This window comes from Elephas maximus, chromosome 7 (assembly GCF_024166365.1).
Source record: "Elephas maximus indicus isolate mEleMax1 chromosome 7, mEleMax1 primary haplotype, whole genome shotgun sequence".
Taxonomy (NCBI): Eukaryota; Metazoa; Chordata; class Mammalia; order Proboscidea; family Elephantidae; genus Elephas; species Elephas maximus.
The window spans coordinates 77,900,115-78,188,472 of record NC_064825.1 but is presented as its reverse complement, the minus strand read 5'-3'; the positions used below and the strand labels follow the sequence as shown (position 1 = coordinate 78,188,472).

At 37.4% G+C, this 288,358-nt stretch overlaps 2 protein-coding genes, 1 long non-coding RNA gene and 2 other non-coding genes across 7 annotated transcripts; 4 read left to right on the top strand and 1 right to left on the bottom strand.

Annotated features, from left to right (window-relative positions):
- Positions 1-119,659: 119,659 nt before the first annotated feature.
- SVIP (small VCP interacting protein) lies at positions 119,660-129,232 on the top strand. The gene is given in 5 exon segments (XM_049890727.1): positions 119,660-120,058; positions 120,061-120,084; positions 121,676-121,726; positions 122,267-122,380; positions 125,541-129,232. Coding segments are annotated over 5 exon segments (252 nt in total). The 5' UTR covers positions 119,660-120,010; the 3' UTR covers positions 125,556-129,232.
- A 5,777-nt stretch (positions 129,233-135,009) lies between these two features.
- Positions 135,010-263,836, bottom strand: GAS2 (growth arrest specific 2). Of its 3 annotated transcripts, none has more exons than XM_049890725.1 (9): positions 263,762-263,836; positions 254,774-254,938; positions 244,858-244,979; positions 216,319-216,460; positions 203,463-203,526; positions 194,356-194,497; positions 186,706-186,813; positions 173,039-173,092; positions 135,010-135,513 (listed from the first exon to the last, which is right to left on the bottom strand). In XM_049890725.1, the coding sequence occupies exons 2-9, from the start codon at positions 254,916-254,918 to the stop codon at positions 135,295-135,297; spliced, it is 996 nt and encodes a 331-aa protein (XP_049746682.1). In that variant the 5' UTR covers positions 254,919-254,938; positions 263,762-263,836; the 3' UTR covers positions 135,010-135,294. The 3 variants fall into 3 exon arrangements, with proteins under 3 accessions (XP_049746682.1, XP_049746681.1, XP_049746683.1); XM_049890724.1 differs by lacking the exon at positions 263,762-263,836 and adding an exon at positions 263,472-263,725; XM_049890726.1 differs by lacking the exons at positions 173,039-173,092; positions 263,762-263,836 and adding an exon at positions 263,472-263,725.
- On the top strand, positions 181,288-190,392 carry LOC126079613 (uncharacterized). The gene is made up of 3 exons (XR_007518222.1): positions 181,288-181,462; positions 186,640-187,127; positions 189,525-190,392. It is a non-coding gene; the product is annotated as an uncharacterized LOC126079613 (long non-coding RNA).
- On the top strand, positions 243,314-243,417 carry LOC126081317 (U6 spliceosomal RNA). The gene has a single exon (XR_007518363.1). It is a non-coding gene; the product is annotated as a U6 spliceosomal RNA (small nuclear RNA).
- A 1,751-nt stretch (positions 263,837-265,587) lies between the features above and the next one.
- LOC126081303 (U6 spliceosomal RNA) lies at positions 265,588-265,694 on the top strand. Its single transcript, XR_007518350.1, has one exon. It is a non-coding gene; the product is annotated as a U6 spliceosomal RNA (small nuclear RNA).
- Positions 265,695-288,358: the final 22,664 nt, after the last annotated feature.

The following is a 288,358-nucleotide window of genomic DNA, read 5'->3' as shown; positions in this document are numbered from 1 at the left end:
GTAAAGACTACAGCCAAAAAAACCCCTATGGAGCAGCTGTACTTGGTAACACATGGGATCACCATGAGTCAGAATGAACTTCTATGGAAACAGGTCAGTTGGTCATTATAGTGATTGTAAGAAGGAAGTTTATATCACAGCAATGCTATTTATGAATGCATTTCACAGAAAGAAACCATCAGCAAAGTTAACATGTTAAGTACTAATATTTATATTTGTATTTGGAAAGTAAAAATTTCAATGAAGTGCATTAGAAACACATACAGTCTTCTTGTCTCTAAAGCTAGGCAATTAGAGTGAGTTAGGGAAGGAGAAAAAAACAGTAACTTAGCCTGATTCATATAAAAATCAAAAAACCAAACCCATTGCTGTCCAGTTGATTCTGACTCATAGCGACTCTATAGGACAAAGTAGAACTGCCCCATAGGGTTTCCAAGAAGCTGCTGGTGGATTTGAACTGCCGACATTTTGGTTAGTAGCTACAGCTCTTAATCACTGCACCACCAGGGTTCCCTGATTCATACAGATGGGTGAGATTGGGCTGAGGAAGTTGCAGCGCTTGAAGAGAAGTTTTAAGAGTTTTAGTAGGACACACACAAGGATTTTTCCCTTTGATATAAATAACATTTTCTACTTAAGAGTTCAGAGACTTAAATTTGATGAATGGGGAAATAAAAATGAATTCTGCTGGGGAAGTTATGAATATGATCGAATTTGCATAATATAATTTGGGAGTGATTGGAGAACAAAGCTCATATTGACACTCTGCTTTCTCTAAAAAAAATTCTTAGATTTTTGGTTATCTGGTAGAAAATTAGGAGCCTTGTTGGGCCAATGGTTAAGCTCTCTGCTGCTAACCGAAAGGTCAGTGGTTCAAACCCACCAGCTGCTCTTTGGGGGAAAGAGGTGGCAGTCTGCTTCCATGAATACTTACAGCCTCAAAAACCCTATAGGGCAGTTCTACTCTGTAGGATTATTATGAGTCAGAATTGACTTGATGACAATGGGTTGGTTAGAAAATTACGTTTTGAGAAAATGTAGTCACTATAAATGTGAATAGCTATTATTCCTTTTTAAAAAACGATTGTACTGAATGTGCAAATCCTTATCATTCAGCCCACTTTTTGTGAACAGCTTGAAAATGCAGATAATGAATTAATGCAGTTCCAGGTTTTTATTTTGCAATTTTGCTAGGCAGTCAGAAAGCAAAAACTTATTTTTTTCTACTTCATTTCCATTTCAGTCCCCAAAGGGAATGTACCAAATTGTCTTTCTTTTGCAGAATATCCTAGGGGATCAAAGCTACAAATTCTGTCCACCTCAAAAGAGTCATAATGTTTCATAGTCAAAATAGTCAAAGTGGATTTATTACAGGGGAGCTCAATTTTTTACTTCTTTCTTCTGCTTTTGTAAATTCAGTGCCTGTTGGACTGAGCTTCTCAAAGGGAGAGTAATTCTCTTTGTATTTTTATTTGACCTGAAGATGAAAGTTTAATGACCTCTATTTCTTGTATGCCTGTAGGATAGTAGGCAATTTCCTCATAAATATCAACAACATCCACAAAACCACTATTTTGTGTTGTTGTCTTCATGGCTGCCAGAAATTCTGTGCAGCTATTTCAAATTAACTCAATCTAAAACCTGGATTCTCACATTCACGTGTTGGCCTACATTGTTTCCCACACTTGGAATGCTTTCTGACTACCTCAATCTATATAAATACTATTTGTGTTCTAGACTTTGTTAAAACTCCATGTTCCCCACAAAACCTTCTCTGATCACCCAGACTTGAAATGTTATCTCTTTTGTTTCTATAGCATTCATTGATTGTCTACGAGATTCATGTAACAATTATGACTTGCTGCCTGGACAAAGTCACAATCGGCTATTATATAAGCAAGTAGAAATGTTGGATTCTCCCACTGAGATTATCAACCCTTCCAAGACAAAACCATGCCTATACTCTGTGTGCATGTCACAGGGAAGTAGTGCTTTATCTTCTAAGCTCCAGAACCCAGAGCAACACTTACTGTGCAGCTGATGATGCTTAAATTGCAGGGTCACTCACTTACAAAGACCCCTTCTCAAGCTCTGAGTGTTTTCTCCATGAAACAAGAGGGAGGAGCGGGAGCCCCATTCATGGGCTGGAGTTCAGAACCCAGCCCAGAGTCACTTTCTTTGTTTTGGTGGAGATCACAGGGCTGCAGATGATGACCATGGTTGGCATCCCTGCCTGCCAGCATACCCCTCGCCACATAGTGACCTGACCTCAGTGACCTAATTCTGCATCTGCACCCCATTTTTTTAAGTTTCTATTTATTTTGCATTTGATTTATTTTTTAATTTTTTATGGTACTTTAGATGAAAATTTACAGAACAAACTAGTTTCTCATTAAACAGTACACATATTGTTTTATGACATTGGGTAACAACCCCATGATATGTCATCACTCTCACTTCTTGGACCTGGGTTCCCTATTAACAGCTTTCCTGTTCCCGCCTGCCTTCTAGTCCTTACCCCTGGGCTGATGTGCCCCTTTAGTCTCATTTTGTTTTATGGGTCCATCCAATCTTTGGCTGAAGGGTGAACCTTAGGAGTGACTTCATTACTGAGCTAAGGGGGTGTCCGGGAGCCATACTCTCAGGGTTTCTCCACTCTCTGTCAGGCCAGCAAGTCGTCTTTCATTTTGAGCTAGAATTTTGTTCTACAATTTTTTTCAGCTCTGCCCAGGACCCTCTATTTCACTCCCATTCAGAGCAGTCAGTGGTGGTAGTGAGGCACCATCTAGTTGTACTAAACTGAGTCTGGTGCAGGCCATGATAGATGTGGTCCTTTAGTCCTTTGGACTAATCTTTCCCTTGTACCTTTAGTTTCCTTCATTCTTCCTTGCTTCCAAAGGGGTGAGACCCGTAGAGTATCCTAGATGGCTGCTCACAGGCTTTTAAGACCCCAGGCGTCACTTACCAAAGTAGAATGTCGAACTTTTTTTTTATAAACTATGTTACACCAATTGAGGTAGATGTTCCCTGAGACCATGGTCCCCACAGCCCTCAGCCCAGCAATTTGCTCCCTCAAGGAGTTTGGATTTGTCTATGATGCTTCCACGACCTTGCCCTGTACAAGTTTGTGCTGGCTTGCACCCCATTTTTGTATCCAAGAAGAGTTGAATGAGTCACCTATCCACTCCCTGCTTGGAGAATGCTAAAACACCAAGATCCAGTCTTCATGGACACTTTGACCACCATGAAGTCTGTGGTGGGGGTGTGCATGAGAGAGTACTAAGTAACTGACTGAGCTGAATGGTTTGGGCCAAGTGAAAAGAAAAAGTTGGAGTTTGCTGGAAGCTTCCCCAGGAAAGAGCATTGCCTGAGCTAAAAACTGTAGAAGATGTCATAGACACGGCATTACCATTAAAAGGATAGAAGTAGGTCTTCTAAACTGTGATAATAAATATATTTATATCTTTATATATCAGCTATGCTGGAGAAAAAATGGATTTTTCTTTCTATTTCTTCTATACAAAATGACAAATTGTTGATCTTATGAAGGGACAGTCAAGGAATAAGAAGTAAAAAAAGAATCTAAGAATAAAAATATTACACGGGTATGTCTGGCAGATAATAATATAGTAATATTTTATGAAAGGATTTGGTTTTTTTTTTTTGGTATTTATAAGCTATAAAAATTTGTAATGTGTTGTGATTTGTTTTCTGTAAGAATAAGAAAACAACCAGGAGGATATAACCATATTAAATATTTATGTGCCCAGTGACTGGGCTTCAAGATACATAAAACAAACTGTAACAGCACTGAAAAGTACAATAGACAGCTCCACAATAATAGTAGGAGACTTCAACACACCACTTTTGGTGAAGGCCAGGACATCCAGAAAGAAGCTCAATAAAGACACGGAGAGCTAAATGCCACAATCAACCAACTTAACCTCAAAGACATATACAGAACACTCCACCCAACAGCAATCAAATATACTTTCCTTTTCCAGTGCACATGGAACATTCTCTAGAATAGATTACACATTAGGCCATAAAGCAAGCCTTAGCAGAATCCAAAACATTGAAATATTACAAAGCATCTTCTCTGACAATAAGGTCATGAAAGTAGAAATCAATAACAGAAAAAGCAGGGAAAAGAAATCAAACACTTGGAAACTGAACAATACCCTGATTAAAAATGACTGTGTTATAGAAGACATCAAGAATGGAATAAAGAAATTCATAGAATCCAAATCGAATGAAAAGAGTTCCTATCAAAACCTTTGGGACACACCTAAAGCAGTTGCTCAGTGGTCAATTTATATCAATAAATGCACACATACAAAAAGAAGAAAGGGACAAAATCAAAGAATTATCCCTTCAACTGGAACAAATAGAAAGAGAACAACAAAAGAAACCCACAGGCATGAAAAGAAAGCAAATAATAAAAATTAGAGCAGAATTAAATGAAATAGAAAACAGAAAATAATTGAAAGAGTTAACAAGACCAAAAGCTGGTTCTTTGAAAAGATTAAAAAAAAAAAAAAAAAATCAATAAACCATTGGCCAAACTAACAAAAGGAACACAGGACAGGACTAAAATAACCGCCCCCCCCCCGAAAAAATGAGATAGGCGATATCACAACAGACCCAAATAAAATTAAAACAATCATACCAGACTACCACAAAAAATTATACTCTAACAAATGTGAAAACCTAGAAGAAATGGATGAATTTCTAAAAACACACTACCTACCTAAACTAACACAAAGGGAGGTAATGAATTTCTAAAAACACACTACCTACCTAAACTAACACAAAGGGAGGTAGAACAACTAAATAGACTCATAACAAAAGAAGAGATTGAAAAGGTAATTTAAAAACTCCCAACAAAAAAAAAGCCCTGGCCCTGAGGGCTTCACTGTAGAGTTCTACCAAATTTTCAGAGAAGAGTTAACACCACTACTACTAAAGGTATTTTAAACCATAGAAAAGGGTGGAATACTCCCAAACTCATTCTATGAAGCCAGCATATCCCTGCTACCAAAACCAGGCCAAGACATCACAAAAAAAGAAAATTACAGATCTATATCCCTCATGAATTTAGATGCAAAAAATCGTCAACAAAATTCTAGCCAGTAGAATTCAACAATATATCAAAAAAATAATTCACTATGACCAAGTGGGATTAATACCAGGTATGCAGGAATGGTTTAACATTAGAAAAACAATGTAATCCATCATATAAATAAAACAAAAGACAAAAACCACATGATCTTATCAATTGATGCAGAAAAGGCATTTGACAAAGTTCAACACCCATTCATGACATAAACTTTCAGCAAAATAGGAATAGAAGGAAAATTCCTCAACATAATAAAGGACATTTATACAAAGCCAACAGCCAACATCATCCTAAATGAAGACATTGTGAAAGCATTCCCCTTGACAACAGGAACCAGACAAGGATGCCCTTTATCACCACTCTTATTCAACTTTGTGCTGCAGGTCCTAGCTGGAGCAATTAGGCTAGATAAAGAAATAAAGGGCATCCAGATTGGCAAGGAAGAAGTAAAAGTATCTCTATTTGCAGATGATATGATCTTATACACAGAAAACCCTAAGGAATCCTCAAGAAAACTACTGAAACTAATAGAAGAGTTCAGCAGAGCATCAGCATACAAGATAAACATACAAAAATCAGTTGGAGTCCTCTACACCAACAAAAAGAGCATCAAAGAGGAAATCAAATAATGTTTACACTAGCCCCCAAGAAGATAAAATGCTTGGGAATAAATCTAACCAGAGATGTAAAAGATCTATACAGAGAAAACCACAAGACACTACTGCAAGAAACCAAAAGAGACTTACGTAAGTGGAAAAACATACCTTGCTCATGGATAGGAAGACTTAACATTGTAAAAATGTCTATTCTACCAATAATGCAATTCTGATCCAAATTCCAATGACATTTTTTAATGAGATGGAGAAACAAATCACCAACTTCATATGGAAGGGAAAGAGGCCCTATATAAGTATAACATTACTGAAAAACAAAAACAAAGTGGGAGACCTCACAGTACCTGATTTTAGAAACTATTTTACCACCACAGTAGTCAAAACAGCCTGGTACTGGTACAACAACAGATACATAGACCAATAGAATAGAATTGAGAATCCAGACATAAATCCATCCACATACAAGCAGCTGATATTTGACAAAGGACCAAAGTCAGTTAAATAGGGAAAACACACTCACTTTAACAAATGGTGCTGGCATAACTGAATCAACCAAATCAAACCCAGTGCTGTCGAGTCAATTCTGACTCATAGCAACTCCATATATCCATCTGCAAAAAAATGAAACAAGACCCATACCTCATACTATGCACAAAAACCAACTCAAAATGGACCAAAGGCCTAAATATAAAATCTAAAATGATAAAGATCATGGAAGAAAAAATAGGGACAATGCTAGGAGCCCCAGTACATGGCATAAACAGAATACCAAACATTACTAACAATGCACAAACCTTAGAACAGAAACTAGATAACTGGGAGCTCCTAAAAATCAAACACCTGTGTTCATCCAAAGACTTCACCAAAAGAGCAAAAAGATTACCTACAGACTGGGAAAAAGTTTTTAGCTATGACATTTCTGATCAGTGCCTGATCTCTACAATCTACAAAATACTGCAAAAACTCAATAACAAAAAGACAAATAACCCAATTAAAAAATGGGCAAAGGATATGAACAGATACTTCACTAAAGATGACATTCAGATAACCAGCAAATACATGAGGAAATGCTCACAATATTTGCCATTAGAGAAATGCAAATCAAAACTGCATTGAGATTCCACCTCACACCAACAAGACTGGCATTAATCCAAAAAACACAAAATGATAAATGTTGAAGAGGCTGTGGAGAGACTGGAACACTTATACACTGCTGGTGGGAATGTAAAATGGCACAACCACTTTGAAAATCAATTTTTTTTAAAAAAAAAAAGCTAGAAATAGAATTACCATATGATCCAGAAATCCCACTCCTTGAAATATATCCTAGAGAAATGACAGCCTTTACACAAACAGATACATGCACTTCCATGTTCATTGCAGCACTGTTTACAATAGCAAAAAGATGGAAGCAACCAAGGTGCCCGCCAACGGATGAATGGATAAATAAATTATGATATATTCACACAATGGAATAGTATGCATCGATAAAGAACAATGATGAATCCATGAAACATTTCATAACATGGAGGAATCTGTAAGGCATCAGGCTGAGGGAAATTAGTCCGTTGCAAAAGGACAAATATTGTATGAGACCACTATTATAAGAACTCAAGATATAGTTTAAACAGGGAAAAAAATATTCTTTAATTGTTATGAGAGTGGGGAGGGAGGGAGGGAGAGGGGTATTCACTAATTAGATAATAGGCAAGAACTATTTTAGGCAAAGGTAAAGACAACACACCACACAGGAGAGGTCAGAACAACTGGACTAAACCAAAAGCAAACAAGTTTCCTGAATAAACAGAACACTTCGAAGGCCAGAGTAGTGTGTGTGTGTGGGGGCGGGGGGGAGTGGTTTGGGGACCGTGGTTTCAGGGGACATCCAGGTCAACTGACACAACAAAATCTTTTAAGAAAACATTCTGTAACCCACTTTGGAGAATGGCGGCTGCAGTCTTAAACACTAGCAAGTGGCCATCTAAGATGCATTAATTGGTCTCAACCCACCCGGAGCAAAGGAGAATGAAGAACACCAAAGACACAAGGTAATTATGAGTCCAAGAGACAGAAAGGGCCGCATAAACCAGAGACTACATCAGCCTTAGACCAGAAGAGCTAGATGGTGCCTGGCTACAATCAATGACTGCCCCGACAGGGAACTCAGCGTAGAACCCCTGAGGGAGCAGGAGAGCAGTGGGATGCAGACTCCAAATTCTCATAAAAAGACCAGATTTAATGGTCTGACTGAGACTAGAAGCACCCTGGTGGTCATGGTCCCCAGACCTTCTGTTAGCCCAAGACAGGAATCATTCTGAAAGCCAACTCTTCAGACAGAGATTGAACTCGACTATAGGATAGAAAATGATGCTGGTGAAGAGTGAACTTCTTGGATCAAGTAGACTCATGAGACTATGTGGGCAGCTCCTGTTGGAGGGGAGATGAGAAGGTACAAGGGGACAGAAGCTGGCTGAATGTACATAAAAATAGAGGGTGGAGAGAAGGAGTGCACTGTCTCATTGGGGGAAAGCAACTAGGTGTATATAAAAAAGAAAAGTGTATATAGCAAGGTGTATATAAATTTTTGTATGAGAGACTGACTTGATTTGTAAACTTTCACTTAAAGCACACAAAAAAAAGAATAAGAAAATGAACATCTTCATTATTATTATTATTATTATTATTATTATTATTATTATTTTCTTAGAGAAGACTGTTAATTATTTAAGATCTGGATCCCACAAAACCTGGATGTGCTCTGCCAGAAACTCAACCTGCTTCTAACCCTTCACGGTGGTGTACTAAATGTCCTCACACTCCACATGAACTCATCATGTTTCCCAGCCTCTAAACATTTCCTCATTCCGTGTTATCTCAGTGAAAGGCTCCACAGTCACCCTCTTGACCCTCAGAACCCAGATCAGAGGAAATGGACAGGGAGAATTTTCTGACTATCCAACTCCCAAACTACAGGGAGAATTCTCTGACTATCCCACTCCCAAACTACAGGGAGAATTCTCTATCCCACTCTCAAACTAAGTTACTTCACTCTCTGGTGAAATTGCTCCTGATACCTTGCTCTAAAAGAGCAGTCATTACCCTGTGTCCTGAATCCAACACTTTAGGTTTTGTTTATTTGTGCATTGTCCTCTCAAAACTGTTCGTTTTAGGGGGATAGAGTCTATTAAGTCTTATCTGTTTTGTGTCTCATTATTTAGCTCAGGGCCTGGCTCACAGTTGGTACTAATAGAATAATTAGTAAATGGATGAATAAAATTTTTCCTAGAGTTCCCACAAAAGCTAATTCTTCATCTCATTGATTTATTGATACATTTATTCAATAAACAAACTCCAAGCATCTACAAAGTGCCAGACACTCTACTAGTTAGTGGGCACATAACATTGAATAAGAATCAGTTCTGCTTTCAAGTCGATTTCAAGTTTAGGAGAAAGAAACAAATCCATAATTACCAAAAAGTTTGATCTTCCTTGGGTAGAGGAAAGAATAAAAATTCTGGAAGCCCATCAGAGGGGCATCGAGGACAATCTGGGATTGTCAGATAAAAATTCCCTGAGAAATAAGGCCAAAGCTGAATCTGAAGGATAAACAGAGATTAAATCACATGAAGGCAGTATAAGGAACAAAGAGATCTTCCAGGAAGAAGGAGTAGCATGTGCAAAGGCACTGAGGTGTAATAGTCTGAGAAGAAGGTATGTTTAGGGATTAAAGAATTTTCATTCTTCCTGCTCATTGTTTCAAGCATTTATTGAATACTCATCACAATCTAGCACTGTTCTATGAACTTCGTATGTATCAGCACATTTAATTTTTTTCACAACCATGTGAGGTAGGTGTTATTATACCTGAAGCATATCCAAGCAGTCCATTAAGTCCATTCTCTTAACTACTTCACTATCCAACAAAGTGCTGGTGAACCACTCTTGTTTGCCAGGCACATCTAGTAAAGAGGATAAGGAGATGAATTAGATGTTACCTCTGCCTTCAAGGAGCTCATGATAGAAAAGGGCACACTGATATTTAAAAGCCGTTAGTAATACAGTTAGACACTTTGTGCAAGGATTTTTGTTAATTTAGATTGCTCAATATTTTTTATATTGAAGCACTCAAAGAAGTTGATATATTTACTATAAAAACAACATAGCAATAATACAAATTAAAACAATGAAAAGAAAAATAAATAAAAAAATGAAGTCCACAAACCCATTTCAAACAAATCGTGTTTCTTATTTTCCCATGATTTTCTTCTAGACCTTCTCAAATGCTTATATAATTTCGTACCTTACTTCTTCCCACTTACTTACCTGATAGGTCCTCCACGCTGTGTACAAAAATATCCTTACTTACTCTCTCAGTTTTGGCTGTTTAAGTTCAACATTTTCTACTATTAAAAGTAATCCTGCAATGACTATTTCAGTGCACATATTTGTGTCTAATTGGACGTAAATATGTATCCCTTTTATTTTCCATGAAACTAATGCACATACGAAAATTTCTCTTACAGTAACTCCAAGCTTTCTCACAAACCAAGAGTGTTTTGTTGTTGTTTGTTTTGTTTTAGTTGTCATGCTTCTTTAATCTCTTTTGATCTGGATTAGATCTTGTTTGTTTTAATAGCTTCATTGGTATGTAAAATAATACCGTAAAGTCCACCCATTTTAAATGTGGCTTTCATTGGTTTTTAGCATATTTACAGAGCTTTTCTTTTACATTAACTAGAGTTTCTAATGTTAAAAAAAAGAAAAGACACAATTGCATCTTAAAGACTCTTGGGTATCAAAATGATAAATTATACCATTCACTCTAATCTGGCCAGGAGAGGACGAGGAAGGTATTTCTTCTGTTTTTTTAACAGGTTCTTGATTATAATTGATGGCCATATCCCCTCTCAGAATTTTAGGTTCCTAATTTATCACCACGGTTGTCAGATTGCATGATCTTATTCATACCTTTCGTGTCTTTCATTGTTATTAAGATCAACTATAGCCTAGCAATGGGCACTCTCATTTTTAAAAAGGTGCTTGAACTCAAGAGAGGGTGGCTGGTTTACAAGCGGCTCCTCAGCTGTGTGGTACAATGAGTCAGGTCAGGTTTTGTGAACTTTTTATTAGACACATCTTTTGAACCTTGGAACAATTGCCTCCTGGTTGTGTCTTTTTCAGCAGTAGCTCTTCAGGGATACAGACCAAGCATCTTTCCAAGGAACCATATCTTTCAATTTTCAGACTTGCATTTCCTTATAGTTTGCTGTGAGGCTTGCTCTTAGCTGATTTAATTAGAAATACCAAACCTTTAAGTTCCCTTGCCTACAGTTACTTTGACGGATTACTCCAAGATGCAAAAGAAGAGTTACAGCACTGTCAGAAATTGGCTTGTCATCACAACACATTTCCTAAACTACAGTAACAGCACCATCAATTTTTTGAAATACCTTTGAGTTTGTATGTGGCCTGTATTTTCCAGAAGGCAATTCTTTCCTTTAAAAAATATTTTCTTTCTCTGCACAGGAAAAAGAACCCACAGTTTCCCATAAACATACCATATGCTGCAATATAATATATGGCAAAAGTTATTCCTTCCTTTAATTTCCACTGGTTCTATCTTAACCTGATGGAGTTTACAACTCTCTTGGTCATCGCACTAGTCTTATAACTCTCTGAATTCAGTACCTTTGTCCAAAATCATGCATACTGTTGCCAAGTTAAAATTTCCAAAATACAATAGTTATTATGTTTTGTTTTGTTTTTGTTTTTGTTTCTGGGTCAAACGTCTTCACCGGCCTTTCATTTCCTTTAGGGTAAAAGGAAAATATTTTAGGCAATATGTAATGGGAGAGTAAATTGTAGAGAACTGAGTTTGTTATTGAGTTAATTTTGTGATTTTAAGATTATTGTGTCTATGAACTTTTTTTTTTATGAACATCAGTTTTTCTTCAACAAATTGTCAATCCCTTCAAAGGTACTGAGAAAGGTAATTAAGGTAACATGTGCCCAGTTTCTGGGATACAGTAGGTGCAAAATAAAGGTTTCCTGAATTTTCTTAGCTCACCTTACTATCTTGCCTCAACTTTTTTTTTTAATTTTAATGAATATTTCTTGCTACCTACTAGTTATAGCTTCAACTTCTGTGAAGAATGTAAGAAAAAGACAGTGTTCTTGCCTTCAAAAACCTTGAAGTATAAAGAACAATGACAGCACAATGGAAAATGGATGGATTTATGAAATATTTCTGTGGTAGGTTGATAGGACATAGTGATAGACTGAGTGGAAGTGTAAAAAAAAAAACAAGCCAATTCCATGGAGTCAATTCTGATTCAGTGCGACCCTATAGGACAGAGTAGAACTGCCCCATATGGCTTCCAAGGGGCAGCAGGTGGATTAGAACTGCCGACCTTTTTGTTGGCAGCCCAGCTCTTAACCACTGCACCACTAGAGCTCCGAATGGAAGAGTAGAGGTGGATAAAGGAGAAGACAGTATAAAGAAAGACTCTAAGGTTTACGGCTTAAGTAATATGTGAGATGGGAGCTTCTGCTTTATTTATTTTTTTAATATTACTTTCCTTTTTCTATTGGATGCCATCTTACTTAAAATGGATTGGAATTTCCTTAAGCTCTCAGATCATTAAAAACAAAACTGCCGTGAAGTCGATTCCGCCTCATAGCGACCCTATAAGACAGAGTAGAACTGCCCCATAGTGTTTCCAAGGAGCGGTTGGTGGATTTCAGTCACCGACCTTTTGGTTTGCAGCAGAGCTACTAACCAAAAAGGCCAGTATTTTGAATCCACCAGCAGCTCTTTGGAAACCCTAACCAGCAGTTCTACTCTGTCCTAAAGGGTGGCTATGACTTGGAATCCGATCAGCGGCAGCACGTTTGGCTTGGGTTTGAAATCACGGATCATAGCGTAGTATAACTCAAATTTGTCCAAGTGTTCTGCATATTAAACAGGCACTAAATAAATGTTTAATGAATGAGTAAATGCTTGTAGAGAAGAAAGTTATTTGGGGACAAGTGAAGACCTCCAGGCACCACGTGCTTTCCTTGATATTAGCTAATGAGTTCAATCTCATTGGCTAATACCCATTGCCTTTGAGTTGATTCCAACTCTTAGCCACCTTACAGGACAGAGTAGAACTGTCCCATAGGATTTCCAAGGCTGTAATCTTTATGCAAGCAGATTGCCACATTTTTTCCCCACGGAGTTGCTGGTGGGTTCAAACTGCCCACCTTTTGTTAGCAGCCAACTGTTTAACCACTGTGTTACCAGAGCTCCTTCCATAGTGAATACAGTTGCTTTAACAAACCTCCAAAGACTCACACATCTTTATTTTAATACATTTTAATTTCATCTCCTTGAGTTGTTAAAAAGCCAAAAATGCCTGATTTGGGTTTTTTGTTTTTTTCCTAATAGTAGCAAAGGGGAAAAAAAAACCTCAAAATGTGGGCTGCTACTGCGAAAAGGAGGAAAATTCACAAAATCTAGTTCATGCACTAAAGGAAAGTTATACTTTGAATTACTAATATGATGTGATAAATAAACTATAAATAGGTTTTATCAAAGTGTTTTAATTCATATATATAAATAATATATAAATGCATGCATACATGCATGAATATTATTTAAACTACAGATTAAATTGCAAAATTATTTAATCTGCCAAGGCTTGGATGAGGTTTTAAATAACCGAGTAACAGAGGTAGTTTCTGTAAGAAGATAGTAAGAATAACATAACATAAGGCAGGAACGTGGGAAAGCTTTATACTGAAGAGAAGAGGAGGCTTTAGCTATGCTCTTACTGGAGCTTGTTTGCATGGAGCTTGTTACTGGAGGCAGGCTAATTAGAAGCAGGACATCTTATGTGATTGGTTGGGGAGAATATTGACTTTCTCTGATTGGGTCTTGAGATTGAAAAGGATAAAAATGAGGAAATTGGCTGTCATTGACCAAGTCCTGCCCATTCTGGGCTGTCTTAGGCTGGGTTCTCTAGAGATGTAAACCCAGTAAAGCATATAAATACATATATAGAGAGATTTATATCGAGGAAACAGCTCAGGCAATTGTAGAGGTTGGGATGTCCCAAGTCCACGGGTCTGGATAGGGGCATCTCCCAATTCACGTAACCGTAGAAGCTGGCAACTCCAAGATCAGCAGATCAGACAGCAGGGCTCCCACTCACAGGCTATGAAGCTCAAGGAATTCCAAGATCGGCAGGTAAGCTTCTAGCTAAAATTCCAAGAACTGGAAGTGAGACAAGAGGCAACTGCTGGATCCAGAATAAGCCCAAAACCTTGGCAAAGCAATCAGGAAGGAAGTAGGTGGCCGAAGGCAGAGAGATGAAGGCTGAGGGGGCAGTGAGCCACCACAGGCCCCCATGCCGCCTGTACCACTCAGCAGATTTCATCATGGAGGTGATCACATATCAGATTCCAACACGGAAGCGAGCACAACATTATATGACTGCCGGAACACTGAGAATCATGGCCCAGCCAAGTTGACACACAACTTTAACCATCACATGGGCTGATAGCTGCAGAGGTTGTGGTTTCGCTTCCAGGCTGGTTGCTGCCATGTCATGGATCAGAGTTCTGTTGTCAGATATGATCTGGCCATTGTCTGTTTGTATATACAGTCTCTGTTATGGATTGAATTGTGCTCCCCCAAAAATGTGTGTCAACTTAGGTAGGTCACAGTTCCCAATATTGTATGATTTTCCACCATTTTGTCATTTGATGTGATTTTCCTATGGGTTGCAAATACTACCTCTATGATGTTAATGAGGTAGGATTATAAGCAGTTATGTTAATGAGGCAGGATTGAATCTACAAGATTAGATTGTATTTTGAGTTAATCTCTTTTGAGATATAAAAGAGAGAATTGAGCAGAGAGACAGGGGGACCTCATACCACCATAAAGCAGCACTGGAAGAAAAGTGCATATTTGGGCCCCGGGATTCCTGCATTGAGAAGCTCCTAGACCAGGGGAAGACTGATGACAAGGACCTTCCCCCAGAACCAACAGAGAGAGAAAGCTTTCCCCTGGTGATGGCACCATGAATTTGGATTTCTAGCCTCCTAGACTGTGAGATGGGTTTGGTTTTTTTTTTTTGTTTTCGGTTTAGGCTGTGAGAGAATAAATTTCTCTTTGTTAAAGCCATCCACTTGTGGTATTTCAGTTATAGCAGCACCGGATAGCCAAGACAGTCTCTCAGTCTTTACAACTAATAATCAGATAGATATGATTTATAGCCTCCACTATAAATAGTAAAGAAACTGAGGCATAGAGAAGTTAAATAACTCTCCCAAGATCCTATATTTAAGTAAATGGAGGCACTGAGATTGGAAATAAGCTCCATCTGACTGAAAGTCCTTGCTCTTAATGATTACGTTCCCTGTTTCACAATAAGATAACATTTAAAATAAGAAATGATGAAACATTATATTTATATCTATGTACCTCCAAAGATTTTTATTTTTGTTTTCATTATTCAGAAGCCTCTTTAAGGTATTTATTGTAAAGTATTTTATGGCTCACGTAAAATGTCACAGGTCTTTCGTACAAAAAAAATTACTTCAAGACTTAGAAAATGAGAAATATCTTTAAAATCTCTTTTAAATAAAAAATAAAAATTATATTTTAGTTCTTTGTTTAATCTGTATTTTTCAGAATTAAAGGTTTATTATTTTTCTAACTTCCCTAATTACATGTTATTTTTCTCCAACTAACTACAGATAAGCTTGTCATATTTTAAATAGGCAGACAGTTTCCCTTCAAGAGGTTGTCAGATGCACTAGAGAAACATACCCTATTAGCAGAATTCTAAAGGACCTCCTTTTCTATACTGCTGCTTATTTTAAGCATGACCCTAGAAGAGTCTTCATTTATCCCTCTTTCATGTAATTGGTAGTTACTGAAAGTAAATGCTAAGTATATTTTCCAGAACTATTTGGATTCCTTCTATAAAATTTTTAATTGTCAATCTTCATGAGTAAATTATAAGTGCGGAGAAAAGAAAGACATTCTGGCTAAATTCATATATTCTTAAAACAAAGTAAGAATCAAAAACTCTTATTGACACCTCAAAAATATATCTGGTGATTGAAAAATTCCAGTTATCTAAAACTATCTTTTAAATAACATCATGAGTAAAGAGATTTCAAGCAGATAGTATAGTTAGTAAATTAATATAGTTTGATATCAGACATATTCATTAATTTATTTTCATTTAGACTGGTATCCTTATGGTAAGCTTACGAGATGATCCAGTGCTATAGAAAGAGAATTCAAGTATTTGTTTTTTTATTCTGTGTATATTTTTTAAAATAATTTTTATTGAGCTTTAAATGAACATTTACAAATCAAGTCAGTCTGTCACATATAAGCTTATATACACCTTACTCTATACTCCCACTTACTCTCCCCCTAATCAGTCAGCCCGCTCCCGTCTCTCCTTTCGTGACAATTTTGCCAGTTTCTAACCCTCTCTACCATCCTATCTCCCCTCCAGATAGGAGATGCCAACACAATCTCAAGTGTCCACTTGATACAAGTAGCTCAATCTTCATCAGCTTCGCTCTCCTACCCATTGTCCAGTCCCTTCCATGTCTGATGAGTTGTCCTCGGGAATGGTTCCTGTCCTGGGTCAACAGAAGGTTTGGAGACCATGACCGCTGGGATTCCTCTAGTTTCAGTCAAACCATTAAGTCTGGTCTTTTTATGAGAATTTGGGGTCTGCATCCCACTGATCTCCTGCTCCCTCAGGGGTTCTCTGTTGTGCTCCCTGTCAGGGCAGTCATCGGTTGTGGACGGCCACCATCTAGTTCTTCTGGTCTCAGGATGATGTAAGTCTCTGGTTCATGTGGCCCTTTCTGTCTCTTGGGCTCATAGTTATCGTGTGACGTTGGTGTTCTTCATTCTCCTTTGATCCAGGTGGGTTGAGACCAATTGATGCATCTTAGATGGCCCTTGTTAGCATTTAAGACCCCAGACACCTCATTTCAAAGTGGGATACAGAATGTTTTCATAATAGAATTATTTTGCCAATTGACTTAGAAGTCCCCTTAAGCCATAGTCCCCAAACCCCCGCCCTTGCTCCACTGACCTTTGAAGTATTCAGTTTATCCCGGAAACTTCTTTGCTTTGGTCCAGTCCAATTGAGCTGACCTTCCATGTATTGAGTATTGTCCTTCCCTTCACCTAAAGTAGTTCTTATCTACTAACTAATCAGTAAATAACCCTCTCCCACCCTCCCTCCCTCCCCCCCTTGTAACCACAAAAGTATGTGTTCTTCTCAGTTTATACTATTTCTCAAGATCTTATACTATTGGTCTTATACAATATTTGTCCTTTTGCCTCTGACTAATTTCGCTCAGCATAATGCCTTCCAGGTTCCTCCAAGTTATGAAATGTTTCACAGATTCGTCACTGTTCTTTATCAATGCGTAGTATTCCATTGTGTGAATATACCACAACTTATTTAACCATTCATCCATTGATGGACACCTTGGTTGTTTCCAGCTTTTTGCTATTGTAAACAGAGCTGCAATAAACATGGGTGTGCATATATCCGTTCGTGTGAAGGCTCTTATTTCTCTAGGGTATATTCAGAGGAGTGGGATTTCTGGGTTGTATGGTAGTTCTATTTGTAACTTTTTAAGAAAACACCAGATAGGTTTCCAAAGTGGTTGTACCATTTTACATTCCCACCAGCAGTGTATAAGAGTTCCAATCTTTCCGCAGCCTCTCCAACATTTATTATTTTGTGTTTTTTGGATTAATGCCAGCCTTGTTGGAGTGAGATGGAATCTCATCGTAGTTTTAATTTGCATTTCTCTAATGGCTAATGATCGAGAGCATTTTCTCATGTATCTGTTAGCTGCCTGAATATCTTCTTTAGTGAAGTGCGTGTTCATATCCTTTGCCCACTTCTTGATTGGGTTGTTTGTCTTTTTGTGGTTGAGTTTTAACATAATCATATAGATTTTAGAGATCAGGCGCTGGTCGGAGATGTCATAGCTGAAAATTCTTTCCCAATCTGTGGGTGCTCTTTTTACTCTTTTGGTGAAGTCTTTAGATGAGCATAGGTGTTTGATTTTTAGGAGCTCCCAGTTATCTGGTTTCTCTTCGTCATTTTTGGTAATGTTTTGTATTCTGTTTATGCCTTGTATTTGGACTCCTAATGTCCCTATTTTCTCTTCCATGATCTTTATCGTTTTAGTCTTTATGTTTAAGTCTTTGATCCACTTGGAGTTACTATTTGTGCATGGTGTGAGGTATGGGTCCTATTTCATTTTTTTGTAAATGGATATCCAGTTATGCCAGCACCATTTGTTAAAAAGACTATCTTTTCCCCAATTAACTGACACTGGGCCTTTGTTAAATATCAGCTGCTCATATGTGGATGGATTTATATCTGGGTTCTCAATTCTGTTCCACTAGTCTATGTGCCTGTTGTTGTACCAGTACCAGGCTGTTTTGACTACAGTGGCTGTATAATATGTTCTAAAATCAGGTAGAGCGAGGCCTCCCACTTTCTTCTTCTTTTTTTAGTAATGCTTTACTTATCCGAGGCTTCTTTCCCTTCCATATGAAGTTGGTGATTTGTTTCTCCATCACTTTCAAAAATGTCATTGGAATTTGGATCGGAAGTGCATTGTATGTATAGATGGCTTTTGGTAGAATAGACATTTTTACTATGTTAAGTCTTCCTATCCATGAGCAAGGTATGTTTTTCCACTTAAGTAGGTCCTTTTTAGTTTCTTGTAGTAGTACTTTGTAGTTTTCTTTACATAGGTCTTTTACATCTTTGGTAAGATGTATTCCTAAGTATTTTATCTTCTTGGGGGAATCTGTGAATGGTATTGATTTGGTGATTTCCTCTTCGATGTTCTTTTTGTTGATGTAGAGGAATCCAAGTGATTTTTGTATGTTTATCTTATAACCTGAGACTCTGCCAAACTCTTCTATTAGTTTCAGTAGTTTTCTTGAGGATTCCTTAGGGTTTTCTGTGTATAAGATCATGCCATTTGCAAATAGAGATAATTTTACTTCCTCCTTGCCAATCCGTATGCCCTTTATTTCCTTGTCTAGCCTAATTGCTCTGGCTAGGACCTCTAGCACAATGTTGAATAAGAGCGGTGACAAAGGGCATCCTTGTCTGGTTCCCGTTCTTAAGGGAAATGCTTTCAGGCTCTCTCCATTTAGAGTGATGTTGGCTGTTGGCTTTGTATAGATGCCCTTTATTAAGTTGAGGAACTTTCCTTCAATTCCTATTTTGGTGAGAGTTTTTATCATAAATGGGTGTTGGACTTTGTCAAATGCCTTTTCTGCATCAATTGATAAGATCATGTGGTTTTTGTCTTTTGTTTTATTTATATGGTGGATTACATTAATGGTTTTTCTAATATTAAACCAGCCTTGCATACCTGGTATAAATCCTACTTGGTCATGGTGGATTATTTTTTTGATATGTTGTTGAATTCTATTGGCTAGAATTTTGTTGAGGATTTTTGCATCTATGTTCATGAGGGATATAGGTCTGTAATTTTCTTTTTTTGTGATGTCTTTACCTGGTTTTGGTATCAGGGATATGGTGGCTTCGCAGAATGAGTTAGGCAGTATTCCATCATTTTCTATGCTTTGAAATACCTTTAGTAGTAGTGGTGTTAACTCTTCTCTGAAAGTTTGGTAGAACTCTGCAGTAAAGCCATCCGGTCCAGGCCAGGGCTTTTTTTTGTTGGGAGTTTTTTGATTACCGTTTCAATCTCTTTTTTTGTTATGGGTCTATTTAGTTGTTCTACTTCTGATTGTGTTAGTTTAGGTAGGTAGTGTTTTTCTAGGAATTCACCCATTTCTTCTAGGTTTGCAAATTTGTTAGAGTACAATTTTTCGTAATAATCTGAAATGATTCTTTTAATTTCAGTTGGGTCTGTTGTGATGTGGCCCAACTTGTTTCTTATTTGGGTTATTTGTTTCCTTTCCTGTATTTCTTTAGTCAGTCTGGCCAAAGGTTTATCAATTTTGTTAATTTTTTCAAAGAACCATCTTTTGGCTTTGTTAATTCTTTCAACTGTTTTTCTGTTCTCTAATTCATTTAGTTCAGCTCTAATTTGTATTATTTGTTTTCTTCTAGTGCCTGATGGATTCTTTTGTTGCTCACTTTCTATTTGTTCAAGTTGTAGGGACAGTTCTCTGATTTTGGCTCTTTCTTCTTTTTGTATGTGTGCATTTATCGATATAAATTGGCCTCTGAGCACTGCTTTTGCTGTGTCCCAGAGGTTTTGATAGGAAGTGTTTTCATTCTCGTTGCATTCTATGAATTTCTTTATTCCATCCTTAATGTCTTCTATAACCCAGTCTTTTTTCAACAGGGTATTGTTCAGTTTTCAAGTATTGGATTTCTTTTCTCTAATTTTTCTGTTATTGATTTCCACTTTTATGGCCTTGTGGTCTGAGAAGATGGTTTGTAATATTTCCATGTTTTGGATTCTGCAAAAGTTTCTTTTATGACTTAATACGTGGTCTATTCTAGAGAATGTTCCATGTGTGCTAGAAAAAAAAGTATACTTTGCAGCTTTTGGGTGGAGTGTTCTGTATAAGTCAATGAGGTCATGTTGGTTGATTGTAGTAATTAGGTCTTCTGTGTCTCTATTGAGCTTCTTACTGGATGTCCTGTTCTTCTCCGAAAGTGGTGTGTTGAAGTCTCCTACTATAATTGTGGAGGTGTCTATCTCACTTTTCAGTTCTGTTAAAATTTGTTTTATGCATCTTGCAGCTCTGTCATTGGGTGCATAAATATTTAATATGGTTATATCTTCCTGGTCAAGTGTCCCTTTTATCATTATGTAGTGTCCTTCTTTATCCTTTGTGGTGGATTTAACTTTAAAGTCTATTTTGTCAGAAATTAATATTGCTACTCCTGCTCTTTTCTGCTTATTGTTTGCTTGATATATTTTTTTCCATCCTTTGAGTTTTAGTTTGTTTTTGTCTCTAAGTCTAAGGTGTGTCTCTTGTAGGCAGCGTATAAACAGATCGTGTTTCTTTATCCAGTCTGAGACTCTCTGTCTCTTTCTTGGTGCATTTAGTCCATTTACATTCAGCGTAATTATAGATAAGTATGTGTTTAGTGTTGTCGTGTTGATGCCTTTTTATGTGTGTTGTTGACAATTTCATTTTTCCACTTACTTTTTTGTGCTGAGACGTTTTTCTTTGTAAATTGTGTGTTCCTCATTTTCATAGTATTCGACTTCATGTTTGCTGAGTCATTATGGTTTTCTTGGTTTTTATTTTGAGTTATGGAGTTATTATACCTCTTTGTCGTTACCTTAATATTTACCCCTATTTTTCTAAGTAAAAACCTAACTTGTACTGTCCTATATCGCCTTGTATCCCTCTTCATATGGCAGTTCTATGCCACCTGTATTTAGTCCCTCTTTTTGATTATTGTGATCTTTTACACATTGACTTCAATGATTCCCTGTTTTGAGCATTTTTTTTTTAATTAATTTTAATTTGTTTTTGTGATTTCCGTATTTGAGTTGATATCAGGATGCTCTGTTCTGTGACCTTGTGTTGTGCTGGTAGCTGGTATTATTGGTTTTCTGACCAAACAATTTCCTTTAGTATTTCTTGTAGCTTTCAATTGGTTTTTGCAAATTCTCTAAGCTTGTGTTTATCTGTAAATGTCTTAATTTTGCCTTCATATTTGAGATAGAGTTTTGCTGGATATATGATCCTTGGCTGGCAGTTTTTCTCCTTCAGTGCTCTGTATATGTCATCCCATTTCCTTCTTGCCTGCATGGTTTCTGCTGAGTAGTCTGAACTTATTCTTATTGATTCTCCTTTGTAGGAGACCTTTCTTTTATCCCTGGCTGGTTTTAAAAGTTTCTCTTTATCTTTGGTTTTGGCAAGTTTGATGATAATATGTCTTGGTGATTTTCTTTTTGGATCAATCTTAAACGGGGTTCGGTGAGCATTTTTGGATAGATATCCTTTCGTCTTTCATGATGTCAGGGAAGTTTTCTGCCAACAGATCTTCAACTGTTCCCTTTGTGTTTTCTGTTATCCCTCCCTGTTCTGGGACTCCAATCACACGCAAGTTATTCTTCTTGATAGATTCCCACATGATTCTTAGGGTTTCATCATTTTTTTTTTTAATTCTTTTATCTGATTTTTTTTCAGCTATATTGGTGTTAATTCCCTGGTCCTCCAGATCTCCCAATCTGCATTCTAATTGCTCGAGTCTGCTCCTCTGGCTTCCTATTGCATTGTTTAATTCTGTAATTTTATTGTTAATCTTTTGGATTTCTGAATGCTATCTCTCTATGGATTCTTGCAACTTATTAATTTTTCCACTATGTTCTTGAATAATCCTTTTGAGTTCTTCAACTGCTTTATCAGTGTGTTCCTTGGCTTTTTCTGTAGATTGCCTTATTTCATTTCTGAGGTCATCCCTGATGTTTTGACACATTCTTTAAATTAGTTTTTTATATTCTGTATCTGGCAATTCCAGGATTGTATCTTCATTTGGGAAAGATTTTGATTCTTTAGTTTGGGGAGCTGTAGAAGCAGTCATGGTCTACATCTTTATGTGGTTTGATATTGACTGCTGTCTCCGAGCCATCACTAAGATATTGTAGGGATTTATTCTATATTTGCTCACTGAGTCTTATCTTGTTTTGTTTTCTTTCAATAAACGTAGATGGGCTACTAGATTGTGCTGTCTTGATTGTTGTAGCCCTTGACTCACTTATGTCCTATTACCAGCTGGTTGGGCTATTGCCAGATATATAAGCCTGAGTCCATTCACTATTCTTGAGTAGAATCTGATTTTGGGTCATCAAGTGTGTGGTGCAGACTGTCACCTATCCACCTAGAGAAGTAGTGGTGATAGTTGTGTGCACCAGATTCTAGTAGCAGCAGGGGTTCACACTCCGGGGGTGGGGGACAGGATGCTGACAGGCTTCCCCCAAGTGTCAATAAGGTAGGAATGTCTCTATTTCTAAAGCACCTTGGTGGGTGGGCTCTGCAGCTGTACATTAGGCCCCCAAAGCAAGTACCTCTATAGATTGGTAGGTGTCACCCTCCTTAGACCCCTAGGGCAGGAGGCTAGGTGGTCTGGGGAGAGCTTCAGCCCTCAGTTCCCTGGTGTGGGTCAGTGAGGGCTCTGTTGCATATCCAGAGATATCAGACCTGGGAAACTTGTCTTTCCAGTAAATCCACTAAAACAATCACAGTCAGATCCCTATCAGAAATGCCTTTGCATTATAATAGCCACCTTGTTCCCTGTAGGGATGAAAGCCCAAGACTGTGGATCACATATGCTTGGCTGGAGCTGGTTCTGTGTTTTTAGTCCAATTAGGGAAGGATTTTTGGTCCCTGGGTTTTTTGTAGCTGCTTCTCTCAGGCCAGGAGAATGGGTTAGGAAAAGATCAAAAAAAAAAAAAAAAAGAAAGAAAGAAAAACCGCAGAGCAGTTTACTCTCTGCCTCAGGAAATTCCAGTGTTAATGAAGCCTCCTGGGAAGGGGAGGGGAGGGTTCAGATAAATAGGAGAGAGTAGCACCCCGGAATATAGACAAAGTTACTTATCTTGCTTGGGATGACTGTTTTATCTGAGATTCCCGAGGGGGGCGCCTCGACTGTGTGCACTGGCTGGGTAGAGACTGCCCCCAAGGGTCAGGCCCACATCCCGTGCTTGCGCTGTCTCAGAAGCCGCAGTTAGTTCCTCCGCTCCCAGTACAAAGCCCAGAGCCAAGGTTCCCCGGCTGGGACGCTGCACTCCCAGCTCCAAAACCAGTTGCTGCCTTCCGGTGACTACTCCTCCTGTCAGCCACATCACTGCACTGCCTGCGTGCACTGGCTGGGCTTCCCCTGAGGTCAGTTCAGGGGGCTAGGGCTGCGCCCCGTGTTTACGCCGTCTCAGGATGCCGTGCTCAGCTCCCCTGCGCCCAGTCCAAAGCCCGGCGCCAAGGTTTCCTGACTGGGACGCTGGCTCCAGGCTCCGGAAACAGTCGCTGTTTCCCTGTGGTTGTTCCTTCTCAGTCTCTGTCACTCAGGTCAACTCTTTGGATCTGTGTTTGATGGTCAGAGTTCGTAGATTGTCATGTATGTGATCGATTCACTTGTTTTTCAGAGTCTTTGTTGTAAGAGGGATCCAAGGTAGCGTCTACCTAGTCAGCCATCTTGGCCCCGCCTCCTCTGTGTATATTTTTGTTTGTAGTAAAGAAAATTAAGCCTTAAGAATAATGGCATTTTTACAATGACATTTCCTTATAACAATTTTCGTGAGTTTAGAGTAACTTTAAAAGTTCTTTAAAAGTTCACCTCGGTATCCATGAAATAATTTATTTCCGTCACCAGACTACTCTTAATTAGTTCCATTAGCTGTCACAGAGCTTATTTGGATACAGAGAACAACTTTCATTAGCTCCTTTAGTAGCAAAGAGACTTTTTGGTTTGAAGTATATAGAAGTGATTAGATGTCTAATCTTTCTAGTTTCAACGCTCTTCTCTTAAGAAAAAATAAAAATAAAAAAGAAAGTAAAGGAACAAAGTTCCAAATATTAAATTGAATTTAAATAATTACTTAAAAGAGAGACATGACCTACTTAATTAGATTTCCATAAGTCAGGATGTGAAATATATTATAAAAGTTTTTTGAGCTTAAAAATGAGCCATGGTAACCTATATAAGTGGAAGAAGATGACTGGTACTTTGTAACATTATTTACTAACATAGTAATAATAATAATATTGGAAGTAGTAGTAGACCATGAGTCAAATGTCCTTCTTTTGAAATAATGCTTGAAACCTGGGAAGTACCAACCAGTACTATTCAAGATCTGTTCTTATTTAAGAATGACCTGAAAAAATATGATTTACTTCAAATAATTGCATAGATCACCCTCTAGACATTGAAACAAATCCGTCTGAATATTTGGAACACAAGTGGGTACGTTTATATATTAATTTTAGTGTAACTTAAGTAAAATTAAAAATTATTTGATGAGGCCTTTCATTATTTATATATGACCTTAAGTTTTAAAATGGACTATTTAATTGAATTTTATCCACTCCTTAAGACACGTTTTATTCTATGAACTGATTATACATTGAGAGTTAGAGGAGAGGGAACTGTGGTTTCAGAAGAGAAAAGGCAAGAGATGGAGATGACGGAGCAGGAGTACTCATTTTTTTAAGGCACCTTCAGAAAGTTAATACAAGTTCAAGAAAGTGCATTTTGCACTGCGGTGGAAGAAGAGCTTATATTTATAGAAGAGGTGTTGATAGCGTCAAGCATGCACTGCTATAGTTTTTGGTATTGTCATAGAGTCATGATGAGTTGAGCTAGGTTTATGCAAATTTGTATAGTTGGGAGAGAGGTTGAGGCTATCTCTAGATCCATGGGGGAAATCATTCGCTATGAAAAATACTGATAACCAACAAAAAGTGTTTCTAAGTTATCTTTGCAATAAACTTCTCTCACTGAGGATTCAAAAAATTGCTATTTATTGTGAACTCAGTACGCAACACACTGTGAAATGTATAGTAGACATATAGAAATTATCAGGGCATAGTCACTGCCCTCAGTTGAGAATTATCATAAACAAATTGTCTCTGAAACAAATCGTTGCTGTCTGGTCAATTACTCCTTGTAGTGACTTCATGTGTTACAGTGTAGAACTGAGCTTAATAGGGTTACAGAAGCAGTTCACCAGGCCTTTCTTCTGTATGACAACTGGGTGGGTTTGAACCTCCAAACTTTATGATTAGTAGCCAAGCGCAAACCATTTACAACACTCAGGGACCTTCTTTGATACAAAGAAAGCTTAAACAAAGAAGTGTTTTGAGAATAAATAATTTAAAATAATTAAGTTCATTCGGGTCATGATAATGTTGGGGAAAAGTATGAAATTCAGATATCTAGATTTAAATTTCTTCTCCATTATTTACTAACTTGGCAAGATGCATAGTATTTCTGATCCCCAGTTTTTTCAGAATAACATAAATGGGGAGTCACTTCCCACTTCAGAGTCCTGTTATGAGAATTAAAAACAAACATATATGAAAGTACATAGAACTTTGCCTGTAAACATATGCTTAGCACATTGTCCAGTAGCAACAAAATATTATTTTTTTTTCCCCTTTCTTCACTGAAATTGGCAATTACTATGGGTCTTGAAGAGTGGATTTAATTTGAAAGGTGGAAATATTAGGAGAAGAAGAAAAAGTTTAATGAGCCACTTTAAGTTGACAATTTGAGTTTAAATTAATAGACAATTTAGTTTCTACTTTTTCTGGTTGATATTTAATTATCTAAGAAAGAATCTGCTCAAAGGTTGGAAAGATGGGATGTATTCTTTTTCTCTTATAGATTTTCTGTCATATTCGCCTTTCTCTGGACCAGGATCCCATTTTGTAGTTAACACATGTTTGAAAGGGGAATTTCAGAAAGTATGGTAGTATAAGTAGGACTATTATTCTGTACAAAAGAAAAAGCTCTGAAATTTAAAAATATATACCTTTAAATAATAAGTAAGTATTCTGATGAATTGCTACCACTTGTCTGTCAGTTTGTCATTCTCTGGTGGCTTGCAAGTTACAGTGATGCTGGAAGCAGTGCCACTGGTATTTCAAACACCAACAGGGTCACCCATGGTAGACAGGTTTCGGTGAAACTTCCAGGCTAAGATGGACTAAGAAGAAGGACTTGGCGTCTGCTTCTGAAAAAATTAACCAATGAAAACCTTATGAATAACAGCAGAACACTGTCTCACATAGTGCCAGAAGACGAGATCCTCAGGTTGGAAGGCAATCCAAGCACAACTGGGAAAGAGCTGCCTCCTCAGAGTAGAGCTGATTTCAATGATGTGGATTGAGTAAAGTTTTTGGAAGTTCCATTTGCTGATGTGGCACGGCTCAAAATGAGAAGAAGCAGCTGTAAACATCCATTAAAAACTGTAACAAAGTATGGAATATATGAAATATGAAACTAGGAAAATTGGAAGTCATCAAAAATGGAACACATAGATATCAATATCCTAGGCATTAGTGAACTGAGATGAACTCGCATTGGTCATTTTGAATTGGAAATCCTATGGTCTACTATGCCAGGAATGATAAATAGAAGAGGGATGGTGTCACACTCATTGTCATAAAGAACATTTCAAGATCTATCCTGAAGTACAATGCTGTCGGTGATAGAGTAATATCCGTATGCCTACAAGGAAGACAAGTTAATATGATTATTACTCAAATTTTCACACCAATCACTAATACCAATGATAAAGAAACTGAAGATTTTACCAAACTTTTCAGTCTGAAATTGATCAAAAATGCAATTGAGATGCTTTGATAATTACTGGTGATTGCAGTATGAAAGTTGGAAACGAGCAAGAAGGACCAGTAGTTGGAAAATATGGCCTTTGTGTTAGAAACAACACAACTATACAAGCGGGCCTCACCGAATGGAACACACAGGGATCAAATTGACTACATCAGTGGAAAGAGATGATGGAAAGCTCAATGTCAAGAGTTAGAACAAGGCCAGGGGCCTACTGTGGAACAGATCTTCAACTGCTCATATGCAAGTTCAAGTTGAAGCTGTAAAAAATTAAAACAAGTCCACAAGAGCCAAAGTACCTTGAGTATATCCTGCCTGAACTTAGAGACCATCTCAAGAATAAATTTGACTCATTGAACACTAATAACAAAAGACCAGACAAGGGATGAAAGTTCCAACTTGTGGGCTGACATCAAGGAGATCATACATGAAGAAAGTAAAAGGTCATTAAAAAAAGAAAAAAAAAAAGACACCAAAATGGATGTCAGAAGGGACTCTGAAACTTGCTGTAATGGGAAAGAAAGAAATAATGAAGTAAAAGAACTGAACAGAAGATTTCAAAGAGCAGCCCGAGAAGAAAAAGTATTACCATCATGCTCTGCATAATGTCCATTTTGGCAACATCCAACAGCTTATACAACCACAGTCTGGCACCTTCCCTCTAGGGGATGGCCACAGACCAACTCAGTAGTGAATGCACCCTACTGCTTTCCATCCATGGGAACAGGTGCCCCTGCCACTGGTAGGATGGGTGCCAATCCTGTTCCCCAGCACTTAAGGTTAGCAGATTTCACTAGGCCAGCCAGGGCAGGGTTTCAGGTCTCTGAGACTGCTCCCCTCATGTCTTGGCCCTCCTACTGAAAAAAAAAAAAAAAAAAAATCAGGCCTCAAGTTGGAATATTGAAGGACTCTTTGGGCAAAAAATTGAACTACACAGAAAGCATCAAGAGAAAATGGAAGGAATACACAATCACTGTACCAAAAAGAATTGGTCAACATTCAACCGTTTCAGGAGGTAGCAAATGATCAAGAATCTATGGTACTGAAGAAAGAAGTCTGAACTACACTGAAGACGCCGGCAAAAAACAAGGCTCCAGGAATTGACAGAATACCAATTAAGATGTTTCAACAAATGGATGCAATGCTGGAAGTGTTCACTCATCTCTGGCAAGAAATTTGGAAGATAGCCTCTTGGCCAGCTGACTGGAAGAGATTCATTTTTGTGCCCAATCCAAAGAAAGGTGATCCAACAGAATGCAGAAATTATTGAACAATATCATTATTAATATCACATGCAAGTAAAATTATGCTAAAGATAATTCAAAAACAGTTGCAGCAGTACCTTGACAGGGAAGTGCCATAAATTCAAACTGGATTAGAAGAGGACATAGGATGAGGGCTACCATTGCTGATGTCAGATGGACCTTGGCTAAAAGCAGAGAACAACAGAAAGACGGTGTCATCGTTAAGGTTGGATGTCAGTTTGGCTAGGCCATGATTTCCAGTGAGTGGTTTGGCAGTTATTACATAGTTTGGCAGTCTTATCATGATGTGATCATTTCCATGATGAGATTTGATATAATGTGATCACCTCCATGATGGGATCTGCTCTGTGAGTAGCCAATCACTTGGAAGCGAGTTTCCTTGGGGATGTGGCCTGCATTGAATGTAGTGGACTTTCTGGGAAGGCTCTAGGGCTTTTGCTCACTATGTATCCTGCTGGTGGCTACTGTTTGTCTGACTTCTGGTTCTTGGGTCTTGAGCTAGCAGCTTATCTGCCATTTTACCTGCCAGTCTTGGAATACATCTGGCTTCACAGCCTGTGAGCCAGAGCCCTGCTGTCTGACTTGTAGATCTTGGGGGTTAACAGCACCTGCAATTGCATGAATCAGGAGAAGCCTCCAGCCTGACACACGGATTTGGGATGTTCCAGCCTCTACAACCTCATGAACTCTTTACCTAATATAAATCTCTCTGTATGCATATATTTATACACTTTACTGGTTTTGCTTCTCTAGAGATCTCAGCCTAATACAGATTGTGTTTTATTGACTATGCAAAGGCACTCAATTGTGTGGATCATAACGAATTAAGGATAATATTATGAAGAATGAGAATTCCAGAACACTTAATTTTGCTCATTTGGAACCTGTACATGGACCAAGAGGCAGTAGTTGGAGAAGAACAAGGGGATACTGCATAGTTTCAAATCACAAAAGGTGCGTGTCAGGGTTGTAGCCTTTCACCATAGCAATCTGTATGCTGAGAAAATAATTGAAGAAGCAGAATGTGGCATCAGGATTGAAGAAAGACTCATAACAGCCTGCGATATGGAAATGACATAATCTTGGTTGCTGAAAGTGAAGAGGACTTGAAGCACATATTGATGAAGATCAAACAGGTCATTGAATTACACTTTAACATAAAGAAACAAAAATCCTCACAACTGTACCAATAAGCAACATCATGATAAACGGAGAAAAGATTGAAGTTGTCGAGGATTTCATTTTACTTGGATCCACAGTCAACACCCATGGAAGCAGCAATCGAGAAATCAAATGACTTTTTGCAGGAGGCAAATCTGCAGCAAAATACCTCTTTGAAGTGATTAAAAGCAAAGATATTTCCTTGAGGACTAAGATGTGCCTGATCCAAGCCATGGTATTTTCAATCACCTCATATGCTTGCGGTGGTCGAGAAATCAAACGACTTATTGCATTAGTCAGATCTGCAGCAAAATACCTCTTTAAAGTGTTAAAAAGCAAGGATGTCACTTTAATGACTAACGTGCACCTGACCTAGGCCATGGTGTTTTCAATCACCTCATTGCATGTGAAAGCTGGACAATCAATGAATAAGGACGACCAGAAAGGAATTGATGTCTTTGAATTTTGGTGTTGGTGAATAATATTGAATATATCACGAACTGCCAGAAGAATGAACAAAACTGTCTTGGAAGAAGTACAACCAGAATGCTCAATAGAAGCAAGGTTGGCAAGACTTCTCACATTCTTTGGACATGTTGTCAGGAGGGACCAATCCCTGAAGAAGGACATGGTGCTTGGTAAAGTAGAGAGTCAACAATAAAGAGGGAGACCCTCAAGGAGATGGATTGACACAGTGGCTGTAAAAATGGGCTCAAGTATAACAACTATTGTGAGGACGGCACAGGACCGGGCAGTGTTTCATTCTGTTGTGTATAGGCTCACTATGAGTCAGAACCAACTCAATGGCACTGAACAACAACAAACCAACAATGAATGCAATCAGCAATATAGGTGAAAGCATGCAAATTACAAAATGAATGGTACAAACAATAAGAACTATGATGTTAGAAAAGGAGGAATCCTAATAGGAAGTATTAAGCACCTGTACTCCTAGGTTAAGAACATTGCTTCTGAGATCTGTTGTCTCCTCTTTCTTGGATTCTTCCTTAATCTATTGCCTGGAGTGTTTCCTCAACTTCTTTTTTTTTTTAAATATTTGAGAGGTAAACCTCTGAAGTCAATGAAAGTTATAAATACTATTATTTTGTCCATACATTTGATATGCATATCATAGTGTAGTAACAGAAAAGAGATGATAAGGAAGGACTCTGGAGCCAGAATGCCTGCACTCAAATCCCCACTCTGCCACTTAACTAATTTTTTGGCCTTGAAAATGCTGCTTATCCTCTTGTGCTTCCTTATCTTCACCTGATAGATGGGATTATAACTGTGTCTACCTTAGAGGATTATATCAATCATCACAAGAAGAACACTCAGAGCACCCAGCATATCATGAGCACAATAAAGTTATTATCTATTAATGGTATAGGGGTATCAAGTTCCGTACTCAAGTCATTTTTTCCTCAAATTTAAAAGTCATCGCTCCTTTATTGTCTAGTATGTTGTCCAGTAGTGTTGCTGCTCTGTCTGGTTTTCTTTATAGGTAATTTCACCTTTGTCTATTACTTTTTAGAATATTCTCTTTGACTTCGATGTTCTGAAATATCATGTGAATGCGTCTAGGTGTGGAGTTCTTTCTATTCATTATTTTCAGCTCTTGGCAGTCCCTTTTGATCTAAAGCTTTTGTCTTTATTTTTGCTTTGGAGGATTTTCCTCTCTTTTTCTTGAATTTTATTCTTAGTTTCCTCCTCTTACTTTCTGTCTTCTGCATTTCTGTCCAAATATTGAGGTTACAGATAACATTTTCATAAAAACAAAAATTCAAGAGTTCATTGATCTTTCTTGTATAGCCTCTTGATGATATTTTCTAGTCGATTGAGACATGAATCAAAATTAGAAATAATGTTTTTTTTTAATTTATTTAACCCATTTATTTAGCACATACACCAAAAAAAAAAACAAACCCAGTGCCATCAAGTCGATTCCAAATCATAGCGACCCTATAGGACAGAGTAGAACTGCCCCGTAGAGTTTTCAAGGAGCACCTGGTGGATTCGAACTGCCGACCCTTTGGTTAGCAGCCATAGCACTTAACCACTATGCCAGCAGTGTTTCCCCAAAAGAATATAGCCATTGAAAATCCTATAGAGCACTTTGTGCCAATTGCAATCTTCTAGGTTCTGAGAATACAGCTGTATTGAGACAAATAAACCCTCAACTCTCATAAATTTCACATTTCACTGAGAAAATAACTATATTTTCTCACATCAAAAATATCAGAAGCCTTGACATACAAATGTTGGTGGTGAGTGATCGTTTAAATATAGAATTGAATCTAAATAAATAAATAAATGTGGTAAGTATGGTTACACACTATATAAATAATTTGAGTGTTGGCAAAATGAGTATTGGGAAAACTGATACTCACATGACATCAATATGATAACAATTTTACCATAAATAGAACAAATAAACTTTTAAAGTGTGTTAAAACCTTGGAGGAGATGGATTGAGAAATAGAAGTGAAAGGAAATTTAAGTGCATAAAGTTCATCAACTATGATGGGAGGAAAAACTAATTCTATTATATTCCCTGATTTGATATGAGAAATAGAGGGATCACTATGTTGATTTATTTAAACTTTTCTTTCTAATCTTCTAAAAATAATGGTACACGCTGGTGAAATAAAAAGCATACCGCATGTTATACAAATAATATGGCATAATGAGTAGCAAAAACCATATAACAAAATAAAAAGTACAAATTGAAGAGCAAATATAAAACATAGAAAATATATATGTCTTATAACAAAAATATACAAATATATGCATAATAATTTGTCAAAATATGAAACCTAATCATATATTGTACAGATATGTCATTTCTAAAGTGGCCATAAGATATTTAAAGATGTAAAGCATAAATATTATAATGTCAAAAACTAGGTAAGCTTTCCATTTTTTCTCAGATACCCTCACTCATCTAGGCTCCTACTTGGAGGGCACATAAATAGTAGCTAATTTGAGTGGAATATGAAAGATAGAAGAAAGCAACCATATGGAAGGTATGCCTCTGTTGTCTTCTTCAGGGTTGTAAGACTTTGGCAAGCTCAAATTAAAGGAGAAAATTTTAATTACACAAATCATCAGTATCAGAAATGACTGAGGCAATAACACTACAGACCCTACAGGTTTTAAAAGGATAAAAAAGGAATACCATAAACAACTTTATACCAATAAATTCAAAAACTCAGATGAAATGTACAATTTCCTTGAAAAACATGTTACCAAACTGATACAAGAAGAATTAGAAAATCTTTATTTGTTTACTTGTGACTCAGCTATATCCTTTCAGTGCTGTTGTTTAAACGCCATTAGAGTAGGTATAGATCACCTCTGCCTAGGGCTAGACTAGAATAACTCCTGAGGTGTAGCCTTCATTTGATCTCTACCAAATAGGAGTCGGAATCGAATCGACGGCACTGGGTACCGGGAAATGCACGGGGTGTTTAATGAAGCCGCTATTCTCTGGTGGTCAGAATCTTGTTCATACTCTGGTGATTTTTCAGCTCAGAGATGTCCAATAGTTGATCTTTCCCAAGTAATTGTTTCATGCCTGAAGGTGTGGAGTACTGCCTTGTTCATGAACAGCTTTGTATTTTGGCCAAAAACCCAGTGGGCCCCCTATGCAGATTGCTGGAGCTCTTTCTCTGCACAGTTACATTCTCTTTAATATCTAGACATCAAAATTCTAGCCACTAAAGTAACTCTGAACATAAATTTCTCTCTCCTTAGCTGAGCCTTCTCTTTTTCCTCTTACTTACAAGCAAGCCCCTGTTTAGCCTCCCTCAGCACTAGGCCTAAAAAGCGCCCCCAGGCAAAAAGCTGAGACAATCATAAGGTTCATCCTCATTTATCTCTTTTTTCATGGGCCACAGTCCTATTCTGTGTGTTGTCCGACGTCTGAAAACAGCTTATTCCTTTTTTTCTTCGTATTTATAGTTGCTTACAATGAGAAGGAAACCCTGGTGGCATAGTGGTTAAGTGCTACGGCTGCTAACCAAAGGGCTGGCAGTTCAAATTCGCCAGGCACTCCTTGGAAACTCTATGGGGCAGTTCTACTCTGTCCTATAGGATCACTATGAGTCGGAATCGACTCAACGGCAGTGGGTTTGGTTTGGTTTGGTTTACAGTGAGAAAGTTAGCCTAGAACTAGTTACTTCCATCCTGATGAAGCTGAAATTTCCATAACATATTTATTACATTCAAGAGTTAGGAAATGTGTTTTTGGAAAAGGTTTGAAAAATTCTATTTAAGCTTTTTCTAAGAAAGCAATTTGAGTATAAGGGAGAGGGAAGTACAAAATATATGTAGATTTTAGATATGAATGTATAAACATAAGAACATTAACGTAATTAGATTGGAGAATTGCCTTCTTTTTCACTTTACATTTTAATTACTTCATTTCCATTCAGTTGTAGGTATTTTAACACATTCAAAATTAGCTTAGTTGCTGGATCTGTGACTAGTCTTGCATTTATAGTTGGTGAAAAATTAGAATATTTTTGCTACTGAATGTAACTAGATGTAACATCCACTGTGCCATCTATTACATTTTGCTTTTGAAATCCTTATTTAGCACATCTTGTGAATTTCATCATGTCCTTGAAAAAAAGATGGCATCACAGTTGAAATCTGATTTAGAAAAGTAATGATTGATGTCTCAGTTATCTACTGCTATAACAGAAATACCACAAGTGTATGGCTTTAACAAAGAAAAATTTATTTTCTCTTCAACAAAGAGAAGTTTATTCCCTCACAGCCTAGTAGGCTTTTCTGTCCATCAGCTCAGGAAGAAGGTCCTTGTCATCAATATTCCTTTGGTCTAGGAGCTTGTCTTTGCAGGAACCTCGAGTCCAAAGGATGTGCTCTGCCGCTGGCACAGCTTTTTTGGTGGTGTGAGGTCCCCATGTTTCTCTGCTCAACTCTCTCTTTTCTATCTGAAAAGAGATTGGCTGAAGACACAATCCAATCTTGTAGGTTGAGTCCTGACTGGTTAACATAACTGCCACCAATCGCATATCATCATCATTGAGACAGGCTTTACAACACATAGGAAAATCACATCAGATGACAAAACAGTGGATAATCACACAACGCTGGGAATCATGGCCTAGCCAAATTGATACACATATTTTGGGGGAACATAATTCAATCCATAACAACTGATTTCACCTTTATGTTCCTACTACAGTGAAATAAAGGGATTCTGGAATATTAATGCATTTAGTATAGATAGGTTTTGTTATTGTTGTTCATGCAAAATATACACGCAGGCCTCAAATAATGGCCAGTAAGGCAAAGGTATAAGTAAAAACAAGGAATGATCAGTAAGGCAAAAAAAAAAAAAAGTTGCCATAGAGTTGATTCCAACTCATAGTGACCCTATGGGACAAAGTAGAATTGCCCCATAGGGTTTCCCAGGAGCAGCAGGTGGATTCAAGCGGCTGACCTTTTGGTTAGCAGCCAAGCTCTTTAACCACTTTGCTACCAGGGCTCCTGCAATATAGAGATAGGGAGGCTCAATATGAGATAAAACCAAAAAAAAAAAAAAAAGCCATTGCCATCGAGTCAATTTGGACTCAGGAAGGACATTTTAAGAACTTGGATGCCTCATGTCAAACTTTATGCTCTTACTTTGTAGAGATGTGATATAACTTCCAGGTCTGATTTTTTTAAACAAGCTATATAATCCCCCATTTAACTTTTCCAATGACACAACAATATTGGAAGACTCATGTTCCAGATTGTGTCGCTATAGAAAGGCAACCTGAATCGCAATTGTCCATCCTCGAGCAAAACATAATGTTTCACTGTCTTAAACCACTGTGATTTAAGAGTGTATTTGTTACTGACGCATAACCCCTGTCCTATCTTGATTAATGCTGTAACACATTGGGGAATAGTGGGATTAAGGCATTATCCAGTAAAGGCAGTGCAATGGAACAGCTACAGTGCCCTCGAGATGGTAAAATCATGCACAAATTTAACTCATTCAGTAACATCAGGACGTTGGCATTGGAGGTGACAAGGAGAAACAGGCCACTAATCACCCCTACAAAGATCTGAATAGATGCCAGCTTCCTTACCAGATGTCAGCTGATGGATAAAATAAAAGTGACCTCAGTTGCAACTGGGTTTCAAGGACAATGTCCTGTAGTTACTGAGGTCTTTTAACATGTTAGTTACTGTGTTAAGCACTGAGGTGTGTCACGCATCTTTTTTTACTTAATGTACAAAAGAATATTCTTGGATAGCATTATGGATTGAATTGTGTCCTCCCCACCCCAAGTATGTTTGGAATCCTAACCTCTATACTGTGAATATAATCCTATTTGAGAATAGGGTTTTCTTTGTTGTGTTAGCAACACCATATTAGTTTAGTGTGTGTCCTAAACCTTATCACTTCTGAGTTATAAGGAGTAGCATAGACATACAGACAAGGAAGTGCAAACAGGGGAAGGTAGATGCCACCTGAAGATCACCAAAGAACTGAGGATTGCCAGGACTACAGAAGCTAAGAATCTTCCCCTCAGAGCTGGCAAAGAGAGACAGGCTTCCCCTAGAGCTGGTCCCCTGAATTCAGACTTCCAGCCTCCTAAAATTGTGAGAAAATAAACTTCTATTTTTTAAGGCCACCCGCTTGTTGTTGTTGGTTGTCATCAAGTCTATTCCAACTCATATCAACCCCATGTGACAGAGTAGAACTGTTCCATATGGTTTTCTTGGCTGTAATCTTTAAGGGAACAGATCCCCTGGTCTTTCTCCTTCAGAGCCTCTGGGTAGGTTCCAACTGCCAACCTTTCCATTAGCATCTGATCATTCAACCATTTTGCCCCAGGGCTCCTTAAAACCCCCATTGCCGTGGAGTAGATTCTGACTTATAGCGACCCCATAGGACAGAGCAGAACTGCCCCATAGGGTTTCTAAGGAACAGTTGGTGGATTTGTACTCTGATCTTTTGGTTAGCAGCGGTAACTCTTAACCACTATGTCACCAAGGCTCCCCAGGGCTCTTTAGTTAGAAATATCTTCCATTTCATCCCTGGCCATGAGGCTATATACGTATATCTATGCCTATATAGATACTTGCTATGCTATGCTATGCTGTGCTGTGCTGTGCTGTGCTGTGCTGTGCTGTGCTGTGCTGTGCTGTGCTGTGCTGTGCTGTGCTGTGCTAAACTGTGTTAAGCTATGCTGTACCAAGCTATGCTGCACCAAGCTATGCTATGCCATGCCATGCCATACTATGCCATGCTATGCTATGCTAAGCTATGCTAAGGTATGCTGTGCTATGCTATGCTGTGCTGTGCTATGTCATGCCATGCCATGCTATGCTGTGCTATGCTATGCTACCTTATGAAGGAGCCTGGTGGCACAGTGGTTAAGCACTCAGCTGCTAACCAGAAAGTCATTGGTTGGAACCGACCAGCTGCTATGCGGGAGAAAGACATGGCAGTTGGCTTCTGTAAAGATTATAGCCTTGAAAACCCTATGGGACAGTTCTGCTCTGTCTTATAGGCTCTCTATGTGTTGGAATAGATGGCAATGGATTTGGTTTTTAGTTTTGATGACCACTTCATCAGTAGGGAGTTAAAATAACACTAAATGCCTATTCCCTCAAAATTGTTACTCTTCTGCTTAAAATTCTCTAATACCTCACCATTGCTTTAGGAATAAAATCCTATCTGTTGCCTGGCTATATCCAACTTTATCTCCCTCCCATTCTCTTATCATTTATTACATTCCAACTACACTTCCCTTTTTATTCTGATTCTGAACCGCCACTGCCCTCTATAGCAGAAAAAAAAAAATAGTAATGAGTAAATAAAATCTCCATAATAAATAATCAAAGAAAGCCAATCTTGGGGATTAAAGATTATATGTCAAAGAAGATAACAATAAATATTTTCAGTCAGCATGTCTCAAAGGAATTTTATTCAAAAATAAATAAATAAAACCTAGCCAGGACACTATTTCATCATAACATATCATATACATACACACACATGTAAAAATGAACCTGACAAAAATATGTATATATATTTTCACCCCAACAGGACTTAAGTTTTGTATTCTTAATGCCTCCAAAAGTAAATATCTTGAAAATACTTTCTGAAATTGACCCTTACCTAATCAGATTTATTGGCTTTCTTTAGTGCTCTGTCTTCTCAAAGCATCAGTTCTTTTGAAGATCGTCATTAAATTGCTAAATGATACGTACATGCCCTGATTTCAGTAATAAGTACTAGACAATACTAAATCTAAGTACATGGGGTTTATAAAATTCTATTTTTAAACCAAGTTAAGTATTATGCAATTCTTAGTCTTCTAAGAGTATTCTAACAATTATTCTTCCTATTATCAATATTGGGGTCCTGGTGGCACAGTGATTAAGCATTCCACTGCTAACCAAAAGTTGGCAGTTTGAATCCACCAGCTGCTCCTCGGAAACGCTGTGGGACGGTTTTACTATGTCCCGCAGGGTTACTATGAGTGAGTCAGAATCGACTTGATGGCAATGGGTTTGATTTTTTTTTTATTTTAATTTTTTTATTATCATTACTGTGAGTTAATATTTAATGGCTTGAATTCATAAAATATTGTTTTACATCTGTTGAGGTGATTATATGTTGCTTATTTTTTAATACAGTAAATTGCTTTAGTAGATTGTTGAACTATCTTTGCCTGTCTCAGATTGTCTCATGGTATATTATATTGCAGAATTTTATAATCTCTTAGTTATGGTTTTTGTATTTATATTTAGAGGTGATATTATCTTTTAATTTCCTATTCTTGTACTTTCCTTTTTTGAGTTTTATATAAAAGTTATATTAATCATAAAACAAAATTGAGATTTTTCTACTTTTTGGAACAATTCCTATAAATCAGGGATTACTTGCTCCTTTGAGGTTATAAAACTATATGAGTCTTACAGGTAGTTTATTTGCAGGATCAGATGATACAATTTTTCATATTTATTTCATTTCTTTAACGCTTACAGATTACTAATAACTCCTTGAGTCAGTCTTGTGGACATATTTTTCATTTTCTCTGATGTTCAATATTTATTGACAAATAGTTACCCATAGTAGAGTATTCTCTGATGATATGTGATGAAAGACTCAGAGCTTCTTGGAAAAATGACTGATAGTAAGAATGTCCAGGAGCACGAAATATACAAAATGAGCCTGGGGCATCTTATAGTGCCAGAAAGTAAGGAAGTGAAAAATAATTTCACTTATGGGATCATTCCTCTGTTGGGAAGTATAGATTCAAAACCTTTTAAAGAGGTTTTTTTTTTTAATTGCAGCACATCTGCTCAATACAATATGTCCTTTGATTTCTTGACTGCTGCTTCCAAGTAAAGTGAAATCCTTGACAACTTCAATCTTTTCTCCGTTAACATGATGTTGCTTATTGGTCCAACTGTAAGGATTTTTTTTTCTTTTTTTATGTTGACATGCGATCCATACTGAAGGTTGTAGTCTTTGATCTTCATCAGTAAGTGCTTCAAGCCCTCTTTACTTTCAGCAAGCAAGTTTGTGGTATCTGCGTATTTCAGGTTGTTAAAGATTTTTCCTCCAATGCCTTCCTGATGTCTCATTCTTCTTCATATAGTCCAGCATACAGATTAAATAAACATGGTGAAAGGATACAACCTTGATACACACCTTTCCTGGCTTTAAACCACACAGTATCCCCTTGTTCACTTCAAATGACTGCCTCTTGGTCTAAGTACAGGTTCCTCATGAGCACAATTAAGTGTTCTGGAATTCCCATTCTTTGCAATGTTATCCATAATTTGTTATCCACACAGTCAAATGTCTTTGCACGGTCAGTAAAACACAAGTAAACATCTTTCTGGTATTCTCTGCTTTTAGCCCAGATCCACCTGACATCAGTGATGCTACCCCTCATTCCACATCCTCTTCTGAATCCAGTTTGAATTTCTGGCAGTTCCCTGTTGATGTACTGCTGCAATTGCTTTTGAATGATCTTCAGCAAAAATTTAATTGTGTCTGATATTAATGATATTGTTCAATAATTTCTGAATTCTGTTTGGATAACCTTTCTTTGGAATGGGCACAAAAGTGGATCTCTTCCAGTCAGTTGGCCAGATAGCTATCTTCCAAATTTCTTGGCATAGACAGACGAGTGAGCACCTCCAGCACCACATCCATTTGTTGAAACATCTCTATTGGTATTCCATCAGTTCCTTCTTGTCTATACCTACAGTGCACCTTGAGCTTCTTTCTTCAGTACCATCAGTGCTTGATCATATGCTACTTCCTGAAATGGTTGAACATGGACCAATTCTTTTTGGTACAGTGATTCTATGTATTCCTTCCATCTTCTTTTGATGTTTCCTGTGATGGTCAACATTTTTTCCATAAGCTCCTTCAAAATTGCAAAAATATGCTCAAGTTTCAGCTTGAAAAATGCTGAATATGTGCTTTCCTTTTAGTTTTCTAATTCCAGGTCTTTGCACATTTCATGATATTTTGTCTTCTTGAGCCACCTTTTGAAATCTTCTGTTCAGCTCTTTTACTTTATCATTTCTTCCATTTGCTTTAGGTACTCTACGTTCAAAAGCAAATTTCAGAGTCTCTTCTAACATCCATTTTGGTCTTTTCTTTCTTTCCTGTCTTTTTAATGACCTCTTGCTTTCTTCATGTATAATGTCCTTGATGTCATTCCACAACTAGTCCGGTCTTCGGTAATTAGTGTTCAATGTGTCAAATCTATTCTTGATATGGTCTCTAAATTCAGGTGGGATATATTCAAGGTCATGTTTTGGCTCTCGTGGATTTGTTCTAATTTTCTTCAGCTTCAACTTGCACTTACGTTTGAGCAATTGATGATCTGTTCTGCAGTCGTTCCCTGGTTAATGTTAGGGCTAACATTTTTCTAAGGAAAGAGGGTATATCTTTACCAGAGGTTCTATTCAAAGCAGCTAAGGCTGCTACTAGCCAATTTCTAATTCAGAGCATTCCACCAAAATTTCCCCCTATATATTATGAATTACCACCTACACAGGATATTGTTTTGTGTCAAGCTAAAAAATAGTCAGAGCTCAATATTTGATTAGAGCTTAAAATTTACAGCGATTGGCTATTTCAGCTAATAAACTGACATTTATCACTGTTGGCAACATTCATTAGTTCATTGATTGAATGTGGAGCAAATGCATTATTTCTCTTCTTGAAAGGTGAAAACACTCTGGCACAAAAAACACTTTTGGGAATACCCACTTTCATAAAGGAATTAAGTCAAAAATGCCAAGTCAATACCAAAACTGACTCCAAAAAATATGTTCCACTCTCTCCACAGTCTTGATATTTTGAAATTATTTCTTTGGTATCTGCCTACTATTGATCTGATCTGAAGAAATTATAAACTGTTTGTAAAACAGTTTTTACAAGAATTGCTAATTATAAATTAATTCACACTAAAAGATATAAAATTCTGATTTTTAAAACTATTCACTCTAGGCTCAATTCTTCCCTGTAGCATTCAGATATACACTGTTGTATTACCACATTTTCTCTAAATTATTAAAATGCAAAATTTTGAAAAGAATAATCAAAAAATTAGAATTTATATTAAAATTTTGGTCTTATGCAAATACAGAGAAATGACTGTCAAAGACTGGTTTGTTTCCAGAGAATCTTTGGATAGGGTAGGAGACTGAATGTTCACATAAATTGAATGCTTTTCATTTTCTGCATCCAGTCTCCTAAAACTATTCTCTCTTCCCTGGGGAAAACTCCACAGTAGATAATACATGCAAATGAAATTATTCCTGGCTGAAATTATACTCTGTTGCTAGTATGAAGAGAAAATTTGGCATCTTTAACTATGACAGGCAGTGAACACATGCTCAAGAGTCTTCAGCAGATTCAGCTCCCATTAAGTAAATGGGCTACAGATGCAGACCAACCCAAGCAAAAAGTAGGAGGCAACTTTATTTACCTAATTCATGCTAGCAAGATCGAGACTTCCAATCCCTTAAAGAAAATACAGTTCAATAAAACCAAACATATTTAGCAACTTTTTCTAAAGTTGGAGCATTCATTGGTGCTTTCAGAATTGGTAATTGTACATGTAAGTAGCTATTTTGTTCCAGTGAACATCTGTTTGCAGATCCAAATGACCTGGTTAATGGGCAGTGAGATTGCAGAGAAACGGTAACATCAGTCTTTTAAAGATTTACTGTTTATAGCTAATACACAATACACAACTTTTCATTGGTACCTAAGCATATAATCTATGTCCTGAAAGCATTTCCTGCTTAAGAATTTGAGAAAGAAAAATCATATTCTTGAGCAGCTACTATGTATTCATCCGTTGTTGGTGGTGTTAGGTGCTGTCAGTTGGTTCTAACTCATAGCAACTCTATGGGCAACAGAAACAAACATCGCCCTGTCCTGTTCCATCCTCACAGTCATTGCCATGTTTGATCTCATCGTTGAAGCCACTGTGTCAATCTATCTCATTGAGGGTCTTTCTCTTTTTTGTTGACCCTCTACCTTACCAAGCATGATGTCCTTCTCCAGGGATTAGTACACTCTGATAACATGTCCAAAGTACGTGAAATGAAGTCTCACCATTCTCACTTCCAAGGAGCACCCTGGCTGTACGTCTTCCAAGACAGACTTGTTTATTCTTCTGGCAGTCAATGGTGCATTGAATATTCTTCACCAGCACCATAATTCGAATGCATCAGTTCTTATTAGATCTTCCTTAATCATTGTCCAGCTTTTGCATGCATACGAAGCAGATTTGCCCACTGCAATACATAGTTTAATTTCTTGACTGCTGCTTCCATGGGCATTGATTGTGGATCCAAGTAAAGTGAAATCTTGACAGCTTCCATATTTTCTCCATTTATATGGTGTTGCTAATTGGTCCAGTAGTGAGGATTTTTGTTTTCTTTATGTTGAGGTATGATCCATCTTCATCAATGCTTGAAGTCCTCTTCACTTTCAGCAAGCAAGTTTGTGTCACCTGCATATCACAGGTTGCTAACAGATCTTTCTCCAATCCTGGTGTCATGTTCTTCTTCACATAATCCAGCTTCTTTGATTATTTGCAAAGCATACAGATTGAATAAGTATGGGGAAAAGATACAACCCTGACACACATCTTTCCAGACTTTAAACTGCACAGTACCTCTTGGACTGCATGTACACAATTAAATATTTCAGAATTCACACTCTTTGCAATGTTGTCCATATTTTTTTGTCCATTTGGAAGGTACATGTGAGTAATATAGGAATATGAGGCACAATCCCTGCCCTTGGAGGGATTATAATATATTTAGAAACCAAAACCCGAACCAAACCTGTTTCCATCCTAGTAGACTCTGACTCATAGCGACCCTATAGGACAGAGTAGAACTGCCCCGTAGGGTTTACCTAGGAGCAGCTGGTGGATTTGAATTGCTTATCTTTTGGCTAGCAGCTGTGCTCTTTAACCACTAGGCCACCAGGGCAGTTCTACTGTGGTCTATAGAGTTGCTATAGGGTCGCTATGAGTCCGAATCAACTCCTTGGCAAAGGTATATTTAGAAAGATAATTCTAAATGCAGGGCAGATTATCCAATAGTCTAGGTAAGCATGGGTTACTTGTGCTTACTAATCTGTAGTGAACAATTTCATATGAGTTTCACCACATGCTGTGAAATTATTCACTACAGTTTAGTAAGTAAGCAAACACATGTGAAATTGTTCACTGTAGATTAGTATGTAGACACAAGTAAGCCCAAGTTTACCTGGCTTACTGGTTCATCAGCCCCTGTCAAGGATTGTAAATTTGAAAAGAGGCTTTCATTCTTCAGGAAGATGCCCTGGGATTGAGGGAGAGACAGATGCCAGTCATACCTAGAAGATGGATCTTCGATGCTGTGAAAAAATGTGAAATTGTTCACTACGGATGATCTGGCTAATCAGCCCTGGCCAAATGCTTAAATAAAATAATAATAATGGTACAAAATGGAGTTGTTTGCAAAGGATTCTGAGTGCAAAGGACAGGTGACTTTGAGCTAGACAGCTGGGTCTAATTACCCAAGGTGATGGAAGTGATTAAATGAATTTGAGCTAACTAACCTCTCTGAGTATCAGTTTCCTCTTTGGTATAAAGTTTCTTCTACATACCTTGTTGAACTCTATCATGAAATACCCATTGAGCATCCATGTGCAGGCAGTAAGCTGATGAATTTGTTATTACCCATTCTGATCATCTTCAGAGGCACGTGTCTCCTATTTTCACCAACAGCGCACCTACTGTATTCCCTGAATAGGTAAGAAGTGCTGCCATTAAATAGGAGACATGAGAACTCTTGGGACAGTCACCTTTAAGCTCCAAAATGCAACGATCTTTGCTTTCTTCACTGATGAATCCAAAGAGCCTGACAATAGTAAGTGGTCAATAAATGTTTCTTAAAGAATAAATAAAATGTCACCAGAAGTTCAGTGAAGGCTCCTAGTTACCGTCTCAGATAGATTTCCAAACAATGCACCAGGGACCACAGCACAATTCAATGTATTGAAAACGCCATGTATTTGTAGTGTTTAAGTTTTATAGAGTGATTCTATACAACCTATAAAACAAAAGGATCAGTTTGTCTCTGGATGGCAACAAGAAAGTGGTGGGGTTATAACGAAGGAGAAAAAAAAAAGACCAAGGATAGAGTAGATGGAGTCAGGAGAGAAAAGCAGCATTTTAAAACCATTGTTAAATGTTGAATTGAGTGGTACAGATTGCTAGCCCTGTTATAATTTATTGAAGAGAGTGGGGAGAAAAAGGTTGCCATTGAGTCAATTCTGACACATAGCAACCCTATAGGACAGAGTAGAACTACCACCTATGGTTTCCAAGGAACCGCTGGTGGACTTGAACTGCCAACGTTTTGATTAGCAGCATAGCTCTCAACCACTGTTCCACCAGGGATCCAACTGAAGAAAAAGGAGCCGTATAAAAGGAAAAAATGAAATGTTGAACTTTAGTCAAAGATAGAATATTGGGTAGAGTCTAGAAAGGTGAAGCGAGTAATCACAGAGAAAATAAACAAAAGCCTGAGTGAAGACAAAGAGGACTAAACAGACTAGAAATAGATTCTGTTCTCATAGCTTTCAACCAAGGTCCCTGTTATGGATCTAATTGTGTCCCTAAAAAAAAAAAAAAATGTGTGTCAACTTGGCTAGACCATGATTCCCAGTATTATATGATTGTCCACCACCATTTTGTTATCTGATATGATTTTCCTACATGTTGTAAATCCTATCTCTATGATGGTAACGAGGCAGGACTCAATTTACAAGATTAGATTGTATCTTGAGTCAGTATCTTTTGAGATATAAAAGAGAAAGGCAAACAAAGAAAGAGGGGGACCTCCTACAACCAAGAAAACAGAGCCAGGAGTGGAGCTTGTTCTTTGGACCTGGGTTCCCTGAGCTGAGAAGCTCCTCGACCCAGGAAGATTGAGGACAAGGACCTTCTCCCAGAGCTGACAGAGAGAGAAAGCCTTCCCTTGAATTCAGACTTCTAGACTGTGAGAGAATAAATCTCTGCTTGTTAAAGTCATCCACTTGTGGTATTTCTGTTACTAGATAACTAAGACAGTCCCCAATGTTTATCAATGTTGTTTAGCAGATGCTGTATGATCTCAAGCAGTCTTTCAGTGAGAGGTTCCTAAACCATAATCCCTGCCCTAGATATGGGACTGAATCGAGGTTAGAACCATCATTGCAGAAAGTAAGACAATAATATGTGCTGTGGAACAATTGGAAATAATAATATTCAGGTATTAGAACAACAAAATTTCTTGGAAAGTGGTATGGTGTTGGTGAGTTTTCCCTCAGCGTCATCTGAAATACCACATCCATCCAGTCACTTCAGAGGCATCTGTTTCATCCTCCCCAGCAACTCCAATCCATGGCCTCTACTAGCCTATATGCTCCGTTGTGTCAATTAGAGAAAATTGCCCCTTCTGGGTAGATGAGTAAGAAATATATCCACTACACACACTAACTCAGTGGCTCAGAAAAAGACAGGGAAGCTCTTGTGAAGAAAATACTCCCCCTCCTTATGGAAGCCACTGACAACCATCAGTTAGAGAAGCAGAATAATAAACATGACGGTTAAAAAAAAAAAAAGGAAACCTAAATACAGGAGTTTAAGCCAGAGGCATAATTGGGGTAAGGCAGGTATTGCACTGGCTCTGGCCATTGAGCAGTTTCTATCATCCTGGTACACCCAGCGGCAAATCTACTGTAAATGACACCTGTGGCAAGCAGTGAAATTCAGCCCCTGACTCAAACTTCTGACACCCTTCTTTTAGATAATTTACCGTATTATCAGCTCAGAAATACAAGTCAAATTCATTACTCTTTTAATTAACACACAACCATGCTTGAGGAAAGACGTTGGGCTGCACCAGGTTAATAGAAACTGTTCAGTGGTTCCACACACACAGAGGCAGTGCAATACCCTAGATACACCACCGGGCCATTTAACAGAATACAGAAAGAAAAGATTAAAAGCATGGAGGTAAAAATGGTGGCCTTCCCAAATTTAGGCAATTTATTCATAATTATAGCAATGAGAAAAGAAAGGAAGGTAATTACGAGAAGAGATGACTTAAAAGAAGTATAAATAGACTTGATACTTGGCAAAGACACAGAGAAAGAGATTAAAGGTGATGCCACGATTTTGATCCTTAATAATGTATATATTTAAAATAATATTGACAGTAATGACATTATTTTTTATATTTTTAAAGACATGTCCTATAACTTACTATTAATAGATGTTTAACTTTTACATTGTATATGCTCTATGGCCTCACAATATTTGCCTTTTTCCATCTAATAAAGAATGATCTTTGGAATGCAATCCTTTTTTTTTTTAATACTCTCAACTGAGTGGGGCTGGGGGAGGTCAGGAAAAAAGGTATAAGAGATTATAATTAAAATAGTTGGTAGTTAATTTAATTTGTGTACTTGTTTCAAATATAGTCTATTTAGAGCGATTATCCACCCTTTAATTTGAAGAGCACAAGTTACCCCTTGACTGGGATTGTTAGATTTAGCTTATAAAAAATAAAGGGCACCGAGTTAAACTTGAATTTCAGATAAACCATTTTTTTTTTTAGTATATCACAAATGTTTTTAATATTTGATGTATCTTATTTAATCTGGCAACTCTATTCTTAATATGTAATTTTTTTCAGTTAGAGACAAACAAAATCACCGGGTATCATTTGTGTTTTCCCTAACAGAGATTTGAATATACAGGGACTGGGGTTTTTTAGGGGTCTAGCTTCAGAGCCCCAGTAGCAGAGTAGTTAAGAGCTCAGCTGCTAACCCAAAGGTTGGCAGTTCAAATCCATCAGCTGCTCCTTGGAAACCCTATGGGGCAGTTTTACTCTGTCTTATAAGTCAGAATTGACTCAAGGGCAACAGATCTGTTTTTTTGACTTTTCTTTTTGGCTAGGGTTTAGCTTTTTTTTTTAGCTTTAGTGCCTAGGTGGTACAAACTGAAAGGTTAGAGGTTTGAGTTCACCCAGAGACACCTGGAGAGAAGCCTTGTTGATCTACTTCTGAAAAATCAGCCATCGAAAACCCCATGGATCATAATTTTACTCTGACACGCATAAGGTTGGAATCTGACACACACAAGTGAGAATCAACCGGAAGGCAACTTATTTAGGCAACTATTCTCTTCCCTGAAGCCAGCAGGACAATGGATAGAAGTAGATTCATTCAGATTAAAAACCTGAGATCTCTGGACTTGAAAAACGGGTATATGATTAAACTACTCATACGTCTCTTGTCGTAGGAGAAACCTATTAATGTGAACACTTATTATTCTCACTTTTTCAAAAAATACAATAAATTTTCTTAACACTTCTAATTAGGTTGTTACACTTCAAGTAGATCATCTTAAAAGATTAAAAAAAAAAATACATCCCCTGATTTTCCAGAAAAATTTAAAGAGCATTTTTTTAATTAAGAACCAGTTTGAAAATAAATGAAGTTACAAATTAATTAGTTTACTCATAAAAATTACCTTACATCAGCATTTTGACTCCAAACAAAGAAAGATATGTAGAATATATTTTTTAATAGATTGTTAAAGGACTGTAAAGAACATCTAGCCAACTCTCTCATTTCACAAATGAGAGAGTATATCTTACCAAAATTCAGCTTTCCCTCAGCTTCATCTGAAATCCCACATCCATCTGGGAGCTTCAGAGGTATCTGTTTCATCCTTCTCAGCTACCCCAATCCATGGCATCTACTAGCCTATATGCACCATTGTGTCAATCAGAGAAAAGTGCCCCTTCTGGGTAGATGAATAAGAAATGTATTCACCACACCCACTCACTCAGTGGCTCAGGAGAAGACAGGGAAGTTCTTGTGAAGAAAATACTCCCTCTCCTTATGGCTGACCCAGCCCTGCTCCTGGGTGCATAGCTTGGCCAGCAGAGCACAGGTGAGATTTTAGCCTCCACTCGCTGAAAACTTTTGTATGGTGACAAGATGGACCACCATCCAAGATGATTATGTCCTCCTTGTTGATTGTTCTGAACAGTGTCTCACTTTCTTACTGTTTTCCCTAATGGTAGTCACACGGAATCTCTATGAGTTGGAATCGACTCAAAGGCACCTTACAACAACAACGTAATCACTATTGATCTGCTTGTTTTCTGGTAATGAGAGATTTGCCTGGAGAGGAATGTCAGTGATTTGTTTCCAACCACTGTGGATTCTCCTCTCTAACCCCTATGAATGCCCTATCCCCCAGAATCTACTGACTATACCTTTAATGTGCTCAATTAACATGCTAGTCCTTTTGATATTACAGTGCTTCATTTCTAAAATAAAACTCCATAATTATACAGCATGACAGATCTGCTCCCTCTTAATGATACTAATAGTTATCCACCAGTTTTTCTAACCCAAACTTCTGCTACCCTGTTTTCTTTCATCTAAATTTAAATAATTTTATACCATCATATTTATATCAAGAACATGGCTTTCATGACATAGCCTGTGCTTAAAGTTTTCTTCATGTACTTAGAAAAATTATTAGGCCATATCAAATATTATTTAACTTACCGTGAATTTAGTTACTATTTTTAGATTATTCTATAACTTTCTAGAGTTGTCAGTTGTACCTCCTATGAAGTGAAACACATTTTCTCTCCTTCTGGGTACACAGCTATATTACATTTTTCTGTTTCCCCTGTAATCAGCTGTGGTAATATGACTGAGTTCTAGCCATGAACTCTGAAGAAAGAGACAGAAGCCATTTATAGATCTGGTCCATAAATAACTGCCAATTCAGATCCTCACTGCCCTTTCTCATTTTGCTGGATAAATACCAACTAGCTCTGTGATCATGGAGACTACTTGAAAATTGTCAGAACCATGAGTTGGAAGGATCTTAGGTTCCCAAATATGCGCTAACTGGAGGAGAGCTACCTGCTTTCCAGGAAAACCTGCCCATTATACACCTTTGGGTAAACTAGCATTGTTGTTGTTGTTGTTAGGTGCTGCTGAGTCAATTTCCACTCATGGTGGCCCCAAGAGACAGAATAAAACTGCCCTATAGAGTTTCCTAGGCTGTAATCTTTACAGGAGCAGATTGCCTCGTCTTTCTTTCTTGGAGCCACTAGGTGGTTTTGAACCACCAATCTTTCAGTTAGCAGCCAAGCACTTAACCATGTGCTACCAGGTCTAATTCTTGGACTAGCATTAGCTTAATACACGGACCTCATTCTTCTTAAATGAGACTATCAAGAAAGAATCTTAAACAGTGATAAGGCATAAGATTATGTACACCTCAAAGAGGCGATATTTGGAAGCAAAATATTGGATCATTTATTTACCTGCAAATTGATTAAAAAGTTTGGCTAAATAAAACAAAGAGTATAAGAGAGAGAAAGGCGGGGGTGTGGGAGAGAGAGAAAACAGAGACCTCAAATGTGGGTAAAGGGAGGTATGTGGGTAAAGTAATTGTCCTCAATTTTGCCAAGCACTATGTAATATGCTTTAAATTATTATATGCATCCTCATAATATCTTTGGGGTACATATTATTAGAAATGAGCATAGTGATTGTGTTTTGTTTTTTTTTTAACTAGGTAATGTCATATTTTATTGATGTTATTCTAGTCAGAGTGCTATGCAACACGTATCAGAAATTTAGGAGCTGTTTTAAGTCTCAAGATGGTCAACAGGTTAAGACTGAAAAGCATACGTTGATCAAAGGCTTTACGAATCTTTGAAAGGTTAACTTTTCTTATAGTACAAGATTTAGACTCAAGTCAACACTTGACGTGAGAAATAAATCTTTTGTCCCAAGTGTATCCATCCCGACTTTATAGACCTTTCTATCTCAATGTGCTTGGCCTGTGTCCTTTGACTGATGATGGTATTTCAAAGAAACTAGAGTTTAGATTGAAATATACCAACATTTTCTAGTTTGGGAACAGAGAGGTGACGTCCTCAGAAGGATAGATGGCAACAAGACTATTAAATTCAGAAGAGTTAGAAAACTTCAATGCTCAGATTTTTTTTATATAATGATATAATAAATTGTTTATATTAAACTTAAAATAACTTCAATAGCTTACAAGGCTGAACCATTTAAATATGTCAGCGTGCACTGCAGATCTGAATAATTCATTTCCAGTTAGGCTCGTCCCCCAAAAAACAGCATTTAAGAGATTGCATAACATCTGTAGCTCCATCTAATAAATGATTAATTATATTTTAATCTAAACTTGTCAACCATATAAGGACAGTATTTTCAAGAAAGCATATGACTTGACGACTTATTGTATACATGTGCCCAATTATGTTAGCAAAATGAACAATACCAGGAACTTTAGGAAGACAAATTGATATTTTCCATTGCCTAAAATCAGGAACCACATTTGCCTTTTCTGAGAATTGAGTAAATGTTAAATTATGTCCTTCTTATTCATTTTTAATAAAAATAAATGAATAACAGAGTCAAGAAAATGACAAGTTCTCAAGTTTTTGTCTAGAGCAGTTTCCAAAAGAACAAAGAGGATGCATATTCTCTACGCTCTTTTAACCCATCTGACTCCTTTTCTGTAAAGTTGAAATTAATATTTTAGGTGTTTGTTCTGCTGGGTGAAACTCTACATTAGTGAGAAACAACCTGGACTCATGTGTTTGACTGGTGATATCTTACTGTTGTTACATGCCATCGAGTGATTCCAACTCATAGCGACCATATAGGCCAGAGAACATATAGAAACCATACAGTTTCTAGGCTGAAACTTTTTAAGGGAGCAGAATGCCAGAGCTTTTCTCCCAGGGAGCCGCTGGTGAGTCCAAACTGCTGACCTTTCTGTTAGCTGAGTACTTAGCCATTATGCCACCGGGGCTGTCTGATGTTTTACTACCCCTTGTATTGGTTGTAAAACAAAAGGTCAGCACTTTCACGCCACGATGGACATACAGCAAACAACCATGGACTAAGTGAATGGGTTAGTTCTCAAGAATAAAATAGGCTTTAAAGTTACTCAGTTTGGAAACCTATTAAGAGGGGAGTATCCATATTTTTAAACTTTCAGCAAAACTAGGCAAACTTGCCAGCAGCACTGTTGACTGGTAAAGAAAATACACCCATGTAATATAAGATTCTAACATTCCTGTGGAAAGGGAAGAAAAGTCTTCCTTCAACTGCATCATATGTGTATCTTTTATTGTATAAGACTAGATAATTTCAGGTGTGTACAGGAATTGGTGGTGAGATACAGAGAATGGGGATCCAAGAACAGTGAATAGGGAACCATGGGGACATTACTAAATCAACTCATTGGTGGAAATAGCAGGGCCAGGACTAGGGTGAGGCCAGAGGTGGAAAAGAAGTACTCCCTTAAATGTGATGTGCTAGGTGCCACATCCTAGTCCTGGCCCTGAAAGTAGCTCCCAAAATGGAGTCCAATTTCAAGATTCCTAGAATCATTGCCTTTTAGATGCTACCACCACTTTCTCTAACCATTTATTTACTGTGAAGAAATAAAGTGCTTTCTACACTGTTTTTCAAAATATTATTTGTGAAATTTGGTAACTGAAATGCTGATCCTACAAATTTCTGTGATGCTATGATACTGTGTTTTCATGGATGGCATCAGAACTCTGAGATATTCCGTCATGTTAGCCATCTACCCTTATTCAAAAAATGTTTAGTAAAAAATATTATATCATTTGATCTGAAAAATGCTTCCAATTTGCAACAAAGTACAACTTCAGAAAAGAAATCAATATTATATTAGCTTTGAGTTAAGCAAGAATATATGAAGAATAGGAGTCAAACATACTAAGATGAGCCACAGATAATGAGGAAGAAAAGACAATTATACAAGGTCAAACTTTCTTATTAGAGCTAGAACTCCCAGCAAAGAAAAACAATTAATCTTTTCATTCTAAGTTAGTGTACCTCCATTTTGAAAAATGAACTTTGAAAGGTGTAGTCACACATGAGTAAAAATGATGCTCATAGCCAACCCAGTAGATTAAATCCAAATACTTTGGGAAAGGAAAGAACTACTTTAGAAAAGTTCAGAAACTTTTAATATTCCATTAAAAAGTTTTCTATCTGTTTACTTTTAATAGCTTTTCTATTGGAAGATTTATTTTATGAGGGTGAAATGGAAGTGGTGGTTATATCGAGCACCCTTAAAAATGTTCCCAATTATAAAGGAAGAGGTCAAACTAGAATGCTAACTCAGATTTCAGCTTTTTTCTCTCCTTAAAGTCTGCTTTCTACACACACTGCTTTTACATGGCCCAGTTCAACTGTCTAGTTTAAAATGGTTGCCCTGACATTGAGGGACGCCTGTCTTCCTAAATCTCCGTCTCTGTAATAAGTGACCTTTACTCATCCTTTAGCAGTGGGTCAGATACTTATTTTATGGTGCAATCCATAAAGATAACTGTTTTTTTTAAACAACCATCTGACCATGGATAGAACTTACCACTTGACTCTAAAAAAAAAAAAAAGCATAAGAGAAAGAGGGGAGGGAAAAAGAGGATAATCAATAAAGTTTCCTGCACAACAGCAGTATATATATATATATACTTGTATATAAAAAAGAGGAAAGGCAATCAATCTTTTTGATATCTTGTCTACGTAATCTCCAGAATATGTTAGACATTATTCAGTAAATATGGAAAATAGGCCAAATGAAAACTGCATGTATGGTGTAACAAGAAAATTTAATTCTGTCACCCAAGAAACATGAGGAAGACAAATGCTGGTAGAATTTTAACATAAAGGTTATTTCTCTGAAATAATTCTAATTTGTATTGTATTGTGTATTTTTAGTGTGTGGGTTCAGTTTGAAAAGTAAAAAATTCCAGCTAACTGTTGCTTTGTTGTGTATAACTCTACTTAGAGTTTGATTCACTTCATTTTTGTTGGTGTTATGCGTAAGAACCCCATACTTCGGGTAGATAAATCTGTGTTCAATGAATCATTAAGCAAAACAGGGTTTTTATGAGATCTGACACTTTGTAGTCACATAAACCCTTGTGAATGTCTATAGTTAAAAGCATTACTACAATTCTTAGAGAGAATAAAATAGAAAAGTCATGAGTTTTGTTTTTATTTCATTTTTCTTTGTCAAGGGATCATTTAAGGAAAGCTTTGAACATCTTTTTTGAACATACAGTGGAATTTTTTGAGTCTGACTCTTAAGCAGGAAATGAAATAATAATAAATTCAGATGTGCTTGAAAAAGCTATTTACCAGCAAACAATTGCCCTTTGAAAATAGATATGCACAGCAACACAGTTCAAAATATTCTGATTTTTCCTCTTTGATAGGACTAGTTGACTTGTTTTTAGTACTCAGATAATTCACACATGTTGTACAATAATTAACATCAGCATCATTCAACTACATATATACACTTAATGTACTGTGTGCCAGGGTGCAACAATAAATAGAGCACAGTCTCTGCCTTCCAGGAGCTCACAATTTGTGTTTTTAATGACCCCATTTATATAGTTTTTAAAAAATATATAGGGAATAGGGTATTAGCATGAATCATGAAATCACTATTTTATGGGAAAGTTCAGGTTATTGAGTTTGAGTGTGATCCCTGAACCTCGGTCCATTGACTTCAATTTTTGTTTTCATAATCACATTCATTGAAGCTAACAGCTATGCCATGGTCTGCAACATTAGAGCTCCACCGGTAGATTCAAAAGCTACCTTAGATTCATCTTAGCACAAAAAAATCATGGAATTAGAAAGAGACTATATTCATACCTCCAATTTCTCAATTCAGCTCCTGACAGCCTCTGGCACCCTCAGCTCTTATTCCTGGATTTTTGTAGCTAAATTTGGATGCTGGAATGTGCATTAATATCAAAGATTATTAAATTTACTTCAATTAATAGCTGATACTTGCATAAAATTTATTGCATTCCAGGCACTGCTGTAAGCATTTTAACTCATTTAAATCTTATTATAACAACCCTATGAGGTAGGTACTATCCTTCCTCATTTTTACAAATGAACTCTTTTTCTGTTCTCCAGCTGTCAGTTCCCCCATCCTTAATCCAATTATGTACTCACTCAACAAGCACTTACTGGGCCCTACTTTGAGCAAGGCACTGTACTGGTTGCTGAGTGCACAACAAATATACATGTTTTCTTCCTCCCCAGAGGGTATAAACTAGTGGGGAATACAGGCAAATAAACCATAGCTAAAGAATCAATTCCAATAGATAAATTCCAACAGACAGTACCTTAGAATCACAAACAGGGCCATCTAAATCAGACCAGGTGGGTGCTGGAAGACCTTCTGGTATAAGGGACACTTCACCTGAATTTAGAAGGATCAAGTAGGCTTTAAAGAAAGACGATTGTATGAGGGCCAGGAGGGGTGTGTGGGTGTATGTGTGTGTGAGTGTGTGTGTAAACAATATGTGTGGCACTGATTTTGATTATATGTAATGTGAAGAGGAAGAAGTTTACTTAGCTAGTGACTGAAACTTGCTTACCATTCACAAGCCATATTTCAAAGCGGTTATTTTTGTGCATTATTTATCGAGTTCATCATAAATCTCACAGTGAGATGAAAACTCACTTTATGAGTTTATGAAAAACATAAAAAGTTCAGAAGATTATTCACTTGGTAAGAGAGCATACACCTAGGAAATGTAACTTTTAAAGAGAGGGAAAGAGACTCTGGAGAAAGAAAACTTCCCAATTATTTCCTTCAACATGTTCTTCTTGGAGGTTCTAGTTGAGAATAAACTCTCTTCACCAATCTGCTACATTGTTAGGCTCTAATTGGCATTAGTTTGAATAGATTTATTCCTTTCCTAACTACCTCTTATTACCAGCAGCAGATACAGATGCTCTTGTTGTTAAGTAGGAAGGACATATAATTTTGTATAGTAATTTACATTAATTTTTACTGTAACCCGTCTATGACCAGTGTTCCTTTATACTGAATAGGTATAAATGGGCTTATAGCACAGTGTTCAGGATCACAAACATCGTAATAAGTGAGACCTTGCTCCACTCATTCAGGTCATTCAGATCAATACCAAACACAGCTGCTCACTTAACGAGCCATCAAAGCTCTTAATAACCCATACTCTTGCTCTCTTACTTCCCCAGGGCTCGTGTTAGACTTTCTGATGTGTGAGTCAGGCACCCATTGTCTATGACTCTTATTGCAGGAAACACTTTTAAAAGTGTTCCAAGAGCAGTTTTTGATTAAACTTGTGTTCAGAAGGCAGCCTACTCCCACCCACCACCATACGGAGACTTACAGTATAATGACAACTTTCTAAACAAAGCACTTCACCAACATCCTCTCCTCTCTTGATCTTTTTAAATCTTAGAAGTGGGTGGCTATTAGAGAGTCGTTATGGACATAAGAATATTCTTTGCTGCCCAGAGTGAAGTGTGCTTACTCCATCTTACTCAGAGCAAGAACATACATTATCCCTTAGTGATTTTGATATAATCTTTCTTAAGAAGATTTTTAGACTAGGTTAGCTAACCGAATGCATACCTATCAGATGAATTTTGGTCACCTTTTGCCGGAGAATAAAGCCCTTGGTACTGTTGTTCATTATTCACATTGCAATTTCAGAATGCCTAGATCTTCAAGAGCATTTCTTGTAGAGATTTTTAAGATGGAAACCCTGGTGGCGTAGTGGTTAAGTGCTACAGCTACTAACTATAAGTTCAGCAGTTCAAATCTACCAGGCACTCCTTGAGATTTTTAAGATATAACATATGAATTTTCAATCTCAGTTATTTACATCAATACCTTATTATCATTGCCGTCAAATCGATTCAGACTCATTGTGACTTTGAAAGACAGAGTAGAACTGCCCAGTAGGGTTTCCAAGGCTGTAATCTTTATGGAAGCAGACCGCCACATCTTTCTCCCATGGTACTTAACTAATAGCTTGTAAATCTTTTTCTACATCAAAGATGGCAAACAAATTTTATCCCATGTTCTTCTCAGCTCATCTAGTTTTAGCTGCCTAGCATATGAGTCTGGGAAGGATAGAGAGTATCCACACTATTTAACAGAATGGTATCCTGGGATTAAATAGTCATATCTTCCATGGAAAGAAGGGGATATAAATGCCACAGACTTGCCTTCAGAGAACTACCTGATTTCATGGTAGTCAATATACACATGCTGGTAAAGCAGTAAGACCAAAGATTAATGAGTCATTGGTACTTTGTGATACCACTGAAGATGAGGTTTTGCTTTGTCCAAATGGAGGAAAGCGTGCCACGGTACTGATTAGCAACAGCTCCCTTGTTGTCCACAAGTCTTGATAACTGTCTGTGCAATTCTTAGAGCTATAACCTATATGCTAAGCTCCATCAGCTTAGGTTGAAATGATGCATTAATGAAACACTAGTATTTAAAATAGTTCTTAGTTCTTACTTGACTCTAAAATTGTTTTTAAAAATGTTGTGGTTGTTCTTAGGTCCTGTCGAGTTGGTTCTGACTCATAGCGACCTTACGCACAACAAAATGAAACACTGCCCGGTCCTGAGCCATACTTAAAATCTTTGTTGTGGTTGAGCTCACTGTTGCAGCCACTTTGTCAGTCCACCTCGTTGAGGGTCTTCCTCTTTTCTGCTAACCCTGTACTTTGCCAAGCATGACGTCCTTCTCCAGGGACTGATCTCTCCTGACAACATGTCCAAAGCATGTAAGACACAGTCTCACCATCCGTGCTTCTAAGGAGCATTCTGATTGTATTTCTTCTAAGACAGATTTGTTCATTCTTTTGGCAGCCTATGTTATATTCAATATTCTTCACCAACACCACAATTCAAAGGGGTCAATTCTTCTTCAGTCTTCCTTATTCATTGTCCAGCTTTCACAAGCATATGATACGATTGAAAATACCATGGCTTGGGTCAGGCACAGCTTAGCCTTCAAGGTGAGATCTTTGCTTTTCAACACTTTAAAAGGGCCCTTTGCAGCAGATTCACCCAATGAAATTTGTCATTTGATTTCTTGACTGCTGCTTCCATTGCTGTTGATTGTGGATCCAAATAAAATGAAATCCTTGACAACATCAGTCTTTTCTCTGTTTGTCATGATGTTGCTCATTGGTCCAGTTGTGAGGATTTTTGTTTTCTTTATGTTGAGGTGCGATCCATACTGAAGGCTGTGGTCTTTGATCTTCATTAGTAAGTACTTCCAAGTCCTTTTCACTTTCAGCAAGCAAGGTTGTGCCAGCTGCATGATGCAGGTTGCTAATGAGTCTTCCTCCAATCCTGATGCCCCGTTCTTCTTCATATAGTCCTGCTTCTTGGATTATTTGCTCAGCAGACAGATTGAATAGGTATGGTAAAAGGATACAACCCTGACGCACACCTTTCCTGACTTTAAACCCATCACTATCCCTTTATTCTGTCCAAATAACTGCCTCTCGATGTATGTAAAGGTTCCTCATGAGCACAATTAAATGTTCTGGAACTCCCGTTCTTCGCAATGTTATCCATAATTTGTTATGATCCACATAGCCAAATGCCTTTGCATAGCCAATAAAACACAGGTAAACATCCATCTGGTATTCTCTGCTTTCAGCCCGGATCCATCTGACATCAGCAATGATATCCCTAGTTCCACGTCCTCTTCTGAAACCGGCCTGAATTTCTGGCAGTTCCCTGTTGATATACTGCTGCAGCCGCTTTTGAAGGATCTTCAGCAAAATTTTGCTTGTGTTTGATATTAATGACATTGTTCTATAATTTCCACATTTGGTTGGATCATCTTTCTTGGGCATAGGCATAAATATGAATCTCTTCCAGTCAGTTGGCCAGGAAGCTGTCTTCCATATTTCTTGGCATAGACGAGTAAGCACCTCCTGCGCTGCATCCATTTGTTGAAACATCTCAATTGATATTCTGTCTATTCCTGGAACCTTGTTTTCCACTAGTGACTTCAGAGCAGCTTTGACTTCTTCCTTCAGTACCATCAGTTCCTAATCATACGCTACCTCTTGAAATGGTTGAACATCAACTAATTCTTTTTGGTATAATGATTCTGTGTATTCCTTCCATCTTCTTTTGATGTTTCATGCATCATTTAATATTTTCCCCATAGAATCCTTCACTATTGCAGCTCAAGACTTGAATTTTTTCTTCAGTTCTTTCAACTTGAGAAACGCCAAGCATATTCTTCCCTTTTGGTTTTCTGTCTCCAGCTCTTTGCACAAGTCATTATAAAACTTTGTCTCCTCGAGTCACTCTTTGAAATCTTCTGTTCAGTTCTTTTACTTCATCATTTCTTCCTTTTGCTTTAGCTGGTTGATGTTCAAGAGCAACATCAACCTTGGTCTTTTCTTTCTTTTCTGCCTTTTCAGTGACCTCTTGCTTTCTTCATGTATGATGTCCTTGATGTCATTCCACAACACATCTGGTCTTTGTTCACTAGTGTTCAATGCATCAAATCTATTCTTGAGATGGTCTCTAAATTCAGGTGGGATATACTCAAGGTCATATTTTGGCTCTCGTGGACTTGCTCTGATTTTCCTAAGTTTCATTTTGAACTTGCATATGAGCATTTGATGGTCTGTTCCATTGTTGGCCCCTGGCCTTGTTCTGACTGATGATATTGAGCTTTTCCATTGTCTCTTTCCACAGATGTAGTTGATTAGATTCCTGTGTGTTCCATCTGGCAAGGTCCGTGTGTATAGGTGCTGTTTATGTTGGTGAAAGAAGGTATTTGCAATGAAGAAGTCGTTGGTCTTGTAAAAGTCTATCATTCGATCTCCGGCATTGTTTCTATCACCAAGACCATTATTTTCCAATTACTGATCCTTCTTCTTTATTTCCAACTTAACATCCCAATCCCCAGTAATTATCACTGCATCCTGATTGCATGTTTGATCAATTTCGGACTGCAGCAGCTGATAAAATTCTTCTGTTTTTCATCTTTGGCCTTAGTGGTTGGTGCATAAATTTGAATAATAGTTGTATTAACTGGTCTTCCTTGTAAGCATATGGCTATTATTTTATCACTGACAGTGCTGTACTTCGGGATAGATCTTGAAATGTTCTTTTTGACGGTGAATGCAATGCCATTCCTCTTCAAGTTGTCACTCCCGCCATAGTAGACTATATGAGTGTCTGATTCAAAATGGCCAATACCAGTCCATTTCAGTTCACTAATGCCTAGGATATCGATGTTTATGTGTTCCATTTCATATTTGATGATTTCCAATTTTCCAAGCTTCATACTTCATACATTCCAGGTTCTGATTATTAATAGATGTTTGCAGCTATTTCTTCTTGTTTTGAGCCATGCCATATCAACAAATGAAGGTCCTGAATGCTGTACTCCATCCATGTCATTAAGGTCAACTCTACTTTGAGGAGGCAGCTCTTTCCCAGTCATCTTTTGAGTGCCTTCCACCTGGGGGCTCATCTTTCAGCGCTATGTCAATGTTTCACTGCTATTCATAAGGTTTTCACTGGCTAATGCTTTTCAGAAGTAGACTGCCGGGTCTTTCTTCCTAGTTTGTCCTAGTCTAGAAGCTAAGCTGAAACCTATCCTCCGAGGGTGACCCTGCTAGTGTCTGAATACAGGTGGCATAGCTTCTAGCAACACAGCAACAGGCAAGCCCCCACAGTTTGACAAACTGACAGACACATGGGGGTTTTAAAAATAAGAATTGTAAATAGGAATTGTACACCAAAAGAGAGTCAATTTTACTGTATCTTAATTTATAAAGATAACATTCTTCATAAAAAAGAAAACATATTTTACAGTAAGTATTGGTAGCACATCCTTTTCAACAAGGAGAATTTTCCTTCCCAAATTTGTGAATCAATCCATAAACATTACAAGATGTTGCATAACTGCTATAAATGCCTCCAGCACTTAAGCCATTTTTTAACTGTTAAAATTAGCAAAATAATAATAAAAATACAACATAAACAAAAATTGTGATAACATTCAGATACAAAGGCAAACATTTTGTGACTTTCTTATATACTGACATGTGGGCTAGATTCACGTATTATGTACAAAAACCAAGAGTATTTGTGTATATGATTGGTTGCTCCAAATTCAAAGACAATTGCAAAGCAAACTTCAAAGACCAACAGGCAAAACAGAGTCACTTGTAGTAAAAAGAAAATGGGTCTAAGTAATGCAACTTATACAAAATTGATGTGATTTAAAGAATCCATTGCCAATAATAGTATATACCCAACAGTAGGTTTGACAACAAAGTAAAGTAGACAATGAAACCCTAACTAGCATAAATGAATGGATGAATTAAAAATGCCATTTTAGCTGCTTTTATCCAAGCTTTTTCCCAACTTTCTCCAAATTATAAGAAAAATTAAAGAAAATCCATTCTCATGACTTTGTGAAAAGACTCTTATGCATGCAGAAGAGGAAAATGATTGATGAAGATTAGCCAAACTTCGTGAAATGGAAAGATTACAATTCAGAGTAGAGAAGATTGCAATTAAATACGTGTGCACATTAATATAGAAAGAACCTCAGAACTCCGTAAAAACTCGGAATTATTTTTGTGTCCAATGATATTTAACTATTCTCTCTGTCTTTTTCTTGTCAATACTGCAGTAGCTGATGAAATAGTTTATTACCACGAAATATTTCTTACAGTTGGTAGAAGTGATCAACTTGTTTAACATGTTTTTAAGGTCTCCTTCTAAAATAAACATTTACTGAGTAATTAATAAATAAATGAAATAAAATAATAATGAGCATCAACAGAAACAATAGATTATCAAAGAAGCATGCTATTGAAGAGAATGGGAGAGAATGGCACTACAGGCTATATGCCTACAATTTTGCATGAAAATATTCAGGAAACTGAAATTTTCTTGATTCTTCACTGAAACTATCATCAGTCAAAATGGCCTCTGTACCCATTTTGATTTTGACTAGCAACACCTAACTATAAACGTATTTATCAATATCAAGTATCTGTGGAAGAAACAATGTAAGAATGTTTGTACAGTGCTCATACACAGGTATCTGTGAATGAAAATTAAAGATATACATATTTAGATAAACGTTTATGAACTTAGAATTTCCCATCCCTAGGGTGGATTGACACAGTGGCTGCAACAATGGGCTCAAACATAGCAAGGTTGGTGAGGATGGCACAGGACTGGGCAGCATTTTGTTCTGTTGTACATAGAGTCACTACGAGTCAGGAACAACTCAACGGCATGTAACAGCAACAAAAACGGGACATTTATTATAAAATTCACATACCTTCAAATTTCTCACTATACAATCAGTTTTTTTGCTTTATATGACACTCAGGGAAACCCTGGTGGCGTAGTGGTTAAGTGCTACAGCTGCTAACCAAAGGGTCGGCAGTTCGAATCCACCAGGTGCTTCTTGGGAACTCTATGGGGCAGTTCTACTCTGTCCTGCAGGGTCACTATGGGTTGGAATCGACCGGATTTGGTTTTTGGTTTATGACACTCAGACAAACTTTACTTTTTACATCTTGCCTAAATAAATGCCATTCTAAAGTTCCTCTCACTCTATAGGACAACCAGTCAATCCTAGGAAATAACTTTAAGTGTTAGTGTTTCTAAAAAGCACTTTCAGAGCCGGGTTACTTTCTTTCAATTGCAGAGATCACTAGCGAATGCAACATAAAATTCTTTTTCCATTTTTAAAGGAATTATGTTTCTCATGCTGTTCCTTACTTCTAAGTTGTGTTTGAGGTCATATTTATAATATTCAAAGTAATCTACAATAAAAACTAATAGAACTAATTAGTGAAATGAGGAAGTCCACAAGATACAGGGTTAATTTAAAAAGTGTAAACTATAACTAGCAAAGAACTATCAGAAATTGAAAGTTTTTTAAAAAATACAATTTGCAATAGCATCAAAAATAAGAAATGATTAAAGATGAATTTAACTATGTAAGACATCTACTTAGTAAGTGATTACATTTTTATCAATTTCTATGCAAGGCAAAGCTATCTTGATGGAAAGTAGATTGATGTTTGCCAGCTTGGGGAGCAAACACAGATTGATTGCAAATGAGTAGTTTGAGATGATGGAAATATTCTATATCATCACTGTGGTAGTGGTTATGGGACTTTATATATTTGTTGAAACTCAATGAATTGTACACTTCAAACTGGTGAATTTTATTGTGTAATTTATACTTTAACAGAGCTGATTTCTAAAATTATATTTAGCTAATTTTATAATTTTTTTACCTATAAAACTTTTGGATGCATGGAAGAAAAAAATTTAAGAAACAAAATGTTGCAATCTTTAGTGTTGTAAGGCATCTCTCCATATGCTCAAACTAATAACAACCTATATTTCACATAATAAATGTATTTCCTGTATAGTAATTTATGCTTATATTCCCTATTGTTTTTTGTGTCCTCTCTTAGAGCTAGTTACAAGCTATTAGTAATCACAATATTTCTGCTCTTTAGACTGTTAATGGAAATTACCTTGTATGATTAGGTTTTGAGCATAGTATTAGACTTGTAATTTTTCATTCTACTTCTACTAGTTTTGAGCATGTTGTCGTTGTTGTTAGGTGCTGTCAAGTCAGTTCTGACTCATAGTGATACTATGTACAACAGAAGGAAACACTGCCCTGTCCTGTGCCATGCTCACGATCGTTGTGCTTGAGCCCATTGTTGCAGCCACTGTGTCAATCCATCTTCTTGAGGGTCTTCCTCTTTTTTGCTGACCCTGTAATTTACCAAACATGATGTCCTTTTCTAAGGACTGATTGATCCCTTCTGACAACATGTCCAAAGTATGTAAGACGTAGTCTCACCATACTTGCTTCTAAGGGCATTCTGGTTGTACTTCTTCTAAGACAGATTTGTTCATTCTTTTGGCAGTCCGTGGTATATTCAATTTTCTTCGTCAACACCACAATTCAAAGGCATCAATTCTTTTTCAGTCTGCGTTATTCATTGTCCAGCTTTCACATGCATATAATGTGATTGATAATACAATGGCTTGGGTCAGGTGCACCTTAATCTTCAAGGTGACGTCTTTGCTTTCCAACCTTTAAAGAGGTATTTTTCCATAGCAGATTTGCCCAATGCAATGCATCTTTTGATTTCTTGACTGCTGCTTCCATGAGTGTTGATTGCGGATCCAAGTAAAATGAAATCCTTGACAACTTCAATCTTTTCTCTATCATGATGTTACATATTGGTCCAGTTGCGAGGATTTTTTTTCCTTTACGTCGAAGTATAATCCATACTGAGGGATGTGAGTTTCGATCTTCACCAGCAAGTGCTTCAAGTCCTCTTCATTTTCAGCAAGCAAGGCTGTGTCATCCGCATAACACGGGTTGTTAATGAGCCTTCCTCTAATCCTGATGCCTCCTTCTTCATATAGTCCTGTTTCTTGGATTATTTTCTCAGTATACAGGCTGAATAGGTACAGTGAAAGTATACAACCCTGATGCACACCTTTCTTGACTTTAAATCAGTCAGTATCCCCTTGTTCTGTTTGAACAACTGCCTCTTGATTTATGTACAGGTTCCTCATAAGCATGATTAAGTGTTCTGGAATTCCCGTTCTCCACAATGATATCCATAATTTGTTATGATCCACACTGTTGAATGCCTTTGCATAGTCAATAAAACACAGGTAAACATCTTCCCAGTTTTCTCTGCTTTCAGCCAGGATCCATCTGACATCAGTAACGATATCCCTGGTTCCATGCCCTCTTCTGAATCTGGCCTAAATTTCTGGCAGTTCTGTGTTGATATACTGCTGCAGCCACTTTCTAAAGATATTCAGCAAAATTTTACTTGCATGGGATATTAATGATATTGTTCAATAATTTCCACATTTGGTTGGATTACCTTTCTAGGGAATAGGCATAAACATGTATCTCTTACAGTCAGTTGGGCAGGTAGCTGTCTTCCAAATTTCTTGGCATAGATTAGTGAGCACTTCAGGGCTGCAACCATTTGCTGAAGCATCTCAGTTGATAGCTCATCAATTCCTGGAGCCTTGTTTTTTGACAACACCTTCAGTGCAGCTTGGGCTTCTTCCTTCAGTACCTTTGGTTCCTGATCATATGCCACCTCTTGAAATAGTTGAATGTTCACCAATTCTTTTTAGTATAATGATTCTGTGTATTCCTTCCATCTTCTTTCACACTTCCTGCATCATTTACTATTTTCCCCATGGAATCCTTCACTATTGCAACCCGAAGCTTAATTTTTTCTTCAGTTCTTTCAGCTTGAGAAATGCCGAGCGTCTTCTTCCGTTTTGGTTTTCTGTCTCCAGCTCTTTGTACATGTCACTATAATACTTTATCTTCTCGAGCCATCCTTTGAAATCTTTTGTTTAATTCTTTTACTTCATCATTTCTTTCTTTTGCTTTAGCTACTCTACATTCAAGAGCAAGTTTCAGAGACTCTTCTGACATCCACTTTGGTCTTTTCTTTTTTCCTTTTCAATGACCTCTTGCTTTTTTCATGTAGTGTCCTTAATGTCATTCCACAACTCATCTGGTCTTCCATCATTAGTGTTCAACACATCAAATCTATCCTTGGGATGGTCTCTAAATTCAGGTGGGATATACTCAAGGTCATACTTTGGCTCTTGTGGACTTGTTCTATCTAATTATCTTCAACTTCAACTTGCATAAGAGCAATTGTCGGTCTGTCCTGCAGTTTGCTCCGGCCCTTGTTCTGACTGATGATACCGAGCTTTTCCACTGTAGAATCTCATAGAAGGATGATCACCGGGGGGTGAAAGCCAAGGCAGTGGCCTAGAGAGCCACTGAATAAATTTAGTGACATGAAGCTGAAGGGGCACGGAAACTGAGAATCTGCTCATGGGAGCCAAGAGAGAGTTGAAACAGTAGTTCTTCCCCAAAAGCCTCTGCTGCCTCCTGTTTGCACTTTCTGAGAGAACATGCCCTCTGTGGTCAAATGATTCTTCTCTGTCTCTGATCAAGTACTGCGCTATTGGTTTTAACAAGCAGAGTCATGTGTTCCAGGGACTGGAGTGGAGAAAGGTGTCTATATGACCTGGGAGCTGGGAGTATGAGCTTCAAAGACAAGGTGAGAGTCCTCCTCCTTGGTGTAATCTCCCTCCAAAAGCAGCCTAGGGCTGTGATTTCAGAAACTCTGACACTCTCCCTACACATTACAACTCCCTCAAACAAACCATTTTTAATTGCCTCATATGCATGTGAAAGGTGGACAATGAATAAAGAAACCAAAGAATTGGTTACCTTGAATTATGGTGTCAGTGAAGAATATCGACTATACCAGAGACTTCTAGGAGGATGAACAAGTCTGTCTTGGAAGAAGTATAGTCAGAATGATCCTTAGAAGCAAGGATGGTGAGACTTTGCCTTACGTAGCCTTGGACATGTTATTAGGAGGGACAAGTGGTCCCTGGAGAAGGACAAAAATCTTGGTAAAGTAGAGGGTCAGTGAAAAAGAGGAAGACCCTCAACGAGATGGATTGACACAGTGGCTGCAACAATGGGCTCAAACATAGCAACGATTGTGAGGATGGCGCAGGACTGGGCAGAGTTTCTGACTATTATACACAGGGTGGCTATGAGTGGGCACCTAACAACAACAAGAACAAACAAGCCAACTGTCAAGTTGTCCCTGACATCTTCAAACACAAGCATAATGTCAGATATTTTACTTCTCTCATAAACAACTTGGCAAGCTATTTGCACACCTGTTAAAAGCTTCAGGGACAATGAAGTCATGTTCGATGTAACTATATAACTTCTGAAAGTTAGTCCCCTTTAGCAAAAACCTTGAAACACCTACTCCAGTGCAAACCTGCAGACATATATACATGATATCCAAGAAGGAACATATTTTCCTGGCCTTAGGGATTATGTGTCTGAATCCCCTTGGAAGCATATTTGAATTAGCCAGACTAATCCTCATGATTAAAATTCAGTGATTCACTCTGAAGATAGATCCACTGTGAATGGGAGAAGTTCATACGAGGATTAAAAATGCACCCAATCTGTTCAAAAGGTACGAGCTCACTGAAAAGCATCCAGGACTAAAGATTTAAAGGACCATCATATTTCTGATCACTCGTCCCAGTACTTCAGGCCATCTGTCAGCTCTAATCATGTCATTAAACAAATGGTCTTTTGAGAAACTACTGGCATTTTTGTTCTGCTATTTCAACTGATAAAATTATTTGCAAACTTCTGGAAGTAAATTAAGTTCATTTTTTATTTTTCTACCTGACTGATTTAGAGCTGCAACTAATTGCTATGGGTCTAAAATTTTAATAAAAGAGCGTTCACCCGGGCCAGCTCCATTGATAATAGAAAATTCCTTTTTTTTTTTAACATTTTTTTTGTGTGTGTGCATTAGGTGAAAGTTTACAGAGAAAATTAGTTTGCCATTCAATAATTTATACACAAATTGTTTCATGACATTGATTGCAATCCCCTCAATGAGTCAGCACTCTTCCATTTTCCACTCTAGTTCCCCCATTTCCATTGGTCCATTTTCCTGCCCCTTACTGTTTTCTCATCTTTGCTTTTAGGCAGAAGTTGCCCATTTGGCCTCATATACTTGATCCTTCTAAGGAGAACATTCCTTATAGGTGCTTGTTTTATAGACCTGTCTAATATTTGGCTGAAAGGTGAACTTTGGGAGTGGCTTCAGTTCTGAGTTAGAAGGGTGTCTAGGGCCCTAGCCTCAGGGGTTCCTCCAGTCTCTGTCAGACCAGTAACTCTGGTCTTTTGTCTTTTTAATTTGAACTTTGTTCTACATGTTTCTCCCACTCTGTCCAAGATCCTCTCTTGTGATCTCTGTCAGAGCTGATGGTGGTGGTAGCCATCATCTAGTTCTTCTGGGCTCAGGCTGGTGGAGACTATGGTTCATGTATTGCATTAGTCCTTTGAACTAATATTTTCCTTGTGTCTTTGGTTTTCTTTATTCTCCCTTGCTTCAAACATGTTGGGACCAACAGATGTGTCTTAGGTGGCTGCTTGCAAGCTTTTAAGACTCTAGCCCAGAAGCTACTCACCAAAGTCAGATGTAGAACTTTTTTTTTTTTTTACGAACTATATTATGCCAGTTGACCTGGAAGTCTCCCAAGACCATGGTCCCTAGCCCTCAGCCCCAGCAACTCAGTCTCATGAGGTATTTGGTAACAGTGTCTAGTAAGTTTCTATGACAGTGCTTCCATGTGCTCTATTATATACTGAAAATACATGCTGCACATACAAATATGTATATAAAAATATCCAAAACCTAACCCCTATATGCTCGTGGATGTACTCCTATACTCCCTCCTGCTCCTATTGAGCATACATGTCCACCTATCTGCTTGTAAATTATTGTTCGTTTTTACTGTTATTGTAGGATTGTATATGTTGTAGTATTTACTGGGGTTGCCTTTGTGTGTGTGTGTGTGTGTGTGTGTGTGTGTGTGTTCCTTTCAGTGTTTTTCTTTGCCTTGGTCAAGTCGTGCTGACTTCCCCATATTGTATATTGCCTTTTCCTTCAGCAAAGTTAACACGTCTACTATCTAGTTTCCCTCCACCTGCCCCCCCGCCCCGGTAACTATCAAAGATTGTCTCTTTCTATGGGTAAACCTTTTCTCGACTTTTTATAATAGCAGTCTCATACAATATTTGTCCTTTTGTGATTAATGTATTTCACTCAGCATAATGTCCTCCAGCTTCATCCATGTTGTAAGATGTTTTGCGGATTCATTGTTGTTCTTTAGCCTTGCGTAATATTCCATTATGTGTATGTACCATAGTTTGTTTATCCATTAATCCATCGATGCACACTTAATTGGTTCCATCTTTTTTGTTATTGTGAGTAATGCTTCAATGAACACAGGTGTGCATATGTCTATTTGTGCGACAGCTCTTATTTCTCTAGGATATATACCTACAGTGGAGTTGTTGGATCATATGGTATTTCTATTTCCAGCTTTTTAAGGAAGCACATCTTCCATAGTGGTCGTACACTTTTACACTCCCACCAACAGTGTATGACAGTTCCAATTTCACCAACATTTATTTTATTTTATTTTATTTTATTTTATTTTATTTTATTTTATTTTATTGTATTGTATTTTATTTTACTTTATTTTATTTTATTTTATTTTAATTAGTGCCATTCTTGCAGGGGTGAGATGGTATTTCATCGTAGTTTTGATTTGTATCCCTCTTTTTTTTTTTTTTAATGGCTAACGAAGGAGCCCTGTTGGCAAAGTGGTTAAAAAACTTGGCTACTTACCAAAAGGTCAGCAGTTCGAATCCACCAGTCACTCCTTGGAAACCCTGTGGGGCAGTTCTACTCTGTCCTATACGGTTGTTATGAGTCAGAATTGACTCAACATCAAAGGGTTTGGTGTTTTTGGTTTTTAATAGCTAGTGATCTGAGCATCTTTTCGTGTATTTGTTAGCCACCTGAATATCATCTTTAGCAAAGTGTCTGTTCATATCCTTTGCTCATTTTGTGATCGCATTGTCTTTTTGTTGTTGAGTTGTTGAAGCTTTCTTTGTATTTTAGAAATTAAACCTTTATCAGATATGTCATTGCCAAAGATTTTTTCCCAGTCCATAGGTTCTCTTTTTACTCTTCTGGTAGTGTCTTTTGATGAGCATAAGGGTTTAATTTTTTAGGAGTTCCAGTTACCTAGTTTATCTTACAGAGTTTGTGCATTTTCAGTTACACTTGATATTCTATTTATGCCATAGATTAGGGTCCCTAGCATTGTCCCTATGTTTTCCTTCATGATTTTTATAGTTTTAGGATTTACATTTAGGTCTTTGATCCATTTTGAATTGGTTTCTGTGTATGGTGTGAGGTATATAGATCCTGTTTCATTTTTCTGCAAATGGAAATCCAGTTTTGCCAGCACCAGTTGTTGAAGAGATTATCTCTTCCCCATTAAATGGATTTCAACACGTTGTCAAAGATCAGGTGTGCATAAGTGGATGGATTTACTCCTGGGTTCTCAGTTCTGTTCTCTTGGTCTATGTGTCTGTCGTTGTACCAGTACCAGGTTGTTTTGACTAAGGCAGTTGTTTAGTAGTTTTTGAGATCGGGAAGATTGAGGCCTTCTACTTTGTTCTTCTTTTTCAATAACGCTTTACTTATTGGGGAGGAGGGGGTTCTTTCCTTTCCATAAAAGTTGGTGATTAGTTTTTCCATCTGGTTAATGAAAGTTGTTGGAATTTGGATCAGGATTGCTATTGTATCTATAGATCGCTTTGGGTGGTACTGACATTTCCACAATGTTAACTCTTCCTATCCATCAGCATAATATGTTTTTCCATTTATGAAGTTCTTTTTTCGTTTCTTGCAATTGTGTTCTGTAGTTTTCTTTGTATAAGTGTTTTATGGCCCTAGTTAGATTTATTCCTTAAGTTTTGTTTTTTTGGTTTTTGGGGGGGTCTAGAGTAAATTTTTTTTAGAGTAAATAGTATTGTTTTCCTGATTTTATTTGCTAGTGTAGAGGAATCCAACTTATTTTTGTGTCTTGATCTTGTACTCTGCCATTTTGCTGAATCCTTCTATTAGTAGTTGTCTTGTGGAATCTCTGGGTTTTTCTATGTAGAGGATGACATTGTCTGTGAACAGGGGTAGTTTTACTTCTTCCTTGTGATTTGAATGGCCTTTATTTCCCTTTATTGTCTTATTGCACTAGCTAGGACTTCCAGTACAATATTGAATAAGAGTGGTGATAAAGGCCATCCTTCTCTGGCAAGACCTTTAAATTCTCAAAGGAAATGCTTTAAATCTCTCTCCATCGAGAATAATTTTGGCTGTTGGTTTTGTATATATGCCCTTAATTATGTTGAGGAATTTCCCTTCTGTTCCTATTTTGGTGAGTTTTTATCAGGAATGAATGTTGGACTTTATCAAATTCCTTTTCTGCATTGATTGAGATGATCATGTGAATCTTTTCCTGTTTTATTTATGTGGTGGATTACATTGATTGATTTTCTAGTGTTGAACAATCCTTGCATACCTGGGATAAATGCCATTTGGTCATAATGTTGTTTTCTTTTGTTTTTTTGATACTTTGTTGGATACTATTGGCTAGAATTTTGTTGAGAATTTTTGCATTTATGTTCATGAGGGATATTGGACTCTAGTTGTCTTTTTTAGGGGTGCCTTTTTTTTTTTTTTTTTTTTTTGCCTAGCTTTGGTATCAGGCTTATCCTGGCTTCATAGCATGAATGCTGGAGTGTTCCTTCCTTTTCTACCTTCTGGAATAGTTTGAGTAGTATTGGTGTCAGCTCTTCTTTGAGTGTTTGGTAGAATTTACCACTGAAGCCGTCTGGAACAGGGCTTTTTGTTATTGTTGTTGGGAGCTTTTTTTTTTTTTTTTAATGATTTTTTCAATTTCTTCTTTTGTTATGGATCTATTCAGATTTTTTACTTCAGTTTGTGTTAGTTTAGGTAGGTATATGTGTTTCTAGAAACTTGTCCATTTCCTCTGGTTTTCAAATTTGTTCAGTAGAGTTTTTCATAGTTTTCTTTAATGATACTTTTTATTTCAGTTGACTCCTGTAATGTCACACATCTCATTTTTTATTTGGGTTATTTGCATCTTCTCTTTTTTTTGTCATTTTGGCCAATTGTTTATTAATTTCATTGATCCTTTCAAAGAACCCACTTTTGATCTTGTTGATTCTTTCAGTTGTTTTTCTGTTCTGTTTATTTCCTCTCAAATTTTTATTATTCTGTTCCTTTTGGCAGCTGTGAGTTTCTTTTGCCACTCTTTTTCGATTTGAGTTGTAAGGTTAATGTTTTGATTTTACCCCCCCCCTTTTTTTTTAAATTGTACGTTAGATAAAGGTTTACAGAACAAACTAGTTTCTCATTAAGCCTCTCTTCTATTTTGATGTGTGCATTTATTGCTATAAATCGACCTCTGAGCACTGCTTTTGCTGTGCCCCACAGGTTTTGGTATGTTGTGTTTTCATTCTTGTTTGATTCTAAGAATTTTCTTTCTTTCTTTTTTTTTTATTGATTTGATTTCTTCTAATATCCAGTGCTTTTTAAGCAAGGTGTTATTCAGTTTCCAAATATTTGATTTTTTTCTTGATCTTCCTGTTATTGATTTCTAATTTTATAGTGTTGCAGACCTGTCTATTTCTCTTTTCAATGATGTTAGAGTTTGTTTTATGTATTTTGGAGCTCTGTGACTGGGTGCAAATATGTTTATTATGGTTATATCCTCTTGGTGGATTGGCCCTTTAATGATTATATGGTGTTCTTCCTTGTCTTTTACTGTGGATTTTGCATTAAAATCTATTTATCTGAGATTAATATTGCCACTCCTGCTATTTTTTAATTACTATTTGCTTGATATTTTTTCCATCCTTTGATTTTTAGTTTATTTATATCTTTGTGTCTAAGGTGTGTCTCTTGTAGACAGCATATTGATTTTTTATTTATTTTTTTTAATCCATTCTTCCACTGTCTCTCCTTACTGGCACATTTAAACCACTTACATTCAGTGTGGTTATTGATAGTTATGAATTCACTGATGTCATTTTATTATACTTTTTTTTGTTTTTGTGGTGTTGATAGTTTCTTTGTTCTGCATAATTTTCTGTGTTGAGTTTTTTTTGTGGATTTTCTTTTCATTTCCTTCATTGTTATTGATTTTGTGTTTACTGAGTCTATGATTTTCTTCTTTTTTATTTTGATGAGTAGGCTTGCTAATTTTCTTTGTAGTTACCACAAAGTTTACGTTTATCTTCCTAAGTTTAAAGCAGTCTTTTATTTTTTGATATTGCCTTGATTTCCTCTCCATACAGAAGTTCTATAATTACATGATTTATTCCTCCTTTTTGTTTTGAAGTTGTCATCCTTTACAGATTGACATCTCTGGCTCTCTGTTTTCAGTGTAGCTTTACTTTATTTTTGAAGATTCTTTATCTATGTTGGTATTTGGCTAAGGCTGTTACGTGCCTTATCCTCAGGGTGTTGTCTTATTTTGTTGGTTCTTTTTTTGAAGGACTCCCTTTAATATTTCTTGTAGCATTGGTCTTTTTTTTTTTTTTAATTTCTCTTAGCTTCTGTTTATCTTGAAATATCCTTATTTTGCCATCATATTTGAGATATAATTTTGCTAGATACATAATTATTTGTTGGCAATTTTTTTTTTTCTTTTAGGGTTTTATATATGTCATTCCATTATCTTCTTGCCTGCATGGTTTCTGCCAAGAAATCAGAGCTAAGTCATATTGGTTCCCCTTTATAGGTGATCTTTTGTTTTTCCCAAGCTGCTGTCAGGATTCTTTCTTTGTCTTTTGTTTTGAAAAGTTTGATTATGATATGTCTTGGTGATTTTCTTTTGGGATCTATCCTAAAAATGGGGTTTGTTGTGCTTCTTAGATGGATATCTTCTCATTTTTTGTGATATTAGGGAAGTTTTCTGCCAGCAAATCTTCAAAAATCCCCTCCATGCTTTTTATCATCTCCTCCTGCCCTGGAATTTCCATCATGTATAAATTATTTCCCTTGATAGTGTCCCACATAATGCTTAGGGTTTCTTTATTTTTATTTTCTGATTGTTCCTCAAATAAATTAGCATTAAGGGAGTTTTCCTCTATTTTGCTAATTCTGTCTTCCATTGACTCTATTCTTCTCCTTTAAGTAGTCATTTCTGAAATTTTATTGTTAATCTTCTGGAGTTCTAGATGTTATTTTCATATCATTTCTAAATGACTATTTTGTTGTTTCATTCTTGTGTTGTTTTCCTGAATTCTTTTAGATTTTCTTTGTGTTTCCTTGGTTTTGTAGGTCTTTTGGATTCCTTATCAAGTAGTTCCATTACCATTTCTTCCTCAGGGAGTTTTTCTGGTTCTTTATTTTGGTCGCTAGCAGAAGCCATCTTGTCTTGCTTCTTTAGGTGATATAATATTGTCTGTTGTCTCCAAGACATTAAGGTGTGATTATATTTACTTATTAATTGTATGTTTGTTTGCTGCTTTCTGATTTTTTGTTTTTCATTTTTGTTTTTTATGTGTACAGGTAGACAGGATGGGTGTGCTACTCTGGTTCCTAGTCTGGTTGACCCAGAGTGTTCAGGACCTCTCTTCTGGTGGGTGGAGTAGTGACTTGGTGTGTGAGTGCAGTCTCTGTACACTGGTCTTGCAGGGCATCTGAAGGTGGGTTGGTGGATGTTGGCCACCATCTGTCATCAGTCCAGTGACACAGGAGTGGGCAGTGACACTCGCTGAGTGGGTGGGGTGGCAGGTGTGGCAGGTCTGGTTGGCCAGTGGGGGCAGTTACCATCTTCCGCCAAATGGGTGGGTGAATGGCAGGCACTGCTGCTGCCTCTCACCAGGTCAGAGGGAGTGAGTGGCAGTTTGGCATGTGCATGGCCATGCTGCTGCCACCTTTTGCCAAGGTGGGTGGTGCGCAGGCAGTGGACAGGCACCTACAAGTGTGCAATTACCACCCCTTACATGGTGAGAGGAGTGAGTGATGGATGGGAAGCTGTTCAGTCATGCCACTGTCACCTCTCACTGGGCAGTGGAAGGGGGTAGGGAGCAGCAGGCGGGCACGCACAAGCAATTGCTGCCCCTCGCTAGGTGGGGGGGACAGGCTGTCAGCGGGCATGCCCACAAACATGCTGCCATCACCCCTCACCAGGTGGTAGGATGGGGAAAAGAGCTGTGGGCAGGTGCATGAGTTGTCACACTACTGCTGCCTCTTGCCAGGCAGGAGGAGGAGGGTGGGAGTGGTGGGTGGTCATGCTTGCAGTTGTACTGCCACCACCTCTCACCAGGACAGCCAGGGCACATGTGGCGGGTGGGTCCATGTGCGTGCATATGGTCACTACCACTTGCTGGGCCTGGGGAGTGTAGGTAAGTGTACGCTCATGAGCGTAACTACTACTACTCATTGGGTGGTAGGAGGGGGTGGTGGACTAGTCTGGGTTCGGGGGAGGGGATGGGCTTGTGATATGTTCTCTAGTCAGTTGATGTGACCAGGGTATGAGAACCTCTGCAAATTCTGATCAGGAGGGTGGGGGTAGGGGGACTCACCCCTCCGGCTAGCAGATGTGGGTGCCAGGGCACTTCTTATCTGCTACAGCAAGCAGTTGGGACCTGCCCACAACCTAGTGCAAGAAAGGAGGGAGGGCACCTGGGGTCTGGTCAGGTGGAAGACCTCCTGCCGATAACACACAGATCCACATCTCCACATCCTTGTATGTGCCACTCACCTCAGAGGTCAGGAACTGCCCACCACTCATAAATATATCTGGCTCTGAACCCTGGTTCCCTCCCTGCTCTGTGGATGGCAGAATCCCTGTATTTCTCTCTCTCTTTTCTGTGTTTTCATTCCTTAGATCCAGATCGTGATTCACTCACCTTGCTTCTTTCAGAGTGTGTCCGTACAATTTCTCGTCTTTTATGGGAATGCCGTGAAGCTGCCTCCCTGTGTTTTTCACTCAGGGTCACTACTGGCTTTGTCTTAAGTTAGCCACATTGAGCTCAGATGGCTGGCAGAGCCGCTCCATTTCATGTTACTCCTTGTTTGCTGCATTTATCCAATTTTTCTTTCCAGTCGGTGTTTGATTAGATTCTTTATCCTTCTTTTTGTTGTTCAGGCTTCCAGGGTTGTTATTTGCATCTGTTTCACTTGGTTTTTCAGGTCTTTGCTGCAGGGGAATGGTATGGTGCATCTAACCAAGCCACCCTCTTGGCTTCTTCCTGAGAAAATTCCTTCCTTGCACTGAAGGAGTGAATTCTGCAGTAATGACTTGTGAGGGGTGGGTTTTCATCAAGTGTGTGTATGCGTGTGTGGTGTGTGTGTATGCTATCAGAGGCTGACTTGTATGGGCTATATCAATGGACTTCCATGCTCTCTGGTTTCCAATTTTATTTACCATGAGTAGCCCCAACAGTAGCTCAAAAGAAGGAAGGAGAGTAAAAAACTAAAACCAAACCCATTGCTGTTGAGTCAATTCCAACTCATGGCAGCCCCATGTGTTACAAAGCAGAACTGCTCCATAGGGTTTCCTTGGTTATAATCTTTACAGAAGCAGATCGCCAGGCCTTTCTTCTGTGGCACCACTGGATGGGTTTGAATTACCAGCTTAACTCAAGCATTCGATCCATTGCATTCCTAATCCAAAAAAAAAGGAAGAGTTTTCACTGCCAGCTTTAGCACAAAATCCATGGTAATGACCCCAATTGCCCCACCTGGGCCACCTCCCTTCCCTTTCTATCCAACCAGCCAATAACTGTGACTGAGGAAGTCCACTGCTGTTTCCACACAGGGGAAGTCTGTCACCAGAGGAATAGAAATAGTGAGAATTTAAGAAGTTGACAAAAACACTAGTTTCCACAGGGTTTCAGATTGTTATTTGAGAAGTCTGGCAGTTCTATTCGCCCCATTGGTTGAATAATTATTACAACAAAAATAAATTAAGTGATATATATGTAAAGCAACTGGCACACTGCAATGATGAATAAATATTAAGTTCTTCAAGCCCTTCCTTCAAATCCTGGGAAGCTGCTAACAAGGGGCAAGAAGCACTAGGTAAGAAGTAATACGTGTGTGACGAAGAGGAAGAAAGAGAGATTTTGCCCTCTTGTTCTGCTCTTTCTTGTTTTGTCTTATGCCCTAAACATTACATAAACCATGGTGAAAGTGGAAATTAGGACAAGTGCAACTTCTTTCTGAAGCTTTGCTTCCTGTCTTTTATCTATATTTCCATAGTATTTTACAATTCCTCTATTACAGTTTCCATCATACTGATTATAGTCATTGATCTGCATGCCTTTCTCCTCTGGTGAAATGTGACCTCGTAAAAGGCAGGGAGCACATTTTATCAATCTCTGCACTTACGGAATCTATGATTTGCCCAAAATGGGTGCTCAGTAAAATGAATGAATGCATTCAGAGGGTGCTGGGATTGGACTGTGATTATGTTTTTCTTGCATCGTTTATAATGGAAATGTAATAATCATTATCTTAATAATGACATGTATCCTTTATTAGGAACTTACTCTGATATAGGCATGGTACTAAATGCTTTACTAATACTAAGTCATCTCACTTAATCTTTCTAACATTACTATATATTTTGCAATATTATTTTCCTACCCTTCCCTTCTCTTCCCACCCCTACATTTTATAAACATAGGAAATGAGAGTTAAAGAGGCCAAGTGATCTTTCTTGGTTACCCAATTAGTATCAGAATTATTAGTATTTTGTTTTTAATATTTTTTTGAATGTCATAGATTTCATTTACAGAAAAATAGATAGGAAGAGTGAATGCTGCTGACTACTTACTGTTGAACATCCTCTCTGTGTATTGATTTGAGAGCATCTGTCAGGGTCAGGTGGGCTTATTCTGCCTTGACAGGGAGGGGCCTGTTAGATTTCCCAAGGATGCAAGATGCTTGCTGTGCTTTTTATTGCTGTGCCCCACAGTTATTATATATATATTTATTTATTTAAACTGAAATACGTATTTTGTATGAAAGCACTTTCTTCTTGCCCTGCTATCTTCCTCCTAAGAAGAACTTGCAAACTTGTGGCATGTAGCCTACCTCAGGATTCTTAGAGCCCAGCACAGTCAGTTACAGCAACTGAGAAAGAGGGTACAACCAGCCTTAAGAGTAGAATCTCTGCTGATCACTGTGAAATAAGTCCTGAAGGAGCCTCTTGTACCCAGAGGTGGTGATGTTCTTATTCTCCAACAAAGAAAATTTCTTTCTAATGGCAGCCATGCACAAACAAAACTCAGATGAGAACGACAGATAACCCTGGATTCTACATGTTTCCGTTTGTAATAATAACAAAGCCATTGCCATCAAGTCGATTTCAACCCAAAGTGACCCTATAGGATAGAGTAGAACTGCCCCACAGGGTTTTCAAGGCTGTAATCTTTACCGGAGAAGACTGCTGCAGGCTGCCCTATCTTTCTCCCGTGGAGCAGCTGGTGACCTTTGGGTTAGCAGCTGAGCACTAAGAGGGTTCCTTTTAATAATAATGGAAATGTATAAATCTTTTGTCCAAGAGACCCCTTTCCAGCAAGAAGCTCCAGGAAAGCAGCTCTCTCCTTAGAATGCTATTTGGAATATATAGGATTATAATGGATTAGGGGAAATATTTTCCTCATGTCAGAGAGCACCAACAATCTCCTGATGAACCATTTGAGCCACAGAATGCATGTGTGTGTTTGTGTGTGTGTGTTATGTTTTTCATAACACAGTACTTTCGCAGTACAAAGTTTCTTCTCTGTATCCTAGATTTCTAAGATGATCGTTCTCCTCTCCCTTCTGTTCACCTTACTGTTCTCAGCTAAGGCAATGCCATAATGATTTGTGCTATTCTAGAATGGGCCTCATAGTGCTATGGATTATATTGTGTCTTCCCAAAATGTGTATCAATTTGGCTAGGTTATGATTCCCAGTGTTGTGCGATTGTTCACCATTTTGTGATCTGGTGTGATTTTCCTAAGTGTTGTAAATTCTAACCTCTATGATGTTAATGAGGCAAGATTAGAGGCAGTTATGTTAATGAGGAAGGACTCAATCTACAGGATTAGGTTGTATGTTGAGTTAATCTCTTTTGCAATATAAAAGAGAGAATCTAGCAGAGTGGAAAGGTACATCCTACCACCAAGAATGAAGAACCAGGAGGGGAGAGTGCCCTTTGGACCCAGGGTCCCTGCACTGAGAAGCTCCTAGAGCAGGGGAAGATGGATGACAACGACCTTCCCCTAGAGCCAACAGAGAGACAGAGTTTCTCCTGGAGTTTCCCCTGAATTTGGACTTCTAGCCTCCTAGACTGTGAAAGAATAAATTTTCCTTTGCTAAAGCTGTCTACTTGTGGTATTTCTGTTATAGCAGCAACTAAGACAAATGCCAAGTCACATGAAGATCACCAAGGAGTAAAAGCTGAAAAGAGAGAAGGACCTTCCTTCAGAGGTGACAGAGAGAAAAAGCCTTCCCCTAGAACTGACACCCTGAATTCAGACTTCTAGCTTCCTAAATGTGAGAAAATTAATTTCTGTTTGTTAAAGCCACCCGCTTGTGGTATTTATGCTATAATAAACAAAACAAAATCAAACCCCTTGCTGTCAAGTTGATTCCGACCCATAGTGACCCTATAGGACAGAGTAGAACTGCCCCCACAGAGTCTTCAAGGAGCATTTGGGGGATTCGAACTGCCAACCCTTTGGTTAGCAGCGGTAGCACTTAACCACTACTCCGCCAGGGTTTCCCAAGAAGTCCAGGGTTTCCCAAGAAGAAGGGATCCTTCAGGCAGAGGTATTTAAAACTGTCTTCCAAATTTGAATTTTTAAAGTCTGTTTTATAACACTTGAGAGGTAACTTTATTCCTTCCAAGATTTAGGAAAAGCTCGTCTTAGCATATGCTTGACACATACAAAGTAAAGGCAAGAATTGAGGTGACTTTCAAAAGAATGAAAATCTTTTCCTCAAGAATCTAAACATTTCAAAGAAACCCTTTTGTATTAATAATCAATAAACCATTCTCTCTTTTCCCTTCCATGATAGCGAACTATCTAAATTCCCTTTCATTCCTCTTTAACTTTACCACAACAATATGTTCAATATTATCAGTGCCTTCTATGTGCCCAGCACTGTTGTACGAACAAGCAGTGAGTAATGAGAAACAGGACAGGGACAATCTGTGACCTCACATGACTGATTTATATTTTAGTGTGGCCAAGACTAAGCCAGCTTTCTTTGTTTCCTAGTGTTTCCATAACACACACACACACACGTATGCTTCAAGTGGGTGGCTTTATAGAACAGAAATTAATTTTCTCACAGATTTGTAGACTATAAATCCAAATCAGGCCCTCGGTTATACGGCAGGGCACTTCCTTGTCAGTAGCCACAGGCGTTCCTCAGCATTCCATGGCCTGCAGAAGGCTTCTCTGTTATAGCAGCACTAGATAACTAAGACAATAAGCTTCAAGCTATGTAGTGGTGTTTTGACCATATGGTCCAAAGGAAGAAACACATTTTACATTTATACATACTACTTCACTGAAATTAAACAAAATTTCACATAATACCCTTACTGGCTGGGATGTGCTCTCAGATCTTGTTTTAGTCAATTTTTTTTTTTTTTTTTTTTTTTAAGGCCACTAAATTGATTTCAAGATCCTCTAAAAGGTCATAGTCTTCACTTTAAAAAACACTGGTCTTGGTGAATGGGCAGGAATTGGATTTTCACTTTGTTAATTAGGTCCTCTCTCAGAGTTCTAAGGCTGCCCCCTTGTGGTTGTTCATGGGAGAAGCTGTGAAGTCAATACCATGCAGTGACAAAGGGTGGAAAGAAAACAAGCAACTTGGTGATACTCTCACCTGTAAGCAGAAGGAGAAGTGATTGGCAGCATAAAATGTAGTATTTAAGAGCCTGGGATGTAGAGTCATGTGGACCCGGGTTGAACTCTACTACTCACTAAGTAAAAATGCTGTATTACCTAACACCTTCAGTCCACAGCCATATCTTCTATAAAATGAAGGTAAAAATAGTTCAGTCTCTTTTTTGTAGGACTGTTCTGATAATTGAGTGCATTATAATATGAGAAATGAAACAACCTACTGTATAATTTCGGGTGTGATTTGGGGCATTGTTCTTGGCTGCATAGCTTCTAACCTTGGTTTTATACCCTTTTTCGTGAATCTGAGAGCTACCCAATAACCGTTCAATAATTTTTGCTTTAATTTAGCTGGAGTTATAACTATAACTTGCACTTAATAACCCTGACGGATATAGCAGGTAATGCATAAGTTCAGATATTTCAAGAAGCTTTTTGACAAATGATTATGAAGTGTATATAATTTGTTTCTAAGTGAATGTTCTTGTTCTCTCCCGCTGAGAGGCTAGCCAATCCCTTATGGTTGTCTGTACTTTGAAAGTAAAACATTTCAGGTAGGTATTTCATGATGTATTAGAGAAATGGCTACTGAAGCTGATAGTTCAAGATCGCTTTTAAAGAGAAAGGCTAGCTTGACAGAAAAAGAAAATGTACCCTTTGCTATATTTTTGCATACATTTGATAAGGTCCCTGTATAACATAGCTCTGTTACTCCTGAAACGTGATAACTGGTTCATTCCAAGCTCATAAAAGCCTCTCAGGAAAGGCTTTTTAACTTGATTACATCAAGCACAGTATATGAAAATTTCCTGAGTATATTTTTACCACTTGCTGAACAGAATGTTGTTTTGGCTAGTGATTTCAGGATTGGAGCTATTCCACAGAAAATCACATAGCAGAAATTTTCATTCAGATGCTTACAGATCTGCTCCTTAACATAAGATGTCTTCTGTGGTACAGTGCTTAGGGAACCGGGAATTGAAAGGATGCTGGGATGTTAGAAAAAGAAGACTCATTCATCTCTCCAAAGTTGTGCTTTTAAGCCAGGATCACACACTCCTTAAGGGGGCAGAAGAGCATCCAATAATTACCAGCCTTGGACATCCCTGCCTTTTCATAGAAAAACACAACGCTCTCATCTGACCCATACTCTTGCTTCTGCTCTTCCAGCCAGGGGCTTCTGATCTTTTGTGATTTATCTTTCTTTCCCAGCCTCAGGTGAACTTAGGTGTTATGGTTGCCTTTGGCTTTGAATCTCTGAGTGTCCTGGAAATTAACTCACACTCACCTGCAGATCTTCACCTCATCTAGAAGCTTCAGAAACGAATCCCCTCCTGACCCAGTTCTATCCCAACATATCCTGGCACAAATCCACCAAGCCCAAAAGTCAAAAAAGGCCATCAAAAACCATGTTTATTGGCAAGGAAGCCTACCATTGCAAGAAGCGAAATCTCCAACAAAAACCTGTTTAAATAACGCAGACACTTATTACTGTCTCACTTAACCAGGAGTCTGAAGGTAGGTGGTGCCGGCGTTGGTGCAGCCATTCAGGAACGTTATAAGAAACCCAGACTCTTCCCATATTTCTTCTCTGCCATCCTCAGAGTACTAGCAATGAATCCCCACATATTCATGTAGCTATTGCCACAGTTGACTGCTTCAGCAGCATTCCGAGCAGAAAGGAAAGAGACAAGGGCAAACGGGCTTTCCTCTGTATGATTTTCTTTACTAGGAAGGAAAATCTATCCTAAGATCTGCCGCCTTGGCGATGAACAGGGATTAGAAAAAAGACAGCAATGCATGTGCTACCCACGTTCTATAGATCTTTTTCTCAAGAAAGGCGACTAAGCCTCAAAAGTCAGACATTTTGAAACAGAATTCAAGTTTTAATTTAAAAAAAAAAGCCTATTCAGTATTACTACCTGGATAAATTGTTGCATGCAACCTAAAATTGGAGTTTCCTACTTAGAAGAGGACCCTTTAGTTACTGTTTTGTGAGAAATCATTTTCAGAAACCAGGACCAACAACTCTACGTTTTTTCCTTTCATCATATTTGTGCTGAGTGCCAGGCAGGGGTGATGACCTTACCAGCCGAGCTGGGACGGCCACGTGCAGAAGATGAATCACACCTGTGGTTCTTTCTTCAGGATCCGGGAGCACAGCACAGGGATGAATACCACAAGTGGAGACAGATGACCTTAACCTTGTTTTGTATGGGCCACTCTGCCCTGAAGAGCCTGTGGAGACATAGCCCATGGTGATAAATATTAAAGAAGAAGAAAGAGGAACTCAGCTGAAAAATATTCTGATGGTAGCACAGAAAAGGCTGCTGACTTGCTTGGATATCTGCTAAAATAGAAGGCTTTAGGATAGACATCGAAAACAGAATTTATCACAGTGCAGAAAGTCCTCAGTCAATATCTGTGCCCATATAACATGGTTTGCAATTGCCTGCGTGAATGGAATGGGTTGGATTGAAATAATCCCTGCACAATAAAAACTTCATTGTGAACTTTTACTCTCCTGGTATTATTTACTCTAGAAAACAACCTTGATATGGAATTAGCAGCCTTATTTCATCTCAGATAAGTACATTTGATAAATCTCTATGTAAAAATTGACCACAGCAATGTTAGGTAGTATTTGATTTTTTAAGACAGATATTGATATGAGTAGTAATGTAAAGAGCCCTGGTGGTGTCGTGATTAAGAGCTCAGTTGCTAACTGAAAGGTCAGCAGTTTGAACTCACCAGCTGTCCCATAGAAGAAAGACGTGGCAGTTGGCTTCTGTAAAGATTACAGCATTTGAAACTGCCTGTAGGGCAGTTCTACTTTGTCCTGTAGGGTTGCTATAGTCAGAATTGACTCCACAGCCATGGGTTTTAGTAATAATGTGCAGGAAAACCTGTTATTAATGTTTTGTTCATAAGACTAAATGGCTAATTATAATACTGATCAATTGTCCTTTGAATGCTAAACACCCTGCTTTCTACATTTCATCTCTAAACCAACAACTCCTAACTTAAAATGATTAAACTAAGGCTCAAAAACTGAGCCCAAGGTGATCCAATTAGTAAGAAATGGAGCTGGTGGTCAAGCCTTGATTAGTCTGTCTAAAGTCCCTATATTTGATGCCTCCTAATATACCATTTCGGAAACCCTGGTGGCGTAGTGGTTAAGTGCTACGGCTACTAACCAAAGGGTCAGCAGTTTGAATCCACCAGGAAACTCTGTGGCAGTTCTACTCTGTCCTATAGGGTCCCTATGAGTCGGAATCTACTTGACGGCACTGGGTTTGGGGTTTTTTTTGGTAATATACCATTTCAGTTATTTAGTGTTTCCCATAAAACCAGTTATACTTTGGGCCATCTAAGAATGCCAAACATGAAGGAGAAGGAAGAACAAAGAAGATGAGTTCGATCTTGTCCTGTCAGGGGTACAGAAAGGTCTGGATAAAAAGCTGATAAAAACCATGAAGACTAACAGCTGAGAGATGCTGCTCTAAATAGTGGGAAAAAGCAAATCAAGGGAATTAAAACAACACCTACTATTTTTGCTGCTGAATCTTAATATTGGCAATAATCATAAAGCACATTCTTATGATCACATAGAATATTCTAGATTTTCTTCAGCCTGCTTACCTATAGGAGAAATATCTGAAAGAATAGAAATTTATTCACTTCAACATTTGTTTATATCTAATGCATGGCAGGCAATATGCTAAGCACTGGGATTATAAGGACAAAAAGACTTAGTCTCTGTCCTGAAAGGGCTTACAGTCTGATGAGGGAAGCAGAGAAAACAGATTGGCTGTATAAGCAAATACATGAAATGAAGTCTTATCCTAGAGGTAGAAAGGAGAGGATCTAGAAAGGAGAAAAATAATTACGGCTTCCTATACTGTCATCAACCTAGGGAACATGAGTAAATTTATCAGCCCTTTTCTTAATCATCAGTGTATTTTGGGTTGATTAAGAGGCGTTACATACATCCAAAGATAATATGACTACAAGATTGCAATTTGCATTGGAATAACTGATGCTCCTCTCAGAAAATTTCCTACCATAATGATTTTTAGATATTGCTGAATTCTATTTGCTAATATTAATTGTTTTATTTTTTGCATCTATATTCATGAGGGCTATTGGTCAGTAGTTTTCTTTTCTTTTTTTTTTGTACAGTTAATGTTTTGTTTTGGTATCAAGGTAATGAGTTTCATAAGATAAATTGGGAAATGTCCTCTCCTATTTCTGGAAGAGATGGTGTATAATGGTGCTGATTCTTCTTTTACATTGGTAGAATTCTCCAGTGAAACTACCTGGGTCTGGAGTTTTGTGTTGTTTTAATATTTGAATTATGAATTCAATTTTCTGGATAGTTGTAGAGCTATTCAAATTATTTACATCAGTTTGGCTGGTTTCTTTAATGTTTATGGGTTGCCAGCTCCTTCAACTACAAGCTTGAGATGTAAGAGCAAAAAACAAAAACAGAGAAGTCACCACTGTGTCATTGCTCAGGTCCTATGGTCCACAGTCAGTTTGCCTTCTTCTTCCTACCTTTCAGTCTTCTTATGTTTGTTTTATACATAATCTCCAGTTTTAGTTGTACTTAGTAGGAGGGATAGGAAAAACTACCTCTACTCCATCTTCCCAGAAGCAGAAGTTTTCAGAGTTAAGATTAAACGTGATTTTCTATGTTAAAATACCAACAGTACCTAATAAAACATTCAGTGAGGTATTATTTCCTTACTTTATTTACACAGGAGAAAAGTTTTGTATACCAAAGTTAGAAAAAATACTAATTACATTTCACATTTATTTTCTTTGACACACAGATTGCTTAAATAGTATAAAAATAAAATTGGTCAAGCCCACTCCTCCATTCCATCCCCAACCATACACAGACACTACTTCTGAAGAAATATGACATAAAATTCTGTGTTCTGAAACTATCACTGTAAAATCATTTAAAGATTCCTATAGTGATTTCATGCCCTCACTAAACAGGCATCTCTGGATATCCCAAAGACAAAGTACATTTGAAGTGCATTCTTTGTAGAGGAATATCTAGGAAACTTCTAAGAAATGCCATTGAAAATACAGGCTTCACATGGTAAAGAGAGCAAACACGAAAATGAAATGTATGCCTGACCTTTGTTGCAAAACATTTTCTGTTTATTTCATTTCTCCTGCTAATGGACTTCAGGAAGACATTCTGGTCAATAAGAGATATGAATGGGGAATATTTTTTCCTCAGAAGTTGGGTGGTAATACATTTTTTCCTATATTCTTTGATGTTTTATGGAAAGGAAGCCTCAAATTTTGATAAATGTCCTTTAGAACACCATATCAATATGAACAAAGAAGAATAAAATGAATTTATCAGCAGCACCAAGGACTTAGAAATTAAAATAAAACTGCACATTTGCCGGTGTAAGCCCTAGAAGAGTGTTATGGATTAATTGTGTCCTGAAAAGATATGTGTTGTAAATCTTATCACAGTTGTGGTTAACCCGTTCGGGAATGAGTGTTCTTTGTTATGTTAATGAGACAGTATTAGTGTAGATAGTATCTTAACCTCTCCTGAGATATGAAAAGAGCAGATTAAGCAAGAAAGCAGAAATGCAGAAAGATAAACGTTGTCATGGATTGAATCATGTTGCTCAATTGTGTCAGTTTGGCTAGGCCATGATTCCCAGTATTGTGTAGTTGTCCACCATTTTGTGATCAGATGTGATTTTCCTGTGTGTTGTAAATCCTACCTCTATGATGTTAATGAGGCAGAACTAGAGATAACTATGTTAATGAGGCAGAACTCAATCTACAGGATTACATTGTATGTTGAGTCAATCTCTTTCGAGTTATAAAAGAGAGAATCTAGCAGAAAGGAAAGGGATCTTCTACCATCGAGAATGAAGAACCAGGAGGGAGAAGATCCTTTGGACCTGGGGTCCTTGAACCGAGAAGCCCCTAGACCAGGAGAAGATTGATGGCAAGGACCTTCCCCTAGAGCCAACAGAGAGAGAAAGCCTTCTCCTGGAGCTGGCACCCTGAATTTGGAATTCTAGCCTCCTAATTTTTTTTTTTTTTTTAGACTGTGAGAGAATAAATTTCTCTTTGTTAAAGCTATATTCACTTGGTATTTCTATTAAAGCAGCACTAGACAACTAAGGGAAACCCTGGTGGCACGGTGGTTAAGAGCTATGGCCACCAACCAAAAGGTCAGCAGTTCGAATCCACCAGGCGCTCCTTGGAATCCCTATGGGGCAATTCTACTCTGTCCTATAGAGTCGCTATGACTTGGAATCCACTCGATGGCAACCAGTTTTTTTGGTAGATAAATAAGACAGATACCAAATCACATGAAGATCACTGAGGAATAGAAGCTGGAAAGACACAAGGACCTTCCTCCAGAGGTGACAGAGAGAAAGCCTTCCCCTAAAGCCAGCATCCTGAATTCAAACTTCTAGCTTCCTAATGTGAGAAAATTAATTTCTGTTTGTTAAAACCACCCACTTGTGGTATTTATGTTATCGTGTTAGTCATCTAGTACTCCTATCGCAGAAATACCACAAGTGGATGGCTTTAACAAATAAAAACTTATTTCTTCACAGTAAAGTAGGCTAAAAGTCCAAATTCAGGACATCGGCTCCAGGGGAAGGCTTTCTCTCTGTTGGCCTTCTCATCAATTTCTCCTGGAACAGGGGCTTCTCTGCACAGGGATCCCAGGCCCAGAGAACATGCGCGTCTCCTGGGACTGCTTTCTTGGTGGTATGAGGTCACCAACTCTCTGCTTGCTTCGCTTTCCTTTTATCTCTTGTAAGATAAAAGGTGGTGCAGGCCACACCCCAGAGAAACTTCCTTTACACTGGATCAGGGATGTGACTTTAGTAAGGGTGCTACCATCCCACCCTGATCCTCTTTAACATAAAATTACAATCACAAAATGGAGGACAACCACAAAATACTGGGAATCATGGCCCAGCCAAATTGATACACACATTTTTGGGGGGATGTAATTCAATCCTTGATAGCATAGTGGCACTAGATAATTAATACAAGGAGGAAGAAAGAAGGGAGTCTTCAGGCAGAAGTATTTAAAGATGCTTTCCAAATTTGAATGTTTTAGAGTTTGTTTTATAACTCTTAGATAGGTAACTTTATTTCTTCCAAGATTTAGAAAAAGTTCATTTTAGCGTATGCTTGACTGTTACACATACAAAGTAAAGGCAAGAATTGAGGTGACTTTCAAAAGAATTAAAAGCTTTTCCTCAAGAATCTAAACATTTCAAAGAAACCCTTTTGTACTAATAATCACTAAACCATTCTTTCTTTTCCTTTCCTTGACAGTGAACTATCTAAATTCCCTTTCTTTCCTCTTTAATTTCACCACAACAATATGTTCAATATTATCAGTGCCTTCTATGTGCCCAGCACTGTTTTAGGAACAGGAGTGAATAATAAGAAACAGGACAGGGACAATCTTTGACCTCACTGACTGGCATTTCAGTGTGTCCAAGACTAAGCCATTACTGCCTGTCTTAGTTTCCCAGTGCTGCATAACACATACACTCACACAAAATATAAATAAAATAGTGCCACAATTAAAAAAAAAAAAATTGGGTGACTTTAAAGAACAGAAATTAATTTTCTCACAGATTTGGAGACTAGAAATCCAAATCAGGCCATTGGTTACAGGGTGGGGTCCTTTCTTGTCAGTAGCCACAGGCATTCCTCAGCATTCTTTCATTTGTAGAGTTTCTCTCATGTTCTCTTTCCGTGTGTGTGTGTGTGTATGTGTCTCTGTGTCTATTCTGCTTTTTCTTATGAGATAACATTAGGAAAGAAATTAGGTTTAGGACCCACCTTACCCTGGTATGACCTTGTTAACATAACAAAAGAAAACCACTATTTCTAGTGTCACATTCACAGGTACAGGGATTACGACTTCAACATACATTTTGGTGGTGACACAATTCGGTCCTTAACACTGCCCTATCTGGGTTTCATTGAGACTAGAAATCTTCAGTCTTTACTTCCCTAGACCTTACTAGAAGAATTCTCAAGGATTAGGATTTTTGCCCACAATTGTACTCTCCCTATACTCTCTCAAAGGAACTGAAACATAAGCATGATAGGCAAATATTTTGGTATTCCAATGATTTTTCTCAAAAACTTATCATTAAAAGTTGCCAGTAATCCAGTTAAAAGATAAAAAAATATATATAATTTGAAATAAAGGCAATTTCAGTTATCAGAGAAAATAATAGATCTGATACAAGTTCTAATTATACTTTGCTTCAAGTGTATTCCAGAAAGAATTTGGTAATAATGGGCTTCAGCTGAAAGAGTGGTACATACCTTGTATCCTTTAAAGTTCTAAACACAATGAAAATTACAAGAACTCTGAGGAGCCCCCCTCCACCCCACTCAACATTAGCCTCAGTACACAAATCAGCATGACAAAGAAGGAGGTAATTATTTTAACAAATCATACCTTCATAGAATCTCAAAGCTCAAAGAGTCTTTGAAGTTCATTTAATCACCTCATTGGTACTTGAACTCCAATTACTACACCCCACCAAACTGACTACTAGCTTCTACTCAAATACCATTAGTAATAGGAAATTCTCTGCCTATCACAGAAGTTGGTTCTATTTTTGGATACTAAGATTTTAATGTCTGGTTTTAAAATCTTAGGTTTAATTCTTCCTGTAAGTCTCTCGTGTTGTATCAACCCCTAGGAGTCAAAAACAATAAGCTTCACCCCTTTTTCACACAAAAGCCTTGCAGACATATGAAGACAGCTAGCATCTCATCCTGAGCTTTTTCTTGAGGATAAACATCTTGTCAGTGGGAAATCTTTCAAAACAATTACACTTACAAGAGGCATCATCTAAAATATCAGTTCAATTCAATTTCAACACTCACTGCAATGAAGTTCTCCTGACACTACACAGAGTTAGGTACAAACTTCACTTGTAAAGTCACACAGTCCCTGGCAAAAGAGTAGACTTCCCAAAGAAACTGATGTTCATTTCCCATCTGAAGAATGTGTATGAGGCATCTGGGTGAAGAAGTGAGAGAACAGCATTGCTGACTAAAAAAATAAATGAATGAATGAATAACATGCACAAGAGCCTGTAGGAATAGAGAACCTAGTCTGAGGAAGGCACTGTAGCAAGAGCATAGGAAATGGAAAAGAGTGGCCTGAGGTCCACCTGGAGCGACGGGGAGAAGCCAAGCCATACCCTTCATACCTGTTTAAGGTTCGATTGTTTACCTTAAGAGTAGCGGGAATTTATTAAAGGGTTTTAAGAACAGGAGTAAAATGACTAAGTTTGCATTTATAAAATATCACTCTAACCTCATTGTAAAAAACAGAAGGCATAGCAGTGTCTCAATTTCTTTAGTGCTGCTAACAGAAATATCACAAGTGGATGGTTTTAGCAAACAGAAATTTATTTTCTCACAGTTTAGGAGGCTAGAAGTCCAAAATCTGGACATGGTCTCTATGGGAAGATGCTCTACTGTTTTGGGAGAAAATCCTTATCTTTTTCAGCTTCTCTTCCTGGATCATTTGGTGATCTCCAGGTAGCATCAATCTTTCCCCATTTGTGCTTCCTTGTTTCTGTGCCTAATCTGCTCCTTTTATATCTCAAGAATACTGACATGTCATGGGATTGTTAATCAATGTCATAAAACAATATATGTACTAACTGTTCAATGAGAAGCTAGTTTGTTCTGGAAACCTTCATCTAAAGTAGAATAAAAAAAAAAAGTTATTGGTTTAAGGCACACCCTACCCATGCATCTGTCTGTGGTTAAGACCACAGGTGCAGGGGTTAGAATTTACAATTTGTACTTTTGGGAGACACAATTCAATCCATTACAATAAAGCAACAACTAGCAGGCTTTTTGAATGCTCCGGGCTAGAGAAGACAGTAGCTAATGCTAAGGCTGAAGGGGATGGAGGAGCTGGTAAGAAACAGACGGATTTGAGAGATATGTAATAGGCAAGTATTTAGAATTCCATATAATCCGGTGGCAACATTTAGAAAACAGTTTCTGCTAATCAGAAAGTTCAAAACAAAACAAAGCTAGGAAGCAGTTTAATTTCTATTTTCACTTATGTGATCAGTAGCCGGTTGCCATCGAATCAGCTCTGACTCAGGGTGACTCCGTGTGTTTCAGAGTAGAACTGGAGAGTTTTCAGGGGCTGCTTTTTCAGAAATAGATCACCAGGCCTTTCTTCCAAAGCGGCTCTGAGTGGACTTGAACCTCAAACTTTTGGTTAGCAGCTGAGCGTGTTTATCATTTACACCACCCAGGGACTCCTCCTATTGTCTAAAAGTGATTATATATTTGAACATTGGCAAAGGAATATGCAGAGAAATGAAAATTAAGCAGTATCTCAGTAAAGTCCAAGAGGTACCATAGACAAAATGCCCCAACTCATATTTTTCCTAATGTGAACCCGTTAGAAGGAATGCCTGGAGGTTTCTAGACATCCTAATTCTGTTTAATGTTCCTAAGAAAAAAATTTAATGGAGGATTAGAAGGAAAAGAGCAGGAAATTTAGAGATAGTTGATAAGTGCTTATTAAAAAATATATATACGTATATAAATACACACACTCTTGAGACATATAAACATAAAGAAACAGCAAAATAAGAAAATATTTAAACATACACTTTTGTAGTAGGAACACCGTGAGTGATAAAAATTAAAATAGGAATATATTCATTGCTCTAATGAGCTGGGTTAGTTTTCTAAGTAATCAATTTAAAGTTTAAATTTGAAGATGTTAAAAGTATTGATGAATTTCAAACAATGCTAACGTTCTCATTATAAACTCTGGAATTCAGTAAAATTGCAGCTGCTGATTTTAAATGCCAGACTTTTTTTTTTAAATATTGGTCACCTAGCTTTTAGCACCATCTTCTGGCTATGTAATAACCTTTTTCCCCAAGAAAATTGTTTTGACATAACATTAAGTCTGTGGCGCCACCTGCTGGATTGTCTTTTCCTGAGAACCAAGATACACTCGAATTCTAACGAATTCCCTGGAAAATTAGATGATTAGTCTGCAAGAAGGAGTTTGACTTCTTTCTAATCACTATGGAAAAAAAAATATACTACTTGAAAAGTAGCTATACCTTCTGCTTCTAAGCTAAAGAATTATTATGTATTCTTCTGGAGAAAGAGGCTATATATCCCTTTGGTAACTCAGTCTGCATTTAGGAGGAAAATAAACCAGTATTGGAACATACTTTGAATACACTTAAACCCTGGTTAACATAGTGGTTAAGTGCTACAGCTGCTAACCAAACAGTTGACAGTTCGAATCCACCAGGTGCCCCTTGGAAACTCTATGAGGCAGTTCTACTCTGTCTTACAGGATCACTGTGAGTCGGAATCGACGGCAACGGGTTTGGGCTTTTTTGAATACACTAGTCCTTGAATCTTACAATTGCATGAAATAGGTAGTATTTGCCCTATTTTACAGACTAGAAAACAGCGATGCAGTTTACTAACTGCTTCTAATGTATGTTATACCAAAATATAACCCTAAAAATTTGGACCAGTATTCAAAATTCCCTGTTTTTTCTACTCCACTGTTTTCATTGCTACTGAGGCGGGTTTAGGTAAACGTGGATTTTATATAGACATAACTTCTCAAAAGCCTTTTAAAATATTTTTAATCATTATTAATACACTTTTCTTATTAGGGATTTACAGTTCTTAGCCAAGATAATTTTATTTCCTTTGTTAATTTGTCCACAGGCTGAATGCAACACTGTTTGTTACCTGGCGCTCCTCTCTGCCTAGGTATTTCTAAAACCAACCATAAATATAAAATCCCCCTTTTTGATACTTGGTCAGAAAAGTCCAAAAGAAGCAATGGTGATTTGTTGCTTTTTCTAAAGGTTGATTAGATTCAACCTAAGGTTATAAATGCTAAAATTTCTATCAGTTAAAAAACAGATGCTCCAGTAATTCACTAATACTAATCTTATTTTGGAGCCCTGGTGGCATACCGCTAAAGAGCTTGGCTGCTAACCAAAAGGTCAGCACTTCAAATCCACCAGCTGCTCCCTGGAAACCCTATGGGACTATGCTACTCTATCCTCTAGGGTCGCTATCAGTTAGAATCAACTCTACGGCAACGCATTTTTTATTTTTTTTGGTAAATCTTATTTAATGTGAGTTTTTCAATCATGCATTTTCAGTGTTGTTTTAACTGCTAATATGGGCCAATCAGGATTTTCCCCTAAATCTGGCAGTGCGGACTCTCTCTTAGGTAGTGGGATGAAAGCTTAGCAGCACGAGGATGGTTACGTGTAAGTGTCCCCCACCATGTTCAGAAAAGCCTATCTGCCTTAGGACAGAGGAAGCCCAACTCACAGAGAGAAGCGGAGCTAACAGAGAGAGACTAATCATTACTATTTGATGGAACCCAATTTTCTCCTGTTCCCAATTATATAAGCTAAAATAATAATAAAAAGAATAATAATTCTCCCTTTCAATTTGTTACTTTCATAAGTGTTTTTACTCTTGCAACTAAAAGAATCTTTACTAATACAGTGTTCCAGAAATATTTATTGACAAAATAAATGATGAGTGGAATGACCTTAAAGGATTCTCTTAAGTTCTCTGGGCTTCATTCTTTTACTGAATTATAAAACAAAGGTAATTATATTCATTTTACCTCCCTTTCAAATGAAAAGATAGCTTTAGAAACTTACTAAAATGTGCTGTGTAAACGTTCAAGAGTCATGGGTATCCAAATGAGTCACACTGTTGAACAAATCAATCCATGAGCCCAGCATAAAAAACCAAGTGTCATCAAGTTGATTCCAACTCACAGTGACCCCATGTGTGTCAGAGCAGCACTGTGCTCCACAGGGTTTTCAACAGCTGATTTTTCTGAAGCAGATCTCCAGGCCTTTCTTCTTTGGCACTTCTGTGTGGACTTGAACTTTGAACCTCCAACTTTTGGTTGACAGCTGAGCGAGTTAACTGTCTGCACCCCCCAGGGACTCAGCGCAGTATTTCTAAAATATCTTGTGTGTTCAAAAAATTTCGTGTGTTTGCCAAAGTAATCTGATCCCATGTATCAGTTCTAAAATGTTAAGGTAGGAATGGGGAGCTTTCCAAGAGTTTTATTATTTAATAGGGACTGTAACTCAGTGTTATCAGAAAGTAAATAGTTTAAGCTTAAGTAGCAGTATAATCAGAAACCCTGGTGGCATAATGGTTAAGTGCTACGGCTGCTAATCAAAAGGTCAGCAGTTCAAATCCACCAGGCGCTCCTTGGAAACTCTATGGGAGAGTTCTACTCTGTCCTACAGGGTCGCTATGAGTCAACATCGAATCGACGGCAACAGGTTTGTTTTTTTTTTTTTTTAATCAGTATAATGATCACTGACAGCCTTATTTGCTGTATAATAGGTGCTTAAAAGAAAATGCCTTGTAAGAAATAACACTGCATTTACATTTTTTCCTCTTTTGTAAGAAGGTGAAGTCATTTTATCTATCAATATAAGGTGAGATCATTTCCCACACAGGTTTTTCAGGTCCTGCTATATGAAAAAATGTCTTCTTTGAAATATTGGTCCAACTTTTAATGTTCCTGTGAGTCTATAAAGAATGTTGTTGTTAGGTGCCATCGAGTTGGTTCCGACTCACAGCGACCCAGTGTACAACAGGCCAAAACACTGCACCATCTTCACAATCATTGCTATGTTTGAGCTCATCTTTAAATCACTGTGTCAATCCATCTTATTGAGGGCCTTCCTCTTTTTTGCTGACCCTCAAACTTACCAAACATGATGTCCTTCTCCAGGAATTGCTCCCTCCTGATAACAGGTCCAAAGTACAGTGAGATGAAGTCTCACCATCCTTGCTTCCAAGGAGCACTCTGGCTGTACTTCCTCCAAGACAAGATTTATTCCTTCTTCTGGCGGTCCACAGAATATTTACTATTCTTTGCCAACACCATAATTCAAAGGCATCAATTCTTCTCCAATCTTCCTTATCCAGTATCCAGTTTTCACATGCATATGAGGCAATTAAAAATACCATTGCTTGCCGCAGAGCACCTTCCTCCTCAAAGTGACATTTTTGCCTTTTAACACTTTAAAGACGTCTTGTAGTAGATTTGCCCAGTGTAATATGTTGTCTGAGTTCTTGCCTACTGCTTCCATGAGCGTTAATTGTAGATCCAAGTAAAATGAAATTCTTGACAACATCAATATTTTGTCCATTTATCATGATGTTGCTTATTGGTCCTGTTGTAAGGATTTTTGTTTCCTTTATGTTGAGGTGTAGTCCGTACTGAAGGCTGTAATCTTTGATCTTCATCAGTAAGGGCTTTAAGTGCTTTGAAATACTAATCCAATTCTTAATGTTCCCACGATTCTATAAAGAATAAGAAGAGCAATTCATATATATTTCTGTGATGTTAAATACCCAATGCAGCTTTGGTAGATTAATTAAATGAAGATTTAAGATAAGAAGAAATCAGATGTCTTAATTTTTTTTTAAAGTGATGTATTCAGTGAAGATGAATGTTTTAATAAGGCTCCATTTTTCTTGCTTAACAAATAGGTCTGTGTGCTACTGGGATAAGTTTCCGATCTCCCATTCTCTGCCATGTATTTTTATTTTTGTTCTCAACTTTATTGTAGAAAATCATATAACTAAAACTAGACAATACATGGAGAAAGAGTTTTGCCATCCCTGTGAGCTTGAATAGATTTACTATTACACAGGACAACAGTTTTAGCATACTCACCCCTTCCTACCTTCTCCATGACCTGTTATGAGAGATTTAAGTTGCATTAATAGGAGCTCTCTCCATCACCAAAATTTGTTTGTTAATTAATCCTTGTTCTAAAAATAGATTGCACTGTGTGGAGACTCGGAAGAGGCATAGTAAGCCTTTTCAGGAGGGAAACTGACGCATGAGACTGGATTATTGGCAGGACTATGGAGAGGAAAACACACTCAAAATAGCTTGGCTGGCGGCCATCTTTGAACAGCCCACTGCTGTATCCCACTCTGCTCTAAATCCAATAGGTGAGAGATTCGGGTTGCTATGCAATGTGTATACTGCCCTTGTTTTCTAAGAGGGAGATTAGATTTCTAGCAGGGCTTGGACCAGTAATTTCTGTCATTCCAGTTACCATGCCGGTTCACCCACATTTTTAAAATTTGTGTCTGTTCCGGTTTTGCTTCCTAGGCCATGACTGAATCAGGAAGAAGCCTTGGTTCAAAATGTAATTTCTAGAACTGTATATTATCTAAGAAGCCCTGGTGGCACAGTGGTTAAGAGCTCAGGTGCTAACCGAAAAGGTCGGTAGTTCTAATCCACCCACAGATCCTTAGAAACCCTGTGGGGCAGTTCTACTCTGTCCTATAAGGTCACTATGAGTCTGATTTTTTTCCCCAAACGGATGTTAATTGCCACTCCAGCTGAATAATCCACTAGTAGTTCATTTTTAGATTTATATAATTTCTAGGAGCAAACATGGAAGTATTATCACTTTTGGAAGATTTCCAGATAGAATTAGGCAAAAAAGGTTTTCTGTCTTTCTCTCAAGATAACCCTCGATGGGAAGGGTGTCGTTTAAGTTTGGTATAAAAAGTAATCACTATTAACAAGATAAGTCTTTTTTTTCTCTTGTTGATTTTTTATTCAGAAGAAACTAAAGATCCAGACCTACTCTTAAGCATGAAGATCTGCCTATAAGGATGAAGCCAGAATCAAGGGTTCTATAACCTTGACTTTGACAAATGGAGCTAAGTGGGAAACCAGGAAGAACAGACTTGTACATGTTTTTCCTAGGCTGAGTCTGTAGGTGATGAAAGGTAATTTGGGGGAGAGATTGGTGGGAACGAGGAAATGTTTTGCATCATCCTTTGGATTGTGTTGTGTGTGGTGGGGGAGGAGGTGGGTTACGGTATGTGCATGTGTGAGTTTCTGATGAGGTAATAGTAAGACTGGATTCTTTCTGATAAGGAATTGTGTATGTAGGCCTTTCCAACCATTTTGCATTGTAATACAAGACTGATAGAAAGTTATAACATTTGAACTAAGGCAGCAGGAGATCATTTTGGGGGCAAATACCCTCAAGGTATTTAGTCAACTTGACTATTTAAGCTTATAGGGATATAGCTGAAATAGCCAAGTGTCTACTTGTAATACTTAATTTACTAATCTTCTCACACATCCATAATTAATACCATATTATAGAAACGATATTTTAGTATAGAAATATTTTTTCTTTCCATACCCACATTTCATTTAACATTTTCATTCAAACTTTTCACATGCATTTTTAACATCATTGTCTTAATCATCATTAGAGTGACTTTTGGAATCCTAGAATACAATTTTCAAATACATATAATTTTCACTCTCATCTAAATGCCTAGAAATATAGCACTTTCTACATCTTAGTTTGATGCTATTTTATGTTACCAGAAATTTAACTGAAGTCATGAGTACACACACATATAACATTAGAACAGCTGTTCTTCTCCCTTTGTCCTTAAGGTCTGTACTCAGGATCTCCAAAATGTAACCGCTTACTCTGTTTTTTTTTTTTTTTTTTTTTTAATGACCATTAAGAGGTTTGTTTACAATGATTGTCAGAGCTTCCAAATGTGAAGTTGTACTTTAAGGGATAATAACTGAATATCTTTTTCTTTATTTCTACTGATTCAGCTTCCTTGGCCTCAATAAGAGTCTAAAGCTAGCATTAAGACTATTTCCAAGTAATGTGTCTTCTTCAACAACTTTGAATTGAGAAAGAGCTCTGATATAGGGAGATTTCATAAGCATTCTGATATGAAGGACTCTCCATTTTCCAAGGAATAATTTTGGGGAAAGACAATGTTGTATCAGTGCAGGCATGATATGTGCATAGAGCTAGCAAAAGGAGACTGAAAATGCAGATCAAGCACTAAACAAAACAGAAGAAAGTTTAAGTTGGTGGAAGCAGGGCTGAGGCATACTAGCTCCCAAAAGCTAAAGAAGCTGGAGATTGAGTGGCGTAAAGAGAAAAAATCATTGAGATGCAGCAATTGCCATTGGTTTATGATTCTTCCCATTGATTTACATCCCTTTTCTAATCTCAACTTCCAGTCCCATCTTTCCTCATTCGACTCCAAAGTTTTCAACTGCCAGATACTACTTGCAACTCTTCCACCACCCTAGTCTAATGGAAAAGTAGTCCCTTAAAGGGCCCCTTCTTTCCTGTAAAACTCAGTCTTATGGACTCTCTCTGATTTTTCCCTTATCTTGCCTCTGGATTACTCCTTATTATCACGTTAAAATGAAGATAATCTAGAAAAAAGGCACATGCCTTCCTCTACTTCTCAGTGCCTTTTAAAATCTCTCTAGCCCAGGCCCCTTACCTACTCTCCTGAAAGTATTTATTCTGGTAGCAATCTTATGGCCTTTGTTTTTATTCATCTGCCTGGCCCAAGATTTATCCTTTATTTTGAGTATTGTATCTGGATTTTACCACTAAACCTAGACCCTTCCTCTGGACTTACCCTCAGTCCATGAAGCACCATCACCAGTCAGTAGCTTACCACTCTCATCAGCTCATTCTCTACCCAGCCTCAATCAGAACCTCAAGTTATTCAGTGGCTTACAATGCATTCAGAAACCAACAACAGTGACTCACATAAAGTCATACTAAAAGAAATATGTGATTGAAAGTTCCATAACAAAATTGCTAGAAACAATTTCCCCTAAGTAATAATGGTGAAGGATGTCATGTGTTATATCCAGCATTCTAAGTGCAGCAGCTGGTTAATTCCTTTTTTTTTTTTTTTTTTTTGCAGTGGCCCAGTGACCTAGAGGTACATTAGCCATGGCCCTAGCTCTGCACCATAGAGGTGAGAAGTTTCAATTCCAGGTGGTGGAAAAAACAATACAGGTCCTCCAGGAAGCATAGGGAAGGCATGTGAAATTAGCCCCTAACCAAGGAACTGGTTAGATACAGTAACCCTAACAGTGAAAATGCATGATACCCTTCCTGTGTGTGATTCAAAATTAAAAGGCAATAACTGTCTTGGGCCATGAGTCAGAATCGACTGGAAGGCAACTAACAACAAGAACACTAATTGTAGTAGCAGATAATGGGTCCCAAAAGATATGTTTAACTCCTAATCCCCAAAACCTGTGAAAATTACCTTGTTTAGAAATATGGCCCTTGTAGATGTGATTAATTTAAGGATCTCGAGATAAGGAAATTATCTTGATTATGTAGGTGAGCCCTGAATGCCATCATTGTATCCTTAAAAGGGAGAGGCAGGAGATTTAGACATACAGGCCATGTGAGGATGGAAGCAGAGATTGGAGTGATGTGGCCTCAAACCAAAGAATGTCAGCTGCCACCAGAAGCTGGAGGATGTAAGGAACGATTCTCCCCTAGAGCCTCTGGAGGGAGTACAGCCCTGCTGACATCTTGATTTCAGATTTTTGCCCTCCAGAACTGTGAGAGAAGAAATTTCTGTTCTTTTTAAATATTTTGAAAGTTTTATGCGATCAAGTTTGTGGTAATTTGTAGAGCAGCAATAGGAAATTAACACATTAAAACATTAAATAAATGTAAGAAAGTCCAACAAAAGTGTTGTTTTTTGTTGTCCCCCCACACCTCCTTCATTGATTTCTTTGTGCGATTGTAACTCTTTAGAATTTTACCTAAGTCACTGTCTTAGTTATCCAGTGCTTCTATAACAGAAATACCATAAATGGGTGACTTTAACAAGCTGGAATTTATTTTCTCAGTTTGCTGTTGTTAGGTGCCATCATAGCAGCCCCATGTACAACAGAAGGAAATACTGCCCGGTCCTGCGCCATCCTCACAGTTGTTGCTATGTTTGAGCCCATTGTTGCAGCCCGTATCAGTCCATCTCATTGAGGATCTTCCTCTTTTTCACTGACCCTCTACTTTACCAATCATGATGTCCTTCTCCAGGGACTAGTTCCTCCTGATAACATGTCCAGAGTAAGTATATGAGATGAAGTCTCACCATCCTTGCTTCTAAAGAACATTCTGGCTATACCAATTCTCACAGTTTAGGAGGCTAGAAGTCCAAATTCAGAGCACAGCCTCTAGGGGAAGGCTTTGTCTCTCCTTTGGCTCTGGAGGAAGGTCTTTGACTCTGAGCTTCTGCTCCTGGGGGATCTTCATGTGGTTGGCATCTCTCTTCCCTCCATCTCTGCTTCTTTCCCTTGCTTTATACCTCAAAAGAGATTAATCGAAGACATACCTTACATTAATTCTTCCTCACTAACATAACAAAGACAACACATTTTTCCAAATGGGATTATAACCACAGGCACAGAGGTGAGGATTTACAACACATATTTTGAGGAGACACAATATAACCCATAAGAGTTAATTTCATAGTTAAGGAGAAGTTACTGAACAATCTTCATCATGGACTAGTAACCTAAAGCATATCTAGATGGGAGTAATACATAAGTCCTTTAATGTTATGGATGTGGATGAGATATATATAATGTGAAGTAGTTGATATAAAATGGGGTGAATTTATAATTAACAGTCCTACTAGAATGTACCAGTGAATAGTGGTCAACCTGAAGGAAAGCTTTCTGTGTTGTGTTGTGGAACATTCTTCTCAGCATTGTTCTGTGCAAGGTTTTCATCACACACATGGGTGAAGACATGATGACATGCTGGTCTAACCATTAGATGACACAGAGGTGCTGTGTTATGGAGAAGAACGTGAAAGGCTCATGATAGGAGCCTATCTGAATCTAAAAATATGTAACTTAATATAGGCAAAACAAAAGATCTATAACCTAAATTTCACAAATAACTGTACATGTACAGAAAAGGGAAAATCTGCCTTAAATTTAGTGCATAGGAATAGTAATAAAAACTGACATTAAACAGTTCTGTGTGCCAGGCATTTGATTGATAAATGAGAGAAAGAGGAGGGATGACAGGTTTCTCACAAACTTTGTAGGGGAGATACAAGCCTCACTATGTAATTTCTGGGCCAGTACAAAATGTAAATGCGGAGCCCCTTGTTCAAAAATTATTAAGAATTTTAAGACAGCAAGAGCAGAACATTAAACCAAGTGTAGAACCTCCTAAGCGTGAGGCCCTGTAAGGCTGCACAGGTAACAAACAAAATCATGAAGCTGGCCCTGGGTTGGTACTGTCTTACATGGGACCCATTCATATAGGAATTATATCTGCTTTGATTAGTCCTAAAACTTTCAGACACAAAAGAGCACTCAGTACTATTTTTAGAATGACACAATGCCAAAAAGAAAACATGGTGAACCTATCAATTTCCTGTTTACTAAATAGACAGAAAATATTTCACAGCAGGAAATAGACTTTAATAGTAAGAAAAATTCCCAGTATTTCGAAGAATCTTGTCTTTAAGTGCCCTGGAGTCGGTTCAGACTCCTAGCAACCCTATATACTGCAGAACGGAACTGCCCTGTCCTGTGCCATACTCAAAATTGTTGCTATGCTTGAGCCCATTTTTGCAGCTACTGTGTCAATCCATCTTGTTGAGGGTCTTTCTCTTTTTCACTGACTTGCTACTAAACATGGTGCCCTTATCCAGGGACTGATCCCTTCTGATAATATGTCCAAAGTATGTGAGACACATAGTCTTGCCATCCTTGCTTGTAAGGCGCATTCTGGTTCTACTGGGGAATCTTAAGACTTAAAAAATAGTCACCCTTTCTTTAAAAAAGAAAGTCAAAGAAAAGCTTAAAGACGTTAAGTTTTAATTCTCCCATTTTACTTTGAAAAATAATTTTAGATCTCAGGATAAAGCAATAACATTGAAATGAAAGTAACTAAGTAAAGTTTCTTAATGTCATAAAATAGATTTCATGGTCCATTGGAAACCCAGAAAAGAGACTATCAAAACAGAAAATCAATGAATAGTGATACCAAGTAGATCACTGTTGATGTCCCATTCATGTTTTTGTACAAGCTGTTTCATTGATAAGGAAAAGCTTACAAGTTAATTATTTAAGAAAGTATGCTGTATTTGTATAAACTTACAAAAGTAAAAATCTGATTATGGAAATATCAAACACAAAAAGCTTTTTAAAATTTTTTTCTTAAAATGTGAATAAAATATTTGAATGCCTAGAATAAATTTGGTTGTTAAGTAACCAAGTTTTGAAATACTGGAGATTATAGAAAAGAAAGCTAAAAAGATGCAAAATTTAAATGTTCCATTGAAGAAAAGGAAAATAATTATTAAGCCCAGGTTGTGAGGATATTTCATTTGATAAATCTCACCCTGTCTCACAGGCTATAGATACAGCTTTTATTAAAGTAATGCTACTTTAACTGATTTCATCAATGTGTATTTATCAAGAGAAAGATAATAAAAACACCAGCTGCAGAATGGAAACACCCTAATGATCTAACCTTACTTTTATTATGAAACAGCCACTTAAGATATAAAACAAAAATCAGTGAACATTGCTTAGACAGAAAACTTGAGATGAAAAAATTGGATGTGATTTGAATATTGATATTCAGGGTTCTTGATGTATTTTGTACCAGGCCATATTTAAACTAATAAAAATAATATTTAATTATTTGGAAATAACAGCAATCTTTAAGTTTCTCCAGTATAAGCCAGAGAAATTAAAGACAGCACAAAACAAAGGGGTTCCACTGGCAAGTAAATTGGGAAACATCGCACTCTATAAACCCTTCTTGAAGATTCATAATCACTCTAGTATATTACAGGCTCTGAGTAGTCCTGCAGCAAAAAATATTAGTTTAACTTATTTGACCTAGAATTTCCCAAATTTATTTAAAATTGGCACTCATTTTTATTGGGGAAGGTGCTATTTGTTTGCTTGTTTTGTTTTTCAACTGAAATTATAAACCTTTTGAGACAGTGGTATTTTCTGGAGCTTACTTTGAAATTGCAGTTCTATACCAATCATTGTATACAAACAAGAATATTGACTGTCCTTATATTCAGTATTCACAAGTTTTCAGAATTTATTTTACAGTTAAATTTTACTTATTTTTCAGTTTTGCAAATGCAATTTTTATTCAAACATGCTTTCTAGAACCAGGGAGCTGATACTCCTACCTCTTTCACCCTTAGATCACGTTTTTGAGGTCTATATTCAATTGCCAGACTATGGTGTAATAATGGCTATCAGCCTGGATAGTGGGGAGACTTGGAACCATTCCCTAAAAGGAACGACTATGTAGCTGAAGGAATACCTGTGGTTTAGAGCAAAGTGGCTAGTGTGCCATTTATTAGAATGCTGTCTTTCAGCTCCAGATTCACTCTTCCCTATTTTACTTCTGAAGACAGGGCTGGGACTCTACATATTTTATTCTCTTTAACCAGCAGGATTCTTTATAGGCTTGACCAATAGGGGGCCCTGGAGGGAGACTAGAAGGCAGAAAGTGGGAGAAGGGCTTATCCCTGTTTTCTTGCTGTGTGTCACATTAGCACTGGCACTTCACTTGACAACATAAATTGTTTTCAGAAGCAGTTGTTTCCAGTTTCCAAATTCTTTCCAAACTACCAGAATTATAGCTACCTGGTAAAATCTTACACATCTAGTAAAGCCTAGGTCAGGTGCTTCCAGACCTACCTTCAGGGTCTGTCCTTGTCCTGTTGCATCTGTTTTAAGGGAATTGCATAAACCAGAGTGGTTATAGGTGAATCAGCCTGTGGGAATATCACTCCAGGAGAGAAAAAGCAAATGAGGAAGCCAAAAGAATGGAACTAACAAGAACAGCCAATCTAACTACTCCAGCAGGAAGGCTTGTAGGCCCCATCTGCAGAAAGAATTAGAGGTCCCTGTATTTTTGAACAACCTGTGTCATTATTAGTGCTCACAGAACAGTGCTTTGCCTTTTTATTTTTGCTTTTTGGTCTACCTTTGAGGGCAGAAATTTAATTTATTAATCTTTGTATTTGCAGAATGTAGGATGGTACAAACGGTTAAATGCTGGACTACTAACACAAAGGCTGGCAGTTTGAAGGCCTTTAGAGGTGCCTCAAAAGGCAGATCTGGAAATCTGCTTCCAAAAGGTCATAGCCTTGAAAACCCTATGGAGCAGTTCTACTCTGCACACATGGGGTTGCCATGAGTCAAAATCAACTCAACAGCGACTAACAAAAACAGTAACAAGCAAGGTATTAATAGTAAATATCCAAAGTATCTGTTAAGATAACACGGTGTATTAGAAAAACACACAGGATTTTAAAGCAATTCCTAGTTTGAGATAACAGCTAATATTACATATGTTTTCTAAACCTTATTCTTCCCAGAGAAAAGTGTTTCAAGAAGGGAGTGGTCAATGATTTCAAGTACCACACCCAGGCAAGATTATGTAGTTGTTCTAACTTTTCCAAGAGAAGAGAGTTTCTGCAGTTTATAACACTATGGGAAAGTCATGTGCTAAAAATTGCCCATTCAGTTTGTCAGAAAGATCATTAGTGACCATTTTGATACAAGTACCCATGGAATGGAGAGGGTGGAAACTAGGTCGCAGTAAGCCAAGTATTACACTGGATGTAAAGAAGTGGAGGTATGAGATGAGGCAGCTCTCAGGAATTCTTATTGCAAATGAAGAGGATGGGAAATAGAATTTGCTGTTGTTGAACAAAAGGATTTTTTTTACTAGTTTGAAGAGGGGTAGATTTGAGTATTGTCTTAGGCTGGGTTCTCTAGAGAAGCAAAACCAGTAATGCATATAAATATAGAGAGATTTATATCAAGGAAACAGCTAATGCGATGGTAGGGGTTGGAACCTCCCAAGTCCTTGGATCAGGATAAAGGCCTTTCCCAATTCACAGAGCCACAGAAGCTGGTGAACCCAAGCTGAGCTTGTCGGAGAACAGGACTCTCGCTCACAGGCTATGACGGTCGAGGAATCCTAAGGTTGGCAGGCAAGACTTCAAGGTTTCTCCTGAGTCACATAGCTGCAAGCGCTGGCGGACCCAAGATAGGCAGGTCGGGGACAGGACTCTTGCTCGCAGGCTGTGAAGATTAGCAAATCCCAAGATGGACAGGTAAGCTGCTAGCTCAAGTCCCAAGAACCAGAGGTCAGATAAGAGACAGCTGCTGGATCCAGAACAAACCAACAACCTTTGCAGGGAGAGGTAGGTGGCGGGAGGCAGAGAGATGAAGGCTGAAGGGGCAGTGAGCAGCCACAGGCCCCACCCCCACCGGTACCACTCAGCAGATTCCATCATGGGGGTGATCACATATCAAATTTCAACAGGAAAGTGATCACAACATTATACAGCTGCCAAAACACTGAGAATCATGGCCCAGCCACGTTGACACACAACCGTAACCATCACAAGTATATGGTTTTGTTAGTTTGTTTATTGTGCTTTAGGTGAAACTTTACAGAGCAAATTAGTTTCTCATTAAACACTTAATACACAAATTGTTTTGTAACATTGGTTGCCAACCCCATAGTGTGTCAATACTCTCTTCTCTTCTCTATGCCGGGTTCCCTGTTTCCATTCATCCAGTTTTTCTGTCCTTTTCTGCTTTCTTATGTTTACATTTGGGCTGGTGTGCCCATTTAGCCTTGTATACATGATTGAACTATGAAGCACATTCCTCACGTGTGTTACTGTTTGCTCTGTAAAGCTGGATAATCTTTGGCTGAAGGGTGAACCTCGGGAGTTACTTCAGTACTGAGTAAAAGGTGTCTGGAGGCCGTACTCTTGGGGCTTCTCTAGTCTCTGTCAGATTGGCAAGTCTGGTCTTTTGTTTCTTTCTTTTTTTGTGTGTGTGTGAATTTGAATTTTGTTCTACATTTTTCTCCTGTGCTGTCGGGGACCCTCTATTGTGATGCTTGTCAAAACAGTTGGTGGTGGTAGCCAGGCACCATCTAGTTGATCTGGGCTCAGTCTGGTGGAGGTTGTGGTAGTTGTGGCCCATTAGTCCTTTGGACTAATCTTTCACTCGTGTCTTTGGTTTTCTTCATTCTCTTTTGCACCAGCTGGGATGGGACCAGTAGATGTATCTTAGACAGCCACTCAAAGGCTTTTAAGACCCCAGACACTACTTCCCAAAGTAGGATGTAGAACATTTTCTTTATAAACTTTGTTATGCCAATTGAGCTAGATGGCCCCTGAGGCCATGGTCCCTAGCCCTCAGCCCAGTAACTCAGTCCCTCGGAAAATTTGAATGTATCTGTAAAGGTTCTATGACTTTGCTTTCGTCAAGTTGTGCTGACTTCCCCAGTATTGTGTACGGTCTTACCCGTCACCAAACTTATCACTTATCTACTATCTAGTTAGTAAGTATATAGTATTTAAATGTTTAAAGGAAAGAAACAATATAGAGAAAGAGTGGTTAATAAGAAGAGAGGGAAAAATCTGTAGAGCAGAATCTCCAAGGAAGCTCCTAAGATGGAAATGGCATGGGAACAAAGATGGAGAGATTTGTCTGAGACAGGAGGGACATCAGTTTTTCCATTACAACAAGGATTACAGGATAAAGTATGATGTAGATACAGACAAGGTTATAAGCTTATAAGTGGCAAGGAACTGGCATAGCTCCAGTCTGGGCTTCAAAAGCAATCGGTGGCATAGCACAGTGATTATTAGCACAGGCTCTGGATCCATACTTTTTGGATTTAAATCCCAGCTTACCCTCTTACTAATTGTATATCATCTAGCGAGTGATTTAACATTCCAATGCTTTATATCCTGGATGTTAATAATTGTGCACTTACCCCCTTGGGTTGTTGTAAGGAGTTGAGGAGTTAATGTGTATAAATCCCTCTAACAGTGCTGAGCATAAACACCATTTTAGTGTTAGCTATTATCAGTGTGTGAGACAAGAGTTGTCCTACTATTTCTGCTGATAGTGACTGGGAGATAGTGGACTGAGAGATTTTAATAAAGGAACGACAGTTTGAAGGGAATGCCTCAGAGTACAAAACAACGAGCTAGTGCAGCACAGAATTGGTAAGCAGTGGTGAAGCCTGGATTTAAATTGAAGATCGTGAATATATATCGTAGCAATATTCCAGTCCCCACATCCCCTCTCCCTCCTCAGCCCGGGTATGTTGTTATTGTTGTTAGATGCCATGAAGTTGATTTCTACTCACAGCAACCCAGTGTGACCTCAGAAGTTGCATTGATCCATCTGAACACTGTGATGGAACAATGGGGAGATGGAATTGAGAACGCTGAAAATAGAGAGGCTTGAAGGGATGGACCAAAAACCAAACAAGTCAATTATGACTCTTTAAGGACTCTATAGGACAGGGTAGAACTGCACCAAGGGTTTCCAAGTCTGTGATCTTTCTCCAGCTGGCGGGTTGGGACAGGACACCTTTCGGTTAACAGTCTAACCACTGCACCACCAGGGCTTCTCGAAGTGGTGGACAATGGAGTCTAAACTAGGTATGTTAAGATATGAAGAGCTCTCCATAGAGAGTAGAGAGGTGAAAACCAGAAGTGGTGGGAGAATTGGTATTATGTGGTTTTTCTGAGAAGAGAGCCGAAAGGACAGGAAATGATGGTAACCTGGAGCCCTGGTGGTTCAGCAGTTAAGAGGTCGGCTGCTAACCAAAAGGTCAGCAGTTCAAATCCACCAGCTAGCTGCTCCTTGGAAACCCTGTAAGATAGTTCTAATCGCATAGGGTCGCTATTAGTCAGAATGGACTTCATGGCAACTGGCTGACATCCTTAACACTACAGACACTCTCCAGACCACTAGGGCCTTCCTCTCCCTGGGGAGGGATTGGAAGGCAGCTAAGGGAAAGGGCGGAGCCCAAGGAGGAGGATAAAGAGAATTATGATGGGCGGGGCCGAGGGGGCGTGGCGGGCGTGCCCAGGGTGCCCAGCAGTTACACTGTCCTGGTCAGGCACGGCGCTCCGGGGGTCTCCGCGGCTCTGCGGCATGTGCCTGAACTGTAAAGGGGACGAAACTTCCCAAGTCAACCCCGTGAGTTCTCTGAGATCCTTCACGCCCTCGGCCGCCCCTGCTCGTGGCCTTGTGCTTGTAGGCGGTTTGGTGCTGGGGGTTGGGAGATGCCGGTTGAAGTAGACAGACTAGGTCCTGGGCTGCAGAACCGAGTGGGGAGGAGAAAAAGCCCCACACAGCGCTGTCTTGGGTCCGGCATTTTCAATTAGCATTTGTGGACTGAGGTGCCCTGAAAAGTAAGGTGCAGGGTACAGGCGTGGGGACGGGGATAAAGTTTTCGATATCCATATAGGGAGATTAGTTTTTGGTGTTTTAGGGATAAAAAACTGTATCAAAATGGAAAAGACTATTTAAAGTGAGATTTAGAAGGTGGTGGGAACCCCATAAAACTAACAGCCAAGCTCTGCCTGCCTCAGAAAACCACAGTACCTACTCGGGCTTCTCAGTCACCCTAGCTTTCTAGGGCTTTAGAAGCCCAGATTAGAGGCAGTCGAAGCCAGTTCCTTGGACAAAGAGGAGGGTGACACCATTAAAATTACATACCAGCAGAACATGAATCTGTGGGTTTCTTGTACATCTTTTCCCTCCAGCATAAATCCCAGTTCTTTTTGTTTCCTATAATGAAGGTTTGCAGCTGGTTCCCCCCCACCTTTTTTTTTTTTTCTTATAATACTATCCCCACCTTCCACACCACTTTTTGCCTTAATCATGTTCATATTCTGATCTTTCCTCTTGTAGGTGAGGCAATATACAATATATGATATAAACAAAAAATAGTATAGGCTTTATATAATAACTCCTTTCCTGGTTTTTTCATGAGTTTTATATTTTCTTAAAATTTTACATGTTATGTAGGAAGGACCAAGAAGGAGTAATCCTACAGATTTGACTAGGAATCAGGTAATTTTAAATAAATAATTTGATTTTTGTTGTTTCAAGATTGTACTTTTCACTTGTTCCTTTATGTGTGGTTTTCCTGAACATGATACAGCTTTTAATAGCTACACACTTCTGCAATACTGTTAGAACTAGCTATTTTAACTAAAAAAAAAAATAGGGTAACCTAAATGGCTTATATTCTTGTTTTTTATTGTAACATTTCATACACTAAAATACATGGAACATATATAAGTTGTAAAGAAGAATAATAAGATACACCTCCAACTTAAGAATTAAAACCTTATGGGTATTCTTTACTCCATTAACGAGCTCCTCCCTTATCCTACCTCCCTGCATCTCTCTCAGAGGTAACCACTGTCTGAAATGTTCTGTTTATCAATCTCTTTTTCTTTCACAGTTTTGTCACATATCTATCTTTAACAGTATATTGTTTGTTTTTTATTGGTTTTGAACCTTTCTAAACATAGGATCACAAAATTTAGTGTGTGATTATTTCTTCTCAACATTTTCTTTTTAGATTCATCCATATTGCTGGATAGTTATACTTCCTTATTTGCATTGTTGATTAATATTTCATTATAGAATACGTCACAGTTCATTATCCTTTTTCTTATTGTTGCACAACTGTATTGTCTTCACAATGCTAATGTGAACATTCTAGCACGTGTCTCCTTTGCCAATGTGCAAGAGTTTTGCTTGATTATTTAGGTAGGAGTAGGGGAAGTTCTTCCATGTGCAACAAAGAACAGACTGTTTCAGCGTCTGGAACATTTCAGAAAAATACCTTTGATCTAAGCATTCAGCCTTTCAGTGTGATGGAAGAAAAGTATTCCACAGCCCAGGAATGTTCAATGAATGATGACACCGTTGTAATAGCAATTATAGTTGGTGTTGGTCTTTCCGGCTTGATTATCTTTATAGTGATTGCTTACCTAATTGGCAGAAGAAAAAGTTATGCTGGACATCAGACTCTGAAAGGCTAATACATGTTATCACTGTTACAAAATAATAAAGCAAGTACAGTTGCCAACATGAAGTATTATTCAATTTAAGCTTGTAGTCCTGGTCCTGGAATGGGTGGTATGGGGGATTTCAAATTTAAACAAACAAGCAAGCAAAAATCCCCCCAAAACTATAAACTAGAACTTAGTCATGTGATTTCGGTTTTCCCAACTAAGAAATTTAAGCCCTGGTGGTACAGTGGTTAAGCAATCGGCTGCTAACCAAAAGTTTGGCGGTTTGAACCCACCAGCCACTCCTTGGGAGAAAAGACCTAGTGATCTGCTCCCTTAAAGCTTACAGCCTAGAAAACCCTATGGGGCAGCTCTATTCTGTCCTACAGGGTCACTATGAGTTTGAATTGATTCGATGGCACACAACAACAGAAACAAGAATGGTTAGAAAGAACCTAGTGGTGCAGTGGTTAAGGGCTGGGCTGCTAACCTAAAGATCCGTGGTTCAAATTCACCAGCCTCTCCGTGGGAGAAAGATGTGGCAGTCCGTTTCCATAAAGATTACAGCGTGTCCATAGGGTTACTGTGAGTTGGATTCAACTCCATGGCAATGAGATTGGTTTTTTTGGTTTAAAATGGTTGGCTCATAAGGAAAACAAATTTTTTATTGATATAAGTTAATGCCGCATTGTTTTCAAAGCAATTGTATCAAGCTAGGCCTGTTATTCATATCCTTTTCACCCCAACACTGTATTTCATTATCTTCAAAGCATTCTAGTGTGATCCCCTAGGGGTCTCGTACTTAAAGTTGCCGTACAGTAGAGGTATAGAAAGCTGTTAAGTGATAGGCAACATTTAAGAGTAAAAAATGCACATAGGTTTTCTTATTCCTAAGAAGAAAATCCCTTTGATGTTTTTAAATGCACATTCCCTTTAAGATATATTAAACACATGTATCCATGAATCTTGCATCTACGTAAATAATTTGCACAGTTGGTGCAGTGGGAATCAAGAGTAAATAGTGTCATCTGATAACCCCACTGATGCTTCAGTGTGTTTTCTTCATCTATAAAGCACCCATTTGAAAGAAAATTTTCTTCTAATTCTACCTAGCTATGTAAACCATATGCACTGGCCTTTTTTTTTTTTACTAACACAAAACCAAAACTATAATCAACATGTTACCTTTTTATGTTGTACAATGTGTGATTTGTTTTAATCTCCCAAAAGTCCACAACTAAACGTATTCTGAGCATGCAAGATATGATGAAGCGCAAGAGAAAACAAAGTAAACGGTTTTCCAGACCTACTCCTGTTCCAGAACCAGGACTGCTAGTAAGTATAAAAATTTCACTGAAATTAACAGATAGCTAAGAATGCAACAGATATCCTTATTTTTAATTTAGGTATTATTCACTCTAAATTCTGAGGTTCTTTTTCTTTTGAGAAATTTGTACTTTCAGTTTGGGAAGGTACCTTAAAAATTCTCTAATAAAATGCTCATTTATTATTTAAATCTCCTTTGCAGTCCTTTCCTGGAAATGATGTGCCATAATGAAGGCTATGGTCTTTGAAACCAGGTCATTCTGAATAATTCCAATTCTTGCTTTGCCATGTATTTGCTGACGGCCCACGTTTATACACTTAAATCTTCTGGATTATATTATTTGGAAAGTAAATAACGAAAACTCCTGCCAAATAGTCATTCAACCTAGCCTTGAACACCTGTAATACCAGAAAACACTCTGCACCAACCACAGCTTATTCCATCTTTGTCTATCTCTGACAAGGAAGTTAGAGAGCTGAAAAATTTAACTGGCTTTTTTGGTTCCCCAAAGAGAAATAAGATTCTATTTTGGGGAAAGAAAGCACCTTTCTTTTTCAGGTTGTGATGATCTTTTTATCTCATCCACCACCTCAAGTTTCTGGAATAAACACATATTATGAATAAAGGTGCAGCCCATTACCTTTGTTTACCATTTGCCCTTGCATAGCCAAGGGAGTTTATGCACTGCCACATAGAAGCCCAGTATCCTCAAATTTACAGAATTATGTACAGACATATTTACAAACCCTCTCCTTTGCTAGTGTATCAGTGTTTGTAATCCCACCCCATAATCGTGGCCTCTCTTACCAACCAAAAACCAAACCCGTTGCCATCAAGTCAATTCTGACTCATAGCAACTTTATAGGACATAATAGAACTACCCCATAGGGTTTCCATGGAGCAGCTGGTGAATTCGAAGTGCCGACCTTTCACTGACAGCCAAGCGCTTAACCACTGCGCCACCAGGGCTCCATGGCCTCTTTCGTAACCATTGAAATATGTCTGCACAACATATTCCACACATGCTCGGTTATCCCTTAGAAGAGTATAATAATGTGGAATGTAGGGAGAAGAGAGAAGTGATTCCTGAGACCACCTTTCTACAGCATATGGCAATTGCTATTGCTTTCTGAATGCTTTAACGCTTGATTCATTTCTGCACACTTTGGCTACTTTTTCTACCCCTGTGTCAGTTCAGATAACTTGTTATGCCATTTGTTTTGTTCTTTCAAAACTTGCTTCTTAATGCCAAGCCATTCAACGCTTTCCATGAAGAAGCTCTCCTTATATTTCTTGATCTGCTAGATGTTTTCATATAAATATCTACAAAATTGTTCAATATCAGTAATGTCACCAACTCACTTAAGCTTTCAGGGACAACTGAAATGTTTCACACGTAAATAAGAATATGAAAAATAAAATACGTGATATATGAAAAGCCCGAGCTCAGTCTGGCTTCCATGTATTCATTCTCCTTAACACAAGAATTCTGGAATTGTCTTTGGAATGTCCAGATATATTCTACTGGTAATATTAGGCAATCATGAGAGCTCTAATATCTTGTAAAAGAGAAAATCTACCCTTCTTGCAAGAAAGACAGCAAGGGGCTTAAGGCCCAAAGTACACACTATGCTAAAGAGCTCCTCAATGCTTGCCAAAGAGTAATAATAGCAAGTAATAATAGTAATAATAGCAAGCTGCTAAAACCCTATTCTAGTTTTTCTTATATACATTGACCAAGATGTATGTCTCCTATCTGAACTTAGTGCTCTTAGTATTTATCAAATATGGTGAAAGACCAATTTTGTTTGATTTTTTTTAATTTTCCAATGTATTGTAGACCAATGTTTTTGTAACATACAATCAAAATGTCATAGTAGTATCAAATTATTATGTAAGAATATGAATGGTTACTCTCAAGTTCTCTATTAAGCTTGTCTCAGAAACCAGAGTAAAAAAAAAAAAATTTTTTTTGAACACTGCTTTAAATTGAACTTCTTCTTCTTTCACTTTTTCTTTGCTTGTATCTTTTGCAAATTGTTTTGTTTTAAGTAGCATCCCTACTGATATTCTCTTTTCATTTTGCTTACTCTTTCACTTCAGGGAAGAATACATTAACAGCATTTTTCCAACTTTGATAGTTTGGGTTGAAAATAAAGCCTGAGTCCATACAAATAAGTGCTTTGTTGAGCCCAGTAGAACAGAGGATGCCCAATGAGGCTAGAGTACCCTGTTCTGAAAAGGAATTTGAAAATATATTTTTGCTTTTTTTTTTTAAATGAGAACTTGATTTTTTATTTCACTATTTTGTATATCTGTATGTATGTTTATCACCTTCTTTGCTTTTGTCTGTATAAATTCTGTGTAAAAAAACTCTTCTTCTAATTATACCATTAATTATATGTATTCACAGATATTAAAATTATCTTGAAATATTATTTTACGGTTAAACCCTGTCAATACTGATACACATAATATTTCCGGTTTCATTTATTTTATTTTTCCCTGTAGTTCACTTCATTCTGAGTCATTTGAAGACTTAAAAGACTCTCAACAGATAGCTATAATATGCTTCTCACTCAATTACAGACTGTAAGACCTGGAAAAAGCACCCCCATGTTTTAACTTCTCTGTCACGTGCATTATATTTCAGAAATGACTTAGTCCCTTTCTGCAAACTGATATGTAGGGTTTCCCCAAATTCTTCCTGCTTACAGTGTTTGTTGCCTTGCCAATGGGCTTGTTTTTATATCATATCCATTGCCAAATATGACTTATTTGCTAATAGTACTTTTCATATCTGGTTTCTATCCGTATGTGACCTTACATTAATTTAGAGTATCATTTCTGGTTCCTTATACGATTCTTTTTTAAATAAGAAAGGCTTCTCCCTCAGAGATCTTTCTCAAATGATTTATAACTTGCATGAGCTTGTTCTTATATAGATTTTAATTGAATTTATTTTCTTTGTGTATTTTAATCTCTTTCAGTGGTCATCTTGATAAACTCTGACTCTACATGGAAGGAACTATGTGCCAGACCAAAAATATGGATTTCTAACATCAAGTGGCATTTCATGATTTGATTTCATTTGCAAATAAAGGCAATACTCTGCCAAGTCAGCAAAATAAACACAGTGCAAGCATTTAACATTCAAGATACAGGCTGTAACATTTTATTAAATACCCTATCTCACTACTACTTTTCTGTAGTAAATTTGAGATTTGCTGCTTTTCAACAAGTGACAATGACAATGTGTAGACTTTTAAAAGTAGCATATTCATGTTTAAAGTTAGTTTTACAATTTACAAGTAATTTAGATATTTAGGATTATGCTTTAATCATAGGAGAAAATATTTTCTCTGCTTTATGTTTATGACTTGTATTTAACAAAATGTTTTAAATCTCTAAACAGTCCCAAGAGACAGTTTTAATAACTAAAGCCTATGTTAAAGGTTCTTTCCTCTCAATACTCTTACCATTATAAGTGTTTATTTAATTTGTTGTCATTTTTTAATTGCAGTGTATTGTTATTGCAAATAATAAAAAACCCCACTGCCGTTGAGTCATAGCGACCCTATAGGACAGACTAGAACTGCCCCATAGAGTTTCCAAGGAGCGCCTGGCGGATTTGAACTGCTGACCTCTTGATTAGCAGCCGGAGCTCTTAACCACTATGCCACCAGGGTTTCCAATTGCAAATAAGGCATTTAGTAATTACAATTTTTATTTAAGGTAAAATTTGAATAATGAATTAAAATTTGAATTTTATGTATGAAATAAATGATAATTATATGTCCTTATAAAACCCTCACTTAATTACATAAGTAATTTCAGACATGCAAATGGAATTACCACAATTATTTTGTAAATTAAAGAATTACCAACTGTCTTAGTAATCTAGTGCTGCTGTAACAGAAATACCACACGTGGATGGCTATAACAAACAGAAATTTATTCTCTCACAGTTTAGGGGAAACCCTGGTGGCGTAGTGGTTAAGTGCTACAGCTGCTAACCAAAAGGTCGGCAGTTCATATCCACCAGGCGCTCCTTGGAAACCCTGTGGGGCAGTTCTGCTCTGTCCTATAGGGTCGGTATGAGTTGGAATCGACTTGACGGCAAAGGGTTTTTTTCACAGTTTAGGAGGCTAGAAGTCTGAATTCAGGGTGCCAGCTCTAGGAGAAGACTTTCTCTGTCGGCTCTGGGGGAAGGTCCATGTTTCGTTTCAACATCTGTGGGCACAGCATTCCTTGGAGAGCTCCATGTGTCTTGGCATCAATCTTTCCCTGGGTCTAGGAGTTCTTAGCACAGTACAAAGGACATGTTTTGGACCCTCCTCTTCTTTCTTGGTGGTCCCTCTCCTCTCTGCTTGCTTCTCTCTCCTTTTATCTTTTGTAAGATAAATGGTATTACTTAAGGATGTGACTTGAGTAAGGGTGTGAATTAAGTAAGTGCATGACTCAAGATACACCTCACACTAATCCTGCCTCATTATTTATAGAGGTTTAGGATTTACAACACATAATTACACAATACCACAAAATGGAAGACAATTCTATCAGATCACAAAATGGAGGACAGTTACCCAATACTGAAAATCATGGCCTAGCCAAGTAAACACATTTTTGGGGACAAAATTCAATCCATGACTTTTCACCCTTTGGCCCCCCAAAATTCATGTCCTTGCCATATGTAAAACACATTGACCTCATCATATTATCACAAAAGTCTTAACTCCAAGACCAAAATTTCATCTTCTGACTCACCTGAATCAAATATGGGTGAGACTTTAGGCATACTCCATTTTGGGGCAAAATTCCTCTTCATCTGTAAACCTGTGAAATCTAAGCAAGTTATCTGCTTCCAAAGTACAATGGGGGAACAGGCACAAGGTAAACATTTCCATTACAAATGGGAGAAATTGGAGGGAAAGAAGGGATAACAGGAACCAAGCAAGTCAAAAACCCAACAGAATAAATTACATTAGCTCTCAAGAGTTGAAAATAACCCTCTCTTCTCTGAGACCATGTGGGCAATAGCTCTGTCCTCCAGATTCTGGGTGTTGACCATGATCTCTGGATTTTGGGTGGAGGCCTCTTGGCCCTGGGCTCCAGCTCCATCTTCCAGCCCCACTGGGATAGCAACTATGCTCCCTCAGCTTTGGGTGCCCTCATTCTCCTAATACATCTGAGTGGCAACCCCATCCCGTTTGCCTCAGCAGACCCTATTCACCTGCCCCTTAGTCACAGCAGTCCTGCCTCCTCAGCTTTGGGCGGCCGCCCACACTCCAAAACAGAAATGGTGAAGATCTGACTCAATGAAACCTAGGAGGCTGTGGCCTCACCCTCTGAAATCCAGGAGACAGTGGTTCTACCCTTTGAAACTGAGAAGGCCCTGCTTCCTGCGCTCCTTCCAACAGTTTTTCTGATCTCCAAGTTGCTCCACGAATGGTCTTTTTCTTTTCTTGGAAGACAACAGATGTAGCTCCATTGACCTGTTTCTACACATAGAATTCAAAGATGCAGACAATGTTCTTCCCTTTTGTTCTTTCTCTGTCCCCTTCAGTCTAAGCTCTTGGGTTTTAAGCTGTTGTGGTTGGTTAGATCCATCAGGTTTAATCCCTTCAACAAAAAATTTTGTAGACACATCCTTAGTGAACATTCTAGAATACATGTCCTTAGTTTGTACAACAGTTTTCCAAATCTTTAAATTTTGTTTTCATTTTGCACAGTTCATTTTTAAGCCCATATGTTTCCACTCATATTTTATAACAAGTGGAAAGGAGAAACCATGCAACTCCTTTAAGATCTTGCTTAGAAATCTTACCAGCCAGATACACAAGTTCATCACTTACAAGTCCTACTTCCAGCAAGCGTTTGGACATAATTCAGACAAGTTCCTTGCAACTGCATAAAAAGTATTGCCATTCCTCCATTGTCCAATCACATGCTCATCATTTTCTTTTAAAGCCTCATCAGAAGCACATTTAACGTCCCTATTTCTAGCAACATTCTATTGCTGGTGCCATATGTATTCTCTAAGACTGTAAAGACTTGCTCTAAGGATCTCACTTCCTTCTGAACCCTCAGCAGAATTGCCTTTGATGTCCATAATTATACCAACAGTTTCTTCAAGGCAATCTAGGTTTTCACTATTAGACACCTTAAAACTCTCCCAGCTTCATTACCCAATTCCAAAACTGCTTCCACATTGTTAGTATCTGTTAGAGCAGCACCCCACTCTTCTGGTACCAAAATCTGTCTTAGTTATCTAGTGCTGTTATAACAGAAATACTACAAGTGAGTGACTTTAACAAACAGAAATTTATTGTTTAGGATGCTATAAGTCTGAATTCAGGATGCCAGCTCTAGGGGAAGGCTTTCTATCTCGGTCAGCTCTGGGGGAAGGTCCTTGTTTCCTTTCAACATCTGTGGGCCTGGAATTCCTTGGAGATCTCCATGTGTCTAGGCATCAGTCTTCCCCTGGGTGGAGGAGTTTCTCAGCACAGGAATCCTAGGTCCAAATAACACAGTCCACTCCCAGCTCTTCTTTCTTGGTAGTAGTGGGATTCCCTCTCCTCTCTGCATTGGCTTCTCTCTCCTATTATCTCTTCTAAGATAATAGGTGTGAGTCATCCAAGGATGTGACTTGAGTAAGATTGTGACTTAAGTAAGGGCATGACTCAAGATACATCCCACGCAAATCCTGCCTCATTAACATATGGAGGTTTAGGATTTACAACACATAATTACACAATACTACAAAATAAAAGACAGTTACATCAAATCACAAAATGAAGGACAATTATACAATACTGGGAATCACAGCCTAGCCAAGTTGACACAATTTTAGGGGACACAATTCAATCCATGACACTAACTATTGGATTAAAGATGTAAATATATTAGCTGACTGATCTGCAGTCTCCCAAATACAATTAAAATGAGGTACAGGGAATTCTGTGTCTGGACATGATGGAAGAGCCAGAATTATGTTCCCATAGTAAGCAACTAGAAAACTGGACAAATTATAGGAAACAATGATTCTCAGGAATTAGACAAAAGGTAAAAATGGACTGTGATCCTTGAGAGAAGAGAAATAAAAGGAATTGCATGATTTCCCCAGTTTCTGCCTGGAAGAACATTCTGGATCATGGTGCAGACTGGGGAATCCTAAGCAGCACACAATTGTTTTCCTGAATTAAGAACAGAAATAAGAGTTTGGGGAGTCTGCAGTGGCTTGAAGTTATGGAGCAGAGTTCCAGAGAATAAGGAACTGTGCAAACAAAGAATTTCATAGATTTGCATGTAGCTCGTGTTGAGACTTTGATAAATACAAAGATTAACTTAAGGCAGGTCATAGATTTAATTTTAGAATTATAAAATCAATATGGGTCATAAAACTATAATGGTATGTAATAGAAAGCTTCTGGGCAAAAAACATAACCAAAATCTTTGTGGCTTTGGGTAGGGAAGGATTTCTTATGGCAAGAAATCATGAACCATTAAAAAAAATCTTAAATTAGACTTAATTGAAATTTGAAACTTCTGCTTTTCAAAAGTAACCATTAAGAAAATGAAAAGGCATGCCAGAGACTGGGAGAAAATATTTATAATAAATACATGTATCTGACAAAGGACTTGCATCCAAAATATATTTCAAAATGTCAGAACTCAAAGAGTATAAACCAAAAAAATAGACAAAAGATTTGAACTAACATTTCTAAAAAGAAGATGAGCAAATTGCCAATTAACATCTGATAAGATGGAAAATGCAAATTAATACCATTACACATTCATTTGAATTAGTAAAATTAAAAAGACCAATCATGGCTAAGATGAAAACAACTAGTACATTGCTGACTGGAAAATGGTACACATTGTTTGACTTAAAAAAAAAATCCAAACTATTTTCCATACACAAAAAGTATGACCCAGTTATCCCACTCTCAGATATTTGCCCAAGACAAATAAAAACATGTTCATACAAAGAATATACATGAATACTTATAGAGCTTTGATCATAATGCCTAGAATTGGAAAAAGCCCAAATGTCCATAAGTAGGTAAATTGATTAAAAAAAAAAGGGGGCGGAGGCATTTTTATACACTAGAATATTATTCAAGTAACATTTCAAAAACATGTTGAGGAAAAGATGTCACACACAAGAGGTATATATGATATGATTCCATTTATATGAACCTTTAGAAAAGATAGTCAATCTGTAAGGACAGAAAGCAAATCAACACTTGCCTTAGAGCAGAGGTGAGTGGGTGCATTGTTTGGAAAGTGGCGCAAGAACCCATATATATATATATATAAAATAACCTGGAGGACTATACATCACCATGCCAACAGTGGTTACTGTATTTTTTTTTAAAGTGTTTGAAATTTATTTAACAAGCAGAGATAGCTAATATGCCAGAAAAAAAAAAAAAAATGGTTCTCTTGGGAGGCAATCAGTAACAGTATCACCTGGGAACTTACTGGAACTGACTCTTAGGTCCCACCGTAGACCTACTAAATCAGTATCTACGTTTTAACAAGATAGCCAGGTGGTTCTTATGCCTATTAAAATTTGAGAAGCACTACTAAATATTTCTGAATACACAAAACATTACTATCCTTGGAAGGATATCAGTTTTTTTAGTGATGCTGTAAACAGAAATATTACACGTGGGTGGCTTTAAAAAATATATATATATATTTTCTCACAGTTTTGTTGTTGTTATGTGCCATGGAGTGGATTCCTGCTCAGAGCGAGCCCACATGACAAAGTAGAACTGCCCCACAGGGTTTTCTTTGCTGTAATCTTTCGGTTGGCAGCTGAGCACTTAGCCCTTTAGGAGGCCAGAAGTCTGAATTCAAGGCACCAGTTCTAAGGGAAGGCTGCCTCTGTTTGTGGGCTCAGGGGTAACCCTGGTGGCTTAGTGGTTTCTTAGACTAGAGCTGCTAGTCAAAAGGTTGGCAGCTCGAATCCACCAGGTGCTCCTTGGAAACCCGATGGGGGCAGTTCTACTCTGTCCTAGAGGGTCACTATAAATCGAAATTAACTCCACGGCAACAGGTTTGGTTTTTGGGGTAAGATACTTGTCTCTTTTCAGCTTCTGTTCTCTGTTCCTATGCCATCTGCATGTGGGCTGGCATCTATCTTCATCTCTGCTAGCTTCTGTGCCTAAACTCCTTTTATATCACCAAAGGAATTGCATGAAGACACCACCTCACTGATAACAGAGCCTCATTAATATAACAAAATCCCATTCCCAGATGGGATGACATGCACATGTATAGGAGTTAGGCTTTACAACACACATTTCTGGGGGAACAATTCAATCCATACCAGGGTTAAGAGAATTCGAAATAACACAAACTGTGGTTTTAGTGGAGATCTCAATAAGTGCAGTATTTATGAGGCTGTATTAAACCACAGTGATGGATTTCACACTCCGCCCTATCAACTGGAAGAGTACTAAGAGTCACTAAAATACAGCAAAGGCTCCTGACATCAAACTGTAATTTCTTGGAGGCCAAAATTCCTTCTCAGAAAATGAGACAGAATAAAGTATCCAGAGTCGTGTCACTTATCTATAAATGGCGAAGGGAGTCAGGAAGAGCTTTTGGAACCACAGCCAGGCTTTTCCATCTCGGAACCAGGTGTTTCCTAGGATCTCAGTCCGCTAAGTCTAGCGAGTGCAGCCCCTTGCTGGGTAGGGCGGAGCCGCAGAAGTGTAGGAGGGGCGTTGCCAGAGGGAGGCGGAGCCGAGCCGCAGGGAAGGGGCGGAGTCGCGAGACGTGGAGGTGGGCGTTGCCGTAGAGGGGCGGGCGGAGCCGCAGAAAGTGGAGGCGAGGTGTTGCCACAGGGGGCGGAGCCGAGCTGGGCAGCTAGGCCGGGGTGGGGGCGGGGCGAGCTCGTAAGACTTGGGCCCCGAGTCTGAACGCGCAGTTCCCGCCGCCTGGTTTGGGGCGGGCCCCGTAAGGGACCCCTCAGACGCAGATCCCATGGGGCTGTGTTTTCCCTGCCCTGGTGAGTCCGACGTTGCCTCGCCGGATCCGGTGAGTAGGGCCGCGTCCCCACGTCCTCGTGCGCGCACCTGTCACCCGGAGGGGCGCGCTGGCAGGCCCACAACTGCGGACACCGGGACGGGCCGTTGGACGCGGTGGCGCCGGGCGGAGGAGAGCCCCCCGGCGGGGACCCTAGTGGCGAGGACTAGTGGACGCGCCCCGGGGGTCGTTGGGGCCCTGCCAGCAGAACCTGAGCTGCCGCCCCCGTGTCGGTCTCTCCACTTTGGTCACAGCACTTACCCAAAGGCGGCTCCGGGGTGTTTTTACCTTTTTCAGACTTTGGCAAAATTGCGAGTTCCTAGATCTCACGCATACGCAGACGGTGCTGTGTATGGGCCATTCTTGGCGATGCGGTTTATGGGTTTAGGATGCAAAAGAAATTCCTTTCTCCGTGATCTGAAGTGTTTAATGTTCTAGGAAATGTGCGTTTTCCTGTGTCTGTACCAACTGTTTAAAGAAGGTGCTCAATAAACTCCCCTATAGCCCTGCGCTTTGTTGGATAGTCTATTAATGTTTTTCCTTAGTATTTATCTCTTTAAGTTTTTCATTAAAAGTATATATATAAATGTTAGTACAGAAGGTACAATTTGTAACGTTGTCAGGTTTACCATATAAAAATACAAGAAGCCAGATAAATTTGAATTTCAAATAAGCGCTGACTACTTTCTTAATGTTTGTCCCATGCAATATTTGGAACGCACTTTACTAAAAATTATTCGTGGTTTATCTGAAATTCAAATTTCGTTGGGCAGCTTGTAATTCAAGATGTGTATGGTTTCTGTAACTTTCTGTTATTAGCGGTATGTTTATGTAACAGCTAAAAATTGTGTGAAGAAAATTAGATATTTAAGGAAGTACATTAACTGTTTTTAGCCATTTGATTATACGTGCTAAAAATGACTAAGTTGGTATATAAGAAAGTTCATTTTTGCTGCTGTTGTTACTTTTAAATATTGTTAATTCTCTATTTGGCTGTTAATAAAAATACCGTTCTGTCAGCATTTGTTAAGCACTCCCCACGCCCCCATGCTAAACCGTCTCAGATAACCACATGGCTCATTCTTTTTCTTCCTGGAGATAACTGTTTAGGTGTCACCTTCTCAGTGAGTGTTTTCCAAACCATTCTAAATAAAACAGATCCCCCACATACCACCTACCTACCCTATAGTTATCGTCTCCACCACACTCTACTTTTTATTCCCCCCAAAGCACTTATGTTTGACAAACATATTCACTTGATTATATTTTCTGTATAGCCTCATTGGAATGCAAGTTCCATAGGGTAGAGATATTTATCTTGAGTTTTTTTCACTGTTGTCTCCTCCATACCTGGAAAAATTCCTGAGGCATGGTAGGTGCTCCATAAGTATTTGTCCAGTGAAGGAATGAATGTAGGTATTGTGGTACGGAAAATGGGGGAATTATTAACACCAGACCCCTAAGAGAATGCCGCTTTCTGTCTCATATATTTAAAGATTGCATAGTTTAGTCATGAAATATATTGTATAAAATTATATTGTTTCCCAACATGGAACACTGCCTCTCAAAAATTTACTCAAATTCTCCCCATCCTACATAACGGAGCTAGCCCAATTCATTCATGAACCTTTCCTGAAAACACCAGCCTCCTCCAAAATCCTTTTTAACTGGTGGTACCAAACCATATATTTCCTGCCTTATGTTATTGAAGGCCATTTCTTTTTATTTTTGCCCTGTCTAGCTTGTAAACCTTTTTTTTATTTGTTTTGTTTGTTTAATGAATGGGCTTTATAAGCCAGCTGTTCAATTTTTTGCCTCTTAACCTGTGCTTATTTGAAGATATATTGATTGGGAAAATGAAGCTCAGAAAGTTGAGTATTTTGTTTTAAATAGTAATATTGTTAATGGGACATTTGGGTCTGTACTAAATATTTTCGTAAAATGTTATATTGCCTATAAGACATAAGTGTATAATTTATCCATGCAAATGTTTGGTTTTCTTTTAAAACATATTGTGTTACACATTTTCCTCAGGAAGAGAAAAGAGCAAAACTTGCAGAAGCTGCAGAGAGAAGACAGAAAGAGGTGAGAATAAAAATAAAATTCTGCCTATTTAGATAATTGTTTATTATTTATTCTCCACCAATGCCTGTCACTGGTAGCATTCTCTAATGTAAATATCCTATAAATTTGTATTAAAAAGTAATCTTTTTTCAAAACAATTACCATTTTTCTATAAATTACATTAATGTATTTATAAAATTTAATGTATAAAGATTAACTTACAAAAACCTTCTTTAAGAGGAGATGCCCCTTCAATAACATCCTTGCTTGGTATGAAATGACTGTACTTGTGAAACACTGACATATGTTAAGTAAGTGTAGGGGAAAAATTTGTATGGTTGCAAAATACCCAAAGAAGAAATGACAGTATATTTTGTGTTTTATGTAAGGCTGTTGCAGATTTTTTGGAAACATGGTGGGTTTTTGTTGCAGATTTATTCTAATTCTTTGTTACCAAAAACAAACCACCAACAACAATGAAGCAAAAACCAAACAAAACAGCTTTTGTACGCTAGATGTTGACTGTTGTTTGTTTTAATACTCCTTACAATTTTTTTAAAGGCTGCGTCTCGGGGGATTTTGGATGTTCAGTCTGTGGAAGAAAAGAGAAGGAAAAGGGAAAAAATAGAAAAACAAATCGCTTCCTCTGGTCCCCCACCAGAAGGTGGACTTAGAGTAAGTGTTAAAGTTTCTTAAGGTTTAAATGGCATTTTTTTAGCACTTAAGTAGCCATCCATTTAATAGTTTCATTTTGATATGCTTTATCTAAAAATTGTGAATCAGTTTTGAGGAGTCTCAGTTTATTTTAACATTCATTGGAATAGATTTGCTTTCTTTTTTCCCAAAATGAAAATTGATTTTTCTGATTATCTTAGTGCTGTATCTTTATACATAATATTATATACAACAAGTAACAATGTTATATACTTAATGATAATCTTAAATGTGTAGGAAGTTCAAACAATATGGAAAAGTATAAAGAAGAAAATAATAATCACACCAAATTCAGTGCCATTTTGACAGACATTTCTAGTTTCTGTTCACAATCTTATTAAATTGAATTTCATTATAAATTCTCTTTTCATCACCTAAGTTTTTTCATTCAAAGATTTGAGACCTTTGATATTTCCATTGTTGCTTGTTATCAGAGTTACGTAAAGTTTAGTAAGGATAGTAGGGTGGACAGGTTTGCTCACCCATCTGCCTCTCATGCAGCAGGCACCTCACTAGGTATTGAGGATACTATGATGGTCAAGTTAAATAAAGCCCAGAATATGGGGATGTTAACAGTCTAACAGGACTGCAATGCCTTTATACATGTTAAATCTCAGGAGAGTAATGGTTCAGATATTAAGACATTCAGATATAATAGATTTAAGATAATACTGAGATTTTTTGGGTATATTTTTAAAGGAAATACTTTCCTTATGTATACTTCTGGAAGGGATAATATTCATAGTTTCACTCATTTATGTTTAATTTGATTTAGCAGTATATTTTTAATCTGATTCACTGTTTTCCAAGTTCAGTTTTGTTTTTGTTACCAAAAGAAACAAAAAATTATATGTATATATTTTCCGTAGTAACTGACCATTTTGCTTATGTTTCTTATATACCTCAGAATAGACTAGATCTAGTGTAAAAAAAAAAAAAAAAACTGGGAGATACAAGGTCAAATCTTATCAGAAGTCTGGTTGCTTTCTTTTAATATTCTGTCGAGATAAAGATCTCTGTCATCAGGTTTACTTCATACAGTGTTCTCAAGAACAAAAAAACAATAATTTATTCAAATTAAATTACAGGCCTAGAAATGATGTCGAGATCCACTCTTTCATAGTAGAAGAAACGAGGTACTGAGTGACTTGATCAAAGTAACATATAATGTTAAAAGAATAATTTTGTCTAAATATAGTCAGAATTAAAAAAAAAAATTAAGAAGGTACTTATTTTACGTGTTCTTTAACCAGTGTTTTAAACTCAAAGAAAGGAGCTTTCTTAATTAAACCTGAACTTTTTTTCTACACCCTGAAGGCTATAGATTAAAAATAAATTAGGCCTTATATTGCAACTGGTCCCCCTAGAAGTGCTCAAAAGGAAAAACGTTCCCTGTCCCTACTCTTGTATGAAATCCCTCTCTCCCCCTTAATAAAAATGACCTTCAGGGTCATCAAGGTGGGCAGTGGCAGGAGGATTTCCCCAAGGAGAAGAATGGCTGACTCACATAAATGCATCTCAAAATATATTTCTGGAGGCTCAGGGATATTGTGAGGGAAGATACAATGTAGAGTAACTTAATTCTCAAACCTCTTGGCCTAGGGTCTTTAAGGGCTTCTGTCTGGCCTACTCTGTGGGCTGGCCTGGAGTGTCCTACAGAATAGCTAGATTCTTCCTCACCAGACTCTATAGCCTGAGGAAAACATTTCCTTTCCTGTCTCCATGCATCTATGTATTCATCTACAGACCAGCTCTGCCTCTTCCCAGGATGATTGGCTCTGGAAATGCTCACTGTCTTCTGGAAAGGCAGCTTTACATTAACAAGCCAATGCGATGACGGCATCAAGACACAAACTAACATTAGTACAGGGTATGCCAGCACAGGAGCAGAGGCAGTCCTTTAGTGCAGTGGTTTTCAACCCTGCTGCACCTTAGAATCTCATGGACACTTCCAAAACAGACTCATCCTTGGGGCCCACAGCATATCAGTCAGAATCTCTGAGAGTGAGGCTTAGCCATCAGGATTTTTCTAAGCTCCCCAAGAGGATCTAATGTGAAGCCAGATTGAGGATCTCTGCTCTAGTTTCCCAGTACTGGTCCTAAGAGGACTTAGTATTGTGGAAAATACAGTCCCATGGTCAAAAATGTTTAAAAATTTAATGAATAGTATATAAATTTTTTTTTTATATAGTATATTGTATTACCTTCTTAGAGATTAAAAACGGTACAGTATTGAAGTCTCTAAGGTCTGCAGTAACAAAAAGCAGGTTTACTTGGTTTAACTCTTTATTTTCTAAACTAAATATAGATTTTTAAATTGTACATTAACCAGTTGCTGACTCCAACTTATGGTTACCCCATGTGTGTCAGAATAGAACCTTGCTCCATAAGAGTTTCAATGGCTGATATTTTGGTAGTAGATTGCCAGACCTTTCTTCTGAGGTGCCGCTAGGTAGACCAGAACTTCCAACCTTTCAGTTAACAGCTGAGCATACTGAACGTTTGCACTATCTAGAGACTCCAAATAATACATAACACCCAATAATATTCCTCAGAAGTACTTGGAAAACACTACTCAAGAGACCACTAAATATCTCTGGTTCTATCCCAATGGTTCTTTCAAAACCTGCTATCACAGATAAAATAAACATGGTTAAACAGAACAGCAAATGGAACATTTTCTCAGCTCAAGCAAGGAAGACTTTTTCAAACCATTATTTAATAATAACTACCATTTTTCACTTGCCTGCCTCAAATGAGAATTCCTTTATTTTTGTTTTGTGGTTTTATTGCTATTTTTGTTTGTTTGTTTGTTTTTTGTGGTAGGACGGGTGACTTACTGCTACTATCTCACTTTTTTCCATTTAATGATTATTAGATGTGTGAGATCTAGCTACCCATTGATCAGCCCAGATATTTTGTTTTACTTCTCTGCATTTTTAAAGCATCATGTATTTTACTTCAGACTTTTGACTGTAATGTATAATTTAACTAATAGCTGCTGTTCACACAGATAACTGTATTTCTATATTCTATATTTTTCTCTTTACATATTTGAACATTGGAGTAGTATTACATACCATTTAATACAATTTACTTTGTATGTTTTTATCTTTTCTAGTGGACAGTTTCATAAAGCATGACACGAGTGGAAGAATCTACTACAGTAACGTTAATATCTGCAATCAAGTGAACCTTCTCAATTTAATTTCTTCTCTTTGAATAAATGAAGATTCAGAGTTTGTAATTTTAGTTCCCTTAAATGCAGTACTAAATCTATATTGAAAATATTGCAAATACTTCTGATTCTTAAACTTAGACAATGGTGAGAACTTTCATTAAATACTTATTTTCCCACATTTCCTTATCTGCAGGCAGTGAGTGGTGATTTGCCATTTTTTAGCAGTTAAAGCATGAACCTGAGTAACAAATGTGTATGTATCTGCATGTAAAAAGTCTGCATACATCTCTAATATTAAAATTTGAAATTGTATTCCCCTCCTTTCTAAAATAATCTAGCTCTTCCTGGAAACCCTGGTGGCATAACGGCTAAGTGCTATGGCTGCTAACCAAACGATATTTTTTTTTAGCTCTTTGTAAATGTGCTGCTTAGCCTTATGTCTGTTTTTATTTCATTATATTTGAAGACTTTTACTTAAACTTACAAATTTAGTGCCTTTCAACTGATCATCAGGGAAAATCTTGGGAAAAATCATTTTAAGGGCTTATATGAAGGAACAGTATAAATTTGTAAAACTAGGTAATGAATATTTGTAGACGTATGTTGTTTCTCCCCATTTTCTATTTCTGTAGCTCATAAAGTTTAAAAATTTGTTTTACATTACACTGAAGTTTTTTTTATTCCAGAATTTTAAAATTATATATTAATGGTACCATCAGAAGGAGCCCTGGTGGCGCAGTGCTTGCTTAAGCACTCAGCTGCTAACTGACAGGCCAGCAGTTCAAACCCACCAGCCACTCTGTGGGAAAAAGATGTGGCAGTCTGCTTTCGTAAAGATTACAGCCTTGGAAACCCTATAGGGCAGCTCTACTCTATAGGGTCACTGTAGTCAGAATCAACTTGATGGCAGTGGGTTTGTTTTTCTTTTTTTTTTTTTGGAGGGGCAGGGGTACCCTCAGAGAGCAGTGATGTACTGTTGTATAGTAACAGATTCGGCTCTATTAAAATCTGTAGTAACTGAATAAGTTAAACTGAGATTCTGAGTGGATTATACTGATTGGAATGTACTTGTCTAAATTTCATAAGCATTTTTATTCTTTTGTATTTATTAAGGAATGATCATAGGATTTATATACACATAAAATTGCCAAGGAATATATGAGTATATGAAAGATAGGTACTCTGTTTAAAAGGTCTGTTTCAAACATACAAATGTGATGAGGTAGTTCTATAAGATGTATTGTCATAAACTTTTAAGATTTTTGTTCATTAGAAGCATAAGTTTTATAGCATTTTTGTTTCATGAGGTTTTTAAAATATATACATATAATATACTAAGAAATAGAACAATTGCTATTTCTTTAGACTAGCTACTGTAGGGTCGCTGTGAGTTGGAATCAACTCAGTGGCAACGGGTCGGGTTTATTATGGTTGCTAACTCTTTTGAATGGCAAGGCTATACTACTGAGTCCTAAATTAGAATTTTCAGATTCTAAGTGCCAATAGAGATAGCAAATTAAATAGACCATTTGGTTTACAGAAAGGAAACTGAGCTACCATCTCACCCATCCTTCCCATGAGACTTTTGTTATATTGCAGTATGTTGTATATGCTAATTTTAGAGAGTTTGACTGTAAAGTAGGTCTCTTGACCCCTCATGGGAAAAAATACTTCTTTTGTGGCATAAAATATTCTCTGAATATCTAGGCAAGACATATAATTAGACTCAGTTTTCTTCATCTTGTTAGAGGATTTTGGTATTTTTGTTGATAAAGGATATTGAGATCATTGAAATGTATTTTAGAAACAAACATTTTTAACTTTATGAAGATGATGAGTTTTTCCAAGTTAGAAAGGAAAAGGGAGCATTTATAGCTGAATGGATTTAGAACCAGAGCATTTCATTTTAGAATTGTGCGAGTTCTTTCTACTATTTTAATATGACAGTAACAATTTTATCTTCATTCCATCTCAAACATTAGAGCTTGGCTTGATGGTCAGGGAAACCTAGGGGCAATTTCATCTCTTTGCGATTAATGAGAATAGAGCTAAAGGCTGTTTGGTATGTCCATACAGTCCTCGAATTTATAGTTAGGCATGTTCCTTTTACTAGACTGTAAAGGAGAAATGATATTATTAGTCTCCTATTTTCTTAGAGAACAATACTAAAGGTTTACATCCAGGGAACAATACTGTTTCTACAGTAGCACACCTAAACACCATGCTCATCTGTGAATGATGTACGGGTATATTGCTTTCTGGGAACAGTGGGATATACTGCTCCGTGAGTGTGATCAACTTTCCCCAAAATCACATGGGTTGCATGAGCTAAGAAGTGGAGACCCAAATGTTTGTTAGGAACATTGTTAGGAAGGAGAAGGAAAAAGGTACACATGATGCCTGATGTTGTTGTTGTTAGGTGCTGTCGAGTCAGTTCCGACTCATAGCAACCCTGTGTACAACAGAATGAAACGCTGCTCGATTTTGCACTGTCGTCACAATCATTGTTATGCTTAAGCCCGTGGTTGCCGGAAAGGAAACACAGATGCCTGATAGGAAACCAGTAATTACTACTAAAAAGAAAGAAATTAATACACACAGTCATCTCCCTCATAACTAGGTTATGAACTAGGAACTAATCTCTGATGAAAACGCTTAACTGGGAGCCAATTTTCCATAATTTAAATAGAAAAAAATTTGTTTTATATGTCAACCCAAGCCCCAGTCAAATTATGAAAATAGAACTAAAGCGTTAAAATGAGTATATATAACTATCATGTTAAGATATAAAATGCTTAAATTATTGTTTTCTAATTCTAATCATTAAATTATTAGTATGGCTAGTATCAAAAAGTTGTGTTTTACTATCTAAACCCTTTGTTGGCAAATGGCATGTTTTTTAAGCACGAATAGGTGATGTTGTTGTTCCGCCGATTGTGTTTGGTATGTAACTCAATATTTTCCCCCCCGTGATTTTGTGATAAATCTGTATTACCTTTTGGGAGTGTAAATACCCATTTTTCCTGTATAAAAATTGGCTTTGGCCATCTCTTTTTAACAAAAAATCATGTTTTACCTTTGGTAACCCAGGAGAATTGACACAAGCTTTGAATGTTCCTTTTCTCCTCCAACAGTTTGACTGGTTTATTTTTACTGGTAGGAATTATGCTACAGCCTTGGGAAGGAAAAAAAAAAAAAAAAGAATCTTGCTGCTTTTGTATTTGAATGATAATTTTTTTTTTTTTGCATAAATCGAATCAGTAAGAGGTAAGATTTACCTGCCTATCTGTGTTAAGATTTAAGATGTTTTCCTTTAACATCTCCGGGCAAGAATCTCAGGTTCCCTTAACTGCTACTTATGCTCTAAGCTTCATCTGTGGTACTTGTGGCTCTTTGGTTTTCTCCAAAGCCATTGACCCAAGGCATTTGTATGTATATCAGAATTTTGGTTTTGATTTGATTTTAGCTTTGGTTTGACATAGAAGAACTTGTGTTCCAACAACTGAAATGCTTTAAATTTTTCATATGATATGGCTTTGTATTAGTCTTCCTCTTCTAGGTATGATTCATCTTACAAGTATTGCTCCTTTTCCTGATTATTGTGGTCTAAGAATTAAAATTGATAAAACCCGTGGATCTGGGTATATTTTTATTATCATCTGAAGTGCATTGACTATTTTTATAGCATCATACTTTCAAGTTAATGACTTTTGGGTTGAGTTTTGAGTTAATGTCCTCTAGTCATAGAAGTAGGTTTGAGCCATCCTTAACACATACTTCAAACTTACCTCAAATGGAACAAATTAGTTTTGTTCACAAACTCGGTATCTCTAGGCTATTTTTCTGAAATCTACCTAGTCACATAAGTGATGTAAACAACTCCAATTTAAAACTGGGCAAAATTTGAATAGACATTTTTTCAAAGAAACTGTAAGACAGAGATTAATGCAGATGAGCACCAGGGAACTCAGTTGTAGTGATTATTGCACAATTCTATAAAATTTGTGAAAAATGATTAAATTAATGTGTTTTATGGTATGAAAAATATAACTCAAGAAAGTATATCCGTTATTTCATGAAATCTGATATTGTGAGTTAAAGCTGGGGACTCTGAAGGTTATGAACTAGGAACTAGAACTTGGGATCAAGAATTAGTCTCTGCAACCTCTTTAAAGCCACATGCTCTTTTGCTCTGTCATGTCTAAGCATCTGCTTCATTCTCACTTTGCACTGGCTTTTTCTCAGCACACGTAGGACTATCCATGCCTCAACTTCTCCTGGGCTTTGGGCTGTCAGTTCAAGTGACCAGCAGAAACCAACAGTGTGTTGTGTGTACCGAACTGAACCGAACTTATTGCCATCGAGTCGATTACCGACTCATAGCGACCCTATAGGACAGAGTAGAAGTGCCCCATAGAGTTTCCAAGGAGCGCCTGGTGGATTCGAACTGCCCATCTTTTGGTTAGCAGCCATAGCTCTTAACCACTACACCACCAGGGTTTCCGTGTTGTGTGTACCACTTGTAAATTCCTGGAGTCTTAGCCACTAACTTTGTGTTTCATCCATGTTAACAAGAAATCTTTAACTTTGTGGTAGACTAATCCATCCATTTTTTTCCCCTTATGGTTTGTGTTTTGGGGATCACAAAAATGGCTCCTTACATTTTCTCTTGTAAGCCTTATAATTTTACTTTTCATATTAACTCTAATTCATCTAGAATTAATTTTATATATGAGAAAGGGATTGACATTTATTTTTCTCTTTATAAGAGTAAGTCAGCTTTCTGAACACCATCTATTATTATGACATATAATCATATTTAAAATAGAATTAAAAAAGTGTAATTAATAATTATCTAATTTATCCTTTTGGTGCTATCATAAATAAGTTCTATTATATTCATAGATCAGAACAACTGATCAGTTGTTCTGCCAGTACTGCATTTTAATTTCCATAGCATTGTAATATGTCTTAATTTATGGTGGTGTATCTCTGTCCTTATTCTTCATTTGAAAATTTGCAAACTATTTGTGGAGCTTGTATTCCAATTAGGGTTTAGTACATGCATTTGATATGTAATTCCTGAATATGTTTACACTGGAGCAGGTGCATATTGCAGGCAGAAGTAGAGAAATAATTGTGGGTTGTGATAAAAGGAAAAATACATATATAATAAAATAAGGGAGGGAGCATATACAAACCAATGAGATTAGGGTGCCATAAACTGGAGGGTAAGAAGAACCCAACTAAGGCCTAAAATAACAGCAGTAACAAATTCCTAACAACATATTTGACTGACCTAGCTTGGCTCTACTCTGTTTTACTAAAGCAGAATTCCAGTTCACTATTTTAAATGAGAAATGTTTGTCAGGAAACAGAACACGTATCAGCCCAACCAGTATTTCCTCTGTAAGTTTGGTTGGCAGAATTCTAAGAATGAGCTCCAGTGACCCCCATTCTTGTGGGAAATAGACTGGGAGGTAACTGGTACTGATTTTACCAACTGTGTTGGTTAAGGTTGTGTGTCAACTTGGGCCATGATTCTCAGTGGTTTGGCAGTCGTGTGATATTGTGATCACTTCCATGATGAGATTTGATATAATGTGATCACCTCCATGTGGGATCTGCTGTAAGTAGCCAGTCAGTTGAAAGGGAGTTTCCTTGGCATGTGGCCTACCTTCAATATAAGCAGACATTCTTGCAAGGCTTGTGGGCTTTTGCTTGTTCTAGGTTCTGCAGATGGCTCCTGTTCCTCTGACCTCTGGTTCTTGGGGCTTGAGCTAGCAGTTTACCTGTGGTCTTGACTGCCAATCTTGGGATCCTTAGATCTTCACAGTCTGTGAGCAAGAACCCTGCTCTCTGACCAGCCGATCTTGGGTTCATCAGCCCTTGGGGCTATGTGAATCAAGAGAAGCCTCTATTCTGACCCACAAAATGGGACATTCCAGCCTCTACAACCACGTGAGCCATTTCCTTGATATAAATCTTTCTATAGATACTTGGAGCTCTGGTGGTGTAGTGGTTAACAGCTCCCCTGCTAACCAAAAGATCAGCAGTTCGAATCCAACAACTGCTCCTTGAAAATCCTGTAAGGTCGCTATAAGTAAGAATTGACTCAATGGCAAAGTTTTTTTTTTTTTTTAATATGTGTACTTATATGCTTTACTGGTTTTGTTTCTCTAGAGAACCCAGCCTAACATAGCATCTGTACTGTATGGACTGTATAGAATGTCTATCCACCCACACCTAAGAAACTGAATGAAAATGATTGCAGTGGGTCCCTTGAAAACCCCAAAATCATCCTAGTCTGCTCAGTGTGTTGAATATTGCCCTTAGTGAGCTTTTATTGTTTACTTATTTAGACTTCTGTTTTTGGATGTTTCTTATCTCTTCTAAGCCATGTTTCTGAACTGACTGTTTAATCCTTTATTCATTTGGAATAGAACCTCTCTCTCTATCATCCTTCTTGGATCTTACATCTAGCTGAGCATAAGAAGAAATCATCCAACTCCAGGCTACCGCCTGGCCAGTTTTCACAAAGGAGACAATGAGTAAAAACTATCAACATTTAGTCATTTCCAAATATAGTCTCTTTTTTCCTTATGCCTTTTCAGTGCCAATCATCTAGCAGCCAGACCCCAATGTCAGCTGTGACCACATCATTAGAGACACTTAAAAGACCATAATAGATTTGGTAGGAAGAATCATTCCTCAACAAAAATGTACATGTCCTAATTCTCGGAACCTGTGAAAATGTTACCTTACACTGTAAAAGGGACTTTGCAGTTGTGACTAAGTTAATGACCTTTAAATGGGAAAACTGTTCTGGATTATCCAAAATCAAAAAACCAAACCCATGGCCATGGAGTCGATGCCAACTCATAGTGACCCAGATGGACACAATTTAATCATGTACAGTCTTAAAAGCAGAACCTTTTCCAGCTCTGGTCAGAAAAATAGGAAGAAAGAAGTGCCAGAGAGATGCAATGTTGCTGGCTTTGGAGATGGAGGAAAAGGGCCACAAGCTGAAGCTGGAAAAGGCAAGAGAGCAGATTCCCATATGCTCTTTAGTAAGGAATACAGTCCTGCTGACACCTTGATTTTATCCCAGTGAGAGTGGTGTTGGACTTCTTACCTACAGAATTGTAAGATAATGAATTTGCATTGTTTAAGCCTTCAAGTTTGTAGTAATTTGTTAAGGCATCAGTACAAACCTAATTAAATAGATAAAGAGATTAATATTTTTGTTAAGCTAGACTCATGTAAGAAGCCCTGGTGGCGCAGTGGTTAAAAGTGTTCGGCTGGTAACCAAAACGTTGGTAGTTCGAGCCCATCAGCGAATCCAGGAGAGAAAGATGTGGCAGTCTACTCCATAAAGACTTACAGCCTTGGAAACCCTAAGGGGCAGTTCTACCCTGTCCTATATGGTGGCTATGAGTCTGAATCCACTCAATGGCAGTGGGTCTTTTTTTTTTTTTTTAAGAGTAATGCCTTTGAACTAAATTAATGAAGGCATGAGTATATTTATGGAAAAAAATTTAAGCACAGGAGAAAAGTTTGATGAAACTAGTGTCAATGACTATCCAGAGAAATTCAGTGTTAACATTAGTTTGGTAATATAAAGATCAAATCACTAAGTGTCTGTATTTTCAAAGATATAGAATTATCCACCGTTAAGGTGATTTTATTTCCTACAAAAATTTGTTTTTTTCCCCCCTTAGGTTTTACTGATTTTTCTTTTTTCAAAATGATTACCACCATTTCCAAAGCATTGTCAATTATATCATTTCTGTGGTTAAGCATACCTATTGCTTAAATGCTTCCCAATTAATAGGCTGTGTGTTCTTTGACAACATCAGCCATGTGACAATAGAGCCCTTCTCCCTGAATTTCTGGAGCAAGAAAGGTAGATTTTGTTGTTGAAAATGAGGAAATGACAAAGTAACACTGCCTGTGCTTTTTATACCCATTGTGTCACTTTAGGCACTATTTATGGTAAAATCTAGAATCTCTACTAAGGAAAATGAACATGACCACCACCCACCTGCCCAAAATGAAGATGTACTAGGTAACCATAATTTGATTTTTCCTGTCACTCTCAGAGAAAGTTGGTGTAATGGATTGAATTGTGTCCCCCAAAAAATGTATGTCAACTTGGCTAGGCCATGATTCCCAGTATTGTGTCATTGTCCACTATTTTGTCATCTTATGGGATTTTCCTGTGTGTTGTAAATCCTACCTCTATGATGTTGAGGCAGGGTTAGATGCAGTTATATTAATGAGGCAGGACTCTATAAGTTTACGTTGTATATTGGGTCAATCTCTTTTGAGATATAGAGACTCAAGCAGAAAGACAGGAGGACCTCATACCACCAAGAAAGTAGTGCCAGGAGCAGAGTGCATATTTTGGACCTGGGATCCCTGTGCTGAGAAGCTCCTAGACCAGGGGAAGGTTGAAGACAAGGACTTTCCTCCAGAGGTGACAGAGAAAGAAACCCTTCCCCTGGAATTGATGCCCTGAATTTGGACCTCTAGCCTACTAGAACATGGGCTAATAAATTTTTGTTGTTGAAACCATTCATTTGTGGTATTTCTGTTAATAGCAGTACTAGATAACTAAGACAATTGCCATTTGAAGATTAACTTTATTTCAGAAAAAATATAATGTTGATTGATACCAGCTTGATATCAATTAAGTCACTGATACAGAGACAGATAAAAATTTTAAAATTTATATTTTTAATTCTTAAATCAGTGAGGACAATATTCCGCTGTTCATTGGCACAGAACAGCCCTGTCCCGGGTATACAAGGGTATACATACGTCTGTAACATTATTAGCTACAGTGAACTTACTTTACTAGATAGCATAGCAAAGTAGGATTAACTAAAGATATATTTTATCAAGAAAATGCTTTAAAATAACATGAAGTCAATGAACATTTGACTGTACAATTTATTCTGTCAATATAAATGTATGTCAGCTTATACGTGTGAATTACGCTAACTCAGTCTAAACACAGCCAAGTGTTTAGGAATGTGTGAAACAATTCACAAGCCGTTCTCTAAGGGGGTGTACTGAAAACTTCCAAAAGTACCCCAGATATTTGGTCACAGATAAGAGATAAACTTTAAGGCAATGTTCCAAGTGAGTGTAAACTTTTCTCAAGTGGCCCTTCCAGTAAGGATTACTGTTGTGAATACTCTGTACTTATTTATAGTGCTGTTGGGTATTTTTAGTAAGACATTATTATACTAATTGTCACTTTTTAAACATTTGTTTAAAATCCCACTTTTATAAAAATGTCTGGGGTGCTTTTGCTCTGTAGATAAAAAGCAGGCACTTTCTGGTAACTTATCTATATATCCTAAATATTTCATTCTAGTAACCATTTTTATCTTTAGCTAGAATTGTGTTCCTAATATTGTTTAGACATTGTGTCCACATATTGAAAAGAAATCATTTGCCTATACTTTGTCTAATTTAAATCTGAGTTTAGAATTTCTTTTAATAGGTCATTTTCCACAGAAGCATTAAAAATAAATAGTGCTACACTTTGAACATCTTTTGAAATGATGACATGTTTCATGTTACACCTTTTTCCAAAGTAGTTTTCAGAGTATAGAAACTAAACTGACTACTGGAGAAGTGGATACAGGCCATTATGAGAGTCCCTTGTAGTGACCACCTAGTTTCATTTAATCTCTTTCTTAGCCTTACAGTTGGCAGAGACCACCAGGTAATTATCTGGATTCATGTCCTTAAGGGTTGGAGATTTGCTTTGGATGGGGGATGTTTTGCCATCCACACGCGATATCTGCAGCATTCGGCAGGGGTCATGTTTCAACAAATACCCTGCAAAAGTTTCCCATCCTCCTCCGACACGGACCATGACATGTTTGTTGTGCAGCATCTAAAAGAAGAGCAGAAGAGTTCAATTCTAAACATTCTTACAGTATCTCAAATCAACTTCCAGTTCTAGTAGAATTAGTGGGTTTTGTCTGTCTTGTTTTTCATGCCCCAATGTTTTTCTTCTTTGTGCACAGTGTCCGAGTTAGCAAGGAGTTTATGAAAGAAGCCTTGTTTTTCCTATACAAGTGGGTCACAGGTACACATTCTCAGGATCCACCTTTGCCCTGTAATGGGAACCAAAGTCTATCGATAATTCCTTGGTTCATTGTGTCTGGAGGCCACTCGGTGACACATGGTGCTCCATCACAGCCCTCATCACTGCTCTCAGTCACACTGCCTCAGACCATTTCTCCATTCCTCCCACTGGGTTATTCCCCTGTGAACCAGAACTTATAAGACCGTGGAAATGTCTACTATCGAGATATAATGCTAATAATCACACATTCAATGTAAAATTGAACTGAAAATGCACTCAGAAAAACTGAAGTCTTCCCCAATCATCACCTGAGGCTTTCAAGGCAGGGCGCTTTTGAATGGCCAAACACTGATGTTTTCTTTACCCGTCTTCTTCCTAGGTAATTACTTTAGAATACGTCTTTCTGAAACTTACCTCCAGGCCTGGGAGTCATCTAGAAAAAAAAAAACTGCACATGGAAACACTGAAGAATATGTGGTTCTTTATATTTATCTAATAAAAACACATCAGAGTTGTGCAGGTTTGTCAGGGAGACACACAGAATTTGAGCTTGGCTTCTCTCAAATATCAGAAAATTTAGGATTAAGGGGAGGGGGGGATGTTTCACCATCACCAAAAGGCCCCCTCTCCCGGTCTTAAAGGTACATACTGGCAATGGAATGTTGGGAAGCAGATGTATTTGTGAGAGGGGATTCGGGAGGTGAGTTTCATTGTAGAGCCCATAAAATGTATTTGAATTCCTTTCCTTCTGTGCCAACTTGAGTCAGCTTTTCTGACTCCCATGGAGTGGAGGATAACTTGTGCTCTAACTACTTTCATTTAACCTTTGAGAATCTGATGAAAGATTTTGACCTTCTTTTTATATACCCCATCCACAAAATTCTAAATGTGTTGCTAGGGGTTTCACAGACTCCCAGAAGTCCATTCAAGGACTCAAGCTAAGGCACCTTTATTATAGGGTTGACATGAAGCAGTTTTCAAAATCAAATATTGTGCCAAGTAATAAAAATGTGCTGAAAAACAATAACTGGAACTAGTTAATCAGCCATTAAAAACCTTATGGCACACAGTTTACTCTGATACACATGGGGTTCCATGAGTTGGAGTCGACTAAAAGGCCACTGGTTATTAGACTTGCAAGAATTAAAATAAGTGTAACTCTACTTATTACTCCCACTGAAAGTATTAGACTTTTAGAATAGAATGGACCTTAGGAAAACATCTTCCAACTAAGCCAAAAAACCAAACCTGTTGCCACTGAGTCAATTCTGACTCATAGCAACCCTATAGGATAGAGTAGAACTGCCCCATGGTGGATTCAAACTGCTGACCTTTTGGTTAGGAGCCAAATGCTTAAACCCCTGCACCACTAAAGCTTTCAAATTTATTTTAGCATCAGATTCTACTCATCAAACAATCTTAAGGGTAAAAGCAGTCAGAACTTAGCTGGTAACTGCTTTGTCCCTCCCTGGTCTTGCCAATGGTACCGTGTTCTCATTTTATAGATAAGGGCACTGAAGCCCAGATCTTTTATGTGATTTGCTTAGGCTAGGACCAAGATTTCCTAACTTCTAGTGTAATTTTTTTTTTCCACCATACCCTACTGTCTACTTTAAAATAAAATCCATCAGGGCTTTTAAGGGTTTATTGTGCCTATTCATTCCCACAAGTTCCTGTGTATGCTTTTACTGTCTGGTTCTCAAACTTTCACTATTGGGACAAACATTGCAAAGGCCAGTGTCAAAACAGCACTTTGACCCTTTCTCCCACTGTTCCAGAGAGTGGGTTTGCCTACTGTTGAAGTTTTGGCACCTCCTAGCTTTACAAATTACATTTGAGAGTTGCCGCTAAACATTTTGGTATGAATGCCTCTGGCAGAAGGCCTAAATTCATTTGGCTATGTTGGTGAACAGATTATTTCAACTAGAAAACACCCCAAGTTAGAACAGTTTTTGAACAATTAGTTAACTCTGGGAAAAAGTAAGAGAAATACTCTGCAGTCAGGAGTATACTGATCATGTAGACACATATTCTGCTTGCAGGTTCTTTAATGAATCCATAGTTCCATGTGAAGTGACTCCAACATGAAACAGAGTGACACTGAATATTAACAATACATGAGTTAAATTTCTGCCCACCTCTTCTTCCACACCTGTCCTATAGTGGATGTAGATTTAGGTTCTTACCACAGTTAGTCAATAGCTGAGGATTAAGCGGAGAACACTCTTACAAAATACCTAGGTTCCCTTTGACTTCCCAAGGCAAGGGGAATCTCGTGAACACAAATTTTGCGAGCAACTGAGGTCTCCGGAAGCTTGCTCCATCATGTGAAACTCTCTTGTCTTTAATGAAAACTACAGTTAAAGGGGGCATAAATATTTTTGCTGAACTGAAAGGTTTGATGTTTGAGTGTGAGCATGTGTATATGCATATACGTATGTATGTGTGTGTGTGTATACACACACACACACACTCACACACAGTCAGCCCTCCGCATCTGCAGGTTCCACATACATGAATTCAGCCAACCACTGATCAAAAATATTCAGGGGGGAAAAAAAAAAGGCTTTTTTTTCTTGTCATTATTTCCGAAACGACACAGTATAACAACTAATACATAGCATTTACATTGTATTAGGTATTATAAGCAATCTAGAGATGACTCAAAGTATACAGGAGGATGTGTGTAAGTCATACACAAATACTAAGCCATTTTATACAAGGAACTTCAGTATCTGAGCTGGGGGGGGCCCTGGAACCGATTCTCCGTGGATACTGAGGGACAACTACACACATAAAAGCAGTTGCAATTGAGTCAGCTCCGATTTTGTGTCGGAGGAGAACTATGCTTTATAAGATTTTCAGTGGCTGATTTTTCAGAAGTAAATTGCCAGGCCTTTCTTCCAAGGTGCCTCTGGGTGGACTGAAACCTCCAACCTTTCAGTTAGCAGCAGAATATGTTCACTGTTTGCACCAACCAGGAACTCCATTTACTTTAGTATGTTTACATGTTTCTTCTTAAGATTTGAAAAATTTCTCATCTTGAAATCTGAATCTAGATTTTTCATGTTATTGTCTTGATTTTTGCCTTTGATTTCTGAGGCAATCACTGGAGAGGTGTTTTTTTCCATAGGTATATGCTAACCATCCTCCATCAGTACTATTTCTATTTTATAGACAGGAAAACTGATGCTCTAAGAAGTTAAGCAACTTGGCCAAGATGACAGCAAATCAGTGGCATAACTGGGACAAGCATCTTTTCTTGTCCCACCCACTTATGACATCACACCCACTTATTCTGGAAAGTACCTAGATTTGGATTCTTCGTACTTACTTAATCACTTACTAGATAATTTTGCACAGGCAAGGAATTGTTATATCAGAAATAGTAATGAGCAGCTTAAGCGGATCAAATACTCATTTAAAATGATTTATAGATTCGTGTCCTGATAAATCCTAAATAAACATTAAACTTAATTTCAGAAGATTATCCTTTAATGGTCCTAATTATTTCAAAAATAAACCTGTGGCAAATGCAGGTTATAGGGTAGATACACTCATAGTTAGATATCTGTTTGCATAAGTGAAACCGCCACCGAGGCTTACCCCGCAGTTCTTCTCTGCCTCGAAGCGGGCCAAGCCTGGTTTCTAACAGCAGCTTGGCCTGACACGCTGAGGGCCCTAACCGTGGTTTGAATTTGGCACCGAAATACCGTGCATGCGCAAACCGAAATCTCGACGCCTGCGCAGGACCTGAAGAGCCCATGGCCACGACTTCACCTGGGATCTGATCTTTGCAGGAGTGAAGTTCCCTTCCTTTGCAAGTGACTCAGCACCTGAATCTCCAAATATGGACATTGGAGGGATAGGGGTATCTGATTTTGGGCGCCAACCTTACCCCCTAGGGACTGGAGGGTGTAAAAGCTCCAAGCTCACCTGGGGCTGGGACCACGTGGTCTTTAGACTTCTAGGCCTCAGGTTGCTCCCTGTTTATGCTAACAATCAATTTCTACTTTCTGTTTCCCTTGCAACTGGTGGTGTGGTGTCTGTATTTCAATCGGCTAATAAGACAGGACAAGAACCTGTGTTGTTTGGTTACAGAAGTAGGATAGTGGGGCTTTGATGCTTTGTTCAGTGTGCATCTTACTGCTCTTCTATTCTGATGTTTCACAGTGTGGAAGGATTTTGTGCTCTCCATGTCAAAGGTACCCCTTTTTGTTTGGTAGCGTCAATGCACATGCCAATTCAGTATTTAACACTAGTTTTCTTCGTTGTGGTTTATTATATTTATCCTGAAATAAAGAAAAACAATTTTGAGTTGCTACAAATCTCCCCAAATTCATATGTCAAAAAGCAGCAGTTTTTGCATATTAGGTCTTATTCTGGCTGTTACCACTTTCTACAGTCAGCCTTATCCCTCCCTGTGCAAAGCCTCATCCTAGCAAAGGGGAAGCTGGCCATTACGGACTTAGGCCAACATTTCTCAGTGCTGAAAGGAAAAAACAAAACCCAAACCAGTATCTTGTCTCAACATATCTCTCAATTATCTTAACGAAGCTTTATAAGCAGATCGAGGCTGCTGCAAGCACTGCCAACATTTCTTTTCTGAGGTCTGTGAACAACATGTTCTTTGTCCAGAGAAAAGAATCACTATGCCTCAATGTTTTGTTTTTTGTTGTTTTTATTTATTTATTTGTTTATTTTGCCTGAGAAACAAAAGAAACATTCCCATTCTTGTCAAGGGCATTTTATGACTTCGTCCTATTATGATGCTTAATTGTATTTTGTTTTCTTAGGAAGCCTCTATATATATGACAGAAAAAAGGAAACTTTAGATGACATGGAGTCGCACAGTATTAAAGGCCCTACTATGTGCCAAGTAATCTACAAATATGTTGAAGTAAAGAGGATAAGAAGAAACACTGAGGTCGCTGGGAGTACTCTCACTTCACAGATGTACAAACAGGAAGACGGTGTCCCACAGGTCGTTCCCCAGAGCCAGGCTAGAAATCACATTCCCTTTTATTCCCAACCTAGAAGGTGGCCTTACAACTTGAAAAGTTGTATTGTTTTAAAAATGAATCCGACATTTAAAGGTGGGCGAATCACTTAATATATTGATTCAGCTGTGGCTTACACCCACAGTCAGAGAAGTCACTCTCTTTGTTTTACCGAATTCAATGCACATTTTGAAAGACCGCCGTATGTTTACCTACTGCCTCCTTTCTAGCACCACCTTCCAATTTTATTTTCCTAACAAATTATTCCGTAAAAAAATTGAGTTCTGTAGCTCTCCTAGATGCTTAATTCAAGGGGAAAAATGGGTTGAAAGGGAATAAGTTAATTCTCCCTTGTCAACTTCAAACATAATGGAAAATCCGTAAGTTGTAAAAATGATGAATCATCAGCTCCCTACAAATCCTGAGGAGGTCACTTTGGTCTCAGAGCGTCCTGTGCTATGTCTATCTGTGAGAACAGGATTTCAGAGAGGAGGCTTTTTTCCAACTCTAATTATGTAGCTCAGAGAGGCAGACTGGAGTCACATGAGGTGTAGGTACTAAGAGTTGAAAGCAAGGGAAATAATGTCCTTTTCTCCTCCTCAGAAACATTAGTTTTTAAGAACAAATATATCAACTCACTTTTCATTGATAAGGAAAAGACTAAGTGAAATTAAATAAAATTTCACACAGGGAACCCTGGTAAAATTCATGGGCTGATTGGTAATGCACTTGTTTTTCAAGATGACCAAGCTGTGTATAAGCAGCAAACAAGCAAAAACCCCACCAACAAAAACAACTAATAGGAAACGTTTTTCGATGAGCAGAATTTAAAGTCAAAGGCTTCATGTTTATATGTCATAGCTTCATTTAATCAGTAACCTAGCATGGGTCTGCTTGAATATTCATGTCTATCGTAAACCACAATCCCTATGAAATGCTTCAAGCATCTTCACCTTCTCAGGGTAACGCTGACACATCCATCCGTTTCTGACTCAGAATATTGTGTTGGTGGCCATGGAAAATGAGGGGAAGCCAGAGTGTCTGTCAAGTGCTCTGAACACCAGTGTCATCAGGCTTCAAGGATGTAAGAGCTTTGCAGCTGGATGCCTCATCATCTCTCATGCTTCACTAATCCACCTTCTCATCCAGTGCCAGGGTGAGCTTTCTAAAGGGAAACCATGCTACAATCTTGTTTAAAAAGCCTGAGTGGTTCTCCATTGTCTGTAGTGTTCCTCAGCCATTTTTAGCTCCATGAAGGATATGACTCATTTTCATTACTACAGTAAATCTATGTGGCAAGGACTCTGGAAACTTCACCCTTTCTCTCCCTTACTCTTTTTTTTTTTTTTTTAAATAATTTTTATCGTGCTTTAAGTGAAAATTTACAAATCAAGTCAGTCTCTCACACAAAAAACCGTATGCACCTTTCTCTCCCTTACTCTTAATGGCTAAGTGCTGTGGGTGACTCAGCACCACTCTGCAGCAGCCCTTTCCCACTTAACTGACCACAGAGGCTCCTATCTCTGTCCAGTCTCTTAACTTCTCTCCACCAGAGCCACGCTTTTAAGAGGCAATCGTATCTGTCACCGACTGCCTAGAGAAGACAGCCCACCTAAATTTAGATCCGTTCAGCCTCCTGGGATATCATATGCTTCCTAACACCTCCTCGTCAACTCCATTCACTGTGTATTTTTACAAGCCATCATAACTTGAGTGAAAATATTGTTTTTAGAATGCAGTCATTTGCTTTCCAGAGGAAGGGTGTTAAATTAATTTATAGGACAACAGACTCTGTCATCATCTAATATTATTCTGAAGTGGCATATGCTCAAAATTTGGCAACTGGGAATTCAGCTATCTGCCTAAGGTACCCTGACACATGGAGGGAGTAAGATGGCAGGTGTTCAAGTGATCGTTTGCCATGTTGAAAGCCTGATACCAGCATTTTCAAAGTAAGTGATGAGGTCACCCGTTAGCAGGGCTAACTGAGGCTCTGTTAACACAAACCATTTGGAAGCTTCTTTGTCAAGGGTTGAGAAATCACCTCAAATTTTATAGCTATATGAAATTATAAATGGTCAGTCACTGACACCCCAAAACACACTTCTGGAATCACACTTTATTGTTTATAAAGAGTTTTTCACATTTATTAGCTCACTTTACCTTCACAACGGTCCTCCACCTTATTACGCCCATGTCATAGATAAGGCTTCTGAAAAATAAGTAATAGTAACCAGAACAGCAGCTACCATTTATTTGGTTTTTACCAGACAGCCCAGATATGGCTACCACTAACCAGCTGTGGAACCCTGATGGTGCAGTGGTTAAGAGCTATGGCGAGCTAAGGCTGCTAACCAAAAGGTCCACAGTCTGAATCCACCAGCTGCTCCTTGGAAACCCTGTGGGGCAGTTTTACTCTGTTCTGTAGAGTCACTATGAGTCAGAATTGACTCTACAGCAAGTTGAGTTCAAGTTTTGGTTAACCAGTTGTACCACCATAAGAAATTAATCTCTTGCTGCCTTGGTTTCCTCAACTGGAAAATGAGAATTATAATAATTCCTTCCTCAGAACTGTTGGAAGATGTTAATACACATAAGCACTTAAGAAGGTACATGGTACATGGTATATACTTAATAATAGGCTGCTTTATTATTATTATTATTGGAAACCCTAATATTGTAGTGGTTAAGTGCTGCAGCTGCTAATCAAAAGGTCGGCAGCTCAAATCCACCAGGCGCTCCTTGGAAACTCTATGGGGCAGTTCTACTCTGTCCTATAGGGTCGCTATGAGTTGGAATCGATTCAATGGCAACAGGTTTGGTTTTTTGGTTTTATTATTATTACTATTAAAATAATAATGTTGTGATGATGATGATGATGATGATGGTGATAGGCGCCTTACAGGCTTTATTGCATTTAATCCTTGGGGCTACTCTCAGAAGTATGCAGTATTATTGACATTTACAGATGAGAGATACTTGGCAATCTCTGCCAGAGAGGCTGAGTAAATTGCCCAAGGTTACCTAACTAGGAAGTGGCAAAATTAACATCTGAAGCCAAGTTTCTCTGGCTTCAAAGGTAATGCTCATAACCACTTAACTGTATACCCTAAAGAGGCTTTGTCAAGGGTTGTGGTTGTAAGAATCCTTAATCACATTCTTCCGTGGGCCATACCAGCTTCTTTTATAATACATGCTACCATATTTTGAAGCCCCCATTTGTGGCTGCCCTTGATGATCACATTGCCTCGCTCCGAATGTACCCTAAACCCAGAACAAAGAAGGTGCTTAACGCATGTTTGGAAGAATTTACTTGAATTTGAACCTGATTGTTTCACTTGTACAAAAATGTGGAAATTAGTACTCTGCCTGGGCCTCACATTTCAGAAGGAAACTATATTAAGAGATTTCCCTGACAGTATGGAAAGTACTTTCTCTTATTTAATTTGTTACCTCAATTATCCAGAGGTTAGGTAGGCTAGTATTACTATACTCAGTTAATAGATGAATAACTAGAGCCTCAGAGAGGTTAAGTGGGTGACTCAAGGAAGTACAGCAAAAACAGAGACACCGTTTTTTTATTCATTGTCTCCAGTAATAAATCATACATTAAAAGGAACATAATCTTTAAACTCTCATTTGAAGGGTGAACTACTACAGTGCTCTCAATAGTGATTGCCAGTCCCCAGCAAGAACAGGGTCTTGAGTCAGAAATATTCTGGCTATTGGATATGGCCAGAAATAATCCCTGGCCTGCTATTGTTGTTATTCTCTGGGGAGAAAAGTTTACTTCCCAGGCTCACTATAGAGACAAATGACTCTCGATAGCTTCCTTCTGGAGGCAAACACAGGAAGAACACTTAGCAGACGGCATGTAATGATCGACTGGCAAAAAGTTGGATGTGCATCTGCTTGGAAATACGTGTAGGAGCTCTCAAAGCCAACTGCCTGCCAGTTCTCATCTACTTGTTACATAAGGGTTCCATTTTCCCACCTCTGCACCAAATGAAATTGAGAAGGCTTAGCTGACATCTAATTACCAGTCTATGGCACCATTTCAGACAAGAAAGAAAAAGTTATGATAAATATTTTATAGAACACTCAGCATGGTGAAAGCCACGAGGTAGAGCGTGCTGGTGCTGGAAAGAGAAAAGCTGCCTAGCAAAAGGACTTGCAGCTGGCATATACCAGAGTGTACTAGAATTCCAAGATCATGACACTTTGTTCTCCTTACACTCCAATAAAACACCAGACACTTTCCATAGCTAGATCTCTGTGTTGCCTGTAATCCAAATTGACTCCAAATTGGGCACAAAGTGTTCCTCCTTCTCTAACTCAGTGTTTCTTAATCATTTTTAGCCCAGTCTATACTAATAGGTAAATTCTTTAGAAACTTTAATGGTCTGATATTTTTTACACTATTTAAACAGTTTATGAGCCTAGGAGAAAAATTATAATCCAATTTCACTTATCGATATGTATGGAAAATATATTTTTGTTTATGGGTTTGTTTTTAATCCTTTGTCTTTATTTTCCACACAACTATTATCTTTACTACATCCTTTAAATAGTTTTCCCTGTTCAGAATTCAAAAATCTTTCTTTACTGAAAATTCTGATCCCACTATTCATTTTCTAACATGAGTAGGTGGCATTTGGAGCTCACTTCCAAATTGTTCAGTCTTCTAAAGGATGAAGTCGAGAAGAATTAAACAATTCATCATTGACTGTGTCTATTCTTCTTTGCGTCAGTGACTGGTACACATGCTGACATCTAAATGAGCTTATTGTTCCATGGGGCCACTGAGAGGCCCCTGGGGGAGAGGATGACACAAACTCTGTTGATAGGAGCCACACATAACTAACACACTAGGAAGTTAACACTGCCTTCTCAAACTCGTCTTGTTTTCAGACATGATCTCCCAAAGCTCCCATGTTAAAGTTCTTAACTGTTTCATTTACTTTCTCTTCCCAAAATCCTGATCTCTTTTCCTTTCAAAGTTTACACTAAAAACATTTACCGGCCAATCTTCAATTTTTACATTTTCTTAATTTTAGACTTCTGTTCTCTCATTTCTATAATTTTGCTCATGGTTGTGTGGGGGTGTGTGTATGTACAAGTGTGTTATATACACATATGTAGTTAAAGAACTTATATAAGTGTTGTTGTTAGGTGCTGTCAACTTGGTTCCGACTGAAAGCAACCCTATGTACAATAAACAAAACACTGCCTGATCCTGCGCCATCCTCACAATCATTGTTATGCTTGAGCCCATTGTTGGAGCCACTGTGTCAACCTATAGCATTGAGGGTCTTTCTCTTTTCTGCTGGCCCTCTACTTAAGCATGATGTCCTTCTCCAGGGACTGATCCCTTCTGATAACATGTCCAAAGTATGTGAGATGAAGTCTTGCCATCCTTACCTCTAAGAAGCATTAAGGCTGTACTTCTTCCAAGACAGATTTGTTCATTCTTTTGGCAGTCCATGGTATATTCAATATTCTTCTCCAACACCACAATTCAAAGGCATCAATTCTTCTTTGGTCTTCCTTATTCATTGTCCAGCTTTCACATGCATATGAGGTGACTGAAAACACGATGGCTTGGGTCAGGTGCACCTTAGTCTTCACGGTGACATCTTTGCTTTCTAATACTTGAAGGAAGCCTTTTGCAGCATATTTGCCCATGCAATGTGTCCTTTGATTTCTTGACTTCCATGGGTGTTGATTGTGGATCCAAGTAAAATGAAATCCTTGACAACGTCAATCTTTTCTCCGTTTATCATGATGTTGCTTATTGGTCCAGTTATGAGGTTTCTTTTTTTTTTTAAATCTCTTTTTTTAGGTCAAATTCGATGGTAGTATTATCAGAGTCTACTATATGCTCACTGATTATCTGTTTGTTCTATCAATTATTGACAGAAGAGTACTGAAATCTTCAACTATACCGTATTTTTATGCAAGCGACGCATGCCCTCCAAGCCTGACCACCAACAACTCCCCACCCTGGGAGGCACCCCCTCCAAGTTTTTCTATGCCATCCTCTTCTACAAGTCATCATAAAAAAAATTAACACAGCACGCATACAAAAATACCCTGCAGGGGGAGGGCGTGGTCAGCAAACAAAGGTAGAAGGTGTGCGCCATTTGCACAAAAATACGGTAATTGTGGATTCATCTTTTTCTTTTTGAAGTTCTAGCAGTTTCATTTCATGTATCCGATACTCTATTATTAGGCATATAAATGTTTAAGATTATTATGTCCTCTTGATAAGTTGACTTTTATCATGAAATGGCTTTCTTTATCCTTGGTAATATTATTTGCCCTAAAATCTACTTTGATACTATAATAGTCACTGTAGCTTTCTTTTAACTAATAGCTAGCAAGTACACTGCCAATTTTACCATGTTGGGTGCCAGATATTTTTGTATACCTATCAATATTCTTGAGCTGTGTTCTTCAATTAAGTTTAGTTACTTGGAAACGGTTTTATATTTTTGAGTCTTGCTTCTGTAATTTGTTATGTGTGTCTGGGCCAGTGCTTGTCTGGGTCTAATTATGCCCAGTACTGAGGCAAGACCCCATGAATTACAAATATTTCCATTACGGCTGGTAGGAAGAGTCATTATTCCCTGCCCTACGTGAGTGCCCCTTACATATCTGTCAGTTTGTTGTACTGTCACTGGTATTTCAGTTAACAGCAGAATTGCCCATGGTGGACAGTTTTCAGCTGAGCTTCCAGACTGAAACAGACTAGCAAGAATGCATGGCTATCTACCTCTGAAAATAAGCCAATGAAAACCTTATGGATCACAAAAGAACATTTCCTGGCTCACTTGCTTTGGACATGTCTTCAGGAGGAATCAATCACTACAGGAGGACATCACGTTTGGTGAAACAGAGGGCCAACAAGGGTGAGGGAGGCCATCGGTGAGATGTATTGGCAAAGTAGCTACAATGATGAAGCTGAACATACTGTTAATTTTATCAGGATTTCCTTGTAGGTTATTAGTCATTTTTCTCTTGCTGCTTTTAAGATTTTCTCTTTGTATTTCCATATTTTTACCATGATGTATCAGAGTGTGTATCTCTGTGTTTATCTTAGTTGGAGGTCACTGAGCTTCTTGGATGTATACATAAATGTTTTTTGCCAAATTGGGGAGTTTTCAGGATTTTTGTTTTCTTGACGTTGAGGCGTAATCCATACTGAAGCTTGTGGTCTTTGATCTTCGTCAGTAAGTGCTTCAAGTCCTCTTCATTTTCAGCAAGCAAGATTGTGTCATCTGCATAACGCAGGTTGTTAACGAGTCTTCCTCTAACCCCGATGCCCTATTCTTCTTCATATAGTCTAGTTTCTTGGATTATTTGCTTGGCATACAGATTGAGTAAGTATGGTGAATGGATACATCACTGACACACACCTTTCCTGACTATACAAGTGTATCTCATCTGAAATATATACATACAGATATATATTAACCACTGTGCCACCAGGGCTGTCTATGAATTTATTCCTATTTCTTATTTCCATGTCTTTTTGCTTCAGCTATTGTTAGAGCGATATCATTTGTCTAGTTAGGCCTAGATAGAATTCTGGGACAACTTCCTAGTCCATTTCTCTCAAATGATGTTCATTTTTTTATGACACAACCCATAGAACAAACCCTCAGCCATTTGAGTTCCTTGGCCACTTCTTTTTCTCTTCCCAACAATCTATTACTGGTGAGAATACATTTCTGTTTGTGCAAATACCTTCACACATTTCAGGAACTAATCTACATGCCTGTATCTTTGTATGTCAACGAGACCATGGCTTCTCTAGTAAACACCTTCCTCTGTCTGTTTTAGTCTAAATCAAATAATGATGTGGAAAGAGCACCTATATTTACTTCTCATTGTCATGTCTGTATTTCCTAATAATTTATTTCCAATTCAGCTAAATAACATGCTTTGTTTTTACAGAGACCTTCTATGCAGACTCCACTGCAATCTTGCTAATAGACGTGCACCTCTGTTGTAGAGGATTGGGGAGGCAGAGCTGGCAATGGTGTGATTCACACTAATCCTGTTCCTTCTTTCTTTTGTCTTTAATGTCCTCCTTTGTTTGTCCTAAATCTTTGAAGGTCACCTAAATCGCATTTCCACCATGTTGCGATTCATGCCTTCTGGCATCCTTACCAGTTTATGTAGCAAGATCAAACAAAAATCTTGTAATTAATGTTAAAATCACATTAGTGGCCTCCAGATTCTAAGATGCCTCTTTTTGCCTTTCGTAGATGATTAACACATTTCATTTAGTGAAAATGGTCATTCCATCTCTTGCACATTAATTTCTAAAAGTAGTTGTCAAAAGAATGACTGTCCTGTCCAAGGCCTGAAAGCTGAGAAGGACTACTGGCTACACCTATCAGCCAGTAGTCCCTGAACTGGGACATGATGCTTAAAATGTTTGTCTAGCTCCTCTTTGCCTAGTTCTCCATAAAGAACTCTTTTTCCCTACACCTTTTCTAACTCTTTACACAGTTGCACAAGAAACTCCATTATCTAGTCTCTCAAAACCACCAAACCCATGGCCGTCGAGTCGATTCCAACTCATAGTGACCCGAAAGGACAGAGTTGAACTCCCCACAGGGTTTCCAAAGAGTGCCTGGGGAATCTGAACTGCCGTCGTTATGGTTAGCAGCCACAGCTCTTAACCACTACGCCACCAGGGTTTCCGTCTAGTCTCTCAGCACCATCATATTCATACTTTAATCTGAAATCCATCACCCATTCTTCTTTCCCTCTCCCACGCCCTAAGAGGTTTTAGGATGGGGATTTAATCTCACCTCATCTTTATTTCTTTTCACATTGACACTATTTATCTCTGCTAGCAGTTATTTATTTATTTATTTGCTAAAATTTCTTCACTTTTGTAGGGGTTTTGTTATCTATGCTCGCAATTATTTTTCTACTCCTTCCCCAATGTACATTTTTATGGACTATTTTATTTCTAATCCTCTTGACATTCTGAAGCAGAAACAGGTCCTGACTGCATTTATTATACTTCAAATTTCTTTTTATACTAACACAATGTTAATCATCTCCCGTGTAGCTTTGTTGAGCTTGCTCCAATAAAGGTTTGCAAAGGATGCTATTGAGGCATACTAGAAATGCCTTCAGTGTAGCCTTTGAGGAGCAAAGGTCTTGTGAATGTCTCTTGGAGAAAATTATTTGAGTCCCAAAGAAAAGTAGGATTTGGCTGGATGAAGAAGGGGTAGGTGGTCATTCCAGGCTGAGGGAAAAGCATGTGCAGAGGTGGAGAAATGCCAAGCAGCGTGGTCTGTATATAACTCTGTGTAGCTCATTATTACCACAGCTAAATGTAAGAGAGATAGGAAGAGACTGTCAGGAGCTACAGCTGGAGAGGTAAACAGTAACCACATATAAGATGAGCTTAAGTGCTTTCCTATAGCAATGGGGTAGGGAGGATCACCAACGAATTTTAAACAAGGGATTGGCAAGATTAAATTTCTACTACACAAGCATTCCTCCAGGAGACCCATAGAGAAGTCAGGACCTGGAGCGAGAGACAGTAAGTGGCTTTTACAGTGTTTAGTGAAGAAGTGATAATGGCTGGAACTTGGGTTGGGATGAAGAGAAAGGGACGCCTTGAAATGATCTTCCTGCTGCACTCTCACCACCAGGTAACTTCGTCAGTTATCTACCTTCTGGCTTTTCTTTTGTTTAATAGAAGACAACATGAAATTGCCAACATTATGTTTCACCGCTTTATATTGAAATCTCTTCTACCCCTGGATAGGACAATCACATTATTATTACAACTCAGGATTTAAAAGGGTTTGTTCTTGGAAATAAGCTAGAAGGAATCTCAATCAGCAATAAAGGAAGGCTTGGGGAATATCTCAGAACACATGGCTTTGGGCAGTTGAAGAACAGACTCAAAACAAGATTAATAAGCTGAACAGCCATCCCACACTAAGCAATTGCCAAACCTAAAATGCTTTCATTTTTTCTCTCGATTCAGTTTCATATTATCTTACTCCCATTTTTTTTGAACAAGCAGTAATTGCTTCTAATTAATCTGCCTTTCTTTTCAGGGCCACTATTCACACTGTTACAAGACTGAACTTACCCTTTTCTGAGACATCTCCGATTCTACTTCCTTTAAGAGTTGGCTTGAATCCAACTCTCCAGCCTTCTTACCCGTAAATACACACTTAATTAGGTATCAACGAAAGTATTTTACTCACTGTTTCCTGAAAACCCAATTAATTTCCCTACCTTGCCTCACACTGTCATTGTCTTTGACTGGAATATGTTCTCCCTGAGGATATTTGAAAAGGCATCCCAAACCTACTCTTCATCGATGCTTTCATTCCTTCCCATCTCCAGCTGGATGCCATTTGTCTCTCCCTTAAATCATTCTCTTGTAATTTTTTGAAAATTTCTTTTTTTTTTAATAATTTTTGTGCATTTGCCTTATTGCCTATAGAAAGGAGAAAAGAGAAAAATAAATACTTATTGTGAGCCAGGAGTCTTACCCAACATGTTATCCTCCACACTGCCAACATTAGGCTCTTTGTAGTGTTTATTAATTCTTTAAAAAAAAAAAAAATTACTAAGCAACTACTGGAGCCCTGGTGGCATAGTGGTTAAGAGCTCAGCTGCTAACCAAAAGGTTGGCAGTTCAAATCCACCAACTGCTCCTTGGGCCAGTTCTACTCTGTCCTATAGGGTCGTTATGAGTCAGAACCAACTTGATGGCACCTAACAACAAGCAACTAATATGTAGCAGATAATGTATTAAGCACTGGGGACATGATATAAGAATAGATCTAACACTTGCCTGCCCTCACGGGATTTAGAGTCTATGGAGGGAACAGACATTGAACAAATAAACACACATGTGATGAGTGTTACAAAGCACAAGTCCAGGATGCTAAGGCATCAAAAAACATATTTTGAAAGTCAGTTTAGATTTACCAACTCAGCAGCCATTTTCAATCTCCTTCTATCTTCCTTGTCTCTACTCTGTTGTTACTGTGTGCCATCAAGTCGATGCCAACTCATGGTGACCCTATACTACAGAGTAGAACTGTCCCATGGGGTTTCCTAGGCTAAAATCTTTACAAGAACAGATCATCAGGTTTTTTCTTCCACAGAGCACCTAGTGGGTTCAAATCACCAACCTTTTGGTTAGCAGCCCAGTGCTTAACCATTGCACCACCAAGGCTCCTTGTCTCTATTCTAGAGGCTGAAAAATCTAAGTTCTCACTTTCTCAGCTTTCTCTGCAGCTGGGGTAGCCATATGAACCTACAGGTCAACAAAGGTAAGGAGATGTGTGAAAAAGAAGACATGACTGGCACCACTCCTTTCCACCTTCTTGTCTTAAACTCAAGTATGATGTCTCCAGCTTGCAGCAGCCATCTTACAACTGTAAGTGGAGAAACAGGAATAGTGGAGCCAGTACACCAAAAACAGCAGGGTAGAAGTCGGAAACAGTCTGTGTCCTTAACGGTATCTCTGTGTAGTTGAACCAACAGCAGCAATAACCGACCTCTCTCACCTTCTCAGCATGTGAAGTTTAAGTCACTATCAACCCAGTTTCCTGCTTATATACAACTAAATGCAATACTTATGGACAATAAATAAGGAAGACCGAAGAAGAATTGACGCCTTTGAATTGTGGTGTTGGCGAAGGATATTGAATATACCATGGACTGCCAAAAGAACGAACAAATCTGTCTTGGAAGATGTACAGCCAGAATGCTCCTTAGAGGCAAGGATGGCGAGACTGCGTCTTGCATACTTTGGACATGTTGTCAGGAGGGATCAGTCCCTGGAGAAGGACATCATGCTTGGCAGAGTACAGGGTCAGCGGAAAAGAGGAAGATCCTCAATGAGGTGGATTGACACAGTGGCTGCAATGATGAGCTCAAGCATAACAACGACTGTGAGGATGGTGCAGGACCAGGCAGTGTTTCGTTCTGTTGTGCATAGGGTCACTATAGTCAGAAAAAACTCAACGGCACCTAACAACAACAACAGCAATGGATCCAAAGAAAAACTAACAGTCCAGAGAACTCCAAGAAGGCTGTCTGGAAGACAAATCTTTTGTGCTGAGCCTTGAAGGATATTGTTGTTGTTAGGTGCCTTTCATAAAAACGCTATGTACAGCAAAACAAAACACTGCTGGATCCTGCGCCATCCTCATGATCGTTGTTATGCTTGAGCCCATTGTTGCAGCCACTGTGTCAATCCATCTCATTGAGGGTCTTCCTCTTCTTCACTGACCCTCTACTTTACCGACATGACATCCTTCTCCAGGGACTGATCCTCCTGATAACATGTCCAAAGTATGTGAGACAGTGTCTCACCATCCTTATTTCTAAGGGGCATTCTGGATGTACTTCTTCCAAGACAGATTTGTTCATTCTTTTGGCAGTTGTGATACAGTCAACCTTCTTTGCCAACACCACAGTTCAAAAATGCCAATTTTTCTTCGGTCTTCTGAAGAATTTTGTGCTGAGCCTTGAAGGATGAGTATGTATTAATCAGACTGAGGAAGCTGAGGGTAGCAGCAAGCAGAAGAGACCATTCTAACCACAGGAATCAGATTGGGCTAAGACCCTGATGTGGCAGCACTCTTAGTTTACTGAAGTTGCTAACAGAAATGTATGTGGTGATACAATGGGAACAGTGTCATCAGATGAGCTGGAAGAATCAGGCAGAAGCCCATAGGCCATTTAAGAATCTTGTCTTTCCTATCACAATAGTAATTAAAATAATTATTTTCACAGTAATCCCGTGAATTAGATATAATTACTATCTCTATTTTACAGTTGAAGAAAATGAAACTTAGAAAAGTTAAGTAATATATTTAGTCGCAAAATCTAGTTAGAATTCACAAAATTTTGTTAGAAGGAGAACTGCAATTCAAACTCAGACCATTTATTATTACATGATACTACATATCCTGAATATGAATGGATAAATGAATGAATGGATGGATTGACTTCGCTGGAAATTCACTAGGCATCATACAAGCTTTGTCCCTAATTAGAACAACCCCTAAACTATTTAAAAAGTATAAAAATCATTTGTTTCTATGCCATTACCATAGCCTATTTCACCATTAGTGGTTCTGAAACCCAAGGGAGGCTTGGCAACTTCTGGAGTCGTTTTCGGTTGTCATACTGGGGAAAGGGAGGTTGCACTGGCATCTAGTGGGTAGAAGCCAAGGATGCTGCTAAATCTCCTACAATGAACAGGACAGTCCATATAACAAAGAATTTTCCAATTCAGTATGTCAACAGTGCTGAGGTTAAGAAATCCTGCTCTATATCATATGGCTGTTCATACCAATAAGTCAAATCATACCACAACCTTTTCTGTAAAAGGAAAAAAAAACAAAAAACAAAACACATTTTAATAGTTTTACCAAGCTCAATTTCTTGTTTCTTCTGTCACTTGGACTATTAGTCCTTTTAGGGCCACCTTTACTATAATGGGAAACCCTGGTGAAATAGTGGTTAAGAGCTACAGCTGCTAACCAAAAGGTTGGTAGTTCAAATCCACCAGGCACTCCTTGGAAACCCTATGGGGCAGTTACCCTCTGTCCTCTAAGGTCACTGAGTCGGAATCTACTCGATGGCAATGGGTTTTTTGGGTTTTACTACAATGAGATTAACTAAAATGCAAGACTCACAAAATAATTTTTACTATAGGAATAATAAGTGATAATAGAAGAGGGGAGGGGTGGCTAAGTTCTTTTTTCTTGTGGAGCATCAGCGCCATGCTGAAATGCAGATCTGAAGAGGAAATGTGCAGCATTTCATCTTGCGGAGGCACCCTGACACCTCTAAGAAAGAGGAGCCACGTGACCAGCACGAAGCCACTAAACGATTCCACTTGGGCCAGCCAGCTCTTCACTGTTACATGCTCTAAAAGGTAAGCGGAACAAACGCAGTTCACAGACATCCCAACGTTGTTGAACATCTGTTACAAAATGACTATCAAGGTACCAAGCTGTTTTCCAACGTTTAGAAATACCTGTCAAATGCATAGCAAAACTGCAGTTACAGAATCTAAGCACTAGGGAGCAGCAGCACATAGTGCATGGGTTTAGTTCCGGAATAAAAATTGAGCAGTGTTTTGTTTAAATTCTATTGGTACAGAAGAAGTAAGCATGTTTTCTCTCCAGCATTTCTTACCATTGCCTTGTATTTATATTACTGGGCTCAAAATTATTAAGCGGTTTTTGTTTTCAGAATAAATATACTTTCTACTTAGGAATATTTGTTTCTCCGTCTAAGAGTAATGAGCCCTGGTGGCGCAGTGGTTAAAGCGCTGGGCTGCAAACTGAAATGTCGGTGGTTCTACTCACCAGCCTCTCCTCAGGAGAAAGATGTGACAATCTGCTTCCACAAAGATTTAAAGCCTTGGAAACTCTACAGGGCAGTTTTACTCTCTCCTATAAAGTACTTTTTTAATAAAGTACTATTTTTTTATTTTTTTTTTATAAAGTACTATTGAAATCCTGGTGGCACAGTGGTTAAGAGTTATAGCTGCTAGCCATAAAGGTTGGCAGTTCAAAACCACCAGGTTCTCCTTGGAAACTCTATGGGGCAGTTGTACTCTATCCTATAGGGTCGCTATGAGTTGAAATTGACTCCACCGCAACGAGTTTGATTTGGTTTTATAGGGTACTGTGGCTATGAGCCTGAATCAACTCAGCAGCAAATGTTTGGGTGGTAGGTGGGAGAGTAACAAATATTTAGCGTGTGTCTATATTTCTGCATATATGTGTACACACACTAATATAAATTTTATGTATATAATTTATTACAATAATAATGGTGAACACAATACAATTATAAATTAATAGATAATCTCTACTGAGCATGTTATTTCATCAATAATTTTAACAAAGGTATTAGCTTTCTCCCTTTGCATCTTATTTACCAAGAATCAGAGAGAATGAGCATGTTGGCCAGGGTCACACAGCACGATGAGCTAAAGAACTGAGATTTATGTCGTACATTTTAGAGAGTTGTAAGATTGCAAGCTTCTTAGACTGTGAGATTGGGGATCTTTCTGATTTCTATTCTTCCAGACCACACATAGACATGTATTCAATAAACGTAGTATGTCAGCTGTAAGGATAACTTGTGTCCACTGCATCGTGATGGGGGAAAATGCATCAGATGGGGAAATGAAGGTGATTCATGGATGTTTTTGAGATGGAGATTATCAGGCCCCACCCCAGACCAATTAAATCAGAATTTCTTATGGTGGGTAATTTTCTAATAGGTACCTATCCTTGAGAATCTATAGGATAATGACTGTAAGAGTTAACTATTAAGAGTTCTAGAAGCCTTTTCCTACCTCTTTTTGTCTTTGATTAGTCCTGAAAGATAGAACTGAAAATACCAAGTAGTTCTGGAGGTTATGAATATGGTTTGGCACCTAAGGAGATATACGTTTTCAGCTCACCGACACTAATAATGACCCACCCACCTGTGTTCTTCTCCTTTTGTGATCAATTTTATGACTTCAATGACAGAAGTAAGAACTTATTTTTGTTTATGTCATGTAAGATCAACATTCATAGGCATTTGTGGTGGATATTCTTTAAATCGTTTCTGCCCTACATTACTGATTATCTTCTAGGACATCAGCCAAATGTTTAGGGTATGTCTTGTGAGGTGACTTATTATTAATATAGCAAAATTGCTATTACTGAACACAGATTCTAGCACAAAACAGACAAGTGATAACTCTTGGCTATATGACTAAGTGGAGAAATGCTTATTTATCCACAAATAAGTGGGTGGATGGACATAGAGTGACTTGTAAAGTGATGAGATACATGGCTGCTCTTATTAGTTAATCTTCACAAACCCACTTCAAAGCCTCCTTAGTAATCTCTACCAGTACTTCCATCTAGCCAGCTATTTTAAAAAATAATATTGATGTTGACAGCTTAGATAAAGCTCCTTTTTACCAAAAAAAAAAAGAAGAGAAGCTTTTAAATTTAACTGAGGTAAATGCAGATCTGTTTTCAGAAATGAAACTGTTGAAAGCTTTGTGATTGTTTTTTTAGGGCCATGCAGTAGAGTCAGCAATATTTGAAGCTATTCTGAGATGTGTGCCACAGAAACAAAATCTTTAGAAAGTTAGAACAATAAAAGGATGGTTTCTCTCTCTCTCTCTGGGTCTCAAAGATGACGCTGTTCGAAGTTTTACCCCAGAAGTCTGTCTCACAGGTACTGCACTCCTTTATGGTCGGAATCAATTTAGGATCACTGCATATAACTCATAGTATTATCATGAAATTTCCTGGACGTGCTAACATGTTGACACCTTCCAGAATTCTAATGCAAGTTCCTTCATAAAAGAAAGGCTTTCCATGTTAAGTTTTTCGGTCATTTACATTCCTGCAGACTCATGTCTGGAAGAGGTTTTCTAAGCACCCTTCCAGCGAAGGTGGCATATCATCTAGTGCTTTCAAAGGCAGAGTCACAGAGCAAGAACTCCAAGTGCTGCAGATGTGGTACCACAAGCAAAGGTAGGGACACACTTAGCAAAGAATCTCCAAAGATGCTTGTCATGCACACAAATTGTCAAGGCACAGCTGGGGCACTCCCTGATTCCCAAGACATCAGCGGAGCCCTTTAATCAACAAGTACATTGTTCTATTCTGTATATAACTTTGTTCCTGAATATTAAGCAGCCAGTGATTCAGTGCCATCTGGCACTTTATGATTAAGCACAGCTTTTACACACTAAAGACATGTCAGGAGTAAGGAAAGGCAATTTCCAAACGAGAACAATGTGTCAGAGTGAATCAGAGAGGCTAGCTGAGAGCCTGAGGGAAGACGGAAGATTCAACCAGGATGGATGATGGACAGAAATAAAGGTGGTGATAGGGCACCAAATCCTTTGTGTCACTGGCCTTATCTATCCATGCAGGCTATAAGGATGCACTTCCTGAGCACTGTGTTTGTTTTTTTCTTCTCAGTGGTGATGTTGCGAAGTGTGGATCATTGATACATAAAGTAGGTTGGGCTCAAATGATAAAACAGCTATGACATACACAGGTCAAACACGCTGTCCTTGGCACACAGAATCCCTGGAGATGAAGCATTTAGAATGTGGTAGAGGAACATTGGGGGTTTCTCTCTTCTTTTTGATTTTTGTCCTCCAATAGAGAGGATATAATTGCAGTTTAGCCATAGCTTTTCCCCAAATTACAACCACTCGTCAGGTTGATTGTAGCCTTCTGTGACCATGACAGAGACACCAAGCGTTCTGCAAATGAATCTGAAACATGATGCCAGCGGTAAGAACTAGTTGAGAAAACCAGGTAGAAAAAGTGAAGGTTAAATGCCGTTACCCGAGAATAGAAGAGAGAAAATACTCTGAGGTTCTACACCACCAACGAGAGCACATTTGCAGGACTGGTATGATTCCAAGGGTCTAACCCTGGTGGTGCAGTGGTTAAGAGCTACGGCTGCTAACCAAAAGGTTGGCAGTTTGAATCCACCAGGTGCTCCTTGGAAACCAAATGGGGCAGTTCTAATAGGGTTGCTATGAGTCGGAATGGACTCAACAGCAAGTTTTTTGTTGTTGTTGTTGTTTGTTTGTTTAATACAAGAATAAAGGCATAGGCACTTGGAGCACACCCAGCAAGCGTGACTAAAATGACAAAGAACCTAGCAAACCCTGATTGAGGAGAAGGGTTGAGTGAACTCCTAAGAGTGATCAGTTGCCATTGGAGTTTAAGAAATTTCTACTGTATGTCAGGATCTTTATGTACAATAACCTGTAAGGCAGATATTTCCATATCCAGTTTATAGATAAGGAAACGTTAAGTTCATAGAAGATCAGTGAGTTGCCAGCTAAAACCGTCAGGGTGTGACAGAGCTGGAGATGAGAGTTGGTGGGGTGATAAGGAACATAGGCTGTCTGAGCTAGAAAGTATTAGACAGATGATCAGTCCAATGATTTCCTTTATAAAGATGATGGCATGGAGCCCTTAGCTGGTATCATGACTGCCCAATCTGGCTTTATAATACAGAATACAACCCCAGATCAACTGAGTCTTCTTCATTTTCCTGAACACTCAAACAGTGCTTCCTAAGTAGTTCACAGCTAAAAAAGTCATTGCCATCTTGTTGATTCCGACTTATAGCAACCCTACAGAACAGAGCAGAACTGCCGCCCATCATGTTTCCAAGGAGCAGCTGGTGGATTTGAACTGCTGACCTTTTGGTTAGCAGCCTTAATGCTTAACCACTATGCCACCAGGGCTCCTAAGGAGCCCTTTTAAAGCCCATGTTTTGAAAAAATAAAAATAATTAGGATGATGACAATAGTGATGATGATGATGACCCTAATTTATTAAGAGGCTACTCTGTGCCAGTTGCTGGGTTAGGGATCTTCATTAGGTCTCACAGCAGCTCTGTCATAGATATCATTAATGCTCTTTCTATAGATGAGGGAATTCGTTCTCACAGTAGTTGTAAAACCTATTCAAAGTAACAAACAGTACTGGGCTCCACTTATATTTTCTCCAAAATCTGCATTCTTTTTACATATCATAGTGAAAAAATTTTTTGAAAATTTCAAACAATTTGAAAGTGAAAAAACTTATTCACTACAAAATAACCTAGTCCCGAATTTAATAAATCAATATCATGTACATTTGCTATACAAAGCATCAACTGATTAGTATAATGAAATGATTATTATACTGATTTAACATAAATCTGGCTAAAGGAAGCCTGATGTTCTGGAGAGCCTTGCCATCTTACACAGTTTAAGTTCTACTTTGCTTTCTGAGATGGTGAAACTAGTCTATGAATCCTCATTCCTGTAAGCACAAGACCTAAAAAGCAGCTATCTCATGGTGACAACTACTTTGCCACATTATTATTTTTTAAAAAAGTCACTGCTATTATTATATTTTTGAACCTTATCATATAGGGTCGCTATGACTCAGAATCAACTGGACGGCAACAGGTTTGGTATCATATGTCACATTGTTAAAATATGAAAACTTAGGGCGTTTACTCACTTATCTTTAGCTAAAAGCAGGAACTGATTTGATAGTCGACAATTAAAGTTTGTTTTCCATTACGGTTCCCAGGGAAAATCCATAAGAGTTGTTAAAAGGGTTACTAATCTCTTCTTATAGAAACAAAGCCACTATAAACATACAGGAGGTAATGAGCACCAAGCTGTTCTCTGAGAGAGAAAAATTACAAAAGCGAAATGATAGATGGTGCTTACTGGAAATTTTAATTAAGCCTGTGAGTGGAGAATCTGAGTTAGGCTGAGCGGCAGCTGCACTCATACATGACCTGCCACAATAGTAGAGGTGGGGGCACGTGTCAGGAAATAGATATCCTGGGAGAACAGCCATAATATCCTCGAATTTAATCTAGCTCTCCACAAGGCCTACTTCTGAAGGGCCTTCTAGGAGACCTTCACACTGTGAATAGCTCAGAATACAAAGCACTTTGCTCTTGGTTACTTAGTGACACTCCAGTGTAGACCAGTACAAGTCTTTACTGTGTGTGTGTGTGTATGTGTGTGTGCATATATGTGCATATGTGTGTGCATGCATGCATGCTGTCCTTGTTTGTCAAAGAAAGGGCAGCATACCCTGTCACTCTGCACTTGTGGCTTTGCTGTGGTACTTGAGTAATTAAAATCTCTGACCATGAAAGCTTCCTTATGAAATTTCACTAAGAACTATGATTAAGAATACCAGCTGTCCATATAAATTTCAGAGTCCTAGGTAGTGCAAACAGTTAATGTGCTCAGCTGCTAATCAAAAGGCTGGAGGTTCAAGTCCACCCAGAGGTATCTGAGAAGAAAGACCCGGTGATCTAGTCTAAAAAATCAGCAACCGAAAACCCTACGCAGCATAGTTCTATTCTGACACACACGGGGTCACCACAAATTAGAATCTACCTGAACTGTCGGAAACCCTGGTGGCACAGTGATTAAAGAGCTATGGCTGCTAACAAAAAGACCAGCAGTTTGAATTCACCAGGCACTCCTTGGAAACTCTATGGGGTGTTTCTACTCGGAATCGACTCAACAGCAACGGGTTTGTTTTTTTGGTCAGTTGCAACTAATAATACAAATATCACAAGGCTTGCTCCTGCCTATTGCCTGCTTGTCCAGAAGTATCCATACCTCCACATATTCCTTCACCAGGCTTTTACATGCCTTTGGAAACGGGGAGGATTCTAGTTTAGTGTGTCATGAATATAGTTCAGTCGTAACTCCATCACTTTTAAGTTGTCTGACTCTGGCCAGGTCTGTTACTTTCTCAGGTTCTCATCTGTAAATCGATCTCATTTTCAGTGCTTTTATAAGGTCAAATGGGATAGTGTAAATCAAAGTACTTTGTAAACAGTCAGGCATTATATAAACATAAGCTGCTGTGCCTATTTTTTTCCTTTATTTTTAAACCGCACTTAACTCTCCTTTTCCATACTCTTTTGGACGTTAAATCCTCATAACGGGGCCAATAAGCAACATCATGATAGATGAAGAAAATACTGAAGTTGTCACGGATTTCATTTTACTTGGATCCACAATCAACGGCTGTGGAAGCATCAAGAAATCAAACGATGTATCGCACTGGGCAAATCTGCTGCAAAAGGCCTCTTTAAGGTGTTAAAAAGCACAGATGTCACTCTGAGAACTAAGATGTGCCTGACCCAAGCCATGGTATTTTCAGTCACCTCATATGCATGCAAAAGCTAAACAAGACTGAAGAATTGATGCCTTTGAGTCATGGTTGTTTACGAAGAACATTGAATATACCGTGGATTCCCAGAAAAATGAAAAAAATCTGTCTTGGAAGAAGTACAGTCAGAATGCTCTTTAGAAGTGAGGATGGTGAGACTTCGTCTCACATACTTTGGGTATGATATCAGGAGGGAGCAGGCCCGGGAGGAAGACATCATGCTGGTAAAGTAGAAGTTCAGAAAAAAAAGGGGAAGACCCTCAGTGAGATGGATTGACACAGTGGCTACAAGAGTGGGCTCAAACAGCAACTGTGAGGATGGTGCAGGACTGGGCAGTGTTTCATTCTGTTGTACATAGGGTCACTATGAGTCAGAACTGATCTGATGTCATCTAACAACAACAACAAAGGCTTAGATAGATGATTAAATGAGATGTAGGCAGAAGAGTCAAGTAATAGTTTCTAGGAGCTTTCCTTAAGTGGCACATCCACTCTGTCCCTTCTTTATCCTTTCCTCCATCATTCTGCCTGGGGCATGCAGCCGCCTTGGACCATCTATTTAAGACCCACCACCAGCAAAGGCAGAGTGGTGAGCTTGAAGAGCACTTGGTCCCTGAAGACGTTGAGGAACAAAGGCATCAAACCAGCCCTGGGCTTTCATGATGGAGAAATAAACTTATATCTCCTTTAAGTCACTGCTACTTTGTTTTTGTTTTGTTTTGTTGTCTGTTACTCACAGCTAATTCTAATCCCACATAATGAATTACTTTCCCACATCTTTGTTTTCATAGTTCCTCAACTTTCAAAAGTGCTGTATTACATCTCAACATCTATTTATTCTGCTCAATCCATTGATCAATACTTATTAAATAATCCTCAAATGTTAGGCAATGTACTGGAGAGCCCATTGTACTGGGAGATATCACTGGAGATCTCCAACACAAGTCCTATCCTTATCACTCTTAATAGTGAAGAATGGAAGGAAACTCACCAAAAAGTAATTCCAATGTTATGAATGTCTTGAAGGAGAAGTACAAGGTGTTCGTGATCAGTATCCTTCAACAGGCAAACCTAATATAACAGGGGCCAATATGGGAAGGTTTGCTGAAGGAAGGACATTGGGAGTAACAACTAAGAATGACACAAGTTAGTTAGGCAATAGTCAGAGAAAAGAGGTACATTCCAGAGAGAGCAACCAGTATTTCCAAAGACCCTCTGGCAGGAAACAGAATAATATGTTGAAAGAAGAGAAGTCCTATAAAGGTAGAACAGAGCAGGGAGACCCCGGAGATAAGTACTCAGGCAGGCATGGTACCAGGATTATCTCTACATTCTCTACTGTCTCCACATCACCTTCAAAACTAGGGGGATACAGCACAAAACAAGATGGGCAACTAGTATGTACGAAGAGGAAAATTCTAGGGCCCTTTTTTCAGAATTATCTGTGGGTGAGGGGATAGATTTTAAACCAAAAACAGTCTTTCCCGATTCTAGTTTTTTTTTTTTTACCCAAAAAAGAAAAGCACTGACATTGAAAAAATATAATACTTAATGGGATCATTGTTTTTGTCCCAGTTTATGTAAGAATGAACAGAGAAAACTAAAATTTGCAAGTCATCCCTCTCAACAGAACACTTCTTGTTCCCTTCTGTTTCCTGTCCTTTCCATTAAAAAAAAAAAAAAGAAGAAAGAAAGGAAAAAAAAATCTCTCTTCTTTAACAGAAACAGGCTTCTTGGATTTTTTTGTTTCTTTGTTCCCTAAATAAAGAAAAATTAGTGGTGGCATTACACAGAACAAATGTGCACACACTTTAAGATGCTCCACGGTACTGAGAAGAGTTAGAAACAGCCTATTAAAGTAGTTAGGTGTCCTTCAGTTGATTTTCAACTCATAGCGATGCCATGTGACAGAGCAGAACAGCCCCTTGCAGTTTTCAAAGCTGTAATATTTACAGAAGCAGACTGCCACATCTTTCTCCCAGAGAGCAGCTGGTGGGTTCAAACTGCTGACCTTTCGATTAGCAGCTGAGCATTTAACCACTATGTCACCAGAGCTCCTTGTTATGCCACCAGACCCATTGCCATCGAGTTGATTTTTACCCATAGGACAGAGTAGAACTGCCCCGTAGAGTTTTCAAGTCTGTGATCTTTACAGAAGCAGATTGTCGCATCTTTCTCCTGTGGAGTGGCTGGTGAGTTTAAACCTCCAACTTTTCCATTAGCAGCAGAGTGGTTTAACCACTGCACCGCCAGGACTTCTTAAAACCTATAAATAGGATGAAATATTCCATGGAGGACACTAGAGGTCATGTTCCTTTTAAATCTGCTGTAATTTCCACCCACAGACTGGCAACCAAATATTACCATTCTAGGTGTACCTGACTAAATTGTCCCCATTTCCCAGAATTGTTCAAATATAAGATTAAAAAAATCCACTACTCCGCTCCTCATCTAAGCCAAGCTTTGTACTTGCTTTTCCTGTCATCTCTAAGCTGCTCCCTACTCTTCCCAAGGCTGGCTCCCTCTCATCACTTAGGTCTCACATGCATCACCTCTTTGGAGAGACCGTCCCTTAAATTTCTCCCTAAAGTAACCTGTTCTGAGCCCCATTGCTTTATACTGCATCAAGCTGTTTCCTTCTAGCATTCATCAAATCCAAAATTACCTTGTATATATGCTTGCTGGAAAAGAACCTGTCTTGACTGGAATGTGTAAAGGCAGGAACCTTGTCTTATTTACCACTGTGTTTTCAGGAGCTAGAAAAGAATTTCTGGTGTGTCTGCTGAATGAACAAATGATCGGCCCTCTAAAATGAGTATTATTATAATCACATTACAGATGAGTCACAGAGATGTTAAATAACTTCATCAAGGCTATGTAGCAAATCAATGGCAGAATCACTTGACCTTGGAAACTCCTTTAAGCTATAAAAATTTCTTCTCTTTCCAACGAAACTTTTTGGGAAAAAAAGTAATTTCTAATAAGAAGATCTTCATTCTCAAAATTCTAGGTTCTTTTTTTTATATTTCATTAATCCATCCAAATCAACCCTGAAATTACTACTCATATTATCCACCTTCTTTCTTTTCATTCTGTCTCAACATTTTAATATTTTTATCATATGCAAGCCCTGGTGGCATAGTGGTTAAGAGCTCAGCAGTTCGAATCCACCAGCTCCTCCTTGGAAACCCTTGGGGCAGTTCTACTCTGTCCCATAGAGTCACTATGAGTCAGAATCGACTTGACAGCAATGGGTTTTGGGGTTTTGGTTTATTATATGGACAATTGGAATTGTCTCTTCATTGGTTGCAAACCTTTAAGAGACTGATTTTTTATACTTCAATTTAACCATCCTCCTTGGAAACCCTTGGGGCAGTTCTACTCTGTCCCATAGAGTCACTATGAGTCAGAATCGACTTGACAGCAATGGGTTTTGGGGTTTTGGTTTATTATATGGACAATTGGAATTGTCTCTTCATTGGTTGCAAACCTTTAAGAGACTGATTTTTTATACTTCAATTTAACCATCCTAATTTGCTTCCTCAACACCTTCAATTGCTGACTAATGCCTTTGGTTAAAATGCAAATTTTTAACTCTCCATAATCGCCTCCAACCTACCTTGCTCACTTTATCACCTACATAAACTCCAGCCAAACTGGCCCCGTCACTGTTCAAACAGCCCTTACGTTTTTTCTATTCTGTCATGCTTACTCCACAGTCTTATCTCGTACCTTGCTCAAGACACTGGTGAATTTCTAACTACTTTTTGAAAGATTTGCAGATAAATCCATTGCACATTGACCTCACCTATCTTTGATTTTACCAGTTCCTAGACTAGTGCCCAGCTTATCATAGGTACTCAGTAAATCTTTATCAAATGAATTAATGAATCTATATAGTCTAAACCATGCTCTGTGTTATAGTACTTTTTGTTTTGTTTTGTTTTACTCAAGTTATTAGTATTCTTAAATCTCTGATCTTCCCAAATGGATTCTTTGAGGAAGGAAGCCATGACCCCATTCAGCATCTTACACCAGGAGGTAATAACTAATGTCTAGCAGATTATCCCCCATACTTTAACCAAGTAAGCCAAAACTCACATATTGTTATCAATAACCTTTTACTCTTGGATACTGTATGGCACAGGATCCAGTAACAACTACACATAAAGTAATGAACTCTACAGATCTTATCGAAAAGACCACTTGATTTAGTAGATCCTTCCTTTTTTCTTCAGTTAAATATTTTCCATATAGCCAAGTTCCTATGCACTGATGGATTATGAAAGCAAAATATTGGTTTAAGCCATTTCTTGTTGGAATCCAAACTGTATTTTTAAATAACTTTTCTAGTCCTTTTGAGATTATAATCTAATAGTTAAGGTGTGCCAACTACATTTAAAAAAAAAAAATGTTGCAGCCAGTTGACTCCAACTTGTACACTCCATGTGTATGACAGCAGAACTGTGCTCCAAAAGGTTTTCAACGGCTGATTTTTTGGAAGTAGATTGTCAGGCCTTTCTTCTGTGGCACCTCTGGGTGGACTTGAACTTCTAATCCTTTGGGTTAGCAGCTGAGCACATTAACTATTTGCACCACCCATGGACTCCGCCAACTACATCAGAACAACATATTAGATAATCAGGACAGAAACTAGAATATAACATCGTCCATGCACACCAGGGTGACATATGCAAAAGGCAGCATACTCAAATGGCATACAGAACAATGTCTATTTTCCCAGTGCAAAGTGAGTATCATTATTTAATAAATGTCATGGAAATTCAGAGGGAAGTATGAATTAATGAAGACTGGGGCACTAATTTTTTTTGCGGGGGGAGCACTGTAAATCAAAATGGACTTGATGGCAACGGGTTTGGTTTTGGTTTGGAGCATTAAGAGAAGATATCATGTAAGACTCTCTTCAACAACAGTGCAACAAATATTGAGTCTCATCATGCCAGGCCTGTACTATTTGGCCTCTGCCTTCTATAAGCTTGTAATCTATAACTTATCCTCATAAAAAAAAAAAAACACAATTCAACCCATAACAGGAACCCTATGGGACAGTTCTACTCTGTCCTGTAGGATTGCTGTAACTCAGAATCGATGGCAACAGGTTTTGGTTTTTTCCAAGTTTTTGACCACCCAGCCAAGCTGTTAGCAACGCCCTGTGAATCAGTGTGGATCAATACTTTGGGCCATATCACATTCTAGACAAGATAGGTAATCAGACATATTATAGTTTGAAGATCCACTCACCAGGAGGTTTATCTTTACCGCCCTCCAGTCTCATCACTGCACAGGCATAGCTTTACATAAAATTTTAAAGGAAAGATAAATAGATGATATTGAAAACTCACTCTTTAATCACATGGATATTGATTTAATCCATTCATAAGGAAGTCTTCCCCAACCTTTCTACCCCAAGCAGCCACACCCAAGCCCTGTCTTCCACATAACCTATTCTGTCTTCTTTCTAGCTTTTATTAGTACTTGAGGTGAGCTTATTTATTGGTCTATTTCAGGGATCTGCAAACTAAAGCCTGTAGAACAAATATGACCCACTGACTGGTTTTGTAAATAAAGTTTTTATGGGAAGACAACTCTGATCATTCATTACATATTGTCTATGGCTACTTTCTTTCTAAAACAATGGAGTTAGGCAGTCATGACAGAGACTCAATAGCCTAAATAGTCTAGAATATTTAGAATATTTATTTGATGCTGTACTTTTTGACCCTTGGTCTATGTGTTTATTGTTTGTCTCCCCACTCCCAGAATATAAAAAGAGTCAAAAAAAGGAGACTGTTTTGTTGTATGGTACATCCCAACAGCAGTGCCTGACACACAGTAGGCACATAGTATCTGTTACTGACTGGCCTCACAGACTGGATAAGAAAAGGTAAACTACATTAACTTGTACCCAAAGATCTAGACTCAACAACACATCTGTTATCAGTACTTTTTAGGTATATATGTAATGAACTCATGCAAAGAAATTTGCAAATAGCCAAAGAATACCCTGGGGAGATTGTTGGCCCAATGAAGGTTCATCATGAAATGCCTTGGTCTCACTGATGCACTTATATGGGACCAACCACTATATGTTTTACAGACCTGCTATGCTAAACGAGACATGTACTAAATCACCGCGCAGACTTGGAACTGAGAAGCTGGGTAACATCTGGAGAATAAGAGCTTACAGTAACAGATTTCTAAAAACTTGTTGATAGGAGCACCAGCCCATGCCTTTTTATTAATTTACTTCACTCTGGTCAATTGATATTACCCAGAGATTTAAAAAAAAAAAAAAACTAGCTATAAAATATAAAAATACCATTTCCCATCATTCTTTTTTGTTTCCATGAGTAATCTACAATTTCATTCTATGTAAAATTCTCACCAAAGAAACCTCTTATTAACAAGTGGAAATTCTGACCTATTGAAACCAAGCCAATTCCTCAATGCCAGGCAGATGTTTCAGAATAAGCCAAAATCAACATGTTGCTTTTCAGTTTTTCTGCTTAAGGGGCAAAGATTAATTTAACAGTGTTTCAATTTTAAATAATCTATACACCAAGAGAGAGTCCCTGCATGGTGAAAATGGGTAATAGTTCGGCTCCTAACTAAAAGGTTGGAGGTTTGAGTCCATCCAGAGGCACCTCAAAAGAAAGGCCTGGTAATCTACTTCTAAAAAATCAGCCACTGAACATCCGACGGACCACAGTTCTGCTCTGATACATATGAGGTTACCAGGAGTCAGAAATGACGCCATAGCAACGGGCATACACCAAGATAGAGAGCCTCACCCGGGAGATCACAGTACATCATGTACTGGAATTTCTATCTGACAGGTCTCCAGGCTGAGCTGTCACTGTCATGATCCACCCCCCATCCCCCTCACCCCTGCAAGCCAATATGGTTTGAAGGCACTCCTCCAATGTTACACCCCTTCAGTCCATTCTCTATAATATGTTCTGATTTAAAACATAACATACTCATCCCTCTCCCCTTCTCAAAATTCTTCAGAAGCTCCATATTGCCTTCAGGTCAAAGTCAAACTCTCTCTCCCTCATAACAGATGGCTCTTTGTGTGCGTGCGTGGCCTCATGTCTCCTCTTGTCACACCAGCCTCTCATTGCTCCTTTCTCCCCTTGCTCTCTGTTCTGAAGGCTGCACTTCTGTTTTGAAGTGTTTTGCTCTATCTCTGTCTCCCTTAAATCTTCTTCTTCTCTGGTGCTTCTGGGCCTTTGTGCATGCTATTTCCTTTCTGATTCTGGTTGAAACACTTTCCCTCTACTCTTGGTTAAGGAGTCCTTGTGGCACAGTGATTAAGTGCTCAGCTGCTAACCAAAAGGTAGCAGTTTGAACCCACCAGCCAGCTCCACGGGAGGAAGATGTGGCGGTCTGCTTCTGTAAAGATTACAGCCTTGAAAACCTAGGGGCAGTTGCACTGTGTCCTACAGGGTCGCTGTAAGGTCACAGTGAGTCCGAATCTGCCCCACAGCAATGGGTTACTCTAATTTTAGCTAACATCTGCTTATTCCTTGAGTCTAAACTTGGATTTAACTTTCTTCTAAAAACCTTTCTTGATCCCTAAAGTTCAGATTAATAGAAAAGCCTCTGGAAAGGTAAAATCTACTGGGAACTCTAACCACAAATCTAATCCATGAAATGTATCTCACAAAAGATTAGTGAAAGATAGAGCTCTAGCTTAACCTTGATGTGTCCCCCAACATGATTATAATTCTTTGTTTTAATTTTTTACATATATATATAAAACACAAACACAAAAATATCAATTGCCATTGAGTCAGTTCCAACTCATTGTGACCCGTGTGTGTTGGAGTAGAACTGCACTCCGTAGGGTTGCCAATGGTTGTGATCTTTTGAAAGCAGATCTTCAGGCGTTTCTTCTGAAGTGCCTCTGGGTGGATTCAAACTGCCAGCTTTTCAGTTTGTAGCTGAGCACTTAATCATTTTCTCCACCCATTTGCCAATTCAAGATTTTTCACGTGTACAATTAATGACAGTAATTACTTTGAGTAGGTTATACAAGCATCTCCAATATCTGTTGCCAAATTTTCCATCACCACAAACAGAAACTCAGTGCTTCCCGAACAATCTCTAAAGTCAATGTACAAAGTACTGCTTGAAGTACTCTCCCAACAATTTCACCTATGGGTCTCTTGTATTAACTGTCAAATGCTTTGCTACCAAAAACAAAACAAAACAAAACAAAAAACTCCTGGAATTAAATATGATAAAAAGTGTTTTGTTTAAAATATTACACTAAATACCTTTTAATTGAAAATATGAAAGCCCTTTACTTTAAAGGAATTAGAGATCATGGTTGAAGATAAGCCACTTGTGGTGCCAAAACCTAACAATATGAGAAAGCATTGGGCTATACTGGATACTTAGAATAATTTTGGAGATCATTGAGTATGAAATTCCACATAAGAGAAAAATGGAGCTATGATGTTTTACTGGGAATTTCTAGGCAATAAATATTGAGTGGAGGCATTTTAAATACATCAACACCTCTTTCACTAGCTTCAGGTTGTGTGGAAGCTGCGGTAATGTAAATGGTTAAAATGATGTTTACCATTTTTTTATAACCTGTTGTGGGAAAGGAAACCCTGGTGGCATAGTGGTTAAGTGCTACGGCTGCTAACAAAAGGTTCGGCAGTTCGAATCTGCCAGGCGCTCCTTGGAAACTCTATGGGACAGTTCTACTCTGTCCTATACGGTCGCTATGAGTCAGAATCGACTCGATGGCACTGGGTTTGGTTTTTGGTTTTGTTGTCAGAAAAGAGCCAAGAGGTGGTATCTTGAGGGTGAAAAGAATTGATCTGAGAAGTGCAAACTTAAGTTCAGACCTGGCAGATCTTAAGGTGGTCTAAATAGGAGGGGATCAGATTGAGGTAAGACCCTGGAAGTAAGGAATGAAGAGGACTAGAGTATGAGTCCCATCCATGACTAGCTGTTGTAAATGAGGTGAGGAAAGCTAAAAATGGGGCACAGACTTGGGTAATGAAACTCTGAGGAACAAAGACAGCTTTGTAAACCACCCCAGCAAAAACCAGAAGGAACGTAAGGCTGACATTCCCTCAGAAAACAGTGTGAGACTAAAGTAGGACCACAAGCAGCAGGCTACAGCCCTCTGGAGAAGGGAGAATTAGGAGGTTGGTGCTGAGAAGCCCTCTGTTGACTCTAGGTATTTCAAGCCTCAGATCTAAGATATGACAAACCTCCCAAACCCTGATTGCCACTTTCCAGGAAGCTTTTAGCACTCTCTCAGAACCTGCCAAGTTCAAGGGAGAAAGGAGAGACAACCCTGAACGGCTTCGCACTCATTTGAGGCCCTCTATATTTTATTGAGCCAGAGAAAAGCGAACTGATAGAAGCTCAGCTTCGAACTCTTTCTGCCTGCATCATAGGGTCTCTAAGAAATGCCTACGGGCATTGAGTCTTACTCCTGATTTAGTACAAGAGTCTTGCTCTTGATTCAGTTAGGAGAGTGCCAATGTTGTCATTTTATCTCTATCAAATAGAGAGAAAAACAAGGAACCAGTGTGTAGATTCCACCACCAAACTTGGCAAAGCGCCCTCCCCTCCTCTACTCATCTTCTTTGCAGAGGAAAGGAGGGAAGACTGGAAAAGAGAGAAGAAAACTCTGGGACAGTGTTTAGCATTCCCAGAGGTGGATATGAATTCCCCCAAAAAGAACTAGCATAAAAGCTCCATTACAAGCCTCCGCTATAACGTCCATGATGCCTACTGAGATCAATCATGTAACTTCAGATATGCTCTTTAGACATTCATTCAAAAAGACAGAGAATCATGATTTAGATTATCAGATAATTACATTCCTGTCTTTTTAATACATATGTTCTTTTAAAAGACACCCACCCACCCACTGCCATCGAGTCTATTCTGACTCATAGCAACCCTATAGGACAGGGTAGAACTGCCCCATAGAGATTCCAAGGAGTGCCTCGTGGATTCGAACTGCCAACCTTTTGGTTAGCAGCCGTAGCACTTAGCTTCTAAGCCACCAGGGTTTCCTTTAAAAAACACAGGAGAAGTTAAACCTTACTTTTAAGAGAAGCAAAGAGAGGTGAGGTAATTTTCAGAACACAGATACTCATATTTTTCGAACAAAGAAAACCTGCCAAGAAACATTTCCTTGAACCAAGTGACACCTGAATAACACAAAGGGAAACAAATTCCTAGCCAGCAAGAATAACTCAATCAACTTTGGTGATGAATGGGGTCAAGGGTGTCATAGTCAGATTAGCTCCATGGACTTAGGTTTCAAATTCATTTAATAGTTACTTGCTTCACTTATATATATATATATAATACATCTTTCAATAGGTCACAAGAAAAGTTATGTCTGGTGTTTCTGCCATCTAACTCAGTCACAGACTCAGGTTTCCTCTGAATATATTTGCACATTCATTAAGGAAACTTTAGAAGGGACTTTTCAGGAACTCATGTCTTTACACTTTGTCAACTATTAATAGAGCTGACCAACTAAATTATTTTTATGTCAGAATAATCAGTAGTCCGTAACTAATTATTTAAGTATCATCTTTGCAAAGAAATAAAGTTCACAGAGAAACTGTATCCTTAACATTTCTAATAGTTCTTTGAACACGGCACAGACTCATGTATTAGGTGAATGAACAAAGGATAAATTAATACATTTAGCAGTACTTTTTTAGAAGTCTAAATGAACTCTCATATTGTAGTTTAAAGGCATATTCACCCTGTTTAAAGCAGAATTTATAAAGTGGGGTTTTTCTAGTATTTCTTTTTTAATTTCTATGTAACAGACAAGACTTACCCATGTACATGCTTTTTCTGGACTATTAGTCATATTTAAAAACTGAACCAATCATCTTGTGCACACTGGCAACCTCAGAACCTCAAGTTCAAATCCCGTCCCATTCTTATCCCTTTTGACCTTTACTGTACTGGAATAATAAATTACAAGCGTTAGTTGAAGCACTGCTGGTACATCTGGAAGGCTGTGTGTGATGTCAGGAGCAGAAATTTGGCTGGGACTCCTAAGGTTCCATCTGTGTTAAACCACAAAGGGCACTTCGTGCAATGGGAGTAGAATGGAAACATTCTGAAATTACATGGTGCTTCATTTTTATCCCATATTATTTTAAATACTTTAAGGCAGAGGCCAAGATGATATTTCATATAGAAGCTAACACCAGGTTTATATTTTTGAACACTTTTGATAATAAGTTCAATGAAAGAAAACACTGGAGTGAATATGGAAATCGTGTTGAGAAAAAAGACAAAAATATTAGTTTACGGCTACCAACTACTCACAATAAGTCCCAGGTTGTCATTTTTGTAAAGCATTGCGGGAAAACCAAAGGAGAAACAGTGCATCAGTGCCTCACTGAAAACAAAAAACAATGCATAAAATGTCCACTTTTGGGTGCCCAACTTCCCTCATTTGATCGGATGCCAAGACTCCACAGTGAAAGCAAAGTGGAGAGGTTTTCCCTTAATTATTTAAGTAATTACCTTAAACGTCTGCTTTGCTTTGGCTGTGGAGACATAGTCACAACCATGAAGACCCTACTGAAACAAGAAGATATGATGTTCATAAAATGCTCTCCAACTCTATTCCAGAAAGGCACACAAACATTACCGAAACATGTAAACTATGATCTTTTGTGACAAGATTGCAGAATACACTCTCTTTAAAAACTTAAAATGAGAATGACTATTTTTATATTCCTTCATATCCTGTAGTGAAAACCTAAACCCAAAAAAGCAAACCTGTTGCCATCGAGCAGATTCTGATTCATAGCAACCCTAAAGGACAGAGTAGAACTGCCCCATAGGGTTTCCAAGGAGTGCCGTGGTGGATTCGAGCTGCCAACCTTTTGGTTAGGAGCCATAGCTCTTAACCACTATGCCACCAGGGTTTCCTTTTGTAGTGAAGAGGAGTTAAAAGGGGAGTTTTATTACATAATAATCTACACCAAGTGACACAGAAGCTGAGAACTGTAGACTGTGCTGGCGGTTAGCATTTTAAAACACAAATGTTAGGGTTATCTCTCTTCTAGGTTCTTTTGGTCTGTTCCTTGCTCAGAGGTCTTACTGTAAAAATAAGAGATAAATGTAAGGAAATAATTTTGTCAGGGATATAGGCATCAAATCTGTCTCTCAATTCTTTCTATGAAAGTCTAGAGAACATCTAATAAAGTTCTGAGAAAAACTGGGAAGTAAATGAAGTTTTTATTTTCAGTGTAAAACTACTTTTTTTTTGGAGGGGGGATATTCTGCCATCTTGTTCTGATTTCCCTGGTACCCACTCAGCTCACTCATGTTGTCACCTTGCTTTTATCTAACCCATTGCCGTCAAGTCGATTTCAACCAATAGTGACCCTATAGGACAGAGTAGAATTGCCCCACCAAGTGTCCAAGGAGCACTGGTGGATTGGAACTTCCAACCTTTTAGTTAGCAGCCAAGCTCTTAACCACTGCACCACCAGGGCTCCAACACATTGGAGGATGATGATAAATTAATGTTGTTAACTCTTTGTCTGAGAGTTACTGTTTTAGAAATGGATTCTTTAGACCTTATACCTAATGCCAAAGTTAGAGATTTGAAATCAGGCCTGCCCTTTACCTGCTTTCAAATGAGGCCTCAGAGAGACTATCTAATTAAATCTCTAACCCACTTAAACTATGAGGCTGGATTTCAGGAAAAATATGACAAATACCCTTCTTCAGAATGAAAGTTAGAGACTGTTAACCAAGGTATCAGTTTCCGGGAAAGGGAACAAATAAAATGTCGGAAGAGTTGCAGGGGTGAGGGGTACTGAGAGAGCCCTGTACATGGTGCTCTCTCAAATAATTTTAAATCTTTTCTATGGAGTTTGTAGTCCCCTAGAACTCATCTATGACACAAACTAGATTGTATGAAGTCTGTAATAGAGAGAAGGCATTTCTCCATATTTGGGAAGTCTGTTGGACAAGGTGTGAGTGTGGTGCTGGATGATAAGATGTTGGCAAGAGAAGCTGGCCTGCAAAAGAGATGGTGAAGTAACAGAAAGCTGTAGTTGGGAGAGGAATAGTGCCTTGAAGTAAGGATTTCATGTTGGGTTTTTTTTTTTTTTTAGGGAAACATGACAAATCTCACTGAATAACTTGCTGTTTCTAGTAACAGCAAGATTTTCATTATAAAGAAAATTGAGTGAACTATCCTAAGGCCATATTCATCCCCAAATTCTTATACTTTGTTTCTCCCAATATCTGCATAGAGAGTTCCTCAAGATCTTCATAGGCTTCTGGACTTGAATACAACATAAAACAACACAGAACCAAGCTTAAAATGAAAATATTAATACTAATTGGGACACATCATGCCAGTGAACTCCAGCTGGATGTGAATCAGTAGGGAAGACTTGCTGATTTATGTCATGAAGGCACCTGCTGGGTCGAAATTCATAATGCCAAGTATTGGAGGGGAAAATGCAAGTCAAGGTCCAAAATGACCAAGTCATACAGAAGTTTAACTCACTAAATTAATTTATAAGAGAGATAGCACTGAATCAGCGAGTTATAATTTATTATAATGAATGTTCTAATGGCAAAATTTCCACCATGCTTGATTATATTCAATACAAATTCAAGATGGCCCCATTTGCCAAGTATATTTTCTAATGAATCTGGCTTTCATCCCGTTTATGTAACGTGAGCCCTTGGGAAAACTATATACAGTTTATAGTGATAGCTATTTCACGGGTTTATCCTTTGGCTGCTAGAAGATTCATCAATAATTCAAGAACATAACACATTAAGTGTATTTGTTCCATTTTCTTACTTTTTGCAAAAAGCAGTCACATTTATCTTATTAAAAATCATTCACATTTTATCAGCATAGAACATAAAAATCAAGAAATGCTTTTATTGGAATGAAAAAATGAAGAGAAAAATCTTCTAAACTTTGCAGTCTCACATTGCTATATCAGGTCAATTTTGTGATTCAAGGCAAATAATTCCTAACTCAATAACATAGTGAAAGACTCTGTTTTCGTTTACGCTAAGTTCAAAATTAAACTTCAAAGGGAAATTTTGTTGTGTGAAATTTAAAATATGTAGAATTTGAGATTAAAAATGTCACAATATGATTTAACCCTGGCTTGGTCAATTACTACCAGGAATACTTTAGGAACTTGCTAAATCTCTATTAGCTGCAGCTTCCTTACCAATAAGATGAATAAATTAACAACTGCAATGAGGATAAAATAAGATAATGTATATGTAAATGTGCTTTACAAACCATGTAAAATAAAATAGCTGTACTGCCACCAATTAACAAAATAAAAACAGCTAGTAAAAAAATGTTATTTAAACATTGCATTATACCCAATTTTAGCAAACTTGTCTCCAAAAGTATTAGTTGCTGTGACAAAAGTTTTCAGTGTACACTTTTTCATAAGTCTAATTTAAACCCTTTAATAAAAGATATAAAAGGCAACTTACTCTCCTGCTTAGAAAACCTGTTTATACTTAATCAAATCAACAGGATTTAATCTTAACCAGTGCAACAGCCAATTTTAAATGGAAAATTTTAATTGCAGTAAATTGAGAATATTCCTTAATTTCTTCATTCCTAGAATAAAATTTTATTTCTGGAAAGCTTTTCAAATCTGGTCAAACATATTGAAAAGAAAATCAATAAATATGTTGAACGATGTGAAAACCCTTCTGGTTGAGTTTTCTGATTTTTGGGGGGTGGGGTGGTGGTGTTTTTTTAAATTTTTTGTTTCCTGGCTGCTTTCTTCTGACTCTCCAACAGGGACTGGCCATGAAATTCTATGCTTTGCTGAAGCACTCAGGCAAAGGAAAAAGAGAAATCAGGAGCAAATCATTAAGTGAAGATCAATTATTAATGGATATTGAAAAGGTTGAGCAACAATACTCATAAAATGCCATGCCGAAGACTAGAAAAAAAAAATTTAGTTAAACTGTGGACCCCCAAAATCAGACGTGTGGGATTCAAATGAAGTCTTCTATTCTTACTAGCTGCTTGGTCTTAAGCCAGTAGTTAACCAATTTCCTTATTGGAAAATTGGGGATAATAATGGTGCCTACTTCATAGAGATGTGAGGGTTATTAAAAGAATCCAAGGAAAGCATTGAGAACTCCACTTGATAAACGATAAGCATTAAGTGAACATTAAATAGTATAAAAAGAAATATAAACAAAATAGGTTTATTTTTCTCACAAAATTATTGACTAAGAATTTAAATTTCAGATGCAAAAAATGAACTTAAGATTTCTTTCAAACTCAATTAAAATGCAAATTCATTGAACTAATTCAACTCTCTGATAGTATGCCTTTTCACAACACATTAAAAATTCATATATATATATGAAGCCCTGGTGGCACAGTAGTTGAGAGAGCTCAGCTGCTAACCAAAAGGTCAGCAGTCCGAATCTACCAGCTGCTCCTGGGAAACCCTGTGGGGCAGTTCTACTCTGTCCTTTAGGGTCTCTATGAGTTGGAATAGACTCAATGGCAAGGGGTTTGAGTTATTTATGTGTACATATATATATGCATATATATTATATATATATAATATACCCACTCACACATACATATGTATTTGTGGTATATGTGTGTATACACATACACACACACACATACGTAGCAAATTTATGGTAATGGCAGGAAGGGTACAGCAATGCAGAAACTGGGAATGTAGATCATTGGACCTGTGCATTTTCTCAATAATATGTTTAAAAAAAAAAAATTTTTTTTTTTTAAGTTTAAATAATTTTTATTTGTATCTAGTGAAAAAAAAAAGTCCATTTGTTCTGGACGCAGAATAATGCTCCCTCCTCCCTAAAAAAAAAAAATTCAAGCTGAAATAGAGTCATGTATGAATTGCACAAGTTAAAGGCTTGGTAGATCTTGCCAATCCAGTTGCAGATAAGTAAGAAGGCTTATCAGGTCAGGTGAAAGGTAGAAGACAATTTTTTAAATCTACTCATTGCTAAGTAGCCAACAGCAAATTCTCAAGAAAGAATGATTTTTGGTTTTGAGCTCTTATTTATTGTTTTTCACATTTGATATCTCTTAATAATTCAATGCAAAGAAAAGAAATGAGTTCTTTAAATAAGAATATAGGGACATGTTCACATACATTAGTTTATCTTTACATTCTTGTACCAGGTACCAAACATTTTTTTTTTTCTTACTTTCAAAAGTGGTGGTCAATGGATACATTGTGGGGTTGCAATTATGGACAAAATTTGGTTTAAATTTTTCTGTATTGAAATATTTTTTCAACCTCAAAGCATAACTCTCAGAAAGACAACCCTCTATCATCTTAATGAGTAAACATTGTTTATTTTGCATTTATCCACTATATATGCCTTTCTCAGAGAGGAGGGGTTAAGAGGATTTATTAATATTTGCATAGCCCTTTGGGAAGTGTGTTACCCATGAGTAAATTACATCCACGTATTAGCACAGCCTCAGTGAACATGAATAAATTACAAACAAATGAGAATGTCTTTAATGGAGCAAAAAGACTATAAAAACTGAAATTAAAACAAAGTGTTTGAATGTATTTTACGTGTTGTTGCTTGCTTTTCTCGAATTAGTATTCAGTTTTGAGGACGTTGGGCAAGGAAAGGGACCCGTCTAAAAATTTTCTTTTGCAAAGAACAGCTATGGCTCTCCCACTTTGGATTAGAACCCTATAAATGTTGTTTGAGATTTCACATACCTCAGAAACAAACTTTTTTTCCTATAAACAAATACATAATATAGTTTTGAAATGATAATCACTGCTCTCGTAAATTAATAAATTTGATGGAGGTCTTATACGTAATCTACATTTTTAAAAATATGATTTTTCTCCAGTCAGCTGCTGAGTAATGGCTGCTTCTGTGATGTTTCCACTAAGATAAATGGAGGTTTTAATCTCCTTGCTACTCATTTAAAACTCCTTTGCATTTTTATACAACAGCCCATTTTTCATTACTGGGAAGGGCATGCAATTTGAACCATGCAACTTTTACTCAGAGCAAATCAATATGTGTCATAAGAGCAGAAAAGAAAGTAATATCACTCACTATCCTTGCACTTTCTCCCCAGCAAGTCCCAGAAGGCATTGCTAGGTTGGGTTGCTATAGCAACAGAACTCTGGTGCCTCTCTTGCTTGGATTGTTACAGTGAGTTGATTTTTACCACACAGGTATAATCCTGAAGAATTTTTATGGCAAAGAAGAAATTACACAGAGTCAATAACAGTATGTGTGACCTTTCTATTGATCTGTGATGATTTAATTCAAAAGCAGTGCAAAGAAGGTGACCCCAAAACACTTCAAATCCTTTTGTGACTTCCAATTAAATTATTATTTTTTCTTTAGCTTTTTAATTAAGTAATCACATTTCTTAAACTGTGAAAAAATAGAACCATTAGAGCATTAGTATAGAATCTCATATGATTTTACGCAAATGTGAAAGTCTGCTATGAAAATGCCTTAGAGTATTACTAGTCCAATTAAAAAAAAAATCTACTATTCATGAGAAGACTCAGCAAGATATACTGGCAATATAGAAGAATTATTTTCTGACCTCTATTAAAAATATACCAGGAAAGACAACAATGTGTCTTAAAATGTATAGAATTCTATTTAGTTTTGTCTATTAAAAAAACAAGCCGTATAAGGCACTTTGACAATGTCTGGCATTGTGCTTACTAATTAGTAAGCACAGAAATAGTTTTTATTTTTACCACTATCACAATATAGCCAGGTAAACACTATATATGCCTTTCTTTACAGTATGCACTATTGATTACATAATTGTGTTACCTTTTGGTATCCTGGGAAACCCTGGTGGCGCACTGGTCAAGTGCTACGGTTGTTAACCAATAGGGCGGCAGTTCGAATCCACCAGGCGTTCCTCGGAAACTCTATGGGGCAGTTCTACTCTGTCCTATAGCGTTGTTATGAGTCGGAATCGACTGGAAGGCAGTGCGTTTGGTTTTGGTTTTTGGTATTCTGAATTTGTGAAGTAAAAATGGTGTAAGGAATAATTTACTACAGTTGAGTATTAAATATAAAAAGAAACAGATCCTTTTTAGAGGACTAACCTTATGAATAAAATATGTGCATTTAATGGACGTGCCACAGTGAGGCAGCTTGGAGTAGAGTGTGCTGTGGGTTTTGGAGTCAGGATCGAATTTTGGTTATTATACGCTCCATATACTCCCTCTAGGAGTTTACAGATCACGTTAGTATATTGAACCCGTCAAGAAATCCCAGGTAAAGATATCAGTATTGCTTGGTTAAAAAAAAAAAAAAAAAAAAACAGTGCTATCATATTGCTTGGTAAAAAAAAAAAGTGTAAATTCAAGAGATCAGTCTCTCAGGGTTTGAACCCCACTTCCGTTATTCATTAGCATGTAACTTTGGGTAAGTTGCTCAACCTCTGTGTTTTAGCTTCCTTATCTTTGAAATGGAGATGATAAAATTATTCACCACAGTGGGACGAGAGGTTAAAATGAGATAATATGGTAAGGCATATTATCTAGCCGAATCAATTATTAATAACAATTACTAAAGAACCTCATTTAAACTCTTTATCATGTTAATTCTTCTTTACCAATATTCTTTACAAATAGTTCTTCCGGAACTGTTATTCCTTGGAACACACCTTGTGCCACCGTAGCTTATAATGTGACTTACGGTGTGATCCCACTGGCTGCCATTTTACCAGAAAGTCCTACTACCAGAAATTAGAGCAACTTTGTTCAGTATAAAGGTCATACCATGGATAGTCTATCTCGTTAAAGCCGTTTGCATCCATTTCACGCATTAGCACAAATTAGTTTCTCATACCAGATCATTTTCACATCACTAAATATTGAGTTTTAATGGAACGGACACCAAATGGTTAAGCTTTAATTGCCAGTAAAGAGAAAACTGAGTATGTGGCTCACTGCTGGGGTCTGCAAAGAGAAGGAAAATTATCCAGGGAGTAGATAAAAGTTTGTTTGTTTCCTCGTTTGAACCCTAAACAATGTGAATGCATTGTCAAAGTAGGGAGATAAAATATTAAAAATAAGAAAAGATAACAGTTTCACCCAAAGTAAAATATGCTACAAGTTCAGAAGAAAATGCAAAATCCTCCAAGGTCTAAATAGCACCAAACCAAAAACTAAGCCAAACCCATTGCCGTCGAGTGGATTCCTACTCATAGTGACCACACACGGCAGAGCAGAAATGCCCCACAGGGTTTCCAAAGAGCCGTTGATGGGTTCGAACTGCTCACCTTTTGGTTAGCAGCCGAGTTCTTAGGGCTCTAATAATCTTCCTACCCTTTTACAAAAGATGAAAAGCTAAGCAAAAGGACCATAAAAATGAGCAGTCAGCTAATTAATCTGACAACTTTTAGAAGGCTTTTTATTTATTCTCAGTTTTGCAACAGTCTGGTTGCTGATTCCTCTTCTTTTAAAGAGGTCATTTTTTTTTAATATCATCAAAAGTAAATACAGAACAGAAGAAAAATTTCTCATGATTCTATGCCCTCAAGAAGCAAAAAAAAAAAAAAAAAAAAAACTATTTTCAGTTATTCCTGTTTTTGGTCTTGATCATAATTATATATAATCTCTTTTTTTCCCCTCAATATTTTAAGATTACCAGAAAATGTCCCAGGTGCAAAGTCTTAAGGGTTCAAGTGGAGCATGTCTTGGGAAGGAAGTGTTTTCTTTGCACCAGAGCTAACAAATACACAGGTATTTGGGAGGAGACAGAAAAATGTTTGAGGTCTAGACTGCTGTAAAGAAAATCCCAGTTGTATGTAATTCATGTATATGTAACTGACTGGAATATGGGATGAAGGACTGGGGGCAGAGGCAGTGAGGAAGAGAAATGGTGTAGAAATCAAACTCTGCAGGGACCCTGGCCAAGAAGGTAAGAAGTGCCTTTTCTTATTCCTTTCTTTTTCTGTTATCTTTTTTTTTTCCCTAATTGTGCTTTAGGTGAAAGTTTACTGCTCAAGTTAATTTTTCATATTATATGTCATTTCTATACAGAAATATTTTTATAGTATGAATATAATTTCAAAGTTTACCTTATCCAATTAACATTATATCTTAAGCATGTCCTCACAACAATGCTTAATTATTACTTTTAGTACCTGAATGGTTATCTTGAATACAATGGTTACATATGCAGATGACTTCCAGTTTTGTTGTCCAACAAATCTCTTTCTACGCAGAGTTCATTTTTTTTCTTTTAGATTGGGGGTTTTCAAACTTCAGCACACATCAGAATCATTTGGAGGGCTTGTTAAAACACAGATGGCCCCCAGAGTTTCTGATTCACTAGGTCTGGGGTAAAGCCCAAGAATTTGCAAGACTAACAAGTTCTCAGCTGATGCTGATGTTGCTTATCCTGGGACCACAATTAAAACCAATGTTAGATTATTTACATAAAATATAGTCATCAAATTGGGGTTGATAAATAGTATAGTCATTTTGATGGCATATGATACATATTTCTGAAGTCCTTCCCTAAAAGCTTATATGGATTCATATTGACAACTGCTTTCTTGGTGGCACTGTGGTTAAGAGCTTGGTTACTAACAAAAGGTCGGCAGTTTGAATCTACCAGCCGCTCCCTGGAAGCCCTACGGAGGCAGTTCTACTCTGTCCTATAGGGTCACTACAAATAGGAATCCACTTGACTGCAACAGGTTTGTTTTTTAGATTCATAGCACTGGTACATACCAATTAATCAAATGAACAAAGGGACAAGAGAAAAATTGACTTCTTTCCTCCCCAAATCAAGACATTAGACCTGAGACCCTCTGTTTACACTTTAAGGATACATATAGTGGCTGAATGGTAATATACAAATCTCTGTTATTATAGAAATTGGCAAGGAGGTTTTGTCATCACTGTTCAAATTCAGAAGTCATAGAAAAGTAGCTAAAATACTTATACCTTGGAGGAGGGTACATTTGTATGTACACAATACAAATACAAAGTAGCTGCATTTAGCGTGCTTGTCCATGACAATTAATAAAACAGTGCAGCTCACCAGAAGGTATAAGGCAAAAAATGTGACTTTTAGAAAGTGTTTTTATGAGTTAGAAACAATAAAGCCCTGGTGGCACAGTGGTTAAGAGCCTGGCTACTAACCAAAAGGTTGGTAGTTCGAATCCACCAGCTACTCCTTGGAAACCCTATGGAGCAGTTCTAATTTGTCCTACAGGGTTGTTTTGAGTCTGAATTGACTTGATAGCAATGGGTTTGGTTTTTGGTTTAGAAACAAGAAAGTTTTATTACAATGTTTGCTACAAAGTTTGCCTGAAAACCTCAGTGATGAACCTCTGAGGTTTTCCCTGATACTAAACGATTCTCTGTATTCGGGTAGAGATTAATCAGTCATCTGTATATGAAGATATCTACATACACACAAACATGTCTACATAAGTGTATAGATGCAACTACACACATACAATTTAGATAGCCATGGATGGGAAGCATATATTCATACAGTGGTTTATAGAAATCCACAGAAATGGTATGCTTAGCAAAGCTATTCTCAATAGAAAATGTCTTCCTGGCTCTGTCTCTGAAATCTACACATACTTTTTATATTTTTCATTCTTATTTGTCCTGACTGCATCTGTGTGAATATATAAAGAGAATACATAAAGAGAAAATTTGTTCATATATACCATAATGATAAACTGTGGAAGGTGGTTAGCAATGGCTTACCCTGAGAAGATTAAATCGTGAGGAAATGTGTTAGTTATAGGCTTACTAAGAAAATCAGGTATTTATGATTTTCTATGGGATATTACTTTGAGTCAGTGTTTTGGTAATTGTGTTATCGTTAAGCAAGAACAACAGTCTTAACAACTTTAAATGGCCCTAAATTATTATTTAAGAGACCCTGAGTGGAACAAACTGCTAATTATTGGACTACTACTTAAAAGATTGGGGGTTTGAACCCACCCAGAGGCATCTCGAAAGACAGGCTGGGTGATCTTCTTTGGAAAGGCCACAGCCTTGAAAAGACTATAAAATGCAGTCCTATTCTGCACACATGGGGTTGCCATGAGTTGGAATTGCAATGACAACTAACAACAGCAACAACAACAAATTGTTCTTTGCACTGGGCAGGTTTACTATGACCATATGAAGACATTGCTGCTCTAGGGATGGTCAGATATCTAGGAGATAACGTAAATATTAAGCCAGCATTATATTTCATTGTATGCATATTTTATAGAATAATTCATTTGCAGCCAAGTAAATATGACCACATTTGGCAGCCTCAAGAAAGATGTGCCAAAGTTTAAAATATGTTGATGGTAAATACACAAGCTTATAAAATATAGAATTACAACAGAGACACGGTGAAGCAATCCTTCCCCCAGTGTGTTTGAGATTTTGACTACAGACATTTACTACTTATCCAGGCATTCAGAGAAGCTTAGTGACAGTATTAGCCATTCCAACCACATGACCATTTGAAAACTCAATACCTCTGATGTTTTTTCTTTTAATTATTATTATTATTCTTTTAGTTAATAACTGCCAAGTCCTTACAATGAGTTAGAGCAGAATGACAATCAATCAGAGTCCCTGCTACAAACTAAAAAGTACTAGGCAAAGTGTGTACACATCACTGAGACATTTTCAGGTCATTCATTCAGTGTAGAAAGGAGAAAATAGGGAGAAAATGTACAATGCAAGACACATGTGACTTGCCTGTGCAAACTGAATTCCTAAACACAAGAGAATGAGGGGTAAAATGCCTCTAGGGAAAACAAGAGATAGAAAGAGGCACTTTTTAGAATCACTTTGCTCCATCTGGGTGGAACTGGATCTCTGGCCAGCCAAAGGACAAGAATTTCAACCAATATATGTTAATGGATCTCTTCTTTTTTGACAGGCATAGTTCTGATTTCCAGTTTAGGCAGTGATAAGAAAGTTTCCTTTTAAAACATTAAGTTTTTAAAAAAATGTGTCAATTTAAATGTTTTTTTATAAAAAAAATATTACAGATTTTATGTGGACAGGGCCAATATCGAGAAAGTGAATAACTACAGATCATTAAAACTCTTCTAAAACACACGTCATGGCACCATGATGCCGTTACTTGCTGGTCCAGTCAGTGAATAACCCCATCACAGTTAGCTGTCTTAGTGCAGGCTTACTGGAACCTTAGAAGAATGAAACTGAGTGTGCACAATATGTTCTGATGTGTTAACCGAAATTAAATTTAAATGCTATCACTAAGGCATTTGATGCCATTTTTTCAGTAAGCCAAATCTCAGCTCTTCTGTAAACAACAATACAAGGATAGATTTCACACACACACAAAAAAAAATTCCTTAAAAACAAAACAAAACAAAAAACACCAAAAAGTAACTTATGTATTAAATGCTATATGAATTTACACTATTTATAAATATAGATATTGAATTTTTTGGTTGACAACTGACTAAATATAGCATACCAGACACAAATAAACATGAGTAATATATGTATTTTGCCTAAAGATATTAGGTTACAATAGAGGGCAAAGTATCTAGTTTATTAATCATGGGATCTATTAGAACACTTGTATTACAAAAGCAAATCACTGTTTACATAAATAAAACCCTATGTTTTGATTCTAAGCTCTAGGACCTAATGGTCTGAAAGAGCCTAAGTCTCAACTGAGAAAAGTCTGCCTGGTAAAATTAATAAAACACATTTCTGGAGATTCTAAATCACTATTATTTAATGTACTAAAGTGAAACCAGGCAGTTTCTCTAAAATAAATTTGTATGTTCTCCTTGCAACAAAAAGCAGCAATGACTCAGGCAGCTATCTTTTCCTAATGAGGTCATTCACCCACATTTTTCTCAAACCCATAATAGTAAGTAATTACATTATAGTTGTTACCCCTTTAGTTGCCATTCCAAAGCAGAATAGCAATTATTACCTGGAAATCAAAACAAAGAACCAGTTAGTAACGTTTGACTAAAATTAGGTTAGAATACAAAATTATTGACAACATTTTTTAAGGCTAATCATTATCAATGTTTTCTTCAGATACATATAAGAGTCTTAAAAAAAAGCTTAAATAAATTTCAGTCAAAAGTTGAAATTAAGAAAACTTTACACTGACAAAATTTCTACTGGATCATCACTGATTTAAGAATTCTAAGAACTAATTGTACTAGCTGTACATGTTCAAATCATTCTGTTCTACACAAAATAACAAGCAAGATATTTTTAAATTATTCAAATGAGAAGAGAATACGGCTCCTTTGAATCATAACCTCTGCCCCTTACGAATTAACTAAAAAATGAGCAGAAAACATTTATACTTACTAATTAGAAACTTCAAAGAATAAAGTGTTATATTTTTCATTTTCTTGTTTTTCAAAAAAAGAATTCTTGGTCTTAGCAAAAGTCACAAACTGATCTTGAGAGACTAAGTTTTCTTCAGCGTTAGCAAAACAAACACAAACAAAAGGCCTAGAATGTTACTTTACTGAGCCACCAATTAATGTCTAAAACTGCTCATGATGTCTAACTAGTATTTAAATTAGGACCACCGGAAAATGGACTGAGACTACCAAAATCAGTCACTGGCATAGGTCTACATTCGTCTATTCTGACCAAGAAAATTTAGTAAGAAATGACAGTTCCCATTTAACTATTCTACTGTCTTTGAGCTTTCATTCTTCTCGCCCTGGATCGTAAAACAGACTTCTTGAAAAATCATGTTCAAGCAATCTAAATGGTACCCAGACCAAGTGAATAGTTATTTCTGGAACTCAGTGGAAGACCACTGCAGAACGCTTTTTCCCCTTCCCCATTGGAGGTTTTTAGTTCCTTCGAAAACTAAATATTACAGACCTTTTTTTTTTTCTTTTCTTTTCTTCCTTCAATTCAGTCTTTATGCTTCCTTTAGTGAGTTTGTGTGTGTATGCAAAAAGAGATTCTATTTATTTAGCCCTTAACAGTATATTATTACATGTGATACCTTAAAGGAATATTCATACCTTGTGTTTTTAATCCAACTGCAACCACCACAAGGGAAGTTCCTGCTTACTTACCTGTCGTATTTCCCTACAGCCCCCATCTCACGTCCTGAATATTCTCATGAAGGACAAGACAACAAGTGAAAAGTTAAACTTTTACCCTAATGAAGAGAATCTTTTCTCCCACTCTGTATCTCCCTTGAGAGAGCCGTTCAACGCAGAACTTGGTTGGACATTTGCAAGGAGGATCTTCAGAAATTTGTTTCACCTGAAATAGAAGAGCAGTCAGGTTCATTCTCCTGAGTGCAGTCTCATTTAGAGCAATTCGTTTAGCGGGTTCAAGGGTCCCTTGGACCAGTAATGCTTTTAAATTTGTTCCATGACAGATGATGGACATGGATGCAAACACAGGAATATCACATTAAACCATAACTCAGCCAATGAAAACCCTATGGATCATAACAGTCTAATCCACAACTGATCATGGGGAGGCACAAAACCAGGCAGCTTTTTATTCAGTTGTGCATGGGGTCACCATGAGTGGGAGCCAATATGACGGCAGCTAACAACAACAACATAAAGGTGAGATCCTGAAGGCATTTTCTGAAGGCCAATAATTTCACTAAGGCATAAGCTGGATGATGACGATGGTTATGATGCTGGTGATGGTAATGACAGGGATGATGATGAGGAAATCAACTGGCAGTCTAGGAATGAGAAGCTGGGTCTTTTTTTTTTTTTCAGGATTAAAAAGACCACATACATTGGCTTGCCATAATAAATATATTGAAAACTAGACTAGAATGTAAGTTACATATTTGGGAAAACTAGATATGGTGTATATTAACATAAAGTATACAGGGTCACTATGAGTTGGAATTGACTGCAAAGCAACGGGTTTGGTTTTTGTTTTTGTTTTTTTTGGTTTTGATATATATTCCCACAGTACAATTTTAATGATACTAAATTTATCCACTTTCAAAATAAATGAGAATTAAACAAATTATTGTTGTTGTTTTATTTTGAACTCTAAGTTTTTCTTAAGGAAGCCATCTCTAATCCACCCAGACTCACCTAGCAACTCACTAAATCTCAGCACTTTAGACCTACCCAGTGCTACTTCTGTGCATATTTTACAGTATATATGCATTTTATGGAATTCATGCCTGCATATCAGATTTTTCTCTGTCTTATATCTATTATTTCCACCGTTTAAAAATTATATAATCTAAATGAGATGTACACATTGCTTATAAAGAGTTATGATTACTCGAAGACAATGTAATAGTTCCTGATTTTAGGAACAAGTTTTATGTTTACGTTTTCCTTGTTTGGGACCTGCCATGCTGTATCTCATACCTGTCCTTCCTTCAACTAACCAAACAACCAAACAACTCAAAAACAATTATTTCCTGCGTTTTGAGAAAAAGTTTCAAAGAGAAAGCTCCAAATAAGGTGCTTCCTGCAACAGAGAATTGAATAGAATAAATTTAGATTCTGAAGAAATTAAACTAGATTTTCCTCACTCAAATTCTTTCTTCCACAAAGATGTCATGTCATCATCTTTGGACTTCTGCCATCAAAGAAATTGAACAGTTTTTTCAAATAATTAAATATCTAACTCCAATTAACACTGTAACAGCAGTAAGACATGGACTCACTGACATATTAGTGTAACAAAACAAACAACCCAAACAACCCTTTGCTCTCGTGTTGATTCTGACTCACAGAGACTCACAGGACATAGCAGAACTGCCCCATAGGATTTTCAGGGAGTGACCGGTGGATTCAAACTGCCAACCTTTTGGTTAGCAGCCTAATGCTTAACCACTACACTATGAATTAAAAACTTGGTTTCTCTAGAATAGGAGAGGCTCCAGGGACTATAAAAGCAGAAGACATGGGAGGAAAAACCAGAAAAGGAGAAGAAATCCCAAAACAAGATTTATCTTAAGAATTATGAAATTGTGCCTCAAAGAAGACCTATATAGCAGAACCAACCCTATTTCTGGGGAAAAGAATAAGAGAAGCAGTTTAAGAATACATCTTTCTATCAGTCCCTTCTGCCATTCCTAATTCTGCCAACGTATAAGCCTACAATTCTTGGTACTTACTTTTAACATAGCATATTTTATCTCAGTTACTGGTTAACCTTAACCCTTCCTTGCTAGACCTTGAGCTCTCTAAGGGTTAAGATAGAGTTTCATTACATTTTTAAAATCCTGCCATATAGCACAATGCCTTCATTGCATATCACATGTGTTCAATAAATGCACAATGAATAAATAAATTAATAACAAAACAAAATCATGGACCTGTACAAGGCATAGAAGAAAACTGATGGAACAGAATAAAGATTGGATACAAAGAACCTTAGAGATGGTTTCTTTTAAAGCTGATGAAATTGCCTAACATCGTTAGGTTAGTGATTAAGCCCATGGCTTTGAGTTCAGAGTTTGTCCTACCACGTCATACTTGCACTGTAAATACATCTACCCACTAACTCTAGTATTAACGGAAATCTTTCCCTGCAAATTTTCTGAAGGTAATAAACAGTCTTGAATGGAATGGTGATTATAGAGCAAGGCATACAATAGAACAAGGGATACAAAAGGTGGGTAATAGAAGCATCATTCCCTTCTATAATACAGAACCACATTCTAGGCTGGAGAAATAGAGGTGTCTATGTGTCTATGGGAAACCCTGGTGGTGTCGTGGTTATTAACAGCTATGCCTGCTAATCAAAAGGCTGGCAGTTGGAATTCCCCACGTGCTCCTTGGAAACCCTACAGGGGCAATTCTGCTTGTCCTATAGGGTCACTATGAGTGGGAATCGGCTCAATGGCAGTGGGTTTGGTTTGGTTTTTGGTTATGTGTCTATGTGTGCTGTTTGCAATGTTTCTGAATGTGCATCTCTTTATATGTTTATATAAATATGTATGCATATACATAAAAATTGTATTTTTATGTCATTGCTAGAAATGATGCTGTTTTCCTTATCGCTATGATGAAAGTTTCCATGAGAAAAGAAGGGGTGAAGAAAAGCAGGAATGGAGAGAGGGAGAAGAGCCTGGGCTATGTAGAAGAATATCAGACACGCAGACAACATCATAGAAGTGCACTGTCAAACTTTGGAGGACCCTGCTTGGCGTAGGCTTGCTGCCACGAAGTCATTGAACAAACAGTAAATTGGTGTTCAAGTGGTCTCTCTGCTAAGAAATGACAATGACAAGTGTGTATGGAAAGTAATTCCCACTTGGAGTGTTTTAGACGAAACACAGAAACTGCTAGTATGAAATGAAGTAAAATACAAGGAACATTTTCTCAAGTGTCTTGTCTTTCCCTAATGTCTACCTAGCTTTCAAGAGGAACTTCAAAATCAAGGGTTTTTTTGTAGTTGTGTGAGAAATGGAGTCAGAAAGGAAAGAGACAAGGCCAGACTGTGGGTAGTGGAAATATATTGTTAAATCAACCCTGACTGATGACATCTGCACTTCTTATATTACCTTGGGATCAGTCAGTCTGGCAGGTGTTCTGGTTTTTTTGGCCAGGAACTCAGCCAGCTTTCTGTTGAAATGGGATTTCAAGAGGAGCCTGATTACTCAGAATTATACTATCTCTCATCCCCAGACTGAGGAAGTTGACGGAGAAGAGGACGAAAGTAAGAACAGTTTCTTAGAACTGTATTCAACTCATTGTGTTGGAACTAGCTCACCACGAGGGAATGCAAAGAAGAGAACTAAACCCGACCCCACTGTTTTATCACAGCTGAATCACTCTATCAGGACATCTGGAGAATAAATTATTCTGAAGTGACTCCACTGTGTTTCTTATGTGATATTTTGATTAAAGGAGGTGGGATGCACCATCCGTATAAAGGGTCCCCTATTTTTTTTTCTATTTTCCATTATTTCCCTAAGTATCAAATAAAGAAATGGGAGGAAACATTGGAGGTTTCAGAACTGAGAGTTATTGCTGAAGCCATTTGCTGGAATATGATATCTTCACAGAGGTCTGCTCCTCTTGTTTTTTTTCTCTTTTGTGTTTTTCTTTCTTCTTGTTTTTTATCTTGATCCTCCTCCTCCTCTCTCTCTTTTTTTTTTTTTTTACAGATAATAACCTGGCCAGAGAATAAATAGCCAGTATTATTGATTAAACATACAAATTTTGTATATAATATTTATTTTGTACTCCAATTTTAAGGCCCATACTTGGGTGTGTGAATTTCAACTCCTAACTGGTATATCAGCCTCACATGCAGTGGAGCAGTTGCCATAGGAACTATCTCCTTTTTATATTAGATATATGAAGCTCTGATTTAAACCGTTAGCGAGGCTCATATTACTTTTCTTTTTGCTCCACAGTTCTTGAAATAAAATACTTCAACGGAAAACTATCAATTTAACAAAATGAAAATATTTCAGTGCAGTTGTCCACAATGAAGAATGGAGGGGACTGTCAAGAGACTTCTGTGGTCAAATAAGTTTGAAAAATTCCAGATTAAACAAGCTCTTATTATGGAACTCACCAGAGCCTTTGCTGTGCCAGTGTGCATTGCCAGACTCTAAGTGGGGACTACAGTAAATTGTATTTCTCAAACAAGCCTAACCATAGAATCCCATTTCCCATGGGGCATCTGGTGGTGGTCGTGTTTGATTAAACATCCGTTAAAAAATGCTGGCTTAAAAACCTGCAGAACACAGGATTCTAGCTGGCCATAGTACAGAAATATCCATTTTACAGCATTTACTACATTTAACTAAAACTCCTAACCTGAACAGATGTTTATGCTACAAAACACTGTTTAGTAAACTTTAAAGGAGGTTTTAAGCTCTTCTGAAATCCCTTCCATTGTTTTCAGCTGAAAGAACAGAAGTTGGAGTAGAACAAGTACCTTTGGAGTGACTATGTCGCCATTTCAAAGAGAGTCTCTATCTCATTTTATTTCTTCCAGATTGGAGCATTGGTAAAACTGTTCCATAATCCCTTTCATAGCTGTTTCACCAACTCCTCTCTCTGCTCATTTCTTCCCTTCTCAAGGATGAGGGAGGGCCAAACAAGACACAAGCTGCTAAAGATAAGGAGCTATTTTAGCTACCTCTCCCAGGTTCATGTAAATAGCTTCAAGTGATAGAATTTCCTCCCTCTGCAAAGCAACAGGAGAATTGAGAAGTACATGCATTTCCAGGGCACATGGCTGATCCAGTTAAATAGGACAAGGGGGAAGGATTTTTCAAATTTACCCAGGTTATTTATCCTACAAACATAGTGTTGGATAGATATAGATTGATAAAGTATGGTCCTTGCCTTTGAGATCAAGGACCACCCATAATAGACTTTTCACACAATAAAGTAAATAACTCATTATTGAATCTATGGTAAAAAGTATATAGAAACAGTACAGATAATAGAAACAGTACAGGTATCAAAGAATAATTTGTCAATATTACTGGGGATGGACGGTGCCAAGAAAAGCTTTATACAGGAGATAACACGATCTGAATTTTAACAAGAAGAAAACATGTTTGAAAGAAGATTTAAAAGGTGGGTAGGAGGAAGTGTGATGACTAAACCAAGTGAGAGAAAGCACAGGATATAAAATGTACTTGGAATTTGGGATTAGTGGGCACGATTACATATAACTACATCGGAACACAAGGTGTCCAAGGGAGAAAAGGTTGGGGAACAGGCAATAGGCCGGGACATGGAAGGCTTATCTAACATGTAAATGAGTTTGGGCTTTACTCAGGATAATACGTGACACATCTGTAGAAGTTTAATCAAATATGAGTTGCATTTGGGTTGATTACTCTTGTAGCAGCGATGTTTGTGGAAAATTTTCAAGAAGAGAGTGAGTAACTGTCATATTCTAAGAAGAATTCTTATAATTTGAGGACTAAAAAGAAAAATCCCTTGATTAAGTAATCTATTCATTAGAAAGTTAAGAGTAACATTGGCCATGGAATCTTCAGTGGCTGGAATCCTTACCACAATGTGTTGAAGAAAATGAACAGAGGTGAGAGCTGAGAGGAAAAGGAGAAAGAACAAGCATAGTAGCCAGAGAGAAACATACTTACAAGAGAAAGACTAAAGGAACATCTTACCCTAAAGAAAGTCTAATCCAAAAAATATAACTGAGAGAGAGGAAAATTGTTCTCACTGATATATAAACAAGGCACCATTGCCTACTATTAGAATTCCCTGGGTGGTGGAAATGGTTAACAGGCTCACCTGCTAACTGATAGGTTGTAGGTTTGAGTCCAGCCAGGAGCACCTCAGAAGAAAAGAATGGCAATCTACTTCCAAAAACTCAGTCTTTGGAAACCCTATGGGGCACCGTTCTACTCTGACACAGTATAGGTTATAGTGCCATACGGGGAAAGAAAAAGATGCAGAATCTCTCTTTCTACATCCATCAATCAGGTATTTTCCCAGATATTTTCAGTTCAGACCCCACAGAAAGACACCCCCAGCTCTGATCAGCATTCCTTTTCAGACCTGCCTACTCTGTACAGCTGCCATTATGCGGTGCTGGCTTCTAAAGATTCACTTCATATATGTGAGAATACTTCAGTCTAATGCCACTGGTGCTACCATTTTCTATAAAATTATATACATCTATAACTCTGCAAATGAGAGAAAACTTTACATGAACAATATCCCAGTCACCCATGATTTAATTCTTTTGTTGTTATATATATATATATATATATATATATATATATATATATATATTTTTATGCTTGTACCGAAAGACAATGTGTGTATGTGGGTGTATACTACGCATAATCAAGTATAACCATAATCTGTTATAACCAAGAACTACTTGACAGCAGAGATAACCTGAGAGCTTCAATTCACCCTGTTTGTTGTGACACCCAGAGTTATTTCAGCTGAAACTGTAGTTCTAAAGTTATATGTAAAATATTTCCTAATTGATCAAAAATTGTGACTCAAGGACTCTCTGCTCAACAGAGACTAAGCCCTCGGAGAGTCAGACAAAACTGGGTTGGAATCTAAGCTCCTCTCCTCCCCTCAGCAGGTAACTAAGCTTCTAAATTTCGGTTTCCTCAATAAGAAGCACCCATTACAGATACCAAAGCACTTGGAAAACAATGCTAGATCCTGGCCCATCAAGGGCAGTGAGAAAAGGGCAGTTATCTTCTCTGTGATATGTTTGCTTTGCCTTCTTTAAGGGAAAGATCCTGTGCTTTAGGCTTCTTCTCTGTGAAATGAGGGACCAGGAACCATTAACAACAAGGCTTAAGCTTTTTCCAATATAATCTTCAGGTAATTCATTTACTTTTCTAAACATTTAGGTAGTACTCAGCAGAATTGTTGTTGTCAGGTGTCCTCGAGTCAGTTCCGACTCATAGCAACCCTATGCACAACAGAACGAAACACTGCCCAGTCCTGCGTTATCCTCACAATCGTTGTTATGCTTCAGCCCATTGTTGCAGCCACTGTGCCAGTCCGTCCCGTTGAGGGTCTTCCTCTTTTTCGCTGACCTACTTTATCGAGCATGATGCCTTCCTCCAGGGACTGATCCCGCCTGATAACATGTCCAAAGTATGTGGGACATAGTCTCTCCATCCTTGCTTCTAAGGAACATTCTTGTGGGGAGACTACATCTCAGCAGAATTAAGTGACACTCCTGGCCAGGTTTAAATCTCAACACACAAACTTTTCCTCAGGAATTTTAATGAAATTGAAACAGATAAAGGTTAGACTGAGTCAAGAATGTACAGAATAAGTTTTGTGATTCAAAAACTACTAACTGCTAGTAAGATGTCTGACCAATTGTACTTACTGCATCATCCAGTAAGTTCCCCGTACTCTTTTTTCCAGAAGATTTTGATGAAGGAGAAGGCAAAGGAGAAGGGGCAGAAAGTGTTTCTTCTTGTTCAATCTCTTTTTCCAATTTTATCAAACCAGGAGGCTCCACGCCATACCTTTTAAAATACACCAGATCAAAAACACATGCATAACTTAGAGTGATGCGTTTACCATATGTTACATTTGATTATGAACACTCTAGGAGCAAATTGCTCACCTTTAAAAAAGCATTAACTTTTTCTGGCATTGAAACCGTAAACTATTACATCAGCATCCTTTTGAGCAAGGAAAAAACACATATACCTGCTGTGTATGTACGTGTACATATATGAATACACATCGAGTAGCATACTAAGAATAAACAAAAATATATTGAATAAACAACATAAAAACCATCTAAAAATTAGTCTTTGGCATTCACATTTACCATCCTTAACAATATTAGTGTTGTAATTAAACCCCTAATTTGAACACAAGCTCCTTAAAGATGAAGGTAGAGTCAGAGAGTTAGGGTCAAGACTGACAATGTCAATGCCCAGAATAAACACCTTTAAGAGATTTAACAAAGAAGTTCACTGTTAATTGTACACCTAGTGCAGGTAAAGAACAAGGCACTATGGGTCATAGAGTAGCATAGGTCATGTTCTTAAGAACAATATAATAAATGAATATGTAGTATAACTGAGGAAAAAATTGAGACAAAACACTTAGAGAAATAATATAGAATATTAAATGATGAATTGTGTATTATAAATTATAAATGTCAGAAAAGTTCAGAAAAAGAGAGATGTAATTGTTATCAGCAAATTTATCTCCCATAATTATATTTTTCTTAAAACTAGGTCTATTTTCTTGGATCTATATCCAAGATAATTCTTTGAGATTGGGACTTGTGGGATCGTCTAGTTATACCCTCTCATTTTTTATAGTTAAGAATATAGATTCAGAGAAAGTATATAACTATCTAGGAACAGGACATGGACTCCAGTGCAGGTTTTCTGACTTCAGGGCTGACACCATTTTTCCCTAACATTTTAATTAGATGATCTACAAGTGTTGGAGATGAGAGAAAAGCTGAGTTATGGATAACCTACTAAACAAACTGGAGATAAATAAATATGCTGATTGTATGTCCAGTACTTTAGGCTGAATCATATATTTGTATATCATTAAATGCAAAAGCTTAAATTACTGCCCTGTTCTAATGGCTTGTTATTTGAACTGACCTCACTATACATGTGTTTAGTACACAGCTTTAAGTGAAAGCAATTTCTCCACTCCAGATGTTTTGTCCTTGTAGAACCCACCCATTGCCATAATGACCCTATAAGACAGATTAGAACTGCCCCATAGAGTTTCCAAGGAATTCTTGGTGGATTTGAACTGCTGACCTTTTGGTTAACAGCTAAACTCTTAACCACTACACCACCAGGGTTTCCTTGTAGAGGATGTTCAATTAGTTTGACTCCTAGTCTCCTTCCTTCTTTACTCACTTCTCCTCAGGGAGGATGAAGGAATTTATCAGATCGGTAAATCTGAGAAAATAAACTGAGCACGTTTCACTCAGTTCAGCCTTCCTCCCCTAGGGAGGGAGCTGCCCACAGTGAGGCCTCCATGAAGAGCCCATCCTGTCCCATCTCTGCTTAGGACTGGGTAGTTAATTTGCTTAATTCTGGAGTTCAGGTAAAGACACTAGCCATGTGTTTCAACTTGGACTTTAAAATAATAAAGGCGATATTTGATGTTTCATCTGCTGCTCTTTTTATTTTCTACTTTTTGAGAATTCAGGTGGAAAGGAGTGGGGGCAGGGGTGCTGTATACTGGGTGCTCTTTAAGGGCAGGAAAACTAAGAATTTAAAATTCAGTACAAAACAGGTAAACTGGCAAAACGCAACTGAACAACTGTTATTTTGAGAATTGCCTGCAGTGAACAGATGAATTTTGAGTTACATAAATCATTACCTAAAAAATTTAGGCACCATTTATCATAGTTTTAACATTTTATACATATTTACCAATTAATGGGACATTGGTAGAAACGTGCTGGACTGCAGGTTCTGTAACCACAGAGACCCCTGTCTACCTGGCTCATGGCTTCCCAACATCCACCGTGGATGCTGATACACAGTACATACTCAGTAGCTACCTTGGGAATAAAAAAAGTTTAATGTATTCTCACATAACAAAGATTTCAGATTCAAAAATGGTTTTGGTCTCAGTGTTTTTGATCCCCTGAAATTCAACTATCAATTTAATAGAACAGGTCAACATTAAATATACAAAAATGCTCTACCAAAAAAAGAAAAAAGATTTTCTAGAAGAACTTAAACCTTGTCTGAAACTAAAGCACTTTTTTTTTTTCCTAATACTTGTTAATTACCCTGAACTCTACACAGCATCTCATTACCTCTGGCAGGTGCTAGCAATATTCACATTTGTTTATCTTTCTTCCCTGAGGTAGGCTTGAACTAACTGTGCCATTAACCTACTCTTTAAGTTTCAGCAAATCACTTAACCTCTAAGAGCCTGTTTTCTATCAAGAAAATAGAGACGATACTAGCCTACTCTAGAGTTCTAGTGTAGCGGCGGTGGAAGGGAGAAGGAAGAAGGTTAGAAAAGCAACCATATTGAACATTTTCAATGTGTCTGGCACAGTGGGACATCTTAACATACATTATTTCTGAACCTAAGTTTTACTTCAATGGTAAAACAGGAATTCTAATTCCCATGTTTTAATATTGTTACAAGAAATTAAAACAGTATATACTGCATGCATAGAACAGTGTCCGGCACTTGGCACAAACTTTGAGATTGCTGTTGATAAGTTAATTGATTTATCAAGGGTCAAGGAGTTCCTGGGTGGCACAAATGGTTAAGCATTTGACTACTAACTGAAAGGTTGTCAGTTCAAACCCACCCAGAGGCACCTCGAAAGTAAGGCCTGGTGATCTGCTTCGAAAAGGTTGCAGTCTTGAAAACCCTATGGAGCAGTTCTACTGTGCACATATGGGGTCGCCATGAGTCAGCATCAGCTCGCTGGCAACTCACAAGAGCAACAATAGCATCAAGGATCACAGACCCAAGAAACTGCAGCACTGAGGGCCTGTAGCCAAAGTTTTTGCTCTTTTGAATATACTGTACCACCAACTGAAATAATGTAACAATTTTCAAAAATTAAAGTGTTATTCAGAAGCAAAGTACTAGGCTCCCTTTAGCAGACTAGACTCAGCTTTGCTACTAACTCATTGGATGATCTTGGGCAATTCTTTTCATCTCTCTAGACCTCTTTGGGTTCTTAATTCCATCAAGGCATAAAATTCAATTATGTTTAAGTTTCTTAAGAGAATAAAATAAACTTGACCATAAGGCTAGAGAATTTTAACACACTAGAAGTCACAGGCAATTAAAGTTCCATCATAAAGAAAATACCATATTTGAAAGTATAAATCAGGCCAAATGGAAAATAGGATTTCATTCGTAACTGTCAGTGGATTCGTGCCACCTTTAAGGAACAGGCTGCATAATTTTTGCTAGTATTTTAAAAAGTGAAATAATAAGAAAAAACATGTTATTAGAGTAACAACAGGCTCTGCTCCATATCCAATACAAGAAAAGTAGCCAAAGTTTGAATAAAATTGGTAACAAAATTATACATAGAAAACCATGCCCTGGAGATATATATATATACATAATTTTCTTTTCAATATGGGAATGCTGGAAATTAGCTATGCCGCTGCGCACAGAAATCAAAACTAAGCTCCAAATCTCTGCTTATATTGGCTTTTGAGTGCTTCAAGCTGCCTAAGGTACAGTCAGCCAATCCTAAAACGCACACTTAAATACGATTCATTGACTTCCTGTCTGTCTGGAGATGTCAACAGGCTGTAAATCATGAAATTTCCCTTGGGTTGGGGGCCCACACCTGCAAGTTAACTTAGTCACCAAATAGGCCTTTTCTCTTCTCTCCAAAAGGCTGTTCATTCTGGTTTCCATGATTAACTTTATACCATTTCTCATTTCTAGTTTATCTACGAGGTTTTCACAAGTTTATACTATTTTCCATTCTTTTCCAACTACATGATTTTAGAACCTTAGAGGAGGAAACTATTGTTCTCAAACGGAATACATTTCAAGCTAAAGATAGCAAGAAGGCTGACCTCACTAAAGCCAAATCCTCACATGCGTACACCACAGTGATATGGAAGTAGAGTGGCTACTAGAGGGCCATGCATTGTTTTTTTATCTCATTTTAAAAGAAAATGCAAAGTACTAGTGAAAGGTTCTGATGGTTAATGACTTTATTATGAGATTCTAGGAATGGATTTCCTATTCTCCTAGCACATGACACAACTTTTAAGATTGCTTTAGATAAAATAACTGAGCTCCCAAAGTGAGCCTTAAACTAGAAATCTACTCAAACTATTTAACAGTCTATAATTCACAAACAAAAGACATTTGGGGCCCACTTTACTGGGATTAGAAACCAAACCAAACCTACTGCCGTCAAGTTGATTCCAACTCATAGTGACCCTACAGGACAGAATAGAACTACGCCACAGGGTTTCTAAGGAGCTGCTGGTGGATCAGAACAGCCTATTTTTTGGTTAGTGGCTGAGCTCTTAACCACTGCATCACCAGAGCTCCTTACCAGGGTTGTCCTTGGTAGGTGTCGTCCAGTGGACTCTAACTCACAGCGACCCTATAGGACAGGTTAGAACTGCCCCATAGGGTTTCAAAGGAGTAGCTGGTGGATTTGAACTGCCAACCTTTCTGATTAGCAGCTGAACTCTTAACCACTATGCCACCAGGGCTCCTATTAGGGTGAGAGGGATAAATTTTATGGCCAAATGATAGAAATACCCCTTCTGAAGGCATGCAACAGATAATTTATGAATTCTTGCAATATTTTTTTTTTTTGACCCATTTATCTTATGTTTTAAAGCAGTTTAAAGACAGATTTAATTGGAAGGAAATTTCACCTATGTGAAAACCTGATATTTTTAGAAATCAGATTCAAGTGCTTTGACTAGGATATTATTATAGCCAATTAATTATTCTTATATAAGAATATTTTGCTTTTTAACAGAATTGCCTTTCATTATGCCATGGATTGAAATGAAAGACTAAAGAAAATATTCAAGAAGTATATTTATTTGGAATGGCCATAAATTGTGTTCAAAATCAAGGAAGTAGTCAAAAATAAAAATCACATAAAGCCATAAATCAAAATATCTAAAGCTTTTACTTTTATCATAAAGATAATCTTAATTCTATAGCCTGTCAATATACTGGATTCATAGTAACTTTTTTTTTCATCAACGAAGGTCAACACACTGTCATTAAAAAGTTCTCTGAGGTTTTATTAACCTGCTGCTGCTGACTGTTTTACTTTTCAGAAGGCAAACTGACACGCTTTCTGAAATATTAGCAGAGGGATTTCACTCTCCAGTGATGATAGTTCTATTTAGTTGAAAATAAGAGGCAATTTTCCCCGTGAGTACAAACATAAGTGGTCTCATTTTCCCACCCCAGAACTCAGAGAAGCCCACAGCTCTCAGGAGGGCTTCACCAGTGTTCTCAGGCAGGAGAACAAGGCAGAGAATCTGAAAGCATACGGAGAATCATTTGTGAAGTGATGTTGATGCTTGTAAGATGATACTCGTGTAATTTTGAGAAGTAAATGCTTATATATCCAAATATAAAAAAGTATCATGTATCAGTGATGAAAAACTCATAAGACTGTACTGGGGACTTTGGTAAGGTCTGAACCCAACTGTAGTGTGTGCAAATTAATGTTGTATCTTTGAAAGCACTCTTAAACTCACTTCTAGTCTTGGATAAAGCTGTTTTAACTCAATTATTTGTGAAATCCACCCTGGGGGGAGGGCTAGAAGAGGGAAGGAAGGAGCACAAATTTCAGTGTCTAGAGATTGGTTTAACACATCCAAAGTAAAATTTAGGAGTAAAATTAGACTTGGGTGATGAATTTCCCTTTTCCTTTAACTGATGCTTTGAATAGCAGGAAAGATAGTGTGGTTTGAGTGTATCGGGTTGCTGTTTATAAGGCACAGCTGAACTTCCATTAAAATAAAAAAAAAATCTTCAAATGTGTGCAAAGGAAGAAACTTAAATAGAAATTTATACTTAAATGTTCCATCTATCGGGTTGGTATTAGATTATTTAACATCACGGTAAATGTAACAGCCAAAGTTACAGTATGATTAAGTATCAGCATATTTTCTCATTCTAGGTGTAAGTGTACAAGACAAAAGTCAAAATTTACAAATTGGATATTGTAATGCCATGGTTATTTTAATCCCTACATAATTCCCTCGTGAAATCAATATATTTTTTTCTAATGTGAACACCAGCTTTCATGGTCATAAAGTACGGTCAGAAATGGAGCAACCCAGAATCACAATTTTAAAATTATAAAAAAGAAAAACTTAATATGCTGCTCCACCTTGCAATTGACAGGTCATTAGAATTCCCTTTCATTACCTGAGATTATAATTTCTTTCAGTCTATGGCAAAGGGCAATTTATGCCAGAGTCAGAGCAGAGGATAATTCATAAAGGAATTTTGTCACTGGTAGCAGGTCTTCTCCCTTCAATGATTCCACCATAGTTAAAATGTTCAGTTCAGCAAGATTCCTAACCAGAGTGCTGAGATAATAAAAAGCATATACACAAAATAAAATAAAACCCAGAAAGCGGGCAAATAATATAAGCTAAACGAGAGAAAAATGTCAATTCCTGGCTATTCTAGAGATAGTGCAACTCTCTTTATCTCCATGCCACAGTTTTCAGAATCATGATGCTTATCTGATTTATATATTTAGATTATCAAAGCAACAAAATGGAATCTAGCATTTTAGAATATTTTAAAAGTAAGATTAAAACAACTAAACAAAACTTTTTCTGCCAAATCCTCGGTTAAATAGAAAATACACCTCATCCAGCTTCTCCTACTCTAGTTATTTCAGTGGTGGCAGCGCATTTATTTTGATTTTACTTTGTGTGTTTTCCACCCCCCTGTATTGTAAATAGGAGCCCTGGTGGTAAAGTGATTAACAGCTCAGCTGCTATACAAAAGATCAGCAGTTCAAATCCACTAGCCCCTCCTTGGAAACCCCATGGGGCAGTTCTACTCTGTCCTGTAGGGTCACTATTAATCTGAATCAACTCAATGGCAATGGGTTTGTTTTTTTTTTTTTGTATTGTAAATGGAAGCCCCTGGGTGGTGACAACAGTAACATGTTCAACTGCTAACCTGAATGTTGGAGATTTGAGTTCTCCTAGAGGTGCCTTGGAAGAAAGGCCTGGAGATCAACTTCTGAAAAATCAGCCATTGAAAACCCCATGGAGCACAGTTTTATTCTGACACACACAGGGTTGCCACGAGTTGGTGTTGGCAACTTGTGGTGGTAGTGCTATTTTTAACTTCTTCATTCTTAGAGGCTAGCTGCTGGGTCCTTTTTATTCCTTTGGCTCAGAGCTGTTTCTCCTGCAGACCAGAAGCTAGCTTTAAGTTTGGTGTGGGAGTGAGTTTGGCAGCATCCTAGGAGTAGCTGGTAACTTTGTCCTGGTCCCTCATAGAACCCATGAAGGCGGCAGCACTGAAAGGGGAATGGAATCCTATGAAGCAGCCAGATGCTATAAGCTTTTAAAGGTCCATGAGAGCTAGAATTGTGCCTGGGTAGTAGAGACCTGAATGGATTGAAGACTGGTGTCCTCTCTCAGCAACTTTGGCACAATCTCTGGGGGAAGGAAAGGGGGGTAGGGGAGCCTCCAAATGTCTCAGATCAGATTGGTGATTTCTTTACACCTTGTTGAGTGGAGATTCAGTCCTATTAATTTGAATGAATAAATAAATAAAAGCAATCATTCTTGTACCCGACTATTGTGGTAAAGTAAATTTCACACCTGGTGTGTCATTAGTTATGACTATGTGAACTACAATGTTTTAAAGAACTTGGGGTAACTTCTTCTGAATACAGGTTAATTTTATATTTGTTCAAAAAAGGTCTATCATTGGAAGCAAGTTATCCACCCATTGCTGTAATTTGCCCATCTGGTATTTTCTTTTCCTTTAGAAATTTTCTTCAGAAATTTTTATTTTCTTTAGGAATTTAGAATTTAGAAATTCTCTATTTGAGAACTTACTCCCAGAGCTAACTCTCACTTCATCTTATTAGTTTATCTGATCTCAGCCATAAAAGTATTGCCATATCTGGCCCACAAAACGTTTTAAAATTAATCCTGAATTATTATTCTACATCAAGATCCTTTCCAAACCTTGTTTCTCCATTTCTAGGCCTGTGGGTTTCATAGAACTATCAGAAGCCCTATTTTATTAGGGGCAAAATAATAGAAAGGAAGGCATGAAACCAAAGCAAGCCCGCTTACCTAAAACAATCCCTACCTCTGCTTCTTTTAGCTATGGTTTCTGGTATTTCTTCTTCTTTTTATTTTTTTTTTATCTTTTTTCAAAAGAAAAAGATTCAAAATATGTCTTTACATAAAGATACAATTCTATGCCTTTCACTAATCATAAACACAGAAAATAATGTTTAAAATACCCCCCACCCCACTCAGGGATGGAAACTAAAACAGGTCAGAGGTGAGAATTTTAATAGGGTGAAAATGGAGAAAAAGAAAAAGGAGGTATTAAAATTAAAAAACAAAAAAGGAGAGAGGGAGTAACGGAGGCGAAAAGGAGGGAAGGAAGGAATAAGAAAGGGATGGGCATGTACTTTCCACTAAGGAAAGAGTAACTGTTAAATAAAATACCACGTATAAGATTTTATCCCCTTAAGAAAGAGTTGGAGGGAAAATATATTTGATTCAAGGAGGTTTATCAAGTGCTTAGATACAATGACTTTGACAGCAAGATCATGATGTTAAGAATATGGCATACTTTTGTTTGAATTGCTTTCTAGATGTTCATACTAATCATATTTGAATGAGCAGCTTCTGCCCATTAAAGTTAAGCACCAGCAATGAAGAGCCAGCAAGCTTCTCCATTGCTTGGTTGCTGAGATGATCTATGTCTCTCCATCATAGCAGTAGTTGGACTTACCTGGCTGCAATCCGGCCAAGCTCTAGCAAACAGAGACACACTTCTCTGGGTTGCTTGTGAAGGACTGAAAGACAAGACAGAGGGGGCACTTTTATAGTAGAAAGGATTGTAATGCAGCTCAACAGAGAACACTCTTGTGGATGGTCCCCATCCCTCATGCTCCCAGGAAATGAACTAGTCTACACACACATTTTCATTCTGACATTCACAGAAACCATCCTATACCACAGTGTCCTTAGCACTACTCAAGACATAAAGCGCCTTTCAAAATTCTTTGCCCGACCTTTCCTAAAAGCTGTTAGTCTAAGGAAATCTCACCCTGAGAATATTTCCTTCAATTAGTTAATGATAGTAAGTCAGTATTGGAAACATATGTAGCTGGAATTATGATATAAATAGTTGATAGATGTTTGAAAACACACAGCATGCAAAGCTCATGGAGAAAAGACTGGCTTTTAAAACTCCAGGGTCTACCTTTACCAGTGATTTTAGCAGTAGTAATTCAATGAATACGGGTAAATACTATACAACACAGTCTTTTGTTATCCTCCAAATACTGATTAATGTGAAATGAGACATTGAAACTTGATGCCCTCTCCTAATCAAATCTGATTAAATACTTAAGAAAGAAAAACTCCTTCAGCTGAGTGGATTTTGTAAATATTTACCAATCTACCATCAGCCTGGTTTGCCCATCAGATGAGAAAATTAGAATGCACTGTGCTGTGCATTTATATTTCTATTTTAACATAATCATATTGCTTAATAAATATGTTTTACTGATAGCTTTAGACACATTCATAATGGTGATAAATCATATTTGTGTTTGTTGAGCCTATCAGAGGAGTATGCAGGGCTTATGCTACTCTTTTATAAGCAAGATTAGGGAATTAAAAAATGTCATTTTTCAAAATATCTAATAAAGAGAACAGATATTAGAAGATAGTATTTCATTAAGAACAGTCTTCACACAGACTTGATTAATAAGCTAATAACTGAAGATATAGCTTATAAATAAATTTTAAAAAATAATTATAATGCTTTAATTCTTAAATATAGAATTTTTGTAATGATTCCATTTCCCAGCATTATGTGATTCCCTTCACTTAAGTATCAGACTCTTCCTCCTCACAGATTGTGGTAATCCTAATATTTGGCCTACTGACACCACAATGGAATTCTGCGGGAGCGTGTGATAAATGGAAAAATACTTTTACTTGAATAGTAGAAGTATGTAATTTTGTTTATAATCTTATTATTATCTGGCTTTAAAGTATCATTTTAAAAACTTTTACAATAAATTCTAATTCTTATTAGTAACGCTCATTAAAATAGAATTGATTATGGAAAATCTGAATTATGGAATATTTCCATTCTTGATAATAAAAATTTTAGTTTCAGTTGACCTTTACAGATTTTCATTTGACCTTCACAGACTGTCACAAAACCCTAGTCAGGCGAGCCTCAAATTAGTTCTAATTAAAGGGACTTAAAATAAAGATAATTACTACCTTCAATTTCAAATGTACTATTAGTTGACTCAGGGAGTCTTGGTGGTGTAGTGGCTAAGCGCTCAGCTGCTAACCAAAAGGTCAGCAGTTCAAGCCTACCAGCCACTCTGTGGGAGAAACACCCACTCCACAGGAGAAAGATGTGGCAGTCTGCTTCTGCGAAGATTACAACCTTGGTCACTCTATGGGACAGCTCTACTCTGTGCTGTAGGGTCTCTATGAGTTGGAATGGACTTGACCACTACAGGTTTCTTTTCAAATCAGCTGACTGGCTACAAGGATACAAACTTCACAACTTTTGACACATTAAATCAACTTCAGTGCAATGCAACATATGGGCTGTAAAATTACACAGGCATCCATTTCAGACAGAGAACAATAATAAATGTCACAAAAGAAATATAATAAAAGCAAAAGGATGAAAATCAATCTTCTCATCTAGAAAATCAGTTTCTTCTGATTTGGACTTTTTCACCTTGTCCATGGTACAAAATAACAAACAAGAGCTTTGAGTGGGAGAAATGACTACATAAAATCTGAGGAACATTTTCAGGCCCTATTAATATCCTCATCTTAAGTGAAAGCCGTGAGAGGCAAGTGGCTGAAGCTCCAGGAGCCCTGGATACAACTTCATGTATTTCTTGATGGAAACAGTATAAAAATATGGAAATCATTCATGAACAGAACAATTAAAGTGGATGTGCAGGAAATAACTGACTATAAAAAGTACTACCTGACACAAATATAATGGTTCTTTAACCAGCTTATTGTACATCTTCTTAGGACTGTGGCAACATTGGTATGTTTGGTATGTAAATATATATTACCAAAAAAATTATATAATTTATATTTATTCTGAAAAAGAAAACAATGAAAGGTAATTACTCTATTACCCACATCTGATTTGTCTATTTTTAGAAAACAGACAAATCAAATGTGGGTAATATAGAAAAGACAACGTGATGTTTAGGATGCATAATTATTTTGTATTTGTTTGCTTCCTCAATTTGGCCATCAATTTAAGACAGGTTTTGTGGGCCAAACATTGAATGCTGACTCTAACACTGACTCACTACAAAATCATTTTGGAAAATTGGAAAGACACTGCATGATTCTCTATTTTGTCTTCTTAACAGAGCCAAGTCATAGAATTTAAGGCAAATCAACCTCTTCCCCTGCATCAGCTCTTAGGAAAATGCTAAGACAAAGATAATGATTGACTTCCCAGTTTTCTTGGAAAATACATTCTCTTAGAAAGCAATAAAATACTTCAAGACAGGCCAATAATATTGCCTCCCATGTTTTTCAAATATTGGACGTACCATAAGTGGCATATGTGGCAAAAAAAATCAATATTTGATAACTATGAATGAAATAATGCTAAAGAGATTCACCACTTCTACAGTAGAGCAGAATAGTTCCGCAGAAAGCATTGGATCTCTTAATATCGAAGATGATAAAGATTATGTGATGGAGACAGCAGTGTTGACGATGAGCAAATTGGATAAAGACTAAAAAGTTACCTATCTATGAATGTGAGGAAAGGCAAGAATTTAAATTATGTAATATTAATTGCAAATGCAAACACTCATCACTGTAAAATTAAATTTCAGAGTCTTCAAGTCTCTCTATTTCATATAAGAGGTGACCTTGTTTGATTTTTGCACTAAAGAAAGTTCTAATCTAATGTTAACAGATGGGAGGGTAAAGTGATCCTGGGCATGGGCCAGAAACATCTAGGTGTGAATGTCAGCTCTGACACTTACTAATCGTGTTATTCTGGGAGGTTACCCTATAAAACTTCAGAATTCTGAGGGAAAAAATAGTGTCTACCTCACGATATAGTCGTGAGGATTAAACAAAATAAAATTTGCTGTTATTCTTAGCACAGTGTTTGGTACATAATAAACAACTGCCCGTTTTTTTTATTAATATTGTTGTTGTTATTGTTAACTCTTTTCTTTAATATTATTTTCATTTGGCTTAGTCAATTAACATTAGTTCACTTTTTTTTTTCTATGAGCACTTTGAGTACCTATCATGTGTCAGTCACTATGTTAAGGATGGATGAAACCTTGGATTAAAACATTTTTGCTATTAGGAGATATGTATAATTTAGAGTGGCTCTATTATCATGAGTATATTTTTATTTATTTTTTATTATTTATGTTGTACCAGAGATAGTTAATTCTAAATTCTATCAGATTTCACATTAAATAGGTCAATTTGGCCAGCATATAAAAAAAAAAAAAAAAATACAGACATATAAATCAGATATACTATGGGTTTTTTTATAGTCATTATGAGTTTGTGTTAACTATAAAGCTTAAGTAACAATTACATTAGAAAATACATCATTTTTTGAAACGTTAATTCACCCATTCCTGAGAAGAAAATAACTTGTATGTTTCAATTTTTAATAAACTATGTCAGCTGATTATATATTGCATATATTAAAAGCTCAGATAACTTAATGCATGTCTTTGTCAGTACTATTAGAAAGCCAGCTTTTAGTGGATTAAGTTCAAACTAAAGCTTTGGATTGAGTCGTGAGTACTACCCATTTTAAACATGATTACTGCTTCATTTTTTCAAAAATTAAGGAAACTTCCATTTACACTGAATTTTACAGTTGGAAACATATTTATTTCCACTATATCATTGTAACATTGATGTGGCCTTTTATTTTGAATTGGGACTGAAGAGGAGATTGGCATTGCTTTTTATTTTCCTCTGAACAAACTCTCTGCAAAACAAATAAAAAGCTCTCTAGTCAATGGTAATTATTATGCAAAATGCTTTATCATTCGAGGCTTCTTTTTAAATAATCAAAGGCATCTCGAAGAAGAAGAGCACAATACAGAACACCTCCGGGAAAAGTAACACAGATCCCTATTCAAAAATATGTGGCAGGAGACTCAGTCTCATATCCTAGATTCTATAAAAATCTCATGGGCATCAAATGTCAAATGGAACGCTGCTAGTTCCAGGAACAGAAAGTGAGGCTTTTTGCTAAAGCAATGGGTAGAGTTTCAATGTCATAAAATCTGCAGGGATAAATTGCATTAGACCTTGAATGTATAAAAAAAGTGTAGCTAAATATATTAACATATGAACGATGAAGTGAAAGCATGGAAAATTGTCCTCTCCGGTTGGTTTCTATACAATTAGAGGCTATGATGTTCCCATTGTTCTTGAAAAATACTTTTTTAGCTTTTGATTTGGGAAGAAAAATTAAAAGATTATATTTTCCTAGCTGAATTTTGAAAATATCTAGAAAAAATCATTCATTAATGACCTCCCACTTTTCCAGAATCAAGAACAGCTTCCAATGATCAGAGTCCGGTAGAGTAGGAGATATACTAAATTGGAAATCAGAAGAATTGAGTTCTAATCCAGGCTGAAAAACTTCCTTATCTCTACAACAGGCATCATTCTATCTACTTGTTCTTCCATATGAGTTCATATTATGGCTAAGAGTACTTGGTAAATTATAAGCACGCAGTAAACATTATTCTTTCACAACTTAAGTGTGGGCCACAGACCAACAGTATTGGCATCACCTGGGAGCTTGTTAGAAATGTAAATTATTGGACCTCACTTCAGACCTTCTGCCTGCAGAAGAATCTGCATTTAAACAGGCTTTCCAGGAGATTAGTAGGCACATTAACGATTGAAAATATTAATCATTGTTATAATCATAACAATATTAGTTATGATTCCTATAACTGTAGGGCTAAAAATATCTAAATATGCTTTGCCAAATGAAATGTGCTGTACAAATGTGAAGGATAACAGTGGTGGTGGTGATGATGAGTGGAGACAAAACGATCCTTGCACTGAATTAGCCCTTAGTGGGAATTATGAGCTTTTCTCCTCTGCCAGGATCTGGAAGGTACAAAAGACGCTACCCAACAAAGTGAAGTGATAGTTATAAACTGCTCCCAATGTCATGCCACTCTCAATCTCTGAGTTTAAAGATAGGATGCAATTATAGACCTAGCACCCTAATTTAGGGGCTTTAAAATGATCTGAAACATACTGCATTGGGCAAATCTGCCGCAAAAGACCTCTTTAAAGTGTTAAAATGCAAAGATATCACTTTGAGGACTAAGGTGTGCCTGACCCAGGCCATGGTATTTTCAATCACTTCATATGCTTGTGCAAGAAAGCTGTACAATGAGTAAGGAAGACTGAAGAAGAACTGATGCCTTTGAATTATGGTGTTGATGAAGAATATTGGATATACCACAGACTGCCAGAAGAACGAACAAATCTGTGTTGGAAGACGTACAGCCAGAATGCTCCTTAGAAACAAGATTGGCAAAGTTTCGTCTCACGTTCTTTGGGCATGTTATCAGGAGGGACCAGTCCCTGGAGAAGGACATCATGCTTGGTAAAGTAGAGGGTCAGTGAAAAAGAGGAAGACCCTCAATGGGATGGATTGACACAGTGGCTATAGCAATAGGCTCAAACATAGCCATGATTGTAAGGATGGTGCAGGACTGGGCAGTGTTTCGTTCTGTTGCACGTAGAGTTGCTATGAGTCAGAATCAACTCAAAGGCTCCTAACAACAACAAAATGATCTGAAGCTAAAGAGAAGAGGAAAAAATAAACAAAGATGAATCTTGTAAGCTCATTCATTTTGTATGTATGTGTGTGCGTGTATGTGTGTTAGTATCCAAATTTCTCAGAATGCCTAGTCAGAATGATTTAAAATATTATATACAATCCACATATAAACTATAAAAACAAAGAGTGTTCTTTCATAATCTTATCAGAAATGGAAGATGTATGGAAAAATGTGGTTAATTGCCTTTGCCACTAAATTGAGAAATGTTCTGGAGCTTCAGCAGCCAGCAGTCCTGGTAGCCTCTAAATAAAGCTTATTGAATTAATTAAGTCATTACAATTTAAATCAGCAATCAGAGGCAGTCTTTTCTAATTTGGTTTGTTGCTGTTGTTAGGTGCCATCGAGTCGATTCCGACTCATAGTGACCCTATGTACGACAGAACGAAAACTGCCCAGTCCTGTGCCACCCTCACAATCCTGTTATGCTTGGTTTATATTTCTTTTTTTCTTCCTCCTCTTACTTGAGATAATCATATGAATTTCTAAAGTTAACTCAAACAAAATGTGAATGTCTGTAACACAGTGGCAAGACTTTAGGAGGTAAACGGATCTGAATTCAAATCCTAGCTGGATCACATAGAAGCTGTGGAATATTGGGCAAAGTATTTTCACTCCTATGTTTTAGCTTTCTTATCTATAAAATGATGGTGGTTGGAAAACTGGATGTGGTAGTGGATGTGAACTGCTTACCTATCATTTATTAAGCATATATTATTAAGCATTCTGCAATAAAAATCTAATCCTGGAGAAGCTAGAAGGTTGTCCACTTTCCTAATTCTACACTGACTCCTTCAAGTCCTTGACAGACCTATCATTCCAGGAAGGCATTTCACTCTCTCGATCAGATTCAATACTGTTCTCTCTCACATTTTCTCTGGCTTAGAGAAAATGGCTAAATTGGGAAAAGTTTTCTCGAGTTCAAAAGTAAAAAGTGAATCGAGAAGCCAACAAAGTAAGTACTTTAAAAGAACAGATGTTAAAAAACAAAACGGTCTGAAATAAAATGTTCCCAGGAGAGAAATAAAGTGAATATAGGTAACCCAGAACTGAATGAGTGCCCTGCAATCATTATTCTACACTAGTTCTAATAAAAAGTAATCATTTATTTTTTCCCCACAGCAATACTCTTATAAGTCCACGACAATAACAACAACAGCAGCAGCAGCAAGGGATGACGTATCCAACACTGGAAGACAGGTATAAAATCTTTTTCTGATGCAACCTATGAAAAAAATGTTAAAGATTAAAAATCCACAGACTATCCTTTTTGCTTTTGAAAAGTAGCACTTTTTTTTTTTTTTTAAATAACATTACAAAAAATATTCTAGAAGGGAGCAGGTAGATTACTGTTTGCCTCTGAAGCCAAACACTGACCACTGTTAAATAGGACAAAGGATTTTGGAAAACTGTGCTCATCAGAAGGCTGCATCAAAAAAAAAGACAGTACCACACAGCAAACACAAAGATAATAAAAATAGAAAACAAATTCTCAAGCCAATCACACACATTTACATGCTAGCACAGCAAACAGCAAACCCTTTTTTGCTGAGTAGATTCTTTCTCAGAGAAATAGGTGAAGAATAGTCACTGGCCTCCAAATCCTATAATCATCCAATAACATAATGATATTGACACAATTACAGCAAGCAAAAAACTGCATATTTTTCAAGTTTACCCCATCCCCCTTTTTTTCCATTTCCCAAGCTCACCGGAATATATACAAAGAAAGCAAAACAAAAAAGCTTCTGAAAAAAAATTAAGTTAACTTGACAATGCGAATTATATAATATATCCTAATACAAAAATGTCATTGATGGAAAAAAATGGTTTATTTTAAATACCTTAGAAATAAAGCAGTTAGTCTTCTAAAAATTAAATTTACTCTTAGGAAGATTATCCACTAAGGCATCCTAACAAATTTCATATCTCTGTGAAACTGAAAACAGAAATACTTTCATACATAGAGCCTTTTCAACATTTTCCTTTTCTTTACTCCACAATTAAAAGAATATTCATTTCTTTTAAAAGATTTAACGGGGGAATATTTTTGTCATTAGAGTGATACATTACATACTTTTAAACAGTCACGTTCATCTCTTTAACCTAAAGCACACCCCTAAACATTAAGGAATCTAATGAAGCTAGTTATTATTCTTAATAAATCAGAGACATAAAAAAGAAAATCTCCCCTAGTCATGCATTTGAATGCCAGATTGTTTTGAACAGCAGGGGTAGCAGGTAAGCATTACATGTTAAATCCTTCCGGTTAGAGTATGCTCAGTGGTACATGAATAATCTCTATCATTTGTTACACAAAAACAAATGGCCAGCCAGTCGATTCCGACTCATGCAACACTATAGGACAGAGTAGAACTGCCCCATAGAGTTTCTGAGGAACATTTGGTGGATTTGAACTGGTGATCTTTTGGTTAGCAACCATAGCACTTAACCACTACGCCACCAGGGTTTCCATCTGTTACTATAAAAGAAAAAAAAATTTTTTTTTTTTGTACTCAATTCTCTAATCAACTTGAAATGTCTGTTTTAATTTCAACAATGTGAAAAAGTCTTTATATTATGCTGATGCGTAAAAATGTATGTCAATAAATAATTTCCCATGCAAATTTGTCTGAATTACATCTTAATAAATAAAATTACTTGTTCATTTTTCAGATTATGGGCTATGCCTGTTTACTTCCTAAAGTTTGTTGAATAGGTAATTGAAGAAGAAAAAGATGATCACTTGGCAACCCCATTCCTGTCTGTCTTTCAATTTCTGACTCTGAATTGTTTATTATTATATACTGGATAGAAATGTGTTAACCTCATATTCACAGTATCAAATAATTGCTCTATATTCTTGAATAGTTTTCAAGAATATGATTTTTGGCTGGCATCTAAAATGAGCACAATTTGTGAAGGCTGCCTCCAAATGTCATAGATTCAGTATATTTCCATTTCATTTACTATTTGAAAAACATTTTATTAGACATCCTGGTGCATTAACATTTGTGCCTATCTCTCTTTATTTCCTTCACATAAACTTTAAAAGTGGATCAAAGGATAGGAACACTTCTGAGGCCTTTGATATTTAATGTCAAACTGCCCTTCGAAGAAGGCATTCCAATTTCTACTTTTCTTCAGTAATGTGTAGAAGATCCTATTTTCCCACATCCTCACCAACATTAAATATACAATTTTCTCAATCTTTGCTTATTTTGTATATGACAAAAAGGTATGTAATAGTTTTTACTTGCATTTAGATTATTCCCAAGGTATCCAGTTTTTGTTTTTTTTTTTTTTTTAAATCTTTATTGGCTTTCTGGAATTATGAATTGGCCATTCATGATCTTTGTCCATTTTTCTACTGGTTCATTTTTTAAACACTTATACTTTCATTTCTATTCAGAATATAGTAAACTTATGGTATAACAGCTGACATTTCCCAGAGGAAAATTATCTCTGAAGAACTCCATAGAAGATAAATTGCAGGGTTATATTCTGTGAGTGATCGCATCACGTGCATAGGGAGTTATCTGCCAAGAATCAAAACAACAAGAAACACAAGAGTTGCATAAGAAATAAATGGCTGTCCACACTTTACAGTTCATCCCAACACACCTTCCCTGACCCTCTGTGATTTCTTGTCATTAGGTGTTGTGCAAACGGAACAGATTGAATGAGTTGTAAATCAAGATCGCTCACAAGTCTTTGTACAAAAAAGCTCTGCCACAGAGGGTGGAATATCAGTTGCCACAAAGATAAGAATGCTTTATCCAGGCAAAGACCTTTCTAACAGCTAAAAACAGAAGCCTCTTGATACACACTCAGTCCAGTGATCTACTTTATCATTCATTCAAACAGATTTTTCCCCTTCATCAGGGGCATCTTTTCATTTTATTTGCTGTTCAAAACCCTAGGACACAAAGGACGCTCTTCATCTCGTGTGCTACTGAAATGAAATCTTGAGGTAGGAAAAAAAAGAAAAAAAAAAAAAAACCCTTGCCCTAAATTCCCTTTCAAAAGTGAAGCGTGAAAAGACTTCAAGCAGAGTACACAGTGTTATTGTTGCAAGAAAGTCATTTCTGCAAGTACAGAGTCCAAGGCCATCGGCAGGGGCTCAGTTGCTTCCTCACCCACAGTGAATTAAAAAAAAAAAAAAAAAATCCAAGGAGAAAGCGTTCCACTTGGGGAAATGGAATTTCTCATTGTCCTTCCTCTTGATTATCATTAACACCTACGGGCACAGATGTTTCCTTTCTCTGAATAATCCTAAAGTCAGTGTTATAATATTAGCCCACTTCGTCTGTCTCCTCAGGACTTATTATGTCCTATTCTAAGCAGCAGATATTTCAAATTTATTTTTTCATTAAGTGGCAAAACAGAAAACCTGTTTGAATTAGTTTGATACCCAGAGGACTAACTTGTTTTTGAAATTTGTATAACCTTGGAAACTCTTTCTTATCAGCCTTCTTGAACATAAAAGTACATTTTAATTGCAAGTTATAAACTGAATTATAATTTAAAGAGTGATCATAATCAAATTTTTTTATAAAATAATCCAGTTACTATGTATAAATATAACAGACTTTCTTTTCATAATGCTGGGTTTTTTTTGTTTTGTTTTCCAAAAAGGGGTGAAGAACTAGGCCATCTCAAAAATCTTGGCATAATTTTATATGCTATGGAGTAGGTATTTACATATAAAGGGCATTATTACATAGTTAGTTTTAGGCTTTATTGTTTCAGGGTAAGAAGTATTATTTACTAGCTGAATGTGGTTTTCAAAAGCCATGAAGGTAAATAATTTGCACATTCAATAACACTAAAGCCTTGAGATATAATGATATTTACTCCAGAGAAATGTTGGCATTAGATTGATTCTTCTTGGAGTCCACTTGAAAGTTTTATTATTAGTTCAAGTAACAAAAGAACTCATGGACAGTGAGCAAATGGAGAACAAGATCATATTTATATTCATAGCTCCTAGTAATGAACTTGGCCTGGAGTGCCCACTGAAAAAAAAAGCAAAAATGCTTTGTAATGAGTACCTGTAGAATGGACAAACTAACGATAAAGCAGATTGCTCGCATGGCAGTTCTCTGGCAAATGCAGTGACGCTCCAGAATTCAAAATCATGATGTTAACTGTCCACATGTGCTGAGTGTAATTCCTATGATTAAGATTTTATTACGTTGCTATATATACCAATGGACATTTACTAAATCTCTCATGTTTTTACCTTCAATAATTTCTCTACATTCTCTTCCTATAGTCCCCCACTCACATAGTTTCCTACAAAAGTCAAAGTTAAAACCTTGTAGTAAAACTACCATTGGACAAAAAAAACAAAGGAAAGGCATTACAGACATGTGTTATCTATCTTATATCAAATTTGTTTTACTTTTATTTGAAGAAATGGTAAGAACAATCAAAGCCCAATTATACAGTGAGAGTTTAAGAAACACACTATTGTATATATACAGTTTGCTACTATATGATTAATCTGGTTTATTTTTTCATTCAGGTAAAATGGTCTCCCAGTCTAAATTTACATTATTTGCTTCTCTGCTGAGAGAATTCTCAGAAATTTGATGGCAGTCTTTTCCATACCATGTCAATTGCTCTTGCAACAAATACAAATTTCCTTCAGCTTCTAAAATGAGTAAGATTTCAGTTGTTACCATCAATTTCCTAGTTTCAGCAAGAGAATATTGTTTTCTGGAGCTTAGGGGCAAACTGTATTCTGAATGTCTGGAAGATAATTTGTATACTTACTCTCCTTGAAGGATGATCAGCTTACTTTGATATTAATATCTCATATTATGTGATTTGTAAACTGATTTGTTAAAGAACAAAAGCTTTCTTTTCCCTAGACTTCCCCCTTTCTTCACTGGGTTCCATTTCACTAAAATGGGACTTTAATTCAAATATTGTTCATATTAGAGTTGTAGGGGGTGGGTGGGCAAAGGGTGATGGGTGGGAGGGTGGGGGAATGGAGCCTACATAGGAGGTTTGAACATTCAATCCTAGGATATCAAGTCATCTCAAAGCTGAACAACCCAATGTATGTTTCCTCACTCTACAGTCTAAAAGTAGGCTTGCAAAAATTCATTCAGGAAAAAAACACAATTTTCTGTGTAGGTCTAGGCCTTAGGTATCTTTTTTTTCATCATCTTCAGTTATCTCAACCTCATGATTGACTGATTTTTAAACATACTAAAAAGTAACTAAATAAATAGACAAATAAATAAAACTGCAGTTTCAACAAGACAGACCTTACACTAGATGGTGTTTCCATATTTTTGCAGAGATGAAGACACAGTTGTGCTCTCTATGGTCGGAGCATATCTTGCTACCCTTTTAATCCAGGTCAGAGCCTGGTGTACCATGTAACCAAAGGTTTTCCAAATATCCCTCCATCTTGCATTAATGGCCTTCATTTTTAGCTTGGAATAACTTGTCCTACTCCTGGTCCTATTCTTTTATCCACAATATGACCAGTAGTAAGAGCATAAACAGTTTTACACTTTCAAAGGGTCAACTTTACAAGCCTGCAAGTTGACGACAAATTCACATTTTTTGTTAAGCTAACAATTAGTAAAACAGCATCATGCAAAAAAAAAAAAAGTTAGTTTCGATAGTTATACTGATGAAAACAAATAATAAATCTAATGCTTTATCAGCTAAAATGATGAAGGAAATACATACCCAAACCTTCCGATTCAAATAGACATGTTTCATCCACACCTAAATCTCGGCACCAGGATAAGAAATTTGCTGTATTGTCTCGGGCAAAAAAAGAGCCCGAGGGTGCGCTGGCTTTGCATGGAATCTTTTTCAAGAGCAGACTCTGAAAAACAAAGAAATCGCACAGCGCTGGAATATCTGGCATAGTCATCACAGCATCCCGTATTAAATCTACATTTATTTTCTCAACTCAGTACTTCAGAATGACCTCATGTCAATAAATAGGTTTTTGAAGACTCACAAAAAAAGGAAATGAAATGCTAACGAAACTTACCTGGAATGAACAGACTTTGAAAATCTGTGCATGCAAATAGCCTTGGATTTTGAGCATCTAGTAGTGAATGTCTACAAGTCCCTTTTCTGCCTCAGATTGCCTCTGTTTCTCTTTCTCTTATTTGTTTATTTATTTGTTGGCCTTCCCTTTCATCTAAACTTTCTATCAGTATTTCCACAAAGCATTTATGAATGGATTTCTCATTTGTGAAAGGGGGATATAGAAAATGTGAATATCATGCATGAACATATAAACACACACCTGAATTCTTATGTGTATACATACATACATACCATAAAAATTACAAAAGCATTAGAAGGTCAAAAGAGAGCAGCAGGTTTAGCTAACACAAGTTTCCATTACCAATAGCAAGAAAGGGAGAGATTAAAGATATTTTAACGATAACATTCTACAGTCTTTCTTACAGACTATTTTCTTTTAAACCCCGAGGTATGGCAATACTATAAAAATGATTCTGGTTTGAACTCTGCTATTTGCCTTTGAAATATATTTCTATTTCTATTCTCTACCATTTCATCCTGGGGACTAAAAAATGGTTAAGATAAGGAAGGGTATAAACCGGGACAGACTTTCCTATTATTAGTCTCTCATAAAATTCGGGTCAGGAAATCTTCCTTGGCAGGTATTATAGACAGTTTTTGTTGTTGTTGTTTTAATAGAATATACCAGTTTCTATGATGTTAGGAGTTGAATTATGTCCCCCCTAAAAGATATATGTTCTAGTGCTAACCCCTGGTACCTGTGAATGTTACTTCATTTGGAAATATGGTCATTGCAGAGGTAATTACTTATTATGAAGTCATTAGGGTGGGCACTAATCTCTTTGTGACTGGTGTCCTTATGAGGAGAGGAGACAAAGAGAGACACACAGGGAAGAAACCCACGTGAGGACGGAGGCAGAGATTGGTCACAGGCCAAGGAACATCTGGGGCTATCAAAAGCTAGAAGAAACAAAGGAAGAATCTTTCCCTAGACCCTTCAGAAAGAGCATGAGCTTGCTAACATCCTGAATTTGGACTTTCACTTTCCAGAACTGTGAGAAAACACATTTCTGTTGTTTTAAGCCACCCACCAGTTTGTGGTAATTTTTTACGACAGCCCTAGGAAACTAGTACACATGGCTTTCCACAAAGTCAGAGAATCACTTCTATATATCAGGTCCCTATGAGTTGAAGGAACCCTGGTAGCCCAGTGGTTAAACATTTGGCTAATAACCCAAAGGTTAGCAGTTCGAATCCACAAGCTGCTCCTTGGAAACCCTATAGGGCAGTTCTAGTCGCTATGAGTTGGAATTGACTCTATGGCAACGGGTATGAATTGGAACTGAGCAGCCTACATAGAATTACCTTTGCTTCCAAGAGTAAGGATCAGAGAAGTACTTTGTTATTTAAATTCATAGAGTGTTTCCACTCTTCATTGTGTACCAACAGATATAACTAAAATACTATCTATTGTGGAACCCCTTAACAAGGATGGTGCCATGGATTGAATTATGTCCCCCCAAAAATGTGTGTATTAACTTGGTTAGGCCATGATTCCAAGTATTCTGTGATAGTCTTCCATTCTGTGATTGTAACTTTATGTTAAAGAGGATTACGGTGGGATTGTAACAGCACCCTTACTCAAATCACCTCCCTGATCCAAGGTAAAGGGAGTTTCTCTGGGGTGTGGCCTGCACCACCTTTTATCTCTCAAGAGATAAAAGGAAAGGGAAGCAAGCAGAGAGTTGCGGACCTCATGCCACCAAGAAAGAATCACTGGGAGCAGACCACGTCCTTTGACCTGGGATCCCTGCACCTGAGAAGTTCCTAGACTATGGGAAGATTGAGGACAAGGACCTTCCTCCAGAGCCGACAGAGAGAGAAAGACTTCCCCTGGAGGTGACGCCCTGAATTTGAACCTGTAACCTATTAGACTGTGAGAGAATAAATTTCTCTTTGTTAAAGCCATCCACTTGTGGTATTTCTGTTATGGCAGCACTAGATGCCTAAGATAGATGGTTATACAAAATGAAGCAGTGGCCCAAATGGATTGATGGAGTCCTACTAACAGCAAACTATTACTAGAGTTCTTCTTATCCAGGGTTTTATGGCTGTGTCTACATAAATAAAACATTCAGTTACTATATAACTTATGGGTTCTGTCTACCTAGTTTCAAAAATCCATCTTTTTGCTGCTGACTGAATTTGGCTTAGGGTAGACATAATGAAAGTCTTCGCATGTATGTACAAATATTTATACAGAAATATACTTGATGCCCTACAGACATAAATATCATATATGGGGTTCCAAACACACTGCCGTTGAGTTGATTCCGACTCAGAGCGACCCTATAGGACAGGGTAGCACTGCCCCATACAGTTTCCAAGGAACACCTGGCGGATTCAAACTGCCAACCTCTTGGTTAGCAGCCACAGCACTTAACCACTACTCCACCAGGGTTCCCAAACCAAACCCGAGTCTAGAGTTACTACTATAGTAATACCACTTTAACTGATTTGGTCCAGATATCAGCAATGGTTTTCAAAGCAATGCCTCCCTATGTGAGTTGTAAAAAATGACCAGAAGTAGCCTAGTACAGTAAGTCACCTTTATAAAATATTCATGAAAATGAAGCAGTCAGTATTTAGGAAAATTAAAAAATATATATGCTTAAATCTAGCACTTGTAGTTCTAAGAATATATCCTACAGGAGTAATAACGTTAGTGCTTAAAGATATATGTACAACTATATTTGTTGCAACACTGACTGAATATGAAAAAAATAGAAATAAGAATATATGAAGAAGAGTTGTGGAATAATATATAGTATTTAAATGCAATGGAACTCTATGCAATCATTCAAAAGAAATATGATAAATGTACATGTGTTAACCAGAAAGGTGTTCATTATATTCTGTTAAGCAGAAACAAATGTGTTGAGAACAGATATATACACCATAATTCCATTTTATGATGTTCATGTCACACACACACACAATATCAATGTCTATTGATTTAACTTGCATATAAATATTATATAATATGTTGTGCTGTATATTTTAAATTTATATATTTATATAAAGTAAATTTAGGAAAAATTCAAGAAAGACATGCATCAAATTGGTAGCAGTGATTACTTTTAAGGAAAGGGGTTAATGGCTGCATAAAGGATAATTTACTTCTTATTTTACGTAATTCAAAAAAACTGGTAAAATTTTGAGTGACTTTTACATTTTTCAATGTTTTAAATTTAAATAAAATAGGAAAATTATGTTAGCCCAAAACATTAAAAAAGGATTTGCTCAAAATAATCTCCAAGAGGTGACTGTAAAGTTTTTTCTTTTTATGATGTTAATAAGACAAAATTATCTTTAAAAGAAAGAACATAAATAGTAGATTCAAACACTGAACCATTTTAAGATCTACCACCTATATCCCTGGGTTAGGAAGCGGGGAGAACAACTTGCAAAATCATTTTAAACCAGTGAACGAGTTTGCTTGCAGGAACTATCATCCACACACTACAAAATATTTGACATAGCTAAGGGCATGATAAAGGACATGAATGAAGTGCACTATCTGTGTGGCAAAAAGAAAGACAATAACCATATGGCACACAACTGATTGATTTGACACTAAATCCACCAAGTGGCAAATAGGAAAAGAATGCCCATAAACTACAAGCCCTCAAAAATCATTCAGCTTACTCTTTAAGAATTTACAAGGACAAGCATTGATCATATAAATGAAAATAGTATTTTTTTGCTTAGAACCTTAACAGTTTTTACAAGTCATCTATATATCAAATACTAGAGTATTATATATATATATATATATATATATATATATATATATATACCAAAAATTATGAGTGATTAACAGAGGTGGGAGGGAAGTGGAAAAAGGAAGATTTTACTTAGGGTACGTTGAATGTATCTCCTAGTGGTGGGATAATTTAGGAAAAGATATTGAGAATGGTTGCACAATTTGAAGAATGCAATCGATGTCACTTAATTACACATGTAGAAATTGTTAAATTGCTGTATGTTCATTGTATATATTTTCACCACGAAAGAAAAAAGAATCATTGCAATGGTATTGAAAGCATGAAGGCTATTTTAGGACAAATAGAACAAGGATTAGCTATTAAAATACTCCTTAACTTGAGAATTTCCAGTGCATAGGAATTCAGCAGAAAACCTAGTCTGCCTAATAACTTGGCACTGAAGGTGATTTATGAAGCATTTTCTTCTGTTCAAAAGCTGTTAGATTCGGCATTTAAAGACTGGGAAACTGTAAGCAGTGTGAATGGAAACTTCTAATCTTCATCCAGATAAAACATCTTATTTGGTACAGTTTAAAAAGTGCCACCCTCATCAGCCCGAACTATTGGTGGACCTTCACACACAGCACCTATAAAGTCCAGCAAAAAAAACTAGGGGTAGGGATGCTGCTCAGCTGGCTGGAGGTAGTAGAGCATAGCTTGTAGGATCCATTCTTCCTTATTGCCCACAAACTAGAAATCAGAGGGTTAAGTGTCTACCAGAATTGCTGTGTTATTTATAAATAAGGCTCTTAAAACCAAATCCTACATTTTACCTGAATTAAAGGTCAAAGGATTCAATAATACCAGCACTGAATACTTTCAGAACTATGGAACCTAAAAAAATGTTTTTGAAATGTTACATAAAATATTAAGTTCTGAAAACCCTAGCAATTAGATCTCTTCTAGTTCTGTGGTTTTTTAATTTGTAATTTTTTTTCTCAATTCTGTTGAAAGTACAGCCAGCCCTTTAATCCTCTCTAATAATAATAGAAATAAGTAAAGTAAAAACAAATTGGTATGTTGAGTAAAGTCAACCTTCACTTTACTGAGGAAATCTTGGAAAAGATGTTTAGCATGCAATAATTGCCTTGAGTAATTATGGATGTATGCGCTTGAATACTGAAAAGCTGACCACAGATATGGAGGAGAATACCTTAGATCTAAAAAACTGAGGGTTCAAATGAGAACCTCCACACATAGCTCTTGTGATTTGTCCTTCACACTAGTTTTACCTTTATGTCCACCTCTTCAAGAAACTCCTTCAGTAATTATATACAGTCTTTAACTCTTTACTCACATAAGTTTTTCCAGACTCTGACATAGTGCCAGTATATATGTCTGCAAAAAATGATTAATAAATGAATGAATGAATGGTTACACTTGACTCCTCAGACTAGATTATAATCAATCTGAGGGCAGACCCAAATACACTGTATTAGAGTTGTGACATTCTCAAGGAAAACATTTCCAGGACCTTCAAAATTCACTAAATTCATAACATCACTATGCATAAAATGCTTCCCCAAAATGCAGAAGAGCATAACTCAAAAATTTAAGTGATGCCTTCAGAACCTTTTTTGAAAGTTACTGGATATGTAATGTAGAGAAGAGCCAAGGTGAACTGAGATTGGGTAGATATTTGGGCTTACTTTCCAGATAAGAGTCTTGTTATTGTGCACCAGCTTCCAAGGCATGGTATTCAATATTTCGTGTTGGCAAAATAAGAAATTATTACCAATAAACCACTAGAATGATGTACAAGTCATCAATAGAATGCATATTAAAATTTCTAGTATCAAGAGTCTGCTATAATGTCACTAAGAAGTACACAAGATACAAGGACGTTTTGGTAAATGCTAAGACATATATAACCATATAACAACAACTTAATAATAGGAGTGTGGACATGTGTATATGTACGTATGCATACAAGTGTATAGATATATATGTGTGTATATAGGTGGGCATACATAGATATATCTATATACAGGTGTATATATATATAAATGTATGCATCCATATATATTCATATATACAATAAAGCATATAGGGGGCACAAACACGAATATTTACCAAACACCTCACAGGATTGGTTTACAGGGTCTGGAGGCTTTGGACCATAGTCTTGAGGGAGAACTTAGTCAACTGGCATAATACAGTATGGAAAATATATGTTCTACATCTAGTTTGATGAGCAGCATCTGGGGTCTTAAAAACTTATGAGATACCATCTAAGATACAACAACTGGTCTCTATGCACCCGGAGTAAAAGAGTCTGAAGGAAACCAAAGACTCAGAGAAGAAACTAGTTCACAGGACTAACAGTCTACATGAACCAAGCCTGTATCTACCCTGAAACCAGAAAAAGTAGATGGTGCCTGGCTCCCACTACCAACCGTTCTGATCAGGAACACAATAGATGGATCCTGATAGAATGGGAGCAAAATGTGGAACAGAACTCAAATTCTTAAAAGTCCATACTTATTGGACCAGCTGAGAGTAGAGGACTTTTTGAGACTGTCACCCTGAGATACTCTTTAAACCTTGAACCAAAACGATTCCATGAGGTCATCTTTTAGCTAAATAATAGATTGGCTTATAAAATTAAAAATATCAACTGTGAGTACTATGCTTCTTTAAAATATCATCTGTATGAGACCAAATGGTCAACATTTACTCTAAAGCAAAGATGAGAAGACAAAGGGTGAGGAAAACTAGATTACTGGAAATGGGATAATCAGAATGGAAATAACGAGAAAGTTGACATACTGAGTAAAATGTAACTAATATCACTGAAAAAATTATGTAGAAATTGTTAAATGAGAACATAATTTGCCATGTAAACTTTCACTGAAGACACAATAAAATATTATTTAAAAATATATATATATATAACCACCAAAAATACGAGTCTACTGGTCTACAGTATTTCTTTGCATCTCTGAATGGAAGTAGCCCAAGATATGTATTTATGTCCCCCAAAATACTTGTAGATTGGTTGATTAACATACAATAGAAGGGTATGAATGATACAAGTGTCCTCCTCATTCCTTTCAGGTAACAACAAGGGTAGGTTGCAATGAAAAGGAAGGATTTAAATCCTCTTGTAAATGATTTAATTTACTCCACTGCCTTTCAGGTTAAGTCCATGCTAATGCTTTGGAGTCTAATTTCCTGTGTTCAAACTCAGCTACATAACCTATTAGCTATGATACCTTGAGCAAGTTATTTAACATCTCCACACCTCAGTCTTTTCTTCTGTACAATGCACTATGTTTGTGAGTGTGAATTAAATCATATAATCCAAGTGAATGATCTGTTCAGTAAAAGTTATTTCTTATTATTGCTTCAGCGCCAAAAAATAAAAAACATATTGAATCACCTATGGCTTCCTTCTGCTATATTTTCTTGTAAACATTTCATTCTTTCCCTCGTAGGTATGAATCAGGAAGTGAGGAATTAGGAAAAAGACTCACAATTTTTATCTTCTTACCCTTTACCTCAAAACTCAACCTCAGCTTCTTGAATAGTTTTCCAAAAGAACTTTCTGCAATGATAGAAATATTCTATACCTGTGTCACATGTGACACATACTGAGCACGTGCAATGCGGTGAGTGTGACTGAGGAACTAATTTTTTTATTTTATTTCATTTTAATAAATTTAAATTTTAATAGCCCCATATCATATTAGACAGCATGTTGGAATGGGAAAGTAAAGTCGTTATTTGGGGTTATATAGAGTTCAACATTTGACAACTTGGCTAGTTTTCCTCTCAACCACTAACGGCATCCCATGTCTCTTCACCCCTCTCAGATTCAGTGGCTTCCCTAGGTGTCACTGAGATACACAACTCACTGTGTGGTCATTTACAAAGATTATATGTTGCATTGTTAATTATTATGTCATAGATGTTAAACCTTCAAAAGGGCAGTAATGACTAATTCTGTTTATAATAATCCCTACACCTGGACTTCTCTGATAGACAGAGCTGGAGTACTAGAGTCTTATTTATCACTATACTGCCATAGTGCCTTGCACATAGGAGATACTGACTTACTGTTTACCGAATTATATGGTGAGGTAGGGAAGGAGGCAACTGACATTGTGTGTGCCTACAATGATCCAGGCACACAGGATCTACTCTTATATAGATTATCCTATTTAATATTCAAAAAAACAACACTGTAAATTATTGTTGTTAGCAGCTGTTGAGTTGGTTCTGGCTCATGGCAGCCCCACCTACAACAGAACAAAATATTGTCATTCTATACCCTCTGCATGATCATTGGTATGCTTGTGTCCATTGTTGTAGCTACCATGTACTTTGAGTGCCTTTCAACATAGGGAGCTCATCTTCCAACACTGTATCAGAAAATACCCTATTGTGATCCATAGAGTTTTTACTGGCTAATTTTCAAAAGTAGATCATCAAACCTTTCTTCCAAGTCTGTTTTGGTCTGAAAGTTCTGATGAAACTTGCCTACCATGGGTGACCCTACTGGTATTTGAAATACCAGTGGCATAACTTCCAGCATCACAGCAACCCACAAGCCACCACAATACAAAAAAATGACAGATGAGTGGTGGATGAATTAAGTAGATAATAGTAGCTCCATTTTCCAGATTAAGATACTGAGCTCCTATAAAATTTCAACCAAATCATTTGACCTATAATACCCATATAGTTTTACTTGTTTCGTGATATCTCGCCAATGCCTTGAATTTATTTTAGCACTTGATTTGATTCTAAAATGTTCAAACAGGTAGCATTAAAATAAAAGAATGATGAATTCTCTTTCACCCATTCAAATCAGGAAGAGAAAAAAATCAACAACTGAGTGGCATCTTTAGTTCTCTACATGCTATGAACTGAAAATTTAATACTAGCAGTTTAAATAATTCATTCTTCATAAAAGTTTGAGACAAACTACTACCCTTGATTAATGAGCTCAAGCATAACAACGATTGTAAGGATGGCGCAAGACTGGGCAGTGTTTCGTTCTGTTGTGCATAGAGTCGCTATGAGTCGGAACCAACTCGATGGCACCTAACAACAACAACAAATACCCTTGATTACATCAAGTAGACATTTCAGATATAAAGTACAAAAGGTATATAAAAGAAACAATTGCCAAGAACTAATATCTTTCCTTTTCCAAAGGGCATATAGAAAGCACTATTCAAATATGCAGGCAATAAAGTCATTCTTTCCATGGTGGAATTAATGTTTCCACTTCTATCGCCTTACTGCTTTTAGTTTCACTATACGTTTTATTGAAAAAAAATCTCTCAGTAAAATTATTTCACTGAACATTCACAGTTTCAAAGTAGCTAGATACAATTACCGAGGAGCTTTAGAAAATATAAAAATCTATTCAGTAACAGTAAAATTACAGAAATTAAAAAGGGAGGGGGGACCTCTATGGTATAACCCTCTTCCAGAACAACTGTAGAAGAAAATAAAAAAATTAAAATGCCTTATATTTGTGTAGTGCTTTAATTACAATTCGTTTTTATGCATCTTCTCTTTCCTTTTTTTTTTTTTTACTTTACCACACCATGCATTTGTCTCTGATTTCCACACTTTAACCAAGTGGGTTTTTCACTAGGCAAATTTGATTGTTTTTCACCTGCTTAAAAACTGTCAGTGATTCCTAGTACTTTTAGAATAAAAACAAAAAAAAAAAACAAAGCTGCCCATAATATGGCCTCCAAGGCTTGTATTAAACCTGGCTCCTACCTGTCTCAGGTCTTACATAGCACCACACCCCAGTACTCCCTCCTACAGCCATCCTAGCTTTTGGCCTGGTCCTGCGTATTCCCCATGCTGCCTCCTACCACATGGCCTTTGCACCTAACTCTTTTCTTTGCCCTTCCCATACTTCTTTGCTTGATCAACTTAAAATTCCAGGTGAGGGATCACTTACTCAAAAACCCACCTCTTGCTTCCTTATAATGAGGCAAGTCCACATTGTTCAAATGCTCTTGGTGCCATGCACCTGAATGTGATTGACTAGCAACTATCTCCCCTCCAGGCTGTATGTTTCACGAGGAATGGAACACTGGGTTTATCTGTAGCACCTAGCATAATGCCTATAAAATAGCACTTATGGAATATGTATTGAATAAATACAAATCTGAGGGTAGCTAGGACATATATTCTTCTTATTACCTGCAGTGAGAGGCAGCAGAGTAGAGTGGTTAAGAGGACAAACTCTGGAGCCAGATGAAAACCAAAAACCAGTTGCCACTGAGTCCATTCTAACTCATAGCGACCCATGTGTGTCAGCGTAGGAAAGTGTTGCATAGGGTTTCAATAGCTGATTTTTCAGAAGCACATCTCCAGGCCTCTCTTCTGAGGTGCCTCTGGGTGGCCTCAAATTGTCAACCTTTCGTTTAACAGTCAGTGTGTTAACCATGTAAAATGTAAGGATGGATCTCTCCTGCCTTAATTCTACTGCATTTGGGAATCTTTATCAAAATCTGCTTATTCTGAGTTTTGTATGTTTATAATTGTATTCCTTACTAGGTTGTGATCACGAAGAGCATTCTTGCTTTGGGAGAGCCATGACCTTCAGATAAGGAAAATTTATCTTCATTTTCACTAGTCTTTAAGTATTTACCTTAATTATGAATGTAGGCAAGAAGCCACAATAGTATTGACAGTACCTCTGACTTTCTCACCAATAGAACTGCAGATATTTTTATTTCACATTACAGATATTACAGGTACCTGAAGTATTGGGTTTACTATCACTTCTATAAAAATACAGTATTAGAACTAGCGCAAGATTGATTTTAAAAAAAAGTAAACCTATTGCTTCTTTATTTTTAAGCTATGGTTTTAATGTCTATGTTAATATTATAGTAACTGTATTTCGATACAACTGGTCTTCTTTATCATCCTATATGTTTTATGTATTTAAAAACAGCATTTTAAGAAGTGACCCAGAGGCTTTACCCAGCTGCTAAAGGGGGCCATGGCACAAAACCAATTAAAAATCTCTGTTCTACCAGGAAAAGTCTATGATTTATAAGTCTCTACATCCTTCACAATACCAGGTACAAAACAGACTCTCAAGATTTTCCCTGAATTTATTCGGAGTTTAGATGGTTCCCCTAGTTTAGGGTTCCTTTCTTCCCTTTCACTCCAGAAGATTTTTTTTTTTTTTTTTTTTTTGATTGAGCTAAGGGTTTTTCTTGTTGTTGTTCTTGCTTTTTGGTGTGTGTTTGCTTTTTTTTTTGGCTTCAAGCTGTTTGAATTGCAACATTTCTTATTTTTTACATGGAGCAGTGACGCTAGCTAGCAAAGCATCCGTTAGACAGGCAGCCTATGTTGGTGTGAAATTAGACATGACTAGCGAAGCAATGTAAACACATACTAGACAGCTTCATGCATGATCTGGAATGCATTTTTAAATTGCTAAATGAAACAATATAAGGTATTCATGTAGTCAGTCCCTAAAAGCCTAAAATGCCGCTGAAGAGCTCTGTACACTGCAAACTCAATTACCTCATCTCAAACACATTACGCCATTACTCTGTAACGTACCGGCACCACATACCCTGGACCACACACACATTTAAATGTTGTGAGTACCTACATTTTAAATCTCCCAGCTATCCTCAGACATTTTTAAAAGCAAAAGCCACCCTTTTGTCCTAATTTTCAGTCTCTTAAAAAAGGCTCTGGTTATAAGGTCTGCAAATGTTCTCCTTTAAAAAATGGCATGTATATTCATTCATTATCGATTTATTCAAATGACTTGAATTTCTCCAAAGCATTTAGTAACAGCTCATTTTAAAATCATTAATTTTCCATTCCCCATATGGTGAGAGTGACTTTTCTTGACACAGCATACAATGTCCACAGTGCTTCGAAACAGCAGTGCCCACAATTAGTGCTATCAAATATCATGCAAACAGTTCCCCAGCTACACTCCCTTTACAATTTTGTCTTGCTAATGTTCCTGCTTGAGGTTAAAGCAGGATGTGAGCGTGTGAGTGAAAGAGTGATGTCATCCTGGAAAAATTCGGTCAGGTTTACTTTTGTGCTCAAGGGGCAAGGTTCTGCTGGTGCTGCAAAATCTTATAAATGAATAAAAATATGTCAGCCTCCCTCTCCAATCCACAACTTGTCGGAATGTTTCTTCATGCCTTCTGGAGTTTCAATTAACGTTTTATTTTTAGTTTTACCTTTCCTATGACTTTAGTGCAACTTTTACTTACACTGCAAAACAATAATCTGCTGTTTGAGTTTGTGAAAAGAAAAAAAAAAAACTTCTGAAGTTTGGAAGTGGGGTTCTTTATCAGCAGATTAGCATCTTTGTAGCTTCTGAAATCTTGGTAAATTTCCATGTGAGATGCTGCCACCCAGTCTTTTCTCTGGAGATCCTGGTAGTATAGTGGTTAAGAGCTAGGGCTGCTAACCAAATGGTCAAATCCACCAGGTGCTTCTTGGAAACCTTATGTGGCAGTTCTACTCTGTCCTATAGGGTCACTATGCGTAAAAATTGACTTGATGGCAATGGGTTTTGTTTTGTTTTGTTTTGGGGGGTTTAGTCTTTCTCTCTCACTGGCTCTGGATTGAGTAGATTCCCAGCATAGTACAGAACAGGTCTAGAAATACCCTCTTTCACATCCTCAACTCAAAGACCTCCTCAGAAGCAAGTGCCAGTATGAAGAGAACATAAGGGTTTGGGGAAAATTATAACTTGCACTTACTCATTTAAAAGCTTTGTAGCTACTGGTTTACAACAAATAGGAAAGAAGCCAAACATGATAATGGATTGTATTTCTACCCTCTTGTAATTCAAGTGGGAATTCTGAAATAATGCTGATGCTTATCATTTGCTTCTTTCTACATAAACCACCTCAGACATGAGTGTTTGTTCCTGTTTTTCCCATGTCATTTTCCATTTGCCAAGGATCTATACACTTGTCCAAATAATTTTATGTGTATAAAGCCCACCTTCTTAGTAGACATTGGCTTTCTCTGCCCCCATAACAAAGCAGTTGCTGAAGGATACTAAATGAGAATACTTTAGACTTTGAGCCTATGATAACAAAAAGTAAGAGTAAATAATTTAATAACATATAGGTAGTCTGAATAGTCAAAATAATTTACTGAAATCCACTTAAAAACCATTACAACGGACTTACATATAAGTAATTTGGGCACTATGATGTTTATAGTTATTATATATATTATAAAGCATGAATTATTATTTTTAATTGGTATCCCTTTTGAAAAGGAGCCCTGGTGGCACAGTGGTTAAGTACTTGGATGTTAACCAAAAGGTCAGCAGTTCGAACCCACCAGCCACTCTGCGGGAGAAAGATACGGTAGTCAGCTTCTGTAAAGATTACAGCCTTGGAAAACCTATGGGACAGTTCTGTTATGTTCTATGGGATCTCTGTGAGTTGGAGTCAACTAAATAGCAAGGGTAGTTTATCCCTTTTGATTTAGAAGGTAAAAAAAGGAGACACCAAAAAAAAAAAACCTATATGTGTGAATTTTTTTTATTGAATGCTATTATATGTTTTAAATTCTATTCTAAATTCAGCCACATAGTACAATATTGTCTTTTATATAATACTTGTGATTGCTTTATAACCATATTTTTTTCAAATGATTTTGTAAGCTTGATATCAAATGTATGTATTCCCAAAGCAATCTACAGATGTAATGGAATCCCGATCCAAATACCAACAGCACTCTTTAATGAGATGGGAAAAATATTCACCAACTTTATATGGAAAGGAAAGAGGTCCTGGATAACCAAGCATTACGGAAGAAAAAGAACAAAGTAGGAGGCCTCACACTACCTGATCTCTCAAAACCCCCAGTGCCATCTCAGACCCTACTATATAGTCACGGTAGTCAAACAACCTGGTACTGGTACAATGACAGACACGTAGACCAATGGAACAGAATCAAGAACCCAGATGTGGTAGCAAAACTGGATGTCCATCTATAGAAAAATGAAACAGGACTCGTACCTCACATCATACACAAAAATTAACTCAAAATGAATCAAAGACCTAAATATAAAACCTAAAAGGATAAAAATCATGGAATAAAAAATAGGGACAATAGTAGGGGCCCTAATACATGGCATAAACACAACACAAACCATAACTAACAATGCACAAACACCAGAAGATAAACTAGATAACTGGGAGCTCCTAAAAATTAAAACACTATGCTCATCAAAAGATATCATCAAAAGAGTAAAAAGAAAACCTAAAGAATCGTGAAAAAAAATGGCTACAACATATCCGACAATGGTCTAATCTCCAAAATCTATAGAATACTTCAACACCTCAACAGCAAAAAGACAAATAATTCAGTTAAAAAATGGGCAAAGGATATGAATGGACACTTCACCAAAGAAGACATTCAGGCAGCTAACAGACACATGAAGAAATGCTTGTAATTATTAGCCATTAAAGAAAGGCAAATCAAAACTACAATGCGATACCATCACACTCCAACATTACTGGTACTAACTTAGAAAAAAAAGTAAAATAACAAATGTTGGAGAGGTTACAGGGAGATTGGAATTCTTATGCACTGCTAGGGGAATGTAAAATGATACAGCCACTATGGGAAACGTTATGGCTCTTCTTTAAAAAAACTAGAAATGGAAATACCATATGACCTAGAAATTCCACTCCTAGGAATATATCCTAGAGAAATAAGAGCTGTCACATGAATAGACATATGTACACCCATGTTCAATGCAGCATTATTCATAATAGCAAAAAGATGGAAACAACCTAAGTGCCCAGCAATGGATAAACAAATTGTGGCATATAAACACAATGGAATATTACAGAGTGATAAAGAACAATGATGAATCCACAAAACATCTCACAACATGGATGATTTTGGAGTGTATTATGCCAAGTGAAATCCGTCAATCACAAAAGGACAAATACTGTATGAGACCACTATTATAAAAACACAAGAAAAGATTTACACACAGGAAAAAAAAAAAAACACAATCTTTGATGGTTACAAGAGAGGGTAGGTGTTTAAAAAAAAAAAAGGGGGGGTAGGGAAGAGAAATCACTAACTAAATAGTATACAAATTAACTCTGGTGAAGGGAAAGACAACATACAATGTAGGCAAAGGCAGCACAACTTGACCAAGACAGTCATAGAAGCTTCCCAGACATATGCAAATACCTTGAGGAACCAAGTTACTAGGGCTGAGGGCTGGGAATCATGGTCTTGGGGTATATCTAGGTCAACTGGCATAACACAGTTCATAAAGAATATGTTCTACACCCTACTTTGATGAGTACTGCCTGCAGTCTTAAAAGCTTTCAAGCAACCATCTAAGATACATCCATTGGTCCCATCCCATCTGAAGTGAAGGAGAATGAAGGAAACCAAAGACACAAGGAAAATATTAGTCCAGAAGACTAATGGACCACATGAACCACAGTCTCCACCAGCCTGAGGTCAGAAGAACTTGACGGTGTCCGTCTACCATCACCCACTGCTCTGGCAGAGATCACAGTACAGGGTCCTGGACAGAGCAGGAAAAAAATGTAGAACAAAATTCCAATTCACAAAAAAAGACCAAACTTACTGGTCCTACAGAGACTACAGTAACCCCCAGTTACGGCCCTAGACACCCTGCTAACTCAGAACTGAAGCCACTCCCAAAGTCCACCTTTCAGCCAAAGATTAGACAGGTCTAAAAAATAAACAATAACACACATAAGGAACATGATTCTTAGTTCAGTCAAGTATACCAGGCCAAATGGGTAACACTCTGCCAAAAGCAAAGATGAGGAGGCAGAAAGGGACAGGAAAACTGGACTAACGGACACAAAGAGCCCAGAGTAGAAAAGGAAAGGGGGAGTGCTCTAGCACATTTCAAGGATTGCAAGCAATGACATAAAACAATTTGTGTATATATTTTTGAATGAAAAACTAGTAAACTTGTACCTAAAAAACAATAAATTTTTTTTAAAAAACTGTATTACTGCACACATTACGCACAGACAGTAAGTTCTTCAAGAGTATGACCGTGTCTATTTTCAAATAACATATTTCTCTCCACAAACATGCATGTGTAGAAACACACAGTAAATAGTATCTGGATCCTAATATATACCCTATAAACATCTATCAAAGTTTAAAATAATGTATATTAAGTAGGACTCAATTATTATAAAATATTTGTAGTTGGTAATATTCTAAACTGTTAAACATTGATAAAATGATGAAGTTGCTACACTCCATGATGATTTTTATTTCCTTTTTGAATTATCATTGATTAATAACACAGTTTCAGAAAACCAACAACACTATTTAGTGCTCATTATCCCTAAGGACTGGAATTCTCCGATTTCATCCTACGGTTTTATAGAAACTATATTTTTGACCTTCGTTTTTAAGTAGTGTTTTGTTAGGTGGCTAATTAGGAACTCTGGGAAGAAATAAAGATTCTTGCACTCACATTTCACTCACTAACTACTTTACTGGACAAAAGGTGCAGTTATTGGGAAAAGGATGCAAAAGAAATTAAAAAAAATAATAATTTTATCTTTATGGCTCCTTCAGTAACTGGAAGACACTATGCTTCATTACTGAAATACCGCCACATTGCAGGTTAAAAACATCTCTTGAATACCTATTACATGAAAGACACTGCAATTATTCTTTTTCCTAATTCTCAATGGTGAGCATATTCACTACTCACTCGTCTGGTCCTAATTTTGTTGCAAACATGGGAAACATTATAAACAGGGCTTCAGAAAAAAAAATCTTCAAATTGAATGAACCATTTGGATATTAATATGTTCCTTTTAATCATTATAGTCTCCCTTTAATAATGCTCTAAATTCAATAATAGCACATCATTGACTCTACATAATAATACCTACAGTGAACTCAATGATCAACTTCCTCCAGAATTCACTGACTTCTTTAAATAGTCTAGACCACCACGGTCTATTACTTCACTCAACTCCTTAGCACTTTTAATGTCCTCGAACCCTTGTTCTTCTCCTGTACCACCGCAAAATTCTCAATCCATTGTCTTCTCTACTACTTAAAAAAGTCAGTTTTATTTCTCTTGACTCTGCACATCAAAAATTTTTGAGCTAGGAAAAGCCACAGAGAGAAATTTCAGACTTGGTAAGAAAAAAAAAAAAAAAATCTTCCAGATTAAAAATCAAAGATTTCTAAAAGCTACTGATAACAGCATTCTGGATCTATAAGTAAATATCTATATTGGACCATCCGTTTATTTATTTATTCATCCAAAAACATACCTACTGAATGCTTATGCACCAGAATTTTTCTTAGACCCACAAATGAATAAAGCCTAGGCCTTGTCATCACGGATCTTAGAGTCTAGCTGCAAAACATGTGGAAACAACTAAATGTAACAAAGTGGTACAGGTGCTCTGATACATGGGGAAATCATAAAGATGGAGGCTAGTTCTACCTAGGAAGGGGAGAGATTATAAAAGCTATCTCTGCTCTTCCAGCATCTGTTTTCCCTTGTTTAGTAGAAAAACATTAATTTCCTTTTGGGAAACAAGCCTTCCATGTTATGTAGTCTTTGAGCAACTGGCAATCACAGTATGAGGTCACGACCTGGCCAGAGTGTTGGTTATTATACAGGCTGGTTAATCAAACTCTGTCTTCTTACAGAAATGTGAATCTTGAATGGAATGACATAATACATTTAATAGCTAGTCCTTACTGAGCACCCGTATGTACCAAGTACTGTCAAGTGCTCATGCATATTAACTTCTTTAGTCCTCATAGCAACTTTATAATGTAAGTACATTATATGTAATGTAAAGTACATATCCTACATTTTAGAGATGAGGCACAGAGAAGTAATTTATGTGAAGTCATGATTTAAACCCAAGAAGTCTGGCTGCTGACTCCACACTACTAATCATTTTGTTCAGGCACCCTTGCTAAAAATAATAATAATAATAATTAAAGTTGATTAATTCCAACAGTGGTACTCTGAAGTCCATGTATCCATGCTACCTAAACCCTTGGAATCAGTGGAATCCCTAGGTCCTCCAAAGGCTAGGTTCACTTTTCCTCAACTTTCCTATCCCATTAGGTACCCTGTATCTTTCCAATAAATTTCTTTTCACTTATGTTTAGTACCAGAGAGTAGAGTTCATACCATAGGGCTCAGATAAACATAGGCAGTTTGGAATTGGTGTTGCAGCTGATACTGGAACAAAACTATTGGATGAAAAACTAGCATTATGCAATTTACAGGGGAATTATGCAGGGGTTGAAAAAGAAACTTTTTTGTGGGGTCTTAAATAAAAAAAATAAGCATATATTATTTTGGGTCCTCTTTAAGAAAAAGTATACGGGATTATTAATAAAAAATTAGAAATGAAATTATTGTTTTATTTAGGGATAATGAGAGCATAAAAGTAATAACTTTGAAAAGATGATAAATGCTATGTCACAAAGTACAGAAAAAAAATAACATTTTAATTAATTAACTGCCTGCCATGGCTTACTTTATTTTTCCCTAGAGATTTTGGCTGTAAATATTTAGAATTTAAAAAATATTTTCCATAGGGAGAACAGAAAAATAATTCAGTCTTTTTTCTACCATGATTAATCAAATTTTTTAAATAGTATAAAAATGTTCCTTCCAGCTTTACAACTTATTGGTGATATAAACCAAAACCAAACCCGTTGCCATTGAGTTAATTCTGACTCATAGCGAACCTAGAGGACACAGTGGAACTGCCCCATAGGGCTTCCAAGGAGCTGCTGGTGGAATCAAACTGCTGACCTTTCGGTTAGCAGCTATAACTCTTAACCACTGTACCACCAGGGCTCTTGGTAATATAATTACCAATAAATTTTGAAATTTATGAAAGTTCTGTTGTCATATTTGGAGAAATCTATCAGGTTTCTTTCATATGTGGTCTGTAGGATGTGGAAGAATTTTCCACAGAATAGCAGTGACACAAGGAATTCAGATAATAATATGATTCGTGTTTAGCGTTGGCTCCTGTGTTTTTCTTAGCTCCTGCCTCCTGCTCAGCCCTCAAAAGCAATAAGCTTAGGGCAGAGCAGAAATACTAAGAGGAGAGGCAAACTGGGAGGTTACACAGCAAGCTCGCTCTATCTCTGGGTTAGCAGGTAAGGTGCATTCCTCCACATCTAGTATTCACCTACCCCAGTACCCAGTTCAGGCTAACAAAGTGTATCAATTATCCTAGATGTTCCTGAACCCATTGCTCTGTCCTTAAAATGTCAGTGAGTTACAGGAAAAAGAATTTAAATTTTAAGCTAGAGCTGACAAACTGCACCAGGTATGGAAATACTGCAGCCTGCCTCAGATGTATTATAGATCCAACTCACAGTAAGACAAGGAATTCCTGGCCAATTAGCTACACAGACTCAACACAGTCATTCAAAATTGTGAGTGCCACTACGTACATTGTGGCAGGTTTTTTCCCCGTTTTCTAGTTTCTAGTTTTTTTTATATAATGGATTTTGAGTGCGTTAGTCTGAAAGAACAAGATGCAACTTTAGATTGTTGTGGGTGTGTGCCATCAAGTTCATTCCAACTAATTGGGACCCTATAGGACAGGGTAGAACTGCCCCATAGGATTTCCAAGGAGCAGTTGGTGGATTGAACTGCCGACTTTTTGGTTAGCAGCCCAGCTCTTAACCACTGTGCCAACTTTAGATTAGGTAGACATAATTTACTCTGTACTAACAAGATATACTGAATTCAATGTGCTAGCATAGGCAGCCAGGATGATCCTATAAAAGTTTGCTAGATTTTTTAATGCAAACCCCAATGCAATGCTAGCCCACACTAAACCACTGCCGCCACACCTCCACGCCAAAAAAACAGTTGCTGCCCAGTCGATTCCGACACATAGTGACCGTATAGGACAGAGTAAAACTGCCCCAGAGGGTTTCCAAGGAGCAACTGTAGATTTGAACTGCCAACCTTTTGGTTAGCAGCCATAGCTCTTACTTATTATAAAGGCCACACTAAATGATATTAAAAGGCCAGAAATCAGTATAATATAGGGAAAGAAACTCAAAACATGGGGAAAAAAGAAATGGCTGCATACAATCTATAATGAACACCTCATCTAACCACACTTTTGATGATGTCACTCAAGGGGGCTGAAGAGATCATTTTTTACTAAGATGTGAAGAACAGGTTGGTGAGAAAGATACCATTGGTCTCTATGTGTCTGGAACAAAGGAGAATGAAGGAAACCAAAGACTCAATGAAGAAACTAGTCCACTGGAACTAATAGTCCACACAAACTACAGCCTCATCTAGCCTGAGACCAGAGAACTAGACGGTGCCTGGCTACCACTACCAACCGGTCTGACCAGGGGCACAATAGAAGATCCCAGATAGAATGAGAGAAAAATGTAAAACAAAATTCAAATTCCTAAAAAAAAAGCCAGACTTATTGGACAGATAAAGACTAGAGGAACCCCTAAGACTATACTGCTGTGAGATACCTTTTGAACTTAGAACTAAAGCCACTCCCAGAGAAGTGATAAACAACATCACCCATGAGTACTGTGTTCCCTTAAATAATCAACTATACGAGACCAAATTGTCAATATTTACCCTAAAGCAGAGATGAGAAGGTAAGGAGGGTCAGGGAAGCTAGACTAATGGAAACAGAACAAACAGAGTGGAAATAATGAGAATGATGATATATTGTGAAAAATGTCATGGAACAATTTGTATAAAAACTGTTAAATGAAACTTAATTTGCTGTGTAAACTTTCACCTAAAACACAATAAAATATTATTTTAAAAAAGAACACGTTGGTGAGAAAAGTTCCAGTATTTTTTATGTGACTTTTTTCTCAAGAATAGGAATGCTAATGAGAAGAGCTGTTATTGAGATAAACTCACACATTTTAGTGCTGTGGAGATTATCAGGGTTGCAAAAATACACAGTGGCACTTCATTTCCACAGGCAGGGTAAACATGGTTGCTATAATACAGAGAGAGGCTACTCATGTCTCTTAGAATGACGTGTTCTACAGAAAAATATGACTGTGGCTTATTAACCATGGAGCCTTTAGGCATAAATTGCAAAACAATCCCAAAGTTCTTATTTGATTTATATAACAAAAACAACAGCAGCAACAACAAAAAGAGAATCTATCTGATCAGCCAATTCCCAGACTAGAACCAATTTATAGACCCTGTACTCATCAAATGAAGTGAATAATGACCTCAAGTCTTTACTATAAAGCATCTGTCTAAGCCTCATCAAAGAGATCTGCACTGTTTACTATGCATTGCTATGACCCACCTTATAGGGATCAGGTGATAGATGTATTTCTATCCCAAGTTCACCTTATAACTATTGGACCTTGAAACCAGCAAAGGCTATTTATGTTTTCCTGAATATATAATTGGCATGGATCTTCTCAGCAACTCCCAGAATTCTTACTCTCTGACCCATGGAATAAGTTCTTATACGGCTAGAAGGACTACATAAAATTGGAACAATATTACACCTCTGGAAAATATCAGAGATTGATGCTATCAATGACCTGAACATTGCATAGAAAGTAATTTCTACCACATCTCCATTCAATTCAAGCCAACATAAAAGGTCAATGGGACTTAGCAATGGGGAAATTGTAATGAAGTAACAACTTTGATCAGAGTTGCTGTCCTGAATGTGGTCTTTTGCTGAAGTAAGTACCTGGTATATACCTACTGATCTGGAAAATGTGATTTACTTAATTCTGATAGATGGAAAATTCCAGAAACTATTTGTGTACATTTGACAGGAACAACAGAATGCTTTTACTATCCTACATATCAACTCCAGCTCTGCTCCATAACCTGCAGCAACCATGGCCATTTCAACATCACATAGGACATCAACATCACCTATTACATTTTGATATTTTGTTGATTTGATGTTGGAAGCAAGAATAGTATGCAAACTAGATGTCTTCATAAAATACATGCAATCCAGAGGGAAGAAGATGAATCCCATGAAAACCCAAGAGGGAGATCTGCCAACTAAAGGAAATTTCTAGTTCTAGTACTAGAGACTAGGTAGGAACACTTCCTTCTTAGTAAAGGACAGCATGCAAATGTTCCTAGTTTGCTATTGTTGTCTGATGGACACTGAATCATGGGATACCAGATGACCGGGAAACTTGTACTGTTTATCATGAACTTAGTGTCAGATGATTCACTTGGCTATATTTTTGGTTATATCCAGCAGCATTCTCTCATCCAGTAGAAGTGCCATCTATAGGGTAAGCTCAAAAGACCTGAAGATTCAGGTAAGTTCCATCAGCACATCATTCGCTCCCTCTTGTGACCACTGTTTTATACACGATATTTTTTTAACCCACACATATAGCTGATATCATGTCCCCTATAGCCAGCTGACTACAGATTAAAACATCAAGCTTCTTTGAATATTGTGTTAAATAATACACCAATATTTATTGCCATGGCATTGCAACCTCATTTAGACACAATCCTTTAAGACAGTATAGAACAGAAAACACTCACAGCGAGACATCCATTAAATACATTTCATTGTCTCTGATCTAGAAGGTGAAAGGTTTGGCCAGATGGTCAGGGACTTAGAAAAAGGAAGACTAGACAAATGGTAACAAGGAAATTTGATTTTATACTGGGAAATAATTTGTATCGATATATTTTAAAACTCGAAGAGACTTATATATATATATTTTTTTTAATTCTGAGGAGTTGACTTTAACACTACCTTTTCTACTTTTGTTCTTTTTCCTTTAGTCCTATACAACAATGCACTAATCAAAAAATAATTTCTTCCCACATGATTTGATTCATATTCCTTCAATCTCATCATGATCCACTCTCTGTTAGTTTAATCTTAGTATTTATATTTGCATTTCAGAACCATGAATTCCTTAAGGAATTTATAATCACTTTAGTTGCATTGCCATAGATAGAAGACTTTAGTAGATTAATCACACCTGAGCTTTTCTTTTATTTTCATGAAACACCTTTAACACTTCCACCATACTATCTTTTTCTGTCTGAAATACCAGCAGTAAAAACAAATCTCTGAATTTCCAATTCAATTTTAATATGATGTTCTCTAAACAGAAAGTGCTCTTGATTTTTCAGGGGAAAAGAACTATAATCTTTGTCTTATTTTTTTCCCAGACGGCACAAGATCCTGAAGTATTGCTATCTTACAGCTCAGGAAACTGGGTATTCTTGATGGGCAAAGGTACTACTACTATAAGTATTCTATCGGACTAGGATATTCTTTCTCCCAAACAAGGGCTGGATTCTACATTTAGTCTGTGAATGTTCAGTTCCTTCCTTGGAGCACAGTATTGCTTTCTACTAGTAACAAAACTTTTTTTTCCACTCCATGTGTTTCAAATCTGATCTAACCACCCACCACCCTTTGAGGTCAAAGGAAGTTGTGAACCCGGAGAAACTCTAATGGCTGAAGCAGAGATTCTCAAAATAAATGAGACAAATGGAAGGAAATATTGGGGGAAAAAAAAAAAAGAAGTTGAACTGTTCAAATATCTTGCTCCATGGTGATACCTCAATGGTTGGGAAAGTCTTGTAAACAAATCAAGAAACTCGTGGCTGGTGATCAAAAGCAAATACACAACAAGAATGAGGCTTTACAGTTGACTTTTGTGTGGACCAAGGAGTGCTCATATGTCAATGTAACAATTACCCTGTCTTGACTGGTGATACCAACTTGGAGTCAGATAATTAAGAGTTGAAAGGCACAAAACCTAAGCTTGACCTTGCCACTTGTTTTAGTTTTCTCATCCTGATAGAAGGATATTGGAATGATTAAGTTTTATTTTGATTTTTTACCTTTAGAGATTCTCAGCTCCAGGAATATTAACATTGATAGTTAAAATGAATTTATCATATCATCATGGTACACATCAACTAATTAAAATCACATTATACATATATTACAGGACACTGGTTTCTAATGCTTTCACCCAACTTCTGCCTAACTCTGTGAAATCTCTGCATTGTCCCCATGCAAAGTAAGAAAATAGCGCACCACACAAAGACCAATATTAACTATTTATAGCTAACAAACATGGAGAGGCTACTTTATATCAGTACTGATGCCTGGAAAGAAAGAATCATATGATGTAATTTATTTATGTTCATAGTATTTATCAAACCAGAATAGAAAGCATAGATTTATAACCAAAATACTAAATACATAAAGTCTCCAACATATTTATTAGCATTTACTTTCAAATACTGAGATTATTTAAATGATTCTCAACACAGGCATACTTCACACATACCAGGCATAACTTACTCTTTAAAATATGTTTACACAGCTGTAAAACTCTCAGATTAACTATCAATCAGGAAAAGTTGAAATATTGCTTTGAGAATAAAGAGATGAAATTTAAACTGTTAGAAGAAAAATACAAAGGGCTTCTGGTGATACGACTTCGAAACCTAACCCTAAGCCAATTTGAAGCCCTCTTTTTTTTTTTTTTTATATAGGGTGTTAGTGAATCCAGTCTTGTTTAAATTCAGATTTAGATTTAATAACAAAATGCCTTACACTTCATATAACAGCTATTTTTGTTTCTAGACAAAAGATAAAGAATTGAAAACCATAAGTCCTGACGAAAGTGTATGTATGAACAATAATAGCTATGAAGATACTAACCATTTGGTTTCTCATTTTACAGGAATTTTCTCATAAAATAGAGAAAAGATGAACTAGCCTTCTTTGCATTTTTCATATGGTAAGGCACATGCTATTTTGATTTAAGCTGTGTATCACTGGAAGTCAGTTGTGAAATACATAAATGCTGCCAATGACACAGGAGCCAATTCGGTCAAAAGAATTAGCGGCAACACTAATACATGGCAACTTCTAACTCAGAACAAATTTGATTTTTTTGAGCATTAAAGCAGAGGCCATAATGTAATTTTTAACCCTACACTTGCTCAATTTACGTAGATGAGTTTTAATACTAAAATGTATTTATCAAAATAATAAACTTGCAGGATGAAAAGGCAGGAGGTGCGGGCAGGAAATGGTCAAATGGACACAGGGAACCAGGGGTGGAAAGGAGGAGTGTGCTGTCACGTTATGGGGACTGCAACAAATGTCACAAAATGATATGTGTATAAATTTTTGTGTGAGAAATTAACTTGAACTGTAAACTTCCACCTAAAGCACAATAAAAAAGTAAAATATCAATATAATTTAAAAATAAATAAATAAATTTGAGCTCGTTCCTCAGTTAAACAAAATGGCTTCTCTACTCTATTGCATTCTTTCTATTCTGTTCTATTTTACTCTATTCTATTCTACCCTACCCTACCCTACTCTAATAAATTGGATTCGATTGGACGCATTTCCACGCAATTCGGCTCCAATCGGCTCAAATCACTTGGATTCAGCTCAATTCAGTTCGATTCATCTCTATTTGTCTCTAATTGGCTCTCTTCAGCTCTATTCACTCTACTCAACTCTATTCATCTCTGTTCCACTCCAAGAGTAATAGATAGAACATTGTTACAGTTCTACTCATTTTGAAAGGGAGTTTTGTTTTATAGTTTTCCTTTGAAAATGATATGGTATCAAAATAAATGCTTCAAAGGAAAACAACTAGCAAAATCATGATCCATAATCATTCTCAATATTACTTGTAATTGCAGAGATTTGGAGCAAATGTATACACATCTGCACAGAGTAGTCATCATGGTAAATGGGAATTTACAACTAACTCAGTTTCTTCTAGTTAATCTTAAATTCTACCAGGATCTCTTCACTGTCCCTTCTCTTTTATGCAGGGAAGGGAGATAATATTTATCAAGAGCACTTTTGTGCAATGCTCTGTGGTTGGCATATGTACATAATTACCTATACTGTTTTATAGACAAAGAGACAAAAGCTCAGACATTTCTGATTAATAAATAATGGAACCAGAACCCATGGAAAATGTGCTCCACATCAAAGTCTTTGAACCGTAGGCAATGGTTTGGGGCTATCTTGTGCTTTACAAACTTATAATTACAATTCTGTTTAGGGATCTTAGCTCCTGTTTAAAAAGCAAAAGCTTATAAACCAAACCAAACCCAGAAAACTGCCTACTAGCCCCAGGAAAATTTATACTTTGTTACTATGAAGGGTCCCAGTGATCTTAACACTGAGGCATTGGGCTCTCTTTCATGAGCAATAAGCAATACAAACAAGTTTCTGGATCTATACAACATTAATGTAATACTCTCAAAGGAGTCTGGGGATGACGCTATTTTTTTCCACTGTTAATTTCTTTATAGTAAACTTTCTACACACTATGCCCTTCGACTAGGCCTTATGTTTTATCATTAATAAGCTGAAATTAGAGTCCAGTTACATTACAATGGAAACCACAGCAGGAAAATAAACTGGTGTTTAAGCCCTAATGCAAAGCATTTCAGTAGCCTCTCTCTGTCTGTGTTACCATTAGTGAACCAAAATGAGCACAAAATGAGTGGCTGGTGGATTCGAACTGCCAACCTTTTGGTTTGCAGCCATAGCTCCTAACCACTATACCACCAGGGCTCCAAAATACATTGTTTTAGGAAGCTTGATCTTTTCTCTTGTTCAGATGTTGGTTTTAATAAACATAAAGAGGCTGTACTTAAATAGTCATTTTTCTTTTTCTGTCAGTTACCGAATCAGTTTAAGAGGTTTTGTTTGTTTTTTTGTCAGTTGTCTTCAATATTATTTTAACCATTTTTTCTTCCCTCTTTAAAAAATTAAAACTCATTTACTTTGTTTTGTTTGTAAATACCAAAACCACACTTCATGCTCACTTTGGCAGCACACGTACTAAAATTGGAACAATACAAAGATTAGCATGGCCCCTGCACAAGGGTGACACACAAATTGGTGAGGTATTCCATATTTTTGAGTAACTGGAGCTGGGGCATGGGGACCATAGTTTCAGGGGACATCTAGGTCAATTGGCATATCAAAGTTAATTAAGAAAATGTTCCACATCCTACTTTGGTGAGTGGAGTGTAGGCTTTTAAAAGCTTGGGAGTGGCCGTCTAAGATGCATTGACTGGTCCCATCCCATTTTGGAGCAAAGCAGAATGAAGAAAACCAAAGATACAGGGAAAATATTAGTCCAAGAGACTAAAGAACCATATGAACCAAAGACTCCACCAGCTTGAGACCAGAAAAACTAGGTGGTGCTCAGCTACCACCAATGACTACCCTGACTGGGAACACAACAGAGAGTGCCAGGCAAAGCGGGAGAAAAGCGAGGAGCAAAACTGAAATTCATGTAAAAAGACCAGACTTAATGGTCTGACAGAGACTGGAAGAACCCCCCAAATTATGACCCCCAGACACTCTGTTAACCCAGAACTGAAACCATTCCCGAAGCCTACTCTTCAGACAAAGATTAGACAGGACTATAAAACAAAAAAATAATATGGGAATATTATTTATAATGAGAAGTGTGCTTCTTAATTCAATCAGATACAAGAGACCAAATGGGCAGCTCCTGACTGGAGGCAGAATGAGAAGGCAGGAAGGGACAGGAACTGGTCAAATGGACACAGGGAGCCCAAGGTGGAAAGGGGGAATGTGCTGTCACATTTTGGGGATTACAACTAATGTCACAAAACAGTATGTGTATAAATTTTTGTATAAGAAATTAACTTGAGCTGTAAACTTTCACCTAAAACACAATAAAGAAATAAAAATAAAATGATATAGATGGGAGAAAAAAAGAAAACACTTCTATTATGTGTTTATAGAGAATAATCATATTTGTTGACAAATGTTCTAATTAAATTGTCGTAACCAAGAAAAATTACTAGAGTTAACACGCAGAAAGGAAATTTGTGCAGTCAGAAATAAAATGCTGTGCCCAAAGCTATTGCATTTAGTGTTAACACTTATTTAAAACAAAGAATTATGCACTAGATATTTTGGTCCAATATTCTGTCATAATAATGTTTTTAAAAAAAGAAAAACAAAGATCTGTTGAGGTAAGCCTTCTTGACAATATTCTGTTCATTGCCTGATGAAGACAGTTATTTCTCTGCCAAGTTTTTAATCAGTACATCAAATTCAGCCAGTTTATACACAGTACTTTTGTTGTATGAATACCATCAATTTTCATAACTTATTTTTAATTAGATTTACCCAAAGAACTATGTAATTTATGTAGAGTGCAAATAACAAGTTACCTAATAAAAAGCGCCCTCTGTGCTTTTGTTGTTAATATAGGCCATGATGCGTTTATTCACAGCAAAATCTTCACGTTAAACTCAATTCATAAGCAACTGCAAATCTAATCTACCTCCTAACAGTGATTTTGCCTTGGGTTCCTTTACCTTTGTGGGCTTGTTAGCTTCCATGCTTTCTTTGAATTTCTCCTGCACAGTTTCTGCAAGTTGACAGAGCAAGGCACCATTATCCAACTTGTCCATAAAAGTTTCTGCCGTAATCTCTTTCCCTGCAATGTCAAAGAGATCCAATATAAAAGCTTAAAGATTTCCAACACAAAAGTCAGATTTGACAACACTTTTATCACTAAAATTTCAATGCCAGCCGAATCACGTATCTCGGACAGGAACTTACCAAGGCAGTATGCTTTCCTGGGAATTTTATATTTTCCTTTGTTAGCGAGAAGAATTTTTCAACATTCTATACTTTCATTATATAGTTCTACCTGCATGAAAGTTTTACTTCGCATAAGCCTTTCGTAAAGGTGGCAAAACGATATCCTGCATGAAAGAGTCCCACTGTTTAGCAGTCAGGGGGAATGAAAACTAAGCAGTCAATGAATGAACCAACATTAACAACGATCGTACCATTTGACCTCTGTGGTTTGTTCAATTCTTAACCTCATTGGCCCATTCAGTTACTTTGGCCACCAAGGCGGGGCATAAAGTAGAACCGTTTCTTTTGTTTTGTTTTGTTTTCAGGTCTATCCCTTTGATGGAAACCCTGGTGGCATGGTTAAGTGCTATGGCTGCTAACCAAAAGATCGGCAGTTCAAATCCGCCAGGTGCTCCTTGGAAACTCTATGGGGCAGTTCTACTCTGTCCTGTAGGGTCGCTATGAGTCGGAATTGACTCGATGGCAGCGGGTTTTGGTTTTTATCCGTTTGATTAAAAGAAGGCCACGGATTTGTTTTCTTTAAAATAATAGATATGATATATTAAAGATCGATCACCACTGGCAACTTTAATAGCATGGCCAATGCATAAAGTTACATCTCTAAATTCTGTGAATCAGTTTTCTAAATTAAGATAATACAAGTAAATTAACGTACATGGTAAAGTCTCCATAGAAAACACTAGCTCTCTAACCATTCCCCTTCCTACTGCAGTCCTTAAAACTTGGAATTCTCAGGTTCAGATCTCTGCTCTTCTGCACCAAACTATCCTCAGAGCTTCAACTACTGCTCTTAGGGACATGATTCACAATTCCTCATCCCTGACTTTTAACCTGTTCCCAGGTAACAGGTTTTTTTTTTTTTCTTTCTTTCTTTCTTATAAGCCCCCCAAGGTAATTTTCTCTTTTTGTTTCTTTTCTCTCTTTCTCCCTTCCTCCCTTCTCTCTTTCTCTCCCATAACAGTTTTATTAAAATACCATTCACATGCCATAAAATTCACCCATTATTAAGTGTATAATTCAATGAGTTTTAGTATATTCCCAGAGTTGTGCAACCATCCTCTCAAAAAGAAATCCCATACATTTTAACCACCTCCTTTTTCCCCCTGCCCCCTAAAAAAATAGCCCTAGACAATTGATTTCTTTCTTATATGTTCCCTAAAATTGATGTCTTCCAAAGTTCTTTCTTCTTCCTGGTTTTCCTAATTATTTAAGTTTCAGAACATTTTATTTTCTTGTTTTAATTTCCTACAGACTTATAAGTCCCATAGATTCAGGCTTCTTTCTGCTTCTGGTGCTATAATCTTAATAAAAATCTTCATGATCTGATAGCTAAACATCTAGAAACAAGAACAATGGGGATTCCTTGTGTCCTCACCTCTCTCTCCAAAGCATATCACCAAACCAAAAAACTCGTTGCCATCGAGTCGATTCTGACTCATAGCGACACTATAGGACAGAGCAGAACTGCCCCATACAGTTTCCAAGGAGTGCCTGGTGGATTCAAACTGCCCACCTTTTGGTTAGCAGCTGTAGCTCTTAACCACTACGCCACCATGGTTTCCAAACATATCACACTCACTGCTAAAAGTAATATTCCTAATCACTATCCTTAAGGAATCCTAGTGGCATAGTAGTTAAAGCACTCAGCTGCCAACCAAAAAGTTGGCCGTTGGGACCTATCAGCTGCTCCACAGGAGAAAGATTTGGCAGTCTGCTTCCGTAGAGATTACAGCCTTGGAAACCCTATGGGGCAGTTCTACTCTGCCCTATGGGGTTGCTGTGAGTTGTAATTGGACGGTGGTGGGTGGGAAACACTCCCCTCACTGGGTCATTCTCCACACAGAAGTCTTTAATGCAGAGGTCCTAATTTTTCTCTACCAAAAGGATGAAATCTATCCACTTTAACCCACAAAAGCCTCCCCATATGCCTCTAATCCACCTTTCAATATAACCTCCCCACATGACTCTGCTTTTTGGTCTGCACCCTGCCTCCCTAGTTCCTCTAACAGATCTTACCATTTCTCCTGCCATGCCTTTGTTTCTGTAATGGTTTCTGCCTGCAATGCCCTCCTACCTCCCATCTGCCTGGCCAAGTTTTATCTTTTTTTTTTTTTAACCAGAGTTCCAGAAAGGAATTCCTCCAGTCCACATTGGTCTCTTTTCTGTTGTACTCATGAGTGTCACTCACTTTGGCATTTATCAAACATTTTCTTCCATCACTGGTAACATGTTTTGAATCAAGTTCTTTTCTTTCCAAATATACTGTAAACCATTTGAGTAATTTGAATATATATATATTTTCTATAATGTACTTCCACAGAGACAAGCATGGTATTTCACATAGTGAACGTGTTCAGTGAATACTTAAATTAACAAATTAAGAGATAAACTACTGAGAAACTTTGAGATAATGGTGGATATTATTTTTTTTGGACAAGTAGTTAAGTTAAAAGCAAAAAAAATTTTAAAAAGGAGGTATTTTAAAGTTTTATGCTGGAACTCTCAGGTTCAATGCTTAGTTATTTTTTACCTTAAGGAAAATATGCAAGCAGCTCAATTCCATGACCACTTACATATAAACTAATTGGAACAACAAATGACTCATTAAAGTTAAACTTGTAGTATCTAATATATTTAGATTTTAAGAAACATCTGTTTAAATGATTCTTTTTTCTAGTTTGGGGGAAAGACTAGGTAAAGAGGGAAAAAGAATTATTATTTTTTATGTTCTTTTTTCCCTACTGGATAGTTCACATTTTAGCTTCCAGTTAGGATAATGACTTCTGCAGGTGGTAAAATATCAGTAGCTCTAAGTACTCACTATAGAGGGAGCCTATGCAGAACTACTATTATTTCAAAACTGTATGCCCCTCAACTCAATTCAGAAATAAAATAATAGTCTCACAATGCAAATAGCCAGTATAACAGAATTTGTATTTTATACTCACCATATTGCTCTGCATTTTTGAACAATAATAAGAACTATATTTTACAAACAGATATGAAAAACAAATGTTAGAAATCACTTTGAAAGATTACTGCTTTATTTAAATGTGCTTAAATTTGAAGGTGAGGAAGGTAAATTTTAAATTATTGAATGATTCCTTTATAAATTACCAAGGGTATCTACACATGGAAAAAGTCTTTAGGTATTCATATTTCATTAAGTTCCACAGTAATTTGAAGATTTCATTCATAATGTTAAGTGACAAAATGATTACAGTAAACTCAAAAGAATTATAAATTATAAAAAGAAAAATGGCTTACATTAAAAATTCACTAGCAGTTTCCCAAAAGATATGCTTTTTATTTTCTATACATTATACCTGAAGATTTTTAGTTATCCTGCTTTTTATGAATACTTGAAGAAGAAAGAATTTTACACTGAACATCTGTATCTAATGAAAAATATATTAGGGGTCAACTTTCAATTCTATATATTTTATAGCTCCAAAAGGTGGGATTTTTTTTTTCCTTTGGCTAATACAGACACTGTTACATACTTTATAGCTGAAATATACTGTTTCAAATGAATAAAAATGCAAGACAGAATTTTTAACAACTCACATGTAATGTATTTTCCATCCAAAGATTAAGAATCACAAAGTATACATTTTAAATAAACTGTATAATTTTAAGAAACCAGTTACACCTACTCCTCACTTATCAACTATCTTGTTATCTGACATTTCGCATCTACAACGATAGTAAAAAATCTACTGTCCAACTATTTTGTGCGTTAATAACATGTCTGGCAGTAATGAACCAGGATGCGAGGTAACAGTAACACTGCCTGTGATAGTTAAGGTTATGTGTCAACTTGGCTGGACCACGATTCTCAGTGGTTTGGCAGTTATGTAGTGATATAATTTGGCAGTTATGAAATGATGTAGTCATCCTCCATTTTGTGATCTGATGTTGTCATCCTCTATTTTTGCATAATGGTTATTTTCACACAATGACTTGGTCTTTGGAACCTAACCATGTCTATAATTGAGGAGTGGGTGTATAATCCTTATATGGGATGACATACTACTTCACTCTTTATTGCATTGATATTGTCAATAGTTATTTAAAAGACAAAAACAGACTATACAACTACTTGGATTTAATCATAAGAAAAATCCTTAAGAACAGATTGTAAAAAAAATGACAATTTCTCAAGAACAAGCCATATAAAACTAATACCACTGTTAAGTAGAATCAGACCTTTTCTTAAACTAAATTGTACAGCTATATTCATATGTCAGGTTATAAATACCAAGACAGCGGGATTCTGGCAACAGAGAATCATTTCTTCTCCAACCCCATCCTTTCCAAGTTGTTAACATATTTAGGGAAAGAACAGGCAGTAAATAGGTATAATTGAAACATTTTGACATACCTACCCACACTAGGTTGTAAAGACTATTGACTTGAAGATTAATCTAAAATATCCTAGTCTAGAAGTGATGCCTTTCTTTCCTGAGTTCCTAATTGTGGTCTTTGATCTTCACACCATCAATTTATTTACCATTGATAGCTTTCCAGTAGACAAAGATCAAGGCATTTGATTAACTATTGTGTTTAGCCACTTCCTCTTAAAATTAGGGCACTATGATATGGAGTCACCATGGTCAGATTCAACTTGACTGTACCCAACAACAACAATGATATGAAATAAACATCTGCCTGAAATTTTTGTCAGGTAACCAAAATCAACATGCATGATTATATACATTAATGCAGTGCCTTCCTCCCAGAAATGTTTGCTTGCCATGATTTCCATAAATATTAAGTATTAATCCATAAAGTGTTTTAGACTGGAGCCACCTGGATAAATGGATTCATTTCATCTTCTATGTTGCTGAGAAAAAATGTCGTCCTCCCAATACATTGAAATACTGAACTCAGGTTCCTAAAACGTGATAATATCTAACAATAATATTTAACAGTTGAGTTCTTATTATGAGTTGGATATTGTTCTATGCACTTTACATGTATTAATATATCTAATCTCACAAACTTGCAAAGCGGATGCTACTATTATGTCTACTTCAAAAAAAACAGATGACAGAACTAAGGTGTATAGATTTATTAACTTGTCTATAATCACACAGCTAACACCTAAAGGAATTTGGCTTTTTAACTCAGTAAGTCTAGGTTTAGAGCCTATGCTTTTAGCCACGATACTTGACTATTTCAATATATATTAATGAATATATGAATAACTATTTTCCCATAACAGTGCATTCTCCCTAACACACTTGTCTTTTTTTTCTGTAAGAAACTCCACAGAAAGCCTGTCAGGAAAAGAACTGGTTGGTGCTGAAGACAGTGGTGCTGAAAAATGAATAGAAGTCCACTTTCTAGATTGCAGAATGGCTGAGAATGCCTCTCAGGTATGTTCTCATATTCGGCCTGATTCATTGCAGAAGAAAGCTGGCATGTTTTTATCTCGGTGATCCAAATTCTGCTCCTGTCTCCACTACACCTCTCAATTCCAATGATAGCTCCCTAATTGGAAAACTGGAAGCAAACCATTTGCTACCAGATTTTTTTGGTGTTTTGAAACTAAAATTTGAAGACTGTGAGATAGGTAATGATTCATTATATCTATTGAACCCCAGATTGGCACCTACTCCACACTGATTCATCTGTATCTACCTTGACTTATATTAAGAAAAGAGAAAGTTGCTTCTGTTGGAAAAGTCTTGGTAAAATACTAGGCATTAACTACTCTGAAAGCTGTCAACTTGTGAACATGAACTTGATTCTTTAAACTTTTGAATTATCCACAAGATGCCATTGTTTCTAAGGAATTTTTATTGACTATAACAAGAATACGAGACCTCGATAGGATAAGTATCTGCTAAAAGGACTTTAAGAAAAAGGAAAAGAAAGCTGTTCCAAGCTCATTATACAGCATTTGTATTTCACTGTAGCAATTCCAACAAACGGATTGCTTTGTTGCAGTTAACTTTTCATGCTTAATGTTTTAAAGCTGGAAGTATGTTATTTTTAGAAATAATTGAAAAATTGGAAACATTATGTATTGAACAACTGAATTATCTTTTACCTCCATGTGGGAAGGTCAGAAAAGTGAAAATCACCATGATGTCAACTGTCATATTACAAAGTATTATCTACATATAAGTAAAATCAATTTAGCATAACTCAATTTGTAATACATCTTATGATATACCCAAAGTCTACTTGATGTCTATTATTCACCTACTTCATACCAACTCAATAAAATACAAGGTGACTCATTCTTATTTCAAGTTTCCTTTAGAATTCCTTTTCTGAGCAAATTTACAAGTCATCAAGTTGCATTTGTATAACCAACTCCAGCATTTAAAAAAAAAAAAGTCTTATTTTTCAAAAGAAAAGTCATTCATTTATATAAACCATCTTCTCCTTGTTTATGCATATTGATGGCCTCCACTGCCCCTAATTGGGTTTCTTGGACACTTAGGCTTTTGGGTCTGGAAAGGACATTAGAGATCGTCTTGTCCAACCCCTTCATTTTATGGTTGAGGACACTGAGCCCAGAAAAGATAGCTGAGTGATTGTGGGCAAGTTTCCTACCAAGTGGCAGAGCCAGGACCAGAAGCCAGGTCTCCTGATACCCAGTTCGGAGCCAGGTCTCCTGACTTTTAGTCCAAGGATCTTTCCATTACACACACTGACTCTATTCTTTGAAGCTACCATTGGGCTTCTCACACTGATCAAGCTGTTTTGCAAATGATCACATTCACCAAGTAAAAAGCCTTCGATGACAAGTCATGGGACCTTGGAACATGGCTGTATAACCTGGCTCTGTTCTAAGTAATTCTGCTTTTCCCCCTCCTAGAACATTTCAATGGCTTCTCATTGATAATAATGTGAAGTATAAGCTTGGCAGAGTGCAGGGTCAATGGAAAAGAGGAAGACCCTCAACAAGGTGAATTGACACAGTGGTTTCAACAATGAGCTCAAGCATAACAATGATTGTAAGGATGGCGCAGGACCAGGCAGTGTTTCGTTCTGTTGTGCATAGGGTCGCTATGAGTCAGAACCAACTCGACGGCACCTAACAACACAACAACAGAAGCTCCTTAACATTGTCTTCAAGGCAATACATGGTCAACAGGTTTCATGAAACCCTCTCCCTCTTTCTCTGCTGTTACATTAGTCTGCACTCAGTTCTTCCAATGCACCAGCTCTGTCCTACCTCAGCATATGCTGTCCCCTCCATCCAGAAGCTCTTCTCCCATGATTTGTCAGCCTAGCCCTTAATTATACTTCACATCTAAGTTTAAATATAAGTTTCCTTTAGAAGGATTTCCTCAAGCCCTCTGATCACTTTGTCCTACCCCACCCATGTCTTTTATTCTTATTGCAACTTAAAACTTTTAGTGTTTATAACAAGTCTGATCAATGAATTTGGTATTCAAGTACTTATAAAATGTGTTTCTGTGCCAGTCTAGTCCAAGGTATATGAGAGCAAGTACTATGTCTATTCTCAGGCAGTGCTCTACCCTCTGGCACCTAGTGGATTGTACCTGGAATGCAATAATCACTATCAATTTATTGATTGATTACTATGTGCCAGATCTTGTTCTAAAGGTAATGATCTCATTTAAAATTCAAACAATCCAGTAAGCTTGGTACTATTATTACACATATTTTCCATATGAGGAAACTGAGGCACAGCACATTAAGACACTTGTCCAGCATCACGTACCTAGTAAGTGGTAGAACTGATATTTGAATCCCTAAGCATTCTGATTCCAGAGATCATTTTTTTAACCAATACGTTATTCTAATGCACACTCAAATATTCGTTGAATAAATGAATGAATTTATGCACAAAATAAACTTAACAGTTTTACTAAACTGTATAAAAGCGAAGAGGTAAAAAAATAACAAAAAAAACAACACATACAGTGTTTACTATATGCCAGACACTGTTTTATGAACTACACATATTTTAATCATTTAATTCCACAATAACCTCACAAAGTAGATACTACCATTATTACCACTTTACAGATGAGGAGACTTATCTACACTTTATACTGCTGTACTTGGGATAGCCCATATCTGAAGGTATCCCCGAATTAAGAATAAATTGCTGGGATAGCAATCATTACTAAGTCCCGAAAGGACAAAACAGTTTAGGCTAAACTGAATCAAAGGAATCAGCTACTCATGACTGTTAGACTCAAAGATGTTACTATATCATAGACTCCCTCTGTGTGTAATAACTAAAAGCTCATTTGTATGGAGAAATTACTAAAAGGTAATTCCTTCCTTCTGGTGGATGTTTTCCATACCAGGGTGCAGGATCTTGCTAAAACAAACAAACAAAAAAAAAGCATTTGCCACTGAGTTGATTTGCACTCATAGTGACCCTATAGGACAGAGTAGAACTGCCCCATTGGGTTTCCAAGGAGCAGCTGGTAGATTCAAAATGCCAACCTTTTTGTTAGCAGCCGAACTCTTAACCACTGCACCACCAGGGTCTTCCTAGGGAATGTCTTTTGAATTTCTGCCCTCACTCAACCCTGGCTGAACACCCTTGAGAAGGGTACAACCTGCACACCCACATGTGGTAGTCCTGGTTAGACTACAAAGAGTTGCTCAAATAGCGTGCACACAGTGGGAAAAAAGGAAACATCTAATCATAGAATAAAGGGTTAACAAAACAACCAAAGAAAAATACAAAAGCCATACAAAAATCCAGAGCCATGGTGAGCAAGGAAAACCTTACTGACATTTCAGATGGACAGGATGTTTCTCTCTAAACAATTCAGGATAGCACTTACCTTGAAGGATTCTTTAAATAATAAAATAATGTTGAGTAAAATCCTCCTGCGAATGATCACCACCACACAAACTGTATGCTTAATCCATATTCAAATCTTATATCTGAACAACTTTGTAAGGATCTTTTCCTTAGGTCTCAGATCAATCTTATCCTCTGTGAAAAACTTTTAGTAGAAATAGCATTGCTATACATAATGATACCATTACGCACATGGTGGATATTTTATCCCGCGAATATATCGGCACAACAGAAACAAAAAAAGAACCAGCCTTAGCGTGAGGCGGCGCTTCTTTCTCAACAATGATACATTTGGAAGAGAACTTAAAAAAAAAAGCGACCTGAAAAGAAAAATTTTAGCTTGAGGTTGGGTGAGACTAGTCAGCTCACTGGAACAAAGGACAGACATTCTTGTTGCCAAGTTTGGGTATTCAGCAGTTTTAGAAGGTGTGCTATAAAAGTAGGGTGAAGAAATCTATCTTTAGAAGCCAGATTTCACAAAAAGACTGTAGTCTGTATGCAACGTCAAAAGAATAGGTCAAACTAGTCAGTTCCATGGAAGAAATTTAAATGTAAATCAGAGAAGCATATAAATAAACAAATTGACTACGTATTTCCACATTTCAATGCATATCATTGGAATTACGAAGCACAGTTTATGTGAAGGACACTGGGAAATTCATTTTAATTTACACATGCTTCCCGGTTTCTCAGATGAAAAATTCAAATAATGAATGTCTTTCTTCCCAAAATGCTGTCACATGCTCAGGTAAAGGACACTATAGGAGAAAAAAAGCTGTTATCTTTGCTCACAAAATGCAATCTTATAACCTTACCTAATAGATTGGTTAACCACAAGGCCAGATCTTCTTTCATCGGCAGCAAATTAGCTTCATGTCTGCTGGCCAGCCATTGGCTATACTGATGCATATCAGAGAGGCCAGGTCCACTGCGTACCTTTGGGCTCAGAGCAGTGCACATTATTTATCCACTTGTAATACCTGTTTTGGAAACAAAAGAACAATTGCTTTTTATACAGACTTCTCTTGTTAAAATCTTGCCACGAATGACCCAGTAATGAACTGGATCCATGGATGGTTTGATTTACAGGTCAGGTTATTAATTATTAAGCCCTATGAAACACTATTTACTTTATCTGTTCTAGCCCTCACAATTCTAGCCAACCAGTTGATAGGTAACAATAGCAATCAAAGGTCAAAGAGAAAATCAAACAGTAAGCTCTGAGCTTGTGCAAAACATTGTATTTGGAAAAAATCAGCTACGAAGGCAAGACATTCCATTTCATCAAACACAATTATAAGTGGTTGAATGAAATGTTTAGCGTCCAACTTGCAAACTCTCATTGTTTGGGTTAATTTTTGAAACCACGTTTTTTCACAGAATTTTGGTGCTGGCAATGACAGTAAGGCATCTGGTCTTCTGGCTATTGCATGGCTTATAGAAAACATGGTCATTACTCTTAAGACTATTGCCTGTGCTGTTAACGGCAGCACTTGTTTCTTTGCATATGGCTAAGCAATCATGGACTCACAATTTAGTACACTGGATGGGAGGCAGGGGAGGAGGTTAATTCAGAGAGTCCCTACTACACTTTTCTCATTTTTATAAACAATGAAGACAAGAACCAGGAAGGATAAATGGCTTAGCCAAGATCATACAGCTTGATTATGGCAGAGTCAGGCTTGACCCTGGGTCTTCTACTCCAAGACTACTACTATTTCTGGATGATACATTTTTACAAAACAGATTCATCAGTAACTCATTTTGATAACCCAAGAATTACACCAGGACTCTAACAAATATTGACACAGGTTCTCCTTTTCACATGCTATGTGCTCTATTTTTTTTTGCATCTTCCTACTTTACCTGTTTTACATATTCGGTTTTGTTTGCAATCATCTTTAGAATAGAAGTACTTAAATGGCTTACATTTATAAAACGAGAGATGATTTAATAAACCTGATCACCTTATGAATAGTCACAACTCCCTATATGGGTTGTAGAAAGGTGTTTGAATATGTAGTTGACCCTGAATGTAGTACTTTTGCGTAGGATCTAAGGAAGCAGCTAAGGTAACAAACTCAGAATATATTTGACAACAGATAGGATTCTACTCTCTATACAAATAAAAAATAGCGTAAATGAAATAACCAAATGCATTATGACTGAATAAAAATACAAATGAGGTATTTGTAACTAGCAAGAAATGAGATTTATATGATATCATGAAGTTTTCAGCTATATTTCAATGTCTACCATATGTTAAAGTTATCAATATAAGTTGTATACTCTCTTGTAGGTTTTATTCTTTAAAATTTTGCATAGTGTTCCCTTCCAGATGAATTCAAACTCTAATTCACTCAACATAAGCTAATTTTGGTCTTTTTGAGACTGATTTTGGAAAAAAAAAAAAAATGAGACATCAGAAATACTTCAGAAAAATGCAAAATATGACTGTCTTCCAAACATTTTTCTGTAGCATTAGGAAAAACTGCTGGGAGTATGTATAAATAGATAAAAGGTGTCATAAATATACCATTTTAAAGGAAAGACAGTTTCATTTTCAATGTAACTATTCTTCAGAGTAATTTTTTTTTTTTTAAGATTTACCACAAATTTCATTTGTAAAACATTTGCTATAAATCTGTATGTATCTAAATATCTAAAGTGAATTATGGAAATATTTTCATTTTGCTTAAAGGGAACAAATTTCCACTTTTTCCTTTTTGCTGCCAAACCATATAGTTGGCAAAATGTTTTTAATATACCTTGTCATGTGTTACTAAATTATCAGTACAGAAATCAGAACATTGTCCTTGTTTATTATTTTGCAGTTAATAGTGACATCACTCATATAAAGTACTAAAATTGTCTCCAAACTCTGTGATTAAACACCAAAATCTAAGACAGTTTTGCCCCAGTCTTTTAAAAATATTTCTAGTTCCAGGAAAACATAAAACTTCTCTGTAGCTGGTTTGGATTTCTATAGCCTCAGAAATAGACATTTAAGTAATAATACATTTAAGCACAGGATTCATACATTTAAATAGCTAATTTAAATCTTAAAAGGGTTACCTCTAAAATGCTTTTCCTCTCAAGACACAATCTCTCTCACTACTTTCCTGAAAGTGAGAGGCGGTAGTTCAGTAACTTTACCTGCTCCCTATTATGTGTTCTGCAGCTTCCATTTAAGCATCAGAGTCCTATTTTGCTCTTTAAAAGCAAGAAGACACCTCAGATTCTTAAGCTCATTGTCCAGCAAAGAATTCATCAAGGGATGGTTTACAGTAAACCTAATGGCATGTAACAGTTTCAATAAGCCAGGATACAATCCTTCCCCTTAATACTTCGAAACAGTAAACTTTTTCTTTTCCTTGACAGTGGCACATTTATTTCTCATGTGGTCTGTCCTGTGTTTTGCCAGAACTGTAATTCAAACTATCTTCTAATGTTTACAGATGATCATGAAGTAAAAACAATAAGAATAACTAAGCAATTTTTATTTTGCTACTTTATAACCATTTTTTGTGGTTGTTGTGTAGAGTTATAGTTTCCAAGGGGGCAAGGCTTTGTGGATAATCGACATGCAATAGAAGGTAAACAATTAAATTTGTACCAAACATGTAGAATTCTAAACTCACTGTTATAGATAGTAACTCCTTTGTCTAAATCTCTTCTGAGAGAATTAGGATTGTCAATCCATTGCTCCTGGTGCTTTTTTTATATTTCAAATTACCATCAGATTTAGCATGACTCAGTGGGTTAGCTGAAGGCCACTGTATCAAGGTCTTAGATTTAGATTTGGTGGAGACATAAACAGAAAACATGGAAACAGATCCAGTAAGCAGGATCCAAATTTGGGGTTTGGAGGAATTTACCCCATCGTGAAGTATTTTCCAACTCAAATGATTCAAATGTGTTGAAGAAAGGTCAAATAAATTTGTATTACCCAGATAAGAAGATCAGTATAGAACTGTATACTTTTTATAAGTGCGTGGCTGCTAACCAAAAAGTTGGCAGTTGGAATCCACCAGCTGCTCCTTGGAAACCCTGTAGGGCAGTTCTACTCTGTGCTATAGGGTCGCTATGAGTCGGAATTGACTTGAAGGAAATCAGTTTGTTTTTTTTGTTTTGTTTTGTTTTGTTTTGGTTGTTGTTGTTGTTAGTTACCCTCCAATCAATTCCAACTCATGGAGACCTCATGTGTTAACCAATGCTTAATCAACATAAAAAAAAAAGATGAGTTTAATTAGCACACAAAGCACAAATTATAAGAAAAAGTTCATTTCTGATCTTTTGAATCCACTCACAAGTTTTCAAAAGCACAAGAGATGCCAAGTGGTAAGTTTTAAAGATGGGAAGATACTACAAATGAAAGATTAACAATCAACTAGACTTAAAGAACTAGATTATAGGGAAAGAAAAATGTTTTTGTATAATAAATATATAAACAATGAATGGTGTTGCCAATAAGATTGACATAATCTAAACACTTAAAAACTTAATAAGTAACTTTGGTAGGTACTAAGGAAAGCCAACCTCTTTGGAAAAGGGTGGAAAGGCTAAAATGCTTTTAAGACTCTTCCAAGCTATAGTTTCTCCAAGCTTCATGAGTCTATCTAAAAGTGGATAACTCAACCCTCAGGGTTTGGAATTCAGGAAAATAAAGTTTAAAGGGAAAAACATGCAGAAACTTAATAGAGAATTCTTTAAAAAATGTGTGTGTGTATTTTTTTCCTCTTTCTTTCCATAGTAAAAGTGATTCTGGAATAACAATTATGAATATGATGAGACTTGAACTAGCCCAGAGGAAGAAGAAAAAATTAATGACTCCATAAGTAAAACATCACATGTTTGAAGACTCTGTCTAGTCTAGTGTTGCTCTAGAATCCCTGGTGAAGACATCCCAGTTTTGACTCTGAAGAAAAGGTATTCTTTTCCGCCACCTAGAGGTGTGCTTTGATTACGAGCAAGATGGCTTCAGGTCCATCTCCAGACTTGGCAATGTTAGAGAAAAGGTATTGCAATGTTAGAAAATAAATTGGAAAGAAAGAAAAATAAGAATAAAATTATAAGCATTATATCACTGAAATATGTTATGATTAAAATTACGGATAGAATATTGGAATTAGACTCAGAAATCCTAGGGTCAAATAGCGGTTCTCTACCTAGCCATTTGGTAGCTTTTATAGGAGTTTTTCTCCTTGAGCCTGAGTTCTCCAGCATGTACAATGATGGCTAATGTCTCAAAGATAATTCTGAGGGTTAAATGTTTATGCCAGTGCTTGGCATATATTTCATACTCAACAACCACTAAACATAAATCATCACACAGAAAATGTGCCAAAATAAAATTTCCACTGACTTACTCAAAATAGAAAAAACAATTCTGGATCAAGACAGCAATGTTCTTTAGAACTCTAAGTCATTAGGAAAAGGCCAAGGACACGGGGAGAAGTGAATACAGATAAAAAAAATATTGATGAACTAAAACTATAAAAAAAAAAAAACTATAGATAATGGAAAATCAAAGTTTTTTTTTTCATACTAAGAGGGACAATGTCCCCAAGATGATAAATGAAATGTTGAGTTCTAAAATTAGTTTTCCGCATGTGTTTTTTTTTTTAATTTTGGTAATAAATTATACTGTATTCTTGACACCAGTTAAAGGATCTTAGTTATTAAAATAACAGAAGATATTACCTCCTCCCCACATTAAAAAAAAAAAAAGCCCACTGCCATGGAGTTAATTCCAACTCATAGAGACCCTATAGGACAGAGTAGAACTGCCTCATAGGGTTCCAAGGAGCTGCTAGTGGATTTGAACTGCTAACCTCTTGGTTAGCAGTCGAACTCGTAACCACCACACCACCAGGGCTTCTAAGACTCCTGAAACAAACAAACAAAAAAAAAAACCCAAACCCGTTGCCGTGGACTTGATTCCGACCCATAGTGACCCTACGAGACAGAGACTCCCCTAGCTGTGGTAATTCATAACAGTGAGTCCTAATGAACTCACAGTCAAGGGCCCTGTCTCTGGAGGCAACCTGTGCTCTCCTCTGCATGACATCACTTCCATCTGATCAGTTGTAGGTAATTCCCAAGTTATGGGAGTGAAACAATGAAGGAATAAAGTTCATGTGATACATAGGTTAATAATAATATTTCGACATTAAGAACAAACAAAAACACCCAAAACTGGACATCTCTCCAAAAATCTGGAAGGAGAAAATGCCAACGGCACCTTTCAAGCTAGACTCAAAGAATAACCAACCACCAACAGTTCTAGATGCCTCTTTCACAATTTTGAATTTTTTCCTCTTAAATGATTTGTTTTGGCTAGCCAATAATATTTCCACACAAGTATATATTCTAACCCAATATCATGAATGCAAAACCTTAGTCTAAGGGTCTAATCAGAAAATAAGGTCTACAGTTTAATCAGGAAAGTAACTTCCGATCTGGTGAATGGGCCTCCATTTCTGGCTGGGGGAGCAACTTGTCCACAAGTTAAAGGAACCAAAAGTATAGGTAAAATACCACTCATCACCAGTTTATCTAATTATGTAACAAAATCTTTAAACTCAAAGGGACCTTTGAATATTTATGTAGTCAAATTCCTAGTTACTAAAAAGTGCCTGGAGGCTTAAAAATATGTTTTATCCAAATAAACAAGGCTATTCAGCTACACAGTCATTACAGAAGTATCGTACTCAGCCCTCCTGGTACGAAATGGTATCTCTTTCTACCCTGCAGTGCCATGATGGTTTCTCTTGACCCAAATGATGGAATACCTACAATAATAATTCCTTCTCAAGGCATTAAAAAAGAAAAAGAAAAAAAACCTAAGACTGAGGGGGAGTTGATTTCTTGTATTTTCATGGCATTAGAGATGGTTTCCAAGTTTTTTGATTTTGAATTCTACTAAAGCATTCAGCCAAACAGTTTGGCACCCCTACTGGATTAGTTCACAGTGTAATTTGATTGGAAAACCACCTGAGAGTCATTAATCAATTAGAACATTTAAGGGATAAATTAACATTATTCAATTAGAACATCAAATTTCACCTAAATTAATACGGTAAAATTTAATCCAAGAGAAATTTTGTGTGTGTGTTGTATATAATGCAAAGGTTTCTGTCTTAACCATAATGTAGTTGAGGGAAAGCAGAATTATATGCTCAGTTTAAATTAAAAATATATGTATGCATATATCTGATGGTCTCATGTAAGGAAAAAAGTAGCAAAAACTCAATTGGATTAACAGTGAAAACATTTAGGATAGAAAATTACACAAGCACCATACTCATTCTGACTAAAAGTATTTTCTGTCTTTTTCCAGTTCTTTCCTATAGTCAGAAAAACATTGAGTGGGAAGCCTTGATAGTTATTCAGGAGAAATGGAAAGAAACTGTGTTTGCCACCTCAACATCAAAACCACAAAGATGCCAAAATAACATTAAGACATCAGTTGCAGTTTTAATAAAAAGTCCATCTGCAAACAAATTGCTAGAGCGTCATTATTCACTTTCAACCCAAGTAACTTTGGCCTTCTGAATGCTCTCAAAGTCTCCAATGTGAGCTGCCAGGTTTGCAGCAAAATGCTAAAATAACACACAATATGCCTATGATTGAAATAAGAGCAGACATTTCTCCATATCTGCACATTTCAGATTTAACTAAGGTTTCTCACCAAGATAACAGAAAACTCAGTGGCAATCAGGTGACCTTTTGCACCAGGTGAAATAAATTTTGCCATGTAAGTTTCTTTCCCAATAAAGTACAGTCCATACCATCAAAGTATGGCATTTAGTAATAAAGTGAAGAAATAAGCCCCAAAACTTAATAGCATACAGACTGAAATCCAAGGTACCTTTTTGTTTCAAAGCTACTCAGGAAGCCACGTGCAAAGACTGCAATGTATATGGCAAAGGCAGCCTGTCCCATGCCTTAGACATCTGCCCCTTACCTTCTCTTAGGCAGTCAGAGCCAGGACGCCCATGTTGGAGAGGACCACCACAGCTACCACCTCCTCTGCAGTTAGGGGGAAGCATTCCTCGAAAAGGAACTCATTGATCAATTTCAAAGACAGGCCGAGCAAATCAGATCTCAGCTGTAGTTAGTGGCCAAACTGTGAGGAGGCTGGGGGAAAGAAGCAATAAGCACAAGGGCTTGTTCTCAGCCTTGCCTCTGTGAATCTCAGGGGATAGGTGGGGAGGAAAGGTGGACTTCCTCTGCCAGGCTGGCACATCGGATCTGTCTGAGCCTTTATTTTAACACTAGGAGGCCAAATGGAGATCTTATTTCCCCCACATAAGATCTCCTATACACACTGATTTAGCTGTGTTGGAGACGATTTTTGCCGGGGTCAGTTTGGCCGCAAAGTTTTGCAAACTATTGGCTCTAAAAGGATGAAGATGAAGGAGGCAGGGAGGGTAAAAGCTGTGATTTCCAAAAAGACTAAATGGGGCAAACTACTAAGTAAACCAAACCCACAGCCATAGAGTTGATTCTGGCTCATAGCGACCCTATAGGACAGAGTAGAATTGTCCCCATAGGGTTTTCAAGGCTATAACTCGAGAAAGCAGACTGCCACATCTTTCTCCTGCAAAACTACTGACAAATCCACCCCAATCCCAATTGCCTTGGAATGCAGAAAACGGGATCCGTTTAACCCTGGCCTTTGATCCCTTGAATACAGCAGAAACTTGGGATGTTTGGGCTGCGCTGATGGCAATTTACCTTATTAGGCTGATAGAATTTAACGTTGCCAAGATAATTAATGCCTTTAAAGCAAGGTAGGCTCCTCCGCTACCCAACCAATTTCAGGTTTCAAAGCCCTACCTACTCTTTAGACTGAACAAAAAGAACACTATTATACAAAATTTTTCCCAAGTGAGTTGATTCATCGGCTAGTGTTTGTTTATTCACTAAAAAAGCTCAACTCTGTCAAACTCATCAGTCGAAAATAGCTAGTATCCCCCCACATCACACGTGTCGCATTCTTTCCCCCCATCCTGGCCTCCTTGACTCAAGCAAAACATTCAAGATTTGATCCATAAAGATGACACCCTCCCTCCTCCGTAACAAGAGACAAAGTTGAGCATGCATTACAGACACCCTTGTGCACGAATGCGTACATGTGCATATAAAACCGATGTGCTAATTAGAAAAACTAACTTCTGTTCCTGGTTGGCTGAGGCGCCCCAGTGGGCTTTCTGCGCTGCGGTCATTTGGGCTGTGCCAGAATGGGGATGAGGGACACATGGCAGTTTCCAGGGAATCAGGGAGTCCCCCAATGCAGTGACCACCCAGTCCTAGCGCCAGAGCCTGCCCGGCTGTCTACAGCTCCTCACCCATCCCCACCAAGTTGCAGGGGTTATTTGCAACGTTCTCCCTTAGCTCCCCGCTACCCTTGGAGCAGACAGGCAGGGGCTTTCGCACCCTCTGGCTGCAGAAGCGCGCAGGCTGCCGCGGCTTTGGCGGAGATCTAGGCCAGCCTGCCTTGCTCACCCCCTCGTCCGGAGCTGGGCTGCTGGCGGCTCTCAGAGGCTCGGGGGCTCGCAGCTCGGCTCCTGCAGCGTCTCGGGGCCCGGCCCCTCCCGGCACAGGTCCTGCAGCAGCGGCTCCCCGCACCCCACTAGCCCGGTGGCAGCGGCAGCAGCTACAGCCACGCTGCCCCTCTTCATACTTCTCTGATGGCTCCTCTTGGTGCTGTTGGGAAAACGATTTTTCCCCCTGCCAGAAACAGATTTCCTACATTTCATCAGTCCACATAGACCGAGCGGAAGTAAAATGCTTACTTTTTCTGGTGGACGGCAAACGCAATTGACACTGATTTACCCTTCAAAAGGAGAGAGATTATATTACAAGCCTTTGGCAGCAATTCCGAGGTCGGGGCCAAGCTCCAGCCCCCTTCTTGTCCCCCAAACACTACCCTAAAAGAGAAAGGGCGGGTGGGAGGGGGATGGCGAGGGGATCATATTTAACTCCAGGGTTTTTAACACTGTCAATGGCTTTAGCACAATATTAAAACTGGGTATGGGAAAGTTTTGCTTTCCTGGCCAGTGATTCTGCAGACTCAGAGGCATGAGCTTTCCAGCAACTTCGGCCACTCTTCGTTTTAAATTGAACAGTTTGATTTCTTTGAACAATTCTCTTTTAACAGAAGAATTTAGACATGGCTGAGATCACGGCTGTTTTCGCTTTACAAAAAGAAATGCAATTCCACCCTTACATCTTTAGCCTCGGCTTCTCAGTATGTTGAATGTCATAAACAATTTTCCCCAACTGTTGTTTATTAGCACATGTATTCTGAGATGAAAAGTCCTTCCACGAAATAGATATTCAAGTGTCTTCTTCACCTCTGATATCCATGTGGCCCCTCTTGCAGAGTGCCATCATGGTATCCAGTCACTACTTCCCCGAGTGGAGATGAAGAGCATCACCCTGGTTTTGGTTTAGGTGTTCATCAATTTCAGGTATATCTCCATCTAACGTATATGATGGCAGTGGCACAGATTTTCTGATCCTTTCCCAGATACCATTGTTAAAACAGTGAGCTACCTACACCTACAACCCTCCCTTTCCCCCCAACCTCCCTCCCTACCCCTTCCACCAAAAAAAAAAAGAGAGAAAAATGACCTGTATATCCACAAGAGCAAAGTGATATGGAGAACTGGATAATTTTAGATATAACTGAGAAAATCCACGTTGCATTTATTATTACTTTCATCTGGAAGTGGTTATTTGCTCAAAAACAACTAGAAATTGCATCAGTTATTTGCTTGTAGTAGCAGTACAAACAATGAAGAAGCAGTACAAACAAACAGTGCAAAGTGAAGAAACACTGAAAAGTTTGGCAGCATTGGGCTCCGTGCTTTTTATTTTAGTTCGGTTTGGTATGGAAACTGTCAGCTCCATATTCTTCCTCAGCTTTCTGGAGAAAGGAAAAAGAGACCTTCCTCATTCTGAGGAAAAACAACATTGCAAAAAAGGCCTGTATAACTGCTTGGAAACCCTGGTGGTGTAGATGTTAAGTGCTACAACTGCTAAGCAGTTCAAATCTACCAGGCACTCCTTGGAAATTCTATAGGGCAATTCTACTCTGTCCTATAGGGTCGCTATGAGCTGGATGGACTCGACAGTGATGGGTTGGATTTTTGGTGTTGTATAACTGCTTGAATATACATCAGCGAAACAGACAACATAGGTTACTGATGAATTTGGGCAAGTGAATCCCAATCATGCATTTTAAAGTTATTCAAAATTTAACCAGATCTGAGTGTTCTTAGAACCTCAACAAAATATTTTGAGTTTCCTGAACCTATACAATTAAGTAAAAAGCCAAACACCCGTGATAATTTTTCATGATCCAGATATTATCAGCCAATAAACATTAATTTAACCATTCTCAGGGTGTATAATAAGAGTTCAAAATTTTAGCATCTTGAATTTTGAAAATCTTATATCTTCTCCTGTCCAGATATAAATATTCTTGTCACCTTGTTCAATACCGATGTTATAAAAAGCAAAGTATAAGGCAATATTTTTGTTTACTCAAGAGCAATGCTAAATCCAGTTTGGGAAATTAAGGATGCTTACAAAGACATTGGAAAAACACAGTCGTGTGCTCGGTTCAGCGGCACATATACTAATATTGGAATGATACAGAGAAGATTAGCATGGCCCCTGTGCAAGGATGACGTGCAAATTCATGAAGCATTCCATATTTTTTAAGAGCCTGAATTGATTTGTAAATTTTCACTTAAAGCACAATAAAAATTAAAAAAAAAAAAACAAAACACTGTCATTCAAAATTATTCCCTACTCATTCCCCTTCCTCCTTGGTTTTTTAAATCCTCCATTATCTTAGATTCTCTGTCATTTTAGCAAGAACCACAAGGAAAATACCAGGAGAAATAAAGACTGCATTCCCTTCCTCTTGTATCTAAGAGTTCATGCATTCAGTATCCTTTTGGTGACAACAGAAAAGAAGCAATACGAAAGATTTCTGAAGAGGCATAAAAATAGTGCTTTCATTTGATTTTTTTTTTTTTTGCATTTGTAATGATTCCCATCTGATTTTTATTTTGTGTTTTTCAAAATCAATATGTCTACTTATAGATTCCAATCAGTCATTAATACATTTATTGAAGATAATTTTTTGTCCAAGAATTTTTGTCCAAGCATGTGAGGTGGAGCCAAGATGGCAGAATAGACAGATGCTTCGGGTGAGCCCTCTACAACAAAGACCCAAAAAAACAAGTGAAATGAGTATATTTGTGACAAGCTGGGAGCCCTGAGCTTCAAAGGCAAGCTTAGAAAATGAACTGAGGGGCAGGGGGAAGAAGAGACCATTCAGAAGCAGAGAGGAGTTACCAGACCTGAGTCATGGGGAGTCCTCAAGCACCATTCCCGGAGTGGCGGCGGCGGCGGTGAGCTGGTACTAGCATTCGGCCGCAGTTTCCTTAGGGAGAAACAGCCAACCACACAGCCCACTCACACCTCCGGAACCTGAGGAGAATGGGGCTCTCGGCAAAAGCTAAGTACTTGCGTATATTTTTAAATGCCCCCCCCGCCAACCGCAAACTGGCTTCAGTGGCTGAATTCCCTGGGCCTGAGATAGGCACTGTTGAGCACCTAGAGCCATTCTCCCGGCCTTGGGAAATGAAAAAATTTGAATTTAAGAGAAAAGATAATTTGCTAGCTCCATTAACGGGGGAAGCTCAGGACAGAAGCAGCTCCTGTCCAGGCATAAACTTTCCATGGACTTTGAGCACCTTTCCCTTCTGCATGGACCTGTGTGGGCCTATTTCAGGAGAATAAGCCCTTGTTGGCAGACTCCAACCATTTCAGCTGTGCGGTGGAGAGGTGGGCGTTTGACCTTTGACACTGCTTTGCCTATTAAACAAGGTCTCCACCTACCCACACCAGGGACCTAAGGACTGGCAGCTCCATTCAGGTCACCCAGCCACCTGCAACAGGGGTCCAAAGACAACTGGTACCTCCCAGTCCTTATAACCAAAAACTTTGGGTGCCCGTGGTCCCTCTGCAGAACCCACCTGCCTGCATGCTGTAGGGAACAGGGACGTGCTTTCCTCAGGGACACTTGGGGGTCAGTCCTCAGCCCCCTGCCTTGTTCAGAGTGTGACCCCCTGCTGCAATCAAATACCGGTATATATACCAATCACACCACCCCTCCAAGACTGTGAGACAGAGCCTGTACCACACACTTGATGCTCAGCTACCTGGAAACCTGAGCTGAATTCATACAAGAAAACTGAATGGACTCCTAGAGTGATACACCTGATAACAGCTCTAGCCAGCCAGGGACAGGACACCAGAGCTCCAAAGGCAAAAATAATCAGGCTAGCTCACTCAAGCAACCCATAGGGGTATACCAAAACAAAACAAAGCAAGAAGCTACGACACAGTAAGCAAGCATAAACTAATACAATAACTTGTAGATGGCTTGGAGATGAAACAACAGTCAATATCAAGTCACATAAAGAAACAGGCCATGATCACCTCAACAGGCTCTCAAAGCAAAGAATCCAGGGATCTTCTAGATGAAAGTGCATTCCTGGAATTACCAGATGCAGAATACAAAAGTTTAATATACAGAACCGTTCAAGACATCAGGAAGGAAATGAGACAATACGCAGAACAAACCAAGGAACACATAGATAAAGCAATTTAAGAAATTAGAAATATTATTCAGAAGCACAACGAAAAGTTTAATAAGCTGGAAAAATCCACAGATGGGTACCAATTAGAAATTCAGAAGATTCACAATAAAATTACAGAAGTAGACAACTCAAAAGAAAGTCAGATCAGCAGAATTGAGCAAGTAGAAGCTAGAATTTCTGAATGCGAAGATATATTTGAAGAAAAATCAGATAAAAGAATTAAAAAAAAAAAAAATGAAGAAACCTGGAGAATCATGTGGGACTCTATCAAGAGAAATAACCTAAGAGTGATTGGAGTACCAGAACAGGGAGGGATAACAGAAAATACAGAGAGAACTGTTGAAGATTCATTGGTAGAAAACTTCCCTAATATCAGGAAAGGTGAGAAGATATCTATCCAAGATGCTCATCGAACTCCATATAAGGTAGATCTTAAAAGAAAGTCATCAAGACATATTATAACCAAACTGGCCAAAACCAAAGATAAAGAGAGAATTATAAGAGCAGGGTGGAATAAACGAAAAGTCACCTACAAAGGAGAACAAATAAGAATAAGCTCGGACTACTCAGCAGAAACCATGCAGGCAAGAAGGCAATAGGATGACATATTCAAACCAAGCATGTTCACCTTTGGAAGCCACAGCCAACAGATTCAATTATAACCTATCTGACGTGAAGGTAAAGGAATAAATACCTTACTTAATATGATGAAAAACATCTAAATATATCCTTGAAATCTGACACCAGTAGAAAAAAAAATCAAGCCAAATTTTAAAGAAAACAATTTAGTTTTCTTTTTAAGTTAGCATAGTTAATGGACTTTAATATTGAATATTTCTGGTTTATTATGTGTTTCAGTTATTCTAAATTTTCTACATTGTCTGGAACACGAAGTTTCTCATTCTCTAAAAAATTATATAATATATACATGTACGTATATGTGTGTATATGTATATATATTTAAAATGAGCATAAAATATTTTCTGGATTTTCCCCTCTGATCTGCAGGTCTCTCGGTTTTTCTCTCTCTTAATGGAAATACCATACTTAGTGGAAATACTACAAATAATACTCATGTATTCCAAAAAGTAGAACAAATCTTCAATAGATGGTGGAGGTTAAACACTTTGAAAGAAGTTAAATAACACAGAAACAAACACTGGGTAAAGCAAAATAAATTTCCACATGTGACCCAGAAATTCTTATATTTCTAAATAGTTTCAAAAAGGCAGTTAAAGGTGTTAAGTGATAGCCTTGGAAGCAAGTGATAATAATAATACAGAATGCAATATTAAGACGTGCAAAGTGTTGAAAAAAAGATATGAAACAATATAAGTGACAATATTGATTTATGTTTTTTTGAAATAACTTTTTCAGTGATATAAAATATGTTTATTTTTCCCATATTGGCCCATAGTAGGCCCTCAATAGTTATATGTTGAAGTAATTATTTTTTATATAGGTCATAATGCAAACAAAATGGATTTTATAAGTCCTAGTATGACAATTACAAAAACCATTAGGGATAAAAGTTACCTGAATTTCTGAAAGTTTCTGAATTTTCACACAATAAATGCTATTACTTTCTATCGCATTTCATATATAAAACTACAAAATAAATATTAAATGAGACCAATTTCAGGTGGAAAGTTTAAGGTGTCCTGTCAGCTTAATATGCAACTTAAATAAAATCTAGTGCTTTATTCTCAATGGAGAATTTTAAACGTTATAAATACAACACAATAGTAGCATAGTTATTTCTTTCCTACTGTGCAAAGCTCATATTTTTTGTAAAAATGTGTGTTATGTATGAGCATATGTCTTGCACTTTTTCCGTAGGGGACAGATTAAAATCATTTTATGAAATGTGGCATTTGTCAGGTCTAGTTTTAAATATCCTATGTCATATATATTGTTGTGTGAATTTCCTTGTCCAACTTGAAGTGGATTCTTTTGTTTTTCCTTCATTAACTGTTTTTTGTGGTTAGTTTCTAAATCTTTTTTAAAAGTGTGCATGTCACCCCAGTTGCAAGATGCTCAAATTTAATATAAATGTTTAATTTAAAAATATTTTATTCCAATAGCCTTGTCTGTCTTTTGAACCACTGTATCCCCAGCATCTAGAATAGTGTTGGGCATGTAGTAGGCGCTCAATAAATAATTGTTGAATAAATGAATGACTATTACCAAATAAGCCAGTCTCTTAGGAAACTTACTACTAATTGGCTATATTTTTTTATATTGTCTTTAAGTTAGTAGCTTGGAACTCAGAATAGGAAAATAATGTTAAAATAATGTTATAAATGGTGGTTTTGTTCCCCAGCTAGAAGGATTTCGTCTGGTAAAATGTACCTAGGGTTCACTAAAACAGATGCTTGCCTGTGTGCCAGGCTTATAAATGAGGTCACTCTATGTCACTTGTCACTTCATTAAAAACCAAGGTTGATTTGGATTCAGGATTTAATCATAACCAATATAACATGAGTGCAATGAAAAATAATAGAAAGCATAACTACTGCAGTGATTTTCAAACTTTTTTGATTGTGACCCACAGTAAGAATTACATTTGGAATAGATACATAGAAACACACTCAGACACGTATAACATGTATAAACATGTAAAACATGTTTCACAAAACTATACTTATCTTACTAAGTTAATGAACTCTGAATTTTTTCTATTCTTCTTTATTGTAGTCTGTTCTCTATCATTCAATTGGAAAGAAATGCTGCTTGAAAACTTCTGAATTTATGACACAACCCAGTTTGAGAAAATTTGGCTTAAAGGAAACTAAACAACTGAACTAAGGGGAAACCAATCAAAATTGGGGGAGAGTGTCGAGGCACATGTGGTTTTGTCATAACGTACAAAGCAGACATGTATATATATTGTCAGTGGTAGACTCAACTGACGTAATGTCACAATACCCCAGAGGTCGTACATTTTCACACCTCCATGTCATTGTTCAATGCAATTTTACCTTTTGTTTTCTCCCTCTTAAGAAATCTGACTCATTATTCCAGGACCAGCTTAATTGTCATCTTCTTTGTGATTCCTTTGATCTCCGTGACCAAATTATTGCTTGTCTCTCTGTATCCAGTGCTCTGAGCACTTGGCCATTTCTTTTATGACTCATTTATAATATAGCACCACAGTTCTTTACTTGTGCATCTGTCTGTCCTAATAAACTGTGAGTCCCTAGACAACATTACCTGGGTTTTCCATCTTTTCATATCAATTGTTTAGCACAGTATCAAACCTAATGTTGTAGAATGACTGACTGAAGAAATAAATCACAAAACCACTCGATATCTGAAAGGGTAAAAGGGAGTGCCACTGAGTGATGGGAAGATACAAGGAAGCTGTACTGTGCCCATCAAAGGAGAACTGAATGGACATCTCTCTGACGCAAAGATGGCATCAAATGTTGACTTTTCTTCATAGTTGATAGCACAATTTACATTATAAGTGAGATTTTACCATGACATTTCTTCGGACTCTCTTACGGGTAGACCTTGGTCCAGTTATCTATTTATTTTTAGGGATACTGATAAAAACAACAAATTTAGGATTACTTTGTTCAAGGATGAAGAGACCTATTGCAAACTCTATTACTGAAACTACAGCAAATTGAAACTACTGCATTTCACAAATACGGAATTTTTTGCCAACTGCTGATTTGCATGAAGCATTTAGAGAAATAGCTCTTAAAGTGATTTCATCAAAGAGATTTTCTGGTACCAAATAGTAGACCAGGAAGCACTTCAGTAAAGGGCAGCACTCCCAGCCAGAGTGAGAGAACTACGCAGGAGGGGTTTGTGTTAGTGGGGTTTCCCTTGTCAAAAGAAAACTTTGCCACCTTGATGCTATCACAGTAGCCACTTGGCTTCCAGAACCATTTGATAAAAGGTTTCATCAGCCAAGATCCCCACCAAAGCTGTCAAAGAATACACATATTAAATTGTAATAATAATTATCACTGCATAGCAACTGGGAGTCTAGATTTGAATCAGGCAACATCAGGGTCAAGTTCTAGATTCCTCACTTACTTGCAAAAAAATTATGGGCAAATTACTTAATCCTTCTAACAGTTTTCACATCTATAAAGTTAGGGTAACAAATAGCCCCGTCTCATAGTCATGGCTTCAGTGTTATATAATGTAATAAAATAAAAATATTTAGTTTACTGCGTGGTATTGTATTATTAATTTAACACCGAAGTCATCTTATTGTCTCCTTATAACAATCCCCAGAGATAAAGACATCATTAAAAATACAGAGTATTAGAGAATCCTATGTACTCTGTTTCTGAATCTTTTTTCTTTCTATTTATGACAACCCATTTTACACCAGTGGCCTCAGCGTTTTTTCATTTATTCTTTCTTTCTTTCACTTATTCATTCATTCTCCAACCTCCTCTGTGCGAGGCACTTGTCCTGTAATGATGAAGTCACAGACCCTGATGTCCCGGAGCTCACAGTCTAATATGAAAGAAGGTTTTAAATAGCTTGTCCAATATCTCACTTCTATTAAATAGCAACGGTGAGAGTCAGACTGACCTGAAAGCCTGTGCTCAGTTCACAATACAACATAGGCTCCTTATTTCAAGCAATAAAGGGGTCTATCCTTACTTCTTCCTTCCTTCCTTATTGCTTTCCTTCCTTCCCTCCTTCCCTCCTTCCTTTTCTCCTCTTTAAGGAGGGTAGGAGAGTCTTTACATCAATTGATTTTACCTCTGAATAAAACTAGAATGGATTTATGTTCCAAAATTTTTAAATGATATTAAAATACTTGGGGGGGGAGTTGAATAAATGAAGCGGTTTTAAAAAGAGAAAAGTGTTTCTGTCAGTGTCTTAAGTGAAGGTCAGATAAGCTGCCCCTGATGCTGAGGGCTCCACAGCACATGGAGTTAAGTTGAATACCTTACAGGGGAATGGGAAAGAGCTCACAAAAAGAACACAGCTGAAGAGAGTTAAGAGAAGTCTTCTGACCACGAAAAAGTCAAGATGTTTTAAACCCTAACACAGAAGTAATCTCATTCTTTTGTTTGAGCTGGCAAGAGAGGGTAGAAGGGAGTAGAAGGTACAAGAGTCAGGGAAGGCATCTTGTTAAATTTTATCATGATTTGAAATGTGAGAGACAGATAATTATCAAGGAGAACTCAAAAGTTTTTTTGTCTAAAGAATTACAAGAACTATGCTGTCATTTAGGAGTCCCCCAAACCTGAAACCAAACCTGTTGTTGTGGAGTCAATTCAGACTCAGCAACTGCAAACTATTAATATGCTCGACTGCTAACCAGAAGATTGTTGATTCAAGTCCACCCAGAGGTACCTTGTAAGAAAGGTCTGGTGATCTACTTCTGAAAAATCAGCCATTAAAATCCCTATGGAGCACAGTTTTATTGGTACACATGGAGTTGCCGTGAAATGGAATCCACTTCAATGGCAATGGGCTGTTTATGCAGTCATTTACTGAAATGAGAAAGACTTTGGGAAGAAGTTGTTGTGTTGTTTTGTGTTGCCTTTTTTTGAGAGGAGAGGAAATCAGATGTTTAGGTCTGAACAAGTGAAGTTTAAGATACCTAGTTGATATTCAAGGGGAGATTGTGTGGTTAGTGGATCCCAGTAATAGGGTGAATCAGAAATAAGTGAGTCTTTTAAAAGTAAATCTTATTTGTATATAGAAATATTCATTAGTCATTTTTCTTTTCCTTCTCACAAATATATCAGGATTGTTTTAGGCCAGATTATATAAATATGGGGAATGGCTGAATAGAGATAAAAATATTAAGTATTTCTACCTTTTCAGCTACCAGTTGTAGAACTCTGGTATAAGATACAGTTTATCACTAAATGGGGAAGTGAATTTAAAATATAATAAAATGCATTAGTAGTAATGTATGATCGTGGGCCAAGATACGATACTCATATTATTGGACTGCTCCATTAAACAATGACAGCCCTGGGGAGAAAAAAAAAAAAGTGAGGAAACAGAGTAATCATGACCTTGAGGTCTAAGAGAAGGAAACAACTTAGAAAATCATCTTCTCATCAGAAGTTATCCCACTTCATTTTTTACTTCCCTGCTAATTTCTCTGTTCTTTTTGTCTTGTTTATATTTAGGAGTATCACGGATTGAATTGTATCCCCCCAAAATATGTGTCAACTTGGCTAGGCCATGATTCCCAATACTGTGTGATTGTCTACCATTTTGTCATCTGATGTGATTATCATACCAACAAACCAAAAAAAAAAAAAAAAAAAATGATGTGGTTACCATACGTGTTGTAAATCTTACCTCTACGATGTTAATGAGACAGGATTAGAGACAGTTACGTTAATGAGGCAGGACTCAATATACAAGATTAAAACCCAGAAACCCAGGATTAGGTTGTGTTTTAAGCCAATCTCTTTTGAAGTATAAAAGAGAGAAGTGAGCAGACAGACATGGGAACCTCATACCACCAAGATACAAGAGCCAGGAGAATAGCGCATCCTTTGGACCTGGGGTCCCTGAGCTGAGAACTCCTTGACCGAGGAAGATTGATGACAAGGATCTTCTTCGAGAGCTGACAGAGAAAGAAAGCCTTCCCCTAGAGTTGACACCCTGAATTTGGACATCTAGTCTGCTAGACCATGGGAGAATAAATTTCTCTTTGTTAAAGCCTCCATTTGTGGTATTTCTCTTATAGTAGCCCTAGGTAACTAAAACAAGGGGTAATTTGTATTTATTTTTCTTATTGATTTTTTTACCTTTTTATTTTTTGGTCCAGGAAAGGAAGGGATGGAGAGGTTTATTTTCATCACTACCATTTCACTTGCTTCACCTTACACTTCCAGGATTTCTCTCTTCCAATACAATAACCAGATTCTTCCTGCTTCATTTTCCTTCTCTCCCAGAATACTCCTTCCCTTTCTCTCTTCTCTATAGAAATATCATGATCATACTTAAACTGTTCTCATGAATTTCTGAAAGTTATCTCAAAATACTTTATAAAAGTTGAAACTAAAGATGTGAGGAAGAAAATATTAGAACTTTAATAGGGTAAAAATGAAAATATCCAACATAGAGTATTAAAGCATATAAGTATACACAAGCCCACATCATGACAGACACCACCAGTGGGGAGATAAGAAGCAATACTTCTGTGTGATATTCACTGTAATGTGAAATGCCTTTCACTATTTCTACCATCAACAAGCTTTTCCAGCTCATTCTTCACCATTTGGTTGTGAATTTTCAAATCAGAGGGTTTCCTTTGAGATGATTTTTATTTAATTTTTTTTTTTAATTCCAGTAATTTCTTATAGTTCACCTGGATCGCACATTGTTCTTTTTTTTTTTTCTAGTAAGTGAATTTTTTAACATACACTCCATTTCTCCTTTACAAAAATTCTATGCTTTTTTTTATGCTCTCTCCCTCTCTCTTTTTCATTTTATTTTATTTTTTCTTTACATCAATCCTCTTTGCTTCAACAGATCTCTACTTTCAACCTTCTAAGCCTTAGGCATATTCCCCTAATTGGTGCTGGTGTCTCTCCCGTGCTGAGTTAAGAACAATAGTGAGGGAAGTTACCCAATTCCTTTCATTAATGACATATGTTGCTGCAACTCATAAGGAGGTTATGAAAAGTTTCAAGTTTCAGAAATACAGCTAAGTTTAAGACCCAAAACTCTAAGCCAAGAATCAGAAGAGACATAGGCAACTAGAATAAGCTATAGTTTTACATTTTGTAGAAATTATAGGTTTGCTTGAAATGAAACATTCCCAATTTGTTTTGAAACATTTTTAGTTCCTCAATCATGAAAAAATTCAGTCCACAGTTTTATTCAGACAATATAATACCAGAAAGATATTTTTATTTTTTAGTAAATAAGAATATTTCTATGAAAAAAAAAGAAGGCTGTAAGAGACAGAGGAAGTACAAAAACATACTATTGACAAAATGTTTACTTAACATTCTTCCTCAGAACTATTAAATAATCCTTAACAAAATCTCATATAATCAGCTTTAATTCTGTATAAATTTTGAACACAACAGTATATTTTAGACACAAAAAAGAGAAGGAAATAAAGCTAGGCTCTGCACTGAGAACGAGTAGGATTTACATCGTACGGTTTGTTGTAATTTTTTTTGCTGAGCTAGCAGACAAGACATTTATGAGGCTTGCCAAACCTCGTATTAATTTCTTTCATTGAGATAGAGTTTATAAGTGGACCAAATTATGTATGGAAATTATACAGATGTCTTCATGAACATAGACACTTACTTTTTCTAAAACAAATTGGAAATTTCCAAAATTTGAAGTTTATGATTTCAACAAAGTGCAGTGAATTTTGTTTTTGTTTTTTACCAAGTACTTCAAACCAATTTTGGAATCAGTAAGAGAGCAGATGGAAATGCTGATAATGTTTTTGGAATGCTTCCTTGCTATATATCACAAACTTACCTCAGACGGTTTTCTATATTGTTTTTGACATTTTGGAAATCTTTATTGAGTACCTATGGTGGATACTCTAGGTAATACCTTAGGGAATACAAAGGTGAATTACACACAATCTTCCCCTTGAGAAATTTTTCCTTTGTGCAAGAGTCAGATATACAATCAACTAGCCAAATACAGAAGGAAATAAGTGCTAATGATAGATGCAAGCAATGGTCTATGGAGAATAAAGAGATGTGAGAAAAATGCATTTCTGGGAATCAGAGTAGGCTTTAGGATGTCATGCCCCTTACAGAATAGGGTCGGGGTTATGAGCCCAGGAATGAAGGTGGGAAAATATACAAAATCTTGAGGGAATGGTAGGAGGTCTGAAACATGGTGTTTCAGTTAATGGAGGGTGGTAGTGGAATGGAACCCTGGCGGCACGGTGGTTAAGACCTCAACTACTAACAAAAAGGTCAGCAGTTTGAATCCAGCAGCTGCTTTTTGGGAACCCTATGGGCCAGTTCTACTCTGTCCTATAGGGTCACTATGAGTTGGAATCGACTGGATGGCAACAGGTTTAGTAGTGACTCTGAGCAGGCTTTGGATGATCTTGAATATGGCATTAAGGAGTTTGGATTCTTAATAGTGTAACAAAACTTTCTACTCAACTGAGGTTGTAATAGGTTTGGTTACTAATTCAAGTTTAAGTATCATACCTCTATAGATACATAGATATATACTATATATTTCACTCTGATAAAAGTTTCCATTTTCTAACCATAAGAAATAGCATGTAGTGCTGTGTTAACCATAAATCTTTATTATGGTGTATTGTATTAGTTTCCTAGGACTGCTGTGACAAAGTACCACAAACTGGGTGGGTAATAAAAACAGAAATTTATTTTCTCACAGTTCTGGCAGCTAGAACTCAGAAATTAGGGTTCTGACTGTGTTGATTCCTTCTGAGGACTCTAAGAGAAAGTTTGTTCCATGTCTCTTTTCCAGCTTCTGGTGACAGCTAGCAATCTTGGGCATTCCTTGGCTTGTAGATGAATCACTCCAAAGTACTACCTCCTTTTCATATGGTCATCTTCCTTCCATCTCTCTCTGCCTCTGTCTTTCTTTTTTTTATAAGGACATCACTCTTATTGGATTAAGACACACCCTACTTCAATATGAACTCATGATAATTGATAACATCATCAAAAACTCTGTTTCCAAAGTCACATCCATATGTACTGGGGTTAGGACTTCAACATATCTTTTGGGGAGACATAATTTAATCTACTATTACAAAACTACATTTTGGTTTTATAATAAAACTTTAAGAAGACATTTTGCATTGAAAGAAATGTCTCCTTAAACAGAAAAATAAATAGGTAACATGGCTTTTATTAATTATTTATCATCACTTGGACTTATAAGCTTTTACAAGTCATTTTATCTTAACTTAGAAAAAAACGATGCAAATCATTTCCACTGTTTTTGCTGTTATGTGCCGTCGAGTCAGTTCCGACTCTTAGTGACCCTATGCACAACAGAACGAAACACTGCCTGGTCCTGCACCATTCTCACAATCGTTGCCATGTTTGAACCCATTGTTGCAGCCACTGTGTCAATCCATCTCATTGAGGGTCTTCTCTTTTTCACTGACCCTCTACTTTACCAAGCATGGTGTCCTTCTCAGGAGGGACTGATCCCTCCTGATAACACGTCCAAAGTACATGAAAGTCTCCCCATACTCCCTTCTAAGGAATATTTTTGCTGTACTTCTTCCAAGACATCTTTGTCCTTCCGACAGTCCAAGGTATATTCAATATTCTTCACCAAAACCATAATTCAAAGGCATCAATTCTTCTTTGGTCTTCCTTATTCATTGCCCAGCTTTCGCATGTATATGAGGGGATTGAAAACACCATGGCTTGGGTCAGGCATACCTTAGTTCTCAAAGTGACATCTTTGCTTTTTAACATTTTGGGGAGGTATTTTTCAGCAGATTTTAAAGAGGCTCTTTGATTTCTTGACTGCTGCTTCCATGGATGCTGATTGCAGATCTAACTAAAATGAAATCCTTGACAACTTCAATCTTTTCTCCATCTATCATAATGTTGCTTATTTGTCCAGTTGTGAGGGTTTTTGTTTTCTTTATTTTGAGGTGTAATCCATACTGAAGGCTGTAGTCTTTGATCTTCATCAGTAAGTGCTTCAAATCCTCTTCACTCTCAGCAAGCAAGGTTGGGTCACCTGCATATAAAAAAAAAAATATATATATAGAGGGCTGTTAATGAGTCTTCCTTCAATCCTGATGCTGCCTTTGTCTTCATAAAGTCCAGCTTCTCTGATTAATTTTTTTTTCTCTGATTATTTGCTCAGCATAGAGATTGAATAAGTAGGGTGAAAGGATACAAACCTGATGTACACTTTTCCTTACTTTAAACCTTGTGGTATCCCCTTGTTCTGTTCGAACAACTGCTTTTTGGTCTATGTACCGGTTCCTTACGAGCACAATTAAGTGTTCTGGAATTTCATTCTTCACAATGTTATCCACAATTTGTTATGATCCACACAGACGAATGCCTTTGCATAGTTAATAAAACACAGGTAAACATCTCTCTTTCATTCTCTGCCTTCAGCCAAAATCCATCTGACATCAGCATTGATATCCCCCACTCCACATGCTTTTCTGAATCCATCTTGAGTTTCTGGCAGTTCCCTGCTGATGTATTGCTGCAACTGTTTTTGAATTATCTTCAGCAAAATTTTACTTGTTTGTGATATTAATGATATTGTTCAATAATTTCCACATTCTGTTGGATCAACTTTCTTTGGAATGGGCACCAATATGGATCTCTTACAGTTGATTGGCCAGATAGCTCTCTTCCAAATTTCTCAGCATAGACGAGCGAGCACCTCCAACACTGCATCTGTTTGTTGAAATGTCTCAACTAGTATTCCATCAGTCCCTGGAGCCTTGTTTTTCATCAATGCCTTTAAGTGCAGCTTGGACTTCTTCTTTCAGTACTATTGGTTCTTCATCATATGCTACTTTGTGAAATGATTGAATGTCAACCAGCTTTTTATTTTTGTACAGTTGCTCTGTGTATTCCTTCCATATTCTTTTGATGCTTCCTATGTTAAATATTTTCTTCATAAAATCCATTAGTATTGCAACTGGAAGCTGAAATTTTTTCTTCAGTTCTCTCGTTTTGAGGAATGTTGAACATGCTCTTCCCTTTTGATTTTCTAACTCCAGGTCTTTGCGAATTTCATTGTGATACTTTGTCCTCTTGACCTGCCCTTTGAACTCATCTGTTCATCTCTTTTATGTCATTATTACTTCCTTTTGCTTTAGCTACTCTGTGTTCAAGAGCAAGTTTCAGAGTCTCTTCTGACATCCATTTTGTTCTTTTCTGTCTTTTTAATGACCTTTTGCTTTCTTCGTGTATGATGTTGTTGATGTTATTCCACAACTTGTCTGGTCTTTGATCATTAGTGTTCAATGTGTCAAATCTATTCTTGAGATGGTCTGTAAATTCAAGTGGGATATACTTAAGGTAGTTATTTTGGTTCTTGTAGGCTTTCTCTAGTTTTCTTCAGCTTCAACTTGAACTTCGATATGAGCAAACAATGGAGCCCTGGTTTCAAAATTGTTAAGAGTTTGGCTGCTAAACAAAAAGGCTGCCCGTTCAAATTCACCAGCCATTCCTTGGAAACCATATGGGGCAATTCTACTCTGTCTATAGTGTCTGAGCTGACATCAACTAGATGGCAATAGGTTTTTCAGTTCCACTAGAGAGGTTTAAAATTATCATTGGACCATTAAGTGATAATGACCTCATGGTCTTTATTCTTGTCTTGAATTAAGTACCTCCACCCAGGCATCACCTAATACTCTAGTTATTATTGCCATGAACAAACCACCCAAGATTTAGTGTCATAGAACAACCACTTTATTTTGCTAATGGATTCTGTGGGAGAAATCAGACAGAACCTTATAGGGATGGCTTATCTCTGCTCCACCATGCCTGCAGCATCAGTTGGGAAGTCAGAAACAGTCAGGAATGTAATAATCTAAAGACTTAGTCACTCACAGATCTGGTGCCTAGACTGGCATGACTGGAGTTTTCTCTCTGTGGCTTGTCCTACCCACAACATGGCAGCTGGGTTCCCAGAGGGTATGTAGATAGAGAGTATCTTGGGAACAAGCTGTCCAAAAGAACCTAAGAGAAGGTACATGGAATTAGGATGTAGCCTCATGAGTCATACAGTGTTACTCCTTCCATTTGCTCTATTGGTCAAAGCAGCCACAAGCCTATCTTCTAAGCGGAAGAGTGTCAAAGAATTTTGGGTTATGTTTTAAAACTGCCACACCAAATATCTCAAATCTAATTATGACTATTCGCTATTTGAAGTTTTCTTCTCTCTTAGACTGGGTCTTGCTGACGAGGGCTCTATTTTATCCATTATTATATCCCTAGACTCCAGCATGAAACATAGTATGGGTTCAAAAAGTATTAGTTGAAAGAATGAATGATTTCCCAATTTTACCTTGCTCATCCTTTTCATCTTGCCAGTCCTCATAGCTAGAATATCCTTCCTATTATTCTCTGTCTAGATAGATAGAAAGATAGACGAATATAGCAGGTACTGTGCTGGATGCCTCGCAAAGGCTATTCATTGTGTCCTTATAACAATTTCATGATATGTAACACTATCTTGTCATTATGGGTGAAGAAACAGACTCAGGAAAGTTAAGTAACTTGCCTGAGTTAAGGTGAAAAGCAACATATATTAAACCCAGATCTGTCTCACTTCAAAATTTCATCAAGTTCAACAAACGTTAACTGTGTCAGTGATTTTGCTAGGAAGCAAAGGGACAAAGACAGCCTCTGCCCAAAGACAGCCTCTGTCCTTTAGGAACTCAAAGTCTAATGAAAAAAAGGTCTCACAGAAAAAAGGTCTCTAAGAAAGTTCATATTCTTTTGATTCCATCATTATGCAGTCCTAAATCCTGTGAGGTACTGTAGTAAGTATTCTGGAGGTTAACGGTAATATTAACACACAGCCATCCCATGAAAAAAGCTTAAATTGAAGCTAACATGCACAGATCAACTTGAAAATATAATTGGCCTGGATGTTTTTGCCCTGTGTGATGAGGAAGTACCCTGTCCAATTAACCTAGACTATTTAAATTTTTTTTTTTTATTTATTGAATTCTTGTGGCAGCCCTGGCTTGGCTGTGGTTCCAAATGGGTTCATATCATTAAAATTTTGAATCATAAAGAGAAGCTAATTTGTAGTAAAAAGCGTTAAATAATAAATGACAAATTAACAATCCGATCACAAGTGTTATAGGCCTCTGGTAGTGAAATAGGTCACCTCCAGCTGAATTTGTCAGAGAAGACTTAGAGAAGAGGTGAGGTTTGATTTGAATTCTGTAGCGTAGAAGGAACTGTTTCATGTGAATCAGAAGGGAAGATAGCATTTCCAGGTCAAATGATACTAAGGCACAAAGGGGGTGAGGAAGGAAAAATCAAGACTGTTCTGGGATAGAAATGAGACTAGTTTAATCAAATTAGATGTAAGCTGTACATTTTTTAGGAATCATAAGATAAATCGTGCGTATATGTTTGACTGCTTTGAGTTTCTATACTATACAAAATAATATTAGCTCCTTTTTTTCTGAATGCTTACGTATGAGAATATTTCATCCATCCTGCAAATTTGATGAGTTTTATTCTGACCAGATATAGAAGCAAGTAAGTAATCATAGAGGAAAAACAACAACAACAACAACAGGAAAGGATGGAGGGAGGAAAGGGCACAGAAAGAAAGTAGGGAGTCAAGAAATTGAAAAGCAAGCTTGGCAGTGTGCAAATACTAAGTCATTTATCATGGATGAAGTAGGTTTCTCTTTTCTGAATTACTTTTTGAAAAGGATGCCATACAAATACAATTAAATATAGCCAAATTTCATATGACTCTCTTTTTTCAAAATACCCTGGCTTTCTCAAAATAGATTTTTCTTTTTGCAATTTCAATTGCACATTTCTTCTAACACTGTGCCAGAAGTCTCTCCAATTTCCAATCGTCTGGGTTGATCAATAGTCAAAGTTTCTGTTCTTCAATCATAAACTTAATGAGATTATAAAATGTAGGAACACATAAATAAAATTGAAAATACCTAGACTGCTAGAACTTGAGTACTAGATTTACCGCACTGTACCCCATACATAGGACAGAGCAGAACTGCCCCATAGGGTTTCCAAGGATCAGGTGGTAAATTCAAACTGCCGACCTTTTGGTTAGTAGCAGAGCTCTTAACCACTGCATGACCAGGGCTCCATAGTGTACTCTAGGCTATAGGAACTAGTGAGGCATGAGGGAAAATTTGGCAGCCAGTATAGGCAATAAAAGGTAAATTGATCCTAAAGCACACTGTAGAAGCATTCAGTCATCCTGCTGAAATTAAATTAAGCTTTTATCCATTTTTACTGAAATCTATAAACAAATTAAAGCCATCACATTGGAAAGCTAGAAGAGAACTTGGTGTTCACTTTAATCATTTCTCATTATGCAGAATTGCAGATATTACCTGATATTGTCCTTGGGCAGAAGATAACACCAAATTGTCCTTTCTCACTCACCAAATGAATAAAAACAAATTAACACTGTTTTCAAAAACCAAGAATATGAAAACTTTTGTAGAAATATAAAAAGTTAAGAATATTAAACATTAAAAATTACAATTTTTGACTAACAAAATTTTTTCCTTTAAAAAATCTGGCATTCTTTATATTCTTAAAATTATATTGTTGATATCAATTTTTAACTTTGTAATATTTCAATAACTTTTTTATTTAGGATGATATATGTTGTGATTTTTTCTATTTTCCATTATATACCTAAATTTATCCTGCTGTACATTATTTTTAAAAACTTACCTTTATTATAACCACTGCTTTCCTTCTATCCTACAATTCCCTCAGTTATTTTAACTTCTTCTGAACTATTGGTATTTTCTGACATACAGAATTAGCTATGGAATACTGAGAAGTATTGCAATGAATCCAGGTGCTAGCAACGTCATGGTAATATAGTTGTTGCATCAATGCAGGTAAAAACCCAGTTATTGTCAAGCTGACTCATGGAAACCCCATGTGTGTCAGAGTAGAACTGTGCTTCATAGGGTTGTCAAAGGCTGGTTTTTCAGTAGATCACCAACCCTTTCTACTGAGGTGCTTCTGGGTGGGCTCAAACCACCAACCTTTCTTTTGGTTTTTTAACTGTGCTTTAAGTGAAACGTTACAGCTCAAATTAATTTCCCGTACAAAAATTTATACACATATCATTATGTGACATTAGTTGCAGTCCCTACAATGTGACAGCACACTCCCCCTTTCCATCTGGGGTTTCTTGCGTCCATTCAACCAGTTTCTGTCCCTTCCTGCCCTCTCATCCTGCCTCCAGACAGGAGCTGCCAATTTGGTTTCCTGTATCTGCTTGAACTAAGAAGCACACTCTTCGTGAGTATTAGTTTATGTTTTATAGGCCAGTCTAATCTTTGTCTGAAGAATGGGCTTCAGGAATAGTTTTAGTTCTGGGTTAACAGAGAGACCATGGGCCATAGTTTTGGGGGTTCCTCCAGTCCCTGTCAGGCCATTAAGTCTGGTCTTTTACATGAACTTGAGTTCTGCTCTGCATTTTCTCCTACTCAGCTGGGACTCTCTGTTATGCTCCCTGTCAGGGTAGTCATTAGTTGGTAACTGGGCACCATCTCGTTCTTCTGGTCTCAGGCCGATGGGGTCTCTGGTTTATGTGGCCCTTTTGTCTCTAGGGCTAATATTTTCCTTATGTTTTTGGTGTTCTTCATTCTCCTTTGTTCCAAGTGGGCTGGGACCAATTGATGCATCTTAGATGGCCACTGGCAAGCACTTAAGACTCCAGATGCCACACACCAAAGTGGGATGCAGGACATTTTCTTAATAAACTTTGTTATGCCAATTGACCTAGATATCCCCTGAAACCATGGACCCCAGGCACCAGCCCCAGCTAGTCTGTCCCTCAAATTGTTTCATTGTGTTCAGGAGACTTCGTAGCTTTTGCTTCGGTCCAATTGCGCTGACTTCCCCTGTATTGTGTGTTGTCCTTACCTTCTCCTAAGATGATTCTTGTCTACTATTTAGTTAGTGAGTTCACCTCCTCCTCACCCCCACCATCAAAAAAATGCTTTCTTCTGTGTTTAAACCTTTTCTTCAGTTCTTATAATAGTGGTCTCATGGAATGTCTGTCCTTTTGCAACTGACTAATTTCACTCAGCATAATGCCCTCCAGATTCATCCATGTGGTAAGATGTTTTGCAGATTCATCATTGTTCTTTATTTTTGCATAGTATTCCATTCTATGTATGTCCCATAGTTTGTTTATCCATTCGTCTGGTGAAGGGCACCTAGCTTGTTTCCATCTTTTTCCTATTGTGAACAGTGCAGCAATGAACGTGGGTATGCATATATCTATTCATGTGAGGGTTCTTATTTCTCTAGGATATATTCCAGGAAATGGAATTGCTTGGCTCATATTGTACTTCTATTTCTAGCTTTTTTAGGAAGCACCAAATTGTTTTCCAAAGTGGTTGTACCATTTTGCACTCCCACACACTGTACATAAATGTTCCAGTCTCTCCACAACGTCTCCAACATTTATTATTTTGTGTTTTTTGGATTAGTGCCAGCCTTGTTGGGGTGTGATGATATCTCATTTTAGTTTTGATCTGCATTTCTCTAATGGCTAATGATCATGAGCATTTCCTTATGTATCTGTTAGCTGCCTGAATGTCTTCTTTGGTGACGTGTCTGTTCATGTCCTTTGCCCATTTTTTAATTGGGCTATTTGTATTTTTGTGGTTGAGGTGTTGCAGTATCTTGCAGATTTTAGAGATTAGACCTATGTTGTAGCCAAAAAATTTTTTCCCAGTCTGTGGGTTCTCTTTTTACTTTTTTTGTGAAGTCTTATGCTGGGCATAAATGTTTGATTGTTAGGAGCTCCCAGTTAAAAAAAAAAAAAAAATTTTTTTTTTTTACAGTTATCTGGTTTCTCTTCTGGTGTCTTTGCATTTTTAGTTATGTTTTGTATTCTGTTTATGCCATGTATTGGACTCCTAGAGTTGTCCATATTTTTTCTTCCATGATTTTTATCGTTTTAGATTTTATATTTAGGTTTTCAATCCATTTTGAGTTAGTTTTTGTGCACGGTGTGAGGTATAGGTTTTGTTTCATTTTTTTGCCAGATGGATATCCTCTTATGCCAGCACCATTTGTTAAAGATACTGTCTTGACCCCATTTAATGGACTTTGGGCTTTTGTTAAGTATCAGCTGCTCAGAGGTGAATGAATTTACATCCAGGTTCTCAATTCTGTTCCATCAGTCTATGTATCTGTTGTTGGACAAGTACCAGGCTGTTTTGACTACTGTGGCAGTACAATAGGATCTGAAATCAGGAACTATGAAGCCTCCCACTTTGTTTTTCTTCAGTAATGCTTTATTTATTCAGGGCCTCTAGCCTTTCCATATGAAGTTGGTGATTTTTTTCTTCTTCTGATTAAGAAATGCCATTGGAATTTAGATTGGGATTGCATTGTATCTGTAGATCCCTTTGGGGAGAATTGACATTTTCACAATGTTGAGTCTTCCTATCCATGAACAAGGTATGTTTTTCCACTTATGTGGGTCTCTTTTGGTTTCTTGAAGTAGTGTCTTGCAGTTTTCCTTGTATGAGTATTTTACATCTCTGTGTAGATTTATTCCTAAGTATTTTATCTTCTAGGGAGCTATTTTATACGGTATTGATTCAGTGATTTCATTTTCTATGTTCTCTTTGTTGGTGTAGAGGAATCCAACAGATGTTTGTATTTTTATCTTGTATCCTGATTCTTTGCTGAAATCTTCTATTAGTTCCAGTAGTTTTCTCATGGATTCTTTGGGGTTTTCTGTGTGTAAGATCGTATCGTCTGTGAATAGGGATATTTTACTTCTTCCTTACCAATTTGGATGCCCCTTATTTCTTTTTCTTGCTTTATTGGTCTGGCTAGGACCGTCAGCACAATGTTGCATAAGAGTGGTGATAAAGGGCATCCTTGTCTGGTCCTGTTCTCAAGGGAAATGCTTTCAGACTCTCTCTGTTTAGAATGATGTTGGCTGTTAGCTTTGTATAAATGTCCTTTAATATGTGGAGGAATTACCCTTCTATTCCTATTTTGCTAAGAGTTTTTTTAATCATGAAGGGTGTTGAACTTTGTCAAATGCCTTTTCTGCATCAACTGGTAAAATCATGTGATTCTAGTATTTTGCTTTATTTATGTGATATATTACATTGATTGTTTTTCTAATGTTGAGCCATCCTTTCAGAAACTGGTATGAATCCCACTTGGTCATGGTGAATTTTTTTTTGGTATGTTGTTGAATTCTATTGGCTAGAATTTTGTTGAGGATTATCGCATCTATGTTCATGAGAGATCCCAGTACCAAGTGCCGTCGATTCCGACTCATAGCGACCCTGTAGGACAGGGTAGAACTGCCCCATAAAAAAAATTACTCGTCTGTAATTTTATTGTTTTGTGGTGTCTTTACCTGGCTTTGATCTCAGGATTATGCTGACTTCATAGAATGAGTTCGGAAGCATTCCATCATTTTCTATGCTCTGAAATGCCGTTCGTAGTACTGGTGTTAACCCTCCTCTGAAAGTTTGGTAGAACTCTCCAGTGAAGCCATTAGGGCCATAGCTTTTTGTTGTTGAGAGTTTTTCTTTTTTTTTTTTAATTACCTCTTCATTCTCTTGTTTTGTTATAGGTGTATCTAGTTTTTCTACCTCGGTTTGTGTTAATTTAGGTAGGTAGTATGTTTCTTGAAATTTGTCCATTTTTTTCTAAGTTTTCAAATTTGTTGGAGTATGATCTTTCATAGTATTTTGTTATGACCCTTTTTATTTCAGTTAAGTCTTTGTGATATCACCCATCTCGTTTCTCATTTGAGTTATTTGCTTTCTCTCCTGTTTTTCTTTCATCAGTTTGGCCAGGAGTTTATCAATTTTGTTGGTCTTTTCAAAGAACCAGCTTTTTCTCTTGTTGACTCTTTCAATTGTTTTTCTATTCTCTATTTCATTTAATTCTGCTGGAGGGCAGGGCCATTGTGTAAATTGTCTCAGAGAACAGAGGCTTATTTTCTTTTTTTTTTAAATTTTTATTATGCTTTAAGTGAAAGTTTACAAATCAAGTCAGTCTCTCATGCAAAAACTTATATACATCTTGCTACATACTTCCAGTTGCTCTCCCCCTAATGAGACAGCCCACTCCCTCCCTCCACTATCTCTTTTCATGTCCTTTTCGCCAGCTTCTAACCCCCTCTACCCTCTCATCTCCCCTCCAGGCAGGAGATGCCAACATACTTTCAAGTGTCTACCTGATCCAAAAAGTTCACTCCTCACCAGATTCCCTCTCCAACCCATTGTCCAATCTAAACTCTGTCTGAAGAGTTGGCTTTGGGAATGGTTCCTGTCCTGGGCCAACAGAAGGTCTGGGGGCCATGATCACCAGGGTCCTTCTAGTCTCAGTCAGACCATTAAGTCTGGTCTTTTTATGAGAATTTGGGGTCTGCATCCCACTGCTTTTCTGCTTCCTCAGGGGTTCTCTGTTGTGTTCCCTGTCAGGGCTGTCTTCGGTTGTAGCTGGGCTCCATCAAGCTCTTCTGGTCTCAGGCTGATGTAGTCTCTGGTTTATGTGGCCCTTTCTGTTTCTTGGGCTCGTAATAGCCTTGTGCCCTTGGTGTTCTTCCTTCTCCTTTGATCCAGGTGGGTTGAGACCAATTGATGCATTTACATGGCTGTTTGCTAGAGTTTAAGACCCCAGACACCACTCTCCAATGTGGGATGTGGAAAGTTTTCTTAATAGATTTTATTATGCCTATTGACTTAGATGTCCCCCGAAACCATGGTTCCCAAACCCCTGCCCCTGCTACATTGGCCTTCAAAGCATTCAGTTTATTCAGTAACTTCTTTGCTTTTACTTTAGTCCAGTTGCACTGACGTCCCCTGTATTGTGTGCTGTCTTTCCCTTCACCTAAAGTAGTTCTTAACAATATTATCTAATTAGTGAATACTTCTCTCCCACTCTTCCTCCCTTTCCCCTTTCGTAACCATCAAGGAATATTTTCTTCTCTTTTTAAACTATTTCTCGAGTTCTTATAATAGTCATCTTATACAACATTTGTCCTTTTCCAACTGAC

What these genes read in the sequence shown, in the direction of transcription:
- GAS2 (XM_049890725.1), bottom strand. Translation starts at nt 254,918, where the DNA reads ATGTGCACTGCTCTGAGCCCAAAGGTACGCAGTGGACCTGGCCTCTCT. An exon ending in AAGCTAACAAGCCCACAAAG is followed by an intron (nt 216,461 to 244,857) that starts GTAAAGGAACCC and finishes TTTGTTTTTCAG; the next exon opens with AGTCTGCTCTTGAAAAAGAT. An exon ending in AAAAGATTCTCTTCATTAGG is followed by an intron (nt 173,093 to 186,705) that starts GTAAAAGTTTAA and finishes TTGTTTCAGTAG; the next exon opens with GGTCTTCATGGTTGTGACTA.